The 288358-nt window shown below is 40.7% G+C and overlaps 4 protein-coding genes across 13 annotated transcripts; 1 reads left to right on the top strand and 3 right to left on the bottom strand.

The window, feature by feature from the left end:
- Positions 1-62809: 62809 nt before the first annotated feature.
- On the bottom strand, positions 62810-142923 carry PAPOLA (poly(A) polymerase alpha). Of its 2 annotated transcripts, none has more exons than XM_054028449.1 (22): positions 142481-142923; positions 124655-124828; positions 123929-123995; positions 121752-121833; positions 121085-121194; positions 120634-120687; positions 115315-115426; positions 112629-112718; positions 112380-112518; positions 110455-110527; positions 108683-108803; positions 107620-107704; positions 102371-102424; positions 101379-101498; positions 89138-89247; positions 78603-78724; positions 76250-76392; positions 74996-75093; positions 73659-73879; positions 69614-69676; positions 67940-68017; positions 62810-64995 (listed from the first exon to the last, which is right to left on the bottom strand). In XM_054028449.1, the coding sequence occupies exons 1-22, from the start codon at positions 142486-142488 to the stop codon at positions 64900-64902; spliced, it is 2220 nt and encodes a 739-aa protein (XP_053884424.1). In that variant the 5' UTR covers positions 142489-142923; the 3' UTR covers positions 62810-64899. The 2 variants fall into 2 exon arrangements, with proteins under 2 accessions (XP_053884424.1, XP_053884423.1); XM_054028448.1 differs by having other exon boundaries at positions 74996-75096; positions 142481-142920.
- A 1601-nt stretch (positions 142924-144524) lies between these two features.
- AK7 (adenylate kinase 7) lies at positions 144525-197735 on the bottom strand. 4 transcript variants are annotated; one of them, XM_054028445.1, is made up of 18 exons: positions 197623-197735; positions 190969-191157; positions 188762-188870; positions 186948-187042; positions 186251-186361; positions 180950-181033; positions 177904-177992; positions 176976-177066; positions 176085-176162; positions 174752-174901; positions 171593-171721; positions 170181-170322; positions 168360-168488; positions 163404-163472; positions 161467-161664; positions 157809-158029; positions 151618-151776; positions 144525-145441 (listed from the first exon to the last, which is right to left on the bottom strand). In XM_054028445.1, exons 1-18 carry the CDS (start codon positions 197728-197730, stop codon positions 145403-145405), a joined length of 2190 nt encoding a protein of 729 aa, XP_053884420.1. In that variant the 5' UTR covers positions 197731-197735; the 3' UTR covers positions 144525-145402. The 4 variants fall into 4 exon arrangements, with proteins under 4 accessions (XP_053884420.1, XP_053884419.1, XP_053884421.1 ...); XM_054028444.1 differs by lacking the exon at positions 144525-145441 and adding an exon at positions 147897-148480; XM_054028446.1 differs by lacking the exon at positions 144525-145441 and adding an exon at positions 148393-148527.
- Positions 197736-203817: 6082 nt separating this feature from the next.
- Positions 203818-207292, bottom strand: GSKIP (GSK3B interacting protein). 4 transcript variants are annotated; one of them, XM_054027179.1, is made up of 4 exons: positions 207209-207244; positions 206470-206501; positions 205815-206073; positions 203818-203991 (listed from the first exon to the last, which is right to left on the bottom strand). In XM_054027179.1, exons 3-4 carry the CDS (start codon positions 206070-206072, stop codon positions 203830-203832), a joined length of 420 nt encoding a protein of 139 aa, XP_053883154.1. In that variant the 5' UTR covers position 206073; positions 206470-206501; positions 207209-207244; the 3' UTR covers positions 203818-203829. The 4 variants fall into 4 exon arrangements, with proteins under 4 accessions (XP_053883154.1, XP_053883155.1, XP_053883152.1 ...); XM_054027180.1 differs by lacking the exon at positions 207209-207244 and adding an exon at positions 206908-207202; XM_054027177.1 differs by lacking the exon at positions 206470-206501 and having other exon boundaries at positions 207209-207292.
- A 75-nt stretch (positions 207293-207367) lies between these two features.
- ATG2B (autophagy related 2B) lies at positions 207368-282493 on the top strand. Of its 3 annotated transcripts, none has more exons than XM_054025209.1 (42): positions 207368-207875; positions 212226-212388; positions 217524-217676; positions 218429-218531; positions 220190-220352; positions 220930-221109; positions 227274-227370; positions 228401-228583; positions 229571-229725; positions 230599-230713; positions 231259-231520; positions 234720-234870; positions 235591-235683; positions 235880-236068; positions 236695-236968; positions 237529-237631; positions 239085-239277; positions 239407-239549; positions 242327-242484; positions 242758-242930; positions 243324-243471; positions 244306-244505; positions 250153-250233; positions 252191-252297; positions 252525-252617; positions 256171-256241; positions 258644-258720; positions 259059-259229; positions 259844-259985; positions 260523-260725; positions 262064-262290; positions 262905-263013; positions 265057-265251; positions 265861-265962; positions 267600-267678; positions 270273-270477; positions 271563-271632; positions 272272-272354; positions 274224-274345; positions 274480-274634; positions 276841-276990; positions 278381-282493. In XM_054025209.1, exons 1-42 carry the CDS (start codon positions 207714-207716, stop codon positions 278609-278611), a joined length of 6234 nt encoding a protein of 2077 aa, XP_053881184.1. In that variant the 5' UTR covers positions 207368-207713; the 3' UTR covers positions 278612-282493. The 3 variants fall into 3 exon arrangements, with proteins under 3 accessions (XP_053881184.1, XP_053881185.1, XP_053881183.1); XM_054025210.1 differs by having other exon boundaries at positions 243321-243471; positions 270363-270477; XM_054025208.1 differs by having other exon boundaries at positions 243321-243471.
- Positions 282494-288358: the final 5865 nt, after the last annotated feature.

Raw genomic sequence — 288358 nt, 5'->3', positions numbered from 1 at the left:
GGCGCTGGAGTTTGGGTACAAGTATTTGCGGAAAATTTAGATTTTGCAGAAACTGCATTTTCCATTGAAAAAATAATTCCAGTAGAAAATTCCATACCAGTTCTACTATAGAGTATTTGTGTGAGGGAAGGTAGTGCAGGATCAGATCCACAGCATTCAAATTAGAGATCAAGTTTTCTGCTGGCACAACAATGAAGTAAATGGATTTGGCCCTATGCATTAGACCTGAAAAGTGAGTGTACCACATCAGATCTCTCCAGTTAAAGTCTCTTGTGATACAATGCATGGAGCATTTCAGATCAAATACAGGGAAGAAAATACTTCTAAAAAATTACCAATTTCAGATTATTATTTTTTTTGGGAGGGAGTTTATTGGCCTGATTCTCCACTCCATCACTCGGTTTACACTGGTGAAAGTCCATTGGCTTAAAAGGAATAACAACAAAATAAAGCTGGTGTAACAGCATAGAATATCAGGGTTGGAAGGGACCTCAGGTGGTCATCTAGTCTAACCCCCCGCTCAAAGCAGGACCAATTCCCAACTAAATCATCCCAGCCAGGGCTTTGTCAAGCCTGACCTTAAAAACCTTTAAGGAAGGAGATTCCACCACCTCCCTAGGTAACCTATTCCAGTGTTTCACCACCCTCCTAGTGAAATAATTTTTCCTAATATCCAACCTAAACCTCCCCCACTGCAACTTGAGACCATTACTCCTTGTTCTGTCATCTAGTACCACTGAGAACAGTCTAGATCCATCCTCTTTGGAACCCCCTTTCAGGTAGTTGAAAGCAGCTATCGAAGAGAACCAAGCTCAGTATCGCTGAAAGAGACTCACACCTAGATCCACTAGTAAAAGAATCCCCTATGCAGTCTAGCAAAATTCTATTTGCTCACTCATCCAGGGCAAGTGATTTTTTTTTTAAAACAAGCAAGTGAAATACCATTTTTTTTCATAATCACTGGTCATCAGATTAAAGGGCAGATGAACGGATTTTGTGCCTGGGTTGTTAAATTTTCAGTTTTACATAGGCAGCCCCGCAGTATCAGCCTCCCTGAAGCATATCTTCTATTCATACATACACACCAGATTCTGAGGGGAAGGACAGCTTTGCTAAGATTCATATAGTAGCAGCATACAGTAACAGGCATTTACCATCGTGGTCAACTGTGCTTCAGTGGTGCTCTATTATATCCAGTTCTGAACAATTTTTCAAAAGACATAAATTAAACTTCAAAAACTCTCTAAAAGAAAAGTCTGCTTAAAAAAAGTTTGTTCCTGTTGCAGAGTATTATCTGTAAGTCCTCCAGCTAGTCTAAAAGCCTCTCCCACTGCTCCATGGGATTTCTAGTGAATTAATAATGTCACTGATGAATATTCAAAAGTAGGCAGCTATTGTGCCTCCAAGCACATAATTAATTATTCATTACACATTTTTATTCACTGAATTAAAAAACACAGGGTGCTCTGGGAAATGAAGTGTACTTCACTGCAGGGGCATGAAATTCTACACTGTCCCTTTAAGGATTATTACTCTGTATTTATAGTTGCCAAGCAACATAAATGCTGGGCAATTAGATCATGGGTTGTCCCTAAAGACTGATGGGATAATAAGCAGTAGTCAAGTATTAAGTTGACCCAGTAAGGGTCCCACATGAATAAACCTGGGGTAGGACCACAGCTGGCATCTTTCAAATGAAAATTTTACATTAAGACAGTACAAAAGGTGCTTCTTGTCAGGAATTTCACATAGGCAAAAATGCAAAGGCTGTGGAATGGGTTAACACCACTTTACGAGGCGGCAGGTTTAATGCATTTGTCCTTCAGACTAATCTTTGATTGCGAAGTTATGAGCATGCTGAGTCTGAGAAAGGCTTCAAAAACAGAGAGGAAGTCACTGGTTTACCTCTCAAGAGCTGCCTGCTCTCATGTTGACGTAAAATTCTACCCCTAATTATTCAACAACACTCATTAACAGGAAGAAAATACAGTTTTGTTCTTGGCTTTACAAAAAATCCGAAAGCATTGTTACAAATTGTGAAGAGGTTACACTTCTCAACTAGAGATAAACAGGGCAGAGACAAAAGTGTCCTCAACAGAAAGACAGGGCAGAACAAACCTCTGAAAATTATTGCTTGCAACGGTACCATAAGTAGCTATCGAATGGATCTCACTGGACAGTAATCCTGAAACATAGAACAAATGGGGTCAGAGTGATTTCCTTAACCAGCTCTTTCAGTTTTGTTGCAAACACAAACTTCAAATTGCTGCTGGCTACTAGCCATCTCTTTCTTCACAGAATTAATTTTTGCAAATCCTTCTACTTAATTTCAGACAATTCTCTTTTCTCTCAAAACTATTTTCAAGTGAAAAAAATCCATAAGAAAAAAAACCCTCACTCACTTCAATATTTTCCCATTAATATTTGTTATTTTTTTAAGCTAAATATGTTTCAGTATCCCCACTGGTGACACGAGATGATGGTTTTATTGTACTTTTAGATCATTAATTTTGTAGAGGAAAATGGGAAATCCTAGCTTATCTCTGTCTGCAGACACTTTGCTATGCTAGAGCATGAAATAGTTCTCAGCTGGAAATACAGTAAGGCTTTCTAGAGTTTTGTAATACAAGGCAAAAAGTACAATTCCCAGGAAGTATCATACATCCCTTAGTGTCAGAGAAAAGAGAGTATGTGCATGTAAATTTAACCAAGCACACATCGATATACATCATGTTGCCCTAGACAGTCAGATGCGTGTGTGTGTATGTGTGCGTGCGCTCATTCATTAAATTATGTTTATATATTGTATGCTTGATTAGTTTTGTAGTGAAAATATTTGGCAGAAAAGGCAAATGCACAAAAATAATTTTACTGACATGATATTATTTGCAAGGACACCCCAAAATTTTGCAAATGTTTTATTTCTGATGCTTTTAAGCATTTGAGGCAGAATTTGAACAGGAGATCAGAATAGATGTGAGCCCCAAAATAAATTAGGAGCATCACAAGTAATTCAGTAGGTGATACCATTGACTATGCTCATTAATGGTTTGATCCTGCTCAATAATCTAGCCCCAGCTTAATAGAACCAATCATGTACTTGAACCTAAGCATGTGCTTAAGAGCAGTCACTGGATCAGAGCCCGAGAGATCACCACCTTGCACAACTAAGCCCTAAAACTATTCACAAAAATCTGTTTACAAGGATACCCCTAGAAATGGAAGAGGAAAAACAAATCTTATAAATATTGCAAAAAATAATTCAATGAATATTGCACTTAAAAGGGCACCTAAGGAAGAAGGAAAAAAGGAATGCGGGGAAGTGGGTGTGGCTCACCCATAAACACTCTCCCCTAATGTGTGGCTCATTCACCCAAGCAAGTGTTCCACCTGTGAGCTGGAATCAACTATATGTTTAGCATGACCAGCACAGCTCAGCTAGGGTGGTGTGAGTCATTTTGTTATCTGGCAGGAATGAGTTGTAGCCATGTGGGGCTCACCACCATCTAGTAGTGAAATCGCACATGGAGTCAGCCTGGCTTAGGGCACAATCTTAATGTTTCTTATATCACTTATTGTTGCATCCAGTGCATATTTCTCACTGACAAGTCAAGAGATGCCTGGGAATACTTCTAGGTGCTAGATTGTATTTTATATATGTATGCAGACGCTATATAATTGAAACTGTCTACTCTGAATTAATTTTGCTGCGTTCATCAATTTGAAAACTCAGCAAAAATTAATTTCCAGCAATTATTTTTAGCAACAGGTAAGTGGCATAAGAATAGGGGCATGCAAAACTTGTATCCATTTGTTGGTTATGCAAATGCAAAAAACAGGGGAAAGTGGTTTTGGGGTATTGCAAAGTTTAGGACACCTTTAAGTAAAACTGTATGTTCATTGTCTGTAATGTTCTGATATTGACATTCATAGATATCTACGGCCTCCAGCGCAGACTCATGGTTCCTCTGCTTGTGAGAGTTGCACGACCTCATGGCTTCGTTGATGGGTGAGCACTAGCAAGAAGAGTCCCGGGCACAAGCTCAGACACAACGGGATATGGATTTATTACTGGAAGAGGAGGCAGAGGCAGCTGTCCTCCTGCTGCTGATGCTGCAGATTGCAAGACACTTTCACTTTCCCTGGGCAGGTTCCACTTCCAGGCGCCATCTTGCAGGGGTACGTCTTGGGTTAAGGATCCTTTCCCTCTGGAAGGAGATGCACTCTTTAGGGGCCATCTGTGCCACGCACACAGACCCAGCCAGCACAGTAACTGTTTCACTGCATTGGTTTGCCACCTAGGGTGACCAGATAGCAAGTGTGAAAAATCGGGACTAGGGTGAGGGGCTATAGGTGCCTATATAAGACAAAGCCCAGAATATCGGGACTGTCCCTATAAAATTGGGATATCTGGTCACCCTATGGCCCCATCTGGCTTGGGAATGGGGGTGGCGGGCTCTCCCTCTTTTCCCTGGGCAGACCTTCTGCCTGCAGAATCAAGCCCATCAGCTGTTTTAGTTAATACTTATTTAGAAGTAACAACAGTGACCCCACTTCCCCTGTGATCACAGTGCCCTTGGGACACTGCTGCTGTAATGTCCCTTAAAATCCCTGAGACATTCTTCCTCCATGAAACTTCTCAAAGAGTCATGAAAGTGATTGCCCCTCTCACGCACACCAACGCCAGTAGTGACAATGGAGTATATGCAGCTCCATAAAAATCAACCCTACCTGCCTCTTCCAAACTCAGTGCTTTCTCCCTCTGCCTTGACCATCTCACCCCTCCCCCAGGATCCTTCATGGCCTTCACATCTTCAGCATCAGAATGAAACGCCTCATCCACACCTTCAAGATTTTACACAGCCCTGACCTTGCCTACCCCTTGTCTCCTGCTGCTTGGGGGCCCACACTTCGCTAATCTTGCTTTCCCTCTTGCCTCCCTTTTCCACTTTTCCCTCAAGCACGTACCATGCTGCCCTTACCCCTGAAGCATCCTGCCCCATCCTGTTACATCACCCAACCGGCCATTCCTTCTTCCAAGCCCTCCACAAAACCTACTTCTTATATTCTCTCCAGCAATGACCCACCCACCTCTGCCAAACACTATCTACATTATTAATCATTAATAACAATAAAGCAACAGTAAAGGAACTAACATGATGTGCACCTTGAGAAGCTGAGCTGCCTCACAACCCTATTTTGTATAAAACCTCTTTCCCCTGTCTGTCTGGTGTCTTGCCTTATGAGTCAGGTCAGACGTATCTCATCTTGACTGAAATCTCCTCAGGGCAGTCATGTTTGTTCTCTCTGCAGAGTGCCATGTACATCAAGGGAGTTCTATATCAATGCTAAATGACAATCATACCGCTGCGTGTACATGCCTGGGATTCCGAATTGTGATATTACACCCATGTTCTGCCATATTTTTCCCCTAGGGAAATAAAGAACATTCCAAAAGCCTGATGTCCAAATTTAAGGGAAAATCCTGCCCCTCTTACGAGGCTGCACAAGGCTCAAAGCACAGTGGAAGCAGCCCTGGCACTCGTGGAGACACAAGCCATAGAAAGACAACTCAGGGGGAATCTGCACTAGAGCAGAGCAGTAACTTTTTTTATGAAACATTTTTCCGTCCGAAAATCCTGATTCATCAAACACGGAAGTGTTTGTGGGAGTGCACTGGTTCAGAGGAACCTTTCCTCAGGAAGATTTCTTAGGTCCAGGATGGAATTCTTGTAGCTTGAGTGGGAAACCCTAATCCCTGTGTGGGAGCAAGGAATCTGCATTTTTTAAAGACATCATTTTAGTCACTGTATTTGGATGGAAGCCAAGTACTGGAATCAGCAAGAAGCTCTGCTGGGCCACTTAGCCCTGCTTCTGACCGCTGGGGAACTACTGCCCGCTGCCCATTTCCTGGAGTCAAGCTGTGCTGCTGGCAGAATTCTGAGAAAAAAAGTCAAGTTTTAGTTTGCATCAACAGATAAGGCGGTTGTAGAGGGCCAGTCACAAGACACACAGGATCAGAGGGAAGTACAGAGAATGGATGGCACTAAAAGGTAGTGCCTCTTGCTGTCCTTGGAGAGTTACCTCGAGAGGAGCCGTTTCCATGGCCACTGGTCCAGGAGATAAGAGGGACTCACTGATCATTTCTGCTAGGTCTGGAACAGGCTTGGGCTTCAGGGGCATCTGTAGTAGCTGGGCTGTTTCTGCACTGATAAAGTTGTCTGCTGCACCCAAATCAGTGAGGGCCTGCTGTGGAGGGAGTGGTTGGGGATGCCCCAGGATTCATAACTCAACTGGTGCTTGCAGGTGCAGTGCCAGTCAATGGGAACTGGTGCACATTCCAGTCAGAACCTCAGTTTGGGGTTTAGGGGGTTGCTCTGTCATGATGCCCAGCCTAGCCCCATTCTCCTAGCCTGGGCTAGATTCCTTTGGGCTGGGCTCCTCATGGGGCAACTGGAGATAGCATAGTCCAGCTCACCACAGCAGTAACACAGATTAAGGTATCACGGGCACTCTCTCCATTCAGGGACAAGTTTCCGGTGGGCTACGTCTACCTTCATGGGCTCAGCGAATGGACTGGAATCTGAAAGCGGGGGAATGGTTGTGATGCCCCTCTTCTTTCTTCCCTTTGCTCGCTTAGATAACTGTTGATCTGGATAAGATCTACAAAAGCATCCAGATCTGCTGGTGTCTCAACTAGAGCCAGTTCATCCTGGACCTACCTCGTCCTGCAAGCCCGATAGGAATTGAAATAACTGGACCACCTCATTCCATTCGGTGGCTGATATGAGACAGAAGAAGTGAGCTGCATAGGAAGTGGCAGTGCCCAATCCTGTTGGAGTTTCCTCGGGGCAGCCTCAGTGGAGATGGTGCGGCTGGGGTAATCATAGATGGTTGATATGCCCTGCTGAATGGCATCTCAGCTCAACAGCACTGGACGATAGCTTCCAACTGTGGGGAGGCCCAGTTCAACACCTTTCCAAGTCAGCGTGCTGACTACCCGGCCTATCTTGGCCTGGTCGGAAGAGTATATCTGATGTCAAAGCAAGAACAAGTCTCCTGAAGCCTCAGAATTTGGAGCAACTTCCATCAAAGCAGTTAGGCAGAGGAATAGCGAGTCCCAGCTCAGATGACAGCATGGCTAGAGGGACCCAGAGCACAGCGTTCAGTGCTTGGAGTTGATAGGCTTGCTCCTGCAATGCCTGATTCTCAGCAGCCAGCTGTGTGTTCTGAGCCTGCAATGCCGGCCTGGAGTTAGATCGCCTGCTCGTGCAGTGTGAATGCCCCTTGTGGGGCAGGGAACTCCACTGGGGTCTATCCTCATTTGGGCTCCCTCGGAGGAGTAGTTAGGATCCGAGCAAGCTGTAAGGACTGGGGCATGAGTGGTCATGCCTAGTGGTTAGAGTTGGGAACTGGAGCTGGGAGTCAGAGATGGAAACAGTCAGGATTCAAGCCAAGGGTTGGAGCCAGAGTCGGGACAAATCAGGGAGTCAGAGTCAGGGCTGGGGTGCAAAAGCAGAGACCTGGAGTGATGCAGGAAAGCAGGTACCAGGGGCAGATGGGGATCTGGGATAGGGAGGGCAGGAACATTCTAGGAGGCAGGAACCAAGAGAAGACAGGGCTCAGGAGTCAAACAAGTAGGCAGGGTTGGCAATGGCAGCCAGTCAGGGATACACCTAGTTGCTTGGAGAACTTCCTGTGTCTGCCTCTAGCTGCAGTAGTGTGACCAAGTGAATCAGTGGGACCAGACATCTCCCCCAGTCAGGAGCTTTGTAGGCAGAGCCCCTGTTGAGCTAGAGAGCTGCTAGCCCACTTCTCCACAGGTTCCACTGAGCTGCTGTCATAGCCACAGTCTGAGCACTGCCTGGGGACTCTCATGCTGGTCAGAAAACAATAATTCAATTTCACAAAAAATGTCCAGGTTTGAAATGTGTTTTTGTGCCGCATTGGTATGAAACTTGACACCTTTTGGATTTTTTTTTTTTTTTTGCAAAAAAAAAAAAAAAAAAAACATGAGACTGAGGGGCCTAAGGATAGTCAAGAGCATGTTGGTTAGGGCACTGGCCTGGGATGTGAGAGACTATGAGGCACCAATGTGATGCAGCCGTGAAAAAGGCAAATGCAATCCCAGGATGTATCAAGTGAGGTATTACCCATAGACATAACATAAGGAGATATTAATGCCATTGCACAAGGCACTGGCATGAGCTCATTTAGAATACTGTGTAGAATTCTGATCACCTATGTTCAAGAAAGATTAATTCAACCGAACAGGTGCAGAGAAAGGCTACTAGGATAGTCAGGGACATGGGGAGCTGATCTTACAAGAGGAGACTAAAAGAGTTTGGCTTGTTTAGCCTAACAAAACAAAGGCTAAGAGGGAATATGACTGCTCTCTTGGAGCATATATATGCCACATCTGAACCCGAACTAGCCACTCTGTGTACCTACTTTCAGCAGAACTTAGCCAAGGGCTTTATTTGTAAAGCCAAGGGCTTTATTTGTAAGTCCACCTCCCCCGCCCTTTTTTTTTTTTAAACAAACAGTCCACACATAGTTGGGATTAAATCTACCATCTGTTGGGCACTGAATCAGGTCACTATTAGATACCAGTACCCATTGCCACTAATCCCCAAGCTAATGGACTGTGGGCACTGCTCGGATATACACAAAGCTAGACCTCTGGGGGCGTACATCGTAGTACACATTAGAGCTGGGAACGAACAGAAGACTGCCTTTAGAACTCATAACAGTCATTCTGAGTATCTCACAATGTCCGTTAGCCTGACTAATGCACACACAACATTCCAACCTTTTATTAATGACGTACTCTAGGACATTCTGGAGCAATACGTGGTAGCTTTCCTGGAGGATGTACTTATTTTTTCAGACAATGCCAAACAACACATCAAGCATGTCCATTCCATCATGAAGAGGCCTCTGCACTACCTTAGAAAAACACACCTTTGATCAGTCTTCCATAGAATTCCTGGGGTTCATCCTGTCCCCTGCTGGCATTGAAATAGACTCATGCAAGGTAAAGACAATCCTCAAGTAGGCAGCACCCTGGAACATTCATGAACTACCCTTCCTGGGGTTCACAAACTTCTATCAGCAGGTCATCCCAAGGTTCTCAGAGTGGATCGCCCCTCTTACTGCCTGCTCTGAAAAAACACCAGTTTCCTCTGGTCTCCAAGGGCCAGCAGCCTTTGAGTAATTAAAACTCATATTTACTACTGCTCCCATATTGCTCCACCCAGGCACCACACAAGCTTCCATCAAAGCAGATGCTTCCAACTTGCCGATTGGAGCAATGCTATCCCAAAGGCACGGTCCACAACAATTTGTACTTTCATGCACCTTATACTCCAGGAAACTCGCACCCATGGAACAAAATTACAAAATTTTGTACAAAGTACTCCTGGAAATTAAGACCACTTTTGAGGTTTGACACCACTATCCGGAAGGAGTCTGGTGCCCCTTCTAGGAGTACACTGATCATAAGAACCTGGAATATTTGCATAGGGTCAAAGCCCTCAACCAGTGACAACTTCAATGGGCCTTATTCTTTTCACACTTTGATTTTGTAATCGCCTATTGTCCAGGAACCAAAAATAACAAGGCTGACGCTCTGTCCCAGAAGGAAGAATACTCCTCTAATCTAAAGGACTTGAGCTCCAACCCTCCTGAATCCTCAAGCCTCTTAAGTTCCTGGGTGCAGCTCCCCAACAAGACCTGCTCACCCTCATACGATCAGCCTTGGTACGTGGGATCCCTCCTGACGAGCAGGGAGCCATAAGTAGAGAACCCCACAATGACTGAGACATGGTAACCTACAAGGGCATGTGTACGTTCCCCCTGTCTCTCTGAGGACTATAACCCTACAGGTATGCCACGATTCCTCCCTAGCAGTACATTTTCGCTGTGTTACACTCAACACTTAGTCTCTCATCTCTTCTGGTGGCCTTGTATGTGGGCCACAGCATGGGCCTATGTAGTCCCTTGCAACATATGCGCATGATCCAAGGTACCACACAATAAACCTCTTCAACTCTTGGAACCTCTCAAGACTCCACCCAGCCCCTGGACAGTGATTGCACTAGATTTTGTAGTAGAACTGCACAAATCCAATGGGTTCATTACCATTCTGACAGTCAGAGACCTCTTCACAAAGCTGGCATACTTCATCCTTTGCACTGGCTTACCTTCCCTCCCAGGAAACTGCATGGCTCTAAATGGATCAAGCCATCTGCCTCCATGGCCTCCTGGAGCACATCATCCCTGACCTCAGTGTGCAACTTATCTCCCACTTCTAGGAAGAAGCTCTCCAGAATTTGGCCATCTGCTCCTGTCTTTCTTCCACCTATCCTCCTCCACCCAGGCAAATGGTCAAGCAGAGAGAACCGACCACATCTTGAGTAGTATCTTTGATGCTACATAAACTTCCATCACAACGACTGATCCTTGCAGCAACACCAGGCAGAGTTCACATACAATAACCAAGAACACACCTTTATGGGGAAAAGCCCCCCCCCTTTTTTTTATTAAACTGTAGGTTCCATCCTCAATTCTACCTGCAACTTCCCACAACCCAGCAGTCCTTGACTGCATACAATAAATATGTCAAACCCAAGAGGAATGAAAGGCTTACCTTGAGGACACTGAGAAATGCTACAAACAATATGGGGATCATCAACTACAGGAGAAGCCCACCTTTTCAGTAGGCAAACAGGAGGGGCCCACCCTTTCAGTAGGCAAGAGGCTATGGTTCTTGACAAAACATTTACACATAGACTACCAGTGCCTTGGTCCTAGCTAGCAAATTAACCCAGTCACTTTTGAACTTGACTTACTCCGTTCCCTCTGAATACACCCAGTTTTCCATATACCACCCCAGATCCCACACGTTCAGGACCTAATTCCCTCATTGCTCCCAACCACCACTGGTGCACTTTCAAGACCACGATGGTTATATTGTCCATGAGATCCTGGACACCAGAGTAAGACAGGATAGACTCTGGTATATTATGTATTAGGAAGGTTAGGGTCCTGAAGAGCGCTCCTGGGAACTGGCGGAGAAGATCCACGCCCCTGGCCTGATAAATACCTTCCACAAAAACCACCCTGGAAAACCCAACCCACTACTACCTAGGGGGCTGTGATGTGAGGGATCACTGGTCTCAAACCCAGACCCATAGGTACCCAGGTAGTGGTCAGCCTGGCCATCATGAGCCAGCAGCTCATTGGAACTAGTGGAGAAGGGTCTAGCAGAGTTCTCTCTCACCAAGGTCTCTGTCTACAAAGATCCTGATTGGGGGAGATGTCCAGCCCCACTGATTGGCCCAGAGACACTACTTAAATCAGAAGGAGGCATAGGAAGTTGTCTGAGCAATTAGGTGCATCCCTGGCTGGCTGCCACTGTGGAGCCTGCTTACTTGCCTCTTTCCTGAGCCCTGCCTTCTCTTGGTTCCTGCTTCCCAATCCATTTCTGTTCTCCTTATCCCAGATCCCCATCTGTCCCCAGTTCCTGCTTTCCTCCCTCACTCTAGGTCCCTGCTTCTATACCCTAACCTGACTGATTCTGGCTTGACCCCTTGCTCATCCCCCGACTCTGACTTCAGCCCTTGGCTTCACTCTTGACTACCTCCGGCTCTGATCCCTGGCTCCAGTTCCTGGCTCAAAACTCCAACTATTAGGGATAACTGCCACACCCCAGTTCTTACAGCGAGTCCTGCCTCAGACCAGTACTTTGTAGTAGCTCTGTACATGGCAGCACAGTGGGAGGTTGTGTCCAGGCCAGGAAAAAAATAGAGGGAGTCTGTAAACTACATAGATTCACTGCTCAAACACACCATGTATGCGGAGTGTAGTGGGCCACAGTCACTACTGCCACAGATTGTAGGGGGAAGGATTCCTTCTCCCTGAACTCTTACATAAGAGCCTCCAGAAAGCTCATTTCCCTCAGAGAGTCCAAAAGAAAGTGCATAGGGTTGGACATCAGGCTGTCCTGTGTTCTAATCCTGCCTCCACCACTAAATCACTGTGGGGCCTTGGGCACATCTCATCCCTCTTCCGGCTCAGTTTGCACACGAGACGGTAAAATGGGGGAAATAATACTTAACCACTATTCTCACAGGAATTATTAGTCCATGCCCGTACAGTGCTTTGAACATATAGAGAGTTAGACTGTCTAGTCTACTAAATACATTTTGCACTGTTTGAGAGGTGTAAGGTGGATTAAACTGCTCATAAATGGCCAGTGAAGAATAACCCCTGCCTAGGGAACTCTCTGTTGGCAGAAAGCAGGCTGAGGTGGTGACGCTGGTGTTGACTCCCCACTGTAAAGGGAAAGAGGGGAGGTGTCAGGGGCATGCCGAGGGTGGAGTGGGAGAAGGCTGGGGGTGGGAAGAGTCATGGCAGAGTAGAGCAGAGCTATGCCCCGTCCTCCACTGGTGTAAGATCACTGCTGGCTGTGGCATCCGTATGTTAGTGCTGCTCCTCAGCAGTTCTAACGTGTGACAACCATCTCCCTGCAGGCCCCACCCTCTCCACTCTGAGCAGAGCTCGGGCAGGGTGGAGAATCGAGCCCGTCAAGTGCTAAGAACATGCTAAGCATTAATTACTATGACTTGGTCTTTGTGCAGGCGAAGCAGGTTTCGCCGTGATTTACCTGCTGAGTGAAAAGTGTGTAGGAGGTGGGTAGATAAAGCCCTTGTGGAGGATCTAAGGAATCTTGTCCTGGAAACGTGTTTCCAACATGACTGCCATTTGCTACAAGCTGATGATTCCAACAGCAAAAGGGAAACGCTCCCTGCAGAAGTGTCTGTTGTACTTCAGTCTCTACAGCATAAATGGTGTTAATTTCTAAGGGCCCTGCTCTCTCAGGAATTTTTCCCATAGATACAAAATAACCCTTGACTCCCTATTCACTAAAGAATTTTGAGAAAGACGTTAGTGGACTGGGGAAGGGGCAAGCTTAGAGAAAAGGGTCCTTCTGCCTTTAGTATTATTTTTCTGGGATTGTCAAGATCAAACCTGTTGAGAGGCTGAGATGGAGGGGAAATGAGAGATTGTGAGAGATGAGATGAGTGACAGTGTGTGAGATTTGATTTATCAATTATCTCTTTAAGTAGTAGACTCTGCTTCAGCAGCCTTTGCATGACCTGGACTGGACTATCAGCAAGTAGCAAATACAGCATTTAGCAATAAAGCCAACCCACTTATCACAACAGGGGGGCAATTTTTCTCTCCTGGAGACCTCTGATGCTCCATCTTGGTGAAAAGAGTTTTGTCCTGTGTCTTACTGACTTGTCCCTCACATCTGTGCTACCTAGGTAGCATGGATCAGTGGATGAGCCTGGGACTGGAAGCCTGGCTTTGCTGATGGCAGTACATAAATGTAAAGGGTTATATCCGTGCTAAATATCATTTGTCTGTTCAGAGGGCCTGGCCTCTTCTTTTCTCAGTGGCTGCTTGGCCACTGTATAATTGGTAATAATAGTAGATAACTAGATCCCCTGTTTGCCACAACTGAGTTTGGGCATCCAATTTGCTAAGCACTGTACCCAGAGATCGACCCATCCCCAAAGAGTTGCAATCTAAATAGACAAGATAGGCGGGAGAAAGGAAGTATTATCATCTCCATTTTACCAATTTAGGAAGTAAGAAACCCAGATTAGGAGCCTTGCCCCACATCATACCGGGGATCAGTGGCAAAGACAGGAATTGAATTCAAATCTTGTGGCCCTAGTTCAGTGCCATAACCACAAGACAAACCTTTACCCCCCTCGCATTGCTACATCCTTCTGCAATATGCAAAGAGAACTCAACCTGTCAGCTTAGCTTTGGTTGTAGGCCCGTCAGCTTTGCCTCACTGAAGTCATCCTTGGTTTACAACAGCTGAGGATCTGGGGGGCCCTAAAACTATACTGGGAGTTTTCATTATCAATAAAAAAGGAAGCTAACAAGACAGTGGCCACAACGACAGTCAGAGGGAGAAAGAAGGAGGCTTGTGAACAGGTATATCTGCCCCCAGGAGCAGGGCCGACTCCAGGCACCAGCTGAGCAAGCAGGTGCTTGGGGTGGCCAATGGGAAGGGGCGGCACATCGGGCTCTTAGGCAGCGGGTCCCTGTCCCTCTCGGAGGGAAGGACCTGCCGCCGAATTGCCGCCAAAGAAGAAAGCGGCGCAGCGGAGCTGCCGCCGATCGCGGCTCCGCCTCTCCCCCCCCCCCGCCGCTTGGGTTGGCAAAAACCCTGGAGCCGGCCCTGCCCAGGAGTGTCAAAGGCACAGCAGTAGGGAAGAGAAAGAAGCAAAGAAGAACACATCCTAGAGGGGAGAGGTGGGGGAACAGGGCAAACTACGCACTATTAAAGCTAAACATTAGAAAACTGTATGGAAGAACGTCTATGGCTCAGACCCGATGACAACCCAGCTAACTCAAATGCAAGTCTTTTGGCTGATCCGTCATAAGAACCCTTTGATATATTTCCTTTCTTAAAAGTAGTCTCTTGTGTAACTTAGCAGCCCCAGTTATATGCAAACTATATATGCTTATTGCAAAAACAACAAGAGACATTTCAAGAAGTGCAGTTTCAAATATCTGCATTCCAAAATCTGGTAAAAAGTGGGAAATGGAGAACAAAATTAGAACTAGGATATTAAATGTCCAGCTCAAATGGAGAGAAATAAGTGCTGTCATAAGCAACAAGAAGATACCGGTAAAATGAAAGGAAAAGTCTGTAAAATGGAGAGCCATCCAGTTTTAATGTATAGCGCTGAGCGTTGGGCAACAAAGAAGAAAAATCAGTAAATGATCTGTTCTGCAGAAATGCTAATGTTGAGATGGATGAGTGGTGTGAGCAAGACAATATGAGGAATGTGTATGTTAAAGACATGCTCAAAGTAACACCCATAAATGAAAAACTGAGGGAGTCCAGGCTTAGATGGTTTGGTCATGTGAACTGCGGTCCTGACAACTATGTTGGTAAGAGAGTCCCACAGATCAAGACTGAAGGAAAAAGACAGCAAGGCTGACCCAAGAAGCAGTGGTGAGATGTCAAAGGAGGGCTGGTGACAGTCTATACTAGGAATTTACACTGACAAGCTACATCTCTCAGGGAGGTGAAAAAGCCACACCGTTCAGAGTCATAGCTATGCCTTCCCAACCCCAGGTCCAGACAGTGCTAGGTTGATGGCAGAATTCCTCTGTCGACCTAGCTACCACCATGCTGATGGGAGACCGCTCCTGCTGGTGTAAGTAGTGTCTACACTGAAGCACTACAGTGCCACAGCTGCAGCACTGCATCTGTGCTGCAGTAGCATTTTAAGCATAGACATACCTGAAGACATGTTAGCGTGAGGTTTGATAGAGGATATGGCATTGAGCAGTGCGCTTTGAGGACTCGTAGAACGGACCCAAAGAAGTGCAGCTATACCAGAGGCTGGTAAAGCGAGAGGAGCTGAAAGCAAATGGCCTTTCTTATAACTCCCAGTCATGAATTATGACACACAGATAGACAGACAACAGAAAGACAGAGATAAAAGGGCGTATGTGCTTTCAAAGGGAACACAATTCCCTGGCTCTATGGAAAGTTCAGAGTTTTCGTACCAATAGAAGCTAGATAGTGATTCACAGAAAAGTGTTCACTTCACTGGAGGCTGCACGACAGCCTCAGCATCTGACACAGAGGAAAGTTGTTCTGAATTCCTTCAGGCGAGTTGGAAGGCAGAGCTGACTTGAGTAATAAGAGGCCTGGGGGGCTTGCAGATGCCCTCTTTGCTGAAAACTTTTTTCTTAGAAAACAAACTTCATCTTCTCAACTTGTGTTTGGCAGAGAGGACAGGAATCCAGGCTTACCGTGCAAAATATTTCATTCTAGCATTAGTGGATGTAAGAAATTAAGTTAATAGCCCCTTTCCTCCTTGGAGCCTTTCCTATCAAACTCTGCTAATCATCCACCCTACATTCCCATGACCTCCCTCTCACTCTGCCCACAACACTCAATCTCTTTCTCCCACCAACTCGTCTTCCATCTCCATCTTCCCACAATCTCTCTCTCTCTTCCCTCTTCTGATTCCCTGCAGATATTCTTCTCTGCCTTCAGGCAAAGCTGGTCAAGAAGACTGAAAAATTCCTTCTCTTCCCAATGTCGTGCCCAAGAAGGTTCAAGCTCATCTGTATGTGAGCAGAGATATGATAGCTGTCGAGATCAAAGTGTGAGCCATGTAAGCTTATTCAGAAACGTAAAAAGCTCATCAGGACAGGGAGCGTTTTTTCTTATGTATTTGTACAATGCTTGGCATTAATGGGATCCTATTTGAGACCTCTAGGCCCTGTCCTACAAATAATTGTAAAGCACTTTTAGAAATTCAGTTGGTAGGACTGGAGCTTCAGCATTAGGAATCTCTGGCTTTGCTAACGGGGTACTGATTGCATGACACCGATCACAGTCCACTCAAGATCAGTGCCAAGTTTCCGGTACTGGTTTTCAGTTGACTGAGACAATTTCTTTCAGTGCTGATATTAAAGGTCTGCTCTGTCATCATCTTAAGCCATGTCCATATTTTCTTTGGAGCAATAATTAAAATAACATATTCACCAGCTGGTTTTTTTCCCTAGATTTAATCTGCTCAGGCTCTGATTTACATATTAAAAGCACTAATTAGCCCCTCAGAGTGTCTGAGCACGGATAGTGCAATAACTGGTCATGTAGTCACTGGAGACCACTCCCTAGTGCTTTTGGTAAGATCTCATGTATACAGCCTCAGTCTCTGGATGGCAGTAATGGCCATGTGTAAAGGGTTGTCTGCTTTGTTTCACAGCATTGAGGGACTGTAATGCTGGATTGCTTCATTCTTGTATTTTTTCGTCTCTTTGAAGTGTCGTGTTTGATCTGTCTGCCTGTCTGTCAATTTATCTTCCCCCGTTCCCTGCCTTTCCCCACCGAATCACGTGTCAGAGAGAGAAAGGATGGACAGCCTTTGGCCAATGCAGATGCTGAAAATTCCAATCCAATCAAAGGCACAATGGTTTTTTCTCCTAGCTTTGATGCAGCATTCAAATAAATAAGAACTCTACTTTGAAAAAAAAAAAAAAAAACCCATCCAGTACGTCCTTTGAGTTATTCTTCCGGCTAAGGATATTTGAAGGAATAGTTTAATTTTCTTTGCATGTTTAAAAGTCATCTACAAAACTGTGTAATGCTGGCTCTGATTCAAATTGGCTCATTGGCCTGGAGGCAACACTAGGTAAGGGAGATAACCAGTTTGAATCCTGATTGTTCATTCCCCTATCTGGCTGGAGTTCTGAATCCAGTGGGGAACATAGAGTTCTGCACTTAGCTCCTAGGGTGGCTACCACAGCCACATCGGAGAACCGTGTTAAAACCAAAAATGCGCTCAAACTCCAAACTCTGGTTCCACATGTAATTTTGAACCCCAGCCAAGTTCCAGAGTGTACAGATCCAGAAGGGCCCATATCTTAAACAGATTAAAAACAAATCAGTGCCTTATTATGTAGCCAGTGTGAAGCATCAGGCATAATCCAGTGCGTAAGGTTAGCAGACTGAAACTGGGATTCTAATCCCAACTCTGTCATTCACTTACTGTGTAAACCTGGGCACATCACTGCTGCCTATGACGATGTGTATGGCCCTCATTACCACAATATCTGAGCATCTCACAGTTACTAATGTATTTATCCCCTCAGCACCCTTAGGAGACGCAGAACTTCTCCAATTCCCACCTTAGAGATGGGGAACTGAGGCACAAAGAGACTACGTGACTTGTGCAGGGTCACAAAAGGATTCACTAGCAGAGCAGGAATTGAACCCAGGCAGGGGTGAAAGTAACTTCAAGGACTTACCGGTACGCCGGAGTCCTGAGCGGGGCCCGTAGCCTCAACCGGAAGAGGCAGGGCCTTTAAATACCCAGGCCCTCTAAATCAAGATTTAAAGGCCCAGGGGATCCGGCTGCATCTGGGAGCCCCGAGACCTTTAAATCACCCCCGGAGCTACCAGAGGCGGCTGGGAGCCCCAGGGCTCAGGGGTGATTTAAAGGGCCTGGGGCTCTGGTCGCTGCTACCGCAGCAGAGCCCCGTGCCTTTTAAATCACCTCCGGAGCCCTGCCGCTGCTATCCCAGGACTCCGGCAGCGGGGCTCGAGCGGCGATTTAAAGGGCCCGGGGCTCCGGCCACTGTGGGGAGCCCTGGGCCCTTTAAATCACCAGCCTGGGGAAGCCAGTCCAGTCCAGCACGGCGTACTGGCTCTTGCTGGTATGCCGTACCAGACCGGCTTACTTTCACCTCTGAACCCAGGTGTCCCACAACTCAAGTTAGATCCATAGCCACAAGGCCATCCTTGCTCCTCTTCCAGTGATGTCGCCACTCTGTGCCTCATTTTCCCCCTTCTGTAATATGGGATTATTGATACTTGCCCACCTGTTACGGGGTGCTCTACTCTACTCACCACTGGAGCACCTCCTTCTGGCCACATCTGGGGATTAGCTCTGACAGTGTGACGTCCCTTCCTGAGTTTGCTCACTCCATCGCTCTCTCAGGATTCAACTGATCCTGCTTCGTGGCTTGGTCCTCCAGCCAGGTCACTATAGTTTTCTCCTTCCAACAGTTGCCTGGGTGTGGGTATATCAAAGTCTCTTGGGACTCACGGTCCCAGGCAGCCTTCTCTTACACTGCCTCTTAAAAATGCCACGTCCCCAGTGGCTGGTAGGGGAACCCAGGCCCACCCTCTACACTGGGTTCCAGCCCAGGGACCCTGGAACAAGCAGTCAAGGTCTGCACAGTCCTAAACCTTACTGCTGTATTCCTGGACTGCTTCCTACCTTGTCTTCCCTCACACTGAGAGTGACTGCAGCCTCTCTCTCTGCTGCCCCCTTCTGCTCTTAGCTACTGAGCGTATATACAGGGCCCCCCACCCGCCCTCGCTCCTGTCCAGTTGAGCTTCATCTCTAATTAGCCCTTGCTCCCTGGCTTCTCCTTAGGGTGACCAGATGTCCCGATTTTATAGGGATAGTCCCGATTTTTGGGTCTTTTTCTTATATAGGCTCCTATTACCCCCCCACCCCATCCCAATTTTTCACACTTGCTGTCTGGTCACCCTACTTCTCCTCCAGGTGCAGGCTAGGTAGTTAATTGGCCCACCTCACCACCTTAACCCCTTCAGCCCTTGTGTGGGGTGGACACCCCATCACACCTCCTTTGTAGAGTTTTGAGCTCTATGAATGAATAGCTTTTCATGGGGGAGCTAAGTATTAATAGCTTCCACTGACTTCAATGATAGTTCCTCATATGCAGAGACTGCATAATCAGGTCCCAGATTTACAACAAACTACGGCTGGGACTCTCTGGGATGTACCAGGGGGTCCACTCTACACCATGCTTTTTTAAAAAGTCTGTAGACGGCCTTGGTGAGACCAATACTGGAATACTGCCTACAGTTGTGGTGTCTACATTTACAGAGGCTGTAGAAAAATTGGAGAGGATTCAGAAAAGGGCCACAAATTGATCCAATGGCTGGAGAAAATACCTCACAGTGACAGATTTAAAGAGCGCAATCAGTTTAGCTTATCAAAAAGAAGATTGAGAGGTGACTTGATTGTGGTGTATAAGTACCATCATGGGGAGAAATACTGGGTACTAAAGGGCTCTTCATTCTAGTGAGGAAAGGCATAACAAGAACCAGTGGCTGGAAGCTGAAGCCTGACAAATTTAAACAGTAAAGGCAATTAACCATTGGAACAAACGATCCAGGGAACTGGTGGATTCTCCATATCTCAATACGTGTACCTCAAGACTGACTGCCTTTCTGAAAGATATGCTTTAGTCAAACACAAGTTATAGAACTCAATATGGGATAACTGGGTGAAATTTAATGTCCTGTGATATACAGGCAATCAGACTGGTTAATCTCTTGATCTCTTTTGGCCTTCAAATCTATGAATAAAACAGTTGCAACACAGGATTTAGATGGCTGAGGTGAATGGGCTCCAGGGCCAGCATTACAAGTAGGCTGCATAGGTGACCAGCTTGGCTTTGAATTTTTAGGTCATCCCCCATCCCCACCCGGCCTGCCAGGACTACTATCAGCGTAGCAGTCTGTTTCTTTAAAGCACCAATTATCCTCACACTAGCAGGGGGTGAGAGCCACTACACCAACATGGCTCTAGCCTGACTACCACCACCTCCACTCTCAGCCAGGATGACAGCTTTCAAGGCGGGGGCTTGTCTAGGCATCAAACTGTTGGATAGGACGGAGGAGGAGGAAGAGGGTTACCGCACCAACACTCTACATAGACATCTGCTGGCTGGCCAAGGGGAATGAACATTGGTCAAAGCCAGAGGATGGTGATGAGTACACAAGGCATGTATAGAAGAAAGCAAGACTGGGTGGAAGGGAAGAGGAGAAATACAGACTTCATGAAAAAGCAGTCCTGAGCAGAACGCACTGCTGTTCAAGTTACTGATTTTGATGGAGTTATGTTTCACCAGCCTGGAGGGGCCTCAGCACCTGGGAGGGATTGGGGGTGGGGGGGAGGAGGAGGGTTGTAATATCACAGAGGAAAGAGCCATATGGCTGTTATGTTGTAAGCACTAGAGGGTTTGGCCAAAAACCAAGGGGGAAGTTACCTTGGCTTTGACACCATCTTTTTGAGCTATTTACCTCCCTCTCTGACACTGTGTTTGTCCAATTTGATACAGAAGCTCCATTTTGTTACCTAGATCACAAAGCTCCCAGCAGCCAAAACTGCCAGGCAGCCTGAGAGCCTGTAAGTTTATGAACACGGCTGAGCTACTCTCTATTGGAGTTAAAGAACTTAAATGATTCAGCAGGACGTCAGAGCAGAGTGGTGCTCACCTGATGTCAGAGTGAGGCACCCTCCAATTCCAGCAGACACACACCTTGGGAGGCACTTTATAAACTTCATATGAAGCATGAAACATTAACAATGAAATTGAACCAGAGGTCAACAAAATTCATGTCATTTGAACTAAGTACTCCCCACTCTTCCACGGGTGTAACCAAATGGACTTGCCCCTTACTTGCACTGATGACTGAGGTAAGAGCTGCTTGCATGATGCTGGCACTGTGAGACTCCCTCTCTTCAAAATTTAGAGGGTGGAATGCTCTGCCAAACATCTGCTCTGATTAGCAGCTTTGTAATTACAACAAAGCCTTCATTATTTGACCTTCACCCATCCCAGATGCATTACTCAGGGGCTTCAGGTAAGTGAGGCTCAGCTATGCAGCTGGCCAGCTTCCCCAAAATTGGTTGACTTAGCAGAGGTGTGGTCCTACTTCCCCTTCTTAGGAATGCTACAGCAGCAAACCTTCAGCTCCAAGCAGACCTTCTCTTTTGCTGGTGAGATGGCTGGGGAGAAGGAAGAAATCTGAGCAGAAGCTTATACTTCTCCCCCAAATCTTCACAAGTGAGGCTCTATTTACTTGGGTTAAAATAACTGAGAAGACTATAGGGTAGCCTGGGCTTGAACTCAAGCTGCTATCCCAAATTAAAAGTCAAGTTGCCATGTCTTCACTGCTATTTTAACCTGAGTTAGCTAGCCCTGAGTTAAGATCATAAGAATATAAGAATGGCCCTTCTGGGTCAGACCAAAGGTCCATCTAGCCTACTATCCTGTCTTCTGACAGTGGCCAGTACCAGGTGCCCCAGAGGGAATGAACAGAACAGGTTATCATCAAATGATCCACCTCCTGTCGCCCATTCCCAGCTTCTGGCAAACAGAGGCTAGGGACACCCATCCTGGCTAATAGCCATTGACGGACCTATCCTCCATGAACTTACCTAATTCTTTTGGGAACCCTATTATAGTCTTGGCCTTCACAACATCCTCTGGCAAGGAGTTCCACAGGTTGACTGCGCGTTGTGTGAAGAAATACTTCCTTTTATTTGTTTTAAACCTGCTGCCTATTAATTTCATTTGGCCCCTAGTTCTTGTGTTATGAGAAGTAGTAAACACTTCCTTATCTACTTTCTTTACACCAGTCATGATTTTATAGACTTCAATCATATCTCCCCTTAGTGGTCTCATTTCCAAGCTGAAAAGTCCCAGTCTTATTAATTCCATACCCCTAATCATTTTTGTTGCCCTTTTCTGAACCTTTTTCAATGCCAATATATGTTTTTCGAGATGGGGCGACCACATCTGCACACAGTATTCAAGATATGGGCATACCATGGATTTATATAGAGACAACATGATATTTTCTGTCCAACAATCTATCCCTTTCTTAATTATTCCCAGCATTCTGTTCGCTTTTTTGACTGCTGCTGCACATTGAGTGGATGTTTTCAGAGAACTATCCACAATGACTCCAAGATCTCTTTCTTGAGTGGTAACAGCTAATTTACACCCACACCTTTTCTTGCAGTGTAGACATATCCTAGGATACACAGGAGCTCCATAGGAGCAGAGACCTTCATTCCTTCAATCAAGGGAACCATCCCTCATTTTCAAGCACCAAGTCCAAAGCCTGCTGTCCACCTCCCCTTATTATCTGAACCCCCAGTCCCCTGATCCCTGGGGCCATACTGTACGTTTTGACACAGATTCTCCCAAATAAAGGGATTTGGCAGGAAATGCAACAGGAGCCAACACTTCCTGTCGACTGGAGACTGACAACCAATCATAGCCCATAACATTCAGAGACACCTTTAGGATTTGGGGTGACATGCAGTAAGATTGGTTTGGAGGGCTCCAAAGGTGTGATGCTACTTAACAACACAATGGCTCCAAAAACCACACAAATAAATACCATTCAAGCTAATCAGATTTGCTCACTTTACAGGCTGTATATAGTCTTAGGCGCTATTGCAGTATAAATCATAAACAACTTAACCAGCCCCTAAAACAAGTACAGCCCACATGCAGAAGTACCCAGGTCATTACAGTCACTTGAAAGCCTTGGTTGGCTGTAAACATTACAGTTGGGTGAACGTAGGCGATATGGGACTGTAGGGGGTCCTACGTGCATTGTCTCCTCTTGCACTTTGCATGGGAACGGCATCTTCTGGCATTACTTTGTATTTTACATTCCAGCCCTTCACTGTCGCTAACACCTCAGAACAAACCTCAGCTGCAGCCACAGAATCCCTACTGTTCCTGTGTCTAAGCCACATAACACTGAGTTTTGAATGGACAGTTTCCTCCCAGAACCCATCAAGCAGCCCCAGGTTCACACGGAAGGGTCGCAAACCCTTTCAGTGAAGCTGGCCTGAGTTTGAGGTTTGTAACAAAACTTAGATCCAGGTGAGTAGTGTACAGTTCGGCCATTGCTGTGAATACTTCCCCTAGGGTTACCATATTTTGTGCCTCCAAATGGAGGACACTCCACAGGGCCCCGGCCCCGCCCCCAGCCCCGCCCCAACTCCGCCCCCTCCCCAAAGTCTCCGCCCCCTCCCCTGCTTCCCGCGAACATTTAATTCGCGGGAAGCCTGAAGCAGGTAAGGGGGGGGGAGATGGGGGGAAGAGGTGCGGCCCAGGCTGGCCCCCCCCAGCGGCTCCAGCCTGGGTCGGCTCGGGCCCTGGGGTGCCAGCCCCGGCCGACCACCCCCGGCCCGCCCAGCACTGCCGGCCGGCCCGGCGCACCAATCGGCCCCGCGACCCCGGACCGGCTCCCGGACCGGCGCACCCCCGCGGCTCCCGGCCCGGTGCACCCCCCCGGCCCCGCGGCCCGGCGCACCCCCCCGGCCCTCCGCACCCCGCGGACCCCCCAGCGGCCCGGCCCAGCGCACCCCCCAGTGGCCCAGCCCCTCGGGCCCGTACCGGCTCCTGGCACCGCACCCCCTGCTCCCCGCCCGGCCCCGCGCCGCGACCCCGGCCCCGCACCGGCCCCGGCCAAAGAGGCCCCGGCCCAGCCCTCCCTCCCTCCCGATTTTCCCGGACATGCCCGGCTTTTGGGGATTTCCCCCCGGACGGGGATTTGAGCCCCCAAAAGCCGGACATGTCCGGGAAAATCCGGACCTATGGTAACCCTAACTTCCCCCAGCTCATCAGCTTTGTGGTCTCTCATGTTGTTTACCAGGGTCAATATTGTATTATGAGCATTGACATTTCTTATACTGTAGCTGATGAACATTTTAACAGCTTTCTTACCTAGGGAGTGAAATCTTGCTATCCATTGCACAGGCGTAAATCCAGTGCAACTCCATTAACATCCACGGTGTAACCAAGTGCTGAATTTGGCCCAGAGTCTGTTATTCAGCTGTGAAGTTTTCTGCTTGATATTAATCTCAGAAGAACACAATTCTTGCTCTTGAGCAGAGGCTGCTACTTGTACTGCATTGTGTGTTGGTTTTTTTAAATAATTTTTAAATTGCTACAACTGCTAAGTGCAGGTTAAGAGGGGGCCTCGCAGTAATAAATAGGGCACATCTTTTCTCTTCCTGCAGCAGGCCTGATTCAATAGCTTGCATTTAGAATCAAGTCAATTTGCAAGCTCACAAAGCAGTCCTTACCAAGCAGGCCAAAGTCCACAGTTCTGCGTTTCAGTAGCAGAAAGATGTTGCTGAAAATAATTGGGCCTGGCAGCACTGGATTTGTTTCCAAAACCAGTCCAGGAGTTCCAAGGCTCTCTGAATCTTTGGTTGCTCTGTAAATCAGCCACATGCCTAGATATTGTGCCCAATTAATCTGGAATGAGTTTGACTATAATAACATACATTTGCAACAAGCTGCTTCTGTGGGGGACGTGGGGAGGGTGGGGGGGAAGTGGCTCTAGTCCTTCTTTTCAGCCCAGCTCCACCCTTTTCCCTTTCTGTTGTCAGCAGCATGGCTGCCAGTGCCCACAGGGATTCCACAGGGATGTGGGAAGAGACAAAGCACAATTGGCTTAATGACAACGGAGAGCTGTCATGCTGTTAGCCATTGACTAGAGCACCGTATTGCTGGAATACATTCTCTCCAGAGAAAGCCATCCTCAGAACTCACTACTGGTGCTGAAATGTTCCCAGATCTCACTGCACTTCGGGGGTTTTCTTTTTAAAAACACATTCTGAGCACCAGGGAGCCAGGCGAGAATTGTGAGTTTAACATTGTTGGAAATAGCGCAATACACATGCCACTATATTCTCCCGCATTCACTTCTGGAGTGTTTTTTCTTCCCTTTGTGTTGCATCTCCATCACCACCAACATTAATTGGCACAGGCTGAGAAGGTTCCAAATTAATGGTTTGTCCTTCCATTTTAATTTAAGACATCACGCCCATGAGAGGAATGAACTGAATTCATCAGTCATGCAAACTCAGATAAATGCAACAGAGCCAGCATCTTATTGTTGTTTCCCAATGCCTTCTCTTTGCTTGCTCTAGTGTTCTCCAGCATGTGCTGCATTTAATCATGCCTTGCTCTGTTCCACTAGCATTAGATACACCACCTACCTCCATATTTGGAAGGGCAAGGAGTGGCAAAGATATCCTTCCATTCTACCCAGCAGCATTCTACCTTCCTTAGAATCCAAGGACCACACTGGTTACACCAATGTAACTCCTGGGCCACTCCACTGAAGCCAATGGAATTAGTAACTCAGAGCAGAATATGGCTCCTCCTAACATCCAGCACAGTGGACCGAACTGATGGCTAGCTTGCTGGCTAGCATCCATCTCAGTTGTTTCTCTTTCCCAGGAATTGTTTGAAGAAGTGAGCTAGGACTCAGTGAAAACACCAGCACAAAAGATGGTCTCTGTGAAGAACACCCGCATCATAACTGTATGGCTGTGAGCAGCAGGGAGGTTGAGGTTTCAGCTATTTGCTTTTATTAAACTATTATAATGATAACATAACAGAAGAAATCAGATTTAGTGTCTTACTCAGAGACCCCAAACTCTGTCTCCATGTCTCTCTCTAATCTACTTTCCCTTGCCTTGTTAGCTACAAGAAGGGGCCACAAGATAGCACTACGCCACATGAATGGAGGTGAATTAGGGAAATAACACAAGAAAGAGTTAACGTCCTGTGCCTCATGGAGATTCACAGCTTTGTATTAGCATATTCAATACCCTCTTCTCCTAGTTTTGTAGGAAAGGGGCTGTATTCAAACACAAGTGTGCAAGTACAAACAGCCAAGTCTCTGTTTCTGAGCGAGCATTATCATCCCCTCTCTTTCGATGCTTGAAGGCATCAGCTAGATTGTCTACTTCCAACTCCTTTTCCTGCTGAACAGCTCCCCTCCTTCCCTTCCAAGAAACAGCGTCTGGAACCGGGGCGGGGGGGGGAAGGAGAGGGTTGGCGTCCATCTTTTGGCTCCCACCCCAGCCAAAAGAGACAATGCAGAGGGAGCACTTACCACCTGCTGGGGTCTTCTTCCCCTTCCCTAAGCCCCTCCCCAAACGGCGTATCATTCAATTCCCAAGGACAGCTCACATTTCTGACCAGATTGAGCACTGGGTTCCAACAGTCGCCTGGAAAGTCACTCCAGCAATTAAGTCTTGGTAGCAATCTTTTTCTTTTTTTTTTTTTTTAAAGTATGAAGGATATGCCCCACTGTGCGGGGTATTGCAACCACCCTCCCTGTCAGGCCGTTTCACAGTAGTATTGTGGCGCCATGGAGAGGAGCTAATTGGATTTGTTGTCACCTCCCGAAGCTGCCAGGAGCTCACGTCTGCTCTGGTTACAGATGAAGACATCACGGTGACAGGCCTAGAGATGGCTCAGCTGGCATCCTAGGGCCACTAATAGAGCCATGTTGATTTAATGTCCGAGTGGAGAGGTGCGGACAAGCTGTTCAAGTTTTCTATTCCAAACAAAGCAGAGATCTGTTATCAGTTGTCTGCCGGATCAGTAAATAAACTTCCATGTGGCTCTCGCAGCACCTAACCGTTGCTACAGAAGAATGACAAAGTATTTTAACATTGAGATGGTGCTTTTAAATGAGAGCACTGTCTCTATGGTTTATATTGCCCTGAGGGAAATCAGTTAATTCCTTCATACATAAATTTTACTTAACTATGTAATTATGGATGAATCCTATTAGTCTTTAAATTGCTCACTAGTTAAAAGGTGTGTGTGTGTTTTCTATGTCTCTTTTTGTGGAATTTACAGATCATCTGCACTTATGAAGATTAAAAGCCTATTTGCGGGATGGGTTCCCCCCCCCACACCCTTCTTCTTCCCAAAGGGAAAGCACAGAATTTATCCAAGGAACATCGCATGCTTCCCCTTACTGGGATACTGCTCTGTGCACCGAGTACCATTCAGGTTGTGTTTTCTTTATTTCTAGCTCTTTAGGCTTCTGTTGTTAAACATTCCTTTGGCCTGTAGCTAAATTATAGCTCTGGGGCCTGATTCTTTGCTGCCCTGTACCTACAATGGTCATTTACACCAGTACAACGTGGAGGTGAAAGGCAATGGCTTGGAATAGTATCCTTGTAAACCCACTTTGCAGTGCTCTAAAAGCCAAGTCTTCAACAGAGCTCGAGGCCAGGTGGTCAAGTGCTCGGCTCTCAAAACTGCACCAGATTGTCAACAGAGCTCCATTCCCATTTAGGCACCTACGGGGCCAAGTTTTCAAAAGTGGTTGAAACCCCACAGCTCCCACTGTGACACATTATGGCCAGACTGTCCTAAGAGCTCACCACACTATGGCTCTGATTCAGGTGTCTAAATGGGAACTGGGTTCTTTTGAAAACTTAGTCCTAAATAACTGCACACGATGCCTTGGCGAATCAGGTCCACAGTTATTAGAAATAACATTTCTATAGCACCTTCCATTCAGCAATCTCAAAGTGCTGGTTAAGCCACATCCCCCAGGACAGGGTTAGCAATAATTACTCTGCCTTTTTCCAGATGGGGGACACCAAGGGTTTAAACAAGTTACCCAAGGTCACACAGCAAGTCTGTGGCAGAGACAGGAACAGTAAGCAGCTCTCCTGAATCATTTCCCCTCCACATGGTGCTATAAAGGCTCCCAGTGTCTTAGAACAAAGCCCCATCTCTGCTCCAAGCAACATACATTACTACCTGGCAGCACACAAAAATAAACATGTGAGGGGTTTTGTGCCCTCCTTATTTAATAACTACCTGACTATAGCATTTTTTTACCCATAGGACTTAAACTGCTTTATCATGCTCCCCATTTTACAGATGGAACAGAAGTAAAGTGACTTCCCCAAGGTCACTGCAGGTCAGTAGCAGAGCCAGGAACAGAACCAGGGATCCCAGACCAGTGCCCTCTGCCCTAGACCACACTGCCTCCCCTTTAAACACGGTTAGTCCCAGCTCACTTTTATTTGAAGTGTGGACTGGACCTTTGCAATACATAGAGCACATTGCACAGTGAAAACAAAGCAAAAACTATCACCGAAGACTAAGCGCACGAAACCTTTCTTACGGCATTCAGCTTCCCAGGTCTTCCTCCCCTGTGTGTGCGGGCTGGGAGCACTGTGGATCTAGCATGCTCTCAGTTCAGCCTTCAGGAACTCTAAAGGGAATGTTAGCCAGCCTTGATTGGGCAGAGGGGCCCACCATGCAAAAAATCAAGACGTTTCTCAGCTAAAGGCTGACACAGTCTCTTAACTGGCCCCGCTGTACTGGGCTTTGCAATGTGTCAGCTCAGTATGTCTGGTGACATGTTACAGCAATACACGTAAGACAAGTGAAGGATGGAGTGCAGGCCCTTACTCCCAGCTTCAGTGTTACCTACCTGGAGATTTGGGGGCATGGCTTCCAGGACTCAGCTGGAGGAGAATGGGGGTCGGGGGGGGGGGGGGAGGGAACGCACACAGGTGTCCTTGACCATGTATTAGTTGAATTCAGTGCTAATCAATCATGGTCCATGAATCATGAATGGTTGGCAGAAGCCTTCCTGGTGGCACAGACAAAGAAAGGGTTTTAGAGCCAAATGGCAGAGGCCTGAGGTATTGGGAAAGGAGGGAATTGTCCTCTTCTGGGAGCCATCTCCTTCATATAGGGAAATTCTATTCTAGATAGGTTAACTCATCGCCACAGCAGCCAAGTTGGAGGACAACTGGTTTGAGAAACCAAGGGAGATGACAGAGGGGCCCTCCTCTTGTCACATATTCACAATCTGTGCCCTGGTTAATACTGTAGCCTAAGATTTTCAAAGGTGGCTCAGGGAGTTAGGAGCCCAAATATCACTAATTCAATGGGAGTTGGGCACGTGTCTCCCTTAGGAGCCTTTGAGAATTCCAGTCTTAGTGTCTAAGCATATGAAGAGTGAAATCTGTCCCAGAGGCGGAGGTGTTCTCGATAGGGAGGTGTATGGAGTCGGGGGGAGAATCATTTGTCCCTGGACAATCCCTTAGTGGTCTGAGTTGTTACAGCTCCAAAATTTTTTAAAACAATGCTTTAGACAGATTCACTTTGCTCTCATGTGAAAAATGTCCATCTCCTCTTCTAAGCAATCTCCTCCTTCCAGACCTCGCGGTGGCACAATGCACAGAACAACATTGTGCTGGTCTAACTCCTGGAGAGCAGTACTCTTTCTTCTCCTCAGCCTTTTGCCGATGAGCTTGGGTAATTTCGGTTTAATATTCAGGAGTGAAAGTAATATTAAACACTTACCGGTACAGGGCCCCGGCTCTGGGCCCCCCGAAGAGGCAGGGCCTCGGGCAGAAGGGGCAGGGCTGGGAGCCAGCCTCCCCAGCCAGCCCATCCGTGCTGCCTGGACTGTGCCGCCCGGGGCTCCGGCGGCAATGTAAAAGGGCTGTTGCCATGGTAGTACTTTCACCCATTAATATTAGACACATTCTTGATCAGAAGACTACAGCTTAGTGGGCTTGATGAACTTTTCGGTCTCTTCATACCAGGCTCTGACTCCAGCTGCTTTCAATGTTCTCTCCAGAGGCTTTCAGGACAAATGATTCAAAGTGCATTTCTATTCACTCATACAAAATGAGCAAACTTGCTCACAATACACCTCCTGACCTAGTTAAAGAAAGCCACCCGGCTGGAAAAGCAGCTGCAGGACTCTGGGTTCTTCAAGCTGACCGCTTCGTATAACAATGAATTTTTGGATTGAGATCTTGATTAGCAGAATTAGAAGAGCTCTGATCCCCGAAGACTAGGTGTGAGGCTGCTTCTCCTCAGGGATGAGAGAAAGTGAAAGTTAAAAGAAAACAATATACAGAGTAACTAAATCCTGACTGAAGTAGCTGGAAGGAAGAACATGGCTAAATGCAGCACTTAAAGGCTAAATGACCACTCTAAATGCTGGCTGTCTAGCAGATTTAAAGGGCCAGCCAGGAGAGCTATTAATAGTGTAAACCTACCTGAGAAGTACAGTAGATGCCACGCAGTCAGTATGTAGTGGACTCTGAATTCAAATCTTTCTTCGGGCCAGGAATCCGTAAAAGAGTCAGATTTCCAGAACAGTAGCCTCCTCTAAGATATGTGAGCTAGTTGCATCTGTCTTGTTTTGTTCTGACAGACAAGTTAATACATATCCAATCCCTTTTGGGCATCAGTTGCTTCTTTTGATAGGGTCTCACCATCCCACTAATAGCTGGCATAAGAACAGCCATGCTGGGTCAGACCAAAAGGTCCATCTAGCCCAGTATCCTGTCTTCTGACAGTGGCCAATGCCAGGTGCCCCAGAGGAATGAACAGAACAGGTAATCATCAAGTGATCCATCCCGTCGCCCATTCCCAACTTCTGGCAAACAGAGGGTAGGGCAGTAGTCTCCAACCTTTTTACGGCCAAGATCACTTTTTGAATCTAAGTACAACTCAGGATCTACCCCGCCCCTTCCCCAAAGCCCCCCCCCATTCCCTCCCCCCGTCACTTGCTCTCCCCCCACACTCACTTTCACTGGGCTGGGGCAGGGTGTTGGGATTTGGGAGGGGGTGCGGGCTCTGGGATGGGGCTGAGGGGTTCGCAGTGTGAGAGGGGGCTCTGGTTGCAGGAGGGATTGAGAGGTGCAAGTGGGGGCTCTGGTCTGGGGCACAGTGTTGGGGTACAGGAGGGGGCTCCAGGCTGGGGCAAAGTTGGGGTGCAGGACGGGGTACAGGATGCTGGCTCTGGGAGGGGGATTGGGGTGCTGGCTCCGAAAGGGGGCTCAGAGCTGGGGTTTGGGGCGCAGGAGGGGGCTTGGGGTGCTGGCTCTGGGAGGGGGCTCAGGGATGGGGTGCGGCCTCCCGCCAGGCAGCACTTATCTCCAGTGGCTCCTGGTCTGTGGCAGGTGCAGTAAGGCTAAGGCAGGCTCCCTGCCTACCCTGCCCCCATACTGCTCCCAGAAGGTGCCAACATACCCCTGGGGTGGGGAGGGTGGGGGGCACGTGGCTCTGTGCGCTGCCCCTCTCTGCAAGCACTGCCACCACAGCTCCCTCAGCCAATGGGAGCTGCGCAGGCGGTGCTTGCAGGCAGGAGTAGTGCACATGGAGAGCTGCACTGGCCACATCCAGGAGCGGTGTGGGGACGGGGTAGCCTTAGCAGCAGCCACACTGCACTGCCACTGGAGATCGCGTTCGACTGGGAGTTCCTCTAGGATCGACCAGTCGATCGCGATCCACAGGTTGGTGGCCACTGAGCTAGGGACTCCAATACTGCCTGATTAGTTCACTTTGGTCTATCAGAATACTCTTCATATTGGACAAGTGGCTAGTTTACTACCAGTTAGAGAAGGGCCAGATTTTGTTGTGTGTTATGCTGGCATGTGTGGAGTTGCACTGAGGTATGCAATCAGAATCTGGCCTGAACTTTTCGACTTCAGAGAGAGAGAAAAATGAAGACTGAACACAACAAACTGGCGGGGTCTATAATTTGGTCTTTAACCAAACTGAAATGAAGATACCAATAAGAAACCAGGGCATGAGGAACTGAATGCAAAAGAACATACATTCTCATATACAGTACTGTGTGTTGCAACATCACGTTTACTGTAATTATTGAGAGTGTCAGCTGTAAAAAGGGGCTGAGCAATCTGCAAACAAAACCCTACCCCTTTCCACTGGCTTTACAAAGTGGAAGGATGGGACAGATCCAAAGCTGAACTGGTAGCAATTCTCTCTTGTCAAATTTCCTACATTTCCCCCCCTAGCTGGACTGTGTAGCTGTAGGGCTTTTCTAAAGGAATCAGTCTCAAAAGAAGTTTGGTTTGGAATATGTGCTTTTATTTCCATTGGCAGGTGGGTTGCAAAGAATCAAATGCAGACTGTTCTACTCCCTGCTTCTGTGTTCTAGCCAGCAGCATTTGCCAAGAGGGCTCTAACAGCCAAGCTATTAGGATGCCCACTTAAAATTCCATATTCCCTCCTTCCATCTAGTTACCACTCTGTCCCTGCATTTCGAAGGCTAAGCAGTCTTTGCTGAGCCAGGGCCAAAACTGTACAGCGCATATTTGCTATTCACACATCCAGCTTAAATGAGCGAGCTGGGGTGTGTATTCACGCCCGAATTCAACAAACCCAACAGGGCACATGCATTCTGCAGATTTGGCTCTGGAAGTTTACTCTGGAGCCAGAAGGCTGCTTCTTGTGAATAGTAACGTCATCTCCTCTGCCCCATCCTGCTGCCTCAGACTTAGGGCTTAATCCAGCAGCCACCAAAGCCAGTGGAAAGACTCACATTGACTTGAACAGGCATTGAATCAAGCCCTGAGAGGACTCTTCTAACAAACTTGGCCACGCATATGCAGACACCAAGGTAGTCAGTGAGGGAATCCAACCTGGGATTTTCAACACTCAAAGCACTCTAGCTATTGAGTTAATGCAGTACCTGTTAGCTGTGAACAAGAAGCAGGCTGTTACAGTCACTCAGAAAGAGGTGATCACTCATATTAAACCAGTGCATTATACACTCAAACCCCAACAGTTCATAATCTGGGAGTCCTCAAGATGGACTCAAATCCAGGTCTGCAAGTGGTGGTGGAAGGCCCTGCCTGTTGACCCAGTAGGCTGTCCAAGTATAGGTGGGTTTGATAATAACGATGAGTGGCATTAAAATTGCACCTTTAATTTAAGATCCCAAATTGCTCAGCAAGCTGATTATTAAATTTTAAATACATATAATTCACCCATCACTGAAATGAAGTCACTAATGGTATGGAAGACCGGCAACCTTTGAACAAAGCAAATCAGCATGAATTAGCAGTTCAGAACAGACAGTGAAGATCACCATGTGCAACTGGAAACACAGGGGGAAGCTTTAGGTATGCAGAACACAGTTATCCAACCTGAAAGTGACCAGGAGAATAGAGTAAACATCCTTACTTTTTCAGATAGAACCATAGGACCACAAGTGGTAAGGATTCTGGTTTCACACCTGACACCACTGTCAGCAGCTCCAGAGTCCCTCTTCACTATGATTAGGCAATATGGACACAGAGGGAAGAGTGCCTCCTACTGAGTCACCAAAACCAGTGGCTGCAATCTGTTTTCCCTTGAAGTCGTTCTCTTGACTTGCCCTACTTGGTTTGTGAGAGGTGACCAGGTCATAACACGGGGCACTATCACTGCATCAAGTAAATTCCAGCTCAGGTTTCCTCCAGTGCAGACTTTCTATCCAGCCATTGTTAAAATGTTGATTTTTATCTCCTAAGAAAAAAGTACAAATTCTTCACATTTGAAGGATTTAAATATAATTGAGTCATCAAATAATTTACATGCATTAGGAGGTGATAATGTTCAGAGCCAGCAACCCTGAAAGAATAGAAGAAAGACCTTATGCTGCTGCTGCTGTTTCTTTTTACAGAACACTTTTAGCAAAGTTCACTAATGACACTTCAAAGTGAAAAACACAGTGCTGGCATTAGCACTCTCGCCTCCGGACCAGAAGGTCCTAGCTTCACATCCCACGTCAGGCAATGGGCTCACACGCAGTGCTGACAGTGTAGTGACATACAAGATAAGTGCGGTACTCACCTTCACAGGGCCAACCTGAGAACATACAGGCCTCCTGTGAACATCAAAACAGTGGCCTTTTGCATCCAGAAGAATACTCCGGGTTTCAAAGCCTGTTCTCAGTGAGGAGACCCTGCTAATTTGGGGCTGTGGGTATGCAGCTATGAAACCATGAAGACTTTGTTTTCTGCATGCTCTTTGCACAGGGAGACAGAGCAAGGCCTTCTGTGGTTGCAGGACTCACAGGTGTGTCTGCTTTGGCTGACGTTAAACCAAGCTCTTCCCTGCCCAGCTCAGCTCTGCTGTCCAGGTGGAAGGACCCATCTCCCTTCTGGAAAAGGGCAGAGAACACCCTGGTATCCTGCCCCAGCAGTTCCTCCCTCGATAATCAAGTACTTTCCCAGAGAGACCAGCCTAACACAGCTGACTCTACCCTGCTAACTCCTCTCAGGCTTAATCAATGAAGGGGAAAAAACAGAACCTATTGCCTCTTCTTGTCCCAGGGAAAGTGGGTTCAGTTTTCTTCCCACTGTGAAAGCTTTTTTTAATTACATCACTCAGAATCTGCTTACTTTGCCCTGTGGGTCCGAATGCACTTCTGCAGCTCCTCAGATTGGTGATATTCACTCAGGTATGGAGGGCCCATGCAAGCACCCATACTGGAAATGCATGGAGACAGGGCTTGGGTGCAGAAACTATGCACCTGCTCTACACCACAGACAGGGTGTCAGCCTTGCATAGGCTGAGACACCAGCTACGTGGGTGGACCTAGATAGGAGCCATTTATATGCACGGACCCCAACATGCCACACAAGGCATGTAGAGCTCCAGCAGGTGCTATAGCCCATTGATTAGAATAGCAGCCATGCAGGGTACTGCACTGAAACCTTGCTTCTGGGTGGGGTGGAGGATGGATTTCACCTCCCTAAGGCCTGCACTTCAGACACCCCCCCCCCCCAAATCCAACTAGCTCATTCCTTAGTAGGGTGAAATTAATGTCCCCTGGGGGTGCAAGCAAACCTGGGCTGATTTTAAGGGGATATCTAGGAAATTAATACAATAAAACCAAACTCATGTACTAACACATGAATTAACCCTCTCTCTCCCATATAGAACCATAGAAATGTAGGACTGGAAGGTACCTCAGTAGGTCATCTAGTCCTGTCCCCTGCACTGAGGCAGGACTGAGTATTATCCAGACCATCCCTGACAGGTGTTTGTCTAACCTGTTCTTAACATTTCCAATGATGGAGATTCCACAACCTCCCAAAGTAATTTGTTCCGGTGCTTAAACTACCCTTCTCTCCAGGAACATAATACTTCTGTTTATGCAGAGATTCCAGTTAACCATACACTATAAAGGTTTTGAATCAAACTCTTCCCTCAGCTGCAACTGTCAATGGAAAGCCACGGCTGTCAGGAACAAAATCTGACCCGGAATTCATTGAATGTGTTGATATTTGTAACTGTAAGTGAAACCCTTTTAAAGTAACAGCCCATCCAGCTGTTCCCTGCTCTGCTGATACAATACCAGTTTTTCAGGGTTGGTACCAAGTACATTAGTAAATTCACCAGTTTCCCAGTAACCTCATGGTGGATTCCTGACAAAGACTCCATTGCCTCTCTCCTCTAGTCCTTTATTAACTCTCCGGACCCTCCTTATCTTCCCAATGTTATTGACGTTCAGGGTTGTCCTATTTGAATTGCATCCATTTCTCTCTCCTGCTTGAATGCTGGAGGGTCTGGAGTAATTGCTATAAGCATTAAAGTTATCATGCAAATAAAACGTCTGCTGCAAAAGGCTTTCTCGTGCCTTCACTCTTCAGTGGGTTTCCCTCAGCTAGAGGAAGTGCTTTTGCTTTCAGTAGTACATATACTCTTGGCAAAGTTCTGTTTTCCATGCTTTGCTGAACTCCTGAACACAGATGTCCCATTTGTGTTTCATTAGTACATCAGCCTCTCTGAGGCTTTCGACCTCTGCACTAGGCAATAATTACCTGGCTCAGACCCATTCCCTCACCAGCTGGCCTGGGAGCTGCTCTGCTCAGACCAGGGCTCTCTCTGCTGTCAGCCCTTTCCAGTCAACTGGACAGCTCAATCAGCAGAAAATATCAAATATGGTCATTGTTTGAGCTCAGCCAGCATTGTTTCTGCTTGATCTGACAATGCATCTCCAAAGAAAGTTTATGCTTCCCAAAGTTGAGACAAGGGAAAGTGGAACTGGGGCATCAAGAGCTGAGAGCGGTTTGCTGAATTTGGAAAACTGTTTCTTCAGGCAGCTTGTTTTAAACACCTCCTCCATGACCACTTCCGCTTCCCTTCCCCCTGTCCAAAGATATAAGATTCTAGACTGGAAGGAGCTCTTATTTCACTTTAGCAATGCCAGGAGAAATGGCTAACATGGGTGGCAAAAGACAGATGACAATATTTTTATTTCGTAAAGAGGATTGCAGGGAAAAAAGTCTGGAAAGAAACTAGTTGTAAGAGGCCAGCATAGGTCACATTAACACTTTTCTTTGGGCTGCATTGATCACAGGCTGGGAAAGCCCAATTGGCAAGGTTTGATTTAAACAGTCACATTCTCAATGCGGGCTGCCAACTGCCAGCTGGCCTAAGAGACCAGGATTCTGTTCCTGACTTTGCTGCAGACTCACTGTCTCCTTGGACAAGTCACTTAACCCAGTTTCCCTATCTATAAAATGTGGATAAAATGTGGATAAAATGCATCTCTACCTACTTCCCGGTGGCATTCTGAAGCTTAGTATTTGTAAAGGACTTTGAGATCCTTATAAAGACAGAACTGACGTTCATGTGGACAGCCATGTGGTATTGTTATTTTATACTTGCTTCTTCAAGGCAAAGAAAGAGGGCAGCAGCTCCTTCACCAAGACCACATAGAAGTCAGTAATTCTCAGCTCTGTGCCCAGAATGGGAAAGGATACTCCTGGTCTCTACACCCCAGGTTACTAGACAGTGCCTCCAGCTGAAGGGCTTCTGCTAACGTGTGCAAGCTCTGTTGGTGCAGATGACAGTGGACTTCAGATCGGGACCAATTTTCATGCAGATGAAATGCAGAGTCCCTGCAGTCGCTGTTCCAGCCTACAGACCCAAGTAGCGGCCATGGCCTCTTTACACCACTTGTGCAGGGTATTGGAGCCCCTGGAAAAATGTGACTCCTGAGACTTTCTCACCTCGCCCACCTTCTCTGCGCTGTCCCACGGCACAGGGCCACCATTTATGGCCTCACTGCTAACAGCTGCCTTCACATGCTCCCAAGTCAGGGGACACTAAGGGTGGGAGGATCTCATGCAGGCCAGAGCAAAATTCATCTTAGAAATCACCTTGATCGATGGTTCTTCAGCCCTCATATAGATCGCGCCAATCACAACATGTCTTCTATTCTTCTTGTATTCTGGCCTTCCTTCTCCATGTGCGGCCATGTCTTTTCACGATGAAATCTTCCCATCTCTTTGGAGGTCAGCTGAGTGGTCATTTCAGTTCCCGTGGGTACCACTCAGCGACAGCTGCAGTCCATTGATTGTCAGTGAGCCTCGCTATATGCCCGGCCTATCACATTTTATTGTACTGGCTTTCAACAACGATGTCCTGCACCCCACTCTGCTGTCTGATCACTTCATTGGGGACTCTGTCGTGGATTGAAATCCCCAGAATTCTTCTTTCCATCGCCCTCTCCATGACAGACTGTTGTTGCTCCTCTATCTTGGTCAGCGCCCATGTTTCGCTGCCATACAACATTGCCGGCAGTCCTGTTTAGTTGAAGAGGTTGGCGCGTGTTGCCTTGTTGATTTTTCCTTGGAGGACATCCTTGATAGAATTGAATGCTTATATCTTAGAAATGCTTAGGTTTAAAATCGATATAATAGAAACACACCTCAGTTACATTCTCCATATACAATAACTATCTTAATGAACCTACATTAAGGGCAACCGGAGTGTCTCACAAAGCAAAGGATGAAGGAGATAGAAGAATGTGGCAGGTAACAAAGAGGAAAATTTGGCTGTTCAAACCTAGATTTCGGCAAACACCCAAAAGCTATGCTGCTCATGAGTTAGAGGATGATCATAGTGAGAAGAAGCCACAGACAGAAGATCAACCAACTAGTGGTATAAAGACACGAGGATATGACCAGTGATCCGATTGCCAGGAGCGAGCAGCACAGTCCTGGATCTCTCTGATTTGGATAAAGAAAACAGCATGGTTGGTTGGTTCCTAAATCAATGGCAGATGTTAGAAGAAGAGCACCCAGATGCTCTGGAAGAATGCTGAGGAATTTCTATTTGCCAGAGTACTCTATAGTCCCATGTAGTCCCAGAAAGAAAGGGCATGAGTCGATGTATATGATAGAATAAGACTACTTTAGGAACCGGTAAAGAAAAGAGAAGATAGAGTTGACACTAATGATCCTGTAAGTGCCTTGGACAAATGAAGAAGCTAGAAAACTATTCTGGAGACCAAACAATGGTGGGGAATCATATATCATTGGAATGTCTTTTGTGATGAGGTAACTGCTTAGAGTGGATGGTTGCCACTTAAGCGGATGGAGTACCAGGTTGCTGGCTTCAAAAGCAGCATGCATCTAAAAGTGGGATTTCTTCTAGGTACAAAGGAGTGAGGTTCTCATCTCACTAAAAAAATCCTCCAGGGTCTTTACTTTTAAAAATGAGAAAAGATGTTCTGCAACAAATGATGAATAATAATTTTTGAAGGAATATTAACATACAGTATGCAAGTGCCTATTCACAAATGGAAGAATGTGGGAAATAAGCCAGAACAGCTATAAAGGATAGTGAGTGATGGATAATATGATCTTGTGGGCCTAATGGAAACTTGGTGGGATGAGTGTCATAATTGGAATGTCAGTATTGATGGGTTCAATCTATGCAGGATAAAACAACAACAATACTTAGCAATGGTACAGGGCTTTTCATCTTCAAAGCTCATTAACTAATTAATCTGCACAACACCATTGTGAGGCAGGTAAGTCTTATTGTTATTATCCTATAGGAGAAGGCAAGCACAGGAAGAAGAGGGGGAAGGTGATACCATGAGCCAGAAGTGTTTACAAAACCAGTGAGCTGTAATTTGATATAATGGAGTGGGTGGGGGCAAAATCAATTCCGCGAATGCAGCACAAGGGATGGAGCATCCTAAAAGGCACCACAATTCAGGCACAACAAACTAATTCCACTCTAAATGGAAAAAATCCAGGAGCAAGAAATACAAGAGCAAGGAATTTGGTCCTCCTTCTAGATCAGAGGACAAATCAAGAACAGAAGGGATAAGGATCCAAGCAATAGACAGTGGGGTCTGGTTTGCATTAGAAAGAAAAGGGCAGCAAAAAAGCACAGCAGACTAAGTTAATTCCAGCCAAGTGGAGCTAAAAGGAATAAGATGGGATTTCACAAACATACCTGATAGGAAAACTCTACCAGAGAGATATAGCAGGTTTATGCACACATTGAAGCTAAGGGCCAGAGACCAGGGGCATTCATTCTAAAATGACTGAGCTATTAAATTGGACTTTAACAAGAAAAAATGAAGACCAGATCTATGGACAATTAAGAACTAGCAAAAACCTTGTCAACAGAGCTAGTGATAAAATTTGGAATGCAAGGATGAAACTTGGATCAATTGTATATATAAATAGTGACTGGCTCATATCACATGAACCCCTTGAACTTGAGTGAATCAGCTAAGGAAATTACTGAATTATTAGCGGTTACCTTTTAAGTGCCCAGCACTGCTGGAAATTTCATCTCAGGAGTTTCAAGTTGGAGAGTCAAAAATCCAGAATCATAAAATTATTGGGTATTTCAGAAGATGGTGACTGTAACCTTTCCATTTCTCCATCTGTAAAATGGGGATACGCTCACAGTTGTGAAAGGCCCTATACAACTGCAAAGTATTAAGTATTATTAGATAATAAATCTTGTTGAGATTCATATATAGACACAAGGATAATTTGTCCCTGAGCCCAGCCTATATTACAGAATAATGGCATTATAACAACATCTTTATAGTTTTATCTTCTGAAAGGGAAGCCAGGCAGATGATGGTAAGAAAGGCCAGTGGCAGAAGAACTAAAGGGAAATAATCAGGGGTGAGGAGCCTCGAAGGCTGTAAATTCTCTACCAGCTTGGGCCTAGATTTTGTGATAAAACTGTCCCCCATTTGGACCCTAAGTGGAGTTGCAGATTCTCTCTGTTTGGGAGTGTAGAGGTTCAGCTGTGAAGCATTTCTCGGAGAGCTGGCTTTGCATTTTTGGTTTGATCCACAAAAAACATTTTTTATCACCTTTCCCCTCCCAAATTTAGCAGTTTCCCTTCCCACCCCCACCCCCTCCCTGCATCACAACACTGTGGACAGAGGCAGCCTAAGAATTTTGGGGAAGATTAGCAAGCTGATGCTCGGGGATACACCCCACATGTAATAGATCTATTTTACACATGAATCATGTGTAATGACATTTTTGTGTTCTCCTCCGCCGGCTGCTTTGGAGGGGGAACCCACTTACTTGTACCTTTCAACCCTTGAAATCAGTTCTTACACTTGTTTATGTTTTCCAGGCTATTTTTGCAAGGAAAGGGGTGAGAAATTTGCTTTTGGATTTTAAATGAAAAGTGAGTCTCCTTTCCATGTCTAGTTCCCCCAAATCTGTGAGGAACTGAGGCCTGGGCTCTGTAGGGCTTGAGAGCTATCTCTGCTTTTGCAACACAAAATGAAAGCCGCTCCACAGAATTAGCCAATAGCATAGGATGTTTTCAAGATCCGTGTGTTTTTTCTCGCTGGAGTGACCTTTATGGAGCTACCAAAACTGCTGCAAACTTGCTGCTGCAAGTGTCCCCTTCAACTACATTATAATTTCACACCGAGTCTGTCCATTATCAGCAGATAGCACACAAGGGATTGCCACAGCAATTACACAGATTTAAAAGGTGCATAAAAAGCATGCAACTTGTCCCCTGCTGCTTCCTCTGGGCTGCATGATGCATCCACTTGTGCTCTATAGTATTTGGAAAACACTGTTGTATATCCATACAGAAGGTACTAAATCAGGAAGGGGAGTGTCTAATGCAATGTGAGGAGTTCTATGGCACAATTTGCCACCTTCTCTAACCTTGATAAATTGATGCTGTCTCAAGGAACAGTAGTATTCGGCCCCCTCTAACCATGATGGTAAATTGCACACACTGGGTGCTATAGACTCAGAGTCACATTACTTTCTGATACAATAAGACAGCCATGTTGGATAGATGCTTTCAAATAAAACATTGCATGCTGAAGTGTGTAGTCTTCCCCAAACCACACCTACACGAAAAATGAAGGCAGGTACAAACTGGCCTGTTTTATACATATTAGGTATGGCCCTCACTGTGGCAAAGTGTGGACACCTGGATAGTTCCGATAGGAAAGAAAGCCCTCTTTGCCTTATTACATAATTGAGAAGTCTTTACTTACACATTATGGGAAAGGCTTATCGATTTAATAAACTGCTTCACTTCTGTGGAAAAAAAAATCAGATCTTCTCCTTGGGGAGAAAAATGCCTTTTCTGTGCTTTTCCTTGAGTGAACTGTATAGATGAACCATGTGTAGGTTGATCTGAGTAATCTTTAAAAAAAAAAAAAAAAAAGATTGAGACCCGAATTTCGGAGTATGTGCTTTTGTGCTATTCAATACCACTGATACAGACGGGTAAGGTTGAAGTTCAAGGCCAGCATGCAGAAGTGTAATTTCTCCCTGCACAGTCACAACTAAAATAAGGTTCAGCTCTACAGGATTAAATTAATTAAAGATGGATCTTGTGCTTGATGGTAGTTGATAGAACTGGAGTTTGTAGTGCTTGTATCATGAACATAAGTGGACATCTCTAGTGGTTAGCTAGTATTTTCTTTATACTCCTGAGTGTTTGCTATGGCACACAAATGTTAACTGGTTTTATCACACAGTCATCATATCTCCTTTCTTTCTACTATTCAAGGTGTCGCTATTGCAAGACGATTTTACTATCAGCTCAAGATCCGATCTGCTTTATTGGGGGTGGTGTATGTGGAAGGCTAGCTCTCTGTTATCTATGCTGTTTACCGTTAGTCTCTCCAGTCCTCAAAACACCAGAATTTTTTTTTTTTTTAAAGCTGCATGTTAAAAATTGCAAGCAAGAAATAGCCACACATTTCCTTGAATAAACTGTGAACAGCTTGCAAGGAAATACATGCAGTGTGAGTGTTTATCTGGAAAATTCAGACCTTATGACATGCACCATAAGATTAAGCAAAGAGTCTTCCAAAGGTGTCTTTAAAGTTGAAACCATAAGATTTAATCTAACCTAAAAATGAAACAATTTTACCAAGAGCTGCAAAGTTTGTATTGCTGTTCAAAGCAAGGACATTTCCTCAAGCATGTTCTGAACACTAGTGTTTCCTATACAAGGGGGACTGGGGATACTGGAACCATACAAATAAATGCCTGTTAACTTTTCTTCTTCTCCCTTGTTTTTGAATAAATATTAAGAGAAAAAGATTTTTTCCTCCTTTTAAAATACAAGAATCCATTTGAGAGTTTCATTTGTAGCCTCACAGTGTTTAGTAACTAACATTAAGGGAGTCTGGCATTTGGAAGGTTAATTTTCTTATCAAAACTGTACGAAATCCTAATTTTGCAGAGTAGCAATTTGGAAAAAAAAATCAGCAATGGGAAAATGTTGGTTATGCAGCACTAGACATTCAGTACTCAGGGGATCAATTATAAAAACACTCATTCAGCTATTTCTATTCAAATGAACACCTGAAGAGGAGGTCTCAATGGTTTTAAAAGTGTGTGGATATTACTGGATAAATGTTAGTCCAATAAAAGAGATCATCATCTGCTATTTGTGTGCATTTAAGTTGACACTAAAAAGATCTTTGTGGAGTATTGCTGCTTCTTTTTCTTTTTGTGTGTGCATCTTTTATCTCATATTCCCTTAACACTTTATGAACTGAAGAAAACAGACCAAATGAGCTGTTCTTTAAGATTAAAGGGGCAGTATTTAGTTGAACACACCTGAATGTGGAAGGAGTCTGTTTCCCTCACACTTATGAATATGTAATGATGTGCTTGGAGGCACAGTCACGAACCCCTAATAAGAATTCACGAGTCTGTGTTTGAAAACAGGCATTTGCATTTGCCCTCTGGTCACAGTACATGGGTCATTCTTATTCAAAAATTTATTTGCCTTATTTTTACATTCTCAACTCCTTCTCTCTGCCACCTCAAACTATTTTCTCATTTCTAGGTTTTATTTTGAGCAAAATTAAGAAGAGGGATAAAACCACCAGAACAGTCAATATTCAATTAGAGTGTGCTTATTCAGGAATGTATATATTTATACATGCAAGTGGAATGTATATTCCATTGTTTGCTTGCCTTGAAATGAGAATGTTTGTCTATTTCATGAAGCTTACAAAAATCTCTGAAAAGGGCTTAGGTAAAAAGCAACATGGGCACATAAAACACAGAATTTACCAAAAAACAAACAAACAAAGCCAAAAATAGAACTGTCAAGGAAATGATATAAATCAATCTAGACTTAGGATATACTTTTTAAATTTGTGTAAATACACTGAGAACAGTATCATCCAAAGACAAATCCACAGAGTATCATAAATGTTAACATAGTGTGCTAATATGTAATATACCAGGCTACCAGCTTTGAAGATATGGTAATCCAGGTGGGGGAATAGCAGGCTGTTAAGACTGGCACTTAATGAGAATATTGTATTTCAATTATAAATTTCTTGCATAAATAGCTTTCAATGCGTCATTGTGAAATACATACATGAAGGCATTATTTTGGTTTTTGCACTTTCAGGACCAACACATGATAGTTCTATAAGGGGATAGGGGAAGAAAGCTTGTTTAATTATTTGAAGCTGTAGGAATAGATTTAAGACATGTTTTTTTAATTATTGTTTCTTTCAATCCCCCCCCCCCCTTTCCTCCCCTCTGCTTTCTAATAGAAATATATTACCTATCATCTGATAGGCTTGATTCTTCTGTCAGAGTTCATATTGTATGTGTAAGTATGAGCCAAACACTAGGAGAAGAAAATAATAGAATGTTTTTGTATACAATCACATGACTGGGCTAGTGTAAATTACTGTAAACAATTTCAGATGTTCAGTATCAAATCACCACGTTAATGTTTACACATTCTAACACCCTACTGCAGATTGCACCATCACTTTGCTAAGGGTCAGCGGAAGTTAAATACCAATTCCAAATCAGGGGGGATTTTGAAACATTAAGTAGTACGTCTAACTACATTCAACTTTACTTGTAGAAATGCTGAGTTAGTGCCTGACATGTATTTATATCTACTCATATATAAAACAATACACACACACACACCATTTATCCATAGATATATAAGGAGGGGTCTAATTATAATTTTGTACATCTTGTAGACTTTGCATTGCTATCACAAGTATGACTTTGGTAGGAGAAAGATTCCATTGTGACAGCAACAGTTAAAGAGCAAACCTTTATTTCAAATCTAATAGTGACACCTGCAGTTGAGCCGAACACACTGACATGCAAACATCTTAAATTAAAAACATATAGACATATTCTGAATCAAACTGTTCCAGCCGTACACATCTCCTGCTTAATTACACTGATGTACCTAAAATTTGCCTCTCCCAATTGGCAGCACTATCAGCATCCACCAGCATGATTCAGCTTTTCTCCTGTAAAGCAAACAGCCTGCCATAATGTGTATAAATAGACTAAAAAATCTTCCCATGGCTGCTCAGGGGGAGGATAGCTACCCATGCACATACATACCCACAGATTCTTCCTGAAGAAACATTCATTTAAGAAACAGTCAATTGTATTCTCCACCTAAATTCCCTGCCTATACGAACTAGACATTTAATCATCTTTTTGTGTAGTGCAATATAAAATGATTGTGTTTGGTCTGAAAAAGAACTGTGGGTTTTGATGACAAGATGATTCTCCTGCACTTACCCCCCGCCCTTATTTTTGGTGACAGGAGGGTGACCAGACAGCAACTGTGAAAAATCGGGATGGGGATGGAGGGTAATAGGCTTCTATATAAGAAAAAGCCTCAAATATCGGGACTGTCCCTATAAAATCGGGACATCTGGTCACCCTAGGTGACAGAAGCCCACAAGTGTCAGTAAGTGTGGCCTCTGTCTCTGCTCTCCTCCTCTTTTCCAGATGCTCCAAGGACAGTGGATTTTTACCCACTCACTCATTTCTTTTCCACCTATTGTTTAAAGTGTACAAGAAAGCTAAAAGGAAGAAAATCCTATTAAAGCTCTTATTTTTCATTGTTGTTTTAGAGACTATTGCTAAGGGGGCCTGGATTCACATATGAATAAAAACTAGAAGGTAAACCTTGATCTATTTGTTTTCCTCTTTCACTGTTGTTTATTATTATTCTGCTTCATCACAAAGCCTGTGATAGAGAACATGCACCTCTCTCAACAGCTTAAAAGCAGACATCGCAAGTGAAAGCAAAGCCTCCACTTTGCTACAGAATAAGCATATTCCTTTTTTACTATCAATCTTATTGACCCACTTTCACGCAACAGAAAGATTCTAACAAAGTTCAATATTCCCTCCCCCCCCCCCAAAAAAAAAAAACACTGTATGAATGAATTTGATTCTCTCCTTATGGATTTGCTTTACGGCTCTTATATCCATTTCTTCCTGCATGTAAATGTCTGCAAGTTTGTGTTTATGTGCGTGTGAGAATGAACAAAAAGATTTCTTTATAACTTTTCTCAATATTCTGCTGATTGCTAGTTCAGTAGCAGATGTGCTATGCTTAATGGTGCATATACAAGCAGCATTCCCTAATCCCTAAATGAACTTCTTATCTCTAAATAGATACAGGACAAGCTATATAAACTCAATTTAGTCACTAGGCTATTAAATCTACCAGAACTGAAAAGTGATAAAATATTGTTAAAGCCAAGCACCTGTTAGCAAATACTTAACATATTAATAAAATTAAACAAAACCTTGATGACCACAAGTCAAAACAAAGCAGTTACAAGCCCACAGATTCATTTCTACTATCATTTGCACCCCATTTACTAGTAACAGAAATGCATATATGCAGTTCCAAGCAAACTCTCCTGGGTTTGCTAGCGCCACAGTGTGTCAGTCATAATTCATTGCCAAAAAATGAACTGTCTTTAGATTAGCCTTCCTAGCTTTGCATGAATGCAGATGGGTCTATTACAGGATTTAAGAGAAACGCACAACGTCAGGAAGCGTCATCTACTGGTTGGAGCTCAAAACTAGGAAGCCCAACTCTGATAGTTCCAGCTGCGACACTGACTTTCTTTGTGACTTAGGGCAAGTCATTTAACATCTGCACATCCGTTTCCTTTAAGAATGAAAATATTCATCTACCTTATAGCGGTGCCCCCAAGATCTGTGCACAATGGTCTTTATCTCACAGAAGGATATGGTTTGCCTGTCAGACACACCTGCAACAACATTCCGTCCTTTCCCTGTACCCTGCAGAGGAGTAAGTAGCCCCAGGGCAGTGCCGGGAAATGCCTGTCATATTCCCCAATGGCCCTGCAAAGATTCCCTCAAAAAGATAATGAATCCCAGAACACTGTCATATTGAGATTAGAAATGGCCCTTAACATGAGACCCGAGGGGTACCTGCCAGCTAGAGAAGCCCTATCAGCATGGTTCCAGTGGAGCCACAGCAGTAGAGAAGAGGGGACACCAGTGACCCCAGAGTTTCCACGCAGACAGCCCTGACCTATTGCTAGTCTCCCAGCATTACAGCTTATTCCATGGGTGGGGCACACTCCAATCCCGATGGAAGAACTGCAGGGAAGCTGTACGAAATATAGAGATTTCCTCCTCTACAGTCCCCTTCCATTGATTTTTTTGCAGGAATGGTAAATCAGGTCCAGAGTATTGAAAGGCTGGATTCCTTAATCTTTGCACTGAGATCCAATGCAAGGAGAGAGGCGTCCACTCAAAACATACACACACACACACACACACACACTGTGTGCTCATCAGAAAATGAGCACTGCAGTCTTGTCTTGAACTCCATTGTTATGCCCTGTGCCATCTTGAGAGAGAGAAGGTGGTGGTTGTGGTGGGGGGGAGGGATTGGCACTGACTTTTCCTATCATAAGAGTAGTTATAAACTAAGTTGTAAGAATATGCAGAGAGCACACAGTAATGGGTTAAACTTAAATGGGGCCCTTTGTTTAGACTGCATCTAGACCCCACTAAATAACAAGTTCGTGTTCACAGCATTCCTGGTTCCTGATGCTACCTTCTCCCCAGTCTCCATGGCAGATTCCACCACACTGTCCCAGAAAAGGAGTCTCTGATTCAGGCTTTGTGGGTTCATAGGCCCCTAGACCTGGATCTACTTTAATCAACGTGCAGGTAGTGAAGTAGCACTAGCAACTTTTATCAGTGCAGACCTGGGTTTGAAGGTGACCTAATTCCCAAGCAAAATTAGTTGATGGCTTCCCCGGAGACAACTGTGCATGTAACAAGCGAATCATGAAGATGACCACACCCCAGCACAAAAGGAAGGCCCCAGTGCTGGGACAGGAAGAGGGAGCTGCAGGTGAGTGCTGAGGTGCATGTTTAAGAGTATCACACAGCTCCTGCCCACATGATGCTCAGCTCTGGCCCATGTTAATGTCTTGTCACCTTGGCTAAACATTAAAAAAAACATTTAAAAGAAAAGAAAAAACATTTTAAAAGAAAAGTCTTATGCATATGCAAAATGGATTCAAATACTTTCAGATTACACCATAGAAAAGCTGTGGCCTAGTTTTTGAAATACACATTTCACTTTATGTTGCACACAGCTGGGTTTATATTGGCACTCACACTACTATGCAAAATGCAGTATCTTGTGTTCATAATGACTCTTTATAAAATGCCAGGAAGGCACCTGTCTTCTTTTAAGTCTATATCATGACAAATAAAAAGCATGTATTAATGGTCAACTTCCAGCTCTGATCATAGCCTAAGACGATATATGCCAGATAGGTCTGAAAGAGTGTTTGAAGTAAGCACTGTTCCCTGGTCAAAAGGAGCTACATACACTTTGTGGAAAAAGAGACTTGTTAATTAGAAGCAGAGTGTTGGAGAGGGAGTGTTTGTCAAAGTTGACCGCGTATGGAGCAATTATGGAGAAGTGTATACAAACTCATACACATAGTAGACACAGTTTGATCACCTGTGTGAAATGATATGAGGAGACTTGGTTCAATCAGATTAAGCATATAAACAAAAATTAATTGTATGCAGATCAACAGATGCAGCAAAACATCTGCATTCAGTGGTTATCGGTGTTCACATAGCTACCAAAAAAACAAACACAGGCAAATTACCATGAGTAACCTGGAAAAATTGGTAGGATTTCCTATCTTAAGAGTCAAATATTAAGTGTCTCATCCCAGTACTTTCAAAGGAAAAGAACTGGTAGCAAGGTATTTGACATGACGGGCCCTCATCATGGGAAATTACTCCACTCACCTTCCCATTTGATGGAGCCTGGATGTTTTTATCTTCAGGTCATGATACAAGGCTCATCAATTTTCCAGGATTTTTACTGAGAAGATGGGTCGCAGTATATGAAATAATTTGACAAAGAAAGCTGGTTTTTGAAAGCTTGATTAAATGGGCAATTTTTATTTTAAGAGATGGATTGAACAGCCAAGTCTCTGCAATAGGGGCATTTAACGTCTGGCTTTGTACACTGTTCAATGTTTGTACAAGCACCTAGAGCCGCAGGTAGTATATATTAATTTATTTTAAAAGCCCCTAACATTGCATCACCCGTAGCATATCAGCCAGTGTCTCTCAAAAGTGCAGTGCCTTTATCATTCATTTGATTTATTTCACAAGGTTTAGGAAGGCAGAGTTCTATTCTCCGGGATGAAGTATTTCTTTTGAAATTTATAATTATATTTGAATTGTAGTTAACCACTTTCAATGCCTGATGCTATTGGAGGCATCCTCACTCCGAGCAGCAGAATCAGGCTGCACCACTGTCCCATCTTTTGTCACATCTGAACAAGTACTTCACATTGGTAAATCACTTAGAGATAAAAGTCATCCATAACAAGAGCTCTGCCTAGAAATATTTGCATACAAGAGAAATGCACAGCAACAGCACAGGAGAAGCGGGCCTCATATGTGGTATCTCAACAACTCCCCTCGCTAGCCTTTGTTCTTCCCTGAAGTTTGCCATCAGATCATTAATTGCTACCATAGCGCCTCTCCCTCTTTGCTTTTAATTCAGCATACTAAAGATATCAAATCATGGAAATCAAAGATGGAAAAGACCAAATAGGCCATGTAGAGACTGCAGTACAGGATTGTGCCATACAATGTGTTTTCTATCTTTTTTATCTAAATTACTTTTAAAGGTTGCCCTTTAAAAAAAAAAATTATACTAACCAAGGACATTACAAGCTCAACTCCCAGCAGGATCAGCGTAGACCACCATCCTTCCAAAATAGGTAGGGTACCATAAGGTCAGGTAAGATCTTATGTTAATTCCTAGTTGTGCTTTAATCAGGACATTAATGACCCCATCCAGGGCAATTTTCCCTCACTGCTGTGCCGCACTGTGTGCACTACTTGGCTGCCATACCAGAAATAAGTGACAAAGAGTCCTGTGGCAACTTATAGACCAGTGGTTCCCAAAGTGGGGTTCGCAGAACGTTTCAGGGGGTTCGCAAGAAAAATTTCATTAATGGCGGCCAGAGGACTCTGCTGGGACCCGTTGCAGGGCAGACAGCCCGAGCCCCAGGGTGAGCGAGGCCGGGCAGTTTGAGCGGGCAGCCCGAGCCCTCTCCTGTCAGTCAGGGAGCCAGCAGCCCGAGCCTCGTGGAGAGCAGGGCTGGGCACTTTGAGCCGGCAGCCCCAGCCCTCCCGTCAGCGGGGAAGCCAGCAGCCCCGAACCCCAGCACTCCATGCGGGGTGCAGGTGACAACTCGGATCCCTGTCCTTGTCAGGCAGGGGAAGTTTGCATCCAGGGCAGTCAGCAGGTGGCCACGCTGAACGTGGGGGGGTGGTCCAAGCTAATTTGTCCCTCCCAGGGCACCTTCCTCGGCGGAAGAAAAGCCGTTTGCAAGCCAAACCAGCCAGAAGCACGTTGTAGCCAGTGTAGGAGTGTTAAGGTGTCTCAGTAATTGTCCTTCTTTCTGGAGTGCTGATTTGCTTCAATGAGTGAATCTTCTCAATTTCTAGGTTGTTAGCAATCTCTCTCTGTTATTTTTATTAGAACTTTTGTACACAAGTTCAATGGATAAGTGGCTGAAAAAGGGAAGTGTAAAGACGCTGGAATCAGCTAGTGTTTCCTCAAGTCCACACTGTGGAAAATCTAAGTCTAATGATCATGATGGTCCTGGAAAGTCACTTACAAAGAAAATATGACGATTATATAAAATATGGCTTTACATGCATTGGTGATCAAGAACGTCCAAAACCACTGTGTGTGATTTGTGGTGACGTTCTAGCAAACAGCAGCCTCAAACCTTCTCTACTTCGGCGCCATTTAGAAACTAGGCATCCTGCACAACTCGACAAGCCTGTTGATTTTTTTCAAGCGAAAATTAGCTGAGAAGAAAAGTGACATTACCAGTTTTATATCCAAAGCAAGTACTGATAATGAAAATGCACTTAAAGCATCATACCGCGTGAGCTACCAAGTAGCAAAAGCATCGGAAGCCCATACCATAGCAGAGAGCTTGATTGGTCCATGTATAAAAGACGTAGTTCATTGCATGCTCGGAGAAAAGGCTGCAAAAAGGATTGACATGGTACCTTTGTCCAAAAATACGTTGTCACGAAGAATTAATGACATGTCAAATAATGTAGAGACCACAATTGTACATAGAGTGAAAAATAGTCCATATTATGCTATACAGTTGGATGAATCAACTGATGTAGCTAATCTAGCTATTTTGCTACTGTTTGTACGTTATGTGAATGAAGGTATGGTTGAAGACGACTTGTTGTTTTGCCGACCATTGGAAGAACGTACAACTGGAGAAGATATCTTCAATCTGACTAATGCATATTTTCAAGAAAAGGAAATAGATTGGTCTCGTTGCCTAGGCATTTGCACTGATGGGGCCACATCAATGACGGGGAAGTATACTGGATTTATAGCTTGAACAAAAAAGGTTGCATCAAAAGTCTCTTGGACTCATTGCAGCATCCATAGACAAGCCCTTGCAACAAAACGCATGCCAGAGGGACTGAAGAAAGTGCTGGACAATGTAGTGAAAATGGTAAATTTCATAAAATCATGGCCAACAAATTCCAGAATATTTCACATACTTTGTGACAAAATGGGTAGTATACACGTCTGTGAGTTGACCCATACTGAAGTTAGATGGCTCTCAAGGGGTAAAATCCTTGAGCGCTTGTTTGAGGTTAGAATGGAAATCCTAGTTTTTTTTTTCCAACAGCCACCCTTTCCACCCTCCCAGCTGTATGGAAAATAATGTCTGGCTCCAGAGCCTAGCTTATTTAGCAGGTATTTCCTCAAAAATTAATGACCTAAATTTATCTCTTCAAGGCCTCAATATAACAGTTTTCAATGTGCAAGAGCAAGCTGAATCCCTGATAAAGAAGTTGCAGTTCTGGGGAAGTTGTTTGGAAAACAATCAAACTGAGTGTTTCAGTAATCTTCATGACTTCCTAGCAGAACATAAACTTCAGTTGGATCAGTGCACTAAAACCAATATAACTGCACACCTAAAAGGACTTTGCACAACTTTCAGGGAATACTTTCCAGCTATGTCAGGCGATGACTGAATTCACAACCCTTTTGATGATACCACTTTCTCAACACAGACATTAAACACCAAGGAAAAAGAACAGGAGTACTTGTGGCACCTTAGAGACTAACAAATTTATTAGACGAAAGCTTATGCTCTAATAAATTTGTTAGTCTCTAAGGTGCCACAAGTACTCCTGTTCTTTTTGCGGATACAGACTAACACGGCTGCTACTCTGAAACAAGGAAAAAGAGAAATTGATTGAGATCTCCTGTAATTACGAACTGAAAAGGAGTTTCAGAAATCTATCATTGATCAACTTTTGGCTGAGTTTAAGAAACGAGTACCCTTTCTGGCAGAAAAAGCTGCTGCAGTTTTGTTACCATTTTCAACAACATACTTCTGTGAGAAAGCATTTTCCTCGTATGCACATCTGAAAACCAAATACAGAAACAGACTTGATGCCGAACCAGACCTGAGACTATCTTTCTCCAGTGGTTCCAGACTTCCAAGAGCTATGCAGAGCAAAGCAAGCGAATCCATCACACTGAGGAAATTTAAACTTAAATCCCTGGAAATATTCATTTTTAGGAGGGGGTTCACGAGATGTCACAATTTAGTGAAAGGGGTTCGCGGGCTGTTAAAGTTTGGGAACCACTGTTATAGACTAACACCTTATAGACTGTTAGTCTATAAGGTGCCACAGGACTCTTGTCGCTTTTTACAGATCCAGACTAACAGGGCTACCCCTCTGATACTTGATACCAGAAATAGCTATATTTCACTAATGATTATTTATGTATATATAAATGATATATAATGAATGTATGTATGTATGTATGTATGTATGTGTGTGTATATATATATATATATATATATATACACACACACACACACACACACATACATACACACACACACATATATATTATATATATATATATATAGCCAAGTATCAAAACAAAAGAAGTCTGTCATCTTCTAAAAATGGAGAAGATCGTGTACAATCCTGATGTAAGGCAGCAACTGCTTGTGCAGTGTTATCTAATGTTCATTAAAGGAATCTCGCTGTGATCACACTATAACTGACACACTCATGTTTAATAAAATAAGCAACCTCAGGGCAGCTCTGGGACAAAGTCCCTGCCCTCAGGCCATGACCTGCTTCCTGGACCAAGGAAGGAACAGGATAGGGGAGAGGAGGTGGGACAGGATTGGTTGCAGGCAGCAACTCAGCAGCTTCTCTTACCAACTGTCACTGAACTCTCCTTTCTCATTGCCGCAATGCTTTACAGTGGCCTAACAGCCCAGATGTTAGCCAGTTTCCAGGTTATATTCCCTGCGTAGATCAGTGGGCATAAAAGCAATAACCAGAAGCTTTGTGGGGTTAATATAATAAGGTGCCTGGAAATTCCTGGGTAAAAGATGTAAGTAAAAAAAATGCATTTAATTCTACAATACTTACAAAAGCCTGCTTTAAAAGGGAACATGAGGAGACAGGCGATGTTAACAATTAGCTATAATCTAATAAAGGGTCTTTTGACATTGATGCAGGGAGTGTGAATTTTATGTTGACCAATTAGGCTAACTGTCTTGGTTAACCATTTTACTGATAACAAGAACAGTCAGGGTCAAAGCCTACAATGAGGGATATATAAAATATAATACCCCCCCACCTCCAAAAAAAAATATTATGCTACAAGGACTCCCAAAAAGGAAGGATAAGATGAGGACTTTTAAGAAGGGCAGTGTGCTATAAAGGTGGTAGAGTAAAGATACTGCTTTAGTTTCATTTCGTAGTGAGCCATCGTTCTGCTAAACGGGATGTGCTCTTTTTATAACTAACATATGACAAGGTCTGCCCAGTACAGAATTAGATACAGAATAAGAAAATTTCATATGTAAAACATCTGTTTAAACAACTATAGTAATCTTACATGGGCCTTCATTTTCCTATTTATTTCCCCCATTCCCAATTACTGTTAATCCAATTCCTGACTCAGATTATATTTAAATTGCAGTATCTCTCTTTTCTGCATTCAGTAAAGACAATAATCAGAAATAGAAGGGAGACTGTGCTGTCAAAAACAGAATGCATCAAAACAAGAACGGTTTGCTCTTCCGTTATAGTTGGTATATAAACTGGGTAAAACATGTGGGGTTGTTATTTTAACAGAGGCTACAAACAGCAAGGATTCACAGAGCTCTACATGATTAAGAGCTACATTCATTGCCAGCATTTGGACCACAGAAATTTGCTGATATGACTTTTCCCAATATGAACGACTGGTCATTGGCTGTAACAATCCAGGGGATATAAAAGATCTAGTGGTTAGAAATTAGGAGTAAGTGATCACTTATATTTTCAGCTCTACTGCTGAATCACTGGGTGACCTTGGGCAGGACATAACCTCTATCTTTATTTACCCATCTAATATATGCGTCTACTACTATATTTATTTAGCTCATAGGGGTGTCATGAGACTTAATGTCTGCTCAAAGCTTTGAGATCACCAGATGAAAGGTGCTTATATAAAATATTATAAAGACAATGAGAAAAATGGATCAGTGCCAAGGCAGTCAATTGGACAAACGGCTTCTCATATCAGCATTGTCCATATTTCAGTTTCTAGTTTATCAGTGGAAATATACATGGCTGTTTAAATAAAAACTCATACATATTCAACTGTGTACAGACCCAGTCACCACAGTTTATAGCTTGAAAATCATTAGAAAGCTTTAAGAGAACTGTTAGCAAGACATATATTGTACCTTGAGTCCTAGCCATAAATAGTCCATCTTACAGTTTGTACACACTAAGGGGAAATTTCCTATGGCAGCTACCAGCATGTACGTGGGGTTTAAGTAAAGATTTTTTTTATATACTGTAATATTTGATCAATGAGCACTGGAATTGCTTTCCCTTGACTGTTTTATGGGCAAGAGCTTGAATTTAGTATCTGCCAAGCACATCACCAATGCCTAAATAAATAAGAATCTTTTACTTCTCCGAGGATACCCATGTCTTAGTGTTGAGACTACAGGCATTAATCTTTTACCAAAGGACTGGAGGGAGGAACTCCTTTCAGTGCCTTAATGGGCTAGAGGGATCACTGATTAATGGAAGACCATCTCCTATGCTTCTCCCCCAATTTGGTGATGGGTAACCATAACTGATTAAACAGCATTCAAAGCCCCGCTGGTACTGTAATCCAAAATGCAGGCCATAAAATAGGTGAATCTCATGCCTGAACAGATGTAATATGGTTCTGCCCCCTCAGTCCTTACCAGAAATAGCCTCATGCCTCACTACTATAGATAGGGCTGGTTCAGCCAAAGGTGCCAAAACTGTAGCTGCAGGGGTCCTCCCATTTCTGGTATGATCACTGCTCATGCTCCCGTGGTACATGGGGCTAAGCATGAGCTACTTTTTACCCAATTCCAATGAGCTCTATAACATGGAAGTAGTCCCACTCACAACAGTGGTAAGATGATCTGTTGATAGCAACGTATTTCCTTGTTTCTTCATTGCTGTCTTTTGTAAAATAAATACGTGGCTTTTTGTCCACAGATTTCAAAGTGCTCTACAACGTAGTCAAAGATGATATTTACGGTACAGATAGGGAAACTGAAGTGCGGTCAGGTTAAGAGCCTGAAAATGGAATAGCAGATTTTTTTAAAAAATTGCTATGTAGTTGTGCTCCAGAACTAAACTTTTCCCAAAATTAAAGTAGTTACCGTACAAATGTGAACCATGTCCAGTAACACCTGCCTGAGGGCTTGTCTACACTTAAACCGCTATAGTGGCACAGCTGAATCGCTGTAGCACTTCAGCGTAGACAGTACCACGCCAACTGGAGAGATTCTCCCATCAGCGTAAGTAATCCACCTCCCCAACAGACAGTAGCTGGGTCATCAAAAGAATTCTTCCACCATTCTGCTGTCTACACTGGGAATTAGGTTGGTATTGCTACGTCTCTCAAGGGCATGGATTTTTCACACCCAAGACACATAGCTATATTGATGTAAATTACCAGTGTAGACCAGGCCTGAGTCTGCAGACAGCATGACACTTCAGCATTAAAACTCACTGGTTTCTGGACTGAGTTTTGCTTCTGCCTAGTCCTTTGGGGTAGGTCAACACAGCAAAGAAACCCCCCTAGCTGGCACGGGCCAGCTGACTCAGGCTCAGGGACCCTGTAGGGTGGGAGGGTCCCACGCCTGGAAGTCTACACAGCAATGAAACAACCCTGTACCTTAGCCAGAGTCAACAGGCACAGGCCAGCCACAGGTTTTTCTTTGCTGTGTAGACATACCCCCAAGAGCCTAGATCAACATGACACCAAGCAAAAGTTTTGTACTAATGGGAAGCCATCCTCACTGCAGTCACTTACCAGACACTGCCCAAACTTCAGTATTTTTGACTTTCAGGAAAGTTACATTTACTTGACAACCAAGACAACATTCTACTCCCTTCAGCCACCCACCATCCTCTTCAGTCTACAGAGTATACCTTGTAAATAGAAACTTGTCCTAATAAAGTGTGGCATAAAATAATTCCCCATCCATCCCTGTAAGGTCAGACCGATACCTTAAGAACAAAGCATTACCAAAAAGGAAATCTTAGATCCATCTGGGTGTTCATGGAGCTGGAAGAGTGGATTCACTATCTGGAATACAGCAGAAAGCCCTGCCTCCAGTACATTGAAAACTGTATGTCTCACCATGTAATACGTCTACAGAAGCATGATAGTTGTATACTCCAAATTAATTCTGAGAAGTACAATTAGTGTATTGTACCATGCCAAAACCCCCACACTTTTATACATTGATGAAAACATGAGGAAAAACCTGCTTAGATGTGGTTTCACAATATAAAAATAATCTATATTATTTTATTACAGCAGCACCCCCAGTAAGGCTGAAATTTAAGATTACAGATACACAAAAGGAAGGAATACAACATCAGACTAAACAATTCAGGTGGTAATTGACTATAGTGGTAACTAAAAATTAACTAGTGTTATTTCTCTAAAGAACTCTAGCTTAACTTCAAGATCTCACCTGAAAGGCGAAAACAGCCATGAGATACGGCTGAGCTGTGATTTAACGAACACCAAGTTAAAGCAGTACTGAATTGGCCAATCTCAGTTTTTATCTTCTCTGGGAGGATGTACCTATTATTCGTATACCAGATGACACACACCTGAATTTACAGATACAAAACCAGGTAAATCTAAGACTATAGAGCCCCTACTGGTGTGTATTACATGTACAGTAGGGTTCAAATAATAATTTTACAGCATCTGCCTTATGAAGATTCTCAAAATGCTTCACAAATATTAGACCTCAACATTCTTGTGAGGAAGGTCTGAAACATTATTCTCATTTTACTGATGGAGAAACTGAGGAAAAAGATCAAGTGACCCAGTCAAGCTTATATGTTCGTGCCCATCTCTGGACTAGATTCCCCCCCCCAATCTCCTGACGCAGTGTTGTGCACTGATCATTAGAAAATGCTGCTTCCCAGTGAAAGTAGGGAATCCAAAGAAATGTTTAAATTTTGATAGTACACATACATTTTAAGTCACTTTTGCCCCCAGATGTAAGGCATGGCATAGCATGGCATCCAACATATTTTGAACTCTGAAACAAAAATTTAACTTTTATTCACACAGAATTTGAACAATCAGCTACTTCTGAAGAGACTACACACATTTCTATAGACAAGACTGCATAAGAGGAAAGTTACACTGTGCAAAGAAAAGCTGACGCAGCTGAGAAATGTACAGAATTTTTGCTAAAACACTGACAATTAGTTGACTGCCCCATAGATAAAATTAAACACTTAACAAAATGTATCAATATAAATTATAGAAATTAAAAGTTACCCATATTTGGATATCAAGAGGTTTGAGTCCAGATTCTAAGTTTTAGCATCTACTATATGTATGACTAAATGAAACAAATAACGTGACAGAACCTAAATTAAACACACAAAAACATAAGTTATAAACAAATAAGTAAATAAATTCCTCACTTTACATAAATAACCCCAAACTAGAAACTTATTTTTGAGAAAATACTCAATTTAATGTTAATCTTTTAATGATTGTTGGGCCAGACAGTAAAAGCAACTGTGCGCTGTGGCTGTAAAGACTCATACTGTGAATTTCATGCATCATTATTTTTTTTAAATACACCCCACAGTAATCAAATCAAAGTATTCTCACTGCTCAAAAAGAAACCAATGGTGAGGAGACCAAACTTGCTGTTTAGACTTTATCTGCAAAAGGGAGAACATCTGGTGCACTTCTGGCTAGACAGGTTTTAGGGGCAACAACACTGGAGAATACAACGCAGATCCCAGATCTCCAAAGGACGGATAAGTGTACAAATGAGAATCATATAGCCACAATAGAAAAAATTCCTTGCGTTTCTTTAGTCTTATAGCAGGTGATTGGTAGAACCTCAGTAAGTAAAGCTGAGATTCTTGGGACTCAAACCTGTTTTCACATGCTCAAAGATTTCTGAAATGTTTTCTTGGAGCTAAGACTTCACATGATTGATCCTAGCCAAGATGTAAAATATAGAAACTTAAGAACGAAATCCTTTCAGCCATATTGAACTATTGCAAAAAGGAATTCATTGGGATTTTTCTGAGGACTAAAGAGAAAAATGTAAATTTTCTTTTTTGCCAGCCTATAAATCAAAAAAAGTACATGCTTCAAACTTTATGTGCACACAGTCCTTTTGTAGAAATCGTAACTGTTAGCGGGTTAGGAAGAAGTGTACAAGGATGTAATTGCAAAAAATCACTTCTGGGCATGCTTAGTAGGAATCTACAGGGTTTTTTTTTTTTTTTTTTTTTTAAAGCAGACTACTAAATCTTTGCCCCCCTTTGTGCGATCATAATGTATATTTTCCAAGTCAGGGCTAGGCTCGCCTGTTAGGATAACATTAGAATACTTCTGTCTTATGTTATTTGTGCCATTCTGTCTCAAAGAATGAGTTTCCACCGCTCAAAGTAGGTTAGCACAAAAACCGGAAGAACATAAAGACGCTCCCTCCTGCAAACAAAAAAGACAACACACTAAATGAGATTGGAAGTGGGTATAATAACCCTTAACTAATTATTCCTGAAAATAAGGAAAGTAGATTTCTCCTCAGATGGTTACAACTAATATATACTGTAAAAATGTTCCTAGCAGAGACACTGCTTCTAGTAGTCAGAATAATTTGATCACGAATGAACACAAAGCCTGTGCCCTCCTCAGAGTGAAGATTAAGAACAGCTAGAAATACCATTAGTACACAAACATAAGGCTGCACAAACATGGACAAACTACCAAATGTTACATCAGTCTTGCCATTCTTATATTGTGATGGATTAAAATTATTCACAATAAACTGTGGCTAAGACACTGAGCACATCCATCCATCATTCTAGGCTACTCTTATTCCAACCATGTCATCGAGTTGAATCAAGCTTATGACACATCTCGGCAGGGAGATTCCTAAGGAAGCTAATATCTAGATTGAGTACATGAATAATGCATTTTTCCATAAAAGCCCAAAATGTTGGCTTAAGCCTTAACAAGAGAACAGAGTTTTACTTCACTGAACAGGACCAAAATGGAAAATTCTTAAAAGTCCTAACAGAGCAACCTCAAAAATATTTCAGGATTGTACATTTAAAATGGCATGTATGTCATATTTGAAACTAAATTTTCTCTCATGCCATTAAATAAAAACCAGTGTGTGAAAAATAGCCCAAATTAAAATGGATGCCAGAAAGTTAAAAGCTTGATAGAAATCCTGTAGTATAGCTGAAGATTCTTCTCTCCTCGTGCACCTAACAGTCTTGGCACAGTGTCCAGGCATGGCCGGCTCGCTGCTGGGGGCAGCATTCTTGGCTGTGAAGGTAGAGCATGCCCTCTGTCACTCATGAGGAGCAGTCCCATCCAACTGTCTCTTTTCAACAACTTTATCATCAATCTCTTTATTAACAGCTCCACTGCAGACTGAGAACATAAACAAGGACCAATGCTCATGCCATATTTCTGGAAGGCAAAGAGTACCAGGCACCATGCAATGCGCAAGTTTGTAAAGAGGGTATTTGAAGCAGAAGAAACTGAATCCATAAAAAACTGCTTTTGTTTAATGTATTAAAAATATACATTTTATCATGCCGAAGGTCTTAATTTAGGAGCAATCTAAAATTGACTGATTTTGAAAAAAAAAATCAATTAAAGAATATTCCTCAACTTCAAACTCCAGAAACTTCCCTCAATTGATTTCATTTTGCAGCTCAAATTGAACTGTCATATTAGTCAGGGCTACATGATCTAATATACCTTTCAACTTTAATAATTCACCATTCATGCAAAGAAAGTATTTTATGTTTTAAATGCCTTAGGACTGCATATTATTACTATAGAAGCAAACTTATACCATAATATGAAGATAATTGTTTTCAGTGAACTCTAATAAATCTGTGTATCAATTAAAACAATTGAAGATTTTTTTTGAACTACATAAAATGTGACCCAGAGTAGCCTTATCAGGAAAATTTATTTTTAAAAGGACAAACGTAAAATGTATTCATAAAATGAGAATTGCTAGCTTGTAAATAAGACATACAAATTAGAGGAAAGAGGCAAATAAGATATGCTAGCTTGTGAGATGTCCAGTGTCTGTATGGGTCTCTGGAATTATGGGGCTGTTTAAATGTACTGGCTATTTTTCTATGTTAAAAAAAAATATTCAGCTTACTTAGCCAACTAAGTCTGAATTTTACCATCATACATTAATAGCATTTTGCTTTATTATTCTTTTCCATTACAGCTGAAAGTCTCATCTGGGTACAAAGTCTTATTTAAAACAGTAATTTACTGGAACACTGAGTTTGAGAATATCTGCATATACCATTAAGCACAGTTTTTTCATCCATCAAGAGGTGGTTTTATTTGAATTAGTTCTCTCATTCAATATCTTTAAAAGCTTATTTTGTTAGTTTTTCATTAAAACACATGTAGGAGCTTCTTACTTGCACTTAGATGAATTAGAAACATTTGACTACAATATTAGACTTATGTATATACAGAAATGCAGAAAATTTTTAGTGAATGTGACTTGACCCAATTCTCTAGATGTGAAACCTCCACCCCGCCCAAAAAACTGCATTATAGAATATAGTGAAAATAGAATATGACTAAACTTTATTAAAAAACCATTAGTTTAAATATCCAAACAAACAGATGGGACATTCAGCAGTAGTTCACTGTATTGTTTTTTAAATAATAATGCATGCTCTCTGAAGTTTGATATCAAAGTTAACATTTTTTGGTGATGACAGTGGCAGATGTTTGATGTTTATAGATATTTCAAATATTAGTTTGAACCTTGTACACACATGAAATTGCATCTGTCTCTATCAACAAATCCATGCTTTATTTTTAGTGAACAGTTAAAAAAATATTTAAAGATGATTAAATAAAAAATGGTTATTACTGTTATGTTCTATAGCATGAACATTGGGATCTTTGAAAACATGCACCTATAGGGCGTATTCTTTATTATTTTTATGGAAGAGTGTAGAAGTGGAGATTTACTTAATTCCATGACTTCCAATGAATTGTTTGTTCACCTATAGTAATGGTCACAAGATGCTTTTCAAGTGGACAACTCCAAGGAATTAAAATGATTAAGCTGTAGTGACCATTTGAACATATGAGAATTCTTTTATAAGTAGTCACATATTTTCCAAGAATGTAAAGGGAAGAAAATAAACTAAAGGAACAAATATTTACATACCAAAAAGCTATTTTCCTTTCACTGTTAAATTTAGTTGGGATTTGAGTATGGACAAGTGTAGCTTTTACTGTGTACTCTCTCACAAGTTTGTTTTGTTATTTCAGCTGTAGAACTGTTCAGCCTTTTTTTTTTATTTAAACATAGCACTTACAATGAAGCACAAGAAGAGTTAGATTTTTCAGGGTACATTTAGTTATTTTCTTTTTATATTCCGATTACTACTTAAAGCTACTGTTCACTTACCACCAGAGGCAATGCTTTGCAGCTCTTGGAGGAGCAAAAGGTGTGATAAGAAATAGTGTAAAATAGGGGTCTAGAGCACTCACTGATCCACAATATAAAAACAAAATTTTAGCCAACAATCACTAGTTCAGTGAAGCCTAACTCAAACTAACATACCCAAAAGTATACTAGCTGTGGAAATTAGGAGCTATTTTTATTAAAAGCACAGTAGTAACAGTCCAAATTTAAGTCAAATTTAGATCACATTTCTAAATGTTTGCTGGATTGGGCCCGCAAGCTAATAAGATCAATCAAGTGATGCACAGCTACTGGCACCTTTTGAATTTGTAGTTTCAGTGCATGCTGGAGTCAGTGGAAGAAAAACAAGAGAAACAGTGCCATCTGCTGATCATTTATATAATTAACTGCTTCCAAGACAGGAAGCATGGTGAGTTTTACAGAGTATACCATGACTGTTTCAATTAATATTTTTACTTAGAGCAGTGATCGGCAACCTGCGGCCCATCAGCGTGCTGGCCGCCGCTTCCTACAGCTCTCATTGGCCAGGAACAGTGAACGGCAGCCACTGGGAGCTGCGGGGGGCCATGCCAGAGGATGGTCAACATCAGTAAAATGTCTCGTGGCCTGCAATCAGGATTACCCTGATGGACCGCATGTGGCCTGTAGGCTGCAGGTTGCCCACCACTGCCTTAGAGGATAAAAAGTTAGATCAAGCTTTTAAAAAAAAAAAATAATAGTCTACATAAACTGATTATATATGCTATTTTTCTAGCTTTGCCTACTCCAGTCTTTAAGATTTTGAGGCAGGCACCCAAGTCAGGGAACAAGAACAGGCTGCTATTCAAATGGATTTGTTCTTTTTAAAACTAAGCAACGACAGAAAATAGCAATTTACATTTTTCTTCTAAAAACAGACTAAAATTTAGCATGCTGCTAAATGCCATTTTTTAAATCCAGACAATTTAAAAGTGCATTGTTCTTTTCAGGCAGCACTGCATTCTATATCAGCAGAAACAATTAAGTAATTTAACTGACAAGTCTGGAATAAAAACAAACAGGAAAAGCAATTTTGGACATTTGAAGAAAATCAGGCAAATGTGGGATTGTGCTGTTTTTTATTGTGTTTTCAATGGAGAAATACATCATCTGTTTACAAAATAGCTCTTGAAAAATACAAGGAGTACAGATACTATAAAACAAAGCAAACTCCAGTCATGAGACACTACGTACATCATGCGAAAGCAACAGTCTGATCTCCAGGTTATGAAAACTAGAATTAAAAAGTCACTATACAGAAAGATTCCAAGTTCCCAGCTTGGCAAAACTTGGGTGCAGTTACATGAAATGTTTAATAAAATGAAAAAAAGATTTCCCAATGTGTAAACAAAATGACAAAACTAAATTTGTGCCTGGCAATTTCGATCTAAACTCCATACTACACAAAATACACAGACACCTTGTACACTTCAATTGTTAGTATAACCTTTTTTGAGGTGGATGACAGCAGGCTGCACAGGGCAAGGGAAAGAGAAATATTGTATACTAGACATCTTAGACAAATGGCAAAAAGAAAAACCTCAGTTACTGCACAGCCTAAGAAAAAAAGTAAGCTACACTCTGACTTTGGAAAATTAATTTAGAAGGATATGGGGAGAGAGAGTGTAAGTAATTTAATTTTAACATGAAAGAAGCACATGTAATAGGATGGTGCACAATGGGAGGAGGAAATTCATAAAACATGCTAATCAGAAAGTATGGGAAGGATGATTTTTACCATCCCAGTTATTTCAGACTAAGTAATAATAACAAAGTTTGTTATCTACATCCGGTATTATCACCAACATCCCTCATGTTTCCTAAACACTGATGTTCTGCTGCTTAATCATGAGAGATTCAGTTCTTTTAAAGAAAAGCTTTGCTGCTAATCCTTTTTTGCTAGGACTACAGAACAAAAAGTAGGAGGAGTAAAGAGAGCTTGCTAGATGTCAAGTGCTTTCTAGAAATATGATTGTTAAAAATTCAGTGTTGTTCAGTATGTAAAACTACTATTTTTGATAAGCCATCTAGAAATAAAAAAAGATTAAAATCGTTGGGGAATTTTTTTTTGCCTTTATATTTAAAATTTGAAATGTTTTAATGCAGACAGGACTTTTATGGAGTGTACAAAAATTATCTTATATTTAGTGGTCAAAAGGCCATCAAGACAGGTGTTATGCTTCACAGGCACAGTTTATTCACTCTGAAGTTTTAGCCACAGGACAAAATTTGGTTTTTGTGCCTTTGGGCCCCAAAGTATTGGGTTTATCTAATATCATGAGTTTAGGTTCTTAAAAAAAAACAAAACAAAAACATTTGTTTTTGATCTTTGTCCTATTTTGTGCATACAAGCTGCAAAAAACATTAAACACAAAAGCTTTTTCCAAGAAATATGGCAAGGGGATCAGCAAGGGAGTAAGGAGTTTGATTAGGTCAAAGGAAAGTGTATTTGCTGTTTGATCGCTGATCTGTATGCACCATAAAATAATCCTATAAATAAAAATAGATCACATCTTAATCATGTCCCATCAAATACCAAATGCTTCCCAATTATTTTCTCAACATATGTCATATAACCTCAAGATTTGACATTTTATTTTAAAGGTTTACTGCTGCTTGATGGTAATTTAACTAGATATACTGTACACTTTGTCTTCAATGCACAGTATATCATAGAATGTTATCCAATTCGCAGATTACTAGTACTGAAGAATCTCTTCAATAAAAATGAAAGAATATCAGTTGAATATCTAAAATTAGTCATACTCCAATAAAAAAAGGTACATAAAAGTGCATTCAAGGGATTCTTATGCCAGTTTTAGCTCAAAATTTTTAAACAATGCATCAAACATAAATCCAATCAGAATGTCAATTACGGCTACAAATAGTGTTCATGTTTGTTTTTAAAGGCAGTAATCCTTCCAAATATTTAATGCAACTGTTGCTAACACATTAAAAGTACTCCTGGCTTCACATACTAACCTGGACTTCCAAAGAGGTGGTGATTACAGCCCAGTCAGGGAAGTGCACAAAATATACCTAAATCCATTTGCAGTCATGTTCTAGTCTTGCACCCTCCATTCTCCTTTTTTAGCATTAGAAGACAACAGGTTGAGTTGGCAGATATTGTTTATGGACCCCTGAGGTTGTTTTTACCGATTCAATCTCAGTTTTATTGAATTCTTGATAACAGGAATAGGATTTGCAGGGAGAGCAGGGATATCTGAAAGGTCTGTACTGGGTGTTTTCTGACATGAAAGAGGAAAAAGGAAAAATGTTACATGTATTTTAAATTCTCCAAAAATATTAGTTTAACAAGAAGCAAATATCTGAGCACCAGGTTTTAAAGATTTATGTTGTAATATATTTTGATAAGAGTATTCAGAAATATGTACCAAAAATAACGTTAATTACAACTTTTAGCCAACAGAAAAGGTGATAGTTATGGAAAGAATGTTTATAATAGTCCCTCTCATAGCATGCATTTAGTTTTCTACAAGTTGATGAAATAGGAAAAATAGAGCTCAACAATAACACTTGAAAAATTCCCACACATAGGTTTATTGCACAAGTCCTACAAATGCTATCTGAATTTTCATTCTTCTTTAGGATGATTTTAAACTATTTGATATCTGAGATCCCGTCTTGTGGAGGCGCAATGAAGTACAACTGTAACCTATTTATCATAATTTCCTATTTCAGAAATAGGAATCTACACAGCTGATACTGATAAAGTTACAGGATTTTGTAGTTTGTTCATGAAACCAAACTAAACTGCACACTTGAAAAATGCTCAGAATTTAAAAACAGTTTACATTGTTAAAACAGTTAAAAATTCTAATTGATTATATTGTGTCCATATTTAAAAGATTTGCCAAAAAGTTTGTGCTACCAACAACTGCCTAACATCAGTTAGGCTTTCCATATTAAAGAACTGCAAATAGTATACTATTGTTTGATGGCAATAAGAAAATTTCTAACGCTCAAAACTGGACTCAGAGAAAAAATGAACCAAGTTGGCTTCTCCTCATTTGTGGGGAAAAAATGAAAAATATTAAAGAAAGTTAAAACTAATGCAGCACAACTCATTAGTATAAAACAAAACAAGGGAGCAAAACAAAGAACACGGGACTCCAAAGATTTATTATGAACAAAAAGGATACAAATTACCAATATGCTTAAGAAACCCTTTATTTTCTATACTTAATTGTCAAATTTTTATTTAAAATAATTTTCAGTTGCCCCTCTCCTGACCATATCGCTTTAGACATCATGGTGATCAAATTATTTTGTACTGCCTTTCAGAATTTATTAGGAAAGCTTATTTCTTATATGTACGGTCAGTCAAAATTCACACAAGCTTTTTCGTGCACAGGGAAAAACAGTGCACAGTACAATGACTACTGTGTTTACTGACCTTCCCCTATAAATGAACTGAGGTAATAGTGATGGATATGGCAGTGAGTGTAACAGAAACAGAACTCAGACAGTACACAATAGCTGTTGTATCTTTATTCACTTCAAACATTTTCTTGTGCTTTTCCCTCAGTTTACTCCTATGTTCTGGCTCCTGGTAGCCAAACTTTCTAGAGCTTTTGAATTATTGACAGGAATAAGCAGGAGCATGCTTCTATGACTTACTCTGTGCAAAGCAGATAAAACTGGGAAATATAGTGACAGATGCAGCAAGACCTAGATCAGTGGTGGGAAACCTATGGCCCGCAGCCCGTCAGGGTAATCTGCTGGCGAGCCACGAGACAGTTTGTTCACATTGATCATCCGCAGACACAGCGGCCCACAGCTCCCAGTGGCCGTGGTTTGCCATTCCCAGCCAATGGGAGATGCGGGAAGCGGCAGCCAGCATGTGACTGCGGCTCACGCTGCTGCCTGCAGGTCTTATTGGCCGCAAACCACGGCCACTGGATGCTACGGATAGCCGTGCCTGCGGATTGTCAATGTGAACAAACTGTCTCTCAGCCCACCAGCGGATTACTTTGACGGGCTGCAGGTTGCCGGCTGCAGGTTGCCCACTACAGACCTAGATACAGCCCACCAGAATTTTGCAACATCCAAACTGCATCTCTGCCATGATTGCAACAAATCATTTTCTGAGATGTCAGAACTACAGAAACTTAATAAAGAACATAGGTCTTGGACAACTGAAAACTTTCATTTATTTCAATATTTGTTACTAAGTGAGCTATAAAGATGCTGATTTCTGTGAAGCAAACCATTTTATCTTTTTTTGCTGAGCATCTACAATACATAAAACCTAGTTTGTCACAAATTATGTAGGTCCCAAGATTGTTTGTTTACTGCTTACCCCATTTCAAATCAAGTTAAGTGACCTATGCAGCAGCACAGCTATTTAAAAAAGTACATGTCTACAAGAGGTTTGCCATGGTGCAGCTACATTAATGGAGTAACAATAGTGCATTAAAACCCCAGTGTAGACTAAGCCTGGTTTTAGAACTGAAATTCCGTATTATTTGTAAACAAAGGAAAAACTTAATTATGGTGCTAGATTGGGGGGAGGGATAGCTCAGTGGTTTGAGCATTGGCCTGCTAAACCCAGGGTTGTGAGTTCAATCCTTGAGGGGGCCACTTGGGGATCTGGGGCAAAATCAGTACTTGGTCCTGCTAGTGAAGGCAGGGGGCTGGACTCGATGACCTTTCAAGGTCCCTTCCAGTTCTAGGAGATGGGATAACTGTATAGTTGAAGACTCATTCTTTTCAGGGTATCTATTGAGAAGCAACATGGTAGAACATGTGAAGTTCTCTTTTTAACATATATTTGAGAGCCTTAAGCAGCTATCTCTGAATAGCAATTCGTTAACTGACTTGTTTGGTTTTAAAACAGAAGTCCTCCCCCTCTTAGATTACATCATAAAGGGCAGAACAAAGAAAAAAAAGTGAGCCATACTTTAAGTTGTCAAACACAACTGAGAAAAGATAAGAGTTAGTCCAGCTTTTCTAACAAGCAACACAGGCACTAAGAAATAAAATACATATGTAAGATGTGAATGTTGTGAAGTAAGCACAAGCAACCTGCCATACAGATATCTATATGAAAATATTCCATTATATATTTCTTTGCTGTCATTATTTTTAACATTTGGATTTACTTTAATCTCAGTATTAGGTCATCATGATTAAAATATTCACAATATAACACTTCTTTAATGTCAGTACCTGAGGAGCTTGCAGAGATGCCACTGTCTGAACAGTTTCTGTTTGAGAAGAAATATTTGCTTCTGCATCAAGTTGTTCCTTTGAAAAAAACAAAAATAAAAAAACCAAATGCTCGTATATATCCCTTAGAAGCTACACAAACAACATTCTAAATATAGCCCAATGTATCCCAGAATGAGTTGCACACAGGCAGTCTCCACGAAAACCAGAGTGGCTCTGCACTGGTACAAGTATCTGTCTATGTACATCTCAGTGCAGGATCAGGCATATGTATATTATACAGAAGCAGATAGGACTATCCAGTGCATCAACTAAACATTTTTGTACAACAAAAAAATTAATTGGTTACCTATTAGAATGCCCTGTAGCTCGCCTAATTTACATAGTTCCTGATTTGTCACTTACAACTTTTCCAGGAATCTTTCACATTTGGATCCATGTGGGTGGAAATCTTTAAACAAGAAATTATCTCAGCATTTTTTTGGTCCAACTCAAAATAAAGTGTTAAGGATTTTTTTCCATATTCTATTTAGCATATCAAAGCTCCTTGATCTGTAAAAAGTACACTATAAGCAAAGGAACATGTAAAGTCACAGCATTTGCCGCAGATTCTATTCTTTGCTCTAGCCCTTTTCCATTGAAGAGAAAACTTTAAAAACATTAACCAAATGTAAAATATGGCAATATTATCTTCCAAAGTCTGCAAACAGGCTGAAATAATAGCTCTGAGATGTGAAATGTCCTCAATGGGAGAACTTTGAAAAATGGAGATGTTAGTTTCCATTGTAGCAGTAATACCAGCCAATATGCTTTCACCTCAACCCCAAACTATTGTACAAAATTCTAATAATTCCCTATCCACCCTGGTATCTTATGGTACAGTTATATATAGTCAATAAAAATCTTCAGCATGTTAAAAGAGAAAATTGGAGGACAGAATAAATTTCAATTTATCATCAAAACAGGGTCTTCTGTACCAATTATTTAATCCATTAACGACCTTGATTTTTCACTTTAAATGCAGCATCTGAATAACCTCCGATCTGACGTATAAGACTGCCAATGGAACGCAGGGGCCAAGAAACAGAGTTTAGACCAGTTTACTGTGGATTATATGGGAGCCTGGTTGTAAATCAAGTAAATCATACATGCCACCTATATTGTCTGTTCCATTTATGATGCAAAACGTTTTAAAAATTCCAACTTGAAGTCACAAATTACACTGTGTACAGCCAGTTGTTGGCACAGAACCATGGAACCAGCTAGTCCTAATACCTAATAGACTAAGCAACACTGGCATCTGAAAGAAAATCAACATGTACTCCCATGTCAGAATTAAATGGAACAAAATGTAAGAGGGAGCTTTAGGGCTAGGTGGTGCAATGAGTTATTTATATTGCAGTAGCAGAGTTTTCAGTCGTAACTGAAAGGTGTTTGAATTTAACTTAGACTAAAGTGGAATATTAAAAATATAACGCAATTGAAAATTAGTGCAATATCAGCATTTGCTTGCAAGCAACCCAGGAGCTTTTAAATGAACACTGCCTTATGGAAGAAGCCTGCACAACAACACCTGCCAACACTAACAGCAATGGCTAGAAATATGCATAGTTTAACTTGTATGGGCAACACAATATATTCCACTCTGTTTAAAAATTTAGGAGTCATATATACCTTAGTTTCCATTTTATCATGATCACTCATATCAAGACAACTAGCATCTTCATTTATTTCATCCTGTTAAAACAAAACCTTTTAGTAAAGTACATTAAAATAGGCAGAAAAATAAAGCGACAAGAAGAAAACTTTTAACGGAACTCAAGATAAACTAGTTTCACAAGCAGAATTTACAAACACCGGTGGTAAAATTGTGTGTTCTTAAAGACAAAGTGTGGAATGTGTTTAGTATGTGTGTTATTGTTTGGTGTATAACAAATGACCTAAGAAATTTTTGGCTTCAAACAATTCTGATTTCACTACTGTTGATTTCGGATTCTGTGACTATCTAGGTCTCCATGTCCCTTCCCGAGAACATCTAGTCCACTCTGTCACACTGAGGCAGGATTATGCACATCTAGACTGCCCCTGACAGATGTTTGTCTAGTCTGCTCTTAAAAACTTGTAATTATGGACATTCCACAACCTCCCTTGGCAACCTGTACCATTCCTGAACTATTCTTATAGCTAGAAACTTTTTCCTAATATCTCACCTAACTCTTTCTTGCTGTAAATTAAGGCAATTACTTCTTGTCCTACCCTCAATGGACAAGGAGAACAATTAACCACTGTCCTCTTCATGAGGACTTTTTACTTATTTGAAGACTTGTCTCCCCCTCAATCTTGCCTCCTCTAGACTAAACATGCACAATTTTTTCAACCTTTCCTCCTGGGTCATACTTTCTAAACCCTTTGTCACTGTTGTTGTTCTCTAAACTCTCTCAGATTTGTCCACATCTTTATTCAATTGTGGTGCCCAAAACTGAACACAGTACTCCACTTGAGACCTCACCAGTGCCAACTAGAGCAGAACAATTACCTCCCATGTCTTTCATCTGACACTCCTGTTAATACATCACTGAATGATGTATTGCCCTTTTTGCACTAGCACATAGTTGACTCATGCAATTTGTGATCCACTCTATCCCCAGACCCTTTACTGCAGTATCACTGCCAAACCAGTTATTCCCCACTTTGTATTTGTGCATTTAATTTTTCCTTCCTAGAGTGCAGTACTTCGCACTTGTCTTTATTGAATTTCATCTTGTTGATTTCAGACCAAGTCTCCAATCTGTCAATATCTTTTTGAACTCTAATCCCATCCTCAAAAGTGCTTGTAACCCCTCCGCAGTTTGGTGACATCTGAAAATGTTATAAGTGTACTCTTCACTCCATCTTCCAAATCGTTAATGAAAATATTGAATAGTACCAGACCCAGAACAGACTCCTGCAAGACACCACTTGAAATGCCTTCCCTGTTTGACAACAAACCATTGATAACTACTCTAAATATAGTTTTTCCTCTTGTGTACCCACCTTACAGAAATTTCATCTAGACCAGTGGTTCTCAACCATGGGTCCGGGGGCCCCCTGGGGTTTCAAGGGGTCCTCCAAGCAGGGCCAGCGTTAGACTCACTGCAGCTGAAGCTAAAGCCTGAGCAACTTAGCTTCACGGGGGCCCCTGTGACATAGAGCCTCAGGCAATTGCCGCGCTTGCCTAATGCTGGCCCTGGCTTTTATATGCAGAAAACCAGTTATAGTGGCTCAGATGGGCCGTGGAGTTTTTATAGCATCTTGGGGAGCCTCAGAAAAAGGTTGAGAACCCCTGATCTAGACCACATTTCCCTAGTTTGCTTATGAGAATGTCATGTGGGACTGTGTCAACAGCCTTATTAAAATCAAGATGCATCACATGTACAGCTTCCCCTCCCATCCACTAGGCCAGTAACTGTATTAAAGAAAGAAATTAGGCTGGTTCAGCAAGATTTGTTCTTAACAAATCTATGTTGGCTATTACTTATCACCCGATTATCCTCAAAGTGCTTAGAAATTGATTGTTTAATCATTTGTTCTATCATCTTTCTGGATATAGACTCATAGACTCATAGACTTTAAGGTCAGAAGGGACCATTATGATCATCTGGTCTGACCCCCTGCATGCTGCAGGCCACATGACCCTTCCCTGGACTCTGCCATTGAAGTCCCCAATCCTGTGTTTTAGTGACCTCAATCGGCAGAGACCCTCCTGCTAGTGATCCCTGCCCCATGCTGCGGAGGAAGGCGAAAAACCTCCAGAGGCTCAGCCAATCTACCCTGGAGGAAAATTCCTTCCCGACCCCAAATATGGCGATCAGTACTACCCCGAGCATGTAGGCAAGAGTCTCTAGCCTGGCCCTTGTTGGCCATTATGCTATTTACGTACCATTGCTTGGTTTTCCTTGGCTACTATGTTTTACCATTAAACCATTCCCTCCATAAACTTATCTAACTTAATCTTAAAACCAGACAGACATGAAGTTACCATGACTGGTCTGTAATTCCCTGGATCTTCCTTTCTCTTCTCTACAATGTAATCTCCCCCAAACCATCAAGGCTAACGAACACTATACCCCAATGGACAGATATAATTCTCCACTTTCAATGGGGGTACAGAATTTGATCCTAGGCCTGGAAAGTCTCAAGCCATCAGACCTGCAATTTCTGAAGTTCTTTCCAAAGGTCCTGTATAATTAGAATCATGGTAAAGGCAGTCTGGTTAACAGGTAGAGGGAGATAAAACTGCTGTTGATACTTCTTCCTCAAATAAGTAAAATGTTTGAAAAACATTTTCTATAGAATATGTCACATACACCTCTACCTCGATATAACGCTGTCCTCGGGAGCCAAAAAATCTTACCGCGTTATAGGTGAAACCGCGTTATATCGAACTTGCTTTGACCCGCCAGAGTGCGCAGCCCCGCCCCCCGAGCACTGCTTTACCACGTTATATCCGCATTTGTGTTACAACGGGTTGCGTTATATTGGGGTAGAGGTGTATATAGCATGTTTGAAGGGATAGTATAAGAGATTTATTAGCAATTGCATGGGATGACTTCACTCATAGCTCTGCCACTTGTAGGTAATGGGGACACCCCAAACTTATGCAGATACCACCTTTAACATACAAATGTATTCTATTGACAAAATAAATTATTCAGTTACATTTGGTTCCCTTTGCCATAGCGTTGAAGCCCCATGCAAAGTTTAAAAAAAAAAAACAGACTTTAAAATGGGTGAAATCTTGCACAAAATTATCACATTTAAATTTCTTTTGTCCTTAAATATTTATTCCCTTACACTGAGATTTTCAAAAGACCCAAGCAGGTATAGGCATCCAAATCTCACTGAAATGCAGAGCTGTCTGTCTAACTCCCTTAGGCTCTTTTGAAAATCTCTGCCTTAATTCTTAAAATAGGCAGTAAACAGGATGTTAAAACTCTTGATAACTGCACTCCTAAAAATGTAGAAAGTGTCTCTCTTACTTTGGAAACAACAAAAGTGTGTTTGTTCATGCATTCGTAAGTATATTTTAATCTACTGACTTAACAATTAAGAATAATAGTCAATAAAAGTGATAGTTGCATGGCAAAGTTCAGTTTATTATTTAACTTTAAACAAAGTAATTAAGAAAATTACTTAGAACTTTTTTAGGTAATTCCTTTTCTGTCAATGTTGCTTATCTTTTAAAAAAAGATTTTGTTGAACTATTTTCTGTCAAATTGCAGAAATAAGCTAAATACATTTTGACCAATCATATAAAGCCTGTGTAATGGGTAATAAAAAATGAACTCAAGACTGAGTATATGCTTTTAAGTTATCACAATTCAAATCTGCAACTCACTATTGTCAGAATCGCAAAATGCAGGGCCGGATTCAACTGATTACCTTCTATCCTTTACCCTTGGTTCTGTTTTTATTGTGAAGTGCCTTGAAATACATTAGCATAAAGTACATGCATGAAACAAGTTCTTCAAGTTCATTTAACACTAACACCATAAAGATGGCCTTCCGACACTTAACAGAACTGATTTATTTTACATGTTCTTATTAAGGGTTATCCAGCCAGAGCAGAAAGATGAACACAATTTAACAAGATGTCTCACATGTACCAACTCTCTGAGCTGGCAACGATAATACTAATATTTCTTATGCATGGATACAATTACGATCAAGGATAAAATACCTCTTCTGTTTTTATTTTCTTGGGAGACTCTTCTTTATGAGGGGAAGATGTCCTCTTCACCCCTACGACAGGGCTAGGTATTTTTGTTGCTGTGTTCCCTGATGGTCTTGGTGATTGGTTTGCCAGACGTGTTGAAGAAACAACTCTAGAAATGGTAGGCTTTGGTGGTGGAGAAATGGCTGGCTGTGTGGCAGTTTGAGGAATGCTTTCACTTGAAGTACCTATTAAATGAATAGGATACATTTTAAAATAGTTTCAACGTTTACATTTAAGTTAGACATCAGTTCCACAGTAGTTTGTTTTCTTGATTTCTGTATCTGACCCCACTGGCACTGAGTGAGTTGAACAAATAGCTTGGTGTCTGAGCATCAGATTTGGAACACAGACTACCTGAAACCACAGGTTTAAAATCAAAGCCTAATTAAAATTTTGACTATCAGTCTAACTAGATAAATTGAACATCCTGCACTTTACTGTGTCTGAGTTTGGAGAAAACCTTAAAGGAGACTGGAAGGTCTCTGTTGTGTAAGAACATTACGAGTAGGCATTCATGAGAAAAAAAATGCCCCTTTCTCTCAGTATTGTATTACATGCAGTGAACTAATTAGCTGACTCAATCTGATAACCAAAGATGGTTGCACATATGCAGTTGGTGTAGCTCTCTGGGCATCTTTAGAATGACAAGCTAAGTATAAAATTATAAGAGTGACTGCTCATCAGCATGAATGGGTCACACCACATAGCTGATTGAGATGCGTGAATTAGCAAATCAGGACTGTTCTTGTTTAGATCTTTTTTCAAAATCCAGAGTAGCGTCACACCGACCAGCTCTAGCACTGGCTAAAGACAAGGTTGCTTACATTGGAGGCAATTGTGATTTATGACGCAGGAAAAAGTGGTGAAGTCAGGTCATCCTCATTCAAGTTTTAATTGTACTAGGGAGTAGAAGTACCCAAGAAAGTGGCACTGTTAGGGCTTTAGCCAGTACCTAGCCATTCTCTCCTTCACTGGTATAACTGGGAGCACAGCCATCATCTATACTGGGTTTGCCCTGAGCAAAACTGTGTCGCTATTATGAACAGCGAACGTGAATCTCCATTTTTAGAGGATTTGCAACTGACAAATGTAGATTACTGAAATTCTAGTATATTATGGCTATTTTGATCATTATATCAAAATATCCTGAATCCTACAGGACATGGTTAATGTGAAATCAGTTCAATGAAATAAGGATACAACATGCAGTAAATTTAAATCTTCCAAATTACGATGATACATCTTTAGTAAGATACTCTCTAGAAATCAATGCTAACAATATAGTATGGAATTTTCCCTACCCCCTGAGCTTTCACTGGATATGGTTGGTGGCACAGTGACTTCAGAAGCCTGTATGTTGGTCACGGATGCTGCTGTTACAGCTGGAGCAGGACTGCTTCTGCTAAAACATTGAAAAGGCAAAATGGATAACACTGACAATTAAAATATGCATATGGTATCATACTATTCGCTTTTCATCATATAGCATCAGCACTGCCAAAGACTTGCATTGACATGATTTAGCCAATAGCATCATCACTACCATGTTAGAAAAGGCCAAACTATATCATTGCAATTTTATGAAATATAATGTGAGGATAAGCAAAACAGTGTTAGCAACATTACTGTTATAAACCTGTACTATGTGAAATACTACAGGAGATGGATTATTTCATATAAAATTAATCAAGTTTCAATAAAGTTTTTAAAGCTATTTGAAAGGGAAGAAAAAAAATAATGCCCTCCAAATTTTTTTTTTTTTAAATCTATCATCCCCTTTATCTTCACAATAGAGCAAGCCAAGTGGAGAAGGCTGGCATGATAAGCATGTGTTAACATCCCATATCATCACATGCACATCATCATTACAAACTCAGTCCATGGATTGCCTAATCAAGAAATTGGGATTTTAGCAGGACTGCAGCCTTGGTTTTGGCATTATAATGAATTTTGTTATGTCGAAAAGGATGGGGGCATGATGTGTTAAAAACCAAAATTTAGGCTACATTAGATTTCAGCCCTGAGAACCATGACAGTATGCTTAACTATACACTTTCTTCTCCCCCCCCATTCAAGAAGAGTGCTCAGTAATGTAGAAATCCTGGGAATAGTTTAACAAATGAGAATGATTAAAGAGCAGCTGTCCCAGGCATTAAGAAAAGCTACCTACTTTTTTTCTAAATCATACTCAATGTTTTATAATTCAATTTGTATATTGCATAGCTGTAGAGAGTCCACATTATCATCAGATATTTTGCAAATTAACATAAGGATATGAAAGTGACCATGTTTTCAAACAAAAAGCAAGAGACTGGAAAAGAGTGTATCATTAGAAATGGAATCTAACAGAGCAAATGAAAAAGCTTTTTATTAGCTGTAGACTTGAAGACATAGTGCAGTGATATTTCCCTCCCCCCCACACAGATAAGTTAAGTCTAAGATAAACAATGATAATATGCCCTCTTGTAACATACATGGTAAACACACGTTCTAACTGATGTAACTTTCAGAGGATCATAAACTCGAATATCGAAGGTTAAGATTAAAATCATTACCCCTGAGAGCTTCCAGAACTGTTCAATGGACTTGTCTTCATAGCACTAGTAGGAGAAGGCACAGACGTGCTGTTATCACTGTCCATAGATAAGTCTAAGCTGCTGTCATTCAGGACTGTCAGTCTGACCCCTTCTGTTGAATGCTACAGCCAATCAGACAATAAATCACAGGTGTTACTTATCCCATTAAAGACTGAGAATCAGTTGCAAGTCAATGAAGCAGTATTTCAATTATACTGATAATTTTGTGAAAATAATTAGCTTGAGCTCAAATTGACGATATCTCAAAAAAATGTAAGGTTAATTGTCTTGACATCAGTTGTATAGATAAAGAGCACTTTTAGAGAAAAATAGCATTGATAAGTTCTAGAAGGCACACGAAAGAAGCAAACCAAAACCAACTACATTGAGTGGCTTGAATCTCAAATACAAAGGCTTCTAAAAGTCATATAAAATAGAGATGTGCAGTCCTCAGACTTTTCTACATCCAAAGGTTCCACTGGCCTGCTACCAGAACCTCTTAATTCCTATGTTCAAAATTAAGGCCAGAACTTGAATGATCCATCACCTGCACCCAGATAATGTAACATTCAAGACTAATTTCTCCTGTACTACCTGTGTATCTAGAATTCCAGCTTCATTTCAAGTTTCTTTGATTTTGTGGAATGATAATATCTCAGTTTCAATCAATACAAGTGTCCAGAATCAAGAACTCAAAGAAATTAGGAAGTTGACCTCTGGTCTTGGTCATTTTTATCTATCAACAAGGCTATCAATCCTCATGCTGATCACCAAGTTTCTGTTCATGCTCCAGAACTGCCGAATTAGATGCATTGTGTGAGGTTTATATTTTCCTCTGAAGCAGCCAGCATTGGCTAATGTTGGAGACAAGATACCAACCAACTAGATTCCTACTGGATTTGTTTCAGTCTACCATGTGCAAACTTTGCTACACAATTTAAAGAGATTTTTAAATGATGACAATGGCTTTAAAGGATACGACGTATATTGGGTTATTTATATGAATGCAGACAAGAAAACAGCAATACATAACCATGACATGCATGTTTCCAAAAAGACTTATTTTTTCAAGTCAGCTTTAATATACGATTGCTCTTAGACTACATTCAAAGAATGAGGCAGGGACTTTTTGCATTAGTTACTCTTTCCTGTTGCAATTAATCATGCTCAAACTAACCAAACAGCTTGATCTTAAATTGCTGCTGCCCTTCATGAAATGCTGTTTTGCAGGCTGCCCTTCTTCTGATATATGATCACATAGGACTGTCATGCATTTAAGGGGAAAACAACTTTAGACAGAAAACAGCCCCTTACTAAAAATTTGCTGTACAAGTATAGCAGCCAATTTTCAAGATTCATTAACTGTCATTTAAATCTTTCCCATCCAGGAGTAAAAGGTTATATCTAAGACAGAAAAAACTGTCAAGTGGAGACCCTTTTCAAGTTTTAGGCCAGAGCATATAGTCAGTCACATTAACTGTTGAAAGCATTCTCTAACCCACAGCTTTAGTTATACGAACAAATATGTGTATGTTAGCTACAAAGGGCAGCAGCAAAGCATTCAACATTCTACTGAGTCATAAGAGTAATTTAGTAATTGTGTGTATGCCATAAAATCTCAAAACTATTAGTACAACAGGGAGATACTAGAAAACAAACCAAATTCTTAAATTTGTGTGCATCAGATAATCTTTGTTAATCATGGAAGTGCTGTGTTGTAAATATTTCCCTAATTTGGCTTCCAAATTACACTAGCAAAATAGCTTTGAATTCTCTAAATCAGTGTTTCCCAAATTTGGGATGCCGCTTGGGTAGGGAAAGCCCCTGGCAGGCCGGGACGGTTTGTTTACCTTCCCTGTCTGCAGGTCCGGCCGATCGCAGCTCCCACTGGCCACGGTTCGCTGCTCCAGGCCAATGGAAGCTGCTGGAAGCGGCGCGGGCCGCCAGGTGCTTTCCCTACACAAGCGGCATCCTAAGTTTGGGAAACACTGCTCTAAATTAATCAAACTTAAAAATCTGTTTAATCTAGTATATAAAAAAAAAAATCATCATGTCATACCTGCATGATTTTAAGGAGATGAGATGAAATCAGAAGCAGATACTTTCAGGAGGTAGGAAGAAAGACATGCACGAAACATATGTACAAATAATACAGTATTAATTGTACCAGATAGTTAAAAAGTTTGTGTAGGTTACACAAGTAAAACTGCTCTTTTAAAGTGGGTTTTAGTTATTTTGTTAGCACACCAAAGACCTTTGGGAATCACTAAATTATAATGTAATTAATTATATTATAACATTAGTTATGTTTGTCAGTAATTTGTAGGTTTACCTTTTTCTTTTTCTGAAGCACATGATTAGGTAGTAGTTGATGAAGTTGCTTTCGTTTTACATGCATTGCAGCAATTTTCATATCCATCTCAAACATCTTGCTGTTTATTGCTTGCCTATAAACTACACAATTAGAAGAATAAGACGACATATTGAAACATTGTGGAAAATCCAGTTACGTGCCCTGGAAGAAAGGACTGGCATTCCAGAGTATCACTTAACAAGAAGGCTAATATTTCCTCAGTCTTGAGAAAAAACAACAGCCCTTCCTCCTGCACTGACAATTGCATCACATCTGATAAGAAAGAAAAGTATTTGAGTTTGCTTATTTTTTAAAAAAGGAAAATCCATTAAAATGTAAATTTCCTCTTTGAAATATGGGACTGAAAAAGTATTTTAAAAGTATGTGAGCTCCTTATTGAATTTATGGAAGAATAAATTCAAAGATGGAACCAAGTAGAGTCAAAAGGTTTCTCGTCTAACTAGATATGAATTAAAGTTAAGACATTTATTTTGCTCTTCATGTTGTTATTGTGTTTGTATCAGTGCCTGATACTGATGGGCCTTGATAAATGATCGGGGCCATTAGGTGCTGCTGTGATTATTGGGCCTAAAAATTTACCCTAATTGCAAGTTCAACTGTAAAAAGTATGTGAAAGTTCATAAGATGTCACAATAATAAATTTTTGCCTGCTTGGGAATTAACCATGAAAAATAGATCAAGCTGTTTTCAGTAATGAATGCTATGAACAAATGCAAGAAAACCAGACAGACTGAATTAGTCCAAACAAAAAGAGGCCTACTGACATGATTCAAGGACTGTGCTGAACTTAATAAACAAGAGATATTGGTCCTGAAATTAATGGATCAAAGTTGTTATAGCAGATAGTAGGCCTAATTGATGGACAAAATAATGAAGGGATGAAATAAGACACCCATGTTTTTTAAAAATCTCAAAAGAGTCGAGACATTTGCCTCCCCCGCCCCAAAGTCTCATCCCAGCTCTCATCTTGTTCCATCTCATCAATGCACCTCATCTTCCCCAACCCCAAGACAGAGGGAACAAACCTGACAGAAAGATTCATTCCTGAGGAAGGCGGCTGTGATGGGGAGGCCACCTTACACTGGTATGGACGGGGTTAACAAAGCCCTACAGAGAATGTGCAGGAAGCAGCCAATAAAAGAGAGGCTGTGAGAAGCAGCCAAATCAAGGCCCAGCGGGCTCATATAAAACAAGCAGCAGGCCAGAGCAGGGTCAGTTACTCCCTGGAACTCAAGGAGGGAGGAACTGAGTGCCTTGCAGGCACAAGGAAGCTAGCACCCTGGACAGAGCAGTGCTGGACAGGAACAGGGGAGCCAGAGGAAGCTCCTGGCAGGCTGCTAGGACTGGCATGCTGAAGGCCCTGAGGCAAGGGTGAAGAATGTACTGGAACCATGGGAAAGTGGTACAGGTAAATATACTGAAGAGTTGGAGGGGATGCGGTACGTGGCTAACCCCTACAAGGCCCTTGGCCTAGGACCTGGACTAGTGGGCGGGCCCGGGTATCCCCCACACTTGCCACTCAGTATATTTTCTGAAGTGTACCCAAATCAGGATCTTAAACAGGAGATCCTCTCTCTACTCTTCCAATCATCTACCTTACTGACTGTCCATCCTATGCATTCAATAAGGGAAGGATCCTGTAGAACAAATTCTTTAATTACATGGTCACAGTATTAAAATGGATATTTATAAAGGGGCTGAAATTAAAGTTGCATATTGAGGGGGGTGGCTGTAGTGCTCCACTAATTCTTGGCTATGGAGAAGCCCATATGCTGTTGTGTAAGAATGGCTCTAATGTATGCAGCCTATCTTATTCCAAGGGCTGCACTGGTCCCTGAAGTAGCCCAAATTCTAGGAGACACAAAGTTTGCCTACAGCCATTTGCAACCCCTCCTCCCACTCTCCTCCTGTGAGGTGTAGTACAGAATCTGGCTTCTGGATTCTATTGCTTTACTAGAAGTGAACTTTTGCAACCCTGCTGTTACTTCATCTATTAAAAGAATTGGAAGGAATGACGTTTTCCCACCTCTAGATTAAGGTTATTACATCTTGCATAACAAGTGCTAAGAAGTGCACTGAATTACTAACACCAGTTCGTGGAAGAGAGACTAGAACTACATAAGTTCATGGAGGATAGGTCCATCAATGGCTATTCGCTCGTATGGGCAGGGATGGTGTCCCTAGCCTCTATTTACCAGAAGCTGGGAATGGGCGACAGGGGATGGATCACCTGATGATTACCTGTTCAGTCATTCCCTCTGGGGCACCTCACATTGGCTACTGTCGGAAGACAGGATACTGGGCTAGATGGATCTTTGGTCTGACCCAGTATGGCCGTTATGTTCCCCACTGATCAAAGCAGATAAACACAAGTGGGAGCAGTTAAGGAGGCGAGGGAGCTGCAAAGGCGTACTGCTCTCCCAAACCTGGGAGAAGGGAAGGAGCTCTTTCTCTGCTTTTAGTAGAGGAGGGGAAACTGAGCTCCTCTTTACTTTAATATATGCCTTCTCTTAGGCTAATCTTTCACCTAGGTAAAAGTGTGATTGCAGCAGTTGCTGCTACTGTTGCTTCATCATCCTGTCCGTAAGGATCTCTAGCTGTGCTTAGGAACATGCATAACGAGGCTGGCACTAGGGAAATTCACTGGGGTGGAGCATGCTCAGTGCAGATGGACTCTTCAGAGGTTCAGCAGAAGTCACTAACAAGCTCTGAGCATATGCAAATAGCAATTTTTAGTGGCTTATAACTTGGTCATATGTAGGTGTATTTTCATAGGAAAAGCAAAAAGGACCTCCTCACACCACGACTATGTCCCTCACAAATTTCAATTCCAAATCCTGAGCTCTTCAAATAATATTTTATATATATTAAACACTGCAAAACCTACCTATTTCCCTCTAACCTCATTCCTGGAAATAGCTGAACTCTTTTTTTTTTTTTTTTTTTTTTTTAAGTTTAAAGCAAAAAGAGGCAGAGAGCAAGCATAGAAAGTTCCAGCAAAAATGATTGTATGGCAAAGTTATAACAACCAAAGATAGTAGTTTATAACAAAATGTCACACAATCTTAACATTAGGCTCAGTAATGATGATGTTGTCTAGGGAAGGATTTGATGATACCCTTAGATTCCTGGGTGAATTGTGGTGTGAGATAGTCTTATAGCAGGTAGTGTTGGAGTGATGTTGTTTGGCCTCATTAATGTAACGTCACGGTTGAGAACTATGATAGCATCCCCTTTGTCTGCTGGTTTGATCACTAGCTGGTGGTTGATTTCAGGGACTGTCAGCAGTGGAGCGATTGTGCCGGATGTGATGTTTGTTAAGGATTTCACTGTTGATTTTTTCCCCTGAAGTAATCAACGTAATGATCAAATGTGTGGCTTTTTCCACTGTGGGATGTTCAGTAAGATGATTCTTTTTTCTTATGACTGTCAGTGGGGACTTGGTAGTTGTGGGTGGCGAATTCATTGTGGTGAAAGAATTCTTCGAAGCAGAGTTGGTAAAAGAATCTTCTAGTTCAGTATGGTAGTATGGTATCAGGTTCTGTGCGGCAGTTCAATCCCTGGGACAGTACAGATAATTCAGCTCTGGTTAAGAGTAGTCTTGACAAATTGATGATGCTGGGGTGTGCGTAGTGTCCATGTGGTAAGGTCCTTGTGACCTGGTTTCTCCTGGGGATTGTGGTAGACAGTTCCACTTTTTGATTCTGGATTGAACGGCTGTCAGATTTTTTTGTTTTGTTTGTTTTTAAAATAGTTGTTTTGGGTTTCTTGAATGATCTCCAGGTAGGTTTCCTGATTTTTTCCTTCCGGTGTGTCGGACTTTGTGGCTCCCTTGTTGAGAACTTGAGGTACAGAAAATAGTTCCTCGGTTTTTCTGAAATCCTCCTTCAGAGCTGTTTGGCATGTATGGAGTTGTATGTAGTGGTCAGAAAGTTATAGAGCGAGAGTCTTCTGGGGATGTTTTATTTCTTGCATTTGCTCAGGAAGCAGATGTCGCTGGTAAGTTTTTCCTCCTTTTTCTTCATGTTGTGGAGTTGCTATTTCAGATGGCAAAATAGGATATCCTCCATTGTTGTTTGCAGTTCTGTTGTACCCATGTTGGCCACAGGATATTAGAAAGAGAAGGTGGGTGAAGCAATACCTTTTATTGGACCAATTTCTACTGGGGAAAGAGACAAGCTTTCAAGCTACACAGAGCTCTTCATGTTTGGGAAAGGTACTCAGTGAGTCACAGATAAATGCTAGGTGGAACAGATTGTTTTCCAGTAAGTAGTTTACACATACTGTAACAGACCACTGAAGTGGCCAGTTAACACCTCTATAGTCATCGAACAAAAAACGGAAGTTAACCCACCTAAGGATTGTTGTAGTAAGACATTAATCCTATGTCTTTATTAAGACCATGATTTTTAGTGTCTAGCGAAGTTATAAATTTAAGCACCCAACTTCATCTTTTGAAGGTGTTGTGCAGGTTTCCTTTGAGATGAGGACTGAAAGATCAGATATAAAGTGATTGTTTTGTGAAAGGTGTGTGCCCACAGCTGATATGATGTTTCCAAATTGTCCATCTACTTTTAAAATGTTCTTTTTGTGGTGGCTCATATCTGCAAAATGTTTTTACTTTCGAACTCCAGATTTGTTTGGTTTGCTTTGTTGAGTGCCATTTAATTTTTTTTTCGGGGGTGGGTGGGGGAGGAAGGGGATGGCAGCTAATGGTTGATTGATAAAAGTTTATACAAACATATAGAGCGATGTTTAAAAAAGTATAAATATCTGCAAACAGCAATATTTATAAAAAATCCTATTGGTAGCACCAGGGAGCTGGTGTAAGGTAGAGGGGTCTGGGGTTTTATTTGGGAGGGTGTGTAGGGAGTGTTGACAAAGGAGATGGACTGATGAATGGGAGCACTGGTAGGAAACCGGGAGAGAGAAAAAAAAGTCAAGAAGCAGGAGTTCATGGCATAGGAGAGCATGGAGACATTCTCCCTAGTCTGAATGGGGGAAGGGGCAAAGGTTATGGACAGTATACTAGTAGAGTCTTTTCTATAATAGAGATTTAAGTGTTTGAAAAAATTCAAGAAAAAATTCAAGTGCTTAAAATTTTACAGATGGATATAAAACTACCTCTTCCACGCCAAACAAATTTAATTCCCATCCTCCCATAGGCTTGTTTAAGTCTACCGGAGTGGCCCCCTGCTTCAGTGAGCCTCATTGTGTGTTTGCAAGGGTAGCCAATGCGGCTCTTTTACAGTTAAAGTGCAGCTCGCAGAGCCCTCCATGCCCCACCCCCATTCTCCACCTACCAGACTTGGGGTGAGAGTGGAACTTGGGGCTTCTACCCTGCAGCAGGAAGGTGACGCTAGGGGCTTCTGCCCAATGGGGAAGAGGGGGTCCTCAAGCGCCTCCCATGGGGCAGAATTCTCTAGCCCCACTACCCTGCTGTAGAGCTGAAGCTCTGAACCCTGACAGGCACCCCTGACTCTCGAACTGCTGAAGATTATTGTATGTCTCTCAGAGGGTCAGTAAGTTTGGCCTAGTGTATTGAAGAGGGTTCCCCTTCTGCAGACCTTAATGAAAACCTAATTTAAACTTCTGGTGCTCCTTCAAAAGACAAAGGAAACACCACAAAAGAAAAAATATTCTAAAAAAGAGTTAAGCTTGAGAGTATATTACATTATTGTCCAGCTAAAAACCCTCCCAAATTACACTTTGACAAGGAGTCTACAGCTTCAGAAAAAAAAAAAAAAAAAAAAAAAAAATTAGAAGCCATGGTAATTAACAGTTTAGGGATCCAATATAGTGGGAGTTGGGCATGACGGACCACATAAGTATAGGCAGCCATGTGGCCTAGCAACCTTAGGCAAGTGCAGGCAATGGTGAGCGGGTGGCCCCTTACATGGGAAGTTACGTCTGACATGGCTCAGAAACGGGCCTCCAGAAGGAATGCCCTGTCCTGCATGGAATCAAGGACCACTCTGATGAATTCTATCCGTTGCACTGGTATGAGGCTCAATTTCTTTTTGTTCACTAACAGGCCTAGGGAGCAGCAGGTAGAACACACCAGATCTAGGCTGCTCTGCCCATGATCCTGCCATCTGCCCTTGATAAGCCAATCGTCAAGATAAGGATAAACCTGGACTCCCCGATGCCTCAGGTAAGTAGCTACTAGGGTCATACATTTTGTAAATACCTGCTGGACTGAGGAGAGGCCAAAGGGAAGTGCCGTGAACTGGAAATGGCGCTGGCCACCATAAAATGGAGGAACCGTTTGTGTCCTTGGAAAATAGAGATATGGAAATAAGCGTCTTTCAAGTCGAGAGTGGCATACCAGTCTCCCGGATCCAAGGAGGGGATGATGGAGGCCAGTGAAACCATGCGAAATTTCAACTTCTTAAGTCGTCACAGGTCCAGAATGGGTCTTAGGCCCCCTTTTGCTTTTGGGATCAGGAAACAATGGGAGTAGAAACCTTACTCTGTCATTTCCTGAGGGACCTCCTCTACTGCCCCCAGCTGTAGGAGGTTTTCTACCTTCTGGATGAGGAGTTGCTCATAAGAAGGGTCCCTGAAGAGGGATGGGAAAGAGGCGGGGGATGGGAAGGAGGGTGACTGAAAACTGGAGGGTGTAGCCCAGTGACAATCTCTAGCACCCAGTGGTCCGAGGTGACTCTTGACTAGGCTGAATGGTAGGGTCGGAGATGGTTGAGAAAAAGATGGGGCAGATCCGGAGAGGTGACCAGGGTGTTGCTCTCAAGCGCACTCTCAAAACGCCCGCTTCTGGTCCCCGTGGTGTCTCGCTGGGCCAGGCTGCGCAGGTGACCGGGAAGAGGAAGGGCAGAGGTGACTAAAACCAGTGTCCCTTCTTGTAGTAGATACTTGCTGAGGCTGCCAAGGCCTTGGCGGCGGGGGCAGCCAGAATTGCTTCCTCGCTAACAGACGTATGCAACCCCAAGTGTCCTTCAGACTGTGCAACCTTGCACCCCATTTGTTCTGCAAACAGCCCAACTTCATCAAACAGGAGATCTTGTATCGAGGACTACATCTCCTGGAATAGGCCTGCGGTCTGAAGCCAGGAACTGCACCTCATGTCCACAGGCATTCCAGTAAGACCATTGCGCTGGACGCTGGCCCTGCTGCCAAGATGGCATCACTGAGGTGGATGCAACTTCAAGAGCCCAGTCACGACGGTGCTGTTTTACGAGGGGCTGGACTCCCTTTCCATGCCAGAAGAATCCTCCTCCGGTGACCAGGGCAGGTGAGTAGGGGGAGCGGCACTCTATTGGGGAGTGTCCCTGAGGTCCGGTGACAGTGATCGTCGGTGTGGAGAGGGTCTGCGCAAAGATGACTGGTGCCGACTATATGGCGACCGGCACTTCCCTCTGGGCGTGACTTGATGCAAGGGCGGAAACTGGGAGTGCAGTGCTGGCGATCTGTGGCAGTGAACCGGTGACCTGGGCTAATGCAAAGACCAGAGATGTGGTGACAAAGGGCTCTGCCTCGGCTCCGGAGACCGGCAGTGCTCACTCGCCTTCTGGGAGGTTTTCACAGGGCTGGCTTGCCCTTGTAGGGAGCCTTTGCTGGGTCCATCGCTGATGCGGTGCCGGCTGCAGTGGGAGAGTCCTTTGCTCTCTGGGCGCTGGGAAGGCGTTGACTCCGACATCAGTCTGGATCCCCTACCACTCCCCAAAGTCGGTGGCGGATCCCTTAAGGGGGTAGGAGGTCCCCTTGGGGACGTACCCCCTTTCAGCTCTGGCGTGGGCAGGTGGCCCTGGCAGGATCTGTTGTACAATGCCCCTTGGTCCATCTTGCTCAGTGCCAGGTCCCACTTCTTGGTCGTCTTCTTGGGCATCAGCGAAGGGGATTGGTGTGGGGTGGAGCCTAGTCCTGGGGGTGTGCTACACACTGAGGCCAAAGTGTTGGGCGTTGTGGCTGGCCGGGCTGGCTCCGAGGCTGGCCAAAGAACAGCCTCCATAAGGAGGGCCCTCAAGTAAATGTCATGTTCTTTCTGTGTCCTGGGACGAAAGTTCTTACAGATGCGACACTTAACGTGATGTCAGGCACTTCAGACAGCTACCATGCGGGTCACTAACAGGCATAGGCCTATTACAGTCAGCGCAGGGCTTAAAACTCGCGACCAGGGCATGTCCTGCCTGGGGCAAAGTCCCTGCTGGAACCCTAACTGACTAACTACAGTACTTAACAGCTACTTACTAACTAATCTACAATAAAACAAAACTATTTACAGATGGAACACCAAGTTCGAACAGGAAAGAAACCACTGACCACTTGTGATGCAAGGGAGAGAGATGTGCCGACCAACCACCACGCGCAGTAAGAAGGAACTGACAGAGGGCTTGGGCCGGTGGTGCCTGATATACTGACTCATGAGTGCGGCACAAAAGGGGGTGCCACAGCCAACCCTACCGATACTGTTAAGGCAAAAGTCTCTGACAACTGTGCACGTGGGTGCACATGCACCTAGAATGGAATCAACATGAGTAAACACTCGAAGAAGAATGTATCTTTAGTCTGTTTTCCTATCAAAAATAATGTAAAAGTTACATAAAATCAATATACACCCAATAGCATACTACCAACAGATAATAAGAAAGGAGTAAATTCAAAGCTGAAATAGTGTATGTCAGGTGGGATGAGTACTGAAAGTAAGCACAGAAAGGTTATACAGCAATGGGGAGCTGGATGTATCTCTTTGCTGTTCATTTCCAGATTAACATCTGGTTAAGAATCCCCATATCTAGGAAAGGAACATTTTTGGAGATATTTGTTAAAATGCTAACTAAAAGTTTTGGTTTGGATAGAGTCTATAAATTCTACATATAGACCTCCATGTTTGACAACTGAGATATTCAGAGAGCATTCAGAAATGTAAGTCTTGAATGCTGTTTTCATAGCGATAAGAATTTAGGATCTATTTGTAAAGAGTATGTTTGCCATTCCAGTTGAGGGCAGAGCTTTTAGATTAGATTTTAGATTGTAAAGCAAGAAAATTAAAAACTCAAAGTAGGAAGAGTGCTAATAAGCCTGTCTACATTCTCTAGTCAAATCAAACAAGTGTAGCATTCGCTATCTTTAATCAAGTAGGTTATATTTACTGTTTTGGGAGAGCAAAAGTAATTTCCTTTTGATTGAGAACAGATGTTACCTGCACATAGAAGCACCAAGATTTTCAAACAACTCCCTTCAAAAAAATGTATGAAATCTAAATAAAATTGCTCATTTTTTTTTAAAAGGGGGAAGGACAGGGAAACAAAGGGAAGAGTAATTAAGGGATTACAGAACGCAAGTCATTACACAAATATCTCAAATCAAACTAGTTTAATGTTTAAACTAGAGATTTTAAACATTTTTATGTTGGACTGGGAGAAACATCCAGAGGTACATTTACAAATGGCTGAATCTTACATTTCATGTTGGGGTGTGTGGCTTCTCTCCCTCGCACATTTAAGACAACTTCATTACATTATTTTAGTCCAGTTTAAGATATTTTTCCACATTTTATATTTAACACTCACTGCAACTATATTACTGTATGCCAAACTCATAGTATTCACTAAATAAGCCTCAACTTGGGAACCCATAGGCAGAAGTTTAAGAAATGCTTTATCGCACACACTATGGAAGTTGTGAAACTATACTTAAATCTTTGTCATATTGCTTCAAAATAACACTGTCAATACATCTAATCAGTCTTCCACAGAACAACTGCCATATTCTTAATTTTACTCTCCAGATGTTGTTGCAAATTTCCACCAATGTTGTCCTTTTTGGTTTGTTAAAAAGTATTTTAAATAGATTGTGAAGTTAGCATGACTTGTTTATTTGTGTTGTGTAACATCTCTGAATACAGTCATACAACACTAGGAATGAATTAAACTTACTAGTTAGTATGAGCTCCAACATATTGGATTAACCGCAGCAATGCACAAGGTATATTGCCTAGGTTCTGCTATTAATCTGTTTTCAGTAACCGATATAAACATGGAAAAAGATTTAGACTGAAACATACTTTTTCCATTAGATTGTAACATACTCAGGTCACATGTGTTGAAGTATAAATGTTTATACTATCGCTTAAGGCCATGTAATTTACTATGTTGAATAAGAAACATTAAAAAAGTTAGAGGTATTTAATAAAAGTTTTACCTTTTTCAGTGAAAAGTATGTTGCAAATTATGCCTTAAATGAGGTACAGTTTCTGAAAAATTTAAAATTCTTATGACCAAATTGGTCAGTTATGTCCCAAATGTAAAGGTGCCTAGTTGATTGTCCTGCCAAATGTCTCCAGAATTAACATACTGAAGCCATTCAAACAAAAGTTTTGCTACTAATTTTCTATACATCCAATAAGCAAGAAAAACACCAATATTATATCCTTCCATCTAGACTCATGGCAGAATATTTTGAAACAAAGGCTACATAATCATATATTCAGCACAAATGAATTAATTTCAAGCTTTTAGAGAAGCCAAGCTTACCTGTGTCAGTGAAAGACTGGATGTCGTATGTAAGATCAACACTCAGATTTTCAGAATTTTCTGTCTTCTTAAACACTAAACCAATCACCCACATTGTACGAAATTCTTCCCTGAAAAGTGTTATAAAAAGAATAATGTAATATTGGAAGAACGAATTTAAGTTACTTAATCTAAAACTCAGATGATGTGATTTGTAACACTGCTGCAAAATTTGATAATGTGGTTGGTTACATTTTAGCTCAACTGGCATGAAATAAGATTATAGTACCCAGAGATCCAACTATTAAGAACTCCTACTAAACCATAACAGTAAACAAAAAGGTCAATTTCATACTACACCTCTACCTTGATATAACGCTGTCCTCAGGAGCCAAAAATTCTTACCGCGTTATAGGTGAAACCGCGTTATATTGAACTTGCTTTGATCCACTGGAGTGCACAGCCCCGCCCCCCCCGGAGCACTGCTTTACCGTGTTATATCTGAATTCGTGTTATATCGAGTGGTATTATAACGAGGTAGCGGTGTACCTACTAATCAGCGTCATTAACCATATTTTAAAAGGTATAAGGCTAATACAAAACACTTCTTTAAGATTTGCTTTTTCAGTTTCAAGTTTAGTCTGTTTACACAAAAGACTTCAGACTTACTTGCCTTTAATTGTAGTTTGCCTACACAGTTTTTCACTTCAGATTTTCACTACATGCTTTGGCATGTAAGCTCAGAATCCTCTAGCAAAGGGCAACTGGTAGGAGCAATGCATGCACTTGTGTGGATCCACACATCGAAGTAAAGGTACATAAAGGACCTTGGGTCCAACTGTTCTCATTTTTTTCCCCATTAATGTTTAAAGAGCTTAAATTCCAGAGAAGGAAGGTGCTGTCATGGGTCTATCTGCAATCTATTCAAAGAACTACAGTTACAAGTAAGGCTACATCTACACTACCACTTATGTTGGCAAAATTTATGTCACTCAAGGATATGAATATTCCACCCCCCAGAGTGACACAAGTCATGCAGGTGTCGGAGAAAAACAAAGTTCTCACTCTCTTTGGTTGGGTGCAGAAAAGCGCACATTTTCTGCCACTCACCGGGGTGGTTTTTAAGGCTTATGAGAGAGCTCTCCCGTTGGCATAGAACGTCTTCACTACACGTGCTGCAGTGATATGGCTGTATAGTGTACACATGCCCTAAGTAACCTCTTTTCAAGCACTGCTTATATATATTCTCCCACTCTTGGTAGAGTGATCAGTCATTACAATCCTCAAATGATATAGATCTAAACTATTTAACAAAAAAATGCAGGGACTGCTCTTCCAAACTGGACATCAGACCTAAAAGACAAATTAAAAGAGCAATACAGATACAAATTGACCAATGCACGAGATAAGTCACATTTTCAATGATGTTTCCACATCCAAATTTGTGACAGAAATTTATTAAATATGCTGTATTGAATTCTATGAATACTGTAGAATGCTTTGATCTTTAAGGTTCTGAAATATCCCTGAGGGTTGACTATAAAGTGTAATACATTTGGATAGCCTGGAAATTTGTAAACTGAACTAGTCTTAGAAGGCTCCCCATCACTTCAAGAAGCCTCTTTACTTTGTCAAGTATGAAATCTAGAAAGAGACACTGGCAGACTGATAAGGACTGGTTCAGAGCAAGGCCAGATCCAATTGATTTCAAAGGAATTTAGGAGCAAAATTTTAGGAATCCAGGTTTGAAAGTTGTGGCTCATATTTAGGGCCCTACCAAATTCACGGCTATGAAAAACGCATCACAGACCATGAAATCTGGTCTCCCACTGTGAAATCAGGTCTTTTGTCTGCTTTTACCCTATACTATACAGATTTCACAGGGGAGACCAGCATTTCTCAAATTGGGGGTCCTGACCCAAAAGGGAGTTGCCCGGGGGGGGAGGGGGGGGGAGAGGTGTCACAGTATCCCTACCCTTACTTCTGTGCTGCCTTCAGAGCTACGTGGCTGGAGAGCAACGGCTGTTGGCTGGGCACCCAGCTCTGAAGGCAGTGGCTGTTGGCTGGGCACCCAGCTCTGAAGGAAGTACCCTGCCAGCAGCAGCACAAAAGTAAGGGTGGCAATACCATGCCACCCTTCTGCACTGCAGCCTTCAGAGTTGGGCAGCTAGGGAGTGGCGGCTGCTGACTGAGGGCCCAACTCTGCAGGTAGCAATACCATATTATGCCATCCATCTGCGCGGCTGCTGGTGGTGGCGCTGCCTTCAGAGCTGGTTCCCAGCCAGCAGCTTCCTCTCCAGCTGCTCAGCGCTGCCACCAGCAGCACAGACAGAAGTAAGGGTAGCAGTACCACCACCCTTCCTACGATATCTTTGCAATCCCCCTACAACTCCTTTTTTTGGGTCAGGACCCCTACAGTTACACCATAAAATTTCAGATTTAAATAACTGAAATCATGAAATTTTCAAAATCCTATGACCGAGAAATTGACCAGAATGGACCGTGAATTTGGTAGGGCCCGACTCAGTTGTATAAACTTTGTTTACACTTGGAAATTAACCCACTGGTAGAAAAGTTTGTCAACAGTAACTCCCCTAAAACCAGCACTGAACACGGTTTAACTATTAGGTCTGGTTTACACTACACAGTTAGGTTGATGCAAGGTAGCTTACATCAACCTAGTTGTGCATATGTCTGCATTAGTCTCCCACCGCTGTACTGACCCTTACACCAACACAGTATCACCACCTCCCCGAGTGGCATAGAGTCAAAGTATTTAGGTCAACACAGGGCGAGTCTAGACACAGCATTCGTTACGTCGACCCAGCATTCGTTATGTTGGCCCAAACTGTCCCACAATGACCCACACTAACTGCTCTGGTCACCACTGTGAACTCCACTGCCCAAGGAGTCATGGAGATCAGAAGTTCCCTTCCCTTTAAAAACCTGCAAATTTTTGAAATTCCTTTCCCTACTTGCACACCTAGCAGCTCTCCACTGTTTGTGCAACTGCCTAGCTGACCATGCTGGTTACGCACTTCTGACATGGCCCTGCCTGGGGTAGACAGGAGTTATTGGATCTCCTGGGCCTGTGGGGAGAAGAGGCTGTGAAACAGCCATAGAAATGTTGACATCGAAGAGCAGATTGCTCAGGGGATGCAAGAGAAGAAGTATGACAGTGACCAGCTGCAGTGCAGCATAGAAGGAGCTGTGGCAGGCATACCAGGTGGCCAGGGAGATCAACAAGCTGGTGCCAAGCTGCAGACCTGCTGCTTTTACAAAGAGCTGCATGCCATACTCTGAAGAGATTCCACCCACCCACAGCACCGTGGAGATCTCCAAGAAGCCCGAGTCACAAGCCCCTACTGTGAATAGTGAGGAAGGTACGATAGTGGACAAAGAAGAGGTTTATGGGGAACAGGTGACTGGGGGCTCCAGCGGTGCAGCAAGCCAGATTCTGACAGACCATCACAGACCACCCAGTCAAGCACAGGTAAGCCCAAGGCATGGAAGGCATCTTAGGTAAGAGTATGTAGATAAATATTCAGTTATATGGATGGCACCCCCAAAGTAGCAGAGCACAGTATTTTGACTATTTATTCATTTCCTTATGCTAGAAGTAGTAGTTCAACCAAGAGGGGGAGAATTGCTATCAGCTTTTTCATTCCCCTGTAGAGTTGGTGGAGGGGCATGCCATGCAGGGCAGTTTGTTTATATACGCAGGGATGTCCTTGAATGCTCCTGAGAGTTCTCAATGAAACTTCCATGGAGGTATTCTGTAATCCTCTGCCAAAGGTTTAGAGGGAGGGCTGCCTTATTTCTTGCTCTATGGTAGAACACTTTCATACGCCACTCAGTAATAACTTTAGCAGGCACTACTGTAGTACACAGGCTACCAGCATATAAGTCTGGGAAGCTTCGGGACACCAGCAGCAGCTGTGCTGTCTCTGCCTTTGTTACCCTCAGGAGTTAGATATCAGCTAAAATCACCACCATCTCTGGAAAATGGTGCCAGTATTCAGTGTCATCATCTTCTGCTACTAGAATCATACAACCAAGCAATTACCTCATTTCCCCAACCTCTGGCAGCCATACTCATCATGGGTAGTGCAGTGACGGGTGCCGTGCACACGCAGTCCCAAAGAGAAGTGAAAATCTAGTGCTTAAAACTTTAGGGAAGCAAGAGGAGTGAGTTCAGCATCTTAAGTTTTGCTTTCTGTAGTGAATACACTAACAATGGTACCTCTTTGTGGCCTTCAGGGTCTCCCCCTCCACACCTGTGGAACTCCTGAACCAGATATGGAAGAGGCGTCGAAAGAAGGGGATTCAGGATGACATGTTCAATGAGATCCTGCAAGCCAGTACTGCAAGGGACAATGAACACAGGACCTGGAGAATGAACACTGAGGATAGCCTGGAGAAGGAACAAGTGGAGAGGAGAAAGGTCCAAGAGTCCCAGCAGGAAAAGGAGGAGATGCACCAGGACATAATGGGGCTTCTCAGGCAGCAAACAGATGCTATAGACACTGGTGAACCTGCAGGTTCAACAGTCCTGAGCTTGCCTCCCCCTGCAACCCATTGAGAACTCAATATAAGAAAATCCCAATAACCCCTTCCCCCCAGCATTCCATGTGGCATCATAGTTTGCAGAACTACTCTTACCACTCCACCCCGCGGGACATTAAAGACAATCACAAGCTTCATATATACAGACACATGAAAGCCTTGGTTGGTGTATATATAGCTGTAGTGGACATGAATTCTTTCCCTTTCATAAGTTCAGTGGCGATCTCGACTTCTTAGGTCCGAAGCAGAAACAACTTGCAGATCGAACACCATGCCATGATCTGAGTCTCGCTGAGGCAACAGACACCCCTCTGGTGTTTGTTGCTCAGAGAAGGAGTGCAGGCAGGATACAGAGTTCTTGAACCCTGGGACAGGGGCATAATCCCCAAGGGAAGGGGCTGTCTCTGAACAGGGATGACTAGCTAATTTACCACTAACTACTACCAACGCTACAACTACTAACTACGAGAAGAACTGCAAAGAACTATGAACAACTATATACAACAGAAGAAGTCACTCTCTTGGTGAAAACAGAGCGCAAAGGAACAGGGCTTCTGACTCAGGCCATGCAGCAGTAATAAAGAATTGGAGAGGTGTCAACTTGCATGGCCTATTATGCCCTCGACTGTGAACACGAGGAGATGCACGACCTATGTGTGGGTCAACGGACACTGGTAGGGAAAACCTTCTGGCTCTGGGTGCATGTACAACTACGTTTGGAATACATATAGGGACCATCACTTGAAGAAATCTGGCTGTTCTCAATTCATTGAGCTTTATTAAGTTTTTAATGTATTTGTTTTAAAATTGCATGGTTTTTTTGGCAACGATTTTGTTAGGGAATAAAATTCTATTAATAATCTTTATTAGTTCACAGCATACGTTACTGAGAGCTCAGCAGTTCTGAAAGAAATCAATTATCTGCACAGTGTCATACAATTCAGAAGATCATTCACAAACAAAACAAATAGGTGCACTGATAATGTTACATTCCTACATGTACAGCAACCACCACACAATTCCTACAAGGCCACAAAAGGGCAGGGGCCAGGTAGAATATACCACACACTACTCTCTCACTGTTAAAATGGTCTTTTAAAGCCTCCATGAGCCATATAGTACTGCACTAAGCTCTTATAATAGTCCTTGTATCCGGCTGTTCAAATTCAGCAGGCAGCATAAGAACGGCCGTACTGGGTCAGACCAAAGGTCCATCTAGCCCAGTATCCTGTCTACCAACAGTGGCCAATGTCAGGTGCCCCAGAGGGAGTGAACCTAACAGGTAATGATCAAGTGATCTCTCTCTCCTGCCATCCATCTCCACCCTCTGACAAACAGAGGCTAGGGACACCATTCCTTATCCATCCTGGCTAATAGCCATTAATGGACTTAACCTCCATGAATTTATCCAGTTTTCTTTTAAACTCTGTTATAGTCCTAGCCTTCACAACCTACTCAGGTAAGGAGTTCCACAAGTTGACTGTGCACTGTGTGAAGAAGAACTTCCTTTTATTTGTTTTAAATCTGCTGCCCATTAATTTCATTTGGTGGCCCCTAGTTCTTGTATTATACAAATAAATAAATAACTTTTCATTATCTACTTCTCCGAATCACTCATAATTTTATATACCTCTATCATATCCCCCCTTAAGTCTCCTCTTTTCCAAGCTGAAAAGTCCTAGCCTCTAATCTCTCCTCATATGGGACCCGTTCCAAACCCCTAATCATTTTAGTTGCCCTTCTCTGAACCTTTTCTAGTGCCAGTATATCTTTTTTGAGATGAGGAGACCACAGCTGTATGCAGTATTCAAGATGTGGGCATACCATCGATTTATATAAGGGCTCTATGCTTCTGTCAGAGATAGTGGACAATGAGGAGGGCCATGCAGGTTTGTGAGATTTTGAAAAAAGGTACAAAACTATGAGATACAGATAACATTATGGGATGGACACAGCTAAAAACTGGGAAGTTGACCCCTTGCTCCCAGTCATCCCTTGGGTGATTCGTTTTGGCCCTACCATGCATTGCCAAATTTTCCCAAAGGACAGTGCACTGGATGATGGCAGGTTGCACAGTGGGATACCTACCCATGATGCACTACACTCCGCATCAAAACAAACATTCCTGGTGAGTACATGCACTGCCAACACAAAAAGCCAAGTATGCATGTGCACAAGTGACGTACTAACTGGGCGGCTGTATGCAGACATAACTTGAGTCGACCTAAGTTTGTAGTATGGACATGGCCTTAATGTAGGCAGAGCAAAACTAATTTCAATTACGCTTTCTGTAAGTGAAAATGATTTTGACATGTTTACAGCATTAGTCAGACCATTTTCAGCCCTGTTTCAAGAGGATGTTAGTAACTACTTTGAACAGGTAATTTCTAGGGCTGTCAGTTAACCGCCATCAACGCGTATGATTAACGCACAGCATAAATAACACGTTAATCTTTTTAATGCGCATTAATCGCAGACAATGGGGGGGGGCAGCATCAGTTGTTCTGAAGAACCTACCTCAGGTCAGGCGCAGTAACGCAAGCCACCACCAGAGGCTGGGCAGAAAGAGAAGAGGCTACAGAAATACATGGTTTTCATGCCGGCTCCAGTAAAGAAGAAATAAAAACAGGACGGCCAGGGACTCACCTGAGCCACCCTCACACTTGCAGAGCTCACCCCAGGCACCTGGCCCATGCCTCCACCAACCCTTTGCCACCCGCATCTGGGGTTGAGCGCCGCCACCCCCCCCGTCCCAAACTCTGCCTTGTGCCGCCTGGACTCCCCACCCCCGTGCCGCCTGCAGCTGGGGATGACCCCGCCTCTCCAACTTTGGGAACTCACCCCCCTCCTGAGCCCCATGCCAGCTGAAGCTGCCTGGGGCTGAGCCTGAGCCTCCCCGCCCCCGAGCGCTGCACTGCCCACGGTGGGGTCTTCCCCATGCCAGCCCTGTGCCATCCAAAGCTCGGGGTGGGGCTGACCTCCACTCTCGAGCCCCATGCCCCCGGAACCTGACCCCACCCCCACCTGCAGCTGGGGCTGACCTCGCCTCTCCAAGTTTGGGAGCTCACCCCCCTCCTGAGCCTCATGCTGCCCGCAGCTGGGGCTGACCCTCAACCCCATGCCTGCTGAGCTCTGTGCCGCCTGCAGTTGGGGCTGAATCCCCGCCTCCCCAGCTCTGCACCTCCTCTGGCTGAGGAGGATTCCCTCCCTCCCCCAGGCCAGTCCTGCGCTACGCAGGGGTCAGCTCTGAAGCCAGCACTTACTACCAGCAGCAAATTTCTCTGCTTTCCTGTTGGCGGGCAGTGCTGCCTTCAGCTGGCCCCCGTGCAGAAGCTGTCACTCTTTGCTCTGCCTTGCAGCCAGGACAAATGCAGAGTTTTGGTGAAAAAGTAGGGATGGCCGGGATAGAGCTGAGAAAGAGAACTGTCCTGGCCAAAACGGGACATATTGTCACCCTAGCTAGCCCGCGCCCTGTTGTGCCTGGCCAGCTCCTCACTTGTGGGACCAACCCCCCCCCCCCGAGTCCTGCCCCATTGCCTGTAGCCGGCCGCTCACTCCAGGGGTACCTCATAGAGAACATGGGCCTGGCGAGCTCAGCCTCCCTGCACCACCCTCTCCTTCCCTGTAGTATGATGAGTCCTTGAGGTAAAATCAACCCTCCCTTACAAACAAGGGCTCACTCAGCTGAAGGGAGCCCACCTAGCTCAGTAAAAGGAGGTGAGCCCAGTAGCAGAAGCTACCTTTCCAGAAGCAGCAGCAGCAAGATGCTTCCTCAGCCTCCTCCTGCAGAAGTTATTTTGTGAGCTCTTCCCCGTTGTGACCCCCTGTCCTCCCAGACCCTCCTCCTGCACAAGTCTTTGGTTACTTCCCCCCTCCCCTATCCTCCTCCAACACTGAATGCAAATTTCTATGATGAAACTCTCTTTGGATAGGAGGTGAACCTGGTGAGCTCAGAAACCAAACCAAACCCAACCCAACAGAAGCAACATCAAGAATTCACCTTTCTCCTGCATAACTCTCACCCTCTCATCTCCAGAGTACTGACTTTGAGATTAAAAAAAAAAAAAAAAATCTTACCCCTTCAAAAAGCCAAGGCTCCTCTAAAGACACATACAAAAGGCTAACCCAGCAGCAGCAAGAGAGAGGAAAAAAAAAAAAGCCTTCTGGCACAATTCACTCCCCTACTGAATGTTAATCCTGATGTAAAATCTCTCCATATCCATGGCAAGGACTCTTTTGAACAGGACACAAATTTATTGATTATATAGAAAAATTTATTGAATTATTCCAGACATTGATACAGTTCTACTGTGTTTTCATGATCTGGAGCGATATATCAGAAAAAGTTAATGGAGCAAACAGCAACAGTTCAGGTCTTTTGAATGGGAAGTTTATGTTTAAAATACTTCCAGATTGTTTTTTGTCTAAAAAGACTTATCTGTAGGTATTGCACGGCTGAGTCCCAATACCATAGAAGCACTTCAAGTCTGCAGTACCATCTATGGTTCTAAGCATGCTTTTGCTTCCGGATCTTGTGCTACAGATAACACACCACCAGCAAATGAATCCAGCCAACCATGACAGTACAATTACAGAGTTTCAGGATTGCTACAAGCCCATGGATCAAACAAAGTACAACACCTTAACCAATATTATTGCAAAGTGGATAGGTATGGACTGCAGACCACTCAACATTGTAAATATCAGAGGGCTAAAAGATATTATTCAAATTGCATCTTCCAATCAGTCATACACCTTGCCCTCCTGAGGAACCATTGCATCACAAATAAATGACTTGTATGACAACGAGAAGACTACAAAGTTGGAGCTTCTGAAAAATGCACTGGGTGTTGCTTTGACTGGTGATCACCGGACATCCTTGAGCAATCATAACTATCTTGATGTCATGGCACACCTTAATGATGCTGCCTGGACACAGCAGTTGTTTGCTGTAACAGTAACTCATACTGAAGAGAGACATCATGCTGAAGCATGTGCAGAGCGTTTCATGGATGTTGTGAAAGAATGGAATATTCAAGGAAAGGTAACAATTAGTACTGACAGTGCACGTAAAATGGTAGCAGCAGCCAGACGCTTGCCTTTTGAACACATGATATGCATTGATCATAGTCTGCAGCGATCCATTACAGTGGCGCTCAGTGATGGTGGTTTTGAGAACGTGCTGGTAAAATGTAGAAAACTTGTGGGCCATTTCAAACACAGTCCAGATAACAGTACAGAGCTAGGAATACAACAAGCTACAAATGGACAGAAACAAGAGCCTCTTGTACAAGGTATTTCAACCAGGTGGAACTCCACATTGGCTATGATTCAGCACCTGCTTTGCAATAAAGCCGCTATCACATCCACGTTAGCTCTTCAAAAGCACAATCTATCAGTGCCGACATAAGGATTTTGAAAAACTGCATAAAATAGAAACACTACTTGAGCCCTGCAGGTTTGTGACTGAACTCCTGGGGGGGGGGGGGGGGGAGAAGGGGGGAAGAAGGAGAGAGAGAGAATTGTATATCTCCTGCTCCGTGGTTTTACCCATATTCCACCTTATGGCAGTCTCTGATGATGACCCAGCATATGCTGTTCGATTTAAGACGACTTTCACGAGAGATTTTACAAAACGCAAAGAAGGTACCAATCTGAGATTTCTAAAAATAGCTACAGCACTAGACACAAGATTTAAGAATCTTAAGTGCCTTCCAAAATCTGAAAGGAACAAAGTGCGGAGCATGCTGTCAGAAGTCTTAACAGAGCAACACTTTGATGCGGAAACTATAAAACCCGAACCACCAAAAGAGAGAATCAACTTTCTGCATCTGACGCAGATGACGAAAATGACCGGTCGGTTCCCACTGCTTTGGATCATTATTGAGCAGAACAGGTCATCAGCATGGACGTATGTCCTCTGGAATGGTGGCCAAAGCATGAAGGGGCACAAATATTTAGCACATCTGGTATAAATATCTTGCGACGCCGGCTACAACAATGTCATGCCAACACCTGTTTTCACTTTCAGGTGACATTGTAAACAAGAAGTGGGCAGCATTATCTCCTACCAATGTAAACAAACTTGTTTGTCTGAGTGATTGGCTGAAGAAGAAGTAGGACTGAGTGGACTTGTAGGCTCTAAAGTTTTACATTGTTTTATTGCTAAGTGCAGTTATTCTTTTTTACATAATTCTACATTTGTAAGATCAACTTTCATGGTAAAGAGATTGTACTACAGTACTTCAATAAGGTGAATTAATTTTTTCTAGTGCAAATGTTTGTAATAAAAAAATAAAGTGAGCACTGTACACTTCATATGTGATGTTGTAATTGAAATAAAATATTTGAAAATGTAGAAAACATCCAAACTATTTAAAGAAATGGTATTCTATTATTGCTTAATCATGCAATTAATCACAATTTTTTATCTAGTAATTTCTTATTTTAGACAGAGCTATAAATACTCTTCCCCAAATTCACTTTTTGGGCATGCAACTAAATTATGCTTATACCAGCCACCAATGGGCCCAAGCCAAGAAGCCACTGCCTTGCTGAATAGCCTATGTAGAAGGTCACATGGACTTTCTGTAGATATTTCATAATGAAATAGAGCACTGATTTTAAAGCTAAATTCAATATGAAAATGCTTTACACGCTACAGACAACACATAAAAGTCAAAATGTTACACCTGCAAAAATACACATTAGAACTGTTCACAAAAATTTATTTCCCAACCTCAGACTTGACATAAATAACCTCTCACTAATCTGGCTATGGCAATTGATACATAGAAGACACCAAGTCAAGTGCAGTTTTCTGGCCAACAAAACAAAATACACACAAAACAAACCCCAAAACACATTCCTAACAGTCTGAAAAGCAAAATAATAGAACCAGAACTTGCCAAACGTCCTAATGTCAGTTTTGAAACATGCACTTGCTTTCTTCCTACAGATACCAGACATTAGTGTTTCCTAAAACATTAAATCACTGGCAAGTTAAAGCACAAAAACTATTAGCTATAGATGTATTTTAAAACTCCAGATCTAACTAAGCTGTCATTTAGACTGATAATGAAATCAATAAGAGACTGAGTCTGTGACTCTTGCTTGACTCTCCTTGCTACTAATAAAAGCATAACAACAGACTTTGGTAATAGTTGGAGGGGAGGAATAGCTCAGTGGTTTGAGCATTGGCCTGCTAAACCCAGGGTTGTGAGTTCAATCCTTGAGGGAGCCATTTAGGAATCTGGAGCAAAGATCTGTATAGGGATTGATCCTGCTTTAAGCAGGGGGTTGGACTAGATGACCTCCCGAGGTCCCTTCCAACCCTGATATTCTATGACCCCCTCTAACAGTCACTCAGACAATTGCAGCACAAGAGGGGAATACCCAGGTTAGTATTATGGCAACTTTGCATGGTATATACTGTGCTAATTAGCAAAGTTGTATCACTCCATTAAGGTATTCCTACTGCTACAAAAGTATCTGTCTGCAAGCCAAGTGATTTTCACGTAAGGGGATGCCAAGTTTTACAATAACTGCTGACAACGTAAGTCATTAGTTAACTTTACTTTTAATTAAATGTTCATCCATTTCAGTAAATGATTTGAATAACGTAAATTGTAAATTTACAGTTATCTGGATAAAATGTCCTTCAATTATTGCATGAAGGAGCGAGGATTTGGCTTACTTGTCAGGATTCTCCTTGGGTGCTGGGAATGACTGAGGATTCACGTGAGCCAGTGTAATGAACTCATTCTTTTCCAAGCTTCCAACTAGAATACGGATTTTTGACTCCACCAAGCCCACCCTGAATGAATAAAAAAAACTTAATAAGTGGCAATTTAAAAATACCTGAAATACAACACACTTCTGGGAGGAAAAAAGCCAAATTGTTCTGGTTAAACCAATATCTGGAAATACCAAGTAACTAAATACTGGGCCAGACAAGCTCACTCCAGACCAATATTCTAATATTACTTTCCAACAAAGCCACATAGCTTTGTTCAGTGGAATTCCATATCATCTTGTCTTGGAGTTATGATGACCTTGTCCAAACTGCCTGTGCCCAAAATGACACTAACAATGAAAGATTTTGCTGGGTGTAGTAATTAAGATACTATGCATTGGTAAGTCTTCAGAAATCAAATATTACCCTAGCCAGGAAAGGCCGAAGGCAGAAAATTGAGAGAGGAATGAATTTATATTCAGATGAAGTTTTTTTTAAAACAGTTATTTTACTCTAACGCCTAAACATGTGAGAAAAAGATGTATTTGTTGAAGATTCAACACCTCTGCTGTTTCAACTAAGGTGAGAGAACTCAAATATCTGAGAACCCCAAATAAAAACCAGGGGAGAGGGAATGAGATCTAGCTATTCAGGCCTTCGCCATACATCATAAAACTCAAGGTAATATCTTTTTAAACCTTTGCAGGTTCTTTCAAATAGAGTACTGCAGCCAATAATATTCTCCTTCATTCTGTTTCCTTAATGAATTTCTGGATTAATGAAAGATGAGCAACAACATTAATTGTCTTCATCTATTTAATTCTGGAACACAATCTTCACTTATTTTACAAAAAAAATTATGTATTACTTGTTCATTTACAGCCCACGTTGGTTGGATAAAATTATTTTGAAATTTAATAAAATTAATAAAAAACAGCATGCATGATACTCACCATTCTAGTCGCTGTTTTTCTGTTGGTGCACTTGCTAGAAGTACAATGTAATGCCTTTGGAGATAAAGACAACAGACTATTCTATGTATGTCTGACACTGGACATTCACAGTTATTAACATCCTTATTAGTTTAAGCTACAAACCCAGACAGAAGAATAAAATAAACAGTTAAAAATAATATGCACCTTATAATAAAGAGCTTAAACCATCTACAAAAGGCTGCAGAGGAGTCTGGTATTACATTTTTTTTTTCCAAAAAAATTTCAACTCACATTGATGTCCACAGCTGCATTAATATCAACAAAAGGGTAATAAATGCATGGAAATACAGTAGCACTTAAGCCAAAATCTCAATTAAGTGAGACTATGACTTAAATTGCCAATTGCAGAAGGCTACTCATGTTGTGCAAGCAAAACTAATAAAAGTAAAAAACAAATATTCAGAGTTCAACCACAGGGAAGTCTGGTGTTTTAGTCACAATTACCTTATTTCTCAAGACATAGCTAGATGACTGATTTGATACACTAGTTTGAATATTTTATCAAAAAGATAAATATAGCCATGAAATGTAATATAAGTAGTGTCAACTTTAAGAGTTTTTCCAAACAATTTTTCCTGAAGCTTCCTGAAGAGTCTTTCCTCTCCCCATTAATCTGAGACTTCAGGATTTACTCTAGAATAATCTACTATATTTACAGGTTTTCAATATATTGAGTCAAAAATCTCTAACTGCATAAAACTCCAAAATATTTTTAATGAAGGAAGAACTAGAACAGTTAAGCTCAAGGGAGGTGGATGGACAAGGGAACCTCATTTAAAGACAAGGATTGAATTAAATTTGTTATTTTTTTTTTAAAAGATTAATGGAATAATAATTTCAAGATGATCTTGTAAAATGGTCTCAAAAGCTCTCAAAAGCTCCACCCTACATGCCTAAGACCTGAACCTGCAAAAATTTAGACACGTAAATTTATACACTGAATAGGTTTACTCACACTGTGTTAATTAAATTAATGCATACCTAAATCTTTTCCAGATTGGGGCCTAATTTTTTTAAGCCAGTAAGATATGGGGCTCTCTCATAGTATATTTCATGGTTACACATACTGATTTTTTTTTTTTTTTTAAGTTAGTGGATAAATAAGACTGTCCAGAAAATTGCGACGTCAATAATAGTGAAATGTGATACTATTCCACAAAATCTTGGGAAAACTTGCAGGTCCACAAGTCACTATAAAAGTAACTCAAAACCAACAGATCAATCAATATGCACACACATACCTTACATTGGTCTAAGGGGGAAAATGGGCTAAAAGTATTCTGGACTAATAGAATTCAAAGGCTTGTACTTTAAGAAACGAAAGGGGGCATGGAAGAAGAAATTTATTCTCTTTTTAAAGTGGCTAAAATGAAATTTTACTATAAGATTCATTTGGTTATGTTAGTATTATCATGAAGCACTTGATGCTAAGAAATGTTCTTAGTAAAACAATGTTATCAGTTTTTAAAAACATACTTGTGAGTAACCACTAATAAGCCGTTTAAATTCCACAGAACTAAAACACTACTTAGAAATGTGCAGCGTCACAGTTACAGATAACTGATCCTTTTCGGAGTGCTATTCCATGAATTCAGCAATGTTATTGCACGAAAATTCATGCACCTGAAGCGGAAAATGAGGTTCTTTTAAATATTACTACTATGTTATCTGACTTTATACTGTTATGTAATTTTAATACCAACTCTTCTTAATGAGTACTAGATTTTTTAAATTGTTCTACTTGACACACCAACAGGATCTCTCACAATGGGAAATGAACCTTACTAGTAATAGATTTTTATAGTGAAGTGGACATATTTCCAGGTATTTAAAAACACTCAGTTTCCAGTGGTATGTTGGAAGCTGCTCTTTAAAGGCCTTTAAGAACAACTCTATGAAAACAGCTTGATAAATCTAAAATCCTTGACTGGTTAGAGAAGGATGCTTCATATTCTGATTATAAATCTCTTAAATAATTAAACCACAGTTACTGAAATCCAGATTTTAAATAAACTCAAGTCTATTAACAATCCTTGTTTAGACAGGGTCAGTGAACACAGGTTGGAATTGAGGAGGAGAAGGAAGGGAAAAATCAAGATAACCAGATTTTGTGATTAAGATAGGATTTTGTGTTGCATAGCAGGGTGAGAAATAATTTCGTCACAGGATATCTAGTATTTCCAGCTTTCCAGTGAGAAAGTATTAGTTTCTAGCCACTGGTGCTTCACAAAACATTGGACCTTAAAAATTGTCATGGGTCCTATGACTAATAGCAAGTAACATCTTATTGTAATTTTCAATCCCTGATATTCTTACATAATTCTTTTAACTTTACAATATCTTTGTTGCTTTACCATGATGTCAGAAGAAAATAATAATCCAGCTATTACAATAATTTTTTAGCAGTGTGACCACTACTGGGAAGTACAGTATATTCCTTTCAGAAACATTTGAGTTTTCTTCCATTATGCCTCTTCCTGAACAATTTTTTAAAAATCAAGACTACTGAATGAATATATCCATAATCACATAAAAAGCCAAAAGCCATACATCCTACTATGCCTCTTTTATTCAGAATGTTTTGGAAAAAATGTTGTAATGAACAATTGAGGGTACCCATCCGGACTTGCCTACTTTAAATAAGGTTTCTCCAAATCTAGGTTTAGTTATATTTAGTTAATAAATGTAAGTCCTATTATGTGCACAAGATACATTAATAAGTAAAGTACCCCTTTAAAGTTTTCTATATTTTTATTTACTACAACTGATATTGTTTACTGAAGTTTGTACAATGTGTTTAAAGTCATTGTATATGGAGAGTATTTTATTACCATACACTTTTTATTTCTAAACTCGAATATGGAAAGAGTCCGAACCATTTCACTTTGTCATGTAACTGCAGTCAGATGTTATACCATGCTGGTAACTTTTTGTTTGTTAATTTTTGTACAGGCACACAGTCCAGATGTGATGTTTTCTGTTGTCCCCTTAACATAGTTCACCCATCTAGAAAATGGAAACAGTAACAAGTGCAAACAGCCTGAGCTCTGGCCTCTCAAATTTGAAGCAAGTATTGTGAACTAGTCAGACAAATCAGACAATCTTTTCTATTTTGAAACCCCTGCAATTCAGGATATATAGTAACCCCCAAAGTTCTCTAGACCATTTGGAATTCACTTAAATTAAAAATTCATTTGGGAGAAATTAACTGTCTATTCTGCTGCTGACGTATTGTTTAGCAAGGCAATTCTCATTAATAGTGATACACGTATTTAAATTATGCATTTATGGGGTAAGAGTCAAACAGGTTTGAGAAATTATTTTAAAAGGTGAACTTCAAGGCAGGAACCATGTCATCTTGTGTCTTGTACAGCACCAAACATTTTTAAGTTTCAGCAATAAGAGGTTTGAACCGTACAAGGATAAAAACAAGGTTGAAAAAAAAATCTAGTTTTCAGATCAAAAGGTTTGGCCAAAGTAGCCCAAGTTTCTTATTATTATTGATAATGCATTTTTATTTAGAGTTATTAAAAGTGACTAATCAAAGTTTTAAAAGACCAATAAATCTCTTCTATACATTGTAATTATTACTTTCAAAGTCCTCCCAATTCTGAATATTAATAGGCTTCCATGTACCACTCCATAGTCAAGAAATTGGAAAGTCAGTCATTTTAAGTAGAACCTACAAAGCTTGTGCACTCACTGATTGCAGTGACTAGTCCATTGTAGTGCTGCTGTAATTACTGATGCTGGTGCACATGCCAGGATATAAAACTATATTAAATGGGTCTTATTTCAAGTGAACTCAGCCCTGTTAGCATCTGTTACTTTCAAAACTGGGAGAGAGCATTTGACAAACTGGAAGGGCATGTACTTTCAGCCTTTTTAGAGGGTAGTGCTAACAACGGAGTGCAAACAAAAATTCACGTTATAAAAAAATGAAATCACCTTAATGAAATCCATTAAAAAGTTTTCAAACTGAATCTCCAAGATACAACATAAAAGCTGTTTAGGTGTTTTAAAGCTTTTATCATGCAAAAGATACAGAAACAAAACACAGACACATTATGATGGTCATCAGTCTTTTTTTAATGGGGGAAAACTGTATATTTCAATCTTGTTTAGATTAATACATAACCACCCAAAACAGGAACAGAATTATAGAAAATATTTAATCTTAACTCCAAAAGTGGGTCTCCAACAAAACTGAGGGCAAATAAAATGTAGTCCATATATTTTAATAATTTGTATTTATTATAAATTACATTTTTTCAGCAAATCCAGTATACATTTAAACAAGCTTCTCCCCTACAACCACAACATACCAGTAGGAACCCTTAAAATGTCTGTTAGGCCTCAAGAACTCATTTCCTAGATTTCTCTTAAAAATAAATGTTTAAGGATAAAAATTCTGCACGTCTTTTCCCTAATGTAAAGGCATTACATGGCAGTTAGAAATAAACTAGCTGCAATAAGTATTAATATATTCTGAAGCCTTGATGAGCTTTATTTCTTACTGAGGAAAAAACTAGTAAAAACTTTAGTCCGTTGAGCTGCCAGATGTACTAAAGGATATATTGTATTATTAAAATTTATGTTGTTTACCATTATGGTAAAAGAAATACACCTTTCTAGTGGAACAGTCTTAAATATCTACTTTACAGGGCTAATTTCCTCAAAAAAATATTTTGTTTGTGGGGAGGCAGACTTCATTTTACTTTACTTGATTTTGGGAATCTCTCTATCGACAATAGCAGCTCATTACCACCACTTAGAACATTTGAACAACTGGTCAAACTAACTTCTAACTCAAGTATCCTAGTTTTAACATACTAATTCTATAGCTCTCCAGTAACATTCTGCATATCTGATCATCTATCAGCGTGATTAATTATACTATGGAAAAGAAGAAGAGCAGTATAATCATGTTATTTAAGTTTCTTATCAAAAATTGAAGTAAGAGAGGCAAAACTGATCTCAAAATCAACCAGAAGAAATACCCTCCAACAAAACGGAGAACTTTCAGGGTTTTTTTTGTGTTTTTTTTTTTGTTTTTTTATAAAGGATATAACACTTTAAAGGTTTCTAATGGAAGTGTTCAACCATACTTAATGCTACTGATGCAAGTGCCTGTCTATAAAGTACCATTAATTTTGTTTGTAAATGATAAAAACTTAAACATGTCTGCCATGCCATGAAATACATACTTGTACTTTTGAAAGAAGTTTGGAGCTTCAAAAAGTTTGGACCACTCTGCCTTACTCAGCAAAATTTCATCTGTGATAGCAAGACCTGAATTATAAAAACACATTTAAATCTTTTTCACACAGTTGATCCACACCACGTATCCACAAAAACAGTCCATAAACTAAACAAAGGTTATTTCAAGTTAACTGCTAATTTGCTCTTTTTAATCCAATGGTCTTCTCTTCCAACAACCTTTGCTCCCAGTGATATTTTGTATGTATGGTCATCAGCTACTCAGTGTGTGTTGTTACAAATTTTCTTACAAGATTAATTGGACCAGACTATTGTACTGCAAAGCTCTTCTACACCACCAGAGAATTTTATTCTCTCCTGGTTCTTGTTCACTTTCTTGGAATAAGGCTGAACATGCCGCAGAGGAAATGTGCTAAACCCAGAAAGGAGAGGAAAAGGTTTTCCTTATAGGGCTTAAATGCTCTTCAGGATGAGAGTTACGTGTTGCGACAGATGACTATTAGAAATGGGAGAGTGAGCACAACACCCTGATGAGAATTATCAGTATTTCCCCATGTGCATCAAGGCCTTGCCTGGCCAAGACTGTCTCAGTAAATGTCCTTTGACTGTCAGAAGGTTTAACTCAACTGAGGCAAGGTACCATTCTCCCAATTTTCTTAAAGAGCTAAGCATACTGCCTCTTTAGCACCACTAGCACCTGCCAGCAAAGATGACAGAATTGCACTGTAGTCTTCCACATGGTAATGCAGACAGTAAGACCCCTGAAACAGCTTAGAAAGAACCAATTGTCAGGCTATGATTCCCACTTACAGAGAATGCTACTTTCCAATTAATAATGATCAATTTCTGGAAGGAAGAAATAGGAATTTTTATAAATATTCTATTAAATTTCAAAGTTACAGACAAAATATGAAGCAAAGACAACTGACTGAATCAGCTGCTTTAGGAAGGATGCCTGTTGCCAACTAATTATTCCAAAACAATGTTGTGCCTATGATGGAATTATTTTAAAGTCTTTTGGAATATATAAGAGCATAAGATAATACTTACCTTGTTTAAACTCCTCAACCATGACCATCCGTGTAGAAACGGACACATTGTAGGTAGAGTTCTGCTGTGGGTATGCTGGTGTAATTATAGGCATAAGATGGTACCTATCACTGGGATTTACCTATATATAACAACAGCCAATCAGTTTTCTTCAAGCACACACAAAATAAAAAAATTTGGAATTCTCTCTTTGCTAAAATGAATCTTAAATGCCAATGTAACAAGTGAGATCTTAGTATACAAATTAGACTGAACAACTGTGCACAGAAGTTGAGAATACTCAAGGATAACATCTTGTCTGCATATTCCTACAGGTAAACTATATTGTGGAAGTTATTCCAGACTCAAATAGAACAGGGAAGATCATAAACTATCAGCATGCCTCACTGTTGATACTGGGTAGTTTTTAAAGCTAAAAACACCAACTGAAATAGATTAGTGGTGAATTTATTATTATTATTACTACATCTGCAATGGAAGCTGTGATCATACTGAAACACGGGTACCTCGTTACCACTTGAGCACCTTGGACACCTTCAGAGAAACAGCTGTCTTGAAACCCTTTGAAATATGATGTTTGATTTATATCTATAACACTACTGAAAATAAAGAGCCAGTCTAAGAGGAAAGGCTCTGTGCATCCTGAGGGAAGCAGCACTTGTGTTAATATATCCTTTGTTAAAAACCAGCACATGGGGAAATAAAAGAAGGAAACAGCAAAGACAAAACTACATTTAAATAATGTTAAGCTAGTGATCTTGTGTTTTGTCAGGTTGTAAATTTAAAGTTAAGGCTGAAACCCTGTCCTTAACTTACCCTGTTTTGTTTAGCTACTACAGCACATATGGTTCGTAACATCACACACTGACCTCAAACCCCTACAACAGGAACAATAGGGTGACTTAAGAACATTGTTTTAATCTTACTTTACATCACAACCCAGACGTTATTTAAATGTAGATTTTTGTCAAAGCAAGCAGAAAATATATTTAAAAACATAGGTCATGCAGTACAGCCTTCAAGCCTATTGTGCTCACACTGGTCCCCCCACTCTAAGATGAACCCTAAGAACATTTCACGATTGGTGAAATAGTACATCTCCCATTTGTCAATACCCCCTATTTACACCTTAAATAATAATAGTTTTAATTTTAGCATAGGATGTTATTTTGAGTCCTTGCATGTTTTTCATCTTTTAAAGTGAAAAATATAAATGATGGAGATGCTACGAAGTAGAGAGGTCAAAATTATGGTAACTGAAAGAAAGGCAAAGTTAGTTTTGTTTTTTTAATATTTGTATTCCCCTTTGGTCCAAACCACAAAGGACATATTATTGCAAAATTTACAACAAATACACCACATCAGTTAAAACACAATTTTGAAAATAAGTTAATTAATCACCCAGAAAGTGAAATGTCATAAAGAAGTGTGATCAATGTTCTAACAAATTGCTTTAGTGTATCCATCTATTTATATAAAAATTGTACAGGGAGCATTTAGCAAGCATTTATTTAGATCACGTACTGCTGAAATTGGACAAGAAGTATAGTTACTGAGAAATCTGGAGTTTAAACGTAGTTTACAGAATGTAAACTCATTATGTTCTGCGCAATATAGAAGAATTATAGATGAAGTTACCAAAAAGAAAATGTAATATCCACACATTAAGTTCATTTATAATCTAAAAATAAAGTTTCCCTGGGTTTCTTTAAGCAGTTGATTTTACTCTACTATACAGTGTAATTTATAGGGGGAAAAAATAATACACTAACCCTTGGGTCCCATACAGGCAAATTAAGATTGCATTCTTCTGGCTGTTTCAATAGCACTGGATTTGGCCATTCCCTGTTTAAAAAGATTGTAGCACTGAATAAGACTAATGGACATAATGACTTATTTTGTAAAATATACAATACGTTTGAATGTGATTCTTCTTCATTTTGCCCTCCTGGCACAGCATCAGATGACTTTTTTTTCCCTTGAAGTCAAGTCAGTCTACTGTCTGTTTTTAGTCGCTGAGCTAGAGACTTTACATGGATTTATAACAATTTGCTCCAACACATTAGCACAAAGCACTTTCTGAGCCTCTTAATTAAGGGATTGAAAAAAACAAGTAGCTGTAAAGCAAACTTCTTTAAATTGCTCTTCAAATATACTCAGACTAAGTCAGAAGGGACCATCCTGATCATTTAGTCTGACCTCCTGAACATTGCAGGCCACAGAACCTTGAGCACTCTTGTAATAGAAGCATAACCTCTGGCTGAATTACTGAAAGAATCACCTCTGAAAAGATGTACTACTAATTCTGTCTTCATGCTAGTTCTGTTCATCGACAATCTAGGGAAAAAACTATCAGTTGTGACTATGGTACATTGCTGTATGATTAGTTATTATGAACTACATGCACTAAATTTAAAGGTTTTTCCATCCAGATTATTAAAGAAAAAGCATGCCGAATGAAACACTTTTTAAATGAAATGCAACACTTCTTCTCTTCAAGATGCCCTTAACCCTATAGAGCACCGCCAATTAAGAAGTACATTTAATAGTTTAATAGCCACCAATTAGGTTTTTTTTTTTTAATTACTATAAAAATGACTATTACCTGCAATGGGGTTTCTCAATATTTGTGCATTATGCTCTTTGGCAATGCACATGATTAACAGTTTTTAAAGTCCTCAGATAAAACTGGCAATGTATATACTTTGAGTTTACAATACCCTATAAACAGGGGGTTTCAACCAATCTGCTGAATCAGTATCATGTGACATGAGGTCAACAACTTGCTACTTAGAAATCAAACCCCTAAAAACACCAGGGCCATCAGACGCTATGAAGCCACTGGACTTTCAGATAAAGTGAACTGTAATAATGGTCTTCATGTTAGCAAGTTAAAGCAGACATGCTGAACTTAGTATCTAGTTGTCATTTTGTACAAGGATTTTAGAAAGTTTCCCTCAACATCTCTCACAAGGGAACATACAGCTCAGATACAATCCTTCAGGGATATTGTAGCCAACTATTTTCTGCAAGTTACATGTTTTGCCAAATTTACTTTGCATTTTAATGAACAACCCCCTTGCACACTACCATCATTCCTTAATGTCTAAGAATATACAATAATTCTTGAACATTTTCATGCTCTTTTGGATTTAGGACTATGCAAGGGTCACATCTGAAAAGTGACAGAGGTCCTGAGTTACCACAAATATTTTAAAATCTTCCAGTTAAAAACCTGCAAAATTTTGTTTTGTGTTTGTGGTTTTTTTAAAAGGCTAAATACAGGCGAGTCATCTTACGCTGGGGTTACGTTCCGCTGTCAGCGCGTAAAACGAAAATCGTGTATAGTCAAAATTACATTGAGTGTAATGGCGGGAGGAATCACCCGCACTACAGGTACAGTATTTAAATTGTTATTTTTCTTTTTTTGTTTTTGCTGACCGTGCAAAGCTGAATTCACACATGTTAAATGTGCATAAGATGAGACTCTCCTGTAGTAGTATGTCATATAACCTTTAACAAAAGGCTGTATTTTCTACCTCACCATATAACACAATTCACTAAAACAGAGGCAGCAATATACTTCGTAAACTACCAACTTAACCTGATACCAGCTGAAGAAATGCCATAGAAACAAGACTAAAATTCAGTGTCTACAAACAATTTTATTTTAGTGTAATCTAAAATTAAAACATACCATTTAGAAAATACCAAGAAAAATTTATGTACAAGAGTTGATGCTATTGCATTTGGATAAAGCTGGCAAGTTCTTGCTACTAACATAGCCCAGGAAACACCACCAAGGAAACCTAGTATATTGGAATAGATGTTGTGGCCTGTTGATGCAGGGGGGAAAAGACAGAAGAAGAGAGTTAGTCATCATCATCATCATCAGTCACCACTGATAAGAATTTATTGAGAACCTGTTTTCTGAGACTAAACTTACGTTTTGCCCACAGTTTGATAGCTCTCAGTGTTAACCTGAAGTTGTCGATGTTTGGTACTAGATGTAAAATTTCATCGGTTACCCTGCAACCTGGCCAACAGAAAGCACCTGTTACCTCCAATGGTTAACAATAAAGAATCTGCCCTCACCCCACCTTCAAATCCACTAAAGATTAGCACAAGAAATTACGTTTCACACTTGGCTCACTTTTATTTTGAATGTGAAAAGGGTGTTTGCTTTTAATACATTTTCATATGCTTTTTATTATGTTGTACAGCAGCAGCATTTTGGGGAAGAAAGGATAATTCATATAAGAGTTAGGGCTGTCAATCGCAGATAACTCATGATTAATCACAGTTGTAATCTCACTTTTAAACAATAGAATACAACTGAAATTTATTAAATATTTTGATTTTTTTTTTTACATTTTCAAATATATTGATTTCAATTACAACCCAGAATACAAAGTGTACAGTGCTCACTTTATATTTTTATTTGCACTGTAAAAATGATAAACAAAAGAAATAGTGTTATTCAATTCACCTCATGCAAGTACTGTAGTGCAATCTCTTTATCATGAAAGTGCAACTTACAAATGTAGATTTCTTTTCCTTCCATAACTGCACTCAAAACCAAAACATTGTAAGATTTTAGAACCTATCAGTCTACTCATTCCTACTTCTCGTTCAGACAAACAAGTTTGTTTGCATTTGCAGGAGATAATGCTGCCTGCTTCTTGTTCATAATGTCACCATAAAGTGAGAACAGGCGTTCGCATGGGAGTTCTGTAGCCGGCATTGCAAGATATTTACGTGCCAGATACGCTAAACATTCATACGTCCCTTCATGCTTATCTGGCACATATATACCTTGCAATGCTGGCTACAGAACTCTATGCGAATGCCTGTTCTCACTTTATGGTGACATTGTGAACAAGAAGCAGGCAGCATTATCTCCTGCAAATGCAAACAAACTTGTTCGGCCAACCGCTCAGACAAACAAGAAATAGGACTGAGTGGACTTATAAGCTTTAAAGTTTTACATTGTTTTATTTTTGAATGCAGTTATTTTTTGTATATAATTCTAATTCAACTTTCATGATAAAGAGACTGTACTACAGTACTTGTATTAGGTGAATTGAAAAAATACTATTTTGATTTTTACAGTGAAAATATTTGTAATAAAAATATAAAGTGAGCACTGTACACTTTATATTCCGTGTTGTAACTGAAATCAATATCTTTAAAATGTTAAAAAAATCCAAAAAATATTTAAATTGTATTCTATTAACAGTGCGATTTATTGCATGATTAATTTTTTTAATTGCTTGACAGCCCTAATAAAAATTAAAACATACAAAAGGGAGGTACCTGCATAACAGCAGTATACAAACAACAGAAATATGAAGAGCAGAGATGTCGCACCCTGACTTCTTATAACTAGGGCCAGATTTTTAAGCAATTTCATTGCTATGGAATTTGACATAAAATTGGACTGCAGAATATAAACAATCATGTTGAAAAATTAAGCTTATAGCCCTCATGGTTGTGAAATCTTCCAAAACATGAACTACTGCAGTGGTGAATTTGCAAAGGAACAGCCTCAAACAACAGCTCTGAGAGATATAAACTATACATTAACTCAATGGAGTACCAACTCTGAAGCTCACAGATGCATTATAGTACTAACTAACTGCTTCACCAATTTTAGCAAAACTCCTCTAGTTAATGTATGGTGGCAACTATTGCTGTTAAACTCAGGGAGACAGCTACTTGGTGGGAGCCAGGAGTTCAAGGCGCCTTAACCAAGACATTTCACACAAGCAGAAGGCACAATGGTGCTGAAAATTTGAAGGCCAAATAAAATTGACTTTAATAGAACAAAGAATACTGTCCTGATTACATTTTTATTCCATATTTAACCTAATAAAATGCCTATTTTTTTTAAATTTACTTGAAGCAGTCAGAAGTTCCAATTTGCCATAGAAACCAAAGAGCCCTCACTTCAGATTTTATGCCTATTTTGTGACAAAACATGTGACCCCGGCTACAGAATTGCAGCACTGTTGCATTATATAAAAATGCAATTTTCATCTACACTTACATTTTGATAAGTCAATGAAAATGCTTATTTCACACCTCAGAAGTTAGATCAACTATAAAAACTTTGCCAAATTTATTGAGGGTCTGACAGGACCTGGCAAGTAAACCTGGTATTAGGTAGGCCTCAAATCAGTAGTGTTTTGACATTCCTACTTTGCCATAGAAGAAACCTACCTACCTACCTACCCCCCTCTCCCTCTCCCTCTCCCTCTATATATATATATTATATATATATTTATATATTTATATATTTATATATTTATTTCATGAATAAGTAGCTTGTGTGCTAGGTGAGACCTCCACAACCAACCCAATTTGAAGTTTCTAGGCTTCAATATTTAATACATGATTTGACAAGAAGGCATAAGAATCTAACAGAAAGAACAGCCAATTTTTCAAAATGCCATATCATAGTATTGGCTTGCACAAGTTACTTTAAATCTAGGCAAGTTGAGCCACCATGAGTTCACTTAAACTTTGCAACTCAACTACATACTTATTGTACTGCCTCTCTCCCCCACCCCCCATTAGACACTAACTTGACAGAGAAACTGATACTTAAAAATCCAAAGTTTTATACATACCGTTAAGACTTCGTATGCATCTAATGTCTAAATTTTTAAGTAGGCTATCATCTCGAAGGTCCAAATCCTCAGGAATAGTCTGCAGTGCTAATCTTGCAAACAAAATATCAATCTAAAAAAAAAAAAAAAAAAAACCACAAATTTACTTTTAACCCTCAATCAAGTTATTTAGTGCATTATTTTAATCAAGTTTTCTATCATGACAAAAAAGCACTTATTCCCTTTAGGGTAACTAATCTCTTTCCACAAACTAAATGGCCTAAGCCTGAATGCGTTTACCCCTAATAAGTGTTAAAGAAATGCTCTCAGCATCCGCCCTGCTTCCTATGGTATTACCTCTAAGTCGACTCTAGGATGCAAGAAACGACCCAATTCATCTAACCTGAGGTTGAATAGGGAAACCAGTCTGAGACAATTTTCCTTGCAAATATCATTGAATTGCAGAAAAGTAGTAAATAATTTGCCTGGCACTGAACTTGCTGAAGCTTACATGTTACTAATTAAGACTATTGATTTGTCATGGCCATGTCCTGTGACTTTTAAATTTTTTGTTTGTTTAAACAGAAAAAAAGTCACGGTCTGAAATCCTGGCAAACCATCAAATGGGTAAGTGCTCTGCATGGTTTGTTTAAAAAGACACGAATTTGGCACTATATGTATACAGTGTAGTGACATACAGTTTAAACACACTGAAAATATGTAAGTATTATTAAATGGTTTTGAACAGTTTTTAGTGTAAAATGAAAGATTTTACTTCCCCCCACTTTTAAAACACTTATTCATCAGGGCATCATGAATTTTCTTTTTAAAAAGGAATGACTTCTGCATATTTTCCATAAGTTTCTCCCTTTTTTGCCATAACAAGCATCATTATTAATCGTAACTTCCAGATGGCAACTGGATCCAAAAGGGCAGACCTCTGCAATCACATGCAATCAGAACCAGAGTATACGTATATATGCCTCTAAGTGTTATACAGGACAAATATCATTCGCTGATGTTTACAAGGCAACTAAGGAGGGAGGAAAGTTTGCATTTCCAACCTCAGATTGGATGAGCCAAGTCAACACAACAAGGATTTAAACATAGACCAGAAGCGCATCTCTGACACATCAAGTTTCACCTGCCCAGACTGTGCTTTTAATTCTTCCATGCTGTCTGACAATAAGTTTATTCTGGCTGGTAAAAAGGTTCAGTCCTCCTAGGAGCATCACACAGAGCCAAGGAAAGAATAGAAAGCCAAAGACGTTCAGTGACAGCAGCTTCAAAACATCTACAACAAGTTCTGGCCCCAATAAATGAATTATGAAACAGGAAAAAAGATAAAGTAGACCTTAGTCTATCACGCATAGGCTGACAAAGGACATTTACTATATATTCTGAAGAATGTGCTTTAAAAATAAATTCTCAATATACGAAGCTGAAAATTTAAAACTCTGCTCGTCCCTGGTGGCTGAATTTCAGTGTACTGTGCTAAAAGTATCAGCTTCGATTAAGCTGCGAATTCTGCTTTCAAACTAACAACTTCAAAATGCAGTTTCACACTGAGCCTGGAAGTTGACATGGAAGCTGAACATAGATTTTTTTTAAAAAGACTGAACAAAAATCTCTCTCAAATAAAATATTAAAGGATAGATGAAGTTAATATAGTAAGCGACAGTATTTTTACAAGTACCAGCCTACAGTTTTCATCTCCGTGAATGAAAAGTCAGAAGTGAGGAAGACCCCTTTTATTTTATTTCACTGGAAAAGATCTCAACATAAAAGGCAAGATGTAAGAGGAAACAAGTGTGACAACGAAGACCAGTGGCCCCACTGGCATTAGGGACAGCAGACTAAAGCACACTTTCACCATATCCGAGACTGTATTTTCTCTTTTTTTCCTTAGGGAGGAAGATTCGCTCAGCACCTAGAGCATGGGAGTTCCACTTCCTCCTGTCCTTATGCCTCAGGATATAGAGGAAAACCAAAGACTCCTGGTATTCTGGATACAACAGATCTGATGAAGGCCTGGCAACAGACACACACAAAATCTTCTTTGACATTTTCAGAACTAAAAATACTTGCAGTACTAGATGGATGATTCTGGCAGATTCAGAAGGCAGCATGTGCAGACTCTCCAGCACTTACACCAGGGGTTCTCAAACTGGGGGTCAGAACCCCACAGGGGGTTGCAAGGTTATTGCAAGGAGGGTCGCAAGCTATCCGTCTACACCCCAAACCCCGTTTTGCCTCCAGCATTTATAATGGTGTTAAATATATAAACAAGTGTTATTAATTTATAAGGGGTGGAGGGGTCGCACTCAGAGGCTTGCTATGTGAAAAGGGTCACCAGTACAAAACTTTGAGAACCACTGACTTACACTTACATGAAATGCCTCTGAAGTAGGATATTATGGAGCCTTTGAAACGGACCAGGACACTGCTGGTCTGAGCACCAACTTTTTTGATCTGCCTTTTTGGGCCTTGCACTGATGCCAAGCCCTTTCCCTTCAAGAAGAAAGTCTGGGGGTAGTTCTGTCTATTCTTCCACGTCTAGGATGTGAATGACAGACACTAGTAGTATTGGTATGTTGAATAACTCTCCCCAAGATAGACTGAGCACCAACTCTATGACATGGTACCCAGACAAAAGCTGAGAATGGACCCAGACAAAAACTACATTAATGGTTATCCAAAGTACTATAATTAAATTATTAAGGGCTAATCTACATAGAAGTGCTACAGTGGTGCAGCTTCACCACTATAGCATGTCTGGTGAAGACACACTCTGCTGATGGGATACAGCTCTCTCCAAGAGGTGGCAGCTACGTCGGAAGGACATAGCACTGTCCACACCGGTGCTTAGGTTGGTGTAACTTATGCTGCTCAGGGGGATGGCTTATTCACATCCCTGAATGACATAAGTTATACTGACATAGCACTGTAGTATAGACAACCCCCACAATTATCTAACACATAAAAGGAAGGTTAAGGGTTTTAACCATGCATCAAGGATCCTGCATAGAGAGCTAGTTGTGGAAAAAACTGGAGTTGGCTGGGGGAACTGCATGTCCCTTATATAACCACAGTCCTGTAAGTGTGCCACTACAAGTTTGTGTGTCTGTGGCATCCAAACACTACTCTTGTAGAAGCTTCTCAAGTCTTGTGGTGCCCAGGGTATATAACTGAAAATGGAAAAAATACAGAAGCCACCTTGTTAGTGTTACATGACTGTAATTCTTCATTACTCATTTTTAAAATAAATCTCAAGTGCAGTTACAAGTGGACACAAACTGTTTTAAATTATTCTGATACTGTGACAAAGGAGCTATGGTCTAAGTTTATTTTTTTGGAGAAGGGAAATTAATAGGAAAATTAAAAATGGGTCACATATCTCAGCTATCTGTGCCCAGCAGAGATAGACACGTGGTGTTGCATATATGCTACTAATTCAGACAATGGTGCTTGTGTCTTGCTGACCTTTCACTACCATAGAGGCATGAAATCCCTGCTGGGAGTGGGAGGTCAAATTAATGGGGAATTTTTTCAGAGATGGTGACATAGGACAGAACATAGAGCAGTCAAACCACATGTGGTACTGTCAAACCAGACACTATGAGAGAAGCACCTATGCAAAAATTTCCAAGACTAAAACCATTTGCCATGCTACCGGCACAAAACTCTAGAGAGGCTTGGAGATGTTGCATCAATTGTGTAGGCTTTACCTCTGTAGGTATTAATGCAAAATGAAACAAGTCAGACTAATCCAGAGGCAAGGTAAATTGTGGTCAGGAACACAATTCCTGGGAGGAGGGATAGCTCAGTGGTTTGAGCATTGGCTTGCTAAACCCAGGGTTGTAAGTTCAATCCTTGAGGGGGCCACTTAGGGATCTGGGGCAAAGTCAGTACTTGGTCCTGCTAGTGAAGGCAGGGGGCTGGACTCAATGACCTTTCAAGGCCCCTTCCAGTTCTAGGAGATAGGATATCTCCATTAATTTTTATTTATTTAAATACAACACCTTTCTACAGAGATTCATGCTGTCGAGCATTTGTCAAGGAAAACGCAAATAAAAGAGGCTGGGAAGGAGAAAGAGAAATAACCCAATCCCTCACCCACAGTCCAAACCAAAATAGCATCTGTAAAGAAATACAGAAGCCAGAGTCAACAGCAGGAATGTCAATACCAGTACCCCAACCTGCAGCAGCTATTGGGATCTCTGACTCACAACCCCAACTCTCAATACATAAGAGACCGGGAAAGGGAGAGGAAAATCTTTCCAGATGCGGGAGAAGGAATTTTCTCCGTGGAGGAAATCACTCTTCTTGTACTCATAACAAGAGGTAGGAGACAGACCTGACTAGAAGGGATACAGGATGAAGAAGCATAACTCAGAGCTAAACCTGGGGGAGGAGTTGTGATTCAAAAGAGCAAAAGATGAGAGAGTATTCCCATGCAAAGAATTCTGAACCTCCTAAACTACCTGCCAGTGGATAACCTAACCCAGTCAAAAGGATTTGATAAGAGATCTCTGGAGGCACAGAGTTGGCATATTATCAACAAAGGAAACTAATGGATTGATAGGTGGTCAGAGAGACTACTTTTAAGAGATGTAAACCACTCACTTCTGTTTTTTTAGTAACTAAGCTGAAAATACCATACCTAAAATGTAAATCTAGATATAAATCTAGCAAACTATCTTTTACTATTTTCTCTGTTTTTAATAAATCTTATCTTGAGTTCAATTGCTCGTGTCCATACAACATCCCCTAACAAAAAAAAAAAAGTCCTGTAATTTGTAAGGAATGGTGCTGAAAGGCAATGAATTTCTGGAAACCCCCACCATCTCTGTTAAGAGGCCTAGAAAAAGGCAACCACCACTTGCAAAAAGTTGTGTTTCATTGAAATAGGTAAGCAGAAAGGGAGAAGCTAAAGACCAAGGCGAAGACAGAAGCTGGCAGTGTTGTCAGTCAGAGATGTTAACTGGAGTTTGAAAATATTCGGACCAAAAGGATCACCTTGTTCTCTTTTAGCAACAGATTTAATTTTTGAAGTAATTTTGAGTTTGAAGACTGGACAATTAGGTGTTAATTTTTGTTAGAACTAGTTAAAAAAAACGTAAGAATTTGTCATTGACTTGCAGACAAAAAGTACTCTATTAGTACTAATACTTGCAACATTCAAAAGACAGCCTTGTGTGATCAGCAGTTCACACAAGCAGTCCCCTTGACATATACCTCTAATAGGAATTACACACATCATGGGGAACCCTAGATGTGTTAATGTTTTGATTATGATTATAGTAAAATAAGACTCAAAGACAGCTGGCTAAACCTTACCTCTATCCCATCAAAACACAGTTTGATAACTGGGACAAACGCCTCTTCAACAGCCTGGAAAAATAAATGTTCAGTATTATTTTCGACATGGAAAAGAGTATCCACAAATAACACAATGACCAATTTAAATGATTACTACGACATTAGAATTTATATTGACATTTCTTCTCCTTCAGACTCAAAATGATTGCAATAAATAGAAGTAACTGACATAAATCTTAATACACAGTAGAAGTTAGACGCTACCATTTTATTAGATAAGTTACAGTTATTTTCAGTTTATGTCAACTAAAACCGTGGTGTGAATCCTGTGGGATTTGACTGCAGTCTTTCCTACTCTTAACAGATGTAAACCACTTTTGCCTTACTTATTTATTCTGTACTTTTTCTGTTCACTAATTTTACATCATCATTTGTGTCCTAACAACTCTTTGGTAGAGGACCAACATACCCTTAAGTCTTTTACTTCTTCCTGTAGTTTCAGTTTTTCATAAAATGAGGTGAAAAAGTCACTCCTGTCAACATGCCTTGGTGCAACACACAATGCATCAATATCAGCTCCTAAAACACATGTTCATAAACACCATGAGGCTACAGACACTATACAAATACACAGAGAATACCAGCAATAGCCTACAACATAACATTCTATCAACAAAGGAAAATGCAATAGTCATCCTTCATACAGCTATAATCTAAGTAGAATATATTTCAAGATGTGCTCCAAAAGTAACAATTAATGTGTCTTTACAACCACTGGACATATTGAAAATACCTACATCTCTCTCTTTGGTAAGGGAGGTTTGCAACAATTTTCAGTAACTGTACATTAAAATCCTGAGAATCCAGATATACCCATTCCTCATATAATTTTTTTGTATGTATCTCTTTGTGACTTAGACCTTCTACCTCCCAGACCTTGAACAGAAAGGATTCCAGGATCTTACTTTGAACTGACTCTCCCTCCTTAAGGCATCAAATGAAATCATATACTTACCATGGCCACATGATACTTCAAAGCCAACGTAACTTTTCTAATGTCTTACATATGACATTTTATAAATACTTCATTAGGTCAGATATATAATTTTTTTCATAAGCAGCAAGGTAAATTTTACCTTTTGTGTGCACCCCTAGTCGGTAGGATCCAAACGTAAAAATTTTTCCTCCAACATTTTCTATTACAGATTGTGGAAGATTCTAATGGAGCAAATATACAACTAGTTATTTTATAAGCAAAAGTACATTCAGACAATGGACAACAGTTACAAGAGAAAACATAACAATGCAAACAAAAGTAATTCAGAAAATAGATGTTAAATTGCATATATTAAAGCTTATTCCTGTTATGATAGTTGGTTCTAATTTTAAATAAATACACCAATAGCCAGAAGTTATCCAATTATCAATGCTAGGTCACAATAATGAAATTTGGTGGCAGACAGGAGGTAATAATTTGATACTCAGGAACTATGTATATAACGTGACAAATATATACTATAGTGCTAGAAATTCGATGACACTAGTTGTAACCATTCTATTACTTGGGATTTAACAGTCGAAAGACGGTTTGTGGACACAGTGTTCTGCTTAAGCTTGCTGTAGTAACATTTAGCACATCTGAGACAGACAGGAACTTAGTCTATTGCATAAAAACTAAGGTGTATCTGATCTAGTATGCATTAACCATGAATTATGTTTACAACATTACACAGTTATTTCTTTCAACTGTGATTTACTTCTAAGAAACTTACTAAATATAAATGTATCCAGGACAAAAATCAACAAGATGGGAAAGTATAGTATTTAAAACTACCAACCTAAGCCCCACTTGCCAATTTTCATTTTACATTCATTTTTCACTTTTATTTTAAGGGTTTTCCTCTTCTATTTAATATTTGAGTACACATTCACACAAAGAAAACCAACTATACAGAGAAAACAGTAAAATCAATTACACACAAAGTAAGTTGAAAAAAGGCTTTTAGTTATAGTCATCTTTGGTCTTAAATATATTACATAAAAATTCACAGAGAAATGTGATTTTCAAGTTCATATCTCTAAGAACTAGAAAATGAGAGTGGCTTAAAAAGTATGGCCTGACAATTCCAAAGAGCGTTGTAAAAAAAATTTTAAAAGCCATTACTGCACTAAGAAAGTAACAATGAAAATAGTAATTAGGTGCCAATTTAAATAAGTTCCTATGAAGTTTAACTCTTCAGAAAAGTTAAAATAGCTCAATGTAAAACAATAAGATCTTATATTTTGCTCTATCACATAATATATTTATCCCAAAAAGAACAGGAGTACTTGTGGCACCTTAGAGACTAACAAATTTATTTGAGCATAAGCTTTCGTGGGCTACAGCCCACTTTTTCGGATGCATAGAATGGAACATATATTGAGGAGATATATATATACACATACAGAGAGCATGAAAAGATGGGAGTTGCCTTATCAACTCTGAGAGGCCAATTAAGTAAGAGAAAAAATATGATATGCAAACTAGATACAGTCAACTAAGGCTTGAATAGAGACTGGGAATGACTGAGCCATTACAAACATTGAATCTATCTCCCCTTGTAAGTATTCTCACACTTCTTATCAAACTGTCTGTACTGGGCTATCTTGATTATCACTTCAAAAGTTTTTTCCTCTTACTTAATTGGCCTCTCAGAGTTGGTAAGACAACTCCCACCTTTTCATGCTCTCTGTATGTGTGTGTGTATCCTCAAAATACGTTCCATTCTATGCATCCAAGAAGTGGGCTGTAGGCCACGAAAGCTTATGCTCAAATAAATTTGCTAGTCTCTAAGGTGCCACAAGTACTCCTGTTCTTTTTGCAAATACAGACTAACACGGCTGCTACTCTGAAATCTGTATTTATCTCAGTCTCAAAAGAACTTTATTACTCCCTACCACCAGTTCAAATGATCAGATAAAACTGTTGATAATTTTAAGCATGAAGTTAAAATCCAGTTTTTAATAAGAATGTAATAAATTCCAATTCCACTTGAGTAGATGAATAGCTGCCCCCTCCGATCTGAAAATTAAGCAGCAGCTAAAAATAAAATGTCTCAACATCCATTAACACAGAAGTTTCAGTCTTGCACACCTATCTAGTAAGTGTTTACTAGAAGTGAAATCAAGAACATTAATCTTACTTTTATTTTCTAGTGAGATACGACAACAGATTAAGTGAAATACATCTCTTGAACTAGGAATACATGCTGGAATTATCTTGTATGCAAGAAATTTTAATACAAGTAACTCTACAAGGAAAATACATCCATACCTTGATTTCACTGATTTCCTGTATCCATTCCTTTACCAGATTATTTAACTTCCCCAAAATTAGAATCCTGTTGATACAACATCAGAATTCACAAATAAAATTATAGAAAACTAATGAGCTTTACTAAGATTTTGATCACCGTTACATAAAAAGGTAAATAAATAGAGTACACTGGAAGTTAATAGCAGATCTTATCTGTTTTAATACAACTACAGAAATGAATACAGTCTTCAAATATTTCCACTATTTTTTTACTCTAGTTGAATAAACAAATATTTCAGTTATTTGAACCAATAAGGGCTCTTTGGGATACACATATGCATGAACTGTACACACATTTTTAAGTGTGTGCATACCAAAGATGTGAACTTTCTATCATTTGCTCAGGTTCACATGTTTCCTGCAGTAATGAACAGTAGAAAGACGCAAGTTTCAGAAAGTTTTAACAGGAAAACTATAGAGGAAAGTAAATGGGACTAATACTAGAAGAGGGAATACATAAACTTACACTTCCAAATACAAAGACTAGCTTTAACTTAGGGACACTAAAAAACTGTTAGAGCTCTGCATTCTGAGGGATTTTTCACTGATTCCTACTGTTGAGAAGACAGACTCCAGACTCTGTCAATAATGTTGTTAATTTTGAAAACTAAATTTAAATATGATTTTTCATTTCACTGAAATACACTTTAACATTAGAAAGCAAGTATTGTAACATTCACTCACCTGCGCTGCAGTTCCTCCTCTTCTTCAAACACACCGAAGGGCTTTAGGGTATCAATTAATTTCTGGGTAAGTATACAGTCAATCTCCTTGGGGGCAGCCAAACTGATAGGTGAGGTAATGCCATAATGCTTCTGTAGTTGCTGTGTTTGTTGTGATCCCTGGTTTGTAACTGGACTAGAAGATAATTAGATAAAATTACTGTCAGAAACATGACAATTTCTATTTTCTTTCATCATCGAATAATCAACACAAAGACAGATCAAGGAAAAATCAGGATAAATCTTATTTGCAGCTATTAGACCCCATAACCAGATTAAGTTGTCACTTTAAGGTGAGTTTATGTAATAATTTTAATCTACTCTTGATCAAGGAGGGAATATTACTGTGAAAAGTTACTATAAAATGTCACCTTACTCAGATCTGTTCCCTAAATACTTTACGTTTAAAGTACTTTTAAAATCAACATCAACTAGTTGTAAACCAATGTACATGTCCACCAGTATAATTAAATTGATTTTAAAACAACTGTAATTAAACCAGTGCAATTTGTGTGCATGGACAAGGCCTCAATGATAAGAATGAGAGAACTTTGCCATCAGGAACAGTTTTAAGATAGACAAATAAGGGCAAATGTGGTCGACAATATACTTCAGAATCGGGGAAAAAAATACAACTTCAAAAGAATTCTACAAAACAAAATCAAGAACCAATTAATTAAATTTGAGCTGATTATGTAGAACAGTTTATTATTATTTTAAAAGAAGATCAAGTTTTATTACATAATACAGAAATTGTTTGGTAATTGGCCTATAAAGAAAATCCTGAAATATATAACCATCCTTGAGCGCAGATGACTGAAGTTCCTTAAAAACAATAGTCACTCAGATTAAAATTAGTGAACAGAATTAATATTTTTGACCCAAAACTGTCATATCTAAAGAACAGAACAATGAGCAGTGAAAAGATGTTTTGACTAAAAGATTATTCTTAGGAACATATATGAGCAACAGGGTGGATAAAAATCAATCATTTAATAAAAAAAATCCATTTTTAAAATTTCAGTCAGATTTTTTTGATAAAATGCTTTTTCAGGAAAAAAACTATCTAAAGATAGTTTTAATTAAGATATCTTTGAGCTATAATGTATCTCATCATGGAATAGGGATTATAAATTCTAATTCTATAGTATGAGACAATATATTCATGTAATGTTTAAGAAAAGTTTTGTAAATGAGTTCCAATAGTTCATGGATTAGGGAGCCAATCTTATGGAGTTCCAAGGGCTTCTGAAAAGATTCACCTAAATAATCTATACATCTACCCAATGGGACTCAGTGCTCAGTCTAGAAGATACCACCAGAGATGCTTAGTTTTGCAGTTCTCAAACTATGGATTTGTGTCTCCAGAGATAACATGCTTGTTAACAGCAATAGAGAGATAGAGACAGACCTCAACCCTATTGTCCCTCTGCAAATTTGTGTACACAGAGTTAATCCCTTACCTCTCTCAAAGTGCAAAGTTTCAAAAAGTTCAATGAATAGAAGATTGTTGGAGGCGGAATAGAACTGGACAAGGAGAAGAAGTCTGGAGATAAATGTGAGAAGGGAGGGACAGATAGTAGAAACAAAAGTGAAACTGTTTGAGCAGCATATTCCCGAAGTTTTGAGGTCTTTCTGAGTGTAGCCTTCATTGATTTGAGATCTACCATACCATTCTCTCACTAGAAGGGAAAATCTATAATTGCAGCAGGCCATTAAAGAGACTCAGTTTGGGAATAAGAATCATTCAAGAAATATATGTTTGCTGATGATGTTTTAAAGAAATTCACACAGTGAACTGGTGGAAAAAACTTAAGCACTTGGATTCAGAGACTGTTGAAGTGATAATCTCACTTTTAACAGCAGTAGCTTCTTCTGCCAGTGTAGAATGAATATTTTCTTCCTTTGGATTAATTCATTCCAAATTAAGAAATCGTTTGGGACCTGGAAAAGCAGGAAAGCTTGTTTTTTTTTTTTTTTTTCCAAATTATGAACAAACAGGAAAATGAAGGTGAAGATGACTGAGTTAGCTGCAGAACCCAATATTTTAAGTTTCTCATGTTGACCTAGCTGACAGTCGATTTTAATTTTGGTTTTTTTTTTTTTTTTTTTAATATTTCATTTAACTACTTTAAACAATTTTACCAAAAACAAATCTGATTTAAAAAAACTTGAATGTTTAACTAAATTAAAAAATTAATATGCTTGTTTTGTTAAAATATATGTTTGCTGTTGAAGAAAAAAATCCAGAATACACAATGTTGTTGTTTTCGTTAAATAAAACAATTTAAATGTCTGTCTGGTGATGTTCTCCTCATAATACAGCATGGCAAGAAAATCCTCTAATATTAATGATTAACCTGCTGAATTGGAGATAGTTCACGTCCAACTGACTTCATAAATATCTTCTTCAATTACCTTTGGTGACTGAAATAACCAATCATTCATTTCCTGATATAGCTGTAAAACTAATCTGAAAATTTTTCAAAATAAATCACTGTTTAAAAATGTATAGCGTGTACCTTCTAAAAATGAAACCTACATCTATCTCTGAGTTGTGAAGAATATGTATTAAGGTTATAACAAGAATGCACTTTTACATAGAAATCCATGATTGAATTGAGTCTTCCTGACTAGTTATTTAAATCATGATTTAAATCAAATACACCCTGATAAGCAAGACAAACAGCAGCTCAACAGCAGACTTCAGGGACTCTTATTTAGAAGCCACAAAGTTGACAGGCTACAAGAGGTAAACTAATATTTTTGTTAAGTATTTAGCCATCAAATTTCTCTGGATCTGATTAACTTCTTCTGGCTTATATTACAGCAAAATTGACAGCATCCACTAAAGTTAAGTTGCAATATGTTTTCCCTTACAGCCCAGCCCCCATGTTCCCTCCTTTTCCAATTGCTCATAACTTGAGAAATGAACGTTTGCACTGAAAGTTTTCCATGGTTCACTTCAGCACAAGTTAATTTTTGAAACAGTAAGCCAAATGTTTGAGAAATGTTGTTATACAGGTAGAACTCAAACAGCTTCATCAAATGTTTTACACATGCATAACCAGACAACGACCACAAGTCTGATCAAAATTGATCTGTACAGATCTCACTGAAATCTAAGAAAGAAGCCCACCTTGAAGGAAATTGTGGTTTTGAAATTATGAGCATCGAAAGTTTACTCACATATGCATACAAATTTTCATATAGGACTATTTGCTTCGTCTACGGTTTCAAACAAGGATTTTCAATCTATGCCACCATGCACAACCCTACAACCAGCCATACGTTTTTGCTGCCAATTACATATCTCTTTGTGATCACATTCCAAAATCATTTGCAGCCACAATTTCTAATTTTATAAATCTAAAATATAAATTAACAGTTTAAAAAAATGTAACTACTGATAGGTTGGGCGATGAGGAGAACAAAGAACAAACAGCAGTGCATGCAGGCGAAAAAGAGGCATGAAGAATTATAACAGGGGCTAGAAACAGTAGCAAGAAAAAAGCCAGAGTCTGCTTGAAGTGGGTACTGTCAGCAGAGGACCTCCACACACAAAAGTCCTCTCCTAAATCATCATCTTTCCCAGGTATCAAAGGGGTAGCCGTGTTAGTCTGGATCTGTAAAAGGAGCAAAGAGTCCTGTGGCACCTTACAGACATACACAGGAACAAATCAACATACCCTTAGAACCCCGACCGGGGTTATTCTATCTACTACCCAAGATCCACAAACCTGGAAATCCTGGATGCCCCATCATCTTGGGCATTGGCACTGTCACTGAAGAACTGTCTGGATATGTGGATTCTCTACTCAGACCCTATGCCACCAGCACTCCCAGCTATCTCCATGACACCACTGATTTCCTGAGAAAACTACAATGCATTGGTGACCTTCCAGAAAACACCATCCTAGCCACCATGGATGTAGAGGCTCTCTACACAAACATCCCACACACAGATGGAATACAAGATGTCAGGAACAGTATCCCTGATGCCACAGCACAACTGGCTGCTGAGCTCTGTGACTTTATCCTCACACACAACTATTTCAAATGTGATGACAATATATACCTCCAAACCAGTGGCACCGATATGGGCACCCGCATGGCCCCACAATATGCCAACATTTTTTGGCTGACCTGGAACAATGCTTCCTCAGCTCTCGTCCACTCACGCCCTTTCTCTACCTACGCTACACTGATGACATCATCATCATCTGGACCCCTGGGAAGGAGACTCTGGAAAAACTCCACCCCACCATCAACCTCAGCCTGGACCAATCTACACAGAAGGTCCACTTCCTAGACCCCATGGTGCAAATAAGGGACGGTCACATTAACACCACCCTATACCGAAAACCCACCGACAGCTATGCCTACCTTCATGCCTCCAGCTTCCATCCCGGACACACCACACGATCCATTGTCTACAGCCAAGCACTGAGGTACAACCGCATCTGCTCCACCCCTCGGACAGAGACCAACACCTACAAAATCTTCACCAAGCATTCTCAAAACTACGATACCCGCACGAGGAAATAAGGAAACAGATCAACAAAGCCAGACGTGTACCCAGAAGCCTCCTACTGCAAGACAAGCCCAAGAAAGAAACCAACAGAACTCCACTGGCCATCACATACACAGGGCCGGCTCCAGGGTTTTGGCCACCCCAAGCAGCCAAAAAAAAAAAAAAAAAAAAAAAAAAAACCAAAAAACAAAAAACAACTGTGATCACGATTTGCGGCAGCAATTCGGCGGGAGGTCCTTCGCGCTGAACGGGAGTGAGGGACCGTCCGCCGAATTGCCGAATAGCTGGACCTGCCGTCCCTTTCTAGAGCGGCCGCCCCAAGCACCTGCTTGCCAGGCTGGTGCCTGGAGCCAGCCCTGCACATACAGTCCACAGCTAAAACCTCTCCAATGCATCGTCAGTGATCTACAACCCATCCTGGACAACGATCCCTCACTTTCACAGGCCTTGGGTGGCAGGCCAGTCCTTGCCCACAGACAAACTGCCAACCTGAAGCATATTCTCACCAGTAACTACACACCGCACTATAGTAACTCTAACTCAGGAACCAATTCATGCAACAAACCTTGATGCCAACTTTGCCCACATGTCTACACCAGTGACACCATCACAGGACCAGATCAGCCACATCATCACCGGTTCATTCACCTGCACGTCCACCAATGTAATATACGCCATCATATGCCAACAATGCCCCCCTGCTATGTACATCGGCCAAACTGGACAGTCCCTATGTAAAAGGATAAATGGACACAAACCAGATATTAGGAATGGCAATATACAAAAACCTGTAGGAGAACACTTACATCTCCCTGTACACACAATAGCAGATTTAAAGGTAGCCATCCTGCAGCAAAAAAAAAAAAAACTTCAGAACCAGACTTCAAAGAGAAACTGCTGAGTTTCAGTTCATCTGCAAATTTGACACCATCAGTTCAGGATTAAACAAAGACTGTGAATGGCTGGCCAACTATAAAAGCAGTTTCTCCTCGCTTGGTGTTCACACCTCAACTGCTAGAAGAGGGCCTCATCCCCCCTGATTGAACTAACCTCATTGTCTCTAGCCTGACTCACTCTTGCTTGCATATTTATACCTGCCTCTGGAAATTTCCACTACATGCATCCTACGAAGTGGGTATTCATCCACAAAAGCTCATGCTCCAATACGTCTGTTAGTCTATAAGGTGCCACAGGACTCTTTGCTGCAGTATATACTTGGTCCACCCTCAGCGCAGGGAGCTGGACTTGATCACCTCTCAAGGTACCTTCCACCCCAAAATTTCTATGATTTTAGTAACCAATTCTACCACTGAACTCTACTCAAGCAGTCCTAAGTTCCACTCTCACGCCCAATCATAATGAAGTTAAATAAAAGCTAGCATTAGCACAGCTCAAATGACTGCAACCAGAAATTTCCATTTGTTAAAACTAGGGCTGTCAATCACAGTTAACTCAAAAAAAAAAAAAAAAAAAAAAATCGCAATTAAAAAAATTAATAGCGATTAATCACAGTTTTAATCACACTGTTAAACAACAGAATATCAATTGAAATTTAATAAATATTTTTGGATGTTTTTCTAAATTTTCAAATATATTATTTCAATTACAACACAGAATACGAAGTGTACAGTGCTCACTATTTTTTTTATTACAAATATTTGCACCGTAAAAATGATAAAAGAAATAGTTTTCAATTCATCTCATAAAAGTACTGTATTGCAATCTCTTTATCGTGAAAGCAACTTGGAAAAAAATCTACATTTGTGTTACATAGCTGCACTCAAAAACAAAACATTGTAAAACTTTAGAGCCTACAAGTCCACTCAGTCATACTTCTTGTTCAGCCAATTGCTCAAACAAATTTGCTTGCATTTGCAGGAGATAATGTTGCCCGCTTCTCGTTCACAATGTCACCTGAAAGTGAGAACAGGCATTCGCATGGGACTTTTGTAGCCAGAATTTTAAGGTATTTACATGCCAGATATGCTAAACATTCGTATGTCCCTTCATGCTTCGGCCACCATTCCAGAGGACATGCTTCTCATTAAAAAAATAATGTATTAATTAAATTTGTGAATGAACTCCCAAGAGGAGAACTGTATGTCTTCAACTCTGTTATACCGGCATTCTGTCATATATTTCATGTTATAGTAATCTTGGATGATGACTCAGCATACGATGTACGTTTTTAAAACACTTTCGCTGTAGATTTGAAAAAAGACAAAGAAGGTACCAATGTGAGATTTCTAAAGATAGCTTCAGCACTCAACCCAAGGTTTAAGAATCTGAAGTGCCTTCCAAAATCTGAGGGGGACGAGGTGTGCAGCATGCTTTCGGAAGTCTTAAAAGAGCAACACTCAGGGTATGCCTACACTTACCATTTAAAGCGCAAAAACTCCCTTTTTTGCGCTAAAACCGCAGGTGCATCTACACTCAGAAGTTCCACCACAAAAAGAAAACCACCTTCACGAGAGGCACACAGCTCTTACCGCTGTTCTTTTTGCGGTGCTGTGCAAGTGAAGACACGTTCTAGTAGTGTAAACACCTTTTGGCCTCCAGAGGATATCCCACAGTTCCAAAAGCGACCAGCATTTCTGCTGCTCTGACACACGGACGTCCGCCCCTCCCCCTGTAAGCCCCGGGAAGTTTGAAGCTCCCTTTCCCTTTGTTTGTAGATGTGGCGGGGAAAGCAGCCAGACAGCAGGAGGTTTTAAAAAAGATGCCACAGAAGAAACAAGGAAGTAATGGGGCTCCTGAGACAAGAAGCAGGGCAGCACGGGGCACTGAGCAGGGATCCAGAATGCCTTCTGCCCACCTCCCTTCCCATAGGACCTATCGAGAGAGCTGCACTGTGGGATAGCTGCCCTACAGCACTGCTTTCAGTGATGGAAGTGCTGGTAGTGTAAACACTCTCTGACACCTGAGGAATTGAGTGAGTACACAAACAAGTGCTTTACTTTCACCGGTTCCCTATCACAGGTGAAACTTACAGCGCAAAAACTCTAAGTGTAGACATACCCTCAGATGGAGAAACTACAGAACCTGAACAACCAAAAAAAAAAAAAAAAGTCAACCTTTTGCTGGTGGCATCTGACTCAGATGATGAAAATGAACATGCGTCGGTCTGCACTGCTTTAGATTGTTATCGAGCAGAACCCATCATCAATATGGACGCATGTCCTCTGGAATGGTGGTTGAAGCATGAAGGGACATATGAACCTTTAGCGCATCTGGCATGTAAATATCTTGCGATACTGGCTACAATATTGCCATAAAAAAGCCTGTTCTCACTTTCAGGTGACATTGTGAATGAGAAGTGGACAGCATTATCTCCTGCAAATGTAAACAAACTTATTTGAGCGATTGGCTGAACAAGAAGTACGACTGAGTGGACTTGTAGGCTCTAAAGTTTTACATTGTTTTATTTTTGAGTGCAGTTATTTTTTTGTACATAAGTTCAACTTTCATGACAAAGAGATTGCACTACAGTACTTGTATTAGGTGAATTGAAAAATACTATTTCTTTTGTTTTTTATAGTGCAAATATTTGTAATAAAAATATAAAGTGAGCATTGTACACTTTGTATTCTGTATTGTAATTGAAATCAATATATTTGAAAATGTAGAAAACATCAAAAATATTTAAATAAATGGTATTCTATTATTGTTAAACAGTGTGATTAATCGAGATTAATTTTTTTTAATCGTTCATCAGCCCTAGTTAAAACAAAATATTCTCAGGCATATTTCTTTACACCATTAGTCCATCCTCCCATTGGGACTGTTCTCATTCATTGTGTTACATGCATCAACAAGTTTGTAAGCTCTCTGGGGTAGGGTTCGTCTCTTATTTTATGCTTGTGAAGTGCCTTCCACTTACAGTGCTACATAAGTAATCTTTTTATGAGGAGTACACTGTATTACCTATACAACATTCAGACACTTACTATGAGTAAGTGAGATGGCTAAAAGCAAATACCTAATTAAAAACAGCAAAAAATAGGAAACAGAAATCCACGTGAGCATCATTTTAGCTAATATAGTTAAAAATCCCTCTGTCATTAACTCATAATGAAAAAAGCTATTATTAGAGAATGTCAGCTATCAACTCATGTACTTAATGCCACTTATTCAATACCCCAGTTTACTAAAAAGTGTGATATTCTTGCTTGTGTGAGGAATTTCAGGACTCTGTTCACTGGTTTTTCATGAAGGCAGCTCGAAAAAAGGAGAGACTTCAAGTCTTTATAAAAAGCCATGCTAATTTAACTAGATAAATTAACACTTGCTTTATAAAATTCAAAAAAAACTGATGTGTAATTTTAAAATATAATAAAAAAGTAAATCTGTAGAGAAAAAACACTCGAAAAATCCCATGAAAAAGGAAAATCCTGTGCAGCCTTAACGATGGAGCTGCTATCTGTGCCTCCATAATTATAGCAGAGCAACAACTCTGCTAAAGTTATGGTGCAGCATCACTTTCATGGTGCCTTAAAACCCACACATTGAGGCAGATTGTCTTGAAATTTGCTGTGCCTCATGGGGGTAGTGAGCAGAGCTAATGGTCCAAACATCTAAAATACAGCCTCCGTTATAAAACACAAACCAAAAAAAACCCAAACCAGTATTTTATAAAATCATGTATTTTTTGGCTGCACACCTGAGCCTCCAATTATGGCTCTCATCCTCCCCAAACAGAACTCAATTGCTTTGGATTTATTTAGTGTATGGCACCTACTGCACTTTTGGGGAAGCAAGACTGAAAGGAAAAAGCAAAGTTTGTAACTCAAGGCTGGAACATGCCAAATTGATGTGTCCAAAAGACCACAATGCAGGTGTACAGGCAAGACTAGGCTGGCTCTGTTGAAGCAAGAGGGTTCACAGGGAATATGCTCCCATAGTAATTGGATGGCTCAAAGTGACATGCTGTGGTCATTGAACCTGAGCTGCATGCATGTGCTGTGAGCTATTCTTAGCAGCTTTCAGAAAAGTTGCTTTGTGCATATTCCTTGCTCTCTGCCTGCATTTAGCAGGGGCTCCTTCTGGAAGTTTAGCCCTGAGACTAAAATTTCTAGTTTAAGAGACGTATTTTTCCAGTGCTCTAAAAAGCATATGCAGACTCAGATTTTACTTAAGTACTGCCAAGGAAATTAGCATTAATTGAACAGAGGGAAGAAGAAAGACTCTTGTAAGCAGTTAGAATACTGTAATCATGCTTCCTGAACAAGGGGACCAATGGTGATCAAAGGAAAGCAAGCTATTGGGTTGGTTGGTCAAACAGTTCCTGATACACAGATCCTCTTAACATGAGCTGCTCATAACATTTTCAAGCTAGGGGAGAGGAAATGATATAGCTGGGGATTCGGCGCAGGAGGCCTATCACCTCCACATTCTCCCCTCCCATCTGAAGTCACCACCCCTTCCTCAGCCCCACTCCATTTTTCCTGACTGAGCACTGGGGAAAGATACCTCCCAGTAGGGTGACCAGACACCAAATGTGAAAAAGAGGGACAGGGGTTGGGGGTAATAGCAGCCTAAATAAGAAAACGACCCAAAAATTGGGACTGTCCCTATAAAATCGGGACATCTGGTCACCCTACCTCCCATTCACAGCTGCATCCCTAAAGGCAGTGACCACAGAGGGTCTCGCCTCATGCACAGGGTGGGGGAATGAGACAGCAGTGACTGGGTGAGAGCAAGGATCCTCCCCCTGTGTGAGCTAGTATCCTGGGGGCTCTGCTTTTCTGGGGAATCCTCGCCCCCTTGTGTGCTAGCTATATAAATCCACGATACGCCCATATCTCGAATACTGCGTTCAGATGTGGTCGCCCCATCTCAAAACAGATATATTGCAATTGGAAAAGGTTCAGAAAAGGGCAACAAAATGATTAGGGGTATGGAACAGCTGCCATATGAGAAGAGATTAATAAGACGGACTTTTCAGCTTGGAAAAGAGACGACTAAGGGGGAATATGATAGAGATCTATAAAATCATGACTGGTGTGGAGAAAGTAAATAAGGAAGTGTTATTTACTCCTTCTCATAACACAAGAACTGGGGGGGGGGGGGGGTGTCGTCACCAAATGAAATTAATAGGCAGCAGGTTTAAAACAAACAAAAGGAAGTTTTTCTTCACACAATGCACAGTCAATCTGTGGAACTCCTTGCCAGAGGATATTGTGAAGGCCAAGACTATAACAGGGTTCAAAAAAAAAGTAGGTAAGTTCATTGAAGATAGGTCCATCAATGGTTATTAGCCTGGTGTCCCTAGTCTCTGTTTGCCAGAAGCTGGGAATGGGCGACAGGGGATGGATCACTTGATTACCCGTTCTGTTCATTCCCTCTGGGGCACCTGGCATTGGCCACTGTCAGAAGACAGGATACTGGGCTAGACAGACCTTTGGTCTGAACCAGTATGGCCATTCTTCTGTTCATACGTACATGCACCCTTGCAATACAACTCTGCCTCCTTTAAGCGATGCCCCAAAATGCCACACCGCATGTACTACCACTCTATCCTCACAGATACTGCAGAAGACTTTGGGAACAGAGCACAGGAGCACTGTAGGACAAAGTCTAACCTTTCTCTTTATTAAGCCAAACCTTCATGTTTAGGTGAGGTGCAGCAAACAGAAGTTACCTATACCTACCCTGCACTCAAATGACGACTTATTCCACACAAGTGACCTCAGACTTCAGTGTTACCAACCCTTCACACCCTTTCACTGAAGATTCCTTCTGAGACATTACTCTTAACTAAGCCCTGGAGACTACTGTCACATATGCAGTCAGGTTACTGACAATCCTGTCAAAAAAACACCACCATGCTTGTGCACCCCTACTGATGCAAATTTAAAAAATTCAGTTCAGAAGTGAGGCATACTTTCTCTCTCAAGGTACACATGCACATGTCAAGATGCTTCAACTTATCCCTCCAACAATCAATACAGCTATACCTAACAGTGAACACAGCTGGAGTACATGCAGATAAATGCTGGAATTCAAAGCTGTGGAATACAACACAACAGCACATTCTTTGAGGCTTTCTTCATATCTACTTACTGTAGATTCACAGATTTTAAAGTGACTCCTATACTGAGCCTTGTAATTTGTGACTGACTAAGGCATCTTCCAGTAACGTATCCAATCTTGATTTGACGACACCAAGTGATGGAAAAATCTACCACTTCCCTTGGTGGTTTGCAAACTTTTTCATCACCTTTACTGAACCATTCCTAGTGGCTTTTGCCAGCTCCTGGCGGAAGTAGACAGAATTAAAGTTGCATTGCAGGTGTGGCATGCCCTAGTTTTCAGATGTTTACGTTTAGCCACATTATATTCTGGAACGGCACAAGGCCCCACTGGGTAACCTTAACACTGCAGAAAGCAAGTTTTGGGGTATTTATCACACCCATTACAACATACCAGGTGGCATTCCTGCTAAGAGCCATGTTATAAGCTCCAGGGGAAAAAAAACTCTGTCAAACTTCTAGGGAACTCTGCATGTGTCATCTGAATCAAAATGACATTGTCTCTAAGCTAATATGATACTATCACTGGTTTGGTGTCCATATACAAGTGACAGAGCATTAGAGAACGCTTTCTGTTTGCTAAAAGGTGATAGCTGTAGTAGAATTGAGGTGGATAGAAGCTCTACGAGTCCAACTCATAAATTGGAGTATGCAGCCTTAGAAGGACTTAGCAAGAGAGATATTGCAACAGTATTTTCCTTCACACTCACACGATTATCTTTGGAACAATAAGGACTAGAAACCGGATTTAAAACATTATGTTCTTCAGAACGCTATTTCCCCTAGGAACATTTCCTACTTGGCACAATTACATAGAATTTGAAAATTCCTCTTAACATTACCATATTAAAAAGTTACTACAGGATGGATTGAAATTGATACATTAAGAAGAAAACTATTCTTCCGGGGGGGGGGGGGGGTAAGGGGAGACAATAGTGCAATTGCTCTGCACTGTGACTATGGTATAATCCTCAGTACAGAGACTAGGAAGATAATGATGAACAATTGATTTTAAAATTTTATTCTTAATGAGAAATAAAGCTTGCCCATTGAGATAAGACACTTGAACAAAAACAAACAATTGCGTAAATACAAAACCGGTAAGTACACTTGCTTCTCTCCAACACACATACCATAATTCATAAAACCCTGATTTCAGCCCATTCACAAATGCAAAATTCTTCCACGCCCAATAAATTCAAACTAGTTTGAATGTGACCTCAACTTACTCATATCATAATTACAAGCCCTTCATTTTTTAATAAAAATCACTACAGAACTATACCTTTTTGTACCTGACTGGTTTAGAAATGATCTTTTGTTTAGGTAGTTAGATATTATAGTGACCAGAATGGCATAAAAACCTTAGATTTCTGGAAATATTAAATTAATAAAGTTGAGTTTTAAGTACAAATAACTTTATTCCAAAACTCAACTTGAATCAGGTGAAGTCTGATGCAAACAAAGGGTCAGACACTGCCCTCAACCCAAAATGGAGCTCACATTGACAGCAAGGAACATGTACATGCGGACAGTATATATTTGCATTTTTATAGCACTCTCAGTAGCTAAGAGTGACCAGATAGCCCAATGTATTTCTCTGTCATTTTGTCTACTTCTGGTGATTTTATCTATTACAATAAAAACATCTTTTTTGACAACTTTTTTGATCATGTAAACATTCATAGGCCAACTTATATTATTAAAAGTGAAAGAATTCTACAAATCCAATTTAATAGCCATTATTCACAGTCCATTCACTCTTTGTATTTCTCATTAAGGACAATAAAAATGAGGCCAACTTGACACCCAGAGATTGCATCAATTTAGAAGCATTTTTATACTGCAATTTCTCTGTGCAGGCCAGCCCTAAGGAAGCGTGTCTCCAGTTTCAGGTTCTTACTGTCCCAATGTTTCCATTTCAGACAATCCAGAGGCATTCATGTTTGTAAATAGCATTTCATAATAATATTTTTTTTAATTGTGGAAATCTAATGCTCTTCAGTTTTATAAAAGCTCTCAACAAAATTTAAGTTGAATGCATTCCTTTAAATGGCTTTCACCTTCCACCCCAGAAACAGTATCACAAAAATGATGGATTAAGTGACAGCCATATATCCCTTAAACACAAGTGTTTGTGAGGCTTAATTAAATGCTTATGAGGCTGGATCATCAAATCAAAGGGGCTATATAACTTTCAGCTAATAGTATTGCAAACAGAATCCCAATTTGTATCTTGGTGTTTGAGAATGCCTTAAAATAAAAATAAAAACGTGTCAGACTGCTAACATTCTTTATGTTGAGTTTTTGTTTACTGAATTGTTTTTTTAGTATTACAAGCTTTTGTATGCTCTCAATAGAAAGAGTGATAACTCTTGGGACAGGGGAAAGTCTTGTGTCTGGTTGTATAGGATTTCCCGGAATGGAAGCAAAATCCTGATTGGGATCGCCAGGCACTATCATGCAAAACTAAAAGAAGATCTACAAGAAGTTCATAGAAAAGTTAGGGTGACTCTAGCTACACATAGTGTCAAGCATCAGGGGGTAGCCATGTTAGTCTGTTTCCACAAAAACAACAAGGAGTCCGATAGCACCTTAAAGGCTAACCGATTTATTTGGGCATAAGCATTCGTGGGTAAAAAAACTTCACTTCTTCAGATGCAGAAGTGAGTTTTTTTTTTAACCCACGAATGCTTATGCCCAAATAAATCTGTTAGTCTTTAAGGTGCCACCGGACGACTTCTTGTTTTTCTAGCTACACACATTCTTAAAGTGGACTGAGGGTACGTCTACACTTACCGGAGGGTCTGGCGGCAGGCAATCGATGTTCTGGGATCGATCCCGGAAGTGCTCGCAGTCGAAGCCGGTACTCCAGCTTGGCGAGAGGAGTACGCGGCATCGACGGGGGAGCCTCCCTGCCGCGTCTGGACCTGCGGTAAGTTCGGACTACGGTACTTCGAATTCAGCTACATTATTAACGTAGCTGAATTTGCGTACCTTAGTCCGAAGTGGGGGGTTAGTGGGGACCAGGCCTGAGTAGCAGTGACTGAGCCAGTGGTATATGTATGTGCGTGTAAGAAAATGTTTACTTGCATTTAACATTAGTAGATTTATTTTCCACTTGGAACCCATTAAACCCTATTTAACCCATTAAATAGGTTAATGCCTGTTTGCATCCAACAGGAGGAAAGCATAAGTATTAAGGGGAAAGTAGCATGCTAATTTTTCAAAATAGTGAGAGATTTTAACTAATGCCACTACTGATCTAAAAGAAGTTGAAGGTATCACTTCATAAATTCAGAGATTAACATTATTGATTGCTTATATTGTACCAGTTTGTTTGAAGTCATGGCTGTCTAATGAATTTTAAATTCCCAGTAATTGCACAGTCATACAAAGCACTACTACAGGGATTTTTAATAAATAAAACTTGTCAGTCTTTTCTAAGTAGATAGAGTAACAGGTTCATTTAAAAAAAGACCAGGAGTACTTGTGGCACCTTAGAGACTAACGAATTCATTTGAGCATAAGCTTTCGTGGGCTACAGCCTACTTCATCGGATGCATAGAATGGAACACACAGAAAGAAGATATTTATACATACAGAGAACATGAAAAGGTGGGAGTTGCCATACCAACTGTAAGAGGCCAATCAATTGAGATGAGCTATCATCAGCAGGAGAGAGAAAAAACCTTTGAAGTGATAATCGAGATGACCCATAGAAGGTGTGAGAATATTTTAACATGAGGAAATAGATTCAATTAGTGTAATGACCCAACCATTCCCAGTCTCTGTTCAAACCTAAGTTAATTGTATCTAATTTGCATATTAATTCAAGTTCAGCAATCTCTCTTTGGAGTCTGTTTTTGAAGTTTTGTTGTTGCAAAATTGCCAGGTCTGTCACTGAGTGGTTAGAGAGACTGAAGTATTCTCCCACTGGTTTTTGAAAGTTGATTCCTGATGTCAGATTTGTGTCCGTTTATTCTTTTGTGTAGAGACTGTTCGGTTTGGCCAATGTATATGGCAGAGGGGCATTGCTGGCGCATGATGGCATATATCAGAAGTGCAGGTGAATGAGCCCCTGATGGCATGGCTGATGTGATTAGGTCCTATGAAGGTGTCACTTGAATAGATATGTGGACAGAGTTGGCATCGGGCTTTGTTGCAAGGATAGGTTCCTGGGTTAGTGTTTATGTTGTATGGTGTGCGGTTGCTGGTGAGTTTTTGCTTCAGGTTGGGGGGGCTGTCTGTAAGCGAGGACTGGTCTGTCTCCCATTTAAGAGATCAACAGTGCAAGTTTTTAAAATTATGATTTGTAAAATTACTAATGCTTCCTAAACAAACTATAAAATAATATAATATTACAGAAGTCCAACTGTACCATGCACTAAATTCCTTCATTTTCTATTTCAAAAAAGTTCTCAGGATGGAAATCTGTATGACAAGTTCAATCTGGAAAAGACTTTACAATTTTGGAGTTAAACTCTATAAATCAAGAAAACCATGGTAATAACCTAATAACGTATATAATCTCAAACTTGTACTATATGTGAAAGAGTTTGGGACTCACCTACCCACAGGCCTACAGGTGCAATGGTGCAACTTTAGAATGGAGCCACAAACGGAAAAGTACGTACAAAAAGAATTACTCCCCTTAATTTCATTTTCTCAAGATATAAAACCCATTATGGAATTATCTACTGGATATGAGACCCATGCTTTTTTGCAGTCTTTATAAAAGCCTTGCAAAAAAATCTTATATACACCTCCAACCAAATAGTCAGCCACTCTTATCACAATGATAGTAATGAAAAAAACTGAGTATTAACTCAAAAAATGTATATCCACGCCAACCAAATAGTAAAAAATAGCCTTGATGTGTTCTGTTACCTCACTGAACCCCCCTTCATTTATTCACATTGTATACTGTCAAAATCCTAGCTGACTTTGAGCTCTGTGGGGTATGGATTGTCTGTGTATTATGTTGTGTTTGTTCATTGTGCACAAGGGGGGTTCTGGTTTACGACTGGGGCTCTTAGTTTTATTATTTACTTGTATTATGGTAGTGCCTAACATTTGTATAGTGCTTAGCACAATGGGATCTCCTGACTGGGGTCTTTAGATATTACTACAATCAAATTAATGTCACAGGAATACAGTGTTGCTCTTTTGAAAAACATTCTTGGGATTTAAAAAGACAGTGCATGTAGTACCTTATTTAAGTTTGAATCATGTGTCTTTAAAATCTTTTGTAAACCAACATGCCAGATCTTTCAAAAATATTTAATTAGCCACCCATATCCAGGTGTCCACTAAATGTAGACAACAGTAATGGGCCTATGCCAAACAAGAGCCTTCAAATTGCTAAAAGGAAACAAAGGAATTGCGAAACTTCATCTGTCTCTCACACTGCCCCATCATTAAGCAAGGCTGCCAAACTTGCTGCAAAGAAAGATACCCAGAGCACCAGTCCTAGTTCTTCCAAAGAATTGTAGCCAAGAGATGCAAAACCCCACTGTTTTTTGGAGCTGGAAGGGTGGTGGGAAGTAGAGATAGAAAAGTACGATGGACTACTAGCTACTAGCTTCCACAGGGCAGGGGGCGCTAATGTCATAGGTTTACAGAGTAACCTGAACAGAACTGCTTCTTTCCAGTCTAGTAAAGGGACTGGAGAAACATTTGCAGGACAACAGCTTAGTCCGAAAGAATCACACATTAGAAATAGAGGTAAAAGAGCAGCCCTTCCACGTGCATCGTTTCTGCGGAAGAGGCTCCCTGAAGGCCGCGCTTAACTCCTCATTGTGTGCGGGGGAGGCAGGCAGGCGTGAGGCCCCCGCCGCGCGGTTGCCTGAGCACGGAGGCCGCGCGGCCCCTCACAGTGGAAAGGAGGCCGGCTACACGGAGCCCTGGCAGAACGACGCACGGGCTCTTCCAGAGTCTGGCAGGTGGCCGGTGCTGCACGGCTCCTTCAGCCCTCCCATCCTATCATAGGGGGCCTCAGAAAGATCAGGGGCCGCGGGGAGCGAAGCCCGGGAAGCTGCGAATCCGCGGCCCCTCAGGCTGCGGCACCGGAAGAGTCTGGTGGCCTGGGGAGGGGGAAAGCCCGAAGTCCCGCTACGCAGAGGAAGGGCTTGGGGGAGCGAGCCAGCCCCCAAGCTAGGGAAGAAGGCTAAGGGGAAACAAGGCCCAAGCCTTCAAGACACCCTGCCGGGTTCCAACTTACAACGGCATCGTCTCTCCAGCTCCCCCGCTGCCGCCGCCTCTTCTTCGTCCCCCTCCTCCTCCCCCGCTGCCGCCTCCGGACCGGTTACTCGTCCCGCCGGGAAGCGGAAGCCGTGAGCATGATATGGGCCGGAGTAGGGCCCTAGAGGGAGGAGGGAGCTGTTCGCTGGGCCGAGCCGCTGCCGCCGCTTCTCCTTCCTCTTTCCCTCCGGCCTCCTCCTAACATGGCGCCCGGGCGCTACCACAGCAACGTTCTAGAACGGGGGCCTACGCAACGACGCGCCCCCTCGTACGCACGGCACGCAGAGCCGCCGGCGCATGCCCACTAAACGCGCGGCTGGCCGGCAACACGGGATTTGTAGTTCTAGGCAGGGAGAGCGGCGGTGGGTTTTGAAAACAAAGTTCTAACGGCCGCCAGGAAGTCCCGCGCACGCGCAGAAGAGTCAGAGAACGCAGCTTTGTGGGCGATTCCTGTGGGGGCGGGGGGAGCTCCCGGAGAGGCTGTCGTTTTGTTCCCTTTGAGGACAGTGTCGCGCCCCCCCGGCAGGGAAGCCCTCTCAGGGCGGAGCCTGTGCTGTTGTGGAGCGGCGCTGTGCCTGCTTCCCCGCGTGACGGTAGCCGGACAGGCTCGCCTTGACCACGGGGGTAGCGTGGAGGGAACAGGTTTCCAGGCAGCCCGTTGTAGGCCGTTTATAGTGAGCTCCCTGGCCCCGGGTGATTGGCAGAGCTGCAGCCAGCTCTAGGTAGCAAGGGGGCAGTCTGTGCCTAGCGCTCCTGCTGCAGCGTGTCGGGATTTACACATCAGACCGCCTTCCCGCTTCGTAGCACCCGAACTGAACACCCACGAGATTCCTGTCCTCTCTGGGGAGTAAGTAAGTGACGGTCTGATGGGACACGCTTTACACATAGGTAAACAAGGCAAAGCCACAGAGAGACAGGGAGTCATTGTCTGATTCAAAACGAGGACTCCAGACATCCATCCTGCTTCTCATGCCGGTGCTCAGCCTACTCGGTTTCTCTTTTTATACTCCACCCAGAGGAAAGTTTATATGGTCATGCCATACGGAAGGTCCACCGAGCATATGTTGCATGGAACTCCGTTTTTCTACCTGGGAAAGTTGAAGGATCGAGTTCTCTCTTTTAAAAAAAAAACCCCTCCTAGATTTCTAACGTTTCAGCAGCAATGAGGTTAATACAGTTTAAGAGAATTTAGTGGTATTGTATGAAACGTTATTTTATTCACATAAACAAATCCAAATAAACGTGGACTGCATAAGGAAGAAAGAAAATTCAGTTTATTGTCCAAATCAGCTATTAGTCTCTTTAGGGATTTATGCAGTAGAATTTCTGCTGGGAAGAAGAATCACTCTCAGTAAAGACCACACCAAAATCCACTTTTGATCAAGTTTCCTATCAACCACTGGTCTCTTGCATTGTGAGATTGTCTGAATGGTGCTAAAGACTTATTAAATATGAGATACTTTAAAAATTGTCTCCAAATGAATCCCAGATGAATAATTGGATTGGCTGTCAACGGGATTTTTAGATCCACAAAATGTTTATCTGGTTAGAATACACACATTGTTCCTGCTTCTGTCACTGACTTGGCACGTGACCTTGTGCAAGTTATGTAGCATGCATGTGTTTGAATAGGGACACAGAATTAATAAAGTTCTATATTAAAAATAAAATATTTTGCAGTTATTATATGTAGTATTAATAGGTCATCATCCTTTTTAGAAATGTTAGATGTTTTTGTTTCTCTTTTTCTTTCCAAACAGCCCTCATAGGCATGCTTTCTGTTTTGGGATGATATTATGTTACATTTTCTATAATAAAAAATATTTGAAGATTAATACTATCAAAACCTCATCAGCTCAAGATAGATGGTTTATTTGGCCTTTTCCTTGAAAATATACATTAGGTCAATACAAAATCAAAATAACCAAATGAAAGCCATCCAACTATCGTTGAGAAACTAACTGTGACCAATCCAGGAACTCTTTAGATTCTCCTTCAAGAACTGCCACTATGGGAATCTTAAAGCAATTTAATAAACTTTAATGATACAGAAATATTGAATATCCTTTGACTATTAAACCAAATATTGATAATACCAAAACAACACTGAAAATTAATGGCAGATCCAGATTGGGTCACCAGGCATTTACTCAGTCACTTTAGTGGATTGGTATGCTTCCACATCTGGTACAGAATGGCAGCACTTTGTGTGCTCCACTGTCTGTCTGCTCTTGTGTAACAGGCAGAGGGAGTGAAGCCCAGGTCAGAATTACCCCTTGCTCACTATGCCTCATGTAGGGTGCTCAAAACCCCTGGACTGAAAGCCTTTCTAGTGCCTTAACAGGCTCCTAATAAGCAGAGGAGAGGAAAAAGCTTTACACTTGGAGAGTAATAGAAAGATAGTCCTTGATGCTCCTGTTTCCTTCCTTTTATCAGTAGCAGCAGCTGCCCCCTTTTCAAAGACTGGGGGAAAGAATCCCATAGCCTTGTTCCTTTCTTTCAGTGTGCTATAGAACCAGAAAAGAATTTGCTGGTGGTGCTAATCATGTCAACTGCACTAGAGAATGGGAGGTAGGGAACACACCCAACAGTGCTGCCCTTCCATGATGATAGGGTGTGGATTCTTTTGGACCACAATTTCAAATAGGTATATGCACAAATATTCTGATGTATATGTGCATAAATTAAGATGTCATGAACAGAGTATTTAGTGGAGTGCAAATCTATCTACTGTACTATGAGCTATAAAAGTAATATGTCAGAAATCAAAGTGAAAACTACACAAAGAAATATAAAGAAAATAGTTTCAATGTAATCAGTTTTTTTGTAAAATACATTAGAAATGTTCTGCCTTTTCATTAGTGTGATGATGTGTTGGGGTTTTACATCTGTCAGTACTCTTTCATTGCATTTCAGGATTGTTCTTGAAGAGATATTCTGCCTATAGACAAAAGATTGACAAAAAGTAAAGTTAACAGTGTTACAGACTCTAAGTGTTCAATTTTAAACTTCCCCAAATTAACAGAAGTTTAGAGGATAACACCACTTTAAACAAAATCCAAACAGCTATTATATAGCTCCAAGATGGTAAAGCTGTAAGCCCTGATAGATATGCCATCAATTTCTATAAGACATTTTTAATATTATCACCCCTCTTTACACAAAGTGTACAATTACTTCAAGCAAACAAAGATTGTACCACCTATTACTGAGGCCACATTGTCCTTCCCCATAAAGATAAAACTCCAGGAATGTGTACATCTTATCTCCTTATTTTTTTTCCTTAATGTAGATCATAATTCTTGCTAAGATGTTAATAGACTGAGAGCCCTCTCTGCTCCCTATAGATGCATATCATTCTGGTTCTGTACATATTGGGCAATGAGCAACAATGTAAGGACATTATATACTGCCCACAGTAGCACAAAAAGGATGCATTCATTCTAAGCCTTAACTAAGCCCTTGTCTACACTGCAAATTTATGTTGGTATAACTACGTCACTTAGGGGCGTGGAAAATTCACACCCCTCAGTGATGCAGTTATACTGACCAAACTCCCAGTGTAGACAGCGCTGTGTTGATAGGAGGCCTTCTCCCATCAATATAGCTTCACTAAGGCATAGGCCTTGGCTACACTTGCAGATGTACAGCGCTGTGAGTTAAACCTGACTTCGTGCAGCTGAGTAGGGAAAGTGCTGCAGTCTGTCCACCCTGATAGCTGCCCAGCGCATTGTCGTGGCCACATTTGTGGCAATTGCAGCGCTATTGGGAGTGGTGCATGATGGGCAGCTATCCCACAGAGCACCTCTTCCCATTCTGGCGCCGTGGGTTGTGGGAAGGGGGCGTGGGTGCGGGGCATTCTGGGTCCTGTCCCAACGCCCCGTGATGCATCGCTTCACATCCCAGAAATCCCTGTGTTTCCGTCCACCTTTGGCGCCATCTTTTAACGGTTTCTGTGCAGCGCGATCTGTTGTCTGTGGGAAATGGAGTCCGAACTGCTGAGGCGTATGCTGACTTATCTCGCCAGCACGTCACGTTTGGCTGTCGAACTATTCCTTAAGATCCAAAGTGACAGTGAGAGTGAGGAGTCCGACAATGCTATCGAGCCGCGTAATGCGTACGACACGAAATTGCTTATGGCATTCACGGACGTGCTCAGCACCATTGAACACCGCTTTTGGGCTCAGGAAACAAGCACTGAGTGGTGGGATCACATCGTCATGGAAGTCTGGGATGACGAGCAGTGGCTGCAGAACTTTCGGATGAGAAAAGCCACATTCATGGGACTGTGTGAGGAGCTTGCCCCCAGCCTGCGGCGCAAGGACACGAGATTGAGAGCTGCCCTGCCAGTGGAGAAGCGGGTGGCTATTGCAATCTGGAAGCTGGCAACTCCAGACAGCTACTGGTCAGTCGCAAACCAGTTTGGAGTGGGAAAGTCGACCGTTGGAATCGTGTTGATGCAAGTTGGCAAGGCCATTAACCGCATCCTACTCAGAAGAACCGTGACTCTGGGTAATGTGCAGGAAATAGTGGATGGCTTTGCACAAATGGGGTTCCCTAACTATGGAGGGGCGATAGATGGGACGCACATTCCTATTCTGGCACCACCCCACGTACGATCCGAGTACGTTAATCGGAAGTGGTATTTCTCTATGGTTCTCCAGGCGCTTGTGGATCACCGTGGGCGTTTCATTGACATTAACACAGGCTGGCCCGGAAAGGTGCATGACGCATACATCTTTTGGAACACTTGGCTGTTCAGGAAGATGCAGGCTGGGACTTTTTTCCCAGAGCGGAAGATCACGGTAGGGGAAGTTGAAATGCCCATTGTGATCCTTGGAGATCCCACTTACCCGTTAATGCCGTGGCTCATGAAACCCTACACAGGGAGCCTTGACAGCAGCAAGGAACGGTTCAACTACAGGCTGAGCCGGTGCCGAATGACTGTGGAGTGTGCCTTTGGCCGTTTAAAGACCCACTGGCTGTCTCTGTATGGGAAGCTGGACTTGGCCGAAAACAGCATCCCCACGGTTATATCCATTTGCTGTGCCCTCCATAATATTTATGAAGGGAAGGGTGAAAGCTTCACTCAAGCATGGACCTCCAAGGTTCAACACCTGGAGGCTGAATTTGCACAGCCAGAAAGCAGGGCTATTACAGGGGCCCAGCGTGGGGCTGCAAGGATTAGGGATGCCTTGAGGGAGCAATTTGAGGCTGAAAACCAGCAGTGATGTCTGGGGCCCTGCATGGGAGTGAAGTGCAGTAGTTACAATCTTTAGGAATAAGTGTTTGCTAAGCAGACAAGCATACTTGCAGTGTCTGTTTATTTCCTGGGCTAAGGAGTCTTTTACTTTATGCAGTAATAAAGAATGTTTTCAAAGCCAAAGAATCCATTTATTGAAAAGAAAAAAAATATATTTATTGAAAAGAAACAAGGGGGTGGAGTGGGGAACGGTACAATCACAGATTCGTGTATGTCCTGTCTGGTGTGCTGTGCAGTGAGTGCTGCACTTCAGGACAGCTATACTGCATGGTGATTGGGGTTAAGTGCAGAGGGTCAGGGTCGTGGTTTTCAGGGCTGGTTGGTGAAGATACTGGTGTTGGAGGCAGCGGGTGGCGTGAAGAACACGGAAGTTGGGGAAAGTGGGTTGGAGGTGACAGTGGGGCACAACGGAAAGAGTTTTGGGACAAGGGCTGTAGGGGGAGTGGTGTTGGCGTTTGCAGTACTGCTCCTCTTTCTGCATGGCTATGAGCTCCTGGATAGCGTCTGCTTGGCGCTCCAGGATGCTTATGAGCCGATCCTGCTTTGCTGCCGGTGCTCCGTGCTTTGCCATCGGTGCGCTGCATTTTCCTGGCGGATCCTGCTTTCTCTCTCCCTCCAGTTCTGTGCTTTCTCATTCTCTTTAATAGATTGCCGCATCACTTCTTGCAGCATGTCTTCTTTGCTTTTTCGCGGTCTCTTCCTGAGTCTTTGCAATTTCTAAGCAGGCGATAAGAGGGACAGCTGAGGTCTCAAGGTTGATGCTGCTGTATAGGCAAAATGCAACATTTAACAGAGGCAGCATTGTTTATACCAGACAGAGTAATGATTTCCCCCACACTTAAGGAGTAGAAAACACACAGGGTCTACACAATTGCATAATTTTCCCGTCTGAAACAGAGCACACATATCCCACGGGAGCCTCAAAATGGTGAGTAAGGGGGACTGATTGTTTCAGGGCTGCACTGTTCTCTGGGTTTCTGTGCCTTGGGGAGAGCCAACAGCTTCAGGGGGCACCTACACCAAACACCGTCCCAACATTTTCCACAGGAGTTCGTCCTGGACGATATCTCGCTGCTGAGGGTGACCTGGGAAGCAAGGGAGGGTCTTCTACTGCAATGCGGCTTCCACCTTGGCCCATATGCAGCTTGCCTGTGTGCAGCAATGGTCCCCCTGCCCCTCGCAGCACAGTGGCACGGACACGTTAGCCTGACTGGGACAAGGACCACGGTGGCTCTCCTGATAAACCTGCGCAAGCACATTGCACACGTTCTGGATGAGACATTCGAGGAGATTACTGAGGCCGATTACCGCGATGTGATAAACCACATCAATGCACTATTCCGCAACTAGGCATGCATGCCTAACCCTCCTCTCCCAAAGAGCCCACACTGAAAAAATTCCTTCCCAAAAAAATAAACACTTACTGGGAACCCGCTCTTCTGTTTGTTCTCCACCAAATACCGGCCACTGCGACTGGCTACCTTCCTCCTGGCTCGAGAAGAGCTCCTGGCTGCATGGCTCCAGGGATTCCGGGGTGTCTCCATCCGCCCCACCACCCTCACTCCTGTTTTCCTCCTCCCCCCCCCCCCAGCTCTGAAGTGTCCATGGTGGTGCTTGGAGTGGAGATGGGGTTAACCCCAAGTATCGCATCCAGCTCTGTAGAATTGGCAGGTTGCGGGGGGATCACCCGAGTGGCTGTTTGTGTCGCGGGCTTTGCGGTAGGCACTCCGCAGCTCCTTCACTTTAATCCTGCACTGCAGGGCATCCCAGTCATGGCCCCTTTCCATCATGTCCTTTGATACCTTCCCAAAGGTATCGTAATTTCTACGGCTGGAGTTCAGCTGGGACTGTACAGCTTCCTCCCCCCAAACACTGATGAGGTCCAGCAACTCGCCATTGCTCCATGCTGGGGCTCGCTTGGCGCGTGGAGGCATGGTCACCTGGAAAGATTCGCTGATAGCACTCCATGCCACGCTGGGCTGAGCAAACAGGAAGGGGATTTTTAAAATTCCTGGGGAATGTAAAGGATGGGTCACATGGTTGGTTACCTGAGGCCAGAGCAGTTGAGTTTGAACTGATGACCAGAGTGGCTAGAACAGGCATTGTGGGATACTGCTGAATAATTCTGGTAGCCATTCACAGCGCATTGGGTGGCCACACGGTGCCGCAGTGCTGCAGCGGCAGCTCAATACTCACTATTCCTCTCGGGGACGTAGAGTACATGCAGCGCTGCAACCACAGACATACAGCGCTGCAAATGCCTTGCCAGTGTGGACGGGGAGTGAGTTACAGCGCTGGGGGCGGCTTTACAGCGCTGTAACTCGCAAGTGTAGCCAAGGCTATAGAGTGGCTACACTAGCGAGGTTACAGTCGTGTAGCTGTACCAATGCAACCTCTCTAGTGTAGACATAGTCTAAGGGCATGGCTACACTTGCAGATGTAGAGCGCTGTGAGTTAAACCCGCCTTCGTACAGCGCAGTAGGAAAAGCACTGCAGTCTGTCCACACTGACAGCTTCAAGCGCACTGGCGTGGCAACATTTGAGGCACTTGCAGTGGCATTGGGAGTGGTGCATTATGGGCAGCTATCCCAGCATGCAAGTGACTGCAATGTGCTTTTCAAATGGGGTGGGGTGGAGTGGAGTGGAGTGTGACAGGGAGTGTGTATGTCGGGGGAAAGATAGTATATTTTTGGGGTCCTAAGAGTGTGTCAGCATGCTGTCTTGTAAGTTCAGACCCCTCTCTCTGCCCTCCCCCCACCTCTCACTCACTCAAAGCAAACAGTAAATGTTGCTTTTCTCAGAGCTGATAAGCAGCCGGCTTCTTCAGAACGGAGCTTTGAAAGGGCATTTCCGCATTCCTGCAGCCGATTTCACAACAATGACAAGAGTGGCCACTTGACTTAAGGGGATTATGGAACGTTTCCGGAGGCTGATCACAGTGCAGTAACGCAATAACTCGTTCACACTGGCGCCGCGGCGCTCCAGAGGGGGCGCAGCAAACATGCCACTCGCCGAGGTGGAGTACCAGCAGCGCTGTAGCTGCGGAGTCAGGGTGCTCTATGTGCCTTGCCAGTGTGGACAGGGACTGAGCTAGGGCGCCCGGGGCTGCTTTATTGCACTGTAACTCACAAGTGCAGCCAAGGCCTTAGCGTTACAAGGTTGCAGCTGCAGCGCTCTTAAGTGTAGACAAGCCCTTAGAGAAAGCATCTGTTAATATTTCCCCTTTCCTCCATGCAAATATTTTTTATTTATGGTTTTACTGGAAAATTAGGTAAGATCACGAGGATGGCAGTAATTCTGCTCATCCTCTTTTATGGCTCACTTGGGAGCTTGGCTGTGTGTTTGTGCAGCGTATTAAGGGGGCATAAGGCGCCTCCTTATTTCCCTGTGTGAGCAACCTGCTTTGGAGATCCTGTGTGGTGGGTGGGGAGTGGGAAGGCAGTAGAGGCCCAACCTTCCATCCCAGTATATCAGCCAGTTCAGCTCAGCTGGTACAGAGGGTGAGCCAGGACCAAATTGTGAGAGTCCCTTACCATACTCCTGGGCAGTCCAGCTACATGCCATCCCTTACTTGGGCTATTTCTAAGGTGTCAATCCAGTCCAAAAGATTAGGTTTCTGTACACTCTACTTTTCATAACAACTCTTGGTCTCCTGAACAATAGCAATTTGAGTTTGGGCCTGCTTCTGCTGCCGTTTAAGTTAATGGGAATTTGCCAGTGGTGTCAATTGGAAGAGAACTGGGCTCTTTCTTTGATTTCATAAGCCTTTGCTATCAAAGAGATTCTACTGTTTTAGTGCATTTTTCCTTTGGGCCATGTCAAAGGTATCTGAGAAAACATAATAATTATCTTACCAGGAAGTCAACTGGATCATCAGGCCTGATCTTGCAACATTCATTTAGCCCTTGCATAAGTGTTGGCATGACATTCTTCATTAAGTAGTTCCTTAGAGGAATGGACTGGGCTTCAAGTAATTCCTGTTCCTGCCTCTTCACTTCCTCTAGACGTTTATTCTAGAAGTAATAATAATTTTAAAAAATTTCAATCGTCTGTTAAAGAGCATTTGCCAAAATCTAGAATGGTGGCTTGTAGGAAAAACTTGATCAGTTAGTAATACTGGTCATTTCTTTAAAATGTATGAACAATTTGTACCTGTGGTTCTTGCATTTGAAGGATGGGGCGCAAGAGTGGGAGGGGAGGAGGAGAGAAGAAAAGGACTCAGTCCAGTGAAGAATGAGACCATCTCTCTTCTACTGTTTCTTTTGATTTTCCTCTCTATCATCTAAGATTGGCTGAGTCTGAAGATGTTTTCCATTGCTCCTATTGCCAAAGGGTGAAAACGTTTGCAAGACCCAGCAAAAAAAAACCCCAGTTATTTTTGCACGTTCCAGAAACTTCTTGACCCTTTCTGGGCACTGTTTTGAACTTCACAGAGAACCCTTTGATCTTACTGGATGATTCTACAGAACAGCTCATACAAGTTTGTTTGTTTTTTTAAGTGCCAATGGAGTTGCACCTTGTTATAGCTGCTGAAGTTGGCCTTAAGTGTGTTATAGTCCTTTCTTTCCCAGCAGTAACCTGGTTATTGGTGGATATAGCAAACAGTAGAACCTCTGGAGAACTCAGCGGACAGCTCTTTCACATTAAAAAACTGGTGCAAGAGTCAGGTTCAAACAGTAGTGGCTGCTGAATGGGTGAGAGGAGGTCTAGGTGGCTGCCTTCCAAATCAAAGAAGCAGATACTTCAGCTTTCCAAGTCCACATGGTTGATGCACCTTAGGAGTTCGCAGTGTTGCAGCAGTGTTGTTCCCAGCATATGAGAGACATAGTGGGTGAGAATACCTTTTAGTGCACCAACTCCTTTTGGTGAAAGAGACACGCTTTCAAGCTTACACAGACTCTTCGGGTCACAAAAGAGCTCTGTGTAAGCTTGAAAGCTTGTCTTTCACCAACAGAAGTTGGTCTACTAAGATATCACCTCACCCACCTTGCTTGTAATAGCTGAGAAGTGACATTTGATAAACTTTGGATGTGGTTTGTGAGCATGGACATAGATAGCATGTGAACTTTTACCCAGAGGGAAATGGAGGTCTTGGATATAGCCTTCTTCTTGTTACTGTCCTTAGAGCAGATGGATAGTTATTTATATTTCAAAAGTGCTTTTGCATTATATAGGTTAAACTCGCTTTATATTCAGTGTGGAGTTTTCACTCCTGAGTGGTTGAAGCCTTTAGACAGTCATAGATAAGACAGTGGGTTCATTAACATAAGAGTCCACATTATGCTTTTAGATAAACTCTGTCTAGGAGAAAGCAAAACACTGCTTAATCCTGAAAAAAAAAAAAAAAAGATGCATGGAGAGATAGCAAGGGCTCTACTTGGTGCTCCTATATTTCAAACTAGAGTTACAGCAATTACAAATGCTACATTAAAAGTGAGTAGTTTTGGGGCATTCTCTCTCAAAGAGTTGGCAACCGGTTTCAAGCCGAGTGCCCCAAGGGTCGGTCCTGGGTCCGGTTTTGTTTAATATCTTTATTAATGATCTGGAGGATGGTGTGGACTGCACTCTCAGCAAGTTTGCAGATGACACTAAACTAGGAGGCGTGGTAGATACACTAGAGGGTAGGGATCGGATACAGAGGGACCTAGACAAATTAGAGGATTGGGCCAAAAAAAACCTGATGAGGTTCAACAAGGACAAAGTGCAGAGTCCTGCACTTAGGACGGAAGAATCCCATGCACTGCTACAGACTAGGAACCGAATGGCTAGGTAGCAGTTCTGCAGAAAAGGACCTAGGTGTCACAGTGGACGAGAAGCTGGATATGAGTCAACAGTGTGCTCTTGTTGCCAAGAAGGCTAACGGCATTTTGGGCTGTATAAGTAGGGGCATTGCCAGCAGATCGAGGAACATGATCGTTCCCCTTTATTCGACATTGGTGAGGCCTCATCTGGAATACTGTGTCCAGTTTTGGGCCCCACACTACAAGAAGGATGTGGAAAAATTGGAAAGAGTCCAGCGGAAGGCAACAAAAATGATTAGGGGTCTGGAGCACATGACTTATGAGGAGAGGCTGAGGGAACTGGGATTGTTTAGTCTCCAGAAGAGAAGAATGAGGGGAGATTTGATAGCAGCCTTCAACTACCTGAAGGGGGTTCCAAAAAGGATGGAGCTCGGCTGTTCTCAGTGGTGGCAGATGACAAAGAACAAGGAGCAATGGTCTCAAGTTGCAGTGGGGGAGGTCCAGGTTGGATATTAGGAAACACTATTTCACTAGGAGGGTGGCGAAGCACTGGAATGCGTTACCTAGGGAGGTGGTGGAGTCTCCTTCCTTGGAGGTTTTTAAGGCCCGGCTTGACAAAGCCCTGGCTGGGATGATTTAGTTGGGAATTGGTCCTGCTTTGAGCAGAGGGTTGGACTAGATGACCTCTTGAGGTCCCTTCCAACCCTGATATTCTATGATTCTATGAAAGATTCATTAGCACATTCAAAAATGAAAAAGGACCCACTGTGGAATTATTGGCCTGTATTTAAGTTATAAAAAATATAAGAGCTGCTTTCTGGGATATAATATCCTGACTCTACAGAGGACCAAAAAAATTGCTGGGGCATGCACTTACAGGTTATTCACCTTAAGACCTTTTGTGAATCCTACCAACCAAAACCTGAGAGTGTGCTGAAGTAAACTGGAATAAATGTCAATGTGATTCTCTTGTCCTACTAGGGAAGACATCCCTGATTCCATAGTATGTACTAGAAGTGGACTTCTGATTGCATCACATACTTTACACTGTCCACTGAAAAGCCTTTCTATAGCTATCAGAGATGCTTATCTTTATAGGCTGTTAGAGAGTGATGGTCTGGACTGCAGTATTGAATGGATCTTCCGGTTAGATTTAAAGATCTTGTCTGAAAGTTATGTTCTATAAATAAAGACAGCCCACTCATGATGTCAGAGAATGAAGGATGTCAAGGACGCTTGGGCAAAAACAAAATTACATCCTGCCTGACTTTCCATAGTATCTTGGGAATCTGAAGAATGGGTGGGTGAGGAGCAGTCCAGCTCCATGCTCCAATCCTCAGATATTCTAGGTAATTTGCCAAAATCTGGGGCATTTATTCAACTGGTTCACCTCTAATAAGATATCAGAACTTCGCAGATACTTCAACTGCAGTGTGCTGGGGATGCAAACATTGTTTCAAAATATTGGATGCTTTGCTAAGTCCAACTTCTGAGACATTCTCCTTGCCCCTGATGATGACTGCTATAAGGAAAGCAATATGGGATTCTGCCTAAACACAAAAGCAGAAGGCTTCTGACAGGAGCTGATGGCTGTGAGTGCCCCTTGCCAGTTTACATATGCCACTGGAGCTTGTTTGTCACACTGGACTAAGATACTGTATTGAGCTAGCAGTGGTTCCCAGGCAAGAAGAGCTAAGCATATTACCAGTAACTCCAGTGCATTCAAGCACTAACAGAGTGCCCAAATGGACACCTCAGCCTGGCATCCAAGATTATGCAGATAAGACAAGAGAGGAAGGGGAAAAAGGCAAAAGCCAAGACCTGCTAAAAGTTAGTGGTGAGGAAAGTGATTTTAGCAGGATCTTTCAAGTTCTGTGGGATAGGGAAAAGAATTCCTCCAAGAAGGAAAGTGTGCAATCTTATGGAGGAGAAAAGTCTTCAATGGATGGAGATTAAATCAAGGGCACCAAATACAAAACAGAGAGCTGGGGAATATGCCTGGCCAGATCTGATCTACTGTCCCCCACTGGGGCACTTGAAGCAGCTGAGCAGAGTGTGCATGTCTACACTTACCATGGATCGACCCTGTGGTGATCGATCCACCTGGAGTTGATTTAGTGTGTCTAGTGAAGACCCACTAAATCGACCGCAGATCGCTCTCCAGTCGACTCCGGTACTCCACCGGAACAAGAAGCATAAGGTAAGTTGACAGGAGAGTTTCTCCTGTCGACCGAGCACGGTGTAGACACTGCAATAAGTCGACCTAAGCTACGTCGACTCCAGTTACGTTATTCACGTAGCTGGAGTTGCGTAACTTCGGTCAATTTAACCCCGTAGTGTAGACCTGCCCTCAGAAGTGACCAACAAAGTCAGTCAACATAGGGAGAGGTAATAAAAAAGAGTCTTAACACTAGCACAAATACCCATCTTCTGAGAGAAGAGGTTACTCAATGGGTAGCCAATCACGCAACCTCTGAAAAGTGGTGAACTGCCTCTGGTATTCAGTCTAATGAGGCCAGAAGGGAGGAATTGTTCTCTTTGATGCTGCCCTTTTTGACCCTTGCTCTCCTCTTTTCTTTTCCCAAATACTTTCTTTGCCCTGATTTTCTCCTTTTGTTTGCTCTTCCTTGCCTGCTTCATTCCATCTTTCTAGGAAAATAAAGGGAGAAGGAGGACTAAGGTAACTGCTGTTCTTTGCTTATTGCATGTAGTAGGCAAAAAAAAAAAAAAAAAAAAAAAGAGGAAAAAAGGCTGGATGGACCGAAAAGGGGATACTACAGTAGGTACACTACAGAGGGTAGAGAATTAAATTACAAGGTCTCAAATTCAAAACTAATAAAAGGAAATACTATTTTAATTCAACACAGTTTAGCCTGCACAACTCAGGACCACAAGGTATCACTGAGGCCAAGCACTTAGCAGGATTCTAAAAATTATTAAACCTATGTAGATAACATGAATATTAGGGTTATAAAAGTAAATATTAAGCAAAAAACAAACAAGGGCTCTGGAAGGGATTCAAGTCCTTAAAATAAGGGCATAATCCAACCTCTAACTCTTGAGACTTATAAGGTAACTTTCCATGGGGGGCAGAGTGTCCCATAATTGCCTACTAAAGGGTTTATTTTCCTGAAGCAGTTGGTACTGGCCACTGTCAGACCCAAGGTACTACAAAGGACCACTGGTCTGATACAGTATGGCAATTCCTATGTTTCTATAGACAGAGTTAAGTACTGCAAATAATTGACAAATGTTGAATCCTTATCAGTGGAGTCATAAAGATGACAATCAAGACATTAGCAGACAAGATGAGAGAAGAAAGTAAACTGGAAAGTTCCTGGCAGGATGGAGGAGGAGGAGGAAAATGCTCATATTATAGTAGACAATTACAAATGGCAAGATAAAGCAGCTTATTACTGCTACTGTTTGGCTCCACAAAAGGATTTCCCTCAATTTTGTCAGTTCATTTCATCACCTGCAAGAAAGGACATAATGTTAATTAATTTTGATTTCACAGGCTCAATAAGGTGACTGAAAAGTTGGTAAGAGGAAATCTTTGGACTCTCCTGGGTTCTGCCACTTTCAATGGCCGAAACTTGCAGAACCACCCAGAAAGTTCACTTGGAGACCATTTATAGCAGCACAAGACAGCTGGAATCTTTATGCCTATTGTGTGAGCAAAGGTAACCAAAAAGGAGCATGGACAGTCCACACAGGAGATATATTGATTCAGTGCATCAACTTGAAAGCTTCATCTGGTGCAGCTCCGATGGTGCAGTAGTTTTTGCCCATCTGTGGCAGAATCCCCAGAGGAGGGGTAAGGTGATGGTGTAACTCACTGTGGCACACTTGTGTAAGGGCTAATAAAGCCCTTTTTCTTCAGTTTCTTTCTCTGGAGTGTTCCAATCAATATCTGAAATCTCACTGGACATTTATAGGGCGTTAGGAGGAGGAAGGTCATCAAACTTGTTTTAAGGGTATTTTGGTAACGACACAAGCTTCTCTTGTAACTTTATTAACATTTGAATTCTTTAACAAAGGTCTCAAAATACATCCTATGAAGGAAATATGAAAACAAATATGCGACTTGGTATAGGAAACCACAGAGCAAATACCACGCTTTTGAAATGTAACGACACTGCATAGCTCTGACCCAAGCATAGCTCTGACCCAAGCATCACACGTATGCCCAAGTCAAACATTTTTGCATAAGGACGTCAAATGATAAGATGCTGGAGGTCCCATAACTGCTATTTTCTAGAACAGGTATATAATTAGGTTTGTGCAGAACTTTATTAACTTACCCACTCTTCCCAGTTTGCCAACTTTTCAGCCCTTTCCTCAGTTTCTTTACGCTCCTGTTCAGCATTTTCTTCTGCTTCTTTGGCAAGGCGTGCCTCAGCTGCTTTGCGTTCTAGTTCTTCCTTTTCTTCATCTGTTAAACCATAATTTCGAGGTTCTCCAGTTTCTTTGATGATCTCTTTTACAATAAATTTGTTCTCAGGATCCTCAAACTTTGCTACATCTTTTAAACATAAGAACAAAGAACATAAGTATCCTCATTAATTATGGGGGAAAGGGAATTCAATGATTATTGTGAGACCTTTAAAATATATTTGATATATTAGTTAAGGTTGGCCAACACTTTCCGTTATAAAGAACCTGTTTTCAGTTGTGATAAACTGTGTCAAACTTTAACCACCTTGGCTGAAGTTTTCTATGCCAGGTGTCTGCTTGGGCTGACACATAACATTTCAGCTAAAATGACTGTCATTTCTGAGAATGAGAGAGGAAAAAATATTGTTTTGCCCACTATTAAACAAATTCTTACAACTGTTTTGTTGAGAAACTCTAGCACCCCCAGACTTTGGAGCAAGGGCTTGAAATTTGGCAAGGGGGTGGTCTGCTGTCAGGAATGTGTGTTTTCCCATCCCTGCAAAAGTTCATCCATATTTGGCCAAGTGATGAGACTCTGAGGGAAAAATGCAGTTCAGATTTAGGAGAGACTTGTTAACCAGTTCTCAAAGAGGCCATTCGTAGTGAGGATGTTCCATCCTCACACAGATCCTATCTGTGAGTAGACTGTACATGCACAATCCCCACAGAGTGATTCATTGTGCATGCTGCAACAAGGCCGCAGAGACTAAGCAAGGTGCCTTGTAATTGCTCTTCCACTCTGCTGGGGTTGCTGTGGCAGTGGACATTGGCACGGAGAGTAGGGTGACTGTCTCTGTGCTCAACACTGCCTCTACTGGTGCCCAGGCAACATGGAGCAGCCTGACATGAACGCTAGGGGGTGAGGGACAGGAGGCAGAAGGAGTGGCAGGAGGTGAATAGAAGCAGGAAGGAGAGTGGGTTGCAGGAGCTGGAAGGTCCAAGCAAGTAGGGTTTTTTATGGGGAGGGGGATGAGGGCTGGTGCAAAGGAACTGGGAAGGGTTAGGATAGGGGCTCGGGGAGGGTAAGAAGGACAAGCCGGGGCATAAGGGTTTATAAATACTAGAATACACCTAGAACCTGGAATGGAACCCAGGAGTCCTGAGTCTCTGCTTTCCTCTGCTGTCATACCCACAAGCAAAGTGTGTGTGTCTCATCCCCATCTATTGGCTGGTCCATATAGAAGGTAACAGCATACTACTGCTAACAGTTACTCTATTACCTCAACTGGTAGAGGGCTCTATACCCCTGATCTAGAGGTCCAAACCCTGCTGATGACCCAGGATTGGGTCAATAGGATACCACAGGATGGAATTTCTCTTTTTTCAGTTTTTTAAATAATACATTACATTTAAAAAAATTAAAATACTAAATTTACAAAGTAAAGACACTCCAGAACTAAGGTTGTCTACAATCTTAATTTACCGCTTGTGTATATGAATGATGACAGTCTTTAATTAGATGATCACATATTATTTTTCCCCACAGGACCCCTAACAACAATACTGTAGTACACCTCTAACCCGATAGAACGCTGTCCTCGGGAGCCAAAAAATCTTACCGCGTTATAGGTGAAACCGCGTTATATCGAACTTGCTTTGATCCGCCGGAGTGCGCAGCCCCGCTCTCCCGGAGCACTGCTTTACCGCATTATATCCGAATTTGTGTTATATCGGGACACGTTATATTGAGGAAGAGGTGTATTAACCATGGATAGAAACTTCAGTATCACATGGTCTCCAGTTCTGCTATTCATCTATCCTTCTAAAGTATTTCTAAGACCTCTATCAGCATGGTATCTAAGTACTACCACTTCCCAGCAAAGATTTTTCTCAAATGGTGAACCGTTAAGATTGCAATATAAATGCTACAGAAGTCATACTTAACTGCATAGCCTCAGAAATATACTTGTCTTTTTAAATAAGAGCTGAGATTAGCACTGACACAGAGGATACATCTACATAGCCCACAGCAGTGAGCCTCTGAGCCCAGGTAAACAGACTCTAGCTTAAAAGCAACAGAGGGTTTCTGTTAGTCTTAAAGGTGCCACAGGACCCTCTGTTGCTTTTTACAGATTCAGACTAACACGGCTACCCCTCTGATACTAGACTCTAGCTTGTGGGCCTCATGCTAGTGGTCTAAAAATAGAAGCCCACCACCCTCTCAAGGCTTCAGAGCCTGAGCTCAGCCCAAGCTGCAACTTCAAGCACCATCTACACAGCTATTTTTAGAGGGCTAGCATGAGCCCTGCAACCCCAAGTCCTTCAACAAGGGCTGGGAGGATCATTGCCCTAGCCTGTGCAGGCGCACCCTTAAGGGGTCACAAAAACTGGGGTAGGAGAGCACCAGAGCTCAAATATTTTCATTATTTCCCCATGTGCTCTCCTATACACTTTGAATGGGAGGGACAATAGAATAGATGCTTCTGAAATACAATATAAGAACCCTCAGGACACACAAAAAATTACCTAATATTACCCTCTGGGACTTCTTAGGGGAAAAAGAAATGGAATCCCTCATGAGCAACTACACTTTATGGTCAGTGTGACAGATCTGAAAGGATCAACATGGACACATGATCTTTTCTACCAATACAAGTAGCACAATCTCTGTACCATATTTATAGAATTATAGGACTGGAAAGGGACCTCGAGAGGTCTGTAGATGGTCTCCTCAAGGACTGAATGGAAGAAAAAAAACATCTGGGGACTCCAGGTATCACCAGTATTGTTTCACCATAACGTTCTCATAATCTGAGTCCACAAAAGGGACATTCAAGACAAGGTGATAATTAGTGTGATTATCCATATCAAGGTATAGCTTTTTTGTGCACAGGCTGAAAATAGCTTCTTTAAGCAATGCTGGCATCCTAATCTCACTTTGTTTCTGAATAATCAGGCTAGATTCACCAACCCCAAGAGTTCCAGTGATCAGGTTTTGTGGATGGTATGTTGGAAGAATTTTTTTGGGGCGTGGGGATTTCAAAAATTCCTTATGTCCTAGTCAATCAGAAGCATTACAAGATTTCCCTCTCCAGTGCCCTAGCCATCTTCATGTTCGCCTGTTGCAGATCATTTATATATAATCATGACTTGTGAGAACAAAGCTGAGGAAAAGGTTTATTGGGAGTCATGATATTGAAAATCAAGGACTGGATATTACTGTACTAATTCACCAGACCATTGACATTTTTGCATGCAAATAACTGTAGACTAAGAGTGGTGGTCACCAGACCATCAATAGTGGGGTCTGTGTTCTCATTATAAAAGGATAGTTCACTTAGCCTCCAAAAGTGGACCTTTAAAATGGGTACATTGTATGAGCCAATGTCAGTTAGATGTACATTTCCCCAAATTATAAGAGTAAACAAACACTCCTGCAGTAGTGCAAGCACGTTCTTAGATTTGTACTCCAGTGGCCATTAAAATATGCCATTTTATCTTTGTAAAAATATTGTATTATTTCCATGGAAGAAAAATATACTATGTTTCTAATGGTTTATATAAAAGTTTGCTTTTATTCCATACCAATAAACTGTGGATGTATTTCAAGTTCATCAAAATAGTTGAGAACAGTCTCATCTTCGGTGTTTAACTCCCTGAAGAGACTGAGAGTTCTCAAGAACCGGTCCTGAGTATAATGAGTTCCAGCCACAACACTCTCTGGAAGATTCATTACTCGGTTTTTTAGGAATTCATCTGAGGCATTCAATGAAATAACATATTCTGTGGGAAAAAAACAAATATTTTTGAGAGTTGGATGCAATGTCATAATTTTTGTTTTATTTTTCTGCTATCACTAGATATCATCTATGAATAACAAATTCCAAATTACTAGTGAATAGAAACAGATGTCAAATCTTTAAATCTCTCCATACAAAATGGCATTACAGAATGCTCTGTCTCCAACTGTACACCTGTAGCAATTCACCAATATTTAACAGTAAAGAAAAGTACTTTGGAAAGAACCCTGATGTTCCAAAGTTATCTCAGTTAAAAACTGTAAAGTTTAACTCCAAACTATGGACCACATCGTACCACCCTTACTTATTGAACTCATTAGGACTATTCGCGGAGTAAGGGACTACTCAACATGAGTAACAGTGTCAGAATCTAGTCCTAAAGCTCCAAAGAAAGCTACTATACACAACAGTCAAAATGTTTTAAATAGTAAAATCTGAAAAGATCTATGTGAATTGTGTGGTCAGTAAATAGTAAATAGGAATGGAAAACTTAATAACTCATCTATTCAAAAGACCTCAAGGACTGGATTACTATAGACTGGGATTTCTAGTCTCATAAATAAATGTACCTATGCTTGGATTAAGTAAACTATCTTGCACCCAAGCAGTACATAAAAATAAAATATGCCAGATGCAATATAATTTAGTATCACTGTTATCTGTAATACAGTGGTAGGGAAAAATACTGGAAGGGCATGTGAAAACATTTTACTTTGTATTAGTTTAACAGTCTCAAATTTTTATTCTTTATAAAATAAAATCTTTATTCATATCTTTATTCAGCTTCAGTGAAAATGCTACCTACGCTGACAGGTTGGCTTCTCCTGTCGGTGTAGGTAATCCACCTCCCTGAGAGGCAGCAGCTATGTTGACAGGAGAAGTCCTCCCATTGACATCACGCTGTCTACACCAGGAGATAATCAGTATAACTGTGTTGCTAGGAGTGTGGATTTTCCATGCCCTTGAGCAACATAGTTATACCGACATAAGTTGCGAGTGTAGACTTAGGGCAGCGCTTTAACTTGGCTTTGGCACTGTCTACACTGGTGCTCTACAGCGCTGAAACTTGCTGCGCTAAGGGGGATGTTTTTTCACACCCTTGAGCGAGAAAGTTGCAGCGCTGTAAATTGCCAGTGTAGACAAGCCCTAAACCTCAGATAAAACTGCCATTAAAGTCAAAGGAAATAAGGACACATTTATTTAATTTTATATATACTATTGTAAATTGGTGAAGCAGTTTAGCAAAGTCAGGCAGTCACATCTCTTTTCTCAGTGAGAAATGTATAGAACCAGGTACAGCATAAGAGTTAGTAAAACTCAGAAAACGAACAAAAATGCTTCCCAGCTCAGCACAGCCATGGGTTGAGAGTGCAAGAGTCATACAGTCATTCTTCTTTTCTTGGAATAGCTGTGTTTTTAGATCTCCCCTGCAAATCCTGTTGCCAGGGTCAGGATAGTGCATCACAATGATTACAATGATTTATTCGTGTTTTCACTTTAAAAATGTGGACTGCGAGTGTCTCAATTTATGACTAGAAGAAGCTGCTTGGTTCAGAAGTTAGTGCTTCATCATCTGTTGCTGTCTGTCTAGAGGTCTGGACCAAATCTTTGTTCCAATGAGATTAGGGCCATTATATGCTTAAATCCAGCAACAGAAGGAGTGCTTGTTAATGGTGAGCGTATTCTTTTAAAACTCTGTCCTTTGTAGTATACTAAACTTACCAGGAGTGATTAATTTATCATAGCGAGGCACTTTGCTTCTTGTCTCTTCTTCTTCCTCATCACCTTCAACTAAAATGAAAGTACAATATAATTAACACTGACACCTGAAGAAACCATATTACTAACGTTAATTAAAGAGGTGCTAGTAACATTACCTGTTTTTTATGTAGTACCAGTTCTTTATATGGTCAAATGACAGTAACTAATGAATCCTGACAGCACCATTTGAGATAGGTGGGTAAATAATTCAGAAAAAAAGTTTAGATACTTCTAAATAAGAAGCACAAATGAGGCTAGATCTTCATGATTCAGAAGAGTCAAAAGAGTTCTATTGTTTAAAATTAGCTTGGTGCATTCTCTCTCTCTCTCTCTGTATATTTTGCACATAGCTATGGTATATGAACATCTTCTGACACAGAGATTCTGCCAGCCACTGCAGGATTCTGCTATGAGACACACTTTGCTACTTCTCTGTGCAGGAGCAGCATGCACACCCACCATCTGCTGGCCAACTCCTGCTGCTGGCAAGAGAACATATACTAGCTGTTTTCGGGGGCTGAGGTGGACATATCTCCTAATGTGTAGACAATGCCTGCTTAGAGACATGGGGAAAGATCCTCAACTTGTGTAAATCACATATCTCCATTGACTTCAGTGATTTTCAGTTATGCTGATTTACATGAACTGAAGATCTGGGCTGCCCCATGAGCTGGACTCTTTTCTTACAGCAGTCCTGTGGAATTCTTACATAGGTGGAATAGGCTCCTATACTATTTCCCCCCAACCACTATACATTAGCTCAGCACACAGAAGGACTGAACACTCCATGTTTGTATATTTATTTATTCATTTATTTGCCAGGATGGATATTTTGAAAACACTGTCTTCCTTAACTAAAATGAAGTGATGTACAATCCTTTAATTGTAAGATTCTTGGGAAAGGGGCTGTTTTTATATTTGTGTTCTATACAGCAATCAGCACAGTGCTGGTGGTGAACATATAACAAATAATAATACTACGCATAGAATCACAGAACTGGAAGGGACCTCGAGAAGTCATCTATTCCAGTCCCCTGTACTCGTGGCATGACTAAGTATTATCTAGACCATTCCTGACAGGTGTTTGTCTAACCTGTTCTTAAAAATCTCCAATGATGGAGATTCCACAATCTCCCTAGGCAACTTATTCCAGTGCTTAATCACCCTGACAGTCAGGAAGTTCTTCCTAATGTCCAACCTAAACCGCCCTTCCTGCAATTTAAGCCCATTGCTTCTTGTCCTATCTTCAGAGGTTAAGAAAAACAATTTTTCTTCCTCCTCCTTGTAACAACCTTTTACATACTTGAAAACTATTATCATGTCCCCTCTCAGTCTTCTCTTTTCCAGACTAAACAAACCCATTTTTTTCAGTCTTCCCTCAGAGGTCATGTTTTCTAGACCTTTAATAATTTTTGTCGCTCTTCTCTGGACTCTCTCCAATTTGTCCACATTCTTCCTGAAATGTGGTGCTCAGAACTGGACACAATACTCCTGTTGAGGCCTAATCAGCACAGAATAGAGCGGAAGAATTATTTCTCGTGTCTTGCTTACAATACTCCTGTTAATACATCCCAGAAGGATGCTCACTTTTTTTGCAACAGCATCACACTGTTGACTCATATTTAGCTTGTGGTCAACTATGACCCCAGATCCCTTTCAACAGTACTGCTTCCTAGGCCAGGGGTCAGCAACCTTTGGCATGCAGTTCACCAGGGAAAGCACTCTGGCGGGCCAGGCTGGTTTGTTTACCCGCCGCGTCCGCATGTTCGGCCGATCGCGGCTCCCATTGGCCGCGGTCGGCTGTTCCAGGCCAATGGGGGCGGCGGGAAGCGGCACAGGCCGAGGGACGTGCTGGATAGACTTTACAAAATCTAGACAAGCCATTTACAACACAAACTTTACCTCTCTACAAAGGAAAAAGGACACTAAACTATCTAAACTGCTCCATGCCACAAGGAGCCACTACAGTAGTTCCCTTAACCCACCCAACAATATTGTTAATCTTTCCAGCTATACTCTTAGCCCAGCAGAAGAGTCTGTCTTATCTCAGGGCTTCTCCTTTTGTCCCTCCAGACTCACGAACATGATACAGTTCTGCGGTGACCTAGAATCCTACTTTCAACATCTCCAACTCAAAGAATAATTTCCAACATACCTCTGAACAGCATACTAACCCACAGAATCCTCCCTACCAGCACAACAAAAAAAAGGATTCTGCGTGGACTCCTCCGGATAGTCGAAACAACAGACTGGACTTCTACATAGAGTGCTTCCGTCAATGTGCAAAGGCTGAAATTGTGGAAAAGCAACATCACTTGCCCCATAACCTCAGCCGTGCAGAACATAACGCCATCTACAGCCTCAGAAACAACTCTGACATCATAATCAAAAAGGCTGACAAAGGAGGTGCTGTCGTCATCATGAATAAATTGGAATATGACCAAGAGGCTGCTAGACAGCTCTCTAACACCACATTCTACGGCCATTATCCTCTGATCCCACTGAGGATTACCTAAAAGAAACTACATCATCTGCTAAAAAAACTCCCTGACAAAGCACAGGAACAAATCTGTACAGACACATGCCTAGAACCCCGACCAGGGGTATTCTATTTGCTGCCCAAGATCCATAAACCTGAAAATCCTGGACGCCCCATCATCTCAGGCATTGGCACCCTAACATCAGGATTGTCTGGCCATGTGGACTCTCTCCTCAGGCCATATGCTACCAGCACTCCCAGCTATCTTTGAGCCACCACTGACTTCCTGAGGAAACTACAATCCATTGGTGATCTTCCAGAAAACACCATCCTGGCCACTATGGATGTAGAAGCCCTCTACACCAATATTCCACACAAAGATGGACTACAAGCTATCAGGAACAGTATCCCCGATAATGTCACAGCTAACCTGGTGGCTGAACTTCGTGACGTTGTCCTCACCCACAACTATTTCACATTTGGGGACAATATATACCTTCAAGTCAGCGGCACTGCTATGGGTACCCGCATGGCCCCACAGTATGCCAACATTTTCATGGCTGACTTAGAACAACTCTTCCTTAGCTCTCGTCCCCTAACGCCCCTACTCTACTTGCGCTACATTGATGACATCTTCATCATCTGGACCCATGGAAAAGAAGCCCTTGAGGAATTCCACCATGATTTCAATAATTTCCATCCCACCATCAACCTCAGCCTAGATCAATCCACACAAGCGGTCCATTTCCTGGACACTACTGTGCTAATAAGCGATGGTCACATAAATACCACCCTATACCGGAAACCTACTGACCGCTATACTTACCTACATGCCTCCAGCTTCCATCCAGGACACACCACACGATCTATTGTCTACAGCCAAGCTCTAAGATACAACCGAATTTGCTCCAATCCCTGAGACAGAGACAAGCACCTACAAGATCTCTATCAAGCATTCTTAAAACTACAATACCCACCTGCTGAAGTGAAAAAACAGATTGACAGAGCCAGACGAATACCCAGAAGTGACCTCCTACAAGACAGGCTCAACAAAGAAAATAAACAGAACACCACTAGCTGTCACCTTCAGCCCCCAACTAAAACCTCTCCAGTGCATCATCAAAGATCTACAACCTATCTTGAAAGATGATCCCTCACTCTCACAGATCTTGGGAGACAGACCTGTCCTCGCTTACAGACAACCCCCCAAGACAACCCCCCAACCTGAAGCAAATACTCACCAGCAACCACACATCACTGAACAAAAACACTGACCCAGGAACCTATTCTTGCAACAAAGCCCAATGCCAACTCTGCCCACATATCTATTCAAGTGATACCATCATAGGACCTAATCACATCAGCTATGCCATCAGGGGCTCATTCACCTGCACATCTACCAATGTGATATATGCCATCATGTGCCAGCAATGCCCCTCTGCCATGTACACTGGCCAAACCGAACAGTCTCTACGCAAAAGAATTAATGGACGCAAATCTGACATCAGGAATCATAACAGTCAAAAACCAGTAGGAGAACACTTTAACCTGTCTGGTCATTCAATGACAGACCTGTGGGTGGCAATTTTGCAACAAAAAAAGCTTCAAAAACAGACTCCAGCGAGACACTGCTGAGCTTGAATTGATACGCAAATTAGATACAATCAATTTAGGCTTAAATAGAGACTGGGAATGGCTGAGCCATTACAAACATTGAATCTATCTCCCCATGTAAGTACTCTCACACTTCTTATCAAACTGTCTGTACTGGGCTATCTTGATTATCACTTCAAAAGTCTTTTTTTTCCCTCTTACTTAATTGGCCTCTCAGAGTTGGTAAGACAACTCCCACCTTTTCATGCTCTCTGTATGTGTATATATATCTCCTCAATATATGTTCCATTCTATGCATCCGAAGAAGTGGGCTATAGCCCACGAAAGCTTATGCTCAAATAAATTTGTTAGTCTCTAAGATGCCACAAGTACTCCTGTTCTCTTTGGGAATGGTTTTCCAACCAGTTTTGCACCTACCTTATAATAGCTCCATCTAGATTGCATTTCCCTAGTTAGTTTATGAGACTGTCATGCGAGACAGTATCAAAAGCTTTACTAAAGTCAAGATATACCATGTCTACCACTTTCCTCCATCAACAAGGCTTGTTACCCTGTTAAATAAAGCTATCAAGTTGGTTTGACATGATTTGTTTTTGACAAATCTATGCTGACTGGTACTTATCACCTTATTATCTTCTAGATGTTTGCAAATTGATTGCTTAATTATTTGCTCCATTATCTTTCTGGGTATAGAAGTTAAGCTGACTGACTGGTCTGTAATTCCCTGGGTTGTCCTTATTTCCCTTTTTATAGATTGGCACTTTATTTGCCCTTTTCCAGTCTTCATACATACACAACAAATACAGCAGAACTCTGTAACTTACGATTAAATAGATCTTTTGCCTGGTCATAAGTCTTTGGAAACCCATCCAAAATATATCCTTGATTCTTGCAAGGCATAGACTTTAGCTTTTCTTTCATGAATTTAATCACATACTGATCCTCTAGATGACCTGAAAATTTAATATATGCATTCAAATAGAGTTAACCTATGTATAGTTTATGTGGAAGATGAACATCTGAAAGATTTTACTAACATTTTTATACACTTGTCAGAGAGTCTTTGAGTTAAGATCTTAGAATGCCTAACAATCTGCTTGGGATCACTATTTGATAATACTCAGAATCACCTATGGTAATATGTATTGATATGTTTCAGAGCCTTCAGAGTACCACAAAATTATCAGGTATAAAATGAAAGACTCCTTTCATAAAACTGTTTATGTCTGATGAGTTTAACTATTATCCCGAGATCAAAGGAGTTAAATAAATAAATAAATAAATAAATGAGACATAGTAGTATAACATACTGGTAACCGCCAGGGACTTGCAGTGTCTCTTGAAGCATCTAGAATTAATTTCTGAGTTTACTTGACAAAACAAAAAAACATTTAGAGAGAGGAATGTAGCAGAACAGTTAAGTTTGCAAAATGTTGGATTTTACTAAGGGTCTCAAACAGATTTACAAACACATATTCAATTTGTTATTAAAACACTTGGCAAAACCCATGTGAGACAGGTATTATGCTCACTCAGATGGGTAAACTGAGGCACAAAGTCGTTTTAGTGATTTAGCCCAGGTCATTGAATAAACGTTACAATAAAACCCCAATGTCCTGGGAATAAAACTCAGATTCTTACTTCTTCTGTAATCATGACTCCAACTCCCTCCCCTTCCCTTTGCTTCATTTTTAAAAAGTCTTAATTAAATATATATAAGCCACTGTAATCAAAATATTTTGATTGTAAAAGGTTTCATTGTTTTAACAATAAAGCAAAGCCACACAAGAGATGATGCAGCAGTGCTCATTAATGCACTCCTTGGGTGAGCTACAAGCATATGACTTTGCAGACAAAGCATGCATTAATTAGGCAAAAGGATGCATCATACAGTGCTTTTTCATGGGAAATCATTGCAGACCTCAGTAGTGTTAAGAAGCACAAGGCCAAAAGCACACAGGACTTTAGCCACGAATAATAATTAAAACACTTATATGGGACTTTTTCCATCCAGAGACCTTAAAGCATTTTACAAATATGGGTAAGCATTATTTACCCTGCACCAAAGGGGAGGGAGGGGAAACAAAGAACAAAAAGTTAATTGTTTTTTTTTTCAAGGTTAGTTGCAATCAAGAAACCCAGTAAGACCTGGCTAGCTTTTTATTTTAAGCGACATTAATTAGGCTCTCACATCTGAAAGGTAAGCATGATATAATTAATTAGAAAATATTTTCGCCAAGAATCTAGAGAGACTGAATATAGAGCTGTAAGTAAAATGTCAGTTTGTCGTGTCAAAAGGGCTGCGTAAAAATATAAATAGAAAACAATAAAAACATCAAGAAAGAATTTCTACTATTATAATAGCTTTCCAGTGTTTAAAAATGTATATGACTTTTAACAGGCACATTAGGTCAAATTCTGCCCCATTACTCTCATACAACCCCAATCATTTCAGTGGAATTGCACAAAGGTAAGTGAGGTTAAGGTTCATAATGCTGCAAAAGGGGGCATGACCCTTGCCTTCAATGGGAGCTATAAGGCCTAAAGGAACAGGCACAAATCAATTTCCTGATTTTTCATTTGTATAAAAGTTATATCTATTAACTAAAATCCAGGCTACCATTATCAATCCTTTCATGCCTTACCTCCATTCTGCTCCATGTTTTCTTTGACTCCATCTAAGAGTTCTTGTGCCTCTTCTATACTGTCCCCTTCTTCATCATCTTCTTCTCCCTCCTCATCCACCTCTTCAGTTTCCACTGTTTCTTTAGGAGCAATAATTTTCTCCTATATACCAAAAAAAAAAAAAAAAAAAAAAAAAAACAAGGTTCAAAAATAGTTTGGCTAAATTCTGCCTTTGGTATTAGACAGGTATAATTAAGGACAACATTTGGGCCACTGCATCTTAGTATCAGCCTAGTAGCTGAAAGCCTGTGCTGTCACACAGGTGTAATTCATAAAGTTATGTATGTAAAAAAGCCAATAATGGGTCAGAATTTAACAGGTAGATGGTAACAGACCATGAATCCCAATGGTGATTGAACCTGGTGATATTTTAAACCAAAAGCGCTCTCAACCATTCTTGTAGCTTTTTCTACTGATTCAACAGACATTCTAGGCTTAAGAGTGATGTTTGGGGTTACTGTGTGTGCTGATTGTGTTGTGTGGCTGATGTGTTGATTTGTGTGTGGGGAGTGTTGTGTGGATTTGTGTGGGTGGCAAATGAGGGGAATGTGCTACAGTGACAGTCTATGTGTATTTGGGGTTTTGTGTATGCTGGTTGTGTTGTGGAGGGGAGGCTGTGTTGTGTGTAGGGGGAGTTGTGCAGATTCCTTCATACAACCATTGACATTTTTGCATGCAAATAACTGTAGACTAAGAGTGGTGATTGGGCTGATATCACAATGGTCTAGGACCCTTGGCATGGCATAGATACATTCCTTACTATAGGTGCACACAGTACAGGTGTAACTCAAAGTCAAAATGGCTGAGAACTTAAAAATTAGATGGTAACAGGCTCCAAATCCTAGTGATGATTGAACCTGGTGATATTCTGAATAAAAAGAGCTTTCAACTGTACTTTTCTAGCTTCACAGTGACTCAGACATTCTAGGAGTGACACACATAAGACACACAGAGTGACAATCCTGGAATCTTATTATATAGATATGCAGCTGATCTAAGGCCCTAAGCTGTGTGGTGGTGAGCCATCTTCACTAATTACAATCAGTTAAAATAAGGAGTGCTCAGTACTCAGCATGTCACAAGATCATGCCTTTACAGCCTAGGTTAAATCAAATATGTTTTGGCTTTTGCAGATACTGAAGAATGGAAAAGGCAGGGATTAGTTTCAACAGCCACAGTTGGGCATCTACAATGGAGTTAGGATATTTTTAATTCCTCATTGCAGTCTACTAGAAGAAGGTTATTTCCTATGGTCATTCTTCAACTTCTAAATCACAGTTTTCTAACTAATTCTTAAATGATTTCAAACATTTTACATTTTAAGACTATGAAAACCAAAATAATAAATCCTAAAGAAGAGTTACCCACGTACCAGATTTTCTATTGCTTCAGAAATTACATCCTTTATTTTAATGTGATGTAGCTTGTAGTGTTTGCAGAGTTCTTCAGCAATGGTAGATTTCCCAATTGCAGGAGGACCAAGAACACAAATTTTGACTGGCTGAAAGAAAACGAAGATAAAAAGGAATTAAGCAAAGAGTGTGATTTTTGTTTTAAATGACTGGTCTTTCCCCTACGACCAGTAGAAAATATATGAACAAACAAATTAACATAAAATTGGATACCTATTTTAGATGAACTTTCAGTGTATAAATTCTGCCCTTGGATGTCCTCCTATTTCTGGAGCTCAGTATCTCCTACAATTCTTGACATCTGGGCAGCTCACAGAGATGGATCAGAGTTTTGGAGCCACATGGTCTGGCCATGCTCCCTCAGCTCCTGCTTTCCTCCAGTTTCTCTGACTCTGAGATGTGTGGAGAGCGGTTTTTAAAGCTCCCACCAGGGGCGGCTCCAGTCACCAGCGCACCAAGCGCGACCTGGGGCAGCAAGCCGTGGAGCGTGGCCTGCCGGTCACTGTGAGGGGGCAGTCAGGCTGCCTTCAGTGGCATGCCTGCGGGAGGTCTGCCGGTCCCGTGGCTTCAGCGGCAATTCGGTGGCGGGTATGCCGAAGGCGCGGGACCGGCGGACCTCCCGCAGGCATGCCGCCGAGTCTGCATTACCAGCAGACCTCCCGCAGGCATGCTGCCGAAAGCTGCCTGACTGCCATGCTTGGGGCGGCAAAATACATAGAGCCGCCCCTAGCTCCCACATTGACATCTGCCTACAGTTTGGGGGGGTTTTTTGGGGGGGAGCGGGGAAGAGTGTCAAAATTTGGGGTAAGAAGCAATCATCCTCCCTTCTCCCGTTGGCCAGTTTTTTAGCCGGGTGTTGGAACCCCCTGGAGCCTGAGCTGCAGTGCATCCTGCCAGCTCCTCTGCACCTTCTGGATATGGCAAAGCACCCTAGAAAGCACCAAATGAAATCCAAATGGTGCTCCATCTGTGAGACTGCCTTCCCAGGCTCAGCAGACAGTGATGTGTGCCCAGCCTGCACTCAGCCTTCTGTCCCCAATTCTGTTAGGTCCCAGTGCTATGAGTCAGGCAGGCATGTGGTATCCCCTAGCCACCAGAGCAACTGTGACTCTAACATGGCAAAAATGGACCAAGAATCTATAGGCAGAGCAGGGATAGGCTCCAAGAATGAGGAGGGCCCAGTGACCCAACTCAGGGGGTAATTCCCAGTGGGCCCCTGGAGAAAAGAGAGAGCAGATTTACAGGTCACAAATCCCCCCACTCCCCACCTCCTGGCAAGTTCTAAAATGGATCCTGAACACTCTGGAAAAAGAAACAGGGATCATAAGCAGGGTGACCATATTTCCCTATGCTGAATACGGGACATATGGTAAAATTACTCGTATTCAAGTGAGTTCAGCGGCAATCAATAGTACAAACATTCAAATTAACATCAAGTTGACTGAGCCCCTGTTAAAAAGAAATACTGGGTAGCTGGATTCTTTTTATTTACATTCTTATCTTTAAGGCTTTAGGGTTCACACAGGGAGGAGTTACACACACACACACACTCCTACCACCCCCACACACACCTGGGGAGGCGTGACACACACGCACTCCCATTCATCTCTCTCACATGGGGTGGGGGATTTGACCAACCAACCCGACCCTCCTTGCCCGGCACTCTCCGTCCTCTATGCCTGGCTGAGTCCCTGGGACTGACCCACCCCTGCTGGTACTTGGCACCACATCTTCTTGAGGCAACACATGGGGTGTGTGCACACATGGTCACATGCCCCCCATCCCCAGATTTCTGCCACCAGGGTTCACACCAGAATGTGGCAAGCAGCAGCCTTCCAGCTGCAAGGGAGAGGTTGTGGTGGCGGGGGTCCGTGTCTTTGCAGAGCTCATCTCCCCTTCACCCCACCACTCCCATGTGGCTGGAAGCAGCTTGTCCCTTCCTGCCCGCACAGTGTCAAAAGGCAGCTAACACCTCCAGGCTGCTGCTGGCCACTGACATAACGCAGTCACCTCCTGTCCCCTGGCTACAGCGCAGGCAGGAAGGGGTTAAGCCCTAAGGATGCATTGTGCACCAGGGCTTAGGGAACCTGAGGGCAGGGGCTTCAGCGAACCCAGGGAAGGAGGGGTGGATGAAGAGGGTGCTAAGCCCCTACCCGGGGGGCTGCTGTGGAGCCTGCAGGTTCAGGGCGTGAACACGCTGGAAATCGCTTCCCCTCTGCCACTCCAGAGCATAGCTGAGGGGCAGAGTGGCTTCCCCACGCCAGCCACGTGTGGGGCTTTGGCATATGCAGAGCTTGGCTCTTCCTGGCCTGCGCCTCAGGCCGGAGGGTCTTGGGATTTCCCGGGGCATCAGCCCAGCCAGAGGCAGTGGAGGAAGGAAGGAGCCTGCTGGCCAAGCTTTTGGTGAGAGCTCAGTGCTCTGACCAGGAGCTGGTTTTCTGCACAGCTCTTGGAGCAGGACACGCCCTGCTACGGGGGGATATGGAGGAGCAGCAGGGCTGGGGGGGACGAAGGGGCAAAGCAAGGAGAGGACGGGGAGGGGAGCACGGAGGGGCCGATGGGTGGGCAGCAGAGGCAACATGTAACCGTCCGCCACATGTAACTGGAACTATACTGGCAAAAGAATTCCTTTAGTCAATATAGCATATGTTACGTTGGGAGATGATTTACCTATACTGATGAAAGATCTCCTTATGCAGATATACACTGCATCTCCACTAAGGGTCTCTGCTGATATAGCTATATCAATGTAGCCACGTTGGCAAAGCCTTTCTCGTGTAGACTAGCCTTAAAATCAAAACACCTGAGTAAACAGATGTTTCTTATTTCATGCCAAAAGTCACCATATTATTGTATATCCCATGAGAGAGCTAATTCCAGAGCCACAGCCCTCTGCTGATTTCACCTGCAGGATTTCAGTTCTAGGGACAACAGGAAAAGTATTTCTTCTGCTTAGTTCTTCGGTCCTTCTTTCAGTTTTAGTTCCCAAATATATTGTATTTGTCAGTTTATTTTGCATCTCTTAACAGCATTGCAAATATTGTCACTTAATGTATATTTATACACTCCTCTTAGAAAAATATCAGAGCATTTCAAAACAGCATCCAGGAAATAATTACCAGTAATCCCCGACTTTGCTTGTATTCTTTGAGGACTTGCCCAATATTCTCCACCAGTCCTGTCTGAGCAACCCACTTAATGTTGAAGTTCTCCTTCAAGAATACAGCTTCCATTCGCAGGTTCACAAGTAACATATCCAAATGTGTTTGCTAAAGGAGCAAAAGTATATTTAATTGCACAGAGAGTTCCCTGTTTGATATTAAAGGGACACTGCCAAGTAGCCTAACCCCAAGATGTAGGTCTTATTTAAAAAAAAAAAAATTGGAGGGGGTAGGGGGTGCTGCTTTACAAAACCAAAAATTAATATTTTCAAGATTATTTAACAATTTAAATGAAAACAGGTTTTATTTTTTATTTAAATATTCCCATGAAGTATTGGAAATCCAGTCACTATACCACTGGCTTATGATCATGCATGGAAACCAGAAAGTGGAACTTTCATTTTCTAAGCAGAGTGAAGGGCAAAAAGTAAACAAAGGGCCCTAATCCAAAGTGCTCTGAAGTCAATGGAATGACTCCCATTGACTTTCATGGGCTATGATTCAGGCCTAAAGACAATAATTGAATTTTAAAATTTATTTTAGTTTTAATAATCTAGTTTGTTATTAATGACAAAGAGTTAAGGAAACAATTATGATTTTTATCTTGATAGTCTCTCTCCCAGACCTAACTCCATACTGCAAAGACTACCATCTGTGGGCATTTTGTTACTGTAACCAATGAAGCGGCAGTCATTAATTCCATCTCTCTTAACTCCTGAATCTATTCTAATTCATAGATTTTAAGGCTAGAAGGACCTGTATAACACAGACCATATTCACCCAATTATTCGTACACTGAAATATTAAAGGGACACATTCTAAAGTGCCTTTGACAATTCATACCTTGTTTACTCCAAGCTGCTTGCAAGAATACAGAAACAATTCACATCTGCCACATCTTATTGACTAATCAGAATAAACATTTTTGTAGCTCTTTACATCTATTTACATCTTATTTCCTCTGTAAAGGCTCAATTCTGTGCAGGCCTCCTGTGAGGTGCTCAGCATCCTCAACTCACATCAACTCCAATACGTCACTGGAGAGCCTCAGGATCAGGCTCTACATACTAGCAAAATATTCCTCATAATTCTCTATTATGTGGTTTATAACCTGCTTTTTCATTTACTTTATTTATCTAAATATAGTTTATGCACTTTTGTTGACATTTTTGGTGTCATATATTTGTGATGATGTAAACAATAAGAAAAAAGTACATTGCATGGTATTTCTATTTTCATCTCACATCCCTTCCTTAAAGAAGATATTCAAAAAAGGAAACAAAATACTAACCATTAAGTCTTTGCTTAAGAAAGCGTTTTCTCTTGGAATCTTTTGGATTTTTCCTGGTCCAACATTTTTGCTAATGCACTGTCAGAAAACAATATTGTACATTAAATTGGGTTCTCATCTAATCCATACTTTTGAGTTGCACAGCAATCTGAAGAACACGTGTGTACTAGTTCAAGTTTAGAGACAGGGTAGAATACCTCTGCTGGGCTGTATACTAAAAAAGGAGTGTTGCAAGCTTTCTATTTTATGGACCACGACATAAAGCCAAGAGCCAATCATGGACCTGCTTTCTTTCCCAACACTCCCACTACATGATTCTCAAAATATTTCATTCTGCAGACCACCACCAAAGGCTCTGCAGTCCATGGATTACCATCTGAGAATCTCTGTTCCAGTATGTTCAATTTTCAGTGACAGTAGGCAAATAAATTGCCAATTACTTCGAAAGCACTTTTAAATAATAGAGAGTTAAAATCACCAGATTGCTACTTCACAGCAGCTTCCAGGTTATTTTGCTGGATTTTGCTTCAAGGCATGTGATTAAACAAAGGAACAAACTATATTCCTACAATTCCAGGGAAAAAAGAATTTCAAAAAGACACTGCCTAATTACAGTATATATGAACTGGATGAAAACATAAGGTCTAATCCATCAGCCCTTTATCACAGGCAAAATCCCTTTTGAAACTAATAATTTTGCCTGAAAATGGACTGCAGGACTGGGCCCACATTTTGCATTTCGTTTAAAATGGATTTCAAGACTAGTTTTTATAAAATTGTTGTGCAGAATAATTCACGGAAGATTCAGGGACTTTTGACAGAGTGAGGACTAAGGATTTACAAGACTAAAAAGATACCTAGACAAAGAAACAAAATATTAAGCTGTTTTACCTTAACTATGGCCTGAAGAGTATGTATAGATTCATCCACTGCCACAATGTAGTGGGTCCTTGGCCTATGGTCAGCTATATTTTGTAACACCCTGCAATATAGCAAATGCAATCAATGTCCATTAGTGGAAGGAAAAATATTGTGTCTTTAACATGAAATATAATATAGAAGCAACCCCAAGGCAAAGGTATGAGGAAACTCTGAAGGTGAACATTCCAAAGCATGCTATTTTCATGTTGATTTTTATTCATAAGATAATATAATTAGATATCTCAGTTTGGCCAAGACACTTCAGAAATATGGAGCAATGTCTCTAGAAAATATACACCAAGCTGCTACTTGTCCTTTCTATTCTGGTTTCAAAAACTGTGGTGCAGTTTCATGTTGGTTCCATTTGGTTTATGGTACTATGTTCTGGACATGGTACTTCTAGGAATTTCTTGAAAGCATGGCCTCAATGTGACTGTAAGTTATTACTTCCAGAAGGCCTATTTCTTTTTTTTTTTTTTTTTTTTTTTTAATATGGAGATATACCTATCTCATAGAACTGGAAGGGACCTTGAAAGGTCATCGAGTCCAGCCCCCTGCCTTCACTAGCAGGACCAAGTATTGATTTTGCCCCAGATCCCTAAATGGCCCCCTCAAGGATTGAGCTCACAACCCTGGGTTTAGCAGGCCAATGCTCAAACCACTGAGCTATCCCTCCCCCCGATATATCCCTCCCTTCCAATATATCATGTTGGAAATATTTAAATCTCCATTTGCCTGAAAATGATGTGCCAAAGTCAACTGTAGTCCATTTTAAAAAATTAAAATAAAAAAAAAAATGGTAGCAGCTGTCTGAAATCTCCACTGGTAGGTATGGTTTTGATATATATATGGATACTAAGCATTTCCAGGGATGGCCATCCCTAAAAAGCATACTTACGCTGCTAAATCAACAACATGAATGGTTGGAAGAAAATTGTTTCCATCACCAAAAACTGGTATTGCAGGAGTCTCACCAAGCCAAGCTGTCTGAAAATAAATACAAATGAAGCAGGAGAGTTATATTTAATTAGAGTTGCAAAAAGGAACATATGTACGGTTGGTGAAACTAGGTACATCCTGGATTTTAATGTTCAGTTTCTTGTATGTGAGTATGAGCCGCAGCTGAGTAATCAATTCTGCGAGCTGCTGATTGCCAGCCTACAAAGAGCCTACAAAGGTAGTGGCATTTTTGACAGAACTGCTCAGTTTGGGGAAAGCTTTATTATTATTATTTTATATCCCAAAGGATATAAAATGAAAACAGAAATGAAGAAAGCTTTGGGGGGAAAAAAAAAATCACACTATACTGAACAAAACATTGTTTACCTAATCCCCAACAGGCATCCTGCACACTCCATTGAGGCTCCATGATAGATATGCTCTTACCAACATAGGATATACTGGGATAGAGTTCAAAAACTGTGAATGACTGAATATGTTTTAAACTAAAAGGGGCTGCACACTCCGATGGATGTAGTGTGGACATGGCCACATTTATGACTCAATGTGGCCATGTCCACACTACAGATCCTATGCTGGCATAGCTGTATTTATAGGCTGGGCAGAATTTGATTTTTTTAAATATATAATTTCAAGGAATAATATCAGTGTTTATTTTAAGCATTTTTTCTTTTGCTATCGATTGAAATAGTCACAGTTGCGGGAAATTAGAGGGTGGGGTCAGACAATTATTTAATGGCAGTCTCTAATAAGTTCTCAAGCAGCAACTTAATTTCCTTTTTTACAGGGTTACTGGCCTAGTGGTTGGGGGAAGCTGTAGAACTGACATATCTTGATTTTAAGGCTTTTGACACAGTCCCACATGACAATCTCATAAGCAAACAAGGGAGATGTGGTCCAGATGGAATTACAATAAGGTGGGTGTATAACTGATTGAAAGACCATACTCAAAGAGTAATTATCAATGGTTCACTGTCAAACTGGGAGGGTGTATCTAGTGAGGTCCTACAGGGGTCTATCCTGCATCTGATGCTATTCAATATTTTAATTAATGACTTTGATAATGGAGTGTAGAGTACACATATAAAAGTTGCAGGTGACACCAAGCTGGGTGGGTTGCTGACCCTTTTTAGGACATGATTAGAATTCAGAAAGACCTTGACAAATTAGAGAACTGGTCTGAAATCAACAAGATGAAATTCAATAAAGACAAGTGTAAAGTACTCCACTTAGGAAGGAAAAATCAACTGTACAAATACAAAACGGGGAATAACTGGCTAGGTAGTAGTACCGCTCAAAAGAATCAGGGGGCTATAGTGGATCACGAATTGAATATGAGCCAACAATGTGATTCAGTTGCAAAAGAAGCTAATATTCTGGGATAACAGGAGCATTGTATGTAAGATACTAGAAGTAATTGTCCTGCTGTATTTGGCACTGATGAGGCCTCAGCTGGGTCTGGGTTTGGGTACCACACTTTCAGAAAGATGTGGACAAATTAGAGAGAGTTCAAAGGAGGGCAACAAAAATGAAAAAGGTTTAGAAAAACTGACCTGTGTGGAAAGATTAAAAGAACTGGGTATATTAGTTTTGAGAAAAGAAGACTGAGGCTGGACCTGAAAAACAGTCTTCAAATATGTTAAGGGGTTTTATAAAGAGGATGCTAGTCAGATGTTCTCCATGTCCATTGAAGGTCGGACAAGAAGTAATGGGCTTAATCTGCAGGAGGTGAGATTTGAGTTAGTTGTTAAGAAAAACTTTCTAACTATAAGGATAGTTAAATACTGGAATAGGCTTCAAGGGAGGCTGTGGAATCTGTCAGAGAAAAACAGAGTTCTCACTCTCAGGTTGGGTGCAGCAAGTCAGATACTTTATTATCTCTAGCAATTGCGTGGAGGGAGAGAGCTAAACAGATTTCTCTCCAGGTAAACAATTACAGCAAACATTTATACCTTTTGTTACATACAATAATGGGCAACAGCTGCATTTTGTTTATACATGCACCTCTACCTCGATATAACGCTGTCCTCGGGAGTCAAAAAATCTTACTGTGTTATAGGTGAAACCACGTTATATCGAACTTGCTTTGATCCATCGGAGTGTGCAGCCCCGGCTCCCCGGAGCACTGCTTTACCGCGTTATATCCAAATTTGTGTTATATCGGGTCACGTTATATGAGGGTAGAGATGTACATCCTCCTGATATCTTATTTTCCTCAACAATTTAGACTATAGTCTGCATTCCATACTTATCTAACACAAGGTCACAACTTCTCATACAGTTCTTTCCCACTCGCCTCACACAATCCTCGCTTCTACAAATCTCGTGTTATTAGGGTTACAGCTAGCCTGACTCTTGCTCACACAAGGGGACTGTTTGAATATGAAATCCCCTTCAAATCCCTGTCAGTTCTTTCTCTACTTCCACAAATCCTAGTCCATGGAGGTTTTTAAGAACAGTTTAGAAAAACACCTCTCAGGGATGGCCTTGATTTACTTGGTCCTGCCTCAGCACAGGGGGCTGGACTAGATAACCTCTCAAGGTCCCTTCTAGACTTAAATTTCTATGATTCCGTATTGGCGTAGCTATGCCAGTATAGACCCCCAGTGTAGACACAGCATGAACTGTCAGAATGAACAGTTCTTCCGGCATAGTAATACCATCTCCACAAACAACATTAGCTATGACAACAGAAGTACTTTTCTGTCGGTATAGTTGTCTCTCTAATGGGGGGTTTTGCCAAAATAACTATGTTAACTAGTGTATGTATTTTTTTCACACTCCTAGTCAAAACAGTTATGCTGGTATAACTTTTAAGTGCAGACTCTGGGAATGGACTTCAAGAGGCATTGGAACAGGTCCTCTGCCTTGTTAGTAGAGATATTCAGAGTACAGTAATACTGCTGTTATTAAAATCCTTTTCAATTTACCTTTAAGAACTGTGCAATATTAAACTAAACTTCACCAAAATTGAAAAAGTCTACCTTAAAAAAGTAGTGAAATATTCCTTCTTCAGCTCCATACTGAAGTCCTGAAGCAACAACATAGGTTGAAAATTTGTTTTTGTTCTGTGGAGTAAAACAGGAAAGTTTTAAAAAACACTATGAACAGTGTTATAAATTAAATTTTGTTGACTTACCGTGAAATTGCACTTGAATTCTATATATGGAATAGTTCACTTACATCACTTCAACATGGAAGTGAGATGAATTCCTACATAACTACTAATGGGGTAATAGGCCTTTTGCTAATACTGCCAGCAGAAACCAATAGTGAAACTAACAAGCAGGCTAGGAACTATCATTCCCCAAAGTATCCTGAATCCAAGTGAGATTCATCAAGAAAGACAGACCACTGGTGCCAGTGGGGCTAATTAAATCTGCATGAAAATGATTTAAGTGCAGCTCTTCTTTTGGATACAGAGGATGAGGAGAGAGGGGAATTAAGTATCTTATCAACATGTTATATCCACTTTTTTCAGAGAACTTCTTTCAAGAGACTAAATTGTTACATTCCCATCCAGCATCTTTCATGACCTGAAAAATCAAAAGCAATTCTACTAAAAGTGGTAACATGGACAAATTGCTAAGGATGAATACAAAATAATAGTGCAAAGTATGCAGGGACAAAATCTGAAAGGCTAAAGCACAAAATGAGTTACACATCACAAGGAACATTAAAGGAAATAGGTTCTATAAATACATTAGGAGCAAGAGACAGATGAAGGTTCTCTTAACAGCGAGGACTTTCAAGTGTTTCCTTTAAACTAAGATAAATTTTAAAAATTTCCAGGGGAAACAAAATTCATCTTCATGCTGTGAATATCCTAGACATCCTATCTATGTGACTCTATAAAATAGCCTGCAATCATTACTAATGGAATAGAAGCAGAAGTGACAGTCTATTTTTTTCACTATGAGGATAATGGATCTCTTGAAAACACATTTCAGAAACATATAACTAAGACCACTGTCAGTCAATCTTTAATTTTATAGACAAAATACTACATAAAGGGAACCTGATTTACATATTTAAATAATTAAAAGTTTACAATAACAAACAGGAAATATTTCTCAGATCAGTTGACTCTAATAGCTTTTTAATAATCACTGGAATAAAAAGATAAGAATCAGGGGAGATTAAAGACGAAATATTTACCGTAGACCATTGAAATATGGGCTAATGGACCTTTGAAAGGATTTAGGACTTCTAAAAGTATCTTTTTAGTGCCATAAGTCATATGCATGAGAATGTATTACCCACGATTGTGACTATAAAATTCGTATTAACATTTTACATCAAGCTATAATCTTGCAATGTAGGTCTGTTGGAACATATATATCTATATAGATATAGATATATATAGTGACGGACTCAAACCAGAAGGAGAAAAGAGAGCGGGAGAAGGCAGGTGTATCAGCCTCAGGATGAGCAGGTTTCTGTTCCCTGGATAGCCAAAAAGGGGCTGTTCCAGGCTACTTGGGACACCTGGTGCCAATTAATCTGTTAAGGCCATTAGGCTAATGGAGACAGCTGGAACCAATCAAGGTCCCATTCATACTGCTTAAAAGCTCTCCTTCCAGTTCCCACACGTGAGCCCCAGTGAAAGAAGCTAGAGGAGAGGAAGTGTTGCTGAAGCAAGGGTGAAGCTAGAAAAAGCGGCCCATAGGGAAGTGGCCCAAGGAATTGAAGTAGCTCTGGTGGTGAAGGGAAAGCTGCCAACTGCTGCTATCATTAGGGTCCCTGGGCTGGAACCTGAAGTAGAGGGTGGGGCTAGATTCCCTTTCCCCCCCACCCCACCCCAATGTCTACAGAGACCCCCTTAAGAAGGGAAGCAGGCCTCTGTCCAGGCAGGTGGCTGAACTGCACCTACTAACTCAAAGGAGCAACAGGGTGCATTCTAAGACTATATACTGCAGAAACAGTGGAGAAAATTATACTGGATCAACAGGATGTGTACATAAAGAAGTTTCCCAATGTATAAATTAAAAACAAAGCAGAATATGGTAAAAATCAAAGCATGTGTTAAAATTGTGGGGGACAAAATGCCATGATTAATGTATGTAAATTCTTGTGTGGCTCAGAACAGTAAATTATGAAAGAAAAAGGAATGCCCAATTGCACTGAAAATTATCCTGTATAGACCTTGAATTTAAAGTGTAAATATGGTGCTACAATTTTTTTTTGTAATTGGCTAATTGCTTATGCTTGCTTTGCTTTTTATTTTGTGCTTAATAAAAAAAATTGTGTATGTTATAATTTAGGGAAAAAAATAAAGGTTAGTGTAAGTATTTAAAATAATAAAGCTGAAAGCATTGGACACTATTCCTATGAAATAATAGCCATGGCTTCAATATTAAGAATCCTCATAATTAAAGAGAGAAAAATATGGCTTCTGGCTTGTTTTTTGAATATTTGAACAAATTTAGGGGTACATAAATATACATATGGAAGCACCTCTAAAATGAAGGTATAAATCAAAGGAAATAATACATTCCACTATTTGTGGAACAGCCTAAAAAAATAGAACCAAATAAAACCAAATGTAAAAAAAAAAAAAACCTTTTAAGGTTAAATTTAAAATATGGTGGAAAGATGGCAAAAATGTGACATATAAATATCTAAAGCCAAAGTTTTTTAAAAAGCAATACAGGTATTGGTACATACTAAGGGGGAAGGACATCTAATGTTTAAATTTAGTTATAATAAGAATCTAAATATAAGTACTCTGGACTGTACTACTTAAAGTTTAAAATTTGATGTAGTCACCCTAAATGTGACTAATTAACAAATTGGTTAATACTCATGTAAAATAAGTCATGGCTCTTAAATTATGAAAATGTGGTGTAATGGTAAATCCTTCCATAATAAGATTGTTGCTTTTGAAAAAATAATGGGAAAACCTATTTTGGGAAATATGGTTTTGTTTATTAATCAAATACCAGTAAACAAAATTGCACCAAAAATCATGGCAGATAAGCACCCATCTAAAAAAAGTAATCAAAGCCCCAACTATTGTAAATGGAACAATCTGGTTAAAAGATGCTCAAGTAAACATAAGTGCACAACATCCGGAGTATATTCCTTGCCTCTATTACAAGCATGGCAACAACAATGGGGAAACAGAACTATACAAAATAAAAAAGTATAGGAAAATATATCGTAGGTAGTATTGGTGCTGTAGTTTTAAACTCCTTTAGTATTAAGACTTACAAGGAAAAATGTCAGCTTTGGATAAAATTTTGAGAGCTATACAGGGATGTGTAACACACTTTTGGTGCATTAGTGAAACAAAAAATTAAAAGTGTAAAAACTCCAATTAAAACAAGCCCAAGCCTTAAAGTCTCTAATTGTAAATCTATTTGGTGTGTCTAAGATTAACAATAAAACTGTACTAGCAATACAATGTGTACAAATGCAAACTTATAAAATACAAATGTAAAGTAATCCATAAAAAGTATTTAAAGAATTTATAGAACAACACTGTCTGGTATCTGCCTGCTCCCCATCCCGTAGGAAGACCTCTACTGCAGGTCTAACAGATCTAGTCACTGACTGACAAATAGTGCCCTTCAAGGTCTTTTGCAATATTCATTAAAACCACTAGATGTCACATTCTAGCCATTGTAAACCATTTCTGCTGGTTATTTGTCAGACTAATTAACAAAGTTTTTCCGCTGCAAAATAATAATGCCATAAGAAAGCTTTTCCAACATTCTTCTGATGCATGCACCTATTTAAAAGGTAATTATATACTAACACCTTTAGTAGCCTGCTTAGGCAGAGATTTAGCACATAGGAATGGCCACACAGATTCAGACCAGTGGTCTATCTATTCCAGTATTTTTTTTTTCTCATAAGGGCTAATGTCAGACACTTTGGAGGTCAGGTGTAACCTCCGTCCCCCATAATGGGTAATATTGTGCTCTGAGGGAAATTTCACAACATACATATCAGGGAAGTAAAGCCAATTTTTTTTTTTGGATTGCCAGGTCACTTTATACAACATTGTTGATTGTCTCCTCATGCCATGGCTAATGTTCTGTATTGTCATTAACCATATGAGAACCAAGTATGATTTCCAGTGCCATTCTCTGTGTGCCATACAGAACAAGGGGTACTATACTTAATTCAGAGTATAAATATTCATTTTTGGTGAGGTCCTTATTTCCCCCTCGTGCCCACCCCCTCCCCCCCCAACTAGACTGATGTCCAAGCTTATGTACACCCTAACTCTGTAAGATACTGAGTTCCCTCTACAGAGAGATGAGTGCTTTCATGTCTCATGGTGCCCTAACCTAAATACTCCATGCAGGCTCTGAGCAACTTGCAAGGCCAGATCTATACAGAATGAGTGGTTTTCCCTAGAGTACACACTTGCGTTTCCTGATTTCTGCTCTAACCTCTACAATGCTCTAAGGAATTCAGTATGAGGTAGGAGAGCAGGAGTTGAACGTCTGTTGTTGTTGTTATTATTTATATGGCAATAGTGACCAAACATGAAGGAAGACAGTGTCTTCCCCAAGGAGCTTAGCAATCTAAAAAAGACACAGACAGATGAAGGGTGAGGGGAAATAGATATAACATACATGCAAAGTGATCAGAGTGATGATATGCACACTAGGTGTTTGGGATGAGTCTATGGCCCTGATTCTGCAATGGAGTGCACACAAGCCAAAGGGGCTCCATGCAGACAAAGCAGTCTGGCAACACACAGTCTGTTGCAAGATCAGAGTCTATCTAGGTAATCACTGCTCAGAATTTGTGTCCCATAGCCATAGTATGTATCTGAGAACCTTCAAAGTATTTAAATTAGACAGAACTATAACTTCATAACTAACCAGAATTTATTTGCTGCTGTTCTTTTCAAATTACACATACTAAATTCCCTTTTCCCCCACCCTTCCTTCATCCTTCAGCACCCTTGTCTTCTCCCCATAAAAGCCCCCAGCTCCAATTCTATTTCTAATATAACAAATACATGAACACATCTTATGAAATAAGCTTGATTTATTCATTGATTAAGTAAAAAAGCATGAATTTGTAGTGGAAATAGATTAATATAAAATAAACACACACACTTAAATCTCTAAAGCGTCAATTCCCGTCTCAGTATTTTTACACATTTCACATTATTACCACTGGGAGCTATTCACATTTATCAAGGAGTTAATATACTTGCAGAAATCTGTTAAACATTGTGGACAATTTATATTAAGATGAGAGAATTCTTCAGTTTAAGTAAAAAAGAACTGCATTCAAATAGGTTATTTTGAGATACTTACTGTTTTTCCAAGTTTGATAATCACTTTTTCAGCATTTATATGGTCCATAAAGTTAGGGTGAGGTTTTCTTCTGCGATAATCTTCTTCAGTAAAAGGAATTTCTGAATCATCCTATAGAGGAAAACAACTCTAAGAAAAATGTCTTACTTTCCTGGAAAAACATTCAAAAAGTTCCACATGGCTTAAACCAAGATAAATTTAAAATGACTGTGTACTTTTAAAAAATTTACATTGTATATAAAAAGCCTCAGTTTTTAAACATGTATAAAAAAGAAATTCTCAAAGTCTTGGAGGGGAAAAAAATCAAATGATCAATGCTTTTAAAAATGTAGATGGATCAAAACTATTTAAAAGGAAAACAAGCAAAACAAAATCTTGAAGTTGCTTCTCACATTAGCATATACAGTTTCAGAAAGACTTTAAATTTGTGAATTTCAAAAAGATGCCACACCAGGTTATCTATGCTTCCAATCATATAAATTTTACATGCAACTCCACACATGAATAGTCCTATTGAATTAATTTACGGTGTCTAGATCTAGATATAAACTCAAAGTTTTGTAGTCAATGACATAGGTGCAAAAATCAACAGTGAAAATAAGTTTGTTTGATGTTGACCATGTTCATTACAACTAGGGTACATGCTAAAAATATTTAACAGTAAAGAAAAAATTCAGCAAAAATGAATATTACTTACTGGGTCAAGAGGTTTGCTTCGTGCCCATGTCATTATTGTTGAAACTAAGATAAATAACTTTGGTTTCTCAAAATGTAGTACCTCTCCATGTAATGCTGTAAAATCAAAGCAAAGTGCTTATTTTACTGTAAGCAGCATTACTGCTATTGTATTTGTTTTCAAGTTAAAATGTTCTATAAAAACAGTTAGTACAATATCAGTGTGACATAACTTTTTTCTGCAAATGACTTTCATTAAGTTTGATATTAAACATATATTTCTTATTGCTTAGCAAATTAAGCTAATATCATAGGATTAAATTGCCAGGAATGATCATCTCTTCCCTTAAGCTATATGCTGTGGAAAAAAATCACTTGTCAATAAAGATGGAACTTACATATTTTAGTTTGCTATCAAGATCTATTGTTTTCAGGGTTAGAATAGAAACATTATAGAATTATTCCAATAATGCAGCCCCCTTATTTTAATCCAGAGTTAAATAATATAATTAGGGTTAAGGTTTATTTGTTTTCCACTCAAATAACATACATACATATACACATACACACACACACACACACACACACACACACACTGTAAACATGCAACTGTAGTTTGTCTTGCATGCTGTATGAATACCTTCTCATTTTCACTGCAGGAATCTTTTGTAAAGCCATTAACATGGGTTTCATTGTCAGGTGTATAATACAAAGTGGTGGGTCATAATGGTTCTACTGAAGTTTTAAGTCAAAATATAGTTTGAATTGTTTTGCAAAATACTCAATGCCTTGCATGGTGTCAAGTATCGGGGTAGCCATGTTAGTCTGTATCCACAAAAACGAGGAGTCCGGTGGCACCTTAAAGACTAACAGATCTATTTGGGCATAAGCTTTTCCTCATTTTTGCAAAATACTGAATCTTGATGTTGATATGAATTGCAAAGGGGCAAATCTTCCACCCAGCTACCACCCCAAATAGATTAGCTGGGCAGTAGGCAGTTGTTTGGAGGAAATAAATGTTCCCTTTCAGGTCATGGAGTGGCTACGGAGCCATTCCATGGAGGCTATTCCAGCTCAAGAGGTAGAGAAGGCACCATGTCCCCTTCTCCAGCCTGATGAGAGGAGGATGGTAGGATCTAAATAGCTGCAGATTTCTTCCTGTGCCTTACCCTTCTCTTCTTCTCCTCCCCCCCATCATACCTTCTACTTGCTGCATTGCAGAGTGTCCCCACAGAGTCCAAAGTTATACATGAGCAGTATTAATAAAGGATGCATTGTACTGTAAACAGAATGTAAGTTTCACATTTTAATTTCATATCCAAAATAATGTGTGGTCCAGATGCTGTAAAGATCTTGGTAGGAGATGCTTCTTTGCTGCTAGGAAACCAACAAGCCTGAAATGGAAAGGAAGCTATCTTTCTGATAATGATCTTGTCAAAAGAATGCAAAGCAAAATATGACCAGTATGGTGAATGGAGAATTATTATTTGATGGAGTTTTACACTTGGTGTCACAAATATGCTACCCTGTTCATTGAGAATAAAATGTACGTTGATTTAATCTTTCCTTTTAAAATACATTTTTATTTATTTTTGGCTGCCATTATCTTGTTACTTGATCAAAAGTTTACTGACTCCTTTGAAGGATGAATGTCTCCTACCCAATGCATGGTGCAGTAATTAAAGTTTACCATTTCTCCATACTGCTCTTTCAACTAGGAACCTAGTTTCATATCATAGCAAACTACAAATCTCAATTTATGTGACTAATTATCTGTTGCAAATTCTGATTGCTGCACAACAGGCAGTTTTCTGTTCAGTTACTGATTATACTAACCAGAAGCGGCCCAAGTAGCTTCTTCAATTTGATTTGCATCTTCAGTGATGTTATAAATAATGACATCACACTCAAGTAGGTGACCTAGAAGTTCTTCTCGAGTAGAGATCTGGAGAGAGAGAGAACCCCAACAACCCCATAATCTTTTATAGAAAGAATAAGTTCCCCGCCCCAAATTCTTTTTTCTTCTAACTTTCACTTTCCTACTGCAAATCTGGGGTGCAGACTGCTGTAGAGCAGCAGTTCTCAAACTTTAGCAACCCAAGGACCCCCATTTTGATTTAAAATTTTCAGACTCCCAAGCTCCCTGCTCAGCCCCAGCCCCCACTCCACTCATTTGCCCCCCCCCAAGGGCCCACCCCACCTCTTCCTGCCCCTGGCTCCACCTCTGACCCCTCCTCTTTCCGCTCCCACCCCCAAGCACACCCACTCCTCCCCTTCTCTTCCAGTGTCATTGACTTCATTGGAAGCAGGATCAAGACCTGTGTGTTTTCTATTACCAGTTGGCTAGTTGACAGCCAACAGAAATCATCCTGTTCTTCTTCAGGTTGTGAAGACCTTTGATTCTATAACTAGAGGACTAATGTTCCAGGCCTAGCTCTGCAGTTGAGTGTTCTCCTATAAAGAAGAGAGAGTTTCTCCCTAGCTAAAGTTGCAACCACTAAAAGGCTGATTTTTTTTTTATCCTCCTTGCAATTCCAGAAAAAGAAAATGAAAAAGATAATCTCTTTATATTAAAGTTGAGAAAATTGCTCCTTTTTTGTAAAAAGGAAACAACATTTCTGTGAAATGTGTAATGTTCAAGACCCTCTATCTGCCTAGCTAAAGCACATTCAGGTTCCAGTCCTGCAATATACTCTGTGTGGGTACAGGGTTTGTTAAGAAGCAATTTGCTGGGTCAGGACCAAATCTAGGAACCAAAAGCTCTAGTTCCTTTCCAAAGATTTCATAGGAAACACATGGTAGAACTAAGAGCAGAAATCAGATTACTGAGGAGACACCCTATAGCGAGGCACAGGTGAGCCCCTTTTGTTTCTGCCCCTGCTGCCCTCACCAAAACTAATCAGGGATGCCGCAGGTCGATGCAATCATCCATGTATTTTATGTATAGTTCTTTCCCACCACCAGCGTACTATCTATGTACAGGGTTTTACAGTCAGCAACAGACCACAGCCACCATTCCCTCTCAGCCTCTAGCCTCCCCTCACACAGCCTTTATAGCCCCTGGCTAATTAGGCTGGCAGCTGCTTCTAGTTGCCAAGCAGGCAGGGCTATTCAGCCAGCCCCAATCAATTCCCCTTGATGGGAGCTGGCATGGCAGGGGGCTGATTAAGCACTTCGTGCCCAGCACCCTGTCACAGACTCTTATCGTTCACTAGGCCACAATAAATTTTATAGCACAGTTTCAAATTTCTCTATTTAATTAGGCCAAATGTAAAGTCGGGCTAATGTTCACTAACTTTTAAAAATATTTTGAGATCCACATACGAAAGAACACTTTAAAGGGCCTTATTTTCCCAAAGTGACAAGCATCCATGTTCTCAAAATCTGGTCAGTTGGGTGTCTCAAGTTGGGCACTCAACTATTGAGGCATCCAGAATAACAAGTCACTGCTGAAATCTTGGCTTCAGTGAATAGTTAAGGCCATCCTACATTTCACATTGCTCACATAATGAACACATCATTTCCAGGAAGTATAAAGAAATGGATAAAGGAGTGGGGAGGGAAGATAAGGAGTTTAGTTTTGGCCATGCTAAGGTTAAGGGGATGGTGAGATATACAGAAGTGTCAGACAGAGAGGCTGAGATATCTGACTGGATGCAGAAAGACAAGGTAGGAGTAGAAAAGTAGGTGTCATCAGCATACAGATATCAGTCTATCCATTGTGGACCTGATCCAAAGCACACTTAAATCAATGTGAGTCTTTCCATTAATTTCAATGTTCTGTGGATCAGGCCCTCTGTGAGCTGATGAGATCACCTAGAAAGAGGCTGTACAGGGATGAGGGAGAATAAAATACAAATGTAGTACTTCTGAAAGAACATGTAGAAAATAATTTTAGAAATATATAAATCATACCCACAAGTCTACAATATATATTTGTATATTTATTTTTTTATGGTTTACAGTAATCCAAAGTTTGTCGTAAAGGTGACCTAAAAAGACACACATTTATTTACTGACAATTTAACAAGACTGTTACTCACTGTGTAAGTTTCCTGAGCAAAATCTGGTTTCATACTCTGTGCCTTAGCAAGAGTCCCCACTATTTGGTAGACTCCCTCCTTTGGTTTACCGAAAGTAACATCTATAGCTGACATAATTTCACCTTCATCTTCTTCCTCTTCCTCTCCCACCTCTTCAAGTGATGCTCCAACAACACAATTGGATAAATACTACAATACAGGAAAAAAAAAGATCTATAAATAAAAGGAGACGCAGTTTAATATCTGTAAACAGGGTAAACAATTTTCCTCTTCAATATCAATGCACAATTTGTGTTTATTTCAGGTACATTAGATACAGGGGTTCTCAACAAAATTTTTGGTGGCCTCAAATTGCGGCCACCAACTCTTGCTGGTGGCCACACTGACAATTTTTCCTAAAATTCTTAATTAACTTTAGGAAAAATAAATAAATATGCACATACACATGTCCAAATCATTGTAATTTATTGAATCTTTTTGTAGGCTCAATAATAAAAACAATGTACAATTGTCTCTATTTTTTACTGGACCAGAATAGAAACACAAATAAGGTGCTCTGAAGGTTCTTGTCTTTTTTTTGTTTCTTTTGCTTTTTTAAAAAGACCTGCTAGCTAGGTAAGTCTGCTGCTGTGAAAAGTGATATTAACAAACAAATAAATATCACTTTTCACAGTAGCAGACTTACTCAGTCCTGGCAAGCCAAGGGACAAATTAAGCCTTGGATGGGGAGGTCGATAGGGGGGAACTGAGAGACATAGAGATGCATGATGGGCCAGCGGAGGCAGCAGGGACCAGGGGTGATGGGGGGCGGGACAGAAAGTGGAGACACAGAATGGGTTAAGATTGTTACTGGCATAAGGCAAAGTTGCATATTATCCCCACTTCTCTTCTGCACTGTCATAGACTTTGTGATGAGAAGAGTGATGGCTGCTGCTAAGGACACTGGTATTGTTTGGGGCAGGATAAGCTGCAAGACTTACATTTTGCAGATGATATATTCATACTGGATACGAAACTTGGATGGAAAGAAAAGACTCTTTATGAGCATAAAGCAATACCCTTCATATCAATACACATAAGAACGGCTGTACTGGGTCAGACCAAAGGTCCATCTAGCCTAGTATCCTGGCTACTGACAGTGGCCAATGCCAGGTGCCCCAGAGGGAGTGAACCTAACAGGTAATGATCAAGTGATCTCTCTCCTACTATCCATCTTCTTCTGCATAGTAAAGTTTCAAAGTTGTATTAAATCAATGTTCAGTTGTAAACTTTTGAAAGAACAACCATAATGTTTTGTTCAGAGTTACAAAGAACCTCCATTCCCGAGGTGTTTGTAACGGTGAGGTTCTACTGTAATTTTTCACAGATTAAGATATCAGCTTTTCAATGCTGTCCTTCAGCAATTGCTCACTTTTTAAAAAAAAATACGTCTATGGCGGGAAATCATAGTTGCTCATTTCATTTAAGAAACACTGCTTCAAACTCCTTTAAAAATCTTGACTTGTATTACTTAGCACCTGGGTAGTGATGAGTCAAATGAGCAGTGTTCAGTACTTGAGGTTTGGGATTTATAGACCAATCAATCAGATTTGAAAGTGCCAAAAACCATGTGTGTGGTTCTCATGAGATTTCTGCCATCTTGGATTGAATGAGCTTGATAACATCTAGTCTTGTAAGATTTTGTTCACATCAGACCCTGAACTGGACTCAAGGAGGGACCAAAACCAGAGAACTAATTGGATTCAGGGATTCAAATCTGAATTCTCTCAAATTCCTTTTTATATTTATCTATTTATATCTATATAATCAGGGCATCTATCGCCTTGGTATCCAAGCACTGTACAAAATTAGGCCCCAATCCTGAAGATGACTTCACATGGGTTACACCTTAACCAAGGAAGTCAGTGGGGCTCTGGGCACAGTGCAGCTGTCCATCCATGTGTAAGAAGCTAAAGGATCAAAGAATTTAGTACTGGTGTCAAGATTCATAATAAAAATTGTTATTTCTCTCCTTCCTTAAGGAACGAAGATATGTGAATTTCTCTTCAGAACTTGTCTAGACTAAAATAAAATAACACGTTTTAAAAGTCTAGAGTAAGCAAGGAATACTGCCTTTAACACATACTAAACTGGTGAGTTAAATCTTGGGGCTAGCTTAACCTATGTACAGCCTTGCAAATGCTAAACTTTTCAAACATATTAGTTAACACCTTCTCACATCACACTTTAAATCCTAGTCTAGGGTCTGTGGTTGTAAAGGGTTTCTATCCTAGTTTTATCACATCTCTACACTGAAGCATTTTAAGACTGAAATAATTTTTAAATATAAATGCATGCTCATTATTTGCACAGTTTGCTTTTTGCATTAGCCTCAGTTAAAACAATTAAAACAGACTAGTCAGTTTCACTTTTGTTTATACTAACACTACTTGGTGTCATTTATTAGCAGCTAGATAACATTTGAGTACCAAGCTGCAACCATTACAGTTGCAAACAATGGCTAGCTTGTGTATGAGAGATGGTGTTTAAATCCAACCAGATGACAAAAAAAATACATGTTTTCACTGAAATATCATGAAATATAGGTTTTGTAAAATTTTAATTGAACAAACCTAAGAATTACACAGTTCTGAGGGTGAAGGCAAATCACACAAAATAAAAACCAACACTGTTATACTTGTGACATATTTAATGTCCAGTATTTTGAAAGCCACTGACACTAGAAATGAATGATGTACATTATTGACATCACCATTTTTTAACCATTGTGGCACTGTGAATACCCAAGAAGGTACACTTTTAAACACAAAGGAAGAACGGAGAGCCCACTGGATGGAACATTTCCAGGTTGTGCTCAACCAGATAGAACCACTAACATACACTGAGGTATGTGAAGAAATACCTTCACTTATATCACTAGAAATAATAACCTTTGAGGTAGTAACTGAGGTCATAAACCAACTGAAGAGAAGTAAAGGCTATGATAAGATAGATGCTAAAATGTCAGAGAGGAAGTGATGGTGAGTTACATGTGCAGGTTGTACGGAATGGTTTGAGAAAAGATCTGTCCTAAAGATTGGAGAAGTGTTATCTGCAAAATTCCAGTGTGCCCCAATGCCAGGTAATGATCAAGTGATCTCTCTCCTACCATCCATCTCCACCCTCTGACAAACAGAGGCTAGGGACACCATTCCTTACCCATCCTGGCTAATAGCCATTAATGGACTTAACCTCCATGAATTTATCCGGTTCTCTTTTAAATGCTGGTATAGACCTAGCCTTCACAACCTCCTCACGCAAGGAGTTCCACAAGTTGACTGTGCGCTGTGTGAAGAAGAACTTACTTTTATTTGTTTTAAACCTGCTGCTCATTAATTTAATTCAGTTCTTGTATTATGGGAACAAGCAAATAACTTTTCCTTACTTTCTCCACATCACTCATGATTTTATATACCTCTATCATATCCCCCCTTAGTCTCCCCTTTTCCAAGCTGAAAAGTCCTAGCCTCTTTAATCTCTCCTCATATGGGACCCGTTCCAAACCCCTAATCATTTTAGTTGCCCTTCTCTGAACCTTTTCTAGTGCCAGTATATCTTTTTTGAGATGAGGAGACCACATCTGTATGCAGTATTCAAGATGTGGGCGTACCATCGATTTATATAAGGGCAATAATATATTCTCCGTCTTATTCTCTATCCCCTTTTTAATTATTCCTACCATCCTATTTGCTTTTTTGACCACCTCCGCACACTGCATGGATGTCTTCAGAGAAATATCCACGATGACTCCAAGATCTTTTTCCTGATTCGTTGTAGCTAAATTAGCCCCCGTCATATTGTATGTATAGTTGGGGTTATTTTTTCCAATGTGCATTACTTTACATTTATCCACATTAAATTTCATTTGCCATTTTGTTGCCCAATCACTTAGTTTTGTGAGATCTTTTTGGAGTTCTTCACAGTCTGCTTTGGTCTTAACTATCTTGAGCAGTTTAGTATCATCTGCAAACTTTGTCATCTCACTTTCTCCAGATCATTTATGAATAAGTTGAATAGGATTGGTCCTAGGTCTGACCCTTGGGAACACCACTAGTTACCCCTCTCCATTCTGAGAATTTACCATTAATTCCTACCCTTTGTTCCCTGTCTTTTAACCAGTTCTCAATCCATGAAAAGACCTTCCCTTTTATCCCATGACAACTTAATTTACGTAATAGCCTTTGGTGAGGGACCTTGTCAAAGGCTTTCTGGAAATCTAAGTACACTATGTCCACTGGATCCCCCTTGTCCACATGTTTGTTGACCCCTTCAAAGAACTCTAATAATTAGTAAGACACGATTTCCCTTTACAGAAACCATGTTGACTTTTGCCCAACAATGTATGTTCTTCTATGTGTCTGACAATTTTATTCTTTACTATCGTTTCGACTAATTTGCCCGGTACCGACGTTAGACTTACTGGTCTGTAATTGCCGGGATCACCTCTAGAGCCCTTTTAAAATATTGGTGTTACATTAGCTATCTTCCAGGGTACAGAAGCTGATTTAAAGGACAGGTTACAAACCACAGTTAATAGTTCCGCAACTTCACATTTGAGTTCTTTCAGAACTCTTGGGTGAATGCCATCTGGTCCCGGTGACTTGTTAATGTTAAGTTTATCAATTAATTCCAAAACCTCCTCTAGTGACACTTCAATCTGTGACAGTTCCTCAGATTTGTCACCTACAAAAGCTGGCTCAGGTTTGGGAATCTCCCTAACATCCTCAGCCGTGAAGATTGAAGCAAAGAATCCTCCATTTAGTTTGGTCAGCAAACTGAGTAATTAGAGAGACAGCTATGGTGGTTTGGCCATGTCATCAGAGAATTACAAGGTATGTCTAAGATTGGATTACACCAGGAGGGAAGAGATAGGGTTTCCAAGTTTCAACTTGCACAAAACTAAACACCCTTGCCCTGCCCCCTATGGGGCCCTGCCAGGGCCGGCTCTGGCTTTTTTGCGGCCGGGGGGAGGGCGCCGGGGGGGAGGGTGGCTGGAGCCCTGGGAGGAGGGCGGCAAGCCCCAGCCGGGGCTCCGCTCTCCCCCCGGCGGCCAGAGCGCAGGGGACAGGGTGGCGAGAGGGCAGCGAGCCCCAGCCAGGGCTCGCCGCTCTCCCCCCGGCGGCCGGGGGGAGGGCGCCAGGGGGAGGGCGGCGAGCCCAGCCGTGGCCCCGCTCTCCCCGGGGGCCGGAGCGCCGCGCCACCCCCTTCCAGGTGCCGCCCCAAGCACAAGCTTGGTGGGCTGGTGCCTGGAGCCGGCCCTGGGCCCTGCCCATGCTCCACCTCTTCTCTAAGGCCCTGCCCCCTGCTCACTCCAGCCACCGTCCCTCTGTCGCTCGTTCTCCCCACTCATTTTCACCGAGCGGGCTCGGGGTTGGGGTGTGGAAGGATGTACGGTCTACGGGCTGAGGGTGTGGGTTCTGGGGTAGGGCCAGAAATGAGGGGTTCAGGGTGTCAGAGGGTGCTCTGGGCTCGGACAAAGGGGTTTGGAGGGTGGGAGGGCTCCAGCTGGGGATGAGGGGTTTGGGATGCAGGAGGGTGCTCTGGGCTGGGATTGAGGGGGAGCAGGGGTGGGGCAGAGGGTTGGGGCATGGGAGGGGGAGCGGGCGGCGCTTACCTCAAGCAGCTCCCAGAAGCAATGGCATATCCCCCCTCCAGCTCCTATGTGGAGGTGCGGCCAGGCGGCTCTGCGCGCTGCCCCATCCACAGGCGCTGCCGCCCCAGCAGCTCCCATAGGCCATGGTTCCCGGCCATTGGAAGCTGCTAAGCCAGCGCACAGAGCCCCTTGGCTGCGTCTGTGCCTAGGCGTTGGAGGAGAGACATGCTGCTGCTTCCAGGAGCTGCGCGGAGCCATGGCAGGCAGGGAGCCTGCCTTAGCCCCACTGTGCCGCCGACCAGACTTTTAACAGCTCAGGCAGCGGTGCTGACCAGAGCCACCAGGGTCTCTTTTTGACCAGGCGTTCCGGTCGAAAAGCAAACACCTGGTAACTCAAGGAAGAGAAGGTGTGGTGGGCAAAGAATGACTTATCCTAGTACCATTGAAAAGGATGCTGCCATCATGGAGATAACTTACGATGGAGTCAAACATCTTGCTGGGAAAAATGGGTTGCTCTATGTGCCACTGGGCACAGGAGAGATTTTAAGACTAAGTAAATCTATTAACATTGCACCTTAGCATATGGTTCCCATGTGGGAGGACTGGCGGAGGGCACCCCATAGTGCTTAGATCCTTGTAGCCCAGCAAGTGGTTGCTGATGATAGGGGTACTAAAGAGGTCCTATGGTCCTGGTGATGTTGTCTGCATCATAGCTCAGCGTGTGCCTTTCTATTGGGGGTGCCCAAAGAAGCAAGTAGGCTGGCAAAGGTGCCCTGGCACCAGCATGTGGCTCCAGGAGGAGTATTGCCAGGGAGACTGTGCTCTTGATGATGGCTAGCACCTTGTGCTGGGGCACGGGGCCGCTCTCTAGTCCTGGCTCTGGCATCAGCCACACCCCAGCAGGTTGTTCTCCCCCGCGGGGGTGGCCAGCGATGGGGCCGTATCCCAGCTTGCGGCTTGAGCGGAGCTCGGAGAGATCCTGCGGCCCAGCCCCCTCCCAGGGACCCCCACCCCGCGGTCACCTTCCCGATGCTGCTGCCGCTGTAGGAGTCCAAATGGTTTAGAAAGACCCTCTGGCTGCGAATGGCCCCTTCGGCCGCGGCCACCACCTCCTCCTCCTCCGCCGCCATGGCGCTCGCCGGAGAAGCCGCGCCGTTGCTAAGCGACCAAACCAAGCGGCAGGGTCCTTCTCCACACCGGCACAGGAAGCCACAGGGCCGGGCCAAGACGCGGGCAGGGGGCGAGGCCGCCTCGGGGGAAGGGAGGCTCCCGCTGGCTAGGGAAAAGCCGGGCGAGAGACCGATAGCGGGGGAGGCAGAGACCGAGTCGAACACAAGGGAAAAGGACAGGAACCTGTAACCGTCCCCTGAAAGAGGGACAAAGATCTACAGAGATAGAGGAAACAGAGCGATAGTGGAGGTGGTTCAGGAACAAGAGGGGAGAGACTCACGATAGAGGCAGAGTTTGACTTTTTAAAATAACACACGCTGTAATCTAGAGTTGGTTGTACTGTATGGTTCCAGGTAGGTAAGGTACTTGCACAATTCTGATCTGAGTTCGGTGAGAGGCATTTATATTCACATGGATTTATGTGCTTTTTAAATAAGTCAGTATTTCATAGGCATTTTCACTAATATGGTAGAACCCCTATTTTATGAACCAGCTGGGGAGTGAAGTTCATAAAATTGAGTATCTCACAGTTACAGTAGATTACAGTACATAGTTGGAGTAGAGGGCACTATATTGCTTTCTTCTTATCCTCTGAACCAGTTTCCATTATACTGAAAGCATTAAGATCTCTCTTTTATGATTTTTTTTTCCTGTTGGGAAAAATAGTTCATAAAACTAGTTGTTCATAAGACTAATGTTTGAAAAAATAAGGTTCTAGCATGTGCAGATTTGCAGATGAATTAAGTGTAAGATAAAAGCTGGGCAGAAGTCCCTCAATCCTGCACTTTTTACACACCTCCATCCTAAGAAAAAAGGGGAGAAGAGGAACAGTGATAGGTAAAGCTGCTCTGTGCTTATCAGACAATTGGTTACTACCATTACATGTTTCAGAAGTAATGGTCAGACGAATATAGTCCTTCCTTAGAACAGGGGATGGTCTATGTGATGGTCATACATATTTATGATTTTAAGGTTGAGGTCCCTTCAACCTTAAAATCATAAATATGTATGTCCAAGAGAGACATTTTGCAGTTGTGGATTTGTTCATGGTTCACCTTCTCTATAGTGCATGATCTGCATCTCCATGCACCACTGAGCAGTTGTTATTACTGTATGTATGTATGTACTAACACTTTAAGAAGAAACAAGACCATATTGAGCATTTATGTTTATTAACCCCTATCTTTCAAGCTTACTGTGTTTGCCAATCATCTCTCCCCTCAACCTTCTTTTGGTTGGGCTAAACAAGCCAAGCTCTTTGAGTCTCCTTTCATAAGGTAGGTTTTCCATTCCTCACATCATCATAGTAGCCCTACTCTGTACCTGTTCCAGTCCGAGTTAATCTTTCTGAAACATTTGAGACCAGAATTGCATAGTATTCTAGAGGACATCTCACCCCTGTCTTGTATGATACCATCACTTCCCTATCTCTACTGGAAATACCTCACCTCAAGCTTCCTAAGACTGCATTAGCCTTTTTCACAGCTGCAGCTCATAGTTCTCCTGTGAGCAACCAATACATCCAGGTCTTTCTCTTCCTTTGTCACTTCCAACTTCTTCTTAGCATATACGCATGCCCCAGATGGCATGAGTTTCATCACCACATTTAGTCTGCTGGTTGGATCATTAGCTTTCCCAGCTCGGGCAAGGTACTAAGGGGGAATGTAACAAAGGCTGATCTGTGCTCCCCCTTCTAGCTAAGCAGTCCTCAATTTATAGCAAAAAGTTGATATAGAGACAGCTATTTTTTAAGAAGGATCCATGTCCCTAAAAAGTTCAGCACGAGCCTCTGTACTTTTTAATATAATGCAGTTTTACACTGAGAACAGCATCTGCCGTTTTTGCAGTTTGTTTGCTGAGCTAAGCAAAATGATACAGTGCATATGTAACTTAAACAATGCAAACAACTGACTGCACTGTTAAAGTATGATATGAGCTTTAGCATACAGCTTCCATTGATCTTAGTAGGTGGTTGCAACTGAATCTTGAGAAATAGTGTTTAAAAAAGCATTTTAGTATTTTTTAAATTGTAATATGCAAGCTAATACCTGAAAGACAACCTTGAGGTATGCATAGTAACTTTTAGATAATGCAGTAGATATAAGCACAGTGATAGTCAGCAATAGCAGGTAAACAACAGTATCATTCTTTATACAAAGATGAATTCATCTTATCCTATTTTACATTTGCCTTCCAACACTACTCTGAATTGGAGCAGGCTCTCTTCCTGATATATCCACAATTCGGAGCTCTAAGTACATAGCACTTTCTTCAGCATGGAACAAAAGCTTTGGCAGACTTGAGGTCAACTCCATTCTTCAAAATGTTACCAGACATCCTTAGAGCAGGCAGCTGTTTGAGACTCTTATTAAGAGAATACAAAGTGATTAAACAGTGCTAATCTTTGAGACTTTTCATACTGTCCAAGGTTGTGTTTTGCTGTCCATTCCCATTTTTATTTAATTGAAAGCCTATCCATTCTCATCCTTATGAAAGGTATAGCCATAGATCTGTAAATGGATTTCTCAGATGCCCAGCAGCACAGGATCAAAGATTCAGATAGGTATGTGATATAAAGCAACCACGTAAGGAATTGCACTGAAAAGGCCTACTGTTAATTGGCATTTCAACTGAGCATTTTCTAGTATAACTCCTATTTAAGAGCATTCCCACATGTTACAAGCATACCCAACCCCATTAAGTGCATGACTGGAATCCCTTTTCATTTTCAAGTTATAATGTAGTCAATTATTTCTAGGGAAGCTGGTGAGATCTGTGGCTTATGCAGCCTTCCACCAAGTTTAAGAAGCCTTTAACAGAAGGCATAATTTCTGTTGTAAAGCTTTAAGTGCTTCAAAATATTCCTTGTCAGCCATAGGCATATTCAAGTTAAGTGAAGAGTTACTATAATGTAATAACTACCCTTTAAGTTGTTCACTAATGTTTCTTAAGTACTTAATCTCCATCCCTTTTTTACATTGATCTGCATTACTATTCAACATGCCAATTTTAAATGCTCTTATATATTTGTACACTGCAGCCAAAGATATTGTTTAAGCTACCATGTGTTTACCTGACTTGTGTGTCTGAGACTTGCAAGTTTAGAAAGATATAGGTATACATTTTCAATGTATTTTGGGGGAGGAGAATAAAAAGCTGATCATATATAAGTTTGTGCATTTATTCAAGTGTCTAGTCAGGTGCATTGTTACATGGGTAGATATTTAGACATAAACTTGGCAAAGTACGTTTTCCTCATAGAGGATTAAAGCACATGCCACAAATCTGGGGGGGAAAAAAGTTGAACAATTTTCTTGGAGCATGAAAATACTTTTAACCAAAATATATATTAAACTGTAGGACAGAAGATTAACATGAGATGTTTCAACCTAAGAAGATAATAAAACAAAAACATTACACTTGAAAACAGAAGCTTTGACTGTAGGTGTCTTCTCAGTCATAATTACATCATCATTGCCACAAAACTATAATAAACACTCAACTTGTTAACTGATCCCTCAAATTAATGCGACTGATCTTCAGCTGGTGTCAATTAGTTTAGCTCTGTTGAAGTCAGTGGAGCAAGTTTATTTACAACAGCTGATGATCAAGCCCTCTCTTTGGATTCACATTTACTTTATTCTCCCATGTTTCATGCTAGAAACAAAGGCAGAATTACATAAACAAGGATGCATAAATATTGAATACTATAAGAATGCAAAAAAGTGTTTAATCATATAATGTTAGTTCAATAGTACTGGTGCTTTAAACCAACTGAATACTTTTCAAAAAGTCTCTTCCATTCAGACATACAAGTCTCTTCCAAACATTTGAAAACTTACAGTAGCACAATAAGTTTATAAAGAGCTTTGTATTTTTTTTTATAAAATAGAAAATACATAACTGTCTCCCAATTCAATATCAATCTCTGAATATTTCCTACAGCCTTAGGTTTCAAACCAATATACTGCATTGACATTATATACTTACTGTTCTTTAGGACAGGACACTGTACAATTGAGGAAAAGGGCAGCCTTACAGGAATACCTAAGCACTGCACTGTAAAAAGTAAAGACTGAAGCAAAAATACTTGAGTATATTCTGTACATCATGTAAACAAACATTTAGAATAATAAACAGGCTAATATGTCTTCCTCCCCTCCCAAAGTTATAACATTAGTATGGTCTATATTTAAGAAAAAATGTCACCTGTTCTTCCTACTTTACTTCTGTGCTTAGCTCATTTGCAAATTTAGATAATACATTCATATGCTAACGGTTATCTTTTCTTTACTGAAGACAAGGGTACACTGAATAATACTGAACATTGCTTTTAACTCAACAAGGACAGTAAGGTCTGGTCTAAACTAGAAATCAGGTCAACTTAACTATGTCAGTCAGGGCTACCAAAAATCTACACCCCTGAGTAGTGCATTTAAACTGACCTAAGTCCCTGTGTAGACAGCACTAGATCAATGGAAGAATTCTTCGGTTACCTTAGCTGTCACCTCTTGGGGTGGTGGATTTCCAACAGGAGATTCTGAAGTGCTACAAGTTTCAGAGTAACAGCCGTGTTAGTCTGTATCCGCAAAAAGAAGAACAGGAGTACTTGTGGCACCTTAGAGACTAACAAATTTATTAGAGCATAAGCTTTCGTGGACTACAGCCCACTTCTTCGGATGCATATAGAATGGAACATATAATGAGGAGATATATATACACACATACAGAGAGCATAAACAGGTGGGAGTTGTCTTACTAACTCTGAGAGGCCAATTAATTAAGAGGAAAAAAAAAAAAAAAAAAAACTTTTGAAGTGATAATCAAGCTAGCCGAGTACAGACAGTGTGATAAGAAGTGTGAGAGTACTTACAAGGGGAGATAGTCAACGTTTGTAATGGCTCAGCCATTCCCAGTCCTTATTCAAACCGGAGTTGATTGTGTCTAGTTTGCATATCAATTCTAGCTCTGCAGTCTCTCCAAAGAGAGACTGCAGAGCTAGAATTGATATGCAAACTAGACACAATCAACTCCGGTTTGAATAAGGACTGGGAATGGCTGAGCCATTACAAACGTTGACTATCTCCCCTTGTAAGTACTCTCACACTTCTTATCACACTGTCTGTACTCGGCTAGCTTGATTATCACTTCAAAAGTTTTTTTTTTTTTTTTTTTTTTTTTTCCTCTTAATTAATTGGCCTCTCAGAGTTAGTAAGACAACTCCCACCTGTTTATGCTCTCTGTATGTGTGTATATATATCTCCTCATTATATGTTCCATTCTATATGCATCCGAAGAAGTGGGCTGTAGTCCACGAAAGCTTATGCTCTAATAAATTTGTTAGTCTCTAAGGTGCCACAAGTACTCCTGTTCTTCTTTTTTTGAAGTGCTACAGTGGCACAGCTACATCAGCACGGCTGTAGTATTTTAAGTACAGACAAGCCCAGAGTAAGTAATGTTCAAATGATATGATATTGTGAGGTGCATATTTTGTGAATGAAGCAGAGAGTTTTCAGGTTTGCATACAAAAATTTGAGCTGAAATAGATATCCTCTAAGTGAACTAAAGTAGCTCCCATTAATTTAGCTAGAACAAGTAGCTAAAATTTGGTTTTAAGGAGTTAAAGTTTACAGATAGACACATTAAGAAAGCATTACTACTTCCATACATGTCATTCAAGCTTTGAACAGTACCAATTAAGATATTTCTTAGAATAAAATATTGGATCATATTGCTTTGCAAAGAGATCAAATTTCTTCAAATGCTGTAGAAAGCAAGTCACTTTCAACTGATGAGCTACAGCAGAGTTAAACAAAAAAAGGTACTACTTCTATAGTCCACCAAGATAGCTTAAAGTGGCCTTATGGACAAAGCAGAGCCATAGCAACACTGATATTTTACAAGTCACTACTATTGTAAGGAACCTACATGTTTAGACAAGAAATGAAGCTTGATATATGTTTCTGGCTATATCTGAAAGCAGAATCTCAGTAACTCATACTAAGAATTCCCACCATCATTAATCATTCCCCAACATGTGCTTGTTACTGCAGACTGAATCATGATTGCCCATCCCTTTTCAAAGCTTCCAGTCTCTGTAGCAGTGCATTTCCAAAAGCTTCACGATATGCTGGGCTAAGAGAGTCCAATAAAGAGTAGACAGTCTCATGATACGCAGTTTGTAAGCCATCATCAGCCTGGTCAAAAGCATAACCCACCACCTGTTGAGAAGAGACCAATAGTTTTTTTTTTTTTTTGTGGTTAATCATTTCATCATGGGAACCACAAAAATCACAAAAAATTAGTCACATATTAGTACGCTACACAGAAGGATTGCCAGACACGACAAACCTATACTTTGTAGTGTTGTTGTAATCATGTTGGTCCCGGGATACCAGAGACAAGTTGGGTGAAGTAATATCTTTTGTTGGTGAAAGAGACAAGCTTTTGAGCTTACACAAAGCTCCTCTTCAGGTCTCAAAAGGTACTCAGTGTTGCAGCTAAAGACAAGATGGAACAGACCGTCTAGCATAAATAGTTAAAAACGTAGGAGACTATTCAAGGTGAAGTGTATTTAACTGACACTCAGGTCTGGTCTACACTAAAAAGTTAGGTTGACACATCTATGTTGCTCAGGGGTGTGAAAAATCTATACTCCCAAGCAACGTAGTTAAGGTGACCTAACCCCTGATGTAGAAGTACTAGGTTGACAGAAGGATCCTTTTGTCAACCTAATTACATCCTCTCAGAGAGGTGGATCACTTACGTTGACGGCGAACCCCTCCCATCAATGTAGGTAGTGTCTACACTTGAAATCCTATAGCGGTACAGCAGTGCCACTGTAGCACTTCAAGTGTCGACAAGCCCTGAAGAAGAGAAGAGCTCTGTGTAAGCTCGAAAGCTTGTCTCTTTTACCAAGAGAAGTTGGTTCAATAAAGCCTATACTTCGTCCTCCCTACTCAAGATGTTAGTAACAATTCATCCTCTAAAGGAGTTTCCAATATTCTTTTCTCATAAAACTGAGAGCACCAAAGACATTAAATATAGAGGCTTACTTCTGAATTTGGCTGGAAGTTCTCATTTCACCACACAAGTATTTGCACAAGCAATTTAAATAGTGTGAAAGGGAGATGCATGCATAGAAATCAATAGTTAGTTTCTTATTAAGTCACAGACAAGGTAAAGATTACAGCAGTCTGTTCTATAAAATATAGTATTGTGCTCACATCAGACTACATCATCTACTTTTTTTTAAAGCCTTCTTCAATTGTGGTGCACTTTTCTCAGACAACTGTGGACTAGAAGATTGAAGAACTACAGTAAAAAAAAAAAAAAAAGTCACCTGTAACACCAAACATTTCAATTATCTACTTCCATCTTTATCATTTTGTAGATGTTTCTGATAAATACCTGCTTTCATAATCTAGGTTAACTCTGTTGTGTTATTAGACTAAAGGCATTGGAGAAAACAGATGAGGATGGCCATGACCTCACTTCATTAAACAAGATGCCAAAAATGTACCCTCTACTTTGGCTAAGAGTACATGTCAAGGATACCACAAGCCTCAGCTCTTAGTTTCCAGGGTTGTGCCATTTTGTCAGAAAATTATTTTTTTAAAAGTACCAAAATTTCCTATCTTTATCTAATGCCTCACTTTAGCACCAGTTACTGTTATCAGCCTGTGTTAGTGAAACATAGATAAAGCCATGCACAGAAAAATAAAAATTGTATACCATACCCCAGTTATGCAGGGCATAAACACTGTTACAACATACAGAGCTTTACTTCAAATAGTGGTCATTGCATCAGTTCTAATTTAACATTTTTCCATGCATGTAAGATGCACTTTGGCAAGACAAGTGTGTTAAATCCTCCCCTTTTGGGTTTAATTGAAATGGCATACTAGCTGAATTTTGAAGTATGAAATATTCAATAAAGAAAAGAGCCTATGCTGCTTTGATGACAACTGAAATTTTTTACTAGATATCTTCCAATTATTATTTACTGTAAACAAAGAAGCTTTATAAAGGATAAGTAAGTTACCCTAAGTCCTGCTTCTGTGAGCTCCAGGCAATATCTGTTTCTTTCCCTTGTCTCCACATTGATATACGCCACATCCTCTGCACATGGAAGGTTTTTTGAGACAAACATGTTGCTGACAGCAAACAGAACATCATTCACAACAGCTTCCGCCTCTAGTCTCATATCCTTCACATCTGTTCCTTCAATGTCCTTATATTCAGAATCTTCTTCAAACCCTGTGTTACTGGACAACTCCATGGGATTGTAATCAGTCTCCATTCTGTGTATGGAAACACCATATTCAATTTTATATGGCCACAAATGCTTATTATGCAAGATCAATGGTATAAAACAGCAGATTTTTTTCCCAACAGAAAGAACTATTTTAAGATGAATTCAATGTCATTCAAAAACAAAGGAAGATATGGGCCCTGTAGGGCTACTAGAAGACCAACCAGAATTTTTGTTTTATTGGAGGCGTCTCAAAAGACAGGGTATTAACCACAATGTTTCAGCAAAACAAACTCACAGTTCTGTGAATAAACAGCTATGGTATTAAAGCAAGTGATAATGCACACAACTATATTTTATAAGCACAGCATGCAGTGTTCTTAACGCACAAGCAACGGACATTGCTTTACAATAACCTGTTATGAGTCAGTCCTAAACAACTCACTTGCTGGTCCCCAACGAGTCAAGAATTGATGTCTGCATCAGTAGGTGCAAGAAGGGGAAGAGAGACGAAAGGGGAAACTACTGAGTCAAAGGAAAGCCTAAACTCTTGGAGTGAAAGTGAATGTCACTAATATTTAAAGGAGCTATTTAGTAAAACGGGCTGTTTGCCTGTAATGAAAGTCAATTCGTTCAGCCTCTCTCTGTACCTGTTTGTTAATACAAAGGTCAGTAGCATGCGTTGACACACAAAAAGGCTGAACACACGGGCACGTTTTCTACGTTAGTCCTAAAATGCAAGTCATGCAAGATGAAAAGCAACGCAACCCCCCTTTCCAAGCCCCAGTCTGTCCTCGGGGCAGGGAGCTCCCAGAGCACCGTAACACACCCCACAGCCGAGAGGGCTTGAGACCACCCGCGCACGCCCAGTGCAGCACGGCACCTCACGCTCGAGAACGACCCCGCTCCTGGTAACTCCCTGGGGCTAGAGGCACAGACGAGAAGGGGCCGGAAGAGCAGCTCGCAGCAGGCAACCCCGGCGCTCCCTGGAGAAGGGCCTGCAGCGCAGTCACCGCGGTGACAGCCGCACAGCGCGCAGGAGAATCGGGCAGCGAAGCCTCATTAGCTCCACCCTGGGCTTAATACGGGGGGAAAAAACCCTTAACACAGCGGCGGGACGGGCCCTAGAGCCGCCGCCTCTTCAGCTACTCCCCCGCGCCGCAGGCCAGGACCAGCCCAGTCACCTGTCCGCCGGAAACGCGCCTCTCGTCCGTCTTCTCCGGCCGCTGAGGAGGAACTTTGCCACCCACTCCGACTTCCACCTCATGCCCGCCCCTTCACTTCCGCCCCTCTCTGTGACTTCACTTCCGCTTGAACGTCAGCTGGCGTCACTGTCGCTCGGTTCTGGACAGTAGAGGCTCGTAGGAGGCGGCGGGTCCGCTGAGCGGATCGAAGCCAGGTGGCAGTGCGCGCGCGCCCCGCGGTAGAGCCCCCAAGTCACCAGCCGCCCCCCCGCATCCCAGGGCGCTGAGAAGATGGCGGCGACGGCTCAGTGAGGATGGAGCTACCCGTCACTGCTGTCTCCCCCTGAGGGTGCGGGGTCCGGCCCCACGGGGTGCGAGTGGGGGGCCGGGGACCGTAGGGAGCCCTTTCCCTAGCAGAGCTGACTCGAGCCCGGCAGCTCCCCGCCCCCCATCGCCCCAGCCGATTAGCCCCCTCTTTCCAGCCCAGTGACAACCCCCCGCCACCATGCCTTGGCCTTTCTCAGAGTCCATCAAGAAAAGGGCCTGCAGGTACCTGCTGCAGAGGTACTTGGGCCACTTCCTGCAGGAGAAACTCAGTCTGGAGCAGCTCAGCTTGGATCTGTACCAGGGCACCGGCTCTTTGGCGCAGGTCCCTCTGGATAAATGGGTAAGAGAGGTGCTGTCCCTGCTGCTCCTGAGGGATCAGCCCCAAGCCCCTCCCCTTGTTCGTGTGCCAGCTGTTTTATTTTTAAATCACAACTTTGCCTTAAAAAATAAAAGTCAAGTCTAATATTTTAAATAGGGAACTATTGTACTTGTCGCCATAGTGTCTGAACATCTTGCAATAAAATAAATAGACAGTTTGGTGCAGTTGGTTTTCCTGCCCTCCCCATGTGCAGTAACACTAAGTGGGGTTTGGGTGCTTTTAAAAATGTTGTTTGAAAGCAAAGGCAAAGAGATAGCTCTTGAGCATGGCCTCAAGATGGCAAGATAGCTGGCCAATCAGTTCTTCGGAAGGGAGATTGCTAAAAATGCTCCATCTCCAACTCTTTTGTGGCTTTATGGACAGCTCCACTGTTCTTGAATAGAGGAAGCTCTGTTGTCATGGAAGGACCTGGTAGTGGAGAGAGAAGTGGTAGCTCAAACCCAGACCACTGAGAGCTTTAAAAAATAGCTCCCTGGCCTAGAGATGGACCCAGCATTTGGTTGTGAGTCAATGACAGAAGCAGTGGGAGTGGGAGGATCTTGCTCTGGTGATGTTGTTTATCCCATGGACTGCCACATTCTGAACCAAACTGATTTTTCTCAGGCCTTGCATATTCATTCCCAGATATAGTTTTGCAATAATCCAGCCTGGCAGTCACAACAACATGAATCTTTATGGCTGGGTCTGTATCTATTAATATTTGGCAGTCTCTTGGCCAGCAGTCAGAAGAAGGAGGTATTTCTAGGAGCTGTTGATATTTGGTCTCCATTATCAGGGAGGTTTTTAAGGCTGAGCATCATTTTGACTATGTGGCTTGACTGATAGGGTATCAGTTTATTCTTCACTGAACAAGTTCACTGTTTTCTATCCACCTTCACTGAACAAGGTGGATAGAAAGCTGGCTAGATCGTCGGGCTCAATGGCATTCCATGAGTGATCAATGGCTCCATGTCTAGTTGGCAGCCGGTATCAAGCGGAGTGCCCCAAGGGTCGGTTCTGGGGCCGGTTTGTTCAATTAATTCATTAATGATCTGGAGGATGGAGTGGACTGCACCCTCAGCAAGTTTGCAGATGACACTAAACTGGGAGGAGTGGTAGATACACTAGAGGGTAGGGATAGGATACAGAGGGACCTAGACAAATTAGAGGATTGGGCCAAAAAAAATCTGATGAGGTTCAACAAGGACAAGTGCAGAGTCCTGCACTTAGGGTGGAAGAATCCCATGAACTGCTACAGACTAGGGACCGAATGGCTAGGCAGCAGTTCTGCAGAGAAGGACCTGGGGATTACAGTGCACGGGAAACTGGATATGAGTTAACAGTGTGCCCTTGTTGCCAAGAAGGCTAACGGCATTTTGGGCTGTATAAGTAGGGGCGTTGCCAGCAGATCGAGGGACATGATCATTCCCCTCTATTCGACATTGGTAAGGCCTCATCTGGAGTAGTGTGTCTAGTTTTGGGCCCCACACTACAAGAAGGATGTGGAAAAATTGGAAAGAGTCCAGTGGAGGGCAACAAAAATGATTAGGAGGCTGGAGCACATGTCTTATGAGGAGAGGCTGGGGGGGGAACTGGGATTGTTTAGTCTGCAGAAGAGAAGAATGAGGGGGGGATTTGATAGCTGCTTTCAACTACCTGAACGGGGGTTCCAAAGAGGATGGATCTAGACTGTTCTCAGTGGCTGACTGTATGAGATACTAGGGAGGTCTAGTAGCATGAATATGACTGTTTGCTAGCTGTCCAGGGCTATGAACAGACTGTCCAACTACCAAGAAAACATAAATTGTTTCTGTACCATATTCTGGTATAAAGTCCAGCTGAGCAGGTTCCAAAATAGTAGTAGAGGTCAGGTGTTCTTGGAGTTGATATTTTGCAAGCTATTCAATCACTTTGCTCAGGAATGGGAAATTAGACATTTGGTGGTATATTGTGTCAAATTACAGATCTGAATATGCCTTTTTTTGATGTTGCAAAGGTCGTAAGCTTCTCTCTTCAAGAGAGTTGTTGAGGTCTGTAAATATGTGGCCCCAGAACTCTTAACTGCCCTTCACCAGCGAGGAAGGCCATGGGTCAGTCTCATAGGCTGCAATGTGATGCCATGATTCCAGAATTCTTTTATGTGAAATCTGGGTTGTAGGCCTTGGTTTGTTTGTTTGTTTAAGCCCTCAATCCTGTAAACATGTGTGCTTAACTTTACTAGTAGTAAACTACCACTAAACTTTGCCAGTAGTAAAGTAAAGCATGCAGACTTGGGGTCTTATTCTGTAAAATAGATATTATAGTAGTAGTGTTGTAAGTGTTTTATGTAAAGGACTTCTGAGATGCCCTAGATAAAAGACACTTTGTAAATGCAAAATATTAATTTCTTCATTTGGTCCTGTGGGGCAGCTGTTTTTGTGTAATAGGTGGGCAGACTTAATGTTTTGATAAGATTTCAGTGCCCTCTAGTGGATATTAAAACAATCTTTGCTAGTTTCACTAGACTTGAAAGATAAACATTATGAACCCTTGCAATTTAAGTAAAGTGCTTGTACTAAAGAAAGTTTGTAAAATTTGCATATAATGTTCATTTTCCAGTTCGGAGAAACTTTTTTTTTTTTTTCTGGGCAGTGTTTTCTGGCCTATAAATTAGTGAGTAGCTAATGCTCTTTAGATATGGCTCCCTCATGCATGACAGAAAGATTGCAAAAACAGGTGTTGCGAAAGTGCTACAGCTGCTTTTTTTTTTTTTTTTTTTTTTTTTTTTAAGTCACTTTAAACCTGCTGTCTACATGTCCTCAAGGAGGCTGTAGTTTTAACCTTAATTATTTTCTCATTTTTGTTCTGTTTTGAACTGTTTGTTTTTCATCTACTAGTTTCATTTAACTTTTTAAAAATATTTTAACATACATAATATATACACCATTGTCTTGGTGTTTACAGTATACAGAGGGACATTCTGGCCTCCACTATACTTGTTCAACCCCTTTGACCTCAAGAGGGTTGCACTGTCTAATGCAGGTCAGAATTTAGCCCACAATATTTGTGATTGAATAGATAAATAGGCTTAATGATTGATTTCTCTGCTGCTTCCGATGTTAACCCCGCAAAGCCTTTCCATGTCCTGAATTTTCATTGACTCCAGTGGAAATTCCTCAGTGATGTAGGATCAAACCAGCAGTTGGTGTAGATGTGTGGAGTTTTACAATTTTATTTTAAATACTTTTTAGTCATTCACTTGCTAAACAGATCTTTATCTTTTATTAATGCCATTTAACTGTAATAAACATGCACTTGTATTTTTTCTTATAGTTTGCTTAAAATAGTTGGAAAGATAACAATAAATTTTCCTTTCTGTTTCCCTGTATGTAGTTTGTAAAAAGAGATCTGAGGCCAGACTTATTCAAAATTTGTTTTGATATGCTAGATTTTATTAATGTTCATATATAGAAATGTCCATACATATAGCTCAAATACATGTGAAATACCACAGTTTGAATGTATAGCTCATTTTTGTTTTAGCAACAAGTTTTAACTAATCTACACTAATATTTTTCTGCTGATACTTCTGCTACTTGAAACATTTCGCATTGTTGATTGATGTCTACAGTTACTGCATTATTTTTTATTAGCGAAAAAGGTTTAACTGCATTGAACTGTAATCAGTCATATACATATGATAAATCAAATTGTTTCTTTCCAGAACTGTTTCAGGGACTGATTCAACTCTTGTTAAAGTCAGTGAGACTCTTTACATGCAGTACAATAGAAATAAATCTTTTTGGCTCAGTTGTCACAGTCAGACAAGTATACAATGAGCATTACATCAAATTTAGTTGTTTGGCTTGTGTCCTAATCAAAGATTCTTTTCACAATGAACAAACTGTTTTTATCCATTTAATAATAATATAATAATATATGGAGATATACTTATCTCATAGAACTGAAGGGACCCTGAAAGGTCATCGAGTCCAGTCCCCTGCCTTCACTAGCAGGACCAAGTACTAGTTTACTAATTTACTATTCTGGCCTCTCCTATAACTGTAATTAATTTTTATTTTTGTGATAACACTTTAAGATCCGATACTATAATATTTCTGTTAGCAACATATGGAAATTTATGAACAGTTCAGTAGTATAGATCATAAGAAAAACCACAGCTGGAACTGTATTCGATTAAAAGTTTAGTGCTTAATTAGCATGCATCATTGACAGAACCCAAGTAGAGGATAACTTCCAGCTTTTTAAATATATTAATTTAATTCCTTTTAACATATCTTAAATGTTTTGCTTCTGTTAATATGAGCGTAATTTTGGATTCTCTACTTTTAGTGTCTTAATGAGATTCTGGAATCAGCAGATGCACCTCTGGAAGTCACTGAAGGGTTTATCCAATCAATTTCTCTGTCTGTTCCATGGGGGTCATTGCTACAGGATAACTGTGCACTAGAAGTGAAAGGATTAGAGATGGTCTTCAGGCCAAGGCCTCGTCTTGGTAGGTTTATTGCATTATCTTATTTGGCTCAGTGTTTTACACTGATAAATTAGGAGAATTCTAATGTTCAAATGTTTGAGATTATACAGGCAGTTTTGCTTCAACTGGTTCTGTGTTTTTTATTTAATTTTTTTGATAACATTACATGTACAGGATAAACATTTGTGCCTGGGCACTATTTGTTTAACATATCTATCTTCGAAAAAGAGAATACAATAATTGTCAAGTATTCTTCAATAGGTCAGCAGTTTACTTCATTTAAGTCTATAATATATTGAAGTTCTATGTCTTTGCTTCCACATTTACATAGATGTAATTTCTAAAATTACTAAAGTAATGTTTCCTCATATGTGTCCGTTTAGTCTCTAACATTTTATAATCAAACAGCCATGCTCCCATATTTTTGCTTCTGCTTATTTTTGAGTCATAGGAAAATTCTCTAGAGACCTTAATTGGGACTGGTCTATCCATAATGTGGTATGCTGTCGTGTGAGGACCACAAGTTTGTATTTTGTTTCATTTGTGCTATCTGGGCAAGCTGTATTGTATAGGTGGCCCATTAAATTGTGGATGGAAGAGAGTGCTTTATTAGTTATCTATTATACAATAGCTCCTACTGGCCAGTTTGAGTAGATAGCTGAACTTGACTGGATGGGAACTGATTACTGCTCATGGCTGGAGGATGCTGCAATGGCATAGACTTATTATGAGGAGAGATAGTGATACTGTTTCCTGTGGGTTTGTCATTGGGTGGCTGCTTCACATCTGTCCTCTTGTGGCCTCTGGGTGGCCCTGCAAGTGGGTCCCCACTCCCTCAGTTTCCCCCTTCATGGGTCTTCAGTAACTCACAAACCCTTGTATCCATTTTCACCCCTTCTTGGGTTCTGGTTTAAGTTAGCAAACATTCAAAATAAAGTTTGCAAATCCATTTGTTTACCCCTTATCAGGTCACTCCCAGGCCTTCCTTGCCTGCAGACTCACTCCCCAACTTTCTCTACTGGAGTCTGTTTGCTCCCAGCAGCTTCTGTACTCCAGCTTTGGTCTCCCTGAGAATCTCCTCTCTACAGCTTCTTGCTGCTCTTTAGGGAAATCAGCTGATCCCTGCTCAGATGTCCCTCCTTAGTAACTAGGGTTGGCTGCCCCCTGGCCTCCAACCCTTAAAGGGGTGAGCCATCCTGCTACAGGGTTCTTTCAGGCTCTTTGTGGAAAAGCACTGTCATGCTATCTAGAGTGGCTCACAACCATGAGTGCTTACCTCAGGGCAGACTGTTAAAAACAGGGCAGACACCCCAAACCGTGATCTATAATTAAATTTCACCAAGTCAGTAACAAATGTGAACTCCTGGATATCTATAACCGTCTTACCATGGAGTCACAGACAGGCCCCTTAGACTCTCCAGTCTATCTTGCACCCCAAGCAAACTGGACTTAATAAATGGATAAATGGTCACTTACACCAAAAATCACACCACATTCAGGTTGATTCCAGTCCCACGAGACCAGTCACCTACCCGGATCAATTGGTACTGTAGATTTTACACCAAAGACACAGCCTGTAGCCAATCCTGTAATAAACTCTCAGGATTTATTAACTAGGAAACAGAAATGAATTATTTACAGGTTAAAGTGAGCAAACATATACACACAAATGAGTTAGCATCTAACCCCTTAGAGTGACAGAGTTGTAGTGATCTACCAATTCTAAGTGTCTTTCAGGGTGGACCCAGGAGGCAGCTGGACAATTCCCATGCCTGAATTCACAAGTTCAGAGCAAGCATTTTCAAAGTTATAAAGCAAAACTTACATATTTTCTTATAGCATGGAATACAGACATTGCAAGTAAGATTAATGCATGTAGCAACTTACAAGTATTTAATAGTCTAAACACACAAAATACATTCTGATAAGACTAATACCTGTTTTGAGCAAAACTAACGTACAGGTGACTTGTTCTGGTTTCCCCAAGGTTGTCAGTTCTTAGCTAATGCCTGGCATCTGGCCTGCCAGCATACAAAGCACATTTTGGTGGCTACCACAAACACTTAGTTTGCAACTAGCTGGGTGTAAATCTACTCCACTCTCATTTGCTACATGCTCACTGTCCATGTGGACCCTGCTGCTGTGCACTAAAGGTTCCCTAGTGGGTTTGATCTGTCCTGCTTTGAAATTGGAGTGGATCAGTGTGCACTAGGGAGCTTTTAGAGCTTGACAACAGGGTCTGCAAGGACCTCAGTTCGTGGTAGCCTAGTATGGGATAGATTTACATCCCAGCTTGCTGTGAACCAGGTGTTCATGTAGACAAGCCCTTTGGTGCTGTGCCCTTGTACAGTGGCTCTCAACTTTCCAGACTACTGTACCCATTTCAGAAGTCTGATTTGTCTTGTGTACCCCCAAGTTTCAGTTCACTTAAAAAATACTTGCTTACAAAAAAAATGCAAAAGTGTCACAGCACACTATTTCTGATAAATTGCTTACTTTCTCATTTTTAACATATACACCTCTACCCCGATATAACGTGACCCGATATAACATGAATTCAGATATAACGTGGTAAAGCAGCGCTCCGGGGGGGCGGGGCTGCGCACCTCAGCGGATCAAAGCAAGTTCGATATAATGCGGTTTCACCTACAACGCAGTAAGATTTTTTTGGCTCCCGAGGACAGCGTTATATCGGGGTAGAGGTGTAATTATAAAATAAATCAATTGGAATATAAATATTGTATTTACATTTCCGTGTATAGTATGTAGAACCATAAAAACAAGTAATTATCTGTATGAAATTTTAGTTTGTACTGACTTCGCTAGTGCTTTTTATGTAGCCTATTGTAAAACTAAGCAACTATCTAGATGAGTTGATGTACCCCCTGGATGACCTATGTGTACCCCCAGAGTACACATGCCCCTGATTGAGAACCATTGCCCTAGTACGCAGAAGTCTTCTTCAGAACAGTGTTTGAGGGACTGGTAGAACCGTCCAGCTTGTCTGTGTCCACGCTGGCACTAACCTAGTTCAAACTAGACTGGTTAGGCTTTAACTTGTTATTAAATATGCTGAAAAGTAGTCTGTTCTAATGCATTATTAACCACGTGTGAACTATTTGGGGCATTTTTGTTTGTGGATACATATTTTTATACAAACATCCTAAGGTTTTAAACTGTTTTAATTTTTATAGTATAGAACAGGCCACAGTGTCTTTTACCCTGCTCAGGATCTGAATTTTGATAAAGAAAAGATAAGATAAATACTTTTATGCTGCCTTTAGACATCATAAAGAAGTGACAAAAGACATAAGAACATTTTTTTTATCTTTGAAAGTCCTATTTGAATAGGTTTTTTTTTAAATCACATATATTTTTGTTGTTCTATGTTTCATTCTAATTTATTGTAATAGAACTTAAATCTTAGGCTAATTTTACTTGCTAATGTCCATCTAAGAAGATATTATCTTAAAAAGAATGGTAATAATAGGCAGTAATAAATAGGAGGAATGGCCTTCAGTTTGGTGCTGGCGTCTAATATTATGAATAAGTATGTGAAAAGTAATACGTTATTCTTTGTACTAGCTCTTTACTTATAAATGGATGATCACTGTTTTTGTGGGGTTCAGGAAGGAATTTTTCACTGGTCATGCTTTCCCTCTCCCCTGTTGTCAATGAGCTTTATTTTACTTTTTTGCATGGATGTATGGCTGTCCTTTGCGGTCACTAATTGTTTAAAAATGGAGCATGTAGGAAAGAAATATCGTCACCAAGCAGCTACAGCCACAAGATTAATACCTGGTGTAGGGATTTTTTAAAAAGAGATCTATCTACCTTGAGGTAGCTAATCCCATCTGAAACACCACTGAGGTCCTAACATGGATGCAGTTTAGTATCTTTACTGTTGTTAGCCTCTGTTGGGCTTGTCTACAGTGGAGCTTTTACCTCAAATTAATTGATGTGCCTTGTCTAAACTACACTTTGAATATGAGCAAACGTCCCACTATTATCAAGTTAGCTGTTAGAGATGACCATCAATTGTGTTATCTGGCAGCTAGTAGGCCTAGGATTGACCTATATCAACTAACGTGTTTGTAAAGATGTCAAACAGCGTCTAAGACTTGTCTAGACTAGCATTTAAAGATGTGATGTTAGCACATTTTAAAAGTCTAGTGTAGATGAGACACGTTGCTTTTAACACAGGGCAAACTGGTCGAGTCAAATTCTAGGTTCCCCCTTAGTGTTTAACTTGACCAGTTTAGCACATGTTGAGGGCACTGTGCCTGGTCTAGCTAGACTTTTTAAACATGCTATTAGCGTGTACTAGCTAATGTGCTAAAATCACACCTTAAATCCTAGGCTAGCTGAGGACTGAGTGGTTGAGTGATTTTTCAAATCTGTAAAAGCAGCAAAGAGTCCTGTGGCACCTTTATAGACTAACAGATGTATTGGAGCATGACCTTTCGTGGGTGAATACCCACTTTGTCGGATGTCGTGTGTTAGTCTATAAGGTGCCATAGGACTCTTTGCTGCTTTTACAGATCCAGACTAACACAGCTACCCCTCTGATACTTTTCAAATCTGGTTAGCTGCCTCAAGGTAGAGATGGTCTTCCTATAGATGTGGACAGAATCTGGTACGTTTTTGGTTGCTACCACAATGTAACTAAAAATTGGTGCTCTTCCCTAATACCCGGAAGTCATCTTCAATTACAGCTACCTTAAGGAAGCTAACTCCATTTAAAGAACAACATTTTTTCTTAGGCCTTGTCTATGCCTAGTCTTGCCTACAGAAGTCACACCAGTGTAATTAAAAATCTGTTTTAAAAACTGATTTAGTTCAACCAGTGCCAACCCTTCAGTGGCCCCACTTACACTGGTTTAAAACTGGTTATATTGATTTATCTTGTACCTATAAACTTACCAACAGAAGCTAAAAAGAAAGAACCCATTTTTAAATTGATTTGAGTGTGTCCATGCAGGGGTTTGCACCAGTTTAACTACTTGTTTAAAATCAGACATGTAATTAAACTGGTGCTGCTTGTGTATAGACCAGACCTTTGTGTAGATATACCAAACATATCATTTGTTTGCTTTGGCTTTGTTGGTTTTACATTTATGGCCAAATGTATTTAAGAATTTTGTCTTATTCTACAGCATCTGGTTCAGAGCCTATGTATTGGTCAAGTTTTATGACCAGTAGTATGCAACTTGCAAAAGAATGTCTTAGCCAAAAACTGACAGATGAACAAGGAGAAGGGTCTCAACCTTTCGAAGGGCTTGAGAAGTTTGCAGAAACTATTGAAACAGGTATGACTCTACTATGCACTTGTGAATTAACATCTTAAGTTACATTGTTAGTCTACACCATGCCATGATATTACAAAATGAGAGCTCACTTGCAACTGCTTCTCTTCTCTCTCAACTTTTTACCTTCTAACAGTAAAAACAGGAGGAGAGAGCCAGGAAGTAAAACCACAGTAGTAAAAAACAAAAAAAAAAAAACACCCCAAAAATCTGTTCCTGTAGTGTGCTGATTCAGCTGTTCATTAGAGCCAAATTCTCTCAATCATACCAGTATAAATTTGGATAATTCCTTTCATTGACAGAACTGACTGGCAGAATGTCTTGGTTCTGGCAGTGCTGATTTAGCACATCATGTGACAATTGGATCAGCATTGGTGTTAGTAGCCCTAGGAGGAAAAATCTGGTAGAACAGTCTTCTGTACAGTTCATGTTTTTATTTGAAGAATCAGACTTAACATAAGAAGGCATTGGATGCAGTTTTGAAATTTCAAAACTGCATCTTCTTCAGATTGCTTTACATTTTTTGAATGTCCAACTGGAAGAAGCTAAGACTTACTGATAGAAAACTAGATTCTCATTTGGAATTGTGATATTGTATTAGGATTATAAATAACTTCTAACAATGAAATAAATATTAGCTTTCAATCAACAAAGAAGAATTGATCTTTTTATTCATATATTAAGTCATCAGTGTGTCTGACTGATTTTAAATGGTCATGGTGTAACTGTATTGTCTTCTGGTTTCCTCGCTTCAGTTCTAAGAAGAGTGAAAGTTACCTTTTTAGATACTGTTTTGAGAATTGAACATGTGCTGGAAAATTCTAAAAGTGGGTCTGCACTTGAAATCCGACTTGAGAAGTAAGTGTTGCTTAAAATCAACATTAAAAAAAAAAAAAGAAACTGGATGGCTCTTACCTTTATATCCACAGATTTACACACAGGCACACATCTCCTCACATAGTATAGTTCTGTAGTCCAAAGCTTATGCTTCAGGGGTAAAAAGAGCACTGTAGATTTCAGGCTTGGGTTGGAGCTTGTGTTCTGAGACCCAGCGAGGGGGGAGTGTCACAGAACCCAGGCTTCAGCCCAAGCCCGAATGTCTATACTGCAATTTTTAACACTGCAGCGTGAGCACCGTGAACCTGAATCAGTTGACCTGGGCTCCGAGACTTGCTGCTGCAGGGTTTTTGTTTGTTTGTTTGTTTTGTTTTCTGTGTAGACATGCCCTAAATGAGTGACTAGATTTTCTTAAATGGTCAACACCCAACAGCTCTCATTGTTAAATTGGGCCACTCCATTTAGGTGACTGAATTGGAGCTTAATCCTTTAGAAAAATCTGGCCCCAGTTGTGGATACTGAGCACTTTTGAAAACCTGACCTCACAATTCTACATTTAGGAAAAAAGCCTTAATCCTGCAAAAGTACTAATGTACCAGATCAGTAGAAATCTAGCTTTTGCGTGACCTGCTAGAAGAACCCACATACAGTGTAAAGCCAATTGTATAAATAATTGAAACATGTGAATTGTAGATGTTCTTAAGGTATTTATTTAGCTTATTTGACTAATAAGCTCATTTTAGTTGGTGCCATGATGAAAACTAAAGTATCTTGCAGAATATTAAAATCACTACAAAATAATGTTTTTACATACACAAAAATGTGGATGAATTATAGTTCGTTCTTAAACAAATAACAAAAAAATCATTGTTCCAGTTGCTGAGTTCAGTTCAAGAGAGAACTGGTCAGTAGACATGTGTATCTGAACCCCTGCACTCCCCCCCCCCCTTTTCCCCCTTAAAAATCCCCTGTACATTAAAAGCTACCCTTACACAAACTGTTTTGAAGAGAGAACATCTAATTCAAGTGTTATAACAGAGTGGTGCTGTTTGAGTTATTTTAGTTAAGATAAAATTATGTGTGTCCCCATTGTAAATTATATTTCTTAAAATTTCTACTGTTCTTCTATTTACACAATTTAGCGGTATTTTAATAGATAACATTTCATTTCAGAAAATTTAGAAGGGTGAATTTTGGGGATGTCCTAGGCATAACTTAATTTCTGTTAATTTATTAAACAGAAATGATTGACGTAAAGGAAAGTGTTCCATCCAAGTAGTTCTTTAAGATTATATAAAATATATATGTTGTAGATTTATCCATTCCAAAACCATACTTTAGTCATGAGACTAGAACGCAGTTACAGATGTCTTAATGTAAACAAACAAAAACAGTAATATAGGGCAAACTTCTTCACTTTGAGATACGATTAAACAGTAAATAGTAGGATTTCATATTAGGACACATTGACTTCAAACGTATAGCGCAACTGTTATTACTAGATTTCCACCCATTCATAGAAAGTGGTGGTATGTCCTTTCACATCAGTCAATGTCCTTGTAAATAATCTATGTAGGGAAAGCATATATAAACATGAACTATAGGCTAAATGGCACAATAGAAGGTAAACGTGTGCTTGCCATCCCTACCATGCTTATTTCCCTGCTTTTGTCTCCCAGAACTATGTACTGTGATGAAACTGCTGATGAATGCTCTGGAATTAATGTACATCAGCCCACAGCTTTTGCTCACAAGTTACTTCAGCTCTCAGGTGTCTCTCTCTTCTGGGATGAGTTTCCAGCATCAGCAAAGTCCTCTCCAGTGTGTTCAGCTACACCGTTGGTAAAAATAAATAAATCATATAAATATGTAGAATTGATGAAGGATAAAATGTATTGTATTGTAATGTACATATAAGCCTAATATTGAAGTACAAAGGACTCGAACCTCTTCTTGGAACAATGTTTAGGTAGCCCATTGCACTCTTAACTCATTTACATTAGTGGTTCTCAAACTTCTGAGCCCAGCAACCCTTGTGAATTTTTTGTCAATCACTTATATTATGTAAGAGTGGAGATGGTGAGGTCTGAAGAGCAAAATTATAGAAGACTAAAAATAGGGCATACAGTACTGGAATCTCACTGCAACCTTAATCTGTGGAGAGAGACTTCTCTCCATAATTTACTATTCAAAGAAAAATTCCATCACGTCCTGATGCCACAAGATTCTGAGTGCCGTTTGATACCTGTTTATTTAAAATTTGCTAGTAAATATGTTTAATACAGATGTCAAATTTGCTTTTATGTGAAACTGTTTATCGTTTACTTGTAGTGTAGATTTATAGGACTTATATATGTATACTTTCTGACACATACTAGGATGCATGCTAATTGCCTCTTTTTCCCCTTGCATTTTAAAGGCAGCGGAACCAAAGCTTTCCCCTAGCTGGAACCCAAAAATTGTGTATGAGCCACATCCACAGTTAACCAGAAACTTGCCAGAAGTTGCTCCTTCTGACCCTGTGCAGATTAGTAGGCTGATTGGTAAAATGAAGTTGAGCCTTACATTAAAGCAACATGAAGTACTTCCTGGAGCTAAGGTTAGCTGTAGTTTTATATTCTTTAACTACCTGGACACAGTCAAGTAGCTATTTGGTTTTGGTTTTTGCCTACTGCAAAAGTTTTGAGAGTTTTAAGGAAAAAGAATTGGTTTGGGCTATGTTTAATTTTGCTAATTTTATTTTAATTTATCTGCATTTAAAGGTAAGGCAATAACCCTTGTTAGAACATCTTTTCTTTAACCAACAAGGTCCTAGAGTGCTGAGAATACATTGTGGAATGCATGGAAATGCATGTCTAAACACCATGGGCAGATTTGCTCTGTTCTCAAGTGCACACTTATCAGGGGAGTTGCACACTCATAACTGAGTGCAGAATTTGTCCCAATATGATTTTGGGGGGGTCTCATTTTCTTTGGTAGACAGGCATGTTGACCATTTTCATGCCTTACTCACAACTTCTACCAAAGCAAAATGTAAAAGAAGCTATGATAAATCATTTTGTGATCTCATTTAAATTACTTTCAAAAGTACAGACAATACAGTGATGTCTGTTTCTTAAACAAGGTGCAGTGTATCTTAGAGACAGCTTGAATTCTGTGTATTGCAGTAATTCCTGAGAGAATTGCTTTGTTTTCATGAAAAGTCCTGTTGCTACCCATTATTTTTTTGCTCTGTGTATTGTAGCCTCCTCATTTTGAAATTAAAAAAAAATTATTGATTTAAATCCGGTTGAGGCTTGCTTTGTAAAACTAATTTGAAAATTTATGCTATTGAAATTTTAGATTAAAATTTACAGTGAATTAAATTATAATGCTGTTTTTTAAAGTAAAATGTCACTACTGGTAAGGTATTTTATTTGAATTTTCCAAAACTTCTGGAGACAAAACAGAAGTATTGAAAATATAAGGCCCTGATCCTACAAGCACTTAGGCAAGTATAAACTTTATTCATATGAATATTCCTATTAACTTCAATAATAAAACTGGTTCTGAAATCATCTTCAATGAAGTGTTCTCACATTTGTGGTTTATAATGTGCTCTGATACCTGCACACAAATGGTAAATGATAGAAATTATTTTAAAATTTAAATTGAAAATACAATTAATTGAAACAAAGAATACATATAAAATACAGAGATCAGAAATTACTCAATATGGTTTCCACTACAGTGGGGAACTTTGTTACATATCCTGCAGTTGCTGGTTGATTTTTTTAGAACTTTTTTTGTATTTTTTCATTCAAGAAAAATTCTTGACATAAAGTCCTTGTGGCAACATTTGCTGAAAAGGAAGATACCATAAAAATGCAGTGTGTGAAATAGAGAAACAAATTATTATAAGATATTAAAAGCTCTGTGGTTATCAGTTCTAGATTTACTAATAGCTAAGTGCTTTTCTGCAACCCTTTTAAAGATCAAAAGATTTCCTACTGTCAATCATTACGTTTATTTAAAGGTGGCAGGAAAAAAACCTCTTTAGTTCAAGATCTCCGTATAGGACTCTGTGTTGCACTTCTATTTGATGATCTGTCCAATGCCGTAAATAGAACACAGTGTAACATTTCTGGCATGCTTTGTGCAGTGTTGGGCATTGTAGTGGGAGAAACACTGAACAAATCAGTTGGTGTCGTAAATGGTATTGTGATTTTTAAGTCTAATCACATTCTGTTACTGATTTTGAATACTGACTTCATCTTTTTGCATTAACTGTATACAAAATACATTTTAACACCAGTCAGTGAACACTATACATGTTACATGGTGTGCAAAATTAAAAAGTGAGCTCAGTTTTGATTTTGGTTAATTCATTAAATAGATTATATATATTCATAGAAATAGAGAAAAAGTATACAGAATGTGCAATTGGTTTTCTTCTTCAAAACATACAGTCTAGTCCAAGATTTCCTCCTGATGTATGGTCTGGCTTCTTTATATAAATAAGGTGTTTACATTAAATCTATCCAGATTTTAACCCTCTCAGGAATGAACGGAATTTAATTTAATTTCAAGTGCTAGCACAATTTAATAATTTGAATCTTCTTTCCAGTTTTCCCAAGGAAAGGAAAAGGCAGTAGGAGCCAGTTGTAACGTTTTGGGGGTCCCCATGACCAGTAAGGGGTTTGGTCACTGCCTGCCTTGTTACCTTAGGTGATTTATGCTGTGCTGCTTTGGTTCAGAGCCCTAATTCTAGCAGCCTGCCCACAAGCATACAGTTCTGGCTTTCACCAGCCTAGTTACTCCTTGCAGGGTGACCCCAACAGCCCTTTGAATCCCAGGTCTCCCTAAATTCATCCACTATGAGTTCGTAACTACCAGACCCTCAGACTTTTTTCCTCTCTGGTTCTTCAGCTCCGAAGGTGTGAAATCCAGCCCCTCTCCCACACCCCCCTACCCCCCCCCCCCGCAGACATCTTTGGTGCACATACTCCCCACAAAAACAACGAGGAACCCTTGTGGCACTTTAGGCCTGGCCTACACTGGGCGGGGGATCGATCTAAGTTACGCAACTTCAGCTACATGAATAACGTAGCTGAAGTCGATGTACTTAGAGCTACTTACCGTGGTGTCTTCACTACGGTGAGTCGACTGCTGCCGTTCCCCCGTCGTCTCTGCCTGTGACTCTCGCTGAGCTGGAGTACAGGAGTCGACAGGAGAGTGCTCAGGGATCGATTTATTGCGTCTAGACTAGACGCAATAAATCGATCCCCGCTGAATCAATCGCTGCCTGCCGATCTGGCCGGTAGTGAAGACATACCCTTTAGAGACTAACAAATTTATTTGGGCCTAAGCTTTCGTGGGCTAGAACCCACTTCATCAGATGCATGGAGTGGAAAATACAGTAGCAGATATAAATACACACCACAGTTTGTGCTGCAGAGACCTGCTTGGGGTAAAATAAACAAAATGTTATTTAGTAGAAATCACAGATTCAAAGATGATAAAGTAAGAAAGAGAAAACATATACAAGTTACATAGTAAATAAACATAAAGACTCAAACTTCAGGCTTTACACTTCTACATTTAGATAAAATCCCTGTTCTAATGTAAAATAGCTGTTGCCTTTGAACACTGTTCTGGTGTACTCCATGCCATAAAAGAGATCCAGTATTTCATAGACAGCACCCGCTAAGTGACTGTCACTCAGTTTCTGGGGATGAAAACTTCAGTTTTAAGCATCCTTTTAAAAAGGCTTTTCTCTCTTTTTATTTTTCTCTCCTGGCATGTTGACTGAGCTGTACTAGAAAATTAGGTTGTCTTAATTAATATAATAATAAATAATATATGGAGATATACCTATCTCGTAAAACTGGAAGGGACCCTGAAAGGTCATCAAGTCCAGTCCCCTGCCTTCACTAGCAGGACCAAGTACTGATTTTGCCCCAGATCTCTAAGTGGCCCCCTCAAGGATTGAACTCACAACCCTGGGTTTAAGAGGCCAATGCTCAAACCACTGAGCTATCCCTTATATCACTCAAGGGTGTGAAAAATGTATATCACTGAATGTATATCACTGAACAGCGTACTTAAACCATCCTAAGTTCCTCTGTAGAAAGTGCTAAATCAACGGAAGAATTCTTCTGTCAACCTAGCTACAGCCTCTCAGGGAGGTGGATTGCCTATGCTGATGGATATTAGGAAAAACTATTTCACTGGGAGGGTGGTGAAGCACTGGAATGGGTTACCTAGGGAGGTGGTGGAATCTCCTTCCTTAGAGGTTTTTAAGGTCAGGCTTGACAAAGCCCTGGCTGTGATGATTTAGTTGGGGATTGGCCCTGCTTTGAGCAGGGGGTTGGACTAGATGACCTCCTGAGGTCTCTTCCAACCCTGATATTCTATGATTCTATGGGAGAATCATTGCTGCAGCTGCGCTACTGTAGTGTTTCAAGTGTAGACAAGCCCTGAGAGTGGGGAAAATTCCCTCTTGTGTTGAAGCAAGGATGTTTCAATGTCTTTCCATTAACTCTAATGGTCTACTCTTGTATTGTGTAAATGACTCTTGGGAGGTGCCCTCCCACTCTCCTTCACTGCACTGTTGCCCTATAGTTACAATTTCCTATATACACATATATATACATACATAACCATGGTCTGCATACATATCTCATAATGGGTATGTCTACACTACCCACCGCATTGGCGGGCAACGATCGATCCCCAAGCACCCTCCCGTTGACTCCTGTACTCCACTGCCATGAGAGAGACAGGTGGAGTCAATGGGGGAACAGCAGCAGTTGACTCAGTCTAAGTATGTTGACTTCAGCTACGTTATTCACATAGCTGAAGTTGCGTAACTAAGATAGATTTCCCCCCCACCCCCTCCAGTGTAGACAAGGCCAATGACCATAAAGTTCAGAACATTACAATCTTTCATAAAGACTGTTCCCATTATATTTGTACAGTACAATAGCTTTGCATACAATCAGGTGATTTAACTGCTTATTTAGGAGGTGGGAGTTAAACCTCCTGTTCTCACATGGTGTGTTTGGTCCCTGACTTTCACACCATTGTACAAATAATTGTAATTGGTTAGTTGCTTTATGTCCTTTAGTTATGTGAGGACTTCGCATGAGCATTGGTGTATGTCACTAATAAGTATTTAGAAAGCTGAAAGAGAGAGAAGAAATTATTAATGAACTGTAATTGACAATATTTATTTTTTATTTTTAACAAAAATATCAAATATGTGTATGAACTGTAGCAACTATAGAAAGAAACTTGTCATGTGTCTACAGTAATGTTATCTCTTTTGTAAATGTTAGTTGTGGTACTCCCTATCACAGGACATCTTTCATGAAGACTACTTGCTCCAGCAAATCTTTTCTCCAACATATAACACTTGACAGTGGAGCAACAAGTGAGAGTGTAAGGGGTTTTAGAATTGGACCCTAAATCTGTATGAACCCTAAGGGAGTAATCCTACAGCAAACATTGGGAACAAGCTCAGTTTATGGTGCTATCTAGTGGTCTGGAGAGAAATAGTTTAATTTCCTTGTTTTGTTACTGTTACAATTTATAATAAATCTTAGGTATAACCCAACATTATTTAAGAAAATCAGTAATTTTGTATAATAGGCTAGTATTTATGTAAATATTATTTGAATTTTTAAGGAAATGTACCACATAAGGTGTAAGTTTCACTATTCTGTATGTAGTACATAAAATAAGCCTTATGTTGGTGCCATTAATTACATGCAAGAGTATTAAAGAAACAAAATTGCTAACTGCTTAATAAAGATCCTGGATTTTCTTCCAAGGGTGCAGGGGGGAGGGGTAGCTCAGTGGTTTGAGCATTGGTCTGCTAAACCCAGGGTTGTGAGTTCAATCCTTGAGGGGGCCACTTAGGGATCTGGGGCAAAATCAGTACTTGGTCCTGCTAGTGAAGGCAGGGGGCTGGACTCGATGACCTTTCAGGGTCCCTTCCAGTTCTAGGAGATGGGATGGGATGTTTTTTGTGTGGTTTTGTTTGTTTTGTGTATAGCATAACAAAATAAATAGTCATTGGCACAGTAGCAATGTTTCGTAGAACTGCTATGAAATCCAAAGTTGGAAGCAACTGTACAGTTAAATTTCAGGCTGTTCCCAATTGGAAGAATATGAAGGTTCAATCCCAGATATTGCAGGAAGACTGTATCCTTCAAAGCTTCCAGATATAACCTGCAGTTCACTTAAAAGCAATAAGGAGGTGGTGGCAGAGGAGAGAGTGAAAGAAGGAGAATAAGGACTTTAGTTCACTTGCCCTACAAAGCAGTGGTTCTCAACCAGGAGTACGTGTACCCCTGGGGGTATACCGAGGTCTTCTGGGTGTACATCAACTCATCTAGATATTTGCCTAGTTTTATAACAGGCTACATAAAAAGCACTAGTGAAGTCAGTACTGCTCTATATATTATACACTGAAATGTAAGTACAATATTTATATTCCAGTTGATTTATTTTATAATTATATGGTAAAAATAAGAAAGTAAGCCGTTTTTCAGTAATAGTGTTCTCTGATTTTGTAAGCAAATAGTTTTTAAGTGAGGTGGAACTTGATGGTATGCCAGACAAATCAGACTTCTGAAAGGGGTATAGTAGTCTGGAAAGGTTGAGAGCCACTGCTATAGAGTGATGCTGTATACTATCTAGTGACTTATAGTTGATTGGGGAAGCTTAAGGGACATGTCTTTGTTCTAAGAATTTATAATTTTTATTTTTTTTTTTAAGTTGGATGTAGATGGGGAGATAGACTCTATACACCTATTCCTGTCACCAAGGCAGGTACATCTTCTATTGGACATGTTAGCAGCCATTGCTGGACCAGGCAAGTAAACATTATATTAATATTAAATGTGTATTTGATGAGATAGAAAGCAGTAAAGAAAGCTTGCACAATAAGCAAGTCCCTGGATTATGTACATAGTGATTACTATACCAGAATATTAATATTTATTATCTATTTGCATAAAGATAAGATCTACAGGTCGCAATCAGGTCTCCAGGCTTCATTGTTCTATATGGTATACACATATGTAATAGCCTCTTTAAAAAGAGCTTGAAATCTTAGTTTCTGCTGCGCTAACAGGTGGAGAATACAATCAAATGTCCAGGGAAGAGGAGTGGTGGAGGGAGAAAAGGACAACATAACCGTGAAACAGTTTTGTTTGGTATAATTTGGACCAGAGTGGTGTCCATCAAGTCCAGCTGCACTGATGCAGCTGTGCCGCAGAAGCTCTTCCGCCAACATAACGCTGTCTACGCAGGAGGAGAGGGTTTAGCGCTGTGGATTTTTCATGTTGATATAGGTCTGTAGCGTAGACCAGACCTAATATAACTATGGATGCTCCCATTGTTCATATAAATGTACAATCCTTTTTGGAATCCTAGTGTATAAGATAATAAAACTTATTTAACTGGATCAAGTGTATAACTAGATATATTCCCAATGCTGCAAATTCGATTACTATGTCAATTTAGATAATGATTTTAAGATCCTTGGAAGAATGTTGGAAATATTTTCCTATTCCATTGATTAAATGGGGCCAATTCGTGTTATAATGTAAATTATAGATGATGTTCCATAATTCTCTAAAGCCAACATGGACTAGAACTTTTAAAAACAGAATCTGTAACTATTCTGACTACATAACCTCAAAATCTTCTTCTTAGGTTTGGGCGTAATAATACAGAAGGAAAAGGAGTTAGTTTTCCATGCTGGTTTGTATTTGGAGAAGTGAAAATGGAAGTTAAGTTCATAAAATGTCAGTCAGTTTTCTGACTAGTTGTTGAAGTTTTCCATGGTGGAATGGAAAGGAAATACAAATTGTGTTTCCATTTCTTCTGTTTGAATACAGAGAGCCCCAGCAGGATAGAATTGTCAAATAAAGATAGAAAGAACCGACCAATGCAACAGGAGGATGAGTATCGGATTCAGATGGAGCTGAAGCGTTACTTAAGAAAAGAATCTTTGTCAGCAGGAGCATCATCTGAGCAGAGCTTTTATGAGACAGAGACCACCAGAACACCTTCTAGCCGTGGTGAGTATGAAACATGATGCCAGTATGTCAGACAGCCTAGCATCAATGTCATGCAAAATAATTTTTAATGTACAGTGCTAAAGCACTCTTGATCTTTCAGAAGGGCAAAATAACAGTGACCTTTATAGACTTATTGTCTATCACTAATTGTACCCTTAAATCAGGATATAAGGCCTATTCATGTTACTAGCCCAGACTGAAGTCATAGTTCATTTGGGGCATTTAATAGTTTGGACACTAATACACAACGAAACAGACACTAGGTCTGTAAGATCCCTTTCAGAACTAATGTTTGAAGGAACTAAGTAAAATATAGAATACTATAAAACTTTCTTTTGGTTTTCTATTATAAAACCTAGTTTAAACATGCATGTACTGGAGGAATGTATTTGGATTTAAGACAGGAATTTCATGGAGAAGAAACCTGGAATCTAAAAGATGTCAATAATTAGATTAGTACAGCTCCATTAACAAAGGTTTACAGTAGTCTATTATTTTATCTGTTCTTATATAATTTATTTTATGATTGTTTATATTAAATGTGAACTGCTTTACTTTTAATTTTGAGCCCATGGATAATTTGTTACTGGTTTTTTTAGGTGCCAATTCATATCTGATTCAGCATGGGAAGTGTGAATTAATCACTGCAACCTGTAGCAGTCTTAACCTGAAAATGAAAATAAATGGAAACATTTTATATTATGTGTATACTCATAACAATCCTGGAATTTGGTGTTTTGTGTTGCCTTGGTCATGCACTCTTTTTTGGAAAAATCTTTTTTTCTCCTTGGTTATTATTGGGCTTCAGTATAAGTGAACTAGGAAATGCTGTGAATAAACTTTTAGCTAGTTAATGTCATATCCAGACTATTTTGTTTCTGCAGCTATGATTAATTTGGTGTATTATAACTAAAGTTAATGTTATAAATTACTATAATAAAGGTAATATGTACAAAACCCTATTGATTGTACATAATTTTTCCTTAGAAGAAGAAGTTTTCTTCTCAATGGCTGACATGGACATGTCTCACAGTCTCTCCTCTCTTCCACCTCTTGGAGACCCACCAACTATGGATCTAGACCTGTCTTTAACTAGTACATACACTACTACACCAGCAGGTTCTCCATTGAGTGCTACAGTGGTATAGTATTGATTACAGATAATATCTTCATAGAGTAAAAGTTTTTTTTTTTTTTTTTCATACTGATTCCTTATTGATAATGCCTATTGAAAAATTCTCAGATAATAGAAAGTACACACATATTAAGCTTTCTGTTCCAGTGGAATTATCAACTAACAAATTGTATGGTTCCTTAATGCATAAAATCACTTTCTGGCTTTCCTTTATTAAGGAGTTAGGTAGATTTTCAGTAGTAATTCCCACAGCAAGCTGCAGCTTTGAAACTTGGGATTTCCATAAGTTATGAATTTGTTTGGCTAAACGACCAGGAAATAGGTTATGTAGGTTTCCAAGCTGCTATAAGTTTATGTGGAGTATTTGTGACACACCCTTGTGCTACATTTCTGTGTTTTAATATACAAGGCCAGGAACAGAATAAAAGCACCCAAAGTTGTGGTATTGCCTAAGTTAAGGTAATGGCCTGTAATTCAGCAAAGTATTACTGTGGTTTATGTTCATCCCTACTCAGTTCTTATGCACATGCTTTTAATTACTTTGCTGAATGGAGGTCATAGAGAGCAGAGCAGTTCTAGTTTCCTTTGGGTAACAGAGGAACATGGGTTAGTTGTGAGGGCAATGTTATCTCCCTTTCAGAAATACAAGGGGAAGATCATCATCAGAGCTAAAGAATGTAGCTTGACACCCAGATAAACAATAGACAAACTATTGATTAATATACCATGAAAATGACAAGCTGGAAAACTACTTTTGATAGCATATATGTACAAGGGTCTTGCATACTGTTTTTTGGTCATACGTTACTGCTTGCATTAGATTAATCCTTGAGAACTGTTGTGTTATGCAGATGAGAGTTCAGCTACATTTGTGTTTTAGCTTCAGCCAACTTGGGGTGATTTTCATGACCCTAATAAACAAGAACCACCACCACCACCAAGAAGTTCATCATTTACACCCAGTATTGTTCACCAAACTCCTTTAAGAAGGACTTGTAAGTAAAAATGTGTGTTTACTTCCTATCCATTTTATACTGTTGTTAGACATTTTTCATTGTTGTTCTGAAACTTGGCAAAAGGGCATCAAAATCCAGAAGACCAAAATGTGACCTTTCCCTAATTACTTCTTCAATTAGTATGTAGTCTTTTCCTTTAGACAGCACAGTTTATAAAGGTTATGCTGAGTGGTGCACTTCATGACATGTCTATTGCACAGATTCCTGCTTAGCTGCCTTCTCAAAAGTGAGTGAGGTTTACATGGATGTGCTTCATTTATGTGGGGGATTTGGCCAAATTTAGAAATGAGGTAAGGGAAGATAATGTCAACAAAAGTAGTTCTACACAAAGTGTAAATCTTCTATAATTAAAGAAAGACTCAATATATTACAGTGTATAAAATTCACCTTATTGTGATTTGCTTAGTTTTCATAGTTTGACATTTATGCATTTCTTAAGGCTATGTTGGTAAATGTAATAGCTGTGCAAGTTGCTATTGAAGACTAACTTTTAGTAAGAAATTAAATTTAATTTTGTATTTCAGCCCTTCCATCCAGATCTGTTTCAGTGGATGAATCCAGGCCTGAACTTATTTTTAGACTGGCACTGGGCACTTTCTCAGTATCTGTACTTCACATTGACCCTCTACCACCACCTGAAACGTCACTGAACCTTAACCCGCTGACACCAATGGCACTGGATTTCTTTACCCAAATAGAAAAGATTGATCCAGTTAAGTTTTCAACAGAAGATTTTCTGTCCTTCCGAGAAGTATTTGCAGAGGCTTGTTCTCATGACCACCTTAGGTACAACTTTGCCTATTAACTAATACAACAAACAAAGAACCAAATATTCTTTTAAATAAGCTTTGACAACTTAGGTTTATGTCCATAAATATTTGGAATCAAATCATACTTTATTTGAAGTACTAGAAGTTTGTTTTTTCATTAAATGTTAAAATAGTTTTGGACGGTGTGAGTTCCAAAATGAAAAATCTGAGGAAAAAAAGAGAACCGTGTGTGCACAACTCATCCTAAATCTCTTCATGCCGAGATTGATCAAGACAGATGCAGGTTCTGCAATCAAACACACAGTGTCTGGAGCATAAATCAGGATATTTCTCTGTTTTATACAGCGTCTTTAAGAAATAGATATAGTTTATAGAGCAGTCTTATTACACAAGCGGTCTGTGGTTTTGAGTGAGTTTGTTTTTCTTTGTAGTGCAAAATGGGATGTCAGTTGGGGCACAATAAAAAAGTGAACAAAATCATCCAGGAGTCAGGAACCAATTTTTCCATGGCATAATATTGCTAAATTACAGTAAATGCATTGTAGAGGTTTTATGTGTTCCTCTGAAGCATTAGGCATTGGTCACTGTTGAAGGAAGAATAGGTGGATTCCATTATCCTAGGTTCCTAATGTCAGATTCTATTGTAAGTACTAATGGAGTGATACTCACACATCAGTGGTTCAAGAGCCAAATTAGCAATTAATGTTACCCAAAAGAGCCACAGTAGTGTGAATTCATGGTTTCATTTACTATTATATATATTATCATCACAGGAAAATGACTGTCCTGACCAAGTATTCTACAGTTGGTTAATAACATCGTAAAAGCATCCTGATTAGTTAATAACTTAGATCGGTTAATAATTAAATCACACAGAGCTTTAATATCATGTGCTGCAAAGAGCCTCAGTAGACACATTATAGAGCCACTTGCAGCTCCTGAGCCTCAGTCTGAGTATCACTGTACTAATTTATTTCTTTCTAGCATACATGTAGATATTAGGGCTGTTGATTAAGCTACTCCTGGGGGAATTCTGTGCCCCTGCGGGGGCGCAGAATTCATACTTTATGCAGATTTATTGGCTCCCCTGCAGAAAAATGGGGGAGCGTCTGTGGGGAACATACGCTCCTTCCCCGGCAGCCCGCGCGCATCTGCTGGGAGCAACCGGCAGAAGAGAGCAGATCGCTGCGGGGGGGGGACGGAGGCTGGGTGTGTGTGCATGTGTCTGTGGAGAGAGGTTAAGGTGGGCTTGCCAGGCATCCGGTTTTTGACCTGAACGGCCGGTCGAAAGGGAGGCTGGTGGCTCCGGTTGGCGGTGTGGCAGGGGCTGAGGTAGGCTACCTATCTGCCCTGGCACTGCGCTGCTACTGGAAGCAGCCACCAGGTTCCTACAGCCCCTAGGCACTGGGCAGCCAGGGACTGGGAGGCTCTGCGCACTGCCCCCGCCCCAAATGTGAGCTCCACAGCTCCCATTGACCAGGAACCGCAACCAGTGGGAGCTGTGGGGGGCGGTGCCTTCTGGCATGAAGGCAGCAAGCACGCACAGAGATACCTGGTCGTCCATACGCCTAGAGGCGGCAGGGCTCTGGTGACCGCTTCCTCGGAGCCACGGTAAGCACCACCGGGACCCCGCACCCCAAGCCCTCGGCCCAGCCTGGAGCCCCCTCCAAAACCTTTCATCCCTGGCACCACCCCAGAGCCCACTCCCCCAGCCCAGATCCTGCACCCCAACCCCTGGCCCCAGCCCAGTGAAAGTGAGTGAGGGTGGGGAAAAGTGAGCAATGGGGGGGGCAGGGCCTCGGAGAAGGGGCAGGGCAGGGGTGTTCAGTTTCCTGTAATTAGAAAGTTGGCAACCCTAGCTTCAGTTGGGTGGGGCTGGGCACGTGCCTGTGTGTGAAAGAGTGAGAGAGACTCACTTGGTCCCTCTCGCTTACTGTTGCTGCATCCCAGGCTTGGAGGCATAGGGCTGTATGAAGCAGGCTCTGTCCCTGAGGCAGAGATGTAACAACTAAGAAGGTAGGCTGCTAATGTTCCCATTGTTAGTTAATGTTCCCATTCTTAGTCAATTAAGGCTCCTTTACCTTACCAGAGTGGTGCAAAGGTGCCTTATTGTAAATGACAGTAACGGAATCCTCAGCTAGGAAACAGAGTAACAGCCGTGTTAGTCTGTATCCGCAAAAAGAAGAACAGGAGTACTTGTGGCACCTTAGAGACTAAGCTTATGCTCTAATAAATTTGTTAGTCTCTAAGGTGCCACAAGTACTCCTGTTCTTCTTTCAGCTAGGAAAGTCTATGGGCTTTCTCGCTTTTTTTTTCCTGTGCCAGAGAGGCACAGTGTGGTTAGATTACAGCTCAGGATCTATTTTACTTAACCATTTAAAAAAAAAATGCAGGACAATGATTAGCAAAACTGTGTGAAAGTCTGAGTAATTTAAAGCGACATTTTACTTTACAGAACACCACAATAAAAGTAACGTAATTTAAATGAAAATCCAGGATTATAACTGGAATGCAGTGTATTGGCTACCAAGTATGTGCAGCTTAACTTTCATGTGTTTAGGAAATGCTGAGCAGTTATTGTGATTTTTTTTTTCTGTATGGTAGTTCAAATAAATAGTAAACTAGAAGCAGGCAGCATTATCTCCTGCAAATGTAAACAAACTTGTTTGTCTGAGCGATTGGCTGAACAAGAAGTAGGACTGAGTGGACTTGTAAAGTTTTACATTGCTTTATTTTTGAATGCAGTTTTTTTTGTACATAATTCTACATTTGTAAATTCAACTTTCACGTTAAAGAGATTGCACTACAGTAGTTGTATTAGGTGAATTGAAAAATATGATTTCTTTCGTTTTTTACAGTGCAAATATTTATAATAAGAAATAAAGTGAGCACTGTACACTTTGCATCATGTGTTGTAATTGAAATCAGTATATTTGAAAATGTAGAAAACATCCAAAAATATTTAAATAAATGGTATTCTATTATTGTTTAACAGAGCGATTAATCGTAATTATTTTTTTAATCTCTTGACAGCCCTAATATATATGTGCGCGCGCACACACACACACGTGTGTGTATGTATATGTGTATATGTGTGTGTGTGTGTATATGTGTGTATATATATATATACACACACACCCCAGATGTTTTTGAATTTTCAAAGTGATTACAGCAATCCATTTTATACATATTTATACCTTTATTTCTCATAACAGATTTATAGGTACTGGCATCAAAGTCTCTTATGAACAAAGACAAAGGTCTGCTTCTCGATGCTTCAGCACAGATTTGTCCATTGGGCATATGGAACTACTGGAATGTCTTTTCTCTACCGACTCCTGCTCCATTCAACCTCACTACACAGAGGTAATTAAAAATACCTTTGTTAGCCAAGCACCAGGGCAACTGAAATGTTAACTGGAGAGGTTTTCAGAAGGGAAATCCTACACTACTCTTAGAATTTGAAAAGTTAAGATTACTAATTTATTGTATTTTTGTAGTGATTGGGTAACGTTAAGACATGTCTTAAATTTTAATTGAAAACTCAGATAATGATCAACAGTGTCCTCTTCCCTGCCACCAAAGGATCAAGCCTGTAGAGTTCTCTAATGTTTTGTGTGTGTGAAGCAAAAGGAACTCTGCTTTGAAAATGAGGTTGAAACATTTTAAAGAAAGTGCTGCTTACCACCCCATCCAATTGGGCAGTGGGCAGGTTTTCTTTGGTGATTGCTCTTGGCCCAACTGCTCATACTCAGATTGAGATGAGTATATGATATTGGATTCATGATGGTGGCCCTAGTTGCTTTCATTCAGGTACTATAGTCCATCTGCTCCCAGCTGCGCCTGTGCTTGTTGATCACTTCCTATCTGTCTCCTCAAATGTGGTATGTGAGGCTCAGGGCTTTCTGGGCAGTCTCCTCAGTCTGAATCAGAAGTTGTGGTTCTTTATTGGATCTGTGGCTATCAAACAAGCATCTGAATACTGGATTGGCTGGCAGCTTGGGCCAGGTAGCCTATGCTTTTTCCTGCTCTCTAGTTCTTTTGTTTGTTTTACATCTATTAATTATTTTATTTTTTATTTTCAAGCTGCTAACATTTCATTCTGAAAAAGGAAATGATGCACATCCTCTTTCATGCCTTCAGCTCCATTATAAGCACTCAGATAACAGAGGACCTCAGGTAAGGTTGAAAAAAAAAAAACAACCTGACTGCATTGTTGCATTATGCTGTAGCATAATATTTTTTCTCTAATCTTTAAAGGTAACTTTATTAATCTTGATAGTTGCATAGAAAGATGTATATTGCAAGCATCCTTTGTTTTTGTAACTTATTTTTCAGTATTTCGTTGAGAATATTGATATACTTATTTTTGTAGGGTAGTCAAGGAAGACTGAGCTCTGTTCCACAGAAAGCAGAATTACAAATCAAGCTAAGTCCAGTATTTTGTGAACTGGATATCAGTATTGTGGACAGACTAAATTCTTTACTTCAGCCACAGAAACTAACCACAGTGGAGATGATGGCATCTCACATGTACACATCTTACAACAAACACATTAGTCTGGTGAGTGAAATTAATTTGTGTGCGTGCTGGCAGGCCTGGAGCTACCAGGAGGCAAAGGGAATATTTTAAAGGGGCTCAAAATTATTGTTTGGCCAGAATATGTACAAAGCCATCCAATGTAATGTAGTGGGACAGTGGCAGATTGAAGAGTCGTCATCCTTTTATATAAATTATAAATATCGACACATTAGCCAAATTTTACTTTTTGAAACTCTTAAAATCCAAGATTTTCCAGGGATCTAACTACCCCCTAGCCTCTTGGAAGGTTGTTGTTTTTTAAATGCGGGGGCCCCAAAATACCCATTTGATCTTCCAATAATGGGAATCTAGAAGCAACCCTGCACTGCTGGTTCAAATTTTATACCTATATAGCTCTGTCCTGAATATCTTATTTTTTTCAATCCTGATTTAAATATAGAAGCTTGACAGTACCTGTTCTAATAGCTTAGCAAAAAAAAAAAAAGTATGGGTGGTCCAGATTCTCTTATAGTTCATGTACAGTACTGTATGAAATGGTATAAAAAAATGCAGCTTTACCTATTATAACCATTGTATCAAGTCAGTAAAGTTTGTTTGGTTTTTTTAATGCTGCTTCACTAGTTTGTTTTTCACCTTGTATTTTCTAGCACAAAGCGTTTACCGAAGTTTTTCTGGATGATTCACGTACACCAGCAAACTATAGAATTTCTGTGCAAGTCACTTCACCATCATTAGATCTTTCTGTTCGCTTCCCTATACCTGACCTACGATCAGATCAGGAAAGAGGACCATGGTTTAAAAAATCACTTCAGAAGGAAATCCTTCATCTTGAATTTACAGATATGGAATTCAAGACTGAGTTTATAGGAGGTTCAACTCCAGAACAAGTTAAATTAGAGCTTACCTTCAAAGAGCTAGCTGGTAAGAAGTACGAATGTTATATTAATGCTATACTTTCCAATTGTCAAACAGTCATTTGGTTGACAAAGAGGTCTTGCAACTTTAAATAGAACTTTTGCCCTCTTGAGAATACAATTTTCATTTTGCACTTAGGAGCATTTTAGATGTGTTACTTCATTTTCCGGTATTTCTATGATAGAACCTCAACCCAAGTTGAATTATATGTCTTAACATGATACAAAACTGAATCATAATCCCAACTAATTAAGCTTGGTGTTTAATGTTTTTAGTTGCATTATATAATTAAGGTTTCTGATTCTAGCTGAAATCTACCATTAAATACAGGCAAAAGCTTACTGAAGTTAAAGTCTTTCTGGGTAATACAGTTTGTAGTTGTTGTTAGGATAAAAAGAGATACTTAAAATGTGACTTGTTTTACTGGTGTTGCTAGAGCTCAAGATTGTAAAAGCACTAGCTTCAAAATTGTTAAAATCATGGAGCAGGGTTCTGCTCAGCTATACCTGCAGGCAGACTCGGCCCCTGTATTTTTGATCTTTCTACAAACTTTTCTCTTATTTAAGGCTTATTTGAAGAAGATAAAACAGAATCTTCAATAAAGTTCTTTCAAGTGTCCAGTGGCATAGATGGAGATATGATATCATCTGACAACTTTGATTGGCCACGGTAAAATATCTTTAAGTTTTCATCATAATTCATTTTAAAATCAACACTTTCTCTAATAACTAATATAAACAAACAGTCCGTGAGACCACTACATTAAACATCAGGTACAAAGTAAGAATTTGTCATTATTGAGCCCTGTAATTGAATAGAACCTAGAGATGAAGAAATCTTATCATGCAGAAATAACACAGATCTTTATTAGTGGATAATATGACTTCTGGATGGAATGAGCCAATTAAACTCCTACACTTCTGGTGGGGAAAAGCTAGGTGAATGGAGAATTATAAGAGAAGACAGCTGGGGGCTGTCTGGGAAAAGGAAGCTGGGTGGTGAGAGAGTCCAAAGATGTTATGTGGGGCTGATGGCTGGTGGAGTTACCTGGAGGTAATGGGGTGACTGGAGGTGCTAGCGGATGGATGGCTCACTACTTGGATGCATGGAGCATTTTCACCAGAACTCGTATGAGATGGGTAGGTACTGTGGTGCCTGGGGCTGCTGAGGTGCATGAGGTGTGAGTGATGAGGGAGGGAAGAGACACCCTGATTTAGCAAACTAGATGGTGAGGGAGCCTGGAGTCAGTATTGAGCCCCTCGCCTTGTGCTGCTGGTACAGTGCTACTGTGGATTCAGTACAGAGGGCAGTGGGAGTGGGAGGCAGAGCAGCTTGCTTGTCAGCAAGTACCACAGCAGCCCCATGTGGCAAGAAGGCACAACTGTGTAACTGGACAACAAATAATTGCTGTCTTTCCCTGGCTCAGCTGAACATGTGAGGATCCCGATGAGCTGTGGGAATGCATGATGGCACTGCCAGGTGTGTGATGTTTGGCAGTATGATTGCTTTTAATTTTTGATTTGAGTAAAAGTTTAAACAATTCTTCCATCTGTACACTGTTCATGTTCATTTTACTTTTTCTCCTACCTCTGGATTTATTATACCCTTAAAGTGGAAATATAACAGTTATTTTAACTGTTAAGATGCTGGTGCAAAACCAGAAAATTTGAGCTAATACTGAACCTCTTCTTGAGCCTGGATATTGTAGTTCATGTCACATAAAAGTATGTTTAATGTTTGGGAGACCCCTGGTTAGATGTTCATACAATCTATAATATAAAGGCCCAACCTATGTAGCTACATAAATTAAAGAAGCAATTTCAATCCAAACTCTGAATGTCCTGTTTTTCATTGATTTATGCCAGACAGTGTAATGGATTCTCACACTTTTTTGGATGAAAGTTTACAATGTGATGACTTTCTAGGTACAATAGTACATGTAGGCAATGTAACAATTAATTTGGACATCTAATGTATTAGTTTATACATATTATATGTATTAATGCATTTTCACAGGCTAACTCATAAAAAAGGCACATATACATCTCCAGTGGATATCTACTGTAAAATTTCTCAGCATATATCACTAATAATTTATTTTGCTTGCTTTTTTCAATATCAGGATTGTACTGAAAATAAACCCACTGGTTGTACACTCCATTCTGGAAAGGATCGCAGCTGAAGAAGAAGAGGGCGATGGAAACTTTCAAGAGGAAGAGGAAGGAGGATCTCATTCTCTTAAGGATGTCTGTGATCTTAGAAGACCAGAGCCTTCTCCTTTTTCCTCTCGTAGGGTCATGTTTGAAAACGAAGAGGTAAAACAAAGTCTTACTGTTTACAGAATCATTGTAGATAAAAATGAATATTGCCTTTCTGGTTTATATGCAGCTTCTGTTCCAGATAACCCTCAACAATTTGAGATTGTATGTTTTGTTTATTTTCAGATGGTGATGCCTGGTGATGCAGTTGAGATGACCGAGTTTCAGGATAAAGCAATCAGCAATTCTCATTATGTATTGGAACTCATGTTACCAAAAGTTCACTTAACACTGCCAAACAAGAGCTTTTATGAGAAACTTTACAATAGGCAAGTATAAGCATTAGTTTGCTTGGTTAGTATGATCTGTATTTCCGGTCAGTGTATTCATTGGTCATAAGAACAACTAAGTCAGTAGCTACAGCAGTAATTAATTTGTCCTGTAATATTTGTACAGTTCTATAACAATGTGAAGTGCTATATAAATGCTATTCTAAGTTATTATCAGAAGTGCAATGAAGTCTCCTCTCAGGACCCTATTTGAACAGCCAGCCACTCAAAATAGTTTGGCAGATCTTTTCTATTGAGAATAAAATAAATAAGTTTTTTTGCTTCCACCAAATGAACATTTGTTTTAAGATCTTACAGTTGCCACAATCTACTTGAATTCCTTTTCAAATTCCGCTTCAAAAATTGTTGAATTAGATTTTCCCTTCCCTGGGGTGTGTGTGTGTATATATAGTTTTAAATAGGGCTGTTGATTAATCGCAGTTAACTCATACGATTAAATTTTAAAAAATCACGATTAATCGCAGTTTTAATCTAACTGTTAAACAATAGAATACCCATTGAACTGTATTAAATATTTTGGATGTTTTTCTATATTTTCATATACATTGTATTCTGTGTTGTAATTGAAATCAAAGTGTATATTATTTTTTATTACACATATTTGAACTGTAAAAATGATAAACAAAAGAAATAGTATTTTTCAATTCGCTTTATACAAGTACTGTAGTGCACTCTCTTTATCATGAAAGTGCAACTTACAAATGTAGATTTTTTTTTTTTGTTACATAACTACAGTAAAATGCAAACCTTCAGAGCCTACAAGTCCACTCAATCCTACTTCTTATTCAGCTAATTGCTAAGACAAACAAGTGTGTTTACCTTTACAGGAGATAATGCTGCCCGCTTCTTATTTACAACGTCACCAGAAAGTGAGAATAGGCGTTTGCATGGCACTTTTGTAGCTGGCATTGCAAGGTATTTATGTGTCAGATATGCTAAACATTCGTATGACCCTTCATGCTTCGGCCACCATTCCAGAGGACATGCTTTCATACTGATGATGCTCATTTAAAAAAAAAGTGTTAATTAAATTTGTGACTGAACTCCTTGGGGGGAGAATTGTATGTCCCCTGCTCTGTTTTACCCAGCACATGTTCTTCATTTTAAGAACACTTTTTGACAAAACGCAAAGGTACCAATGTGAGATTTCTAAAGATGGCTATTGCACTCAATCCAATGTTTAAGAATGTGAAGTGCCTTCCAAAATCCGAGAGGAACAAGGTGTGGCGCATGCTTTCAGAAGTCTTAAAAGAGCGACACTCCTATGTGGAAACTACAGAACCCGAACTAACAAAAAAGAAAATCAACCTTCTGTTGGTGGCATCTGACTCAGATAATGAAAATGAACGTGTGTTGGTCTGCACTGCTTTGGATTGTTATCGAGCAGAACCCGTCATCAGCATGGACACATGTCCCCTGGAATGGTGGTTAAAGCATGAAGTGACATATGACTCTTCAGTGCATCTGGCACGTAAATATCTTGTGATGCCGGCTACAACAGTGCCAGGAGAATGCCTGTTCTCACTTTCAGGTGACATAGTAAACAAGAAGCAGGCAGCATTATCTCCTGCAAATGTAAACAAACTTGTTTGTCTGAGCAATTGGCTGAACAAGAAGTAGGACTGAGTGGACTTGCAGGCTCTAAAGTTTTACATGGGTTTATTTTTGAATGCAGGGTTTTTTTTTAAATATAATTCTACATTTGTAAGTTCAATTTTCATAATAAAGAGATTGCAGTACAATTGTATTAGGTGAATTGAAAAATACTATTTATTTTTTTCCCAGTGCAAATAATTGTAATAAAAAATAAAGTGAGCAATGTACACTTTGTTATTCTGTGTTGTAATTGAAATCAGTATATTTGAAAATGTAGAAAACATCCAAAAATATTTAAATAAATGGTATACTATTATTATTGAACAGTGCGATTAATCACAATTAATTTTTTAATGGCTTGACAGCCCTAGTTTTAATTAAAGCAGATTCGATAAGGCAGAGAAAAAAATATCACTATTTACAATCTTAGCGTCAGTAATGTACAATATAAAAACATACAAAAATCATCAAGGAAAATTGAACCAGTCTTGAAAGAATAGAGAAGTTGATATAGAAATTGACACTTAAGTACATAGTGAAATAACAAACCAAAATTTTATTAAATTTCTAATCAATATGCAGGTACTTACACTAAATTACTCTAACCTTACCCTTGAAAAATATGAAATCCTGTCCTTTTTTTAGCCTACGCTATCCCTCAGAAGCCTGACTTTGCTCTCTTCTCAGCCATTAATTAAGCACTCCATGCCCCTTCAGTCCTCTCATAGGACAAGTCTTGGGAAGTCACTTCCACTTCAAGCAAAACTTTAACTCAGATTGCCCAAAAGACTGTCTTAAGCAAAGAAATCTAGAATGTGCATCCTGTGAATTTCTTTAACATCCATGAGGCAACCAGAGTAACTATCTTTGGCATATCCATTGAATTAACGTATGTAAAGGATTTGTGCTGCAAAGTCAAATGCCTGACATGTAATTAATAATAATCAGATTTTTGTAAAAAAATCTAAAGATCAGATTATTAGCATCTCTTTGTCACTAATATATGTTACTGCGATTTGTGCTCTTGACCTCATCTCATCCTTTTGCAGACTATTTTGTATGAAATCTCTTACAGGACTGTTGCACATTAATTAGCTTTAATTCAAGTGGGAATATAGTCAAATTTTTAATAATGCAACAATGTTTTTTTTTCTTTCTAGGATCAGCAATGATTTATTATTGTGGGAACCCACAGCTCCATCTCCTGTAGAAACATTTGAGAATATTTCATATGGTGTTGGACTCTCAGTGGCCAGCCAAATGATCAATACTTTCAGTAAAGACAGCTTTAGTCAATTCAAATCTACAATTCATTATGGTAATATATTTTATAAATCCTCTCGAACAACAGTGGTACAAGATGGATACAGTTGCCTGAGACTATTAAGTTTATAAAGGGAAGACTTGAAGATATAAAATAAAGTGATTATATATCCCACAAAGAAATGTGTAAATGAATGTTTTGATATGGATAGAAATGTTAGACAAAATACTGCTGTGAAATTGAATGTTAAAGGTGAAAAACTTGTAATTTTCTTTGATAACTTTTGTATTTGTCACATCAAGTTATTTTGTTGTTGTTTTCCTGTAGATGATGAGAGTGGATCTGAGGAGGAAACTCTACAATATTATTCCACAGTTGATCCAAACTATCGTTCACGCCGGAAGAAAAAGCTTGAATTGCAAAACAAGAATACACAGAGCTCTCTCTCTGTTCTTCTAAACGTTAATCATGGATTAGTGTCAATATTCACAGATGTAAAGGTGAGGTATCAGGAATGGAAAATATTGTGCTGAGTCTTAGGTTTACTTACAGGCATAATGAATCTTGTTATGCTGACAGGTGCTCTTGGTGCTATCTGTTGTATTATTGCTTTATTAGCAGTTTTGTTGTACAAACAGCAAATATGACTCCACAAGTAGTCATAGGAGTGTCTTTCAGATATTAGAGTATCACTTTTTTAATGATATGGTTAAGGGTTCATCTGACTGTGATTCTATGTTTAAACATTTTTGATTACTTCATATTTAATGTTAGGAAAATTAAATACAAGGAGAGGAGAGCTGTATGGTAGCAAGTGGCACGTTATATTACACTGTCCTAAGCAACAACAATTCCACAAGCAGCAATATGTTTCTTGATTCTTTCATCAGCAGGATGGTGGGAATATTCTGGAAGGCAAGTGTGGTGAATTCTGGTTTGAGTTCAACAGTGGTTCGTTATTCTGTGTGACTAAATATGAAGGTTTTGAAGACAAACATTACATCTGTCTTCATTCTAGCAGTCTCAGTTTATATCATCAAGGTAGGAACTTAAAATGTCAATGGATGTAAATTTGAGTAAAGATTAATTAACCATTAAATATAGGCTCTTTGGGGCAGGGACAGTCATTTTATTCTATGTACAGCATTTAGCATAAGGGGTTCTGGTCCATGACTAGGGTCCCTAGGCACTATAGTAATACAAATAATAAATAACAGTAATTAATAGGTTTGCTTCAGGATCTGTCTAGCTTAAAATGACCTCTGCAACTGCTGGCCTGCAAAACTCTCAAATCTGCAGAAACTATTTCTTTTTCAAAAAGTGTCATTCTCATTTGTTAACTTCCATGTAATTCCAAAATGGTACAATTCTGTGTGCACTCCTTGAAATCCTAATGTAGGTTTTAGGTCCTTTCCTGACTGGCTAAATTACAGTCAGCCAGTAAAATATTTTAAAGGGACCAAATAGTCTTCATGGATGACAGCTCCATTGTATCCAAGGGAGGAGAGAGTGGGACCTGTCAGTTTTAAGGTTTCCTGCTCATATAACTTCAAATGAGCGGCAGTGGGGTTAGGGAATTTCAGTGTGAGGGCTTCTATTAAGTTGGGGGGATGACATACATCTGGCACCATCTCTCATGATCTTCACCAGCCTCTAAGGACAGAGGATGTACAACAGCAGAAGCTTTCCTATCACTCATGTCTGAGCTCTCGTTTCTGTTTTTGCTAATAGTATGGCAAACTTAATTGCTGGTAATTAGGTGGAGATTTAAAATGATCTTATCGCCAGGTAAGGGTAGATAGATTTCCAATGGTTTTACCTAAATCACAAACAACTCTGCTGCACCGGATAACCATAGCTACAATCTCCATACAGGTATGGTGGATGGAGTTGTCCCTCCATCTGAAATACGACTGCCTACCACAACGCGTCCACATTGGTTAGAACCTACCATTTATTTTTCCGAAGAAGATGGTCTCAGTAGGACTTCTTCAGATGGTGTGGGAGTGGACTGTTTAAGTATGCTGTCTGTTGCAGTGAAAATCCAGTCAAATAAATCGGAGAGCAACACAAAGGTTTGTGTTTCCAACTTTAAGCTTTCGTGCATTGTCTAGATTATTTCAGACACCTAATTTACATGAAAGCATTTACAAGAATTCAAACTTTCTTCTAAAGGTCATAGATAAACACAAATAACTAGAAACTTTGAACCATGTCCATTTTTAAACTACTAGTTTCATAACTATTGAAATCTGAATGCTTTACTAGACTTTAAAACTACTTCAATATTACTTGTGGTTATGTCTGTTATTTACCAACATAACAGCGTAACTCTTCGTGTGCTTCCTTGTGCTGATCACTATTGCTAAAGAATCTGTATTTTTTGGCCAGTTAACCTCTTGCCCATTCTTTGCTCTGTTTTACCTCTGCTATGCATTTGTGGAGGCGATTCTCCCACCTCAGGCAGGGATAAATACAAAGAGCTATAAGCTTAGTGTTCAGTTCATTGACAGCTTTGCCTGGTAGGGAAATATTGCATCTTTTACCCTTTGCCTGCCTACTTCCAGTCTCACTGTCTGCATTGGTAGGAGTTCATTTGGCTTTGGCGCCTGCATTCATTGGTATGGGTAGAAGATGAGAGCTCTGGCTCTGCTTTGCTCCCCCCCACCCAGAATCCAACAGTTCTTAGGTTACGTCTACACTACCCATCAGATCGGTGGGTAGTGATCGATCTATCGGGGATCGATTTATTGCGTCTAGTGTAGACGCGATAAATCGATCCCCAATCGCTCTGCCGTCGACTCCTGAACTCCACCGCGGTGAGAGGCAGAAGCAGAGTCGACGGGGGAGCGGCGGCCGTCGATCCCGTGCCGCGAGGATGCGAAGTAAGTGATTCCAAGTCGATCTAAGATATGTCGACTTCAGCTACGCTGTTCTTGTAGCTGAAGTTGCGTAGATCGATTTTTTTTCCCTCCCACCCCCCAGTGTAGACCAGGCCTTATAGTGGCACACAGGTGGGATGGAAAAAAGAGGGAGTCTCCAGTGGCAGCCAACTTCAGACCATCACAAGGGCTCAACAGCTCAATGGCTTCAAGCTTTGCCAGGACCTTGGCAACCTCCAACACAGGGACACCAATAGACCTGTAGTTCCCATTCTTCATGGACCCCAGAATGATGCAACAGATCATTGTGCACCTTCCTAATGCCCTTTAGCCACTGCCTCTAACTACAGGGCATCTCCACTAGCCACTATTGATCTTCATCAGCTGGGGTAGGTGCCTTTCCTTAGTGATATCCACCACAACCAAGCCATATTTCTGGAAGTGCTACAGTGGCTTCTGACAGGGATAGGGGGTCTCCCTCTTCCAGCTGCAACTGGGCACTGCTTGGAAAAGGCAAGCCATAAGATAGAGTTTAAGGCCAAAAGGGACCACAAGCTCAACTAATCTGATTGTGACATTCCACGGGGTACAATCTGGACTGCTGGAAAGCTGTGACTTCTCAATACTCCAGCCTGGAGTGCCTTTCTCACTCTTTGCTGTGAGAACCACCACTCCTAGCCAGTTCACACACAGCTTCTAGCATGCAAAATCACTCCCAGCTATATTACATAAATGCTCTGGCCAGCCACTCATGAATTACATACAGGGTGACAGCAGCAAATTCCCAGTCCCAGACCTTTCTCCAGAAATGTATGTCTTGTACTGCCCAGCATCCACTGGACAATGCAAGCTTCTATAAAGTCTGTCATTTCATCAATGGAAAATGATATGCACAGTCTCTGTTAACTCTTCAATCCAAACACACACTGGTTTAGATAAAACAATAAAGCAAGTTTATTAACTGCAAGAAGATTTTAAGCGATTACAAGTAATAAGGCATAGAAGTCAGGATTGTTTACAAAGAAAATAAAGAGATAAGATGCAAACTAATACCTAACTTAACACGCTAAGTGAACTTAAAAGCAAAAGGGTTCTTTTTCACCAAAGGCTTACAGTAGTCTGGCTGGATTGCTTCAGCCAGGACCTTTCCCTCCCCCAGTTCAATGATGCTTCCTTTGTCTTTCAAATGTTGTAGCTGTTGTGAGTATAGTTGTGTGTGTCCTCCATTCTTATACCATTCTCCCCTCTTTGAGGATTATCTCCAGCTCAGGTTCAGGCAACAGCCACTCTGTTTACACTGGAACCCCCAGTTCTATTATCAGTATGCAAAATTCTTGCTTAAACTCTTCCTCCTGCTGAAGAATGGCCATTTAACTAGGTGATGATCTATAATATAGTTCATCTGGTTATGCTGATACACTGGAGCCCTAGCCAGGTATCTTTTGTCTTTGAAAAACTGGTTTTGGCTTTCTTCTCTTAAACTTGGAACATGTTACAGTTATGTTATTCAGTAGAATCTTCTAACTTTACATACAATGTTAATACACATATTTTATCAGGACAGTAATGTTCAGTATATGATGAGTTTCCAAATGATACCTCACAAGGCATACTCTGTACAAAATTTATTATAGTCTTGTACAAATGGTAAACATGAGGTACAGCCAGTCGCACTGACCTCCCATATATCACAAGCCACCAACACCACCCAGTACCCGCACACTAAAACTAAAAACCAAAATTAGACCAAACTATTATGTGCCACAGGAAGACAATAAGTAGGACCAAGATGCACCAATGTCCAAGGACTCTATGATAGCAGTGAGTTGATTACTCAGATGATCCCATTAAGTGACCCACACTCTACACTGCAGTGGAAAGAGAAAACCCTCCAAGGTCACTACCAATCTGAATGGAGTGAAAATTCCTTCCCAACCCCACATATGGCAGTCAGTTAGACTCTGAGCAAGAGCCAGCCAGCTAGGCTCCCGAGACAGAGAACAAGAATGCTTAGTGCCCCCTCAAAGCACAAACACAGAATATGTTGGTGGAAAAAGAGAATCCCATCCAGACCCACTTCAAGCAACCACCTGAAACCCTGAGGCATGAGATTTTAGGAACATAAGACATAAAGCCTCCCCGCCCACCCATCACAAGCAACCTTGTCATATAGTCCCATTCATAAATTTGTCCAGCTGTCTCTGAAAACTACATTAACTGTTTGCCCCCACAACTCCTATTTGGAGGCTGTTCCAGAACCTCACTCTGATTGTTAGAAACCCTCTTCTAATTTCCAGCCTGAATTTGTTCATAACCAGTTTATACCCATTTCTTCTTGTGCCAAGATTGTCCTTTAGTTTAAATAGCTCTTCACACTCCCTGGTGTTTACTGCTCCCACCCCTTCTCCAATGTATTTACAGAAAACAATCATATCCCTTTTCAACCTTCATTTTGCTAGGCTAAACAAGCCAAGCCCTTTTTGTCCCCTCTCATAAGATAGGTGTTCCATTCCTCTGATCATCATAGTAGCTCTTCTCTGCACCTGTTGTAAATTGAATTAATCTTTCTTGAACATGGGTAGCCAAAATTATACACCGTATTCCAAATGAGATCTTACCAGTGCCTTATAAAATGGCATTAATACTTCATTTCTACTGGAAATGCCTCTCCTGATAAGTCTTAGGATAGTATTTGTTTTTTTTCATAGCCACACCACATTAAGTCATCCTGTGATCAACCAACTCTCTTGCTCTACCACTTCCAACTGTTAAACCCCCAATTTATAGCTGAAATTCTTATTATTAGGCTCTAGGTACATGGCCTTGAACTTTGTACTATTGAATTTCAACTCCTATCTGTTCCTTTCAGTCTTCAAGGTCGTCCAGATTTTCCTGTATAATATTCTAATCCTTCTCTGTAATGATGATGCCTCCCAACTTTTGTATTAGAAAATTTCACTAGCATACTACTATTTTATGTATCACCATTAATAAAAATATTGAATAAGATTGGTCCCAAGTGTTCATTGAGGAACTCCATTAGTAAACTCCCTCTAGTTGAAGAATTCACCTCTCAGCACAACCCATTGCTGGTTCCTCACCCCACCTTAGAATTCTTGTACTAATCTCCATTTTCTGTAATTTGACGGATAATTTCCCCTGTAATACCATGTCAAATACTTTACTGAAGTTGAAGTATTTAGATCTTTCCCTTATTTAAAAAGAATCGGTTATCTTAACCCAGAGTAGGGAGTGACCCCTTGTTGTCAGGCTCGATGAGCACTATGCCCTCCCCAGTTCAACATTAAGCACAAGAAAGGAGGAAAAGGAAAATTCAGATCAGAACTTGACTTCAGTTCTCAGGCCACAGTGAATCAGCAAAATCTAAGAATAAATGGGAACTAGCAAAAAGCTTGTATAAGCCTAATCTCTCTCTGAAGGAGGAAAAGTTGTGTCACTCATAAAAAAGGGAAAATCTAGTACCCTCAGATCATCTTATCTGTAGAGGAGTCTGAGCCTCCAGCCCTGGAGAGAAAGAAACCAGGAAAAGCTCTTTCCTCTGTACCAGTGTGAGCTCATGCTCTGTTGCCCTAGGGCAATTCAGAGACTTCTGAAGTGAGTGGCTGATGAAATGGAAAGTGAGACAACAGCAAGTACTTTCCATCAGCCTCTAAGAAAAAAGTTTGAATTCTTTCCATCCAGTTATAGGAAATGTGGTTAAGTCAGGGTGGGAGCAAGTAAGAGAATTGTAGAGATAATCAAAAATGTTCTACCTGATGCCTAAGTTAAAATCAGCCTGTGATTTGGCTGTTGCCTATTTAGTTATTGAAATGATGATTTCTTCAAAAGTAGACCTGTTGTCCAAGGAGCCCAGGGAGTGTGGGGTAGAAATTGCTGTATGGTTTAAAATGAGGCAGCATATCCCTCTCTAATGGTAATAGCAGCCATATTATATCTGGGCCTGGATAGGTTATTTTATTTTTTCAGACCCAGCTAAGAGATGTAAAATTGATCCTTCATAAGGTCTCACTGTCTGTAACTTTTGTGTCATATGCATCTTTGGACTTTTAAAGATTTGTGGCATAGACCATAGGATGCAGTACTATAGCTAGATGATGTTTGTGGATTGTAGAATAGAAAGCCAAACTGAACACTTAATTGTCTCTAAGTATTTTGAGAACAAGCTCTTTGATGAAGCAGTGCACAAGGGAGTTCTTTTTTGAAGCAAAAGACAGAAAGACTACAATCAACAAAGCAGAAGAGGAAGGACTGCAGAACATTATTTAAAAAAAAAAAAAAAAGTCAGTCAGTCACTTTGTGGCTTCTCCTCTTAGAATGGCTGCCAGATTCCACCCTAGATGTGGTTGCATGTCAATTGTTTTTGAGTGATCCCCACGAATATAATCTGTAAAGTGCCTTGGGATACTTCAGGGCAAAAGATGCTAGGTGTACTTAAATGTATTCCTTTTAAATAATATTGTGTGTTTTGTTTTTCATTACACTGTAGCTTCTTGGCCTATTTTAGTCTTCACATTACTGTTTAGAACAGCACCCCTGAATGATAGTGGTTTGATATTCATAAAATATTATTTTACAAAAAGAGTTAGACTGTGTTAACCATGATTTCAATGACATAACTATTGATGCATAGTGTTTATCTTCTTGAAATAGTATCTTTCTGAATTCAGACTTAGGACCCAATCACGTCCCCCTTGAAGATGGTGGGAGTCCTGCTGTTGACTTAAGTAGGAACAAGATAAAACCCACAGTTCAGAGTTCCAAATCTCAAAACATATACACTAATTTAATGTACACTAATTTGCATAACTTTTCTATGCAGGAATTTCTAGTTGCTGTTGGGCTGAGAGGAGCCACTCTCCAGCACAGAGTATTGCCTTCAGGTCTAAGTTGGCATGAACAGGTCAGGTTAATGTAATTTTTCTTGATTTCATAGTTAATTTCAGTTTTACTACTGATTGTTTTAAAGATTGAACTGATCCTTCATGAAAAATCTTTGTCCTTTGGCTTTGTGTTTGACCCAATATCACTATCTTACTGTGTTCTCAGAAGCATTATTGCTGTCCTTTTGACATTCCCCTCTTGCCTCCAGAGCATTGCTAGAGTTTGATCTTGTTGTGAAATCCTTATCTGTGTCATTATTTCCCATCTCATTTGCAACAATTATTTGGTCCTGCCATGAGGGCAGGGGACTGGACTCGATGACCTCTCGAGGTCCCTTCCAGTCCTAGACTCTATGAATCTATGAATTCCCCCTACTATGATCATTCTGAATCCTACCCTTTCAACTTCAGGAAATCCAGAATGTTGACCTCAAACTGCTATTAGCTAAAAGATCTCAACACACCAATGCTTGATTATGTTCACCACTTTCATGTCCATCTCTGAATCCTATAATATAAATAATTCTCAATTGAAAAAAAAGGCTATTAAGGGACTCTCTCCACTTCAGATCTGCAACCCTATAACTGTCTTCATTTCCATCTGCTCATTTAATTTCTTAAATCACTTCTCTCCTATCTCTTTCCCACAACTAGCTTGAATAGTAGTAGTTGGAATAAAAAACTTTGGCAGAAGAGTGAATGACTGATTAAATATAAGCCTGTAATTCCAGACTGCTGTAGAATAAAAGGCTATATTGAGATGTGTGAATATAGAGATTCAGGATATAGCACACATGACTAGAGAGAAAATTCCTGAGTACACAGAACTGAGGTGGGAGCTTTATCTGGAACACCTTTGGGTAGAACCTTTTTATAAAAAGGATAGCAATAAACTAGGGAGCAAATGCTGCAAAGAAAATGATGGAATGAGGGAGGTTTGAAGAAACGTAACTTTTGTAGCTTAAATTAAGGGAGAGAACAAATACTTGAAAGGAATAAATGTAGAGGAGTAAACTCAAATAGTATTACAGGAAATTTTGACCTTTCAACTAAAGATGGGCAAGATTAGATAAAAGAGAAAATTTCCCATAGTAAAAACTTGTCAGGAGTGGTAGTTCAGACCAAATTACCGGCGGGGGGGGAAGGGAATAGACTTTAGGGAATAACGTAGATTACTAAATGGGGATATGGTAGAGATCTATAAAATCATGAATGATGTGGAGAAAGTGAATAAGGAAGTGTTATTTACCCCTTCACATAACACAAGAACCAGTGGTCACCCAATGAAATTAATAGGTAGCAGGTTTAAAACAAACAAAAAGAAGTACTTCTACACACAGTATGCACAGTCAACTTGTGGAAGTCATTGCCAGGGGCTGTTGACAGCCAAAACTATAACTGGATTCAAAAAAGAATTACATAAAATCATGGAGGAATGGCTATTAGCCAAGATGGTCAGGGACGCAACCCCATCCTCTGGGTATCCCTAAGCCTCTGGCTGCCAGATGCTGGGACTGAACGACAGGGGATGGATCACTTGATTATTGCCTTGTTCTGCTGAATACCTTTGAAGCATCTGGCATTGGCCACTGTTGGAAGACGGGTTACTAGACTAGATGGACCATTAGTCTGATCCAGTGTGGCCGTTCTTAATTTCTTACATCCTTATGTAGGAACTAACATGAACTTCTGTAGTTGTTGGGTTGGATTAAAAGATTTCAATTTCTACTGTCTAATTCTCAACAGTTTGGGGGTTTCCTTCTCACATGTTCTGCCCTTTTTTACATAGAACACTCTCCTTTCCTTTCAGCTACTGAATAAATGCCCCCTTAATATTTTGCGTTTCTCCCCTTCACTTTCTCTCTCTCTCAAACATTTTGTTATAGTATGTATTAAGGATTATCTCTTTTAAAAATCCATGTTGTTTACTAAAATAGCATATATTGAAAGATCATAATTGTATTTTTGTGATTGTAGATTTTATATTTTTTGAATATTTCTGATGAGCCTGTTTTGGGATATAATCCTCCAGCTTCCATTACAACTTTTCATATACACCTCTGGAGTTGTGCTCTTGATTACAGGTAAATAAAATGAATGTGTGTTTGTCTCCTTCTGGTACTATAACTGTTTAGTTAGATACTCTTTAGGAATACTCCAGTTTACATATCAGAATGCATATTTGTCCAGGCTTGTTTTGAAGAAAATTTTATAACTAAAAATAGTTCTCTTGATCAACCTTTAAGATTGCTTTGTTGCATTTCTAAATATGTAGGATGTATTAAAAAATGTTCTCCTTTTTTGTTGTTAGGCCTTTGTTTTTGCCAACCAGATCTCTACTTACTGTTGAAACTTTCAGCATTTCCAGTAACGTTGCACTGGATAAGTCCTCTTCTACTCTCAGGTATAAATCAGAGTGTTCATAAAATATGGAAGCTCACATAACCATTGTAGCCTTTATTTCTTCTTCGAGTGCTTGCTCATGTCCATTCCATGTTAAGTGGTATGGCACACCACATGCACAGTTGCCAGAGATTTTTCCTTCAATGGTATCCATTGGGCTGGCTCTAGTGCCCTTTGGACTTGGTGCTTACAGTTCCCGCCCAGGTCCTCACTTCCCTCGATCAGTGGAGGGGACCTCTGGTTAGTTAGTAGGCTTGGGATTCCCTTTGTCAAACCCTGTGCCTCAGAATCCCTAATCTTGGATACATCCAAGCTAGGTTGGGGGGTTCACCTTGAGCACCTCAGGAATCAAGATCTGTGGTACCAGGAGGAACTCGCCATATATATAAATGTCAGAGAGCTCAGTGGAGTCCACCTAGCATGTTTTTATCCCAGATTGCAGGCAAGGTTATGCAAGTCCTTACAGACAACATGGCAGCCATGTTTTACATCAACAAGCAGGGAGGGGCATGTTCTTTCCCCTGTGTCAAGAGGCCATTTGCTTATGGGAATTCTGCGTAAAGCACTCAATCTCACCTTCCAGAAGCTCAGAAAAATCTGGCAGATCACCTCAGCAGATCTTTCTCCTCTCACCATGAGTGGTTCCTTCATCCCCATATAGTCAGGACCATCTTACGGCAGCAGGTGACTCCCTTCAGAGACCTGTTTGCAACCAGGCAAAACAGGAAATGTCAGTAGTTTTGATCTCTATGCAGGCGCAGCCCGGGCTTGCTCACAGATACCTGCTCCCCTGGACAAAGCACCTGTTGTATACGTTTTCCCCCTATTCCTCTCATGTACAGTCTTACTCAAAGTCAAGCATGACAGAAAAGGTTATTCTTGTGGCCCTAGCATGGCCATGCCAGCACTGGTTCAAAATGTTATTGGACCTGTCAGTAGTGACCCCAATGCCGCTTCCTCCCCTTCAGACCTGATCTTGCATGATAATGTCTGATTGCTCTACCCGAACCTCAAGGCCCTCCACTTGGAAGCTCTATGGTTAAACCCAGCAGAGCTGGCCTGTTTGGAGCAAATCTACCAGGTATTGCTAGGTAGTAGGAAACCATCCACTAGAGTGACTTACTTCGCCAAGTGGAAGCATTTCTCCGTGTGGTCGTCCCAGTGAGGCATCTCACCTTCTAGGTCACCTCTCCAGTTTGTGCTGGAGTATCTGCTTCATCTGAAACATCAGGGCCTACTCATCTCATCAGTTAAGGTACATCTAGCGGCCATCTCCGTCTTCCAACCTCCGGTGGATGGTAGGTCGTTTTTTTCCTCACAAAATGTCCATTCACTTCCTCAGGGGCTTAGAGAGACTATACCTGCAGATTCGTGAACCCATTTCCCCCCGTGGGACCTAAACGTGGTCCTGTCAAGATTCACAGGCCCTCCCTTTGAGCTATTGGCATCATTCTCCTTGTCGTATCTCTCCTGGAAGGTCACCTTCCTGGTAGTGATTACCGTGGTCAGGAGGGTCTCAGAGATTAGGGCCCTTAGTCAGAACCCCTGTACATAGTGTTCTTTAAGGACAAGGTTCAACTTTACCATGCTTTCCTTCTGAAGGTATTGCAGTTTCACAGTAATCAGGCTATCTTTCTGCCAGTATTCTTTCCGAAACCGTACAAGAATAGGGAGGAGCAGTGTCTCCAAACATTGGACATTAGGCATGCCCTGGCCTTCTATATAGAAAAGACCAAACGGTTCCATACATCCATGCAGTTCTTTGTGGCAATAGCAGACAGAATGAAAGGTCTGCCAGTTTTGGCCCAAAGAATTTCATCCTGGATCACTTCCTGCATTTGCTTGTGCAATGAGCAGGTGGGCGCGCCATCTCCTGCCATCTGCACTGTCCACTCGACGAGAGCTCAAACTTCGTCAGCGACATTTCTGGCCCAGGTACCAATCCAGGTATTTGCAGAGCGGCGACCTGGTCGTTGGTGCATATTTTTTCTTCCCACTACGCCATCACCCAGCAGGCTAGAGATGATTCTGGGTTTGGTAGAGCAGTGTTGCAATCTTCATATCCACGAACTCTGAGCCAACCTCTTACGGTACTGCTTGGGAGTCACCTAACGTGGAATGGACACGAGCAAGCACTTGAAGAAAAAGCGGTTACTAATCTTTCTGTGAGTGTTTTTCTTCGAGATGTGTTGCTCATATCTGTTCCACAACCCACCCTTCTCCCCCTCTTTCGGAGTTAGCCAGTAAGAAGGAACTGAGAAGGTGCAGAGCTGGCCAGGCCCTTTATACTGGCACATGCATGTGCAGCACCAGAGGGTACTAGAGCCTGCCCAACAGATACCACTGAGGAAAAAAATTTCCATCAACTGTGCACTCAGCGTGTGCACTCCACCCAACATGGAACAGACATGAGCAACACATCTCAAAGAACAACAGTTACAGAAAGGTTAGTAACCATTTTTTCTGTCTTTTATGGGGAAAATATTCTCCTTGATTGGAGAATTACATCTATTCCAGATTATGTAGTATACTTTGCCTGGATATAATCCCTGGATTTGCTTAAATCCATTCTTCTTGAGAAGATTGTTTGTCCCACTGCTAATTGTTGTTTTGATACCTTTAAATACGCTTGGAAAAATATTGTAAAATCAGGTGTTTGTGTGTGGGCTGCTGAGCACGATGGCATCTTCAGATCTCTAGAACAAGTATTGGTTCTTTAGTATTTTTATTGGATTTAAAGCCTGTTCCTATTGTGGTATCCTTTTTAAATGGTCTTGTAATAGTGCTGTATTCTGGAAATAAATGTTGTTTAAACCTCTGCCATAATATGATAAAGGAAAGATTAGCCTAGCTGTACTGCCTTCCAAGGAATCTACTCATTATTCCCAGAAGGATCTAGGGCAGCGGTCCCCAAACTTTTGAGGGTTGTTCCCCCCCTTCCACCCCCCCCGCCTTACCCTGTCTGTGCTTGGATGGAAGCAGGACCCCCTGCTCGGGGGTGGAGTGGGGGAGGGAGTTGGGTTGCGGGACTGACGTGGACAGAGGCAGAGGGGCTGAGGCTGGGGCCACAGCGGGGGGTGAGCCTGGGGGCGGGAGTGGGGCTGTGGTGGGGGCCAGCAGCCAGGCCTGTGGCCAGGTGCGGCTCTGCCCCTGGCCTCAGTGCCAGGCCGGGAACGGAGCCACAGCCAGTGGCCAAGGCTGGGGGCTGGCGCAGGGCCAGGAGCAGAGCTGCGCTGAGGCTGGGGACAGGGCCAGCCCCAGAGTTTGGGGACCTCTGATCTAGGGAGACTGCTTGTAGCCCTGGATAATTTACAACCCCACAAAAGGTTAAACTGATGATAGTAAAAAATTTAAATTATTTTATTCACCAATAATCCTCTCCATGCCCTTACAGCCAGATGAAAAGATAATTATTAAAAATTGTTACAGTGGAGAGTAAAAACTTTAGGATTTAAATATGTTCTGGCTTTTTACATAATGTCATATAATTTACTTTGAGTGTGAAGTGCACAGTTTTTAACCAGGCATTTTTGTTTCCCATTTTTCTCCTGTAGAATAATCTTGGATGAGGCTGCTTTGCATTTGTCTGATAAGTGCAACGCTGTTACAGTGAATCTGCAGAGAGGTACGGGTGTTTTAGAAGCAATGGTAACCATATGCTAACCTTATATATATAGCCTTCAGAATTTAAAGAAATCTACAGAAATATTAAAAAAAGTCCAATAGGCTACTGGAGAAGAGAGCTGGGTTTATAGTGAGCAACAAGTTAGACTTGAGTGTGTAATGTAGTATAGCAGAAAAATGTGACCAGTTTAGTTTTAAACTGTATGTGCAGGGTCATGTCACAGAACAAGGAAATAAAAGTTCTTTTCTATATGGCTCTAGCAGGTTCTCTTGGAGCATTTGGGTGGCCCATTCCATGGAACCTGGTTCAATACAGAAATAAAACCCTCTCCATCCACACACTCCTAGTTGTCACCTACCACTCCACACTGGAACCCATATGGGGTATCATCAAACAACTAAAATCCATACTCAAAGGGGACCCCATCCTGAAAGAAATCTTTCCGGAACCCCCTCTTCTGGCCTTCAAACAGCCCCCCAGTCTCTCCAAGCTCATTATCAGAAGTAAGCTCTCCACAGACAAGGGGACACCAACTCAAAGAGGCACCAGACCCTACAAGTACACATGCAAAACCTACAGACATATCTCCATTGCTACAATGATCAGCATCCCCCCACAACATACCATTCAAGATCCATGACTTCTATGTGTGGTATACCTCATCCAGTGCACTAAATGCCCCAATAACAATTATATGGGTGAAACTAGACAACCACTACAATCTCAAATGAACTTACACAGGAAAATGATAAGACAGAAATACCCTACCACCTGTGGGTGAAATTTTTTTCTCAAAGCGATCACTTTCTATCTGATCTATCAGTCCTCATCCTGCACAACATATTCAAAAGTCAAGCCTGGCAGCTTAAATTCATAACTTTACTAGACACTAAAAGTCATGGTCTTAATCAAGACTCTGGATTTATGGCTTATTACAGCAAACTATAACCCAGTAACCCCTTTTTTGTCTAATGACTACACGGGTGTTAACTGGTCACTGCACCTTGAATGGTCTCTTACAATATATGCTAACTACTTCTGCTAAATTATCTGTTCAATCTTGCATTTAGCTGTGACACTCTTAGTACTTTCCCCGGCTGAAAGAAGAGCTCTGTGTAATTTGAAAGCTTGTCTCTCTCACCAACAAAAGTTGGTTCAATAAAAAATATTACCCCTCCACCTTGTCTCTCAAATATCCTAAGACCAACATAGCTACAACACTATGTACATCTAAGCATAAATGTGAAACTCTCTGTTAAAGTAAGGCAATGTAGTGGAAGATACACGTGTGCATGAACATGTGTATGTATACATCAGTGTTAGAGCCCTAAAGAAAGAAGTGCCAGAATTCCCCAGACCCAGCTTCCCACTCCAGAAAGAGAGATGGCAGCTGAGTAACCTGGGCAGAACAAGGGAGAGGCCCTCTTGTCTCTCCAGACCTGGCTTCCTGCTCCAGAGGGAGAGAGGGTGACTTGGTAACATGGGCGTCCCTGTTAACTGTGATACCGTCTCTCCTTTCAGAGCAGGCCCAGAAGCAGAAGAGGTGTGAGCAGATGGTGTCCTTCTCTCCTTCACCTCTTCCACTTTGGGCCCATTCTGGAAGGAGATATGGCAGCTCAGTAACCTGGGCTACCCAAGTTACTGAGCCACCATCTCTCCTTCTGGAGCAGGGATCCAGGTCAGAAATATTCTTACTTTTCTCTATTTGTTGCTTTTCTTCTGTCCTCCCATCCCCCAATATTAATGCTGATATTTACCCAGAAAACTGAAGTTAAAATTTTCGGCTGATTTTCACCCTTTTTTTTTTTTTTTTTTTTTTTAATTTTTGTAATAAACATCAATAAATTCACAGGAAATTTTAAACAAAATAAAAAGCAGAAATGAAGAGCTTTGCTTATGGGTTAAGGTATTTAAAGGGCTGTTTCTGAGGAAGTGGTTAGGACACTAGCCTAGAACTGATAGGCCAATTCAGCTCCAAGAAGGATCTATCCGTTCACTGTTTTGTGCCACCTGTTGGCACCCTACTCCATAACGTACGGGCGGGGGCCAGGATCGGGCAGGCGTGCAGTATTCTACTTGATTCTTAGTGGCAGAGTAATCCTTGTTTTGGCCCCATCTGGCCAAGAACTGGGGAAATGGAAAGGTGGCTTAAAGCCACCATTCTCCTCCTCTCTCAGCTGCACCATGTTTAAACTAGAAACAGCTGAGGACTGAGCCCAGAGAACTCCTCTGATGTAAGGTAACATAGAAGTATAAAGTGTGTTGACAAGACCAAAATCAACAAAATTTAGTTAATTATGCTTCTTAACAGAGATTAATAATTGGTGATATAAAAAATAAAATAGAATTTAAGATGACATTTGATGTTGGGCACTGTTTAAAATATTCATTATAACTTTCAGATTATATTCGTGTTATGGATATGGGACTCTTGGAACTGACTATAACAGCAGTAAAACCTGGTTCTGATGGGGAGAGAGTAAGTACTTAAAATAAAAGAATAAAATAATAATGTTAAACCTAAATGATAAAAATACATATTTTGCATTTTGATTTTAAAGCATTTTGAAAAGCTTAAATTGCGTTTAGGATCAAATCCTACTTAACAGTTTAAAAACATCCCTTCTCTCATCATCAGATTGTGAGATTTCAGGTTCCAAAGTAATTTATAAATTATTGCTCTGTTTCTAAAGCTTTTACATTGAATGATCAGACAACTAAGTAATCTAGTTAACAATAAATCTGTGTATATTATTCATATGGAATGTTAAATTGATCTTGGATAGATTTCTGTCATTATTCGTTATTGCTTCCTAGATTAAGCCACGCTTTGAGCTACACAGTTCCAGTGATGTAATCCATATCCGAACATGCTCAGACTCTTGTGCTGCGCTAATGAATCTTATACAGTATATTGCGAGTTATGGCGATTTGCATCTACCTAGCAAGACAGAGATTAAACCTGGAGTCGTCAAGCGGAAAACCAAGGTATGAAATGGCAAAGTAATAGTTACTCACATAACACTACCACCATCATATTTCCTAATCAGATATATTAGCTGTGCTTTCCACAATAATAATCATAGTAATAATAATTAATATATACTTTTTATAGAGTTTTTCCCATAAATACTTAACTTAATGTCTCTGAAGCAGTTCTCACAGTAATTGCTTTTGGAAATAATTTTTCCTTTCCTCTTGGCACTCATAACATTTAAGCTCAACAATACAAAATCCTTTAAATACCATCCTGATACACTTAATTCTCATTCTGAAGACAAGCTTTTAGGACATATATATGCCTGTCCACCTATGGCTATTTCAAACACTGCGACACCTAGGCATTTCTCTAATACAGTGTGTATTCACACTCAACAGTGATTTTACAGACCTTCAAAACTTTTGCTAAAAACTTTTTGCCTGGGTAATCTAGAGTATAGTCCCAGTTTAATGTTTATTTTAAAATGCAATTATCTTCCACACTGTGATTTTACACTGGAATACCAAACCATGAAAGCAAAAATCATATTCATAAATACTTGTTAAGCACAGTGCTTCAGTTTCTTTATAATTGTAACTTTATATAGTTCTTCTGTTTGTAGGCAGATGCCTCTAGCCGACCATCTTCCCAAGGACTAGTCCTTGCTGAAGCAGAACAACAGATTTTACGGGATTTGATGAGTGATGCTATGGAGGAAATTGAGACCCATCAAGCTGCTTCCCCCATTAGGCCACAATCTAACGGTAGAAGAAGCCTAGAATCACGTTTAACACTTCAAAATTTTATATCTGATTTCAGTCTTAATGCCAATATTGCAGAAGTGGCAACTTACTGTTAAATTCAGGCATATGTAATGGAGTAAGAGCAGATAGTTAGATAGTAGGCAACAAATTTAACTCTTTGGGACTTAGTGCATTAGGGGTCTGGGCAGACATAAAGGGATAAGACATACTACATCAAACCAGGAGCTCATTCATAGCAGTCGAGGCAGTCCAGGAGGATGGCGTAGTAGTCTACAGTATCAAAGGAAGAACTTAGATTCAAGAGAGTCATCTAGGGAGAAATCATTAGGAGAAAGAACAAGGTAATTGATTATGTAAGAGGACTGTGATTTTTTTTTTTTTTTTTTTGCCATGGTAAGAACTAAATACCAATTTGAAATTGGTTAAGAATATTGTATTGTATTTTTGAACTATTCTAAATATCACAATTTCAGTCATTTAATCTTGTGTGAATCTTATAAAGATATTTCCATTGAAATGCCTTTTTTTTTATATCAGGAATCTTGGATGAAAAATCTCAAACCCAGGAACCAACTTGCTCAGATCTCTTCCTGTTTCCAGATGAAAGTGGGAACATCTCACAAGAGCCAAGTCCCACATACACTTCATTTACTCACCACCTGATTAAAGAGGCGATGGGAGACATACCTACTGAAAATGATGACTTCTGCATTCTTTTTGCACCCAAAGCTGTTGTTTCTGTAAGAAGTTCATAATATTAAGAAATCTAGATGTAAGATAGATTGAGGAAAGTACATTTGAGACCTGTCCCTTTAGATTTTGTAACTTTCTACCAACTTTCTGCTGACATTGATGGGTGGTCAGTAAGGGGAACAGAGAGGAGAATATTCCTTATATTTTATCATCATTGAAATGTTGCCATTTTGGAGGAAGTCCCACCATTCATATAAAAGATATGTAGCAATTTTTTGGAATAAACCTGAGAATTCATGTCATGCATTATTCCTCCCAGGAATGACAACAAATATACTAGAATATATATATATAAATAGTATTTACTCCTCTTCTATTATGATTGTCACCTAGTAGCAAATTTGCATTTTTCCTGTGTTGGCATTTCAACAAATCTTTATTTATAACGTGTAGTGTAGTTGAAAAGGCTTATAAGAAAAGCACAGAATTTCTCAAGATATTTTATCCTTGCAAGCATTTGTCTTGTATCCATTCATCAGAAAATCCAAGTTTTAATTTAAAAAGAGTGCCAGCCTTTTCCCATTGCTGTTATAGGCACTATTACCAAACTTTGCACAAAAGTTTCTGTGGGTAAACAGCAACAGCAGCAGCAAAAATATCAGTTCTTAACTCTCAGTGTCTGTCTCACCACTGCACAAAAAATTGAGACAGAGCATTGACACTTAAAAATAAGTCTTCTCTTCCCTCATAGTATCACCACTAAACTATCACTGATAGATTGCCTTTATCTAGACAGACCAGAGTCAACTCTAGACTTCTGATATTGAGCCCCACATTCACTTGGCTAGCCCTCAGAAGTCCCATCTCCAGCAGTACTAGCATAAGAGTAGCACTTCTTTATGTTTTAAAACTTAATTTTTCAGTTTGGATGAAGTCATATTTTATTTCCTTTCAATTTCCAGTTAACCTGATATCTCCTATGAGAGATAAAGTAATCTCATTGGGGCCAACTTTCAAGAGAGAGCTGTTCTGAGTCTTGAGGCCATGCAATCTTAGAATTATAGAAATGTAGGACTAGAAGGGATTTCAGGAGATCATCTAGTCCACCCCTCACCATCTCTGTGCTGAGGCAGGATTAAGTATACCTAGACTATCCGTGATTGGTGTTTTGTTTAATCTGTTTTTAAAATCCCCCAAATACATGGATTCTACAGCTTCCCTATATAACCTGTTATTACCAAAACAAGAACAGTTATTGGGGCTGTATTCCATATTTTTCATAGTATAGAAGCAAAGAGGACGCTGATCTGATTTATCTTGAAGAAATTAAACAACTGAATGAAGAAATTAAGAATTGCACTCACTTTCCTGTGTAACTTTTTTAGGAGAAAGAGGAGGAGCCAGTAGTGAAAATAATGGTTGATGATGCAATCCTGATAAAAGACAATCATTTCAGCCTGCCTGTAAAAAAGACCGATATGAGCAAAGCCCCGCTACATTTTCCTATCCCTTTGGTTCGCTATGTTGTGAAGGAAATCTCTCTTATTTGGCACCTTTATGGAGGAAAGGATTTTGGGACTGCACCTACTACTTCTCCAGCTAAAAGTTTTATGTAAGTGCTTTAGGTAACTAAGTATTTCTTTTTCAGATCCACACATTCTGCATTTGATTTCAAAACGAAGAGTTAGATGAACTTAATGTACTTTCCTTTTATAATGAATATCCTGTTCAATTTAATTCTGGAATGTATTTCTCCCACCCCTTGACCTGCATGAGTTCAAATTTGTTGACCTACAGGGTACATTGAAAGTCAGATGTATTCTCCCAAGCTTTCCCTGTGGGGAGTGGGTTTAATTGGGGATGAGTGTGTTGAAAGTGGTTGTGGAGAATGGAGTCTGTTTTGCGGATATTAAGCAGGTTGGAGGAGAATGAATATTATTTTGGATAACAATAGGAGTTATTTTTTTAATGATAATTCAGTGGAAACAGTGTATACGTTTTATAATATTTTGCAGTGCCTAAAGCTCTGCATAACTATTACAGTGAAAATGAGAAATATTTTTAGTTTACATTAATGCAGCAATTTTTCAGAGTTAATTTTCTTTTTTTGACCACAAAAATATTTAGTAAAACCCAGTAAAATATGCATGCTTGTGTGATTAGAGATGGTATGGGCTGACTTTCAATTTAAACTCAGAAAAAATACTCCTTTTCTCCCACTTCTAGTAGTCCTCATATTTCTCCTTCTCACACACCAACAAGACATGGACGTAGTACGACATGTGGGGGAAGAGGAAGGAACCCAGACTTCTTAATGGAAATACAGTTAAGCAAGGTGAGATAGTAACAGAAAAATCTGCAGACACAAGGGCATATACAATATATATTCTAAAGACTTTATAAACCCTAATGATGAGCTATTGACTCCATGAAGCTAGAAGGCTTGCCAGTAAAAATGAGCATTAATCTTACTTAGATGCAGAAGTCTATTAACACAGTTATGCTGAGTGATGGACTTAGAATTTCTTTACCAAATGAGTTTGCAGGGCTGCATGGTTGGCATAGTGCAACTCTGTTTAGCAACCATATTTGAAACGAGGGAAGCTGAACAGTTATTAAAATATTTGCTTTTAGTCCTTAAAGTATTTTTATTTTGACAGAATCCTTTTTTTCCCACCACTTTTGCTATCCTTATCATGATATAACTTTCCTTTCTGTTTACTTCAAATTGAAATTGCTATTATGAAGACATTGTTGTAGACATTTCCCTCGGAATTAGCTCTGAAATGCCTGGGGTTACTCCGTAACTTGATATTCAGTAATATTTGATCACCTCACAGCATCATTAACACCATTTGCCACAACAGCCTATTACTGCTATAACCAAATTATGCTAAGTTACATTTAATTTAATTATTTTTAACTCAGCTTTAGTATGGAACTTAGGTGAATGTGAGGCTATTAGAAATATCATTAACAAACTGCTACTGATTAAGTAAGTTTAAAGTAAATGGATGGATATTTTTTAAAGTAGCCGGAACCATTTTTCATTTTCATTTTATGGAAAGCCAAATTACTTCTATCCTTCAAATTCCTTGTACATTTTGTATTGCTTAAAGTAATTCAGCCCATTAACTGTTAATGTGCAGCAAAATGTGAGATGGTTTTCTATTTTATCCTTTTCTAGGGACCTATTGCCGTGGTAAAAAGAGGGAAAAAGAAAAGTTAAAGATTCCACTTGAATATTTCAGTGATTCTGTCAAAGTGTAATGGCTCCCTCTAGATTGTTGCGGATGCTTTACATATTAATCCTAACAGCATATTAAGGCTTTCCTCTCTCTTTAGTGCAGTGTAAGGACATAAATCAATTGCTATGCTGATGCAAAGATATTCATCTGAAAATAATGGGGTCATAGTGTGAAAAATATAAGGATTCTGAACAGTGCTCAAATGTCAGATGACCTGACTTTGAAGTTGATGATTTGCTGATATCTGCAGTGCCAACACTCTCAATGTTATTACGAATGTCATGGATTGTGGCCACTTCTAAATATTCTCACAATCATGCTCTATCTTCAGGCAACCTCAGGAATTTGGGCTCAGCTGACTGCAATCTCCTTGCTGGTCACCAGAGGTCACTGTTCCATTTGCTGTGCTTGTAGTCCTATTCTACACTAAATAGTAGAGAGGGGAGGCTACTGAGTGTGGAAGGGGGAAAGGAGGGGGATGACTTGAGGGTTAACGAAGCATAGGAGTGGAGGAGAGGAATAAGTGGGGGTTGCTGGAGAGAAGCACTGTGTGGAGGGGAGGCTGCCAGCAGGCAAGGGGGAAACAGGATTAGTGAAGTGTTGCGGGGGGGGGATAATGGCTGGAGTCATGGAAGGATTGGGTGTATGTAGAGACAAGGAAGTAAGAGAAGAGAAAGTTGCTGGATGAGGTTGACTGGATCAGGAGCATGAGTTTCCTGGGACGGGGCAGAAGCAGAACGTCACTGAAGACCACGCATGGGGAACAGTTGTTCAGTGAGGGAAATGTCACCCTAGGACTGAGAGGAAAATAATAAACTGGCAGGATGAATAGGTGGAAAACACCTCTTTTCTCTCCCTCTCTTTTTGTGTTTGTATTTTCCATTTGCTTCAGATTGAATCTTCATCCTAAAACATGGATGTGCAAACAAAGCAGGGTTAGGAATCTTTTCTGTTGAGTGCAGACATCAGACCCCCAAACTCCCACCATTTATTTATTTATTTATTTTAAAATCTCATGATTTTAAAGCCTGACCCATGATTTTTAAAGTCCTAGATTTATCAGTACTGTTATATTGTAAAGGCTTGCATGCATTGGACCTTAATATCCCCTTTTGCCTTTCTGTTCCAAGGTGAAATTCCAGCATGAGGTATACCCTCTAGGAGGGCCGGAATGTGAATCCAGTCTGTTGGAGCAGCCAGTGTCCCGGCAGGTTTTTATTGTTCAAGACCTTGAGATCAGAGATCGCTTGGCTACATCACAGATGAATAAATTTCTCTATCTCTACTGTAGTAAGGAGATGCCCAGAAAAGCACATTCTAATATGGTAAGATTATGAAACTTATTCATAGGGTATTATAGTAACCAAATGTTTTAATTGTGAGAATGGTATTGCAGAAGAGCAAGTATGAGATAATGGAATGTTGTAATAGCATAAGCTTTATGTCAATGTAGGTTATTTTCTTAATTTCTTGTGGGTAGAGTTTAGTATAAAAGGTCATCTCAAAGAATATTCTATTCTATTTTTCAAGGTTATAGCAATTTTAAAATAGATCTAGCATACAGGCTTACTTAAGCTGCACTGTATTTTCAGTTTTGAGTATGCATCACTTTGTGTGTGTACACTTTGAATTTCAGCTGCGTATGGAGGCATGTACACCTAGTATATTCATGTCAGAGGCTTTGGAGACCTGTTTCATTTGTAGCTTTCCTTTTCCAGTGATCTTTCAGACATACATCAATCCATGATAAGTTACTCATCCTGTGTTAGCTATATAATTGGCAAATTGAGATATGTTACAAGGACAGAAGTTGTAATCATTTCAAAGTATGAATGAAAGGTGAACACTTTTCATTGGTCAGTGTTTTTGGTTTGAGTTTTTATATTTCGAGTTTTATATATTGAGTTTTTCTCTGTCTCATTCTTGTTCTGCAGCTAACAGTTAAAGCATTACATGTCCGTCCAGAGTCTGGCAGATCCCCACAGGAATGTTGTTTACGTGTATCACTAATGCCACTTCGCCTCAATATCGACCAGGTTGGTGATACTAGAGACACTGTCCATTAGATGAAGCATCATTGTGCCCCTTGGATTGTGGCAATGTACAATTTCTAAATGCCTATGTGGAGAAATTTAATATGAGTACTATAACTTTTACACTCATAACCTCCGAATACACATTTTATGCAATTCTTTTGTGGGTTTGATTGCCTTCTGTTATGTAGCTTTGGATTCCATCCAGCTGTACATGTGTCCTTGTACATTTGTCTATGTCTGTTTTATACAAAAAAATCTTTTTTTAACAATTGAGCTTATCTAGTGCTCCAGCCAACATAGTGACTAGACTTTTTAATTTAAAGACTAGTAATATCTGCAGAAATGGCTATGCTCTCAAAGATTGCACTTCATTCAGTGAGACTTCTGAAAAATTCAGTGAATTTTTAAAGACTTGAGTACATTTTTATGTTTTGGCAACACTTGTATAGCTTTGTCATCCCAGTAAATTATCATTGGCTTGAAAGTAAGTCCAATAATGTTGAATTCTAATGTGAAGAAGAGAAGTCAATAATATTTTAGTTAGAAGCACATGACATGGTAAGACTGCTGTACCACAAGCTCTTTGCCATTTGTTATCCTTTAACACCTATTTGGAACATTAATGGCAAAGAGAGCACTGAAAAGAGATGGTAGAAATTAGTTCTTTCAGGATGTTTTTTATTTGTTTAGTATCCACTGTATGTGAGGCCTCCCAAACCCAGAAGTTCTAAAAGTTTAAAAGTGTAATGACATGGTTTTGATAGAAATGAGCAATATGGCTTTGAAATTCTCTCCTTGACTGACTTCTGCAGACTATGGAGGGGGAGAGTTTCAAAAGTACAAATGATATTTACGTGTCTACCTTCCATTGGCTTTCAGTGGATGATAAAAACCTAACTTACTGCCATTTGTGCCTCTTAAAATCTGCCCTGCTATAGTCTGTAATAGTTTCATACTATATCCACCAAGAACAGAAATATCGCATGGAAGTGCTGCCATCTAGTAGCCAAGAAAATTTCCTATTTGAAACATTCCTATACCATGATTTTAGCTTTGCCCAGTACATGATGTCCACTTTTTCAGTCCCTGGAGAATGAACCACATTCTGCCATGTGTTCCCTGGAGGCAAGAGCCTCCACATTGGCTTTGGGGTCCCCAATAATGACCTCCTCAGCTTTTTAGTAGTTCAGTTCCAATGGATCCATTCTAAGAGGTTCCCCTCTAGCTACATAGAAGAGGCCAAAGGAAAAATAATATAGTTCTAGACTGTATTCTGTGAGGGTTGGTGCAGGGTCCATGCATGTCCCCCACCGTCTGAAGAGTCCCAGGAAAGGAATTGGGACAGTACTGCAAAAGCAGCTGCCCCACGTACCATGCAATGCAAGGGGGATTCCCACATTTCTGCCCATGGCTCTCCATTGCACAATATGGGCCAATGCATTGTTTGGTTTAGGTTGCAATTGAAAAAAAGACTTGAGCTCTGGATGCTAAAATGTATTCTCTTGTTCCTTTGATTGATGTGCAAGTACCCACAGAAACATAACATCCAGGATTGCGGATGGTTTCTTCAGAGAACTCTAGATTGAGGTGATTTGTTTCCTTTCCTTTGACGTGATTGCGTTATTTCTTTATTTTAGGATGCCTTGTTTTTCCTGAAGGATTTTTTCACTAGCCTTTCTACAGAAGTGGAAGTTTTAATGACTCCAGATCCAGAAGGTACTATCATTGGTGTAGTAAGCTGGAAACACACACTCTACCCCTCTCTTCCTCTTATTATTTTTTTTAATTAAGAATTATTCCCCCTTTGACTATATTGTATTCTCTTCTGTGTATGTAAACAATCTTAAATCACCTACTTTCCGTGGTGCAACTTGCAGAAATATACAGGCTGTGTAATTCTCAGTAGGGTTTCTGTTAAAATTCCATGAATGCTATTGCAAGCCTACGAATGCTTAGAAATTACAAAGGTTTACTTGAAATTCTGAGAACTTTACTCAGTTTCTCATCAAGAACTTTTTACTATAAATTTTTACTCCTGACCTTTTTCTAATGATTTATTTGTTAGCTTTAGCTACCTATAGAACTATTTATAACTTTACATATTGGGAGCATTTTACACACATTACTATTCTTGTGAAAATCCAGTGCTGTTGTTCTTCAAGTGCTTGTTCACGTCGATTCCAATCAGGTGTGTGCGCATGCACGGTCGTCGGAGGGCTGTGGAGCCCCCTGGAGTGGCGCCTTCATGGCACTGAATATATGACCCTGAAGGACATAAATCCACACCGTGTAGAGGTCAAAGCATAGGGGTTTATTACACACAGGGCTGGCGGAGTGTCACCTGGCTTATTAGGCTCAGAGACACTGTCAATTAATTGATTACAATGAAATATATAGATTTTCCATGGGCGGGGGAAAGTGACAGGGTAGGCAGTTCCACACCCCGGGATAGGTTTTGCAGCAAGACAAGATAGCACAATAGCCAATGGTTAAAAGGTTACACAATGTCTCCGCCCATGGTCTCAAGTTAGCAAATTAACATTTGATTAATACTTTGATAAAATGTTATTAGTATAAAATATATATGTTGAATTCTGATTTGGGGTCCATAGGAATGGAGTAACTCCTTTGATTGTCCGACAGGTACATGTCTAGGGGATAAAGCAAAGAAACAGTGAAAGCATATGAAAATAGAGATTGTCTCCTTTATGTCTTAAGGCAGGGCATTGGTCCCTTGGAAGGGAGGTGGAAGGGTGCCATATCATTATAGTGACATGTGCCAATATTTCATAAACTCAAGGTTGGATCTGTGGGAAGACTGTTTTCCCTTCAGGAGAAACACAATAGGAACAGGGATCCTTTGTTCAATTTGAAACATTGGATGAAACATAATTATTCAGTTATTGCTTCAACATCTGGCATTTCTACTGACCAAGCATATCTTAGCAAAAGCAATGTTGTCTTGTTTATTCTGCTTTCTCTTAGCTGATCACTATTAGTTAGGCCTCTGGTCTCTTAACCAAACTCTGGACTTCGGGTCTGAAAAAGAGCTGGCACAATCCATATATACCAGGTTGTTATATAACATGCACATGGATTTTAACCCTTCAACCCGGCCAACCCGACCCGACCCCCCCCCTTCAGTTCCTTCCTACCGTTGGAACAGTGCTCACTTGCTCAGCAAGTGCTCCCTTAGCGTTTTTCTATTAGTCATTACAGTTATAGTTAGTATAATAGTAATTTAGTATAGATAAATAGTAGGTTGGGAGTGGGGGTCTCTCCCCAATCCCTAACCCCTCTCGGGCTCCCTGCAGTGCTTGTAATAAGCCTATGTCCATCAGTGACCCCTATGACTCTTGTCTAAAGTGTCTGGGGGAAGCGCACCAAATGGAAAGGTGCAAAATCTGCAGGGCTTTTTGGCCAAGAACCAAATAGGAGTGTGATTTCCGACTAAAGCAGCTGTTAATGGAATCTGCTCTCCGCCCACAGCACCCGGCACCGGGCGTGTCCATACGGAGTGCTCTGGCATCCATAGGCAACACAGTGCCGAGGAAGGACTCTACCACAAGAGACCCTGGCTCCATAGCCATGACACCACTTGACTTCCCCAGTGCCACACAAGAGCAAGGGCACAAGCCTTGTCAACTGCATTCCTGGCCCAGATCCCGATACAAGAGATCTGCAGGGCAGCAGATTGGTCATCGGTGCATACGTTTACCTCCTGCTATGCTATCATCCAACAAGCCAGAGATGATGCAGCATTCGGCAGGGTGGTGCTCCAATCAGCGATTCCTTAATTCCAACCCCACCTCCAGGGTAGCGCTTGGGAGTCACCTGATTGGAATGGACGTGAACAAGCATTTGAAGAAGAAAAAACAGTTAATCATCTTCTCATAACTGTTGTTCTTCGAGATGTGTTGTTCACGTCCATTCCAATACCCACCCTCCTTCCCCTCTGTCAGAGTAGCCGGTAAGAAGGAACTGAAGAGGGGTCAGATCAGCAGGGTCATACATCGAGCGCCATGAAGGAGCCACTTCAGGGGGCTCCACAGCCAACCTGACGGGACCTGCTAAGTGCACGCAACACGCACACCTGATTGGAATGGACGTGAACAACACATTTCAAAGAACAACAGTTACGAGAAGGTGAGTAACCGTTTTTTATACACCACAGTGCATTTAACTGTAACAGTGCATTTGTTTCATTAGAGACAAAAACAAATCAAAACACTTATTTAACAGGCTGCTTGAAATTACTGTGAAAGACTATGAATTATTTGTTTACTGTATGTAAATTTTTATTATCTCAGTTAAAAAGTCTCCTGGTGCTGATGTAACCTGTAGTTTGCCCAAGCATGTCAGCAGTTTCAAGGACCCAAGCCCGGTCATTTCTTTCTCAGTATACAAGCAAACAAGCCAACATGATAGTGTTGATTCTGTGGATATGGTTAATGGAGAGGACCATCATTTTTCACCTGAAGAGACATCGTTCAGCGATCAACCAGTCTTTTTCAGGTAAATTTTGGTTGCAAGATTTCCAGAGGTCTGCATGTATTCTACCATTTTTGTTGCTTTTTATAAAATATGGTATTACAATAATTTCTATGCAGCCTCAGTGGGCATTATCTTTTTCTTCCAGAGCTTAAATATAATACTATGACGTATCATTGAAAAATAACCATTTCTTGAATTTCCTGTTAGCTTTTTCAAATTGTCACGTGTATATGAAGAAAATGAAATTCAATAAAAGCTCTGATACATCACCATAGATGAGCAAGGTGTGTTACCAAGAAATAAAATGACTGGTCCCGGCACTGAAGAGTTGAGTCTAAATTAAAATTAACACAATCAAGGATGACCGTGAATTAAGGGAGGGTGTGGGTGTCACGGGAGAGAAGAGGGTTACAATAGTAAAATTTCATGAGATGAGCTTTAAAGTAGTTTTGACCTAAAAAGTGACTGAAGAAATTGCACCTTCTTATTCAACAGTTCTGCCTTATGTATTGAGTTATATCTACTTACGTTATAACAATTAACTTTTCACTTTTGTTAGCACTGCAGAACCAAGCTATGGGAGAGTGAGCTAGATTCTGTTCCAGCACGTGCATCATCAACAGAATGGTTAACTACATTCCGATTGCTGGGCCAAATTCTGCTCTCCTTTTCATGTGTGCAAAGGCACTGAAAACAATACAGTTGCACCAGTGTAACTAAGGGCAGAATTGGCCCATGGAAAAGATTGTGCTGATACAGTATTCAGAAGGAATACGGCTTGACTTTCTGATCTCAAGATGAATTTGCTGGGCTGATAGTTAGAAAAAGATGATATAAACTTTTACAATTTGATCTGGAAGTCATTGAAACAGTGAACATGAAACGCCACATTGCTTTTTATGCTCACATTTTGGAGTAGAACAACAGTCTAAGGTGCACTACAGTAATATATGCCTTACAAAAAAGCTGAAGAGAATCATTTTATAATGTGACATGCACCTATTTGTGGTTCATGCTTTGGTTTTCCTTTTGAGTGGCTTCATTTATTTCCTGTTTCAGTTTCTCTCTCACTGTAATAAATTGATTGTTTCTTTTGTATATTTCAGAGAATTTCGATTTATATCAGAAGTTCCAATACGTCTTGATTACCATGGCAAACATGTCTCAATGGATCAGGTTTGTTGACAACATAGAGACTATCTGATAAAACTGATGTTTTGTGTGTTTTCTTTCTATGAGCAGAACTATCCTTTGTGCTACCTACCCATTTACAGTGTAGTCTTGAAAATTCTCAAGTATTACTTATTTAAACTTTCAGTGAAACTAAATAACATGGAACTATTACGTGAGAACAATAGGGTAGATCCTTGGGTCTGGTTCACCATTATTCAGCACAGGAAGTGTTATTCAGCACACTTTCACCCAGCAGGAATGGCCCTCAAGGGACCATGCCACCAGCTGAGGATGCTTGAAGTGCATTAGAGCTCCAGCTATGCCGTTGAGTGCACTCCTTGATACACCTCCGTACTGCTGGAGAGGCCTGTGCCATCAAAAGATTTCCCTTATACCAGTTTGCTAGTTGGTATTGCGGCTTCTTTATCCAAAGCACCTTGTGTCAGTTTTCATCTGGCATAGTTCAAAATGCTGTAATAAAATAAATAGGAGCTATGGGGGTAGGTTTTATTTCCATGTATGCAATTTAAAATATATTCAATAAAATTTGGGTTTGATCCAAGGTTCTTAAGTATTTATTTCCCAACTTCAGATTGCGTATCGCAGATAGACTTTTAGATTGACCAAGTATTTAATTTTCAGGGTACGTTAGCTGGGATTTTGATTGGTCTTGCACAATTAAACTGCTCAGAGTTAAAGTTGAAGAGACTTTGCTATCGACATGGGTGAGTTTATAAAATTTTAATGATTTTTTTTTTCTGGAAATTGGATGTGGACATTGCAAGTACTTGAGTATACCAAGCAAAAAGCAAATTCTCATATTAAGCATATTTAAAATTCAGAGCACACTGCAATGGTTTTTATAAGGAGAAACTTCATTTTTAATGCACTTAAACTGTTTGTTTATAGACATTTGTGGTGTGAATGGGATGAAAACTAGGACTGAGAATTGTCTAATATGGCTCCAATTCAGGAACAATATGTCTAATATGGCTCTGTTCAAAACTACTCTTAACCATGTACTGAACTTGACCATAAAATCTTAAAATTAAACACATACTTAAGTTCTTTCCTGATTCAAAGCCTATGGGAATAACATGAAGCTGTGCTTCTTCTTTATCAATTTTCCCCACAAGTTTTCTTCCACTAACATATCCCAGAATGCAATTGTAGATGTATATTTTTTTTTTTACTGGGGAGAGCACAAAGATAAATATCTCAGTTTGCCAGGGTAAGTGAGTATGGCATTTGAGTCTTCACTTTTCCCCTTATTTTAGTGTTTAAATGTCTTTTCTTATTCTCATTCACTAGAAAAAACATCCCTCAAGCCATAGAATCATAGGACTGGAAGGGACCTTGAGAGGTCATCTAGTCCAGTCCCCTGCACTTATGGTAGGACTAAGTATTATCTAGACCATTTCTGACAGGTGTTTGTCTAACCTGCTCTTAAAAATCTCCAATGATGGAGATTCCCCAACCTCCCTAGGCAATTTATTCCAGCGCTTAGCCACCCTGACAGTGAGGAAGTTTTTCCTACTGTCCAACCTAAACCTTCCTTGCTGCAATTTAAGCACATTGCTTCTTGTCCTATACTCAGAGCTTAAGAAAAATAATTTTTCTCCCACTTCCTTCTAACAACCTTTTATGTACTTGAAAACTTATTATGTCCCCTCTGTCTTCTCTTTTCCAGACTAAACAAACCCAATTTTTTCAATCTTCCCTCATAGGTCATGTTTTCTTGACCTTTAATCATTTTTGTTGCTCTTCTCTGGACTCTCTCCAATTTGTCCACATCTTTCCTGAAATGTGGCGCCCAGAACTAGACAAAATATTCCAGTTGAGGCCTAATCAGCACAGAGTAGAGCGGAAGAATTACTTCTCATGTCTTGCTTACAACACTCCTGCTAATACATCCCAGAATGGTGTTCGCTTTTTTTGAAACAGCATTACACTGTTGATTAATATTTAGCTTGTGGTCCACTATGCTCCCCAGATCCTTTTCCGCAGTACTCCTACATAGGCAGTCATTTCCCCTTTTGTATGTGTGCATCTGATTGTTCCTTCCTAAATGGAGTACTTTGTATTTGTCCTTATTGAATTTCATCCTGTTTACTTCAGACCATTTCTCCAGTTTGTCCAGATCATTTTGAATTTTAGTCCTATCCTCCACTTGCAAGTCCTCCCAGCTTGGTATCGTCCGTAAACTTTATAAGTGTGCTCTCTATGCCATTATCTCTCCAGTTTGTCCAGATCATTTTGAATTTTAGTCCTATCCTCCACTTGCAAGTCCTCCCAGCTTGGTATCGTCCGTAAACTTTATAAGTGTGCTCTCTATGCCATTATCTAAATCATTGATGAAGATATTGAACAGAACCAGACCCGGAACTGATCCCTGCGGGACCCCACTCATTGTCCTGTGAACCACTGATAACTACTCTCTGGGAACAGTTTTCCAACCAGTTTTGCTCCCACCTTATAGTAGCTCCATCTAGGTTGCATTTCCCTCGTTTGTTTATGAGACGGTCATGTGAGACAGTATCAAAAGCTTTAGTCATCATTGCTTTTCATAGTACTAATAACTCTGTCTGTTACAGTTTGTTAGGTGTGGATAAGCTATTCTCTTATGCCATCACTGAATGGCTTAATGACATAAAGAAAAACCAGCTACCAGGAATCCTGGGAGGAGTAGGACCTATGCATTCATTAGTGCAATTAGGTGAGTTCAGTTCTGTTACTGTTCAAATACATATCACACTGGTAAAATAATCTGAATATAGCATTTAGCAGCTTTCCAAGGTATAAAGGTTTATGTAACAAGTTGTGTGTTTTGCATTCTGGCTGTAATTTCAGTTCAAGGTCTGAAGGACTTAGTGTGGTTACCAATAGAACAGTACCGAAAGGATGGTCGTATTGTAAGAGGCTTTCAAAGAGGAGCAGCTTCCTTTGGTACTTCCACTGCAATGGCAGCTTTAGAGCTAACGAACAGAATGGTTCAAACCATACAGGTACATTTTACATTATATCTGAGGTTAGACAAGAGAACAATTTTTTTAGTAATAATTATTATGGTAGTCCCCAAAGGCCCCACTGAGGATCAAGGCCTCACAGTGATGGGTGCTGTACAAAAATGGAAAACAGATGGTCTCTACCCAGAGGGCTTATTTGATTTCACTTGAAACACTTGCAATATGGAAATATTGACAGCAAATAAATCAGGGTAGATAAAAATAATTCTTTAAAAGGTTAAAAATAATTTTTTAATTTCTGTTATGATTTGTAATGTATACGTTGCCTTTTTTTACCATCCTCTCCCATTTTATAGTCTTTAATTGTGAAAGTGGATATTTTATCCTTGTTAGTAGAATTACATATTTTAGATGTCACATAGGAATTTTTTTCCATTAAGAAGTTTTATTCTTAAAATGCTCATCCATGCTGAGAGAGACAAGCCCAGGGGCTCATCCCTACTGTGAGATCAGCACAAAATTGTAAGCAAACAGCTTGTGCTGTATTTGCAACCAACACCCCCTTCTAATCTATTGAACATCCAAGGGTACATCTTCACTACCCACCGGATCGGTGTGTAGCAATCGATCTATCAGGGATTGATTTATCGCGTCTCATCTAGACACGATAAATCGATCCCCGAAAACACTCCCTGTCGACTCCGGAACTCCACCAGAGCGAGAGGAAGCGGAGTCGATGGGGGAGCCGCGGCCATCTATCCCGCGCCATGAGGACAGGAGGTAAGTCGATCTAAGATACATCGACTTCAGCTACTCTATTCTATATACTTCAGCTGAAGTTGCATATCTTAGATTGATCCCCCACTCCAGTGTAGACCAGCCCCAAGAGTCAGAAAAGCCAAAATGCTTGGACAAAGCTGTATTCTTCCACTAGGATTTGTAGTTTTGATATCAGTGGGACTTGTGCTCTTGAGTCGCTCAGGTGCTTTTGAATATCCCAGCATAGGCACCTAAATATGGGTTTAGAAGCCTAGCTTTAGGCTCCTACTTATGAAAATTTTGGCTTGTGTATATAAAAATTCACATTAACTTTATTAATGTTTTCAAACTCAGAATAACTTTCTGCTGTTAACACTGAAGTAATTTTGTTTTGAAATGAAAACCGTTCTATGCACAAAGAGAAAAGAGTTTATTAAAATTACAATTTTAGCTTCTGAAGCTGCAAATACTTACTGCGCACATTTTTAACTTTATGCATACGAGATTTCCCACTGAAGTCAATGGCATTATTCATATGAGTAAAGGTACATACCTGCTTGTGTGTTTTAGGAACAGAGCCTTAATCTTCAATTTTCAACTACTGCCATTTTGTAAAATTCAAATAAAATATAAACCTTACCAGTAGCGACAATTAAAAAGCAGCATTTATAATTTAGTTTATTATAAGATAATTTAAAATTGCAGTGGCATAAATTTTCAAGATAGTTTTACAAAGCCCCAACCCAGGGCTGGCTCCAGGCACCAGCTGAACAAGCAGGTGCTTGGGGCGGCCAAGGGGGAGGGGCGGCACCTGCGGGAATTCGGGGGCGGCAGGTCCCTCACTCCCTCTAGGAGCGAAGGACCTGCCGCTGAACTGCCGCCGCCGATCGCGGCTTTTTTTTTTTTTTCCCAATTGCTGCGACTGATTGCGATCACAGCTTTTTTTTTTTGCTTGGGGCAGCAGAAATGCTGGAGCTGGCCCTGCCCCAACCTGATTTAAATCAATTTTTTTTTAAGTTATTTAAATGCTCATTTAAGTCAGTGATTAAAATCACCTTGATTTAAAATTATTCCACTGTGAAACAAAATAAAAAAGGGGTTTTAATGTTATGGTATCTCTGTACATTGAGATAGAGGGAGGGAGGCAGAACATAAATTATGTTATTTCTGATGACTTGTGTTGTGGTTCTGTGTGTAAAAGTGATGAGACTGTTTTACTAATATGTAATGTGGAGTGTAATATAAACCTTCTGACGCCATGTTTGTCTGCCCTTTTTTAAATCCTATTTTGCCAGTATTGTGGTAACAACTGAAGGAGGGAGGAATGCATGTAAAATGCATATTTATATCTTTTTTTTTAAAAAAAAACCAAGAACGTACATGCTGGATTATCATTGTAATTTTTGTAAATTGTTTTGGTTAGGTATGTGATCAAATGCTATATTAAGAATATACTAATTTATTTTTCATTTGAACTGATCCCTAGGCAGCTGCAGAAACTGCTTATGACATGGTCTCCCCAGGTCCTAGTTGTATTGAGACAAAAAAGGTCAAACGTTTCTCTCGGCATCGCTTAGCTCATCAGCCAGTAGACTTACGGGAAGGTGTGGCCAAAGCATACAGTGTGGTAAAAGAGGTATGCAAAAATGCTGTTATTTTTGACCAAACTGCAATTAAACCTTGTTAAAGCAAAATATGAAATATGTAAGCTGGTATTAAAAAGTTCTTATTGTGAAATTTCAGCTGGCGAGAAATGTCAGATCATTTGAAACATACAATCTAATTCATTAGCCCAAACCCTATAAAAGCCTCACACATAGGGAAAATCTGAGAAACAGAATTAGGCCAAGGCACCTTGCAAACAAAATGAATTATAACCTGAGTCAATAGAAAATCTGTGTTCTACAGATTTGCATTCATGGAATCATAGAAATGTGGGGCTGAAAGGGACCTCAACAGGTCATCTGCTCCTTTCCCCTGAGCTGAGGCAGGATTAAGTATACCTAAACCATCCCTGACAGGTGTTTGTCTAACCTGTTCTTAGAAATCTCCAATGATGAGGATTCCACAGCCTCAGTACATAACTTCCCATGCTTAACTATCCTTTTAGTTAGAAACCTTTTCCTAATATCCAACCTAATCTCTCTTGATAGTGTTCTGCTGATTTGTCCTAGTGAAAATCAACAACCTTAGAGGGACGTAGGGGTTATTCTTATTTTGTGGCATCTAAAATTAAATTTCAGGCTTTTATGATTTAAGCAGCAGCCTGTGCATGAAACAAATGAAATTTGTCTTTCTCTACCATAGCAGCATGTTAAAAGGTTGAATTATTAGCTGTGATGTAGTTAGTTATATTGTGGTTCAGTTGTTTGTTTCACCTATTGTGTGTTAGTAAAAATGTCCATCTTTTTTTTTATTCTGGTCATTATTTGGGGTGACATTTGTGTGACAACAATAGTTGGAGGACAGGTGAGTCTAATAGAGGTGAGGAAGTTTCAGTGAGTTCCATCATTTTGGAATAGCCCAAACCTGCTACCTTCACTGCCCAAGAAGTTTCTCCCAAGCAATTCTATTAAATCAGTCTTCCTATGTTTATCAGATTTTAATAAGAAAAATATCAAAACGACCACATTAAACTTGTCTAGTTACGGTAAAATGTTGATGTAATACACACAAATAGTTTTCTGCTGAGCAAGGGCTTGTCTACACAATGGGTAATGCACTCCATGCGGATTTGAGTTCTAAAGCACACTAATGTGTTGCACATTAATTGGTCCATGTAGACTCTGCTGGCGCACTTTTACATAGTGCTGTTTGAAACAGTTCTACATTAAAGTGCACTAGGGAACCATTAGTGCACAACAGCAGGGCTACACAGACCAATTTATGCGCAGCATATTAGTGTGCTTTAGAAATCACACTCCCATAGAGTGCATTACCCCACCACGTAGACAAGCCCTAATGTGAAGAGGATGGATTTTCTTCTTAGGTAACTGATTTTTTTTTTTTTTTTTTAATTTCCCCAGGGAATTACAGACACTGCCCAGACCATATATGAAACTGCTGCTCGAGAGCATGAGAACAGAGGGGTAACGGGAGCAGTAGGAGGAGTCCTCCGCCAAATTCCACCAGCTGTGGTGAAACCTCTGATTGTCGCAACAGAGGCAACCTCAAATGTTTTAGGTGGAATGAGAAACCAAATCCGGCCAGATGTGCGTCAAGAAGAGTCACAGAAATGGCGCCTTGGCGAGGATTGATATTTTAAATATGACTCAGCAAGAGAATAACAATGCTGGAAATACATCACATTATGTCCCAGTGGCAGCTTTAGATGGAACTCATTTCATTTTATTGTGCTCATCTCAGGAACGAGGTTTTCAAACAATTTAATATCAAAACATCCAACCAAAAAGTTCAGAAATGAAAAGCAAATTGGTACTTGCTTGTGGACATGCTGCATGCTACCAAAACATTTGGTAGCTAGTGTCAAACACAGTGGAGCATTTGCTGCCAAGTCAGAAACATGCTTGCTGTATTTCAATTACCATATTTTTCTTGGTTCATTTGATTTAGAATCAGCAGTCCCTTTGTGTGTATATTAAAAGTTTTATTGAGCATGCTCGAAGAACTATCTTCAATAAAGAGCTCCATAGATGCTCTTCAGTAACTAAAGAGTAAGAATTTCGTTTTGGACATCAGACATGGAAGCCATATAATAAGAAGTCAGACAGAATGTTATAATTTTATGGGTCATGAGCATTGTTTTTAGTGTGGCACTTACAACAAGGACAGTCTCTTGGTAACTGTTCAGAAATTACACTCAGTGTTCATATGCTTGTGAACAATAATTGTCCTCCTAAATATCAAATTCCTACTTCTGTGGGTTTTTGAAGAACCTGAATGTTGCAGACATGTTCTGTTGTGTTGCACTTTAAAGGATATGGCCTGTATATTGTGCTTTTTTTTTATAGTGTGAATAAACAGTAATGTGCATTATCCTTTATGATTTAGAAACTTATGCAAATTATTGAAAGGGACAACATTTGATGAAAATTTTAAGGGAAGAAAAACAAAATGCAATGTGTCTTACCTTTGTTTAAACTACCTATTAAATGAAAAATACTAGTTTCTTTGTCTTCTGATGTACTGATGCCTATCATGAAATAATTATACTTTAAATATAAAGCAGTTATAGAACTGGTGTAGGAAAGAGGTTTCTGTTTAGATGAGGTGCCCTAAGCAGAGTACAAAAAATACAATTTCATAATTTAGTTTAAAATAATATGCAGAATATATTTTAATAATCTTCCCTTTATTTAAAGGTTACATTATTACAAACTATTGTTTTTTGCCATTCTCACAACATGGTATATTTCAAAACTCCTATAATACAATATTAACTGAATGTCATGAGTAGCAATTCATTCAGCTCCTGCCTTTTTTTTTTTTTTTTTTTTTTTTTTTTTTAAGCAAAATGTCATTGGTTTTAAAAATGGCACATTTTACTGCTGGGTTTGTTAGATATACTAGAATCCACTTAATTGGGATACCCAGTCACTGGCTGGTTGTATCAATTAAGCATCTTGTCACAGCTGAGAGGAGATGCCATTTAACTTCCACTCCCCACCTCCCAAAAACTGTGAAGATTTAATGACGTGAACTATTGTACTGAAATAGAATACTTACTGCACTTCATCTTTCTTTGGGGTTTGTTTTTGGGTTTGGGTTTATTTTTTTCCTTGTCAATTATTTGGTAATTTCTATATTAAAAGATCACAGGTGAGCATTTCACACCTGGGTAAATGCATCATAATCACTTGACACCGCTTGAATGAATCCTCATAAGTGGAATTATGTTATAAGTAGTATATTGTAGCTGCAGTCATTACCATTTGCAACTATTAGGCTAGTATACCAGTATATCAGCCATGCTGGTAAAGGTATGTCCAAGTTAATTGGCATATACTGTAATAGACAGTGTAGCTCTGTCTATTTATCATATACATAAACTATTTTTGACAGTTGAATTTAAAGAAAGGGCTATTTAGTTTTACTTCATTTGCAGATCCCCCACAATCAAACTGTACAGGGAGATGCCCTTAGAATATATTATTTCTACACAGATCCACACTGTCAAGGTATATTATATTTTTATAAGCTCTCTTTTTCATTAAGTCTCTTAATAGTTCAAATTTTCAAACTTCACTTTTCACTATTTGTGCTGTCTGTTTACTGCTTGCAACTCATTCAACCTGCTCAGTAAAACTGATCCGTTTATGGTTAGCTTCTTGGTTCTCATAGGCTGGAAGAATTTTGTTTAGGTTGCAAAAGCAGCACAGAAAGGTTTAAATGTAAATAAAAAATAAATAAATAAATTCAACCTTTAAACTAGGACACTGTCTTAAAATGTGTTGCAGATGTGGATACCCTATGTTCTTAATCAGAAAATTGTATAGGGTATAGAAAAAGGGATTCACCACATGTTCTATTCGTTACTATAAATGTGTGTGTGGGGGGGCACTTTACAAAATACACAAGATAAGGTTTAACTAAAACTTTGATTATAGTGGCTGATACATCTGTGTATATGTAATTGGCACACAAACTTCCAAATCCAGTGCTGTATATCTGCATTAGCATGATGAGGTTTGCGATAAGGTTATTGTACTTGAGCTCTTCATTGTAACAAACTCTGTTACAGTTATTAACACTTTTCATGACTCCTAATGAGCTTAAACAGATCTGAACACACTGTATAATGTGCAGATGTGTAAATAACAGACAATTCTATTTTGCTTTCTTCCCTATACGTATTCACAAAGGTGTAAATACTGACCGATGCTACTTTTTAACACTGCTTTGTCTGATGCTATCCAGGGAGACAGGCTCAAAACTGTCATCTTGATTTTCTTAAGCATCTTGGCTCTTAACACTGTAGTGGCAAGTGCCCTGGAAGTACCTGGTGTAGAGATCACTTCCATCATTCTTAAAAATTTATTTATAAACATGTGACTAAGAGGAGCCTATAACTGGCTCCATTCAGAAGCAGCTTCCATTTCCTTTCAGGTATTAGTTGGCAGTTGTTAAACTGCAGAGCAGAACACAATTTTAATAATACAGTATACCCTCTACTTACTTGCACATAGATTAGGGACATGTAGTCATGTCGCCAATGACTACATACTTGGTGGATGTCCATGTTTAATTTTTTTTATCACTAAAAAGATCAGTTACAGTGGGGTTTTTTTTTTTGTTTTTTTTTGGCATCTGTTATTTGCTATTGTACAGTTTATCAGTGTTTAATGTCACTAGTGAGATGGGTTTTCTTGATAAAGCAAAATGCTATTAAATGGCAGGATGACATCAACAAGCTAAATTCCTTTGTTACTGGAGTTGATCCCGACCCCTGAAAATGTGATACCCAAATTTTAAGTACATTCAAATGGTTTTGGGGTATTTTTGTTTTTGGTTTGTTTGTTGTAAAATAACAGTGAAATCCAGCAATTAATTTAGATTAAGTGTATATTCCAAACCATCCCAGCTCTCACAGCAATAAAAGCTTTTTCAACATCTATTAAATCATTTTACACCCATCTTTTCATCCAGTCTCATCCATTTCCAGCCTTCACAATGTATGCTTCTCTCAACTATTTTAACTTGCTATAAATCTTGTTTACAAATTAAAAAAAATTATTAATTCCAGTTAGTACTTAAATATTAATCATGTATTTACACTGGATTTCCTTAAAAAAAACACCCTAATGTAGCTTAGACAGAAAAGGAACTGTGTGTATATGTATGTGTATATTTTTTACATATTTGCTGGTAAAGTAGTTTTGTGGCATTGTTTGTATATAATTTGTTAGTGCAAAGACAGTCGACTCTTATGAAGTTAAAAACCACTCTTGAAAGGAATTAAAATATTTAATCTTCCTTTATTTTGCTTAAAGTACTTGCACCCTCCATATATATTTGAGAACTATTTTTAGATCATAACTTATCTGCACCAATCTTGATGTATATTTTAGTATATTAAAATGGTAAAAGCCTCATACAAATAGGCTGTTCTGTTAAATATATTTAATGGAAAAAGCTGTGGATTGGAATCAATACTTAATAAACATCTTACTCTGCCTCAAGTCAGTTTTCTAATCCTAATGTATACATTTAATATAGAAAATGACCTCTTTTAAAAAAGCAGAAGTAACTATAAGAAAATGTAAAAGCAATTAGCCTTTCATCTGATTTAAGTTGGTTTGTTGTTTTTTAAATCTAATGCTGCATATCTATGTTAAACGAGTATTACGGTTGCAAAGTCAAGCACTCAAAAATTAGAAAATGCCAGAATTAAGGTTGCCTGTGCCTCTTAATTCAGCCCTCTTCTACATATGCATTATGAACCAGCCTTACCTTACCATATACTGTTTTTCCCATAGAACCCCTGCCTCATTTGGTGAATGGGAAGTTACTCAATACTACTTTTATCTTCCACATTCAATGTCTGGCCCCAGGTCTTTGTTATTGCACACTGTGGCGACGAAAAAGGAAGGAGACAGAGCGCCAGGTCGTGGTAGCCGAAAAAGCCTCCCAGGGACTTTTCCGTGGGGTTTTTATTATCTTACTTCTCTATTTACAACACTTATAAGTGGTTGAATTCCTGCGCATAGGAGGAGCATACAATACTCATCAACATGACTTAACAAGGTCATATCTTGTGCACGTGAAAGCAAGCAGCAAGGGTGATGATTAGGTCAGCCAATAAATATTTTTTAATCACAGGCGTGGGGGTGTAGGCCGCTCCGGCCTTGCAGCCATGGGCGCAGTGTGCTGCAGCCGTGAACTAGCAATTCGGGAGCTGTGTGTTCCTACAGCACACCATTCAAACCCTGCACTGAATGAATACAAAATTATTAATTTTCTGATGGCTGTGTTAATAGTGCTCTCACCATAACATCTAAGTGCTTCACAAACATTAATTAATCTTCTCCGCACCACTGTGAGAATAGGTGGTGATATTATCTTTACTGTCTAGCTAAGGAACTGAGGCGCAGAAACAACAAGGAGTCTGGTGGCACCTTAAAGACTAACAGATTTATTTGGGCATAAGCTTTCGTGGGTAAAAACTTCACTTCTTCAGATGCATAGAGTGAAAGTTACAGATGCAGGCATTATATACTGACACATGGAGAGCAGGGAGTTACTTTGCAAGTGGAGAACCAGTGTTGACAGGGCCAATTCAATCAGGGTGGATGTAGTCCACTCCCAATAATAGATGAGGAGGTGTCAATTCCAGGAGAGGAAAAGTTGCTTCTGTAATGAGCCAGCCACTCCCAGTCCCTATTCAAGCCCAGATTAATGGTGTTAAATTTGCAAATGAACTTTAGTTCTGCTGTTTCTCTTTGAAGTCTGTTTCTGAAGTTTTTTGTTCAATGATAGTGACTTTTAAATCTGTAATAGAATGACCAGGGAGATTGAAATGTTCACATACTGGCTTATGTATGTTACCAGTCCTGATGTCCGATTTGTGTCCATTCTTTTGCGGAGAGACTGTCCGGTTTGGTCAATGTACATGGCAGAGGGGCATTGCTGGCACATGATGGCATATATAACATTAGTGGATGTGCAGGTGAATGAGCCCTTGATGGTGTGGCTGATGTGGTTGGGTCCTCTGATGGTGTTGCCAGAGTGGATATGGTGACAGAGTAGGCAACGAGGTTTGCTACAGGGATTGGTTCCTGGGTTGGTGTTTCTGTGGTGTGGTGTGTAGTTGCTGGTGAGTATTTGCTTCAGGTTGGGGGGTTGTCTGTAAACAAGGACTGGCCTGCCTCCCAAGGTCTGTGAGAGTGAGGGATTGTTTTCCAGGATAGGTTGTAGATCGTGGCTAATGCGCTGGAGAGGTTTTAGCTGGGGGCTGTATGTGATGGCCAGTGGTGTTCTGTTATTGTCCTTGTTGAGCCTGTCCTGTAGTAGGTGATTTCTGGGTACCCGTCTTGCTCTGTCAATCTGTTTCCTCACTTCCCCAGGTGGGTATTGTAGTTTTACGAATGCTTGATAAAGATCTTGTGGGTGTTTGTCTCTGTCTGAGGGGTTGGAGCAAATTCGGTTGTATCTTAGGGCTTGGCTGTAGACAATGGATCGTGTGTGTCTTGGATGGAAGCTGGAGGCATGTAGGTACTTATAGCAGTCAGTAGGTTTCCGGTATAGGGTGGTGTTTATGTGACCATCACTTATTTGCACTGTAGTGTCCAGGAAGTGGATCTCTTGTGTGGACTGGTCCAGACTGAGGTTGATGGTGGGGTGGAAATTGTTGAAGTCCAGGTGGAATTCTTCAAGGGCCTCCTTTTCGTGGGTCCATATGATGAAGATGTCATCAATGTAGCGCAAGTAGAGGAGGGGCACTAGGGGATGAGAGCAAAGGAAGCGTTGTTCTAAGTCAGCCATAAAAATGTTGGCATACTGTGGGGCCATGCGGGTACCCATAGCAGTGCCACTGACTTGAAGGTATAAGTTGTCCCCAAATCTGAACTGGTTGTGGGTGAGGACAAAGTCACAAAGCTCAGCCACCAGGCGTGCTGTGGCTCCATCAGGGATACTGTTCCTGGCAGCTTGTAGTTCATCCTCATGTGGAATATTGGTGTAAAGTGCTTCTACATCCATGGTGGCCAGGATGGTGTTTTCAGGAAGAACATCAATGCATTGTAGTTTCCTCAGGAAGTCGGTGGTGTCTCGAAGATAGCTGGGAGTGTTGGTAGCGTAGGGTCTGAGGAGAGAGTCCAAATAGCCAGATAATCCTGCTGTAAGAGTGCCAATGCCTGAGATGATGGGGCGTCCAGGGTTTCCGGGTTTATGGATCTTGAGTAGCAGATAGAATACCCCTGGTCGGGGTTCTGGGGGTGTGTCCATGTAGATTTGTTCCCGTACTGTAGCTGGGAATTTCTTGAGCAGATGGTGTAGTTTCTTTTGGTATTCCTCAGTGGGATCAGAGGATAGTGGCCTGTAGAATGTGGTCTTGGAGAGTTGCCTGGCAGCCTCCTGTTCATAATCCGACCTGTTCATTATGACTACAGCACCTCCTTTGTCAGCCCCTTTGATGATAATGTCAGAGTTGTTTTCTGAGGCTGTGGATGGCATTGCGTTCTGTACGGCTGAGGTTATGGGACAAGTGATGTTGTTTGTCCACAATTTCAGCCTGTCCACGTCTGCGTAAGCACTCTATGTAGAGGTCCAGTCAGTCATTTCGACCGTCAGGAGGAGTCCACGCAGAGTAGTTCTTCTTCTTGTAGTGTTGGTAGGAGGGTTCCTGTGGGTCAATGCACTGTTCAGTGGTGCGTTGAAAATATTCCTTGAGTCAGAGACGACGAAAGTAGGCTTCCAGATCACCGCAGAACTGTATCGTGTTCGTGGGGATGGTGGGACAGAAAGAGAGTCCCTGAGATAGGACAGACTCTTCTGCTGGGCTGAGTGTATGGTTGGAAAGATTGACAATGTTGTTAGATGAGTTGAGGGTACCACTGTTGTAGCCCCCTGTGGCAGGTAGGAGTTTAGATAGCTTACTGTCCTTTTTCCTCTGTAGAGAAGTGTAGTGTGCATTGTAAATGGCTTGTCTCATTTTTGTAAAGTCCAGCCACATGGAAGTTTGTGTGGAAGGTTGGTTTTGTATTAGAGTCTCCAGTTCTGAAAGCTCATTCTTGATCTTCTCCTGTCTGCTGTACAGGATGCTGATCAGGTGGTTCCTCAGTTTCTTTGAGAGTGTGTGGCACAGTCTCTCACCATCGTCAGTGTAGTATGTTGATTGCAATGGATTTTTTACCTTCAGTCCATTTGGTATGATGTCCATCTGTTTGCATTTGGAGAGGAAGATGTTGTCTGTCTGTATCTGTGCAGAGTACTTTGCATTTTTATAGCACTTCATATGTTCAAAGCACAGCTCACTTGCAGTCCTGAGCGCTCACCACTTCTGCAAATCTGGCCCCAGCTGTCTCATGCAGTTAGTGGCCACCTCTGAAAACCTTGGTTCAAGTGACTCGCCCAGCTTCACACAGGAACTCTTTGGAAGAATCCAGTTCTGCAAGCTGGCATTCAATTTTCTTATCCAGGAGACAATCTTTTCTCTTCCTGCAATCTCCTATCTCATTCACTACACACCTTCCAACTAGTGCAACAAATGAGGTGGGGTCCTACAGACAACCTCCATTGCAAGTCGAGCCAAGTAACAAGTTCAAGCTATACAGAGAAGAAGATGGCTCCCAATCAGGAAATCTAGATAGATGTTATTCTAAAAGTGACATGGAGTTGACAGTGCCTTTTAATGAAAGGTTTTGTGCAATGAAATAAAGAGAAGTGAGTTTAAACGCGTATTTACATTTATGAGACTTGGAAGTGACCCCCATTTCAGACCATATCATAGACTTGTTGATTGGGTGATTTCAATGCATTTGATGCACCTATCAGACTCCAACATATTGAGAAAAATCACTCTTTAAACACGTTGCATCAAAATGACTGTCAGTAATGTCCAGCTGCCCAAGGTGCAAAATCTGAGGCTCAGAGAAAGTAGTGTCTAGCCAGGATCTAGCAGAGCAGCCCATGGTGGACTGCAAATGACCACTCAGATTCTCGCAGAGGAGCATTCAGGGGGCTGCAGATGCCCATCCTGGTTCTCATGAAGCAGCCCTCAATGGGCTGCAGATGATCTTGGCGTCTTCGTTTGGAAAGCTTGCAGGGCCTTGCTTCCTTTTTCTTTTTACACATCTCAGTGAGCAGTCCATGGTGTGGCACTTAGCCCTGCCTCTCGTGATTAGTGTGGCATCCCATTCGCTGGGGGCCTTCTTGAGCCATTCCTGGAGCACTCCACCTACCTGATGGTGACCTTACCCCTCTGGCATCCTTGCGGTTTCTCCCAAGGTGCTGATCCATAGTGGAGGTGCCTTTGCCCAGGCTTGGGTCCGCTTTGAGGATTGGCGCTGTATAATTAAATAGTAATAATCATAAAATAACTCAGCCTTCCGTTGATACAAAGGGTTTTGAGCTGCTCTGTTTTAAGCACAGCACCGAGAACATTGCCACCATTAACTGAAAATGGGGGGGGGGGGGACAGAATAAAATTAACTAAAGTGGTAAGAAATGGGGTGGCAGCAGTAGACCATAACATTAAGATGCATAACAATTAAGCATATTAGAAGAAATAAGGTGATGGTTTATAGTTTAAATGTTTGGTAATTTAAGTGTGTGTGCAACGTTGGCACACAGCCGAGGACTGATATGGCAGTTTTAAGCAGTTCAGCCTATGGCCGGTACGTTGGGAGTGTTGCCAAGTCTCACAAGGAAAAAAAAAAAAAAGTGGCACTTTCTTTCAAAAGAAGCCCAACCTATTTCAGAGAGAGGGTAGTGGGGGTATTTATACTAATTCCATTTTTTTAGTAGTTCTAGTTCTTCCAGTGCTTGTTCATGTTGATTCCAATCAGATGTGCGCACGTGCACAGTAGCCAGAAGATTTTTCCCATAGCAGCATCTGTCAGGTCAGTTTGGGCACCCCCAGGAGTCACGCCTTCATGGTGCTCCATATAGAGCTCTACCGACCCGCCACTCCCTCTGTTCCTTCTTATCGCCAGTGACGGTAGGCTGGAACTTGCTGTAGCCCTTGCTTTAGCAAGTATCAGAGGGGTAGCCGTGTTAGTCTGAATCTGTAAAAAGCAACAGAGGGTCCTGTGGCACCTTTGAGACTAACAGAAGTACTGGGACCATAAGCTTTCGTGGGTAAGAACCTGAAGAAGTGAGGTTCTTACCCACGAAAGCTTATGCTCCCAGTACTTCTGTTAGTCTCAAAGGTGCCACAGGACCCTCTGTTGCTTTAGCAAGCACATTCAACTCCAGTTGTTTGTACATAATTAATCTTAGTAGTTAGTAATTTGAGTTGTTGGGGGTTTCTACCCCCCTTCTGACTCCTGGATCTGTGGTATGCCCTGGTTTCTGGGGTTTAAAAACGGTGTGATCTGTGCGAAGCA

This window comes from Malaclemys terrapin, chromosome 4 (assembly GCF_027887155.1).
Source record: "Malaclemys terrapin pileata isolate rMalTer1 chromosome 4, rMalTer1.hap1, whole genome shotgun sequence".
NCBI lineage: Eukaryota > Metazoa > Chordata > Testudines > Emydidae > Malaclemys > Malaclemys terrapin.
The sequence above is the reverse complement of the archived record's forward strand: the minus strand, read 5'-3'. Positions and strand labels throughout refer to the sequence as shown.

Excerpts from the sequence above, each read along its gene's own strand:
- PAPOLA (XM_054028448.1), bottom strand. Across the intron at positions 78,725-89,137 it reads CCAGTCTTTCACTGACACAG|TTTATAGGCAAGCAATAAAC; the intron begins GTAAGCTTGGCT and ends CTAATTGTGTAG. Across the intron at positions 75,097-76,249 it reads AGTTCTGGAAGCTCTCAGGG|CAGAAGCAGTCCTGCTCCAG; the intron begins GTAATGATTTTA and ends TCAATGTTTTAG.
- GSKIP (XM_054027177.1), bottom strand. The coding sequence starts at position 207,291 with ATGAGGTGGAAGTCGGAGTGGGTGGCAAAGTTCCTCCTCAGCGGCCGG. Across the intron at positions 206,074-207,208 it reads GGCGCGTTTCCGGCGGACAG|AATGGAGACTGATTACAATC; the intron begins GTGACTGGGCTG and ends TTCCATACACAG. Across the intron at positions 203,992-205,814 it reads TCACAGAAGCAGGACTTAGG|GTGGTGGGTTATGCTTTTGA; the intron begins GTAACTTACTTA and ends TCTTCTCAACAG.
- AK7 (XM_054028444.1), bottom strand. The coding sequence starts at position 197,730 with ATGGCGGCGGAGGAGGAGGAGGTGGTGGCCGCGGCCGAAGGGGCCATT. Across the intron at positions 177,067-177,903 it reads CATGTTGTTGATTTAGCAGC|GGTGTTACAAAATATAGCTG; the intron begins GTAAGTATGCTT and ends GCTATATTGCAG. Across the intron at positions 171,722-174,751 it reads AGCAAAGTCGGGGATTACTG|CCAGTCAAAATTTGTGTTCT; the intron begins GTAATTATTTCC and ends GTTTTCTTTCAG.
- ATG2B (XM_054025208.1), top strand. The coding sequence starts at position 207,714 with ATGCCTTGGCCTTTCTCAGAGTCCATCAAGAAAAGGGCCTGCAGGTAC. Across the intron at positions 228,584-229,570 it reads CAGAACACCTTCTAGCCGTG|AAGAAGAAGTTTTCTTCTCA; the intron begins GTGAGTATGAAA and ends ATTTTTCCTTAG. Across the intron at positions 236,069-236,694 it reads ACAACAAACACATTAGTCTG|CACAAAGCGTTTACCGAAGT; the intron begins GTGAGTGAAATT and ends TGTATTTTCTAG.